Source organism: Callithrix jacchus, chromosome 7 (assembly GCF_049354715.1).
Source record: "Callithrix jacchus isolate 240 chromosome 7, calJac240_pri, whole genome shotgun sequence".
NCBI lineage: Eukaryota > Metazoa > Chordata > Mammalia > Primates > Cebidae > Callithrix > Callithrix jacchus.
Genome location: NC_133508.1, coordinates 107403443 through 107691800, shown reverse-complemented (window position 1 = coordinate 107691800; position 288358 = coordinate 107403443). Strand labels below are relative to the sequence as shown.

The following is a 288358-nucleotide window of genomic DNA, read 5'->3' as shown; positions in this document are numbered from 1 at the left end:
GCGGTATCAAGGAAAAAGAAAGCCAGCCATATAAGACATATTAAACCACCCCAAACTGTGTCCCTAGAAAAGTTTGTAAAAAGCAAACAACTCTGTGGCCAGAAGTGTTAGTGGAACACTACATACACGCATACCCTGGAGGTATTACATACTCAATTATAATAGAGATATTTATTACAAATGCCTGTTTGCTTTGACATGTGTTTTAAGTAAAATGAAGTCAATGTGGAATCCCTCCAGAAATTTTGACACTTATCCAACTACTTTAATGATTAGATTGTGTAATTTAGCTTAGTGCAACTGTGTTTGAACAGGCTCTTAGACCAAAATGTGAAGGTCAATATAATACCTAAATTCATTTATTTGGCAACCTGTTCATAAAGAAAAATAATTTATGGCTAGGTATGGTGGCTTACGCCTGTAATCCCAACACATTGGGATGTCTGAGATTGGTCGATCACCTGAGGTCAGGAGTTCAAGACCACCCTGGCAAGAATGGTAAAACCCTGTGTCTACTAAAAATACAAAAATGAGTTGGGCATTATGGTGGGCACCTGTAATCCCATCTACTCCAGAGTCTGAGGCAGGAGAATCACTTGAGCCCAGGAGGCGGGGATTGCAGTGAACCAAGATCACACCATTATACTCCAGCCTGGGCGACAAAAGCAAAACTCCATCTCTTTTAAATTTTTTTTTTTTTTTTTTTTTTTTTTTAATATATAGAGACAGGGTTTCTCCGTATTGGTCAGGCTGCTCTCGGACTCCTGACCTCAGGCAATCCACCCACCTCAGTCTCCCAAAGTGCTGGGATGACAGACATGAGCCACCACACTAGCCAATATTCTTTTTTTTTTGAGGCAGTCTTGTTCCGTCACCCAGGCTGTAGTGTAGTGGCAGGATCTCAGCTTATAGCATCCTCCGCCTACCGGCTTCAAGCGATTCTCCTGCCTCAGCCTCCTGAATAGCTGAGACTATGGGCACGTCCCACCACTCCCAGCTAAATTTTTTTGTATTTTAGTAGAGACAGTGTTTCACCGTGTTGGCCAGAGTGGTCTCAATCTCCTGACCTCGTGATCCGCCCACCTCAGCCTCCCAAAATGCTGGGATTACAAAGGTTAGCCACTGCGTCCATCTCAAAAAAAAAAAAAAAAAAGAAAAGAAAAGATTGTATTGTTATAATAAAGGTGAGAATAAAGTATTATAGGGACTCAGAGAGTTTCATGAAAGACAGAAAATTAAGCTAAATGTTTATGAATAATTAGGAGTTCCAAGGGTTAAAAAGACATTATTGCCCTCTTGACATGCAAATTCTTCTGAGGTATGAAAATTGTATTGTGTACATAATTTAAAGGGATGTTGTCAGGAAATGAGGCATTAAATAAACAAATAAGATTTGGTTTCTTTATTTGAGGATTATGTAGTCTTCTAGGAGAGAGGAGAGGATTATGTAGTCTTCTAGGACCGAGTCTTGCTCTCTTGCCCAGGCTGGAGTGCAAAGGCACAATCTCAGCTCACTGCAGCCTCCACCTCCCAGGTTCAAGTGATTCTTTCACTTCAGCCTCCAGAGTAGCTGGGATTAAAGGCACCCACCATCATGCCCGGCTAATTTTTATACTTTTGTAGAGACGGGGTTTCACTGTGTTGGCCAGGCTGGTCTTGAACTCCTGACCTCAGGTGATCCGCCCACCTCGGCCTCCCAAAGTGCTGGGATTACAGGCATGAGCTACTGTGCCCAGACAATTTTAGTTATTAATGTCTTTTTTTTTCTTTACAAATGACATATTTTTGTTATTAGAGATACTCGAATTGGTAATTCAAATAAACTCCACAAAAATTTAGGAAGGATAGATAAAGAGAATAAAATACCCCTCCCTTCAAACAGTCCCTGTTTTCTAGATTTCTTTGTGATGTTATGTGCATGTGTGAGTTTGTACCTGTGCCTGTGTGTTTATGTGTACATTTTTCTTAAGTGTCAGGTTGACTTTAAGAGGAAGTTAGATATGTTTGGCTGAGGTAGGGAGGGAAGGCTTGCCAGAGGTCTGTTTGTCGGGGGAACAAAACAGGTGTGGGCTGGAAAGTCATCTTGAGAGAGACAGGCCAAGGTGTGCATTTGGCTCGTTAAGGGAGTGTTATGCATACTGAGGTGCATGCTTCTAGGTCTTGGGGTCCCCCTCTTGCTCACCTTCAGATGTCTGGGAGCTCCTTCCATAATAGTAAAGGGGACACAAGATCAGAAACTTGAATATAGTCATTAATAAATATAAATACATAATAAATAATATAAATATGATATAAAGATATACTAATATTTATTAATAAATAATTGTTTAATAATTATTTATTATTTATTGTTAGTATTTATCGATGTTGATAACAATAATTTGTTATTAATTAATAAATATTAATAGACTTTAATAAATATAGTCATCTTAGCAAATTTGTTTATTTGTTGATTTACTCCATGTTCTGCACAGTATCAAGAATCAAAATCCAGGCAATTGGGAAGTAGAGGATCTCTAAAGAGGAGTGGGCGATGAGAGAAGACTGTAGTCAGAAGGAATAATAGAGAAATTTCACCTATTTCTTTCACAGGTAGGACAGGACTCCATGGGCCATCGATTACTTGTCAGCCTGGTATCTACCAAGGAATTGAGTCCAGGGCCCAGTTGTGGCACCTGCTTAGAAATTTGACATTTTTGCTTAGAAAATAGTTTGTTTGATGTGCTTATTTACCTCTACATATAATGAAATTGATATTGTTCACCTTCAGACACTTATTCTCAATGAATTACTTCAGTGATACAAAATAGGTAACTTAGCTCTGTGCACCTAGGTTCAAGCTAATTCTTGGGCCTAAACTGTGGAATTAAAATAAAATTATCTGAAAATTTGGATCCCATTTTCTAGGCAATTTTCCCATCAGAAATAAAGTTCTCCAGCACTCCAGTAAGATTCTAATCATCAATAGATTGCAGTTAGTCAACGAGAAAATTTTGGCCAAGGGAGAGTGGGAGAAGAAGCTTCTATGCAAATGATTTTTATCCCAGTGATTCTGTATTCCCCATGATATCCTGGTATTATCTCCTATAAATCTAAAATCAAGATGAAGCATTCATTCAGGTCTATCTAGAGTGACTGATGCTCCAGTATGCTTATATTGTACACAGACACTGGTGCCCAAAGACATTAATTAAGTTGGCAGAGATACTGAAATATGATCTTTGGAGGTTATTGATTATATGAATCCCAGTAGTCCAATATTTGGAGTTAAATCAACACATCCTACTCTGAACGTAACCACAGATTGGAGTTGTTCCTGTTTCTTGATACTTACTGAGCAGAATCAGCATAAGAACTCAGGGAGAATGCCCTACAAGTGGAGCTCACATAAAGAACTGAGTAAATATGTCTATGGTTCTAAATATTTTTCAAGTTCACAGAGTTAAAATTTTTGAATTTTTCTTTTTCTTTTTTCTTTTTTTTTTTTTTTTTTTTGAGACGGAGTTTCACTCTTGTTACCCAGGCTGGAGTGCAATGGTGCGATCTCAGCTCACCACAACTTCCACCTCCTGGGTTCAGGCAATTCTCCTGCCTCAGCCTCCTGAGTAGCTGGGACTACAGGCGCGCGCCACCATGCCCAGCTAATTTTTGTATTTTTAGTAGAGATGGGGTTTCACCATGTTGAACAGGATGGTCTCGATCTCTTGATCTCGTGATCCACCTGCCTCAGTCTCCCAAAGTGCTGGGATTATAGGCGAGAGCCACCTTGCCCGGCAATTTTTGAATTTTTCAATGCCTGAATTTTTGTGGCATATTTAATGGAATTAATTTCCTCTATTTGCAGATGATTGATCTTCCTTTTGACTTGCTCGAATCCTGCATTGCTGTTTGATTAGAATGCTTATTTCCCTTACCTGGCTCATGTATATATTCAAAGAGGCAAAATACTTTATGTTTCAATAAATAACTAGTTATATTTTGGTCTCAGTTTGGGGTTAACTTGTACCTGCATTATTCTTTCATAAGTGGGATATTTTCTTACACAATTTTTCATGGCCTATTTGACTCAGAGTTTTGGCTGATAGATATTGCTGTAATATAGAATTCTTCAGTTGTAGTGAAGGTGAAATTTACATAGTAAACAAAATATAACACACCTAAAGGTTTGTGCTACTTTGGTGTATAATGGCTCACTTATAAACACATTATTTCATTTGGCAGGTATTCATTGGCCAAATCAAATGTCTCAGTTGTAAGCACCAGGATTAATAATAAAATGCAGTTTCCCATCCCCAAGATATTTCTCTATATCATAAAGAGGAAATGAAAGTTAGAAAATGAATATGCTATAAAGGATGGCAACTAATTTACAAGAATTTATAGGAGAGCAAGTTCATTCTTGGGGTAGTGTCAGGTAAGTTGGTAGGCTCATGCCAAAGTTGGAGATCTTGAGCCCCTAACCCCACCATGGGCCACCATTCACTCACAGCCTGAACAACTGTACTAAGACTGCAGGGTACAGTTGTGCAGGTTATGTCCTGTACAAGACACAAAGTCTTCTCTTTGTACAGGACACAACCTGCATAACTGTACCCTGCAGTATCGATTTGGGGTAAGTATAGCTTTATGTAAACAGCAGTTTTGAGGTTAGCAAAAAGGTTATAAATATTATCACTCTTTTTCATAATCCAGATGGTATATTTATGATACAGGAGATTAAAACTTCAAGCATAGGAAGATAATTTTAAAATTAAAAATTACAGAAACTTTTAAAGTTAGAGAATATGAATTTGTTGTTTTGTAAAAGGAATAAGAGACCAAATTGCAAAGAGGTAGGATTCGTTGTATCTAATTCACAAAAACAGCACTGCAATCAACTGGCAGCAAAGAAGAACCTTTTTCAGCGCCACCACATGAGGGACTTTGAGAGCTTTTCAGACCAAAACAACAGATGAGGACCCACATATTAATTAAGACTCTTTTGGCTTGTAAAGTTCAGAAATCTTATTTGAATTAAGTTAGCACAATGAAGAATTTGTTATGATGAAAATGAAGTGTCTAGTGGAACCCGCGAATAGAAATGCAGATGCTTTTCAGGAATAGAGGAGGAACTTAAACATTCCTAAATTATCTCACCATCTCTCATCTCTGCTTACTTTTTTATTTTTGTTTTTAATAGGGAGTCTCACTCTGTCACCCATGCTGGAGTATAGTAGCACCATCTCAGCTCACTGCAACCTCCACCTCTCTGGTTCAAGTGATTCTCCTGTCTCAGCCTCTCAAGTAGCTGGGATTACAGGTGCCCACCACCACACCCAGATAATCTTTGTATTTTTAGTAGAGACAGGGTTTCACCATGATGACGAGGCTGGTCTTGAACTCCTGACCTCAGGTGATCCACCCACCTCAGCCTCCCAAAGTGCTGAGATTACAGGTGTGAGCCACCACTCCTGGTCTACCTTTGTACTTCTATTTCATTTTCCTTTCTCTCTTTGTAGGCATATTGTCATTAACTCTGTGACCTAATCAGCATATGCATTCCCCCTTTTCTCTCCAACATCTCCTAAGATTTACTTATTACTGTGTCCACCACTGGAGAGTATCTGGCTTTTATTCTCAGTTCCAGTTTCACAAATTGCAGGAAAAGGTCTGGTTGTTCAGCTGGAGTCAGGTGCCCACTTCTGTGACACCTGACTCCAGCTAAAGGGACTAAGCAGCCAAAAGGACAGTTATCGAATACAGAGTGCAGTGATGTGCTGACAATGTGTAACAGTTGGCTGTTGGGGTGGAGAGGGAGGAGGTGTCCATTTGCCTCTTGACCCTTGCCAATATGAAATGTAAATATTTTCACTATGGTTAGTTTCAAGCTTCCAGTGTGATATCATTGAATGTGAAGTTGAAAGAGATGCTAACAATCAGCTTCATAAAATGTAATAATATGAGGCAGCTTTAATAATGGCTGCTTCCGTAGTAACCATGGGGATGAGAGAACATTTGCTGTGAAAACAGGAGACTCTGGGGAAAGAAATTAATGTGTCTAACACAGCCTACATTGCACAATAAATACTGTTTTTTTCCCGACCATATCATGCCTTTTGACACAATATTTCTGTGTAAAGGTATATATTTAATCAGCTATCTTTAAATTCATAATGCCTATGATTAATATGATAAAAGGTTACAGAAGCCTTAGGATGAGAAACCAAGTGTGTATGGGGTCTCAGAAAGTGATACCCAAAAACGAAGTCCTCAGAAGTACCTCTCTCTGACCGTCTGCCCTTCTATCTCTGGCCTTTCATTCTCCCCTGAGGCTAGCCGCAGAAACTAGAAAGCCTCTTCCTTAATGCTGGTCACAGAAACCAGATCCTTTTTTTCCCAAAGCCAGCCATAAAACCTGAAAATATTACTGTAACTTTCTGTCTTTCTGTGTAAAAACTGGCCATAACAAAACTATCTAATAATATATTATTTTAAATATGGGTCATAAGACCCCCATTCCAGAGGGGATTCTGCCCCATACTCAGAAGGAAGAAATACATGCTCAGAGAGGTCAAAAAGAATCTAGATAGACAGACTTTGCTGTGTTGTACAACTCAGTCCCTTACACCAGATCATGGGCCAGGCACAGTGGCTAAGGCCTATAATCCCAGCACTCTGGGAGGCCGAGCCAGGTGGATCACTTGAGGTCAGAAGTTTGAGACTATCCTGGCCAACATGGCAAAATCCCATCTCTACTAAAAATAGAAAAAATGGCCAAGCATGGTGCCTGTAATCCCAGCTATTCAGGAGACTGAGGCATGAGAATAGCTTGAACCTGGGAAGTGGAGTTTGCAGTAAGCCGAGATCTCACCACTGCACATGACACTCCAGCCTGGACAGAGCAAGACTCTGTTTAAAAAAATTTAGATCACAACCATTTTGTCCAATCATATTTTTAAACAGCTGTCCATACTTTATTGCACCTAAGCATACAACTGGACTGTTTCCCCTGCATTTTTGGATCTTCATTCTGAAGGCTCCCATGTCACATAAAACTATGATCAAATACACGTGTATTCCTTTTCTCCCATTAATCTGCCTCTTGTCAGTGATTTTCAGTGAACTCTCAGAGGGTGAAGAGGAAGTTTTCCTTTGTCACCTATGTATGAAATAATTCAAAAGAAAAGACTCTTTTCTTCATACACCTATTTAACTTCCTCCTCTCCTATCGCCTATCTCCCATTTCTATTGTAACAGTTTCCTTGTAACAGCAATTTATCTATTTATTTATTATTTTATTGATACACCACAGGGTATCACTCTGTGGTGACAGGTTAGGGTGTAGTGGCAAGGGTGAAGTGGCTGCTCACTGCAGCTTCAAACTCTGGGGTTAAAGCTAGCCTCCCATCTCAGACTCCTGAGTAGCTAGGACTACATGTATGGGCCACCACATCCAGTTAATTGTTATCCTTTTATAGAAGCAGGGTCTCTCTGTGTTACCCAGGCTGTTCTCAAACTCCTGGCCTCAAGTGACCCTCCCACCTGGGCCTTCCCAGGTGTTGGGATTACAGGCATAAGACCCCAAGCCTGGCCAACAGCAATTTTAAAAGAGCATCTCTGGACAGGTTTTAAAATATGCCACCTGTAATCCCAGTTACTCTGGAAGCTGAGGCACGAGAATCACTTGAACCTGGGAGGCAGAGGTTGCAGTGAGCTGAAATTCTGTCACTTCATTGTAGCCTGTGCAACAGACCAAGACTCTGTCTCAAAAAAAAATATATATATATTTATATTAAATACATATATCTATAAAATATGTGTATACATATATATATATATACACATACACACATACATATATATATGTATACACATATATATATATGTATATATATATATATATAATCCTGGTTTAGGAAAAAATAGGTTGAGAAAATGATAAATAGTAATTCCAGACTTCTCCACTAGTTATTTTTTATAAGAAAGAAAAGAAATGAGCAGTACTTTGACTATTTCCTCTGATCTTTTAAAACCAATTAAAAATTTCTCTAGATGTCCACAGTTGGTCAGTTTCTTCTCTGAATGACCCCTACAGCTATTATATGTTTTCCCTATTCTCTCTCTTAAAAAAAAAAAAAAATTAAGATAGGGTCTCTCTATGTTGCCCAGACTGATCTTAAACTCTTGGATTCAAGCAATCTTCCTGCCTCAGCTCACCAAAGTGTTGGGATTACAGGCCTTAGCCAGCATGCCTGGCCCCTCACTCCCTTTTAAACTGCTTCTCTAGGACTCTCTTCGGTATTCTCTTTGTGACATATTTACAGAAAACAGGTGTGAACTCTGTTAATTTTCCTTTCTACCTCCCTAAACTTTCTTCACCCACTTAATGTCTTTTCTCCTACCTGAAAGTTATGCCCTTACATTAATAATAACAGCTAAACAGCTACTTTTGTTGAATGCCTATTTATTCTGGAGTTCTACATCATTCCAGAAAATAGAAATTATCTCAGTTTTACAAGTAAACACATTGAAATTCAAAGAATTGATGTTACTTGCTAAAGGTAGACAACCAGTGAATGGAGAAACTAAACTCCAGATTCCAAATTCCATCCTCCTCCACCTCCTGGGTTCAAGTGATTCTCCTGCTTCAGCCTCCTGAGTAGCTGGGATTACAGGTGTGCACCACCACGCCCAGCTAATTTTTGTATTTTTAATAGAAACAGGGTTCCACTATGTTGGCCAGGCTGGTCTTGAACTCCTGACTTCATGATCCACCCACCTCAGCCTCCCAAAGTGCTGGGATTACAGGCATGAGCCACTGTACCCAGCCCAGAGAGTCATTTTTAAAAAGTATCATTATGACATTACCTAACTGATATTGTGCTTGATTCCTTCACTTAAACCCTCAGAGACACAAGCACCTCCACTGCCTTCCACTATCTCTTTCCCAGATCACTATCATAGCAGCCACACTGGCCACAGTTCCCCTTCTTACATTCCACCCTCAGTACTGCAACCCAAGTGATCTTTTTAATACATGTCAAGTCATGTCACTCCTTCTGAAGACTCTAATGTCTTCCTGTCTCACTCAGAGTAAAAGCTTTGAAGATGCTTATAAAATGCAGAGTTTTCTAGCTGCTAATAATTGTACTCACTATGTGACTGTTTGTGATGGGGTGGTATGTGTCTTGATCTAGGGAGGCTGAATACAATAGTGATTGAGGACCTGTAATCCCAGCACTTTGGAAGGCCAAGGTGGGTGAATCATCGGAGGTCAGGAGTTTGAAACCAGCCTGGCCAACATGATGAAACCCCATCTCTATTAAAAATACGAAAAAATTAGCCAGGCATGGTAGCAGATGCCTGTAATCCCAGCTACTCCAGAGGCTAAGGCAGAAGGATTGCTTGAACCCAGGAGGCAGAGGTTGCAGTGAGCCAGCGCACCACTGCACTCCAGTCTGGGCAACAAGAGTGAAACTGTCTCAAAAAAAAAAAAAACTAGTGATTGAGCTACTGATGTCTGAAATTAACACATCTGGATTCAAATTTTAGTTGTACTCCTTACTACTTCTGTGATGTTGGGCAAATTACTGATCCTTTCCAATTACAAAACACAGGAACAATTATTACTGGTCTGTACACCACAGATGTTATAACAGACTCCCACACATCAATTTAAAATAATGAATTAGCTGCACAGGGTGGCTCACGCCTATAATCCCAACATGTTAGGAGGCATCCCAACAAGACAGGAGAATTGCTTGAGCCCAGGAGTTTAAGATCAGCCTGGACAACACAGTGAGACCCTGTCTACACAAAAAATGTATAAATTAGCTGGGCATGGTGTCTCATGCCTGTAGTCCTAGCTACTCAGGAGGCTGAGGTAGGAGGTTAGCTTGATCCCAAGAGTTTAAGATTGCAGTGAGCTATGATTGTGCCATTGCCCTTCAGCTTGATTGACAGAGAGAGACCCTGTATCAAAAAAGAATTTTAAATAGGTAAACATAAAATGAAACAAGGAATCTATTAACCCATAAATTTACTTTTATACATGAAAAGAAAAGGATAAATTCCAAGGTTTTTCTGTCTAGAAGAGCAACCTGCCAGGAAATGCAGCTCACATCTGTAATCCCAGCACTTTGGGAGGCCAAGGTGGATTACTTAAGTCAGGAGTTTGAGGCCAGCCTGGCCAACATGGCACAACCCCGTCTCTACTAAAAATAGAAAAATTAGCCAGGCGTGGTGGCTGACACCTGTAATCCCAGCTTCTCGTGAGGCTGAGACAGGAGAATTGCTTCAACCTGGGAGCCAGAGGTTGCAGTGAGAAGATGGCACCACTGCACTTCAGCCTGGGCAACAGAGTGAGACTCCGTCTCAAAAAAAAAAGCAACCTGACCAATATTTATTTCTTTGGAAATCAGAGATGTTAATTTGATTATTATTACTCAAGACAACCAATTAACAAATAGAACAATAATTCAACAAGGAAAACGGTTTAGAAAAATAAAGATACATTTGCATAATAAATCCATAATAGTTTAAGCTCAAGCATCTCGGATAACTATCAATACTAAGAGGATATTTTTAAAGTAACAGAAAAGTGAACAGGACGGTTGAAGGTAGAAATTTTCATTCATGTCTCTATACTGGAAAAGAGAAAACTGATATTTTTGAAAATGTTCTCAACTTAATGCCTTATTAGAATTGGTAACTTAAACTAGTCTTATCTTTCAGAACTCTATTTGCCCTCTGCAGCCTCAAAATAAAAATTTTCTCTTAAAAAAATCTCTATAAATTTCTTTCACTTATGCTTGTTCACCAGGATGCCTTACAATCTTAAAAGCCAAGTATAGGAATTCCCTTTTTTTATTTTTATTTTTTGAGACAGAGTCTTGCTCTATCGCCCAGGCTGAAGTGCAGTGACATGATCTCGGCTCACTACAATCTCCGTCTCCTGGGTTCAAGCAATTCTCCTGTCTCAGCCTCCTGAGTAGCTGGGACTATAGGCACATGCCACCACGCCTGGCTAATTTTTGTATTTTCAGTAGAGACAGGGTTTCACAGTGTTGACCAGGCTAGTCTTGAACTCCTGACCTGAGGTGATCCTCCAGCCTCAGCCTCCCAAAGTGCTTGGATTACAGGCGTAAGCCACTGCATGCAGCCTAGGAATGATAAGTATAGAATAAAATGAAACCCTTAAGTAAATTGCAAAATGTTCTCATTTGAATACATTTGAGATACGTCACATTTGATAAGCAATTGATAAACAATTGAGATATGTCACATTTAATCCTCTGATTCTACATTTGGTTGTTGTATTAAATAAATTAATACAAATAAAGTGTTTAGAACAATGCTTGGCCATAGTAAATGCAAAATAAATGCTACCTACTATAATAATGCAAATTTGTTTCCCCAAAAATACACTCCCAAAGAGGTAGAATCTTGCTTACAAGCCCATTCAAAATGCTACTAAGAAGTCTCAATTGTTTACTCATTCTGATTTTAAAAATCAAGTCAGGTCAAAAATATTTACTAAATGTCTACTATATACAGGGCACTATGCTTGGCTTTGTTTATAATGTACCTACAATATACATGGCACTGTGGTTCACTTTGTATATAATGAAGTAGAGATATAATCTTATCTGCCTTCAGTCTAGACATGTCTTTTAAAGTCTAGGGCTATATAGCCAGGTGATTATTGAGTATGTCCAAAACAGAGTTTATCATCCTTTACCTCAAAACTGCAATTGGTTCGAATCTTGGTTGAAATCATCACCACCAATCTAATAACGAAAGTCATAAATCTAAGTCACTCAGGGCTTTTCCCACTCCTTCGTCCCACACCCAATTAGCCAACTAAGCCCCGTCAATTTGACATCCTCTCGTTAGTCTTTCGTCCCGTTCATATCTCTCCCAGTAGTCTTCTCTTTTTCATTCCTACTGCCACTATGTTGATTTGAACCCTCACTATTTGTTATCAAAGCTATTGCAACAGCCTTCTATCTAGTTTCTCTCTCACTCCTGTGATTAAGAGCCTTCAATATTCTCTTCCACTGACACAATATAGTCAAGGATACTTGATAATATCAAAGAAGTGGTCAACCCTGCTTACTTTTTTTTTTTTTTTGAGATGAAGTCTCATTCTGTCACCCAGGCTGGTGCAGTGGCGCAATCTCAGCTCACTGCAGCTGCCACCTCCCAGGTTCAAGGGATTCTCCTGCCTCAGCCTCCCAAGTATCTGAGACTACAGGCACGTACCACTACGCCTGACTAACTTTTTAGTAGAGACAGGGTGTCTCCCTGTTAGCCAGGATGGTCTTGATCTCCTGAACTTGTGATCCTTCCACCTCAACCTCCCAAAGTGCTGAGTAATCAGGTGTGAGCCACCTCACCTGGCCAATTCTGCTTACTCCTTAAATTTCATAGTCTCGAACTTTTCAAAAACTCATCTCCTCCTCCTCATATTCAAATTTACTTTACTCTCCAATATTAAACTGCTAATAGCCTCCTTAACAGATGGAGATGTTTCATAGTTCACACCTTTGGCCTGGAATGCTCTACTTCATTTTTCCACCTGACAATCTCAAATTTCTGTTTTAAACTTCACAGTCAACATCAAGTTTATCCTCCTGCAAGCCTTCTCTCTCCATGCCCAATTCCAACCTCCTTACAAGCACCCTACAACAAAGCACCTTACAACACACACAGATGTTATTTCTTAATCTTTTATTTGTTTCTATTGTTGCACTTACTACGCTATATTATAATTTACTTGTCTGTATATTTCCCTTTCTTATTGGACTCAGATATCCTGGAGGTCATAGATGATATATTTGTTATCTGCTCATCTTCATAATCTGGTAGGGCCTGGCACAAAGTAAGTTCTCAACAACTGCTTGTTAATGGGGAAGATGGAAAAAAGAAATGAAGGCAGGAAGAGAGGGAAGGAGAGAGAAAGTAAACAGAGAGGAAGGAATGAAGGAAGGAAGGGAGGGAGGGAGGGATAAAGGGGGAAAGGAAGGGAAGGGAAGGAGGAGGGAAGAGAAAAGGAAGGAAAGAAGGAATTCACAAATGCTAATCTCAGGGATAGGTAGAATTTTAATAGATATGGAGGAGTAGGGACAGTATTCTAACTAAAGAGATTGAGGAAAAGTTTATAACTAGAAAATCAGAAAGTGTGTTCAGCTGCAGCTGATAACAAAAGGGCCTTGGGGTGACAACTCGGTTCTAAAACAGAGATATAGCAAATAATTTTCTATATCTCTGCTGTCCAAACAGCAGCCACTAGCTATGTGTAGTTATTCAAATTTAAATTAATAATATGAAAAAAAGTTAAAATTCAGTTCCTTCATTGCATTAACTATATTTCAAAGCTCAACAGACACATGTGAGTAGTGGCTACTGTAGTGAACAGCCGGAGAGAGAATATTCCCATCATCACAGGAAGTTTCATTGAACAGTGCTGGCCTAGAGAATAAGTGACTCTGCAATGAGGAAACACTCCGTGGAGACCCAGAGGATCCCCTAAGAACTGACTGCATTTGTTTTAACAACATGCTCCCACAAACTTTCAAAAATGACTTGAAAATATTTATGGTATTCAAATGAAAATGCATTTCCAAAGAAGAGAATTGGGCTTTTGCTTCTAACAATGACAAAGTCGCTGGTATCTGACTTTCTGTCCTGCCATAAACAACTAGAAAACTGGACAAATACGGTTTTTAAAAACTATTTTCGACAACAAACAATGCAGAACTATGATATCTTAGAAAAGGGAAACAAACAGGATGAACCCTACTGTCATCTGGCTTTCTGCCTGGAGAAACTTTCCAGACCACAGTGCAGGAAAGGGATCCCAAGCAGAGCATGATGGTCTCCTTTAGTTGAGAAGGCAGAGATCAGAATCCAGGGGCCTGGCAGAGTACCAGAGAGGAAGAAATTATTCAGAGGAAGAGCTCTACAAATCTGTAGAAGGCATTTCCTCAGTCTTTGGTGGAAAACTAAGCTGTGCATGCATTGCTGATACTCTGCAAGGCTAGGTGAAGAACAATTGCTAGGTAGCTGAAAGCTGAGCAGTTCCCAGAGCTCATAATCCTGGGAGACATTTGAGTTGATACCAGGGTATAAAGACCTCAAACATCTGGGGCATTCAACAGTGACCCTATAACTTAGTCTGCTTGGGCTCCATGTCTGCTCAGGCTACTGTAATAAAATACCATAGCCGGAGTAGCTTATGAAACACAGAAATTTATTTCTCACAATGCTAGAAGCTGGGAGAACCAAGATCAAAGGGCTTGCAGATTCTGTGTCTGCTGAGAAATATAAAATTTCAAATGTTCAGCCGGGGGTGGTAGTTCATGTCTGTGGGAACCTGAGGTGGGCGGATCACAAGGTCAGGAGTTCGAGACCAGCCTGGCCAGTCTGGTGAAACCCCATCACTCCTAAAAGAACAAAAAATTAGTAAGGCATGGTGGTGCATGCCTGTAATCCCAGCTAGTCAGGAGGCTGAGTCAGGAGAATCACTTGAACCCAGGAGACGGAGGTTGCAGTGAGCTGAGATAGCGGCACTGCACTCCAACCTGGGAGATAGAGCAAGACTCTGTCTCAAAAAAAAAAAAAGTAAAAAAGAAAGAAAAATTCAAATGCTCATCAATTTTCTAGTCTAAAGAAAAAGTCAACTAGGTGTGGTGGCTCACGCCTGTAATCCAAGCACCTTGGAGGCCAAGGCGGGCGGATCACCTGAGGTCAGGAGTTCAAGACCAGCCTGACCAACATGGTGAAACTCTGTCTTTAAAAAAGAAAGAAAGAAAGAAAAAGTCACAGCCAGGCGCGATGGCTCACATCTGTAATCCCAGCACTTTGGGAGGCCGAGGCGGGTGGACCATCTGAGGTCGGGAGTTTGAGACCAGCCTGACCAACATGAAGGAACCCCATCTCTACTAAAAATACAAAAATCGGCTGGGCGTGGTGGAGCATGCCTGTAATTCCAGCTACTCAGGAGGCTGAGGCAGAATTGCTTGAACCCAGAGGTTGCAGTGAGCCGAGATCGCGCCATTGTACTCCAGCCAGGGTGACAGAGCAAGAATTCATCTCAAAAAAAAAAAAAAAAGAATTGGCCTTAGTCTGAAAACAGAGCTACCAGACCATGCTCTCTGTTTGTTCTTCTCAGCACCTCCAGCACTTTACCCATTGACCAGTGCCTGGTATAAGATCTTTGACCTGTTTCCATCTATTTTGTACATATCTATCCAAACCATGCTAGAAAGAAAAGAGCACATTGCAAATGTGGCAGGTCCTTAGACTAAGCTGAGGAAATGATGATACATTCAAGAGTTTTTCTAAGTTATATAGAATTATTATTAGGGAATTAGGGGCAATATGGCTTGGCTCTGTGTCCTAACTCAAATTACATCTCCAATTGTAATCCCCATGTGTCTAGGGATAAACTGGTAGGAGGTGATTGGATTATGGGGGTGATTTCCCCAAGCTGTCCCTGTAATAGTAAGGGAGTTTTCTAGTGAGATCTGATGGTTTAAAAGTGGCAGTTTTCTCTGTGCTCTCATCTCCTGCCACCGTGTAAGAAGTACCTTGCTTCCCCTTCACCTTCTGCCATGATTGTATGTTTCCTGAGGCCTCTCCAGCCATGCAGAACTGTAAGTCAATTAAACCTCTTTTGCTTGTAAATTACCCAGTCTCAGGTAGTTCTTTATAGATATGTGAAATTGGTCTAATACAGGGAGCAAATGGTGAGTGATTGCTAATGCATACAGTATTTTTTTTTTTTTTTAGATGGAGTCTCACTCTGTCACCCAGGCTGGAGTGCAGTGACATGATCTTGGCTCACTGCAACCTTCGCCTGCTGGATTCAAGTGATTCTTCCACCTTACTCTCCCAGGTAGCTGGGATTACAGGCACCCACCATCATACCAGGCTAATTTTTGTATTTTTGTAGAGATGGGCTTTCATTATATTGTGCAGGCTGGTCTTGAACTCCTGACCTTAGGTGATCCACCCACCTCGGCCTTTCAAAGTGCTGGGATTACAGGCATGAGCCACCGTGCCCAGCCTCAGTATGTCTTATTGTGGCGATAAAGATATTCTGGGGCCGGGCACAGTGGCTCATGCCTATAATCCCAACACTTTGGGAGGCCAAGGCAGGCAGATCATCTGAGGTCAGGAGTTTGAGACCAGCCTGGCCAACACGGTGAAACCCCATCTCTACCAAAAATACAAAAATTAGCTGGGCGTGGTGGTGGATGCCTGTAATCCCAGCTGCTCGAGAAGCTGAGGCAAGAGAATCACTTCAACTCAGGAGGTGGAGGTTGCAGTGAGCTGAGATTGCACCACTGCATTCCAGCCTGGGCAATGAGAGCAAAACTCCATCTCAAAAAAAAAAAAAAAAGGTCTAAAGTTGATTGTGGTGATGATTCTCAATTATTTGAATATATGAATCATTGAATGAACAAATTATATGGTATGTAAATTATATCTCAATAAAGCTGTAATTTAAAACAAAGAACAAAAACCAAGAAGGAGACAGAGTCAGAAGGACACAACTTTGATTTCCCAGTGGTTAAAAACCCTGCTTGACTTTGTGATGACTTCATTGTTGAGCATTGAAGACACAGATCTATAGCATACTCTTAATTACTACAAAATAATGACCACCTATATTTATGTACAGCCCTTAGAAACAAATGCTGAGACACTTGAATGATGTTTATGCAGTGTTTGAGAGAAAGAAAGAAATTAACATTTATTCAGTGCCTGCATTGAAAGTGTCAGGCATATTTTTTTTTTTTGAGATGGAGTTTCGCTCTTGTTACAAAGGCTGGAGTGCAATGGCGCGACCTCGGCTCACTGCAACCTCCGCCTCCTGGGTTCAGGCAATTCTCCTGCCTCAGCCTCCTGAGTAGCTGGGATTACAGGCACACACCACCATGCCCAGCTAATTTTTTGTATTTTTAGTAGAGATGGGGTTTCACCATGTTAACCAGGATGGTCTCGATCTCTTGACCTCGTGATGCACTCACCTCGGCCTCCCAAAGTGCTGGGATTACAGGTGTGAGCCACCACGCCTGGCCCGACATATATTTTTTATTTAATTCTTGCAAAATTGGAGAACGATCCAAGATGGCCGATCGCTAACAATCCGGCATTGCAGCTCTCAGGGAAGGCGCGGAGAATTAGAGGATGCCACACTTTCAGACAAATTCTGGTCGCCTACGGAGCAGAAGATCCCCCAGTGGAGGAAACACACAGGTGGCCAGCGCACAGCGGTTCCGCCGGCACCCTGGCATGGCAGCTCTTGGAGCAGAGTAAACAGGTTTGGAGGACCCGCACGGGTCCCCAGCAGGACACCAGAGCCCGGTGCAGCGGCTGTGACGGCACCTCAGCGCAGCAGCGCTCAGCGCAGAGTAAACGGGACCGGTTCCCCTTCTGACCGAGGTTTGGAGTCCTGGGAAGGCAGAGTCGCCTACTATGGACACAAGAAGGAAGCCAGACAGGAGAATCCTGGGCAGAAAAGCACCATCAGTTTTAACGCTGCTCCTCTGGCCCTGGGAACTAACAACCTGGACATCCACTCAAGAGACCTAATCTGAAAGTTGGTAATTTCAAAGACGAAAGGAGGATAAATTTACAATGACGGGAAGAAACCAGCGTAAAAAAGCTGAGAATACTCAAAGTCAGAACGCCTCTCCCTCTAAAGATGATCACAGTTCCACATCAACAATGGAACAAGGCTTTATGGAGAACGAGCGCATCCTGATGACAGAATCACTCTTCAAGGAATGGATAATAACAAACTTTGGTGAGTTAAAAGAACATGTTGTAGCCCAACGTAAAGAAACTAGGAACTTTGAAAAAAAGTTTGATGAAATTCTATTGAGAATAGACAACTTAGAGAGGAGTATGAGTGAATTAATGGAACTGAAGAATACAATACAGGAACTCCGAGAAGTATGCACAGGTTTAAACACTCGAATTGTTCAAGCAGAAGAAGGGATATCAGAGGTCAAAGTCCAACTTAATGAAATAAAACGTGAAGAAAAGATTAGAGAAAAAAGGATAAAAAGGAATGAGCAAAGTCTCCAAGAAATGTGGGACTATGTGAAAAGACCAAATTTACGTTTGATAGGTGTACCTGAATGCGACAGAGAGAATGAATCCCAGCTGGAAAATACCCTTCAGGATATTATTCAGGAAAATTTTCCTAAACTAGCAAAGCAGGTCAACATTCAACCCCAGATAATACAGAGAACACCACAAAGATATTCCTCAAGAAGAGCAACCCCAGGCACATAATCATTAGATTCACCAGGGTTGAAACGAAGGAGAAAATACTAAGGGCAGCCAGAGAGAGAGGTCAGGTTACCCACAAAGGCAAGCCTATCAGACTTACAGCAGATCTCTCAGCAGAAACTCTACAAGCCAGAAGAGAGTGGGGGCCAATATTCAACATCCTCAAAGAACAGAACCTTCAGCCCAGAATTTCATATCCAGCCAAACTAAGTTTCACAACTGAAGGAAAAATAAAATCTTTTATGAACAAGCAAGAACTCAGAGATTTTATTACCACCAGGCCTGCTTTACAAGAGCTTCTGAAAGAAGCATTACACACAGAAAGAAACAACCAGTATTAGCCTTTCTAAAAATACACCAAAAAGTAAAGAGCACCAACATAAAGAAGAATTTACACCAACGAATGGATAAAACAGCCAGTCAACATCAAATGGCAGTAACCCTAAATTTAAATTGACTAAATCCCCCAATCAAAAGACACAGCCAAAACCCAATAGCATGTTACATCCAGACCTGTTTCACATGCAAGGATACACAAAGACTCAAAACAAAGGGATGGAGAAAGATGTACCAACCAAATGGAGAGCAAAAATAAATAAATAAATAAAAAGCAGGAGTTGCAATTCTCGTATCGGATAGAATAGATTTTAAAGCAACAAAGATATAGTGGTAAAAGGATCAATGCAACAACAAGAGCTAACGATCCTAACACCCAGATAGGAGACTTAGATTCAATGAGACAGAAAATTAATAAGGATATCAAGGACTCGAACTCAGATTCGGAACAAGTAAACTTAATAAATATTTATAGAGCTCTCCACTTCAAATACACAAAATATACATTCTTGTCAATACCACATCACACCTACCCATAAGTTTAAATGAAACATTGATTCGCCATTATTAATACCCAATTTTTTTCAAAATAAAGCAATATTTCCATTTACTCTCCCTCTTTCTCTTCCTCTTTCTTCCTCTCCTTTACTTATTTTTTTTTTCTTTCCTTCTCTCAAAAAAAAAAAAGAAATCAACTTGTAAACCTCTAGATCCAGGTCGGCAATGTCTCTCTCATTGCTTGATTTCCTTCCTTCCCTTCCCTCCCTCCCTCCCTCCCTCCCTCCCCGCTTCCTCCCTTCCTTCCTTCCTTCATCCCTTCCTTCCTCCCTACCGTCCTTCTTCCTGCCCTTCCTGCTTTCCTCCCCGCCCCCCCCAAAAAAAAAATTCTTGCAAAATTCTGCAAAACAGGTATTATTATTCCTGTTTTAAGTTTTTTGTCTTTCGTATTATTCCTGTTTTATTTATTTTTATTTTATTATTGTTATTTTATTTTCTTTCTTTTTACTTTTTTTTTATTTTGAAAAAATATGGAATGCTTCACGAATTTGCGTGTCATCCTTGCACAGGGGCCATGCTAATCTTCTCTGTATCATTCTATTTTAGTATATGTGCTGCCGAAGCGAGCACTGTTGTTATTATTTTGAGACAGTCTCTCTCTGTTGCCCAGGCTGGAGTGCAGTGGGATGATCTCGATTCACTGCAACCTCCAGCTCCTGGGTTCAAGCAGTTCCCATGCCTCAGTCTCCCAAGTAGCTGGAACCAAAGGCCTGCACCACCAAACCTGGCTAATTTTATTTTCTATTTTTTGTAGAGATGGGATTTTGCCATGTGACCAGGCTGGTCTTGAACTCCTGGTGTCAAGTGATCCACCTACCTGCGCCTCCCAAAATGTTGGGATTACAGGCATGAGCCACCATGCCTAGGCTTATTCCTGTTTTAAAGCTGAGAAAACTAGTGCCTATAAAGTTGATGTGTTTTTCCAGGGTCACAAAGCAAGTGATAGTCTAGCTACAAATTCAGGTTGTCTGATTATAAGTTTAGTGTTTCTCCCACAATATCATAAAGGCACCATACAATTTGCTTAGCTGTCCTGTTTGGCTATCACTAACAACCTTACTATTTATCTTTTTTTTTTTTTTTTTTGAGACGGAGTTTCGCTCTTGTTACCCAGGCTGGAGTGCAATGGCGCAATCTCGGCTCACCGCAACCTCCGCCCCCTGGGTTCAGGCAATTCTCCTGCCTCAGCCTCCTGAGTAGCTGGGATTACAGGCACGCGCCACCATGCCCAGCTAATTTTTTGTAATTTTTAGTAGAGACGGGGTTTCACCATGTTGACCAGGATGGTCTCGATCTCTTGACCTCGTGATCCACCCGCCTCGGCCTCCCAAAGTGCTGGGATTACAGGCTTGAGCCACCGCGCCCGGCCCCTATTTATCTTTTTAATGTACATATTTTCTCTTTGTTAGTAGATTTTAAGCATTTTACTTGCAGAAACCTTTTTTCTTTATCTTTTTTTTTTTTTTTTTTTGAGACGGAGTCTCACTCTGTCACCAGTCTGGAGTGCAGTGGTGAATCTCAGCTCACTACAACCTCCACCACCTCCTGGGTTCAATTCATCCTCCTGCCTCAGCCTCCCGAGTAGCTGGAACTACAGGTGCATACCACCACACTCAACTAATTTTTTGTATTTTTAATAGAGACGAGATTTCACCACGTTGGCCAGGATGATCTCAATCTCTTGACCTCATGATCTGCCCACCTCGGCCTCCTAAAGTGCTGGGATTACAGGTGTTAGCCATCGTGCCAGGCCAAAAACCCTTTTTAAAAATAAATTTATATCACTTTTTATTATGAATAAGTCTAGTGCCTTAACATCATAAAATTTATTTATTATGATGAAAATGCTAAGCCTGTGTAGTAATACCTCAATAAATGTTGTCATCAACTTGGAATCACTAATAAGACCAGTGAAATATACAAGAGCTCGTGGAAAGCAGACCTTAGTTTCAAGGTCCTGGATGACAATAGGCTGCAAAAGACAAAGAGGAAGTGAGAATTTGACCTAAAGTTAAAGATTCACGCCCCCAAAAAAAACTAGTAGAAGGACAAACTATTTAAGGGGACAGATCTTGTATACATTCCCAGAGGCAACTGTAAGTGGAAGGCAGGGTTCATCGGCAGGTAGTGAACAATTACAGGAGACTGACTTAGTTAAAACTTATATGTATTTTTAGTACAGAATGCACAGAGCACATCCATGATGTAAAGGCTGGTCAATAACTGATTGAGAGTAATAGTTTTATTTCTACAAAGAACAATGAAGATTCCCAAGTTAAGGAAAAGTTACCCACTGATTTTTGAGGGTCCTGTGATGTAGGCAAAGGGTTGCTATTGTGAAATCTTTTTACTTTGTTTCTTTGGGTGTCATTGTCATTTTTGTTTCCTTTAAGTCCCTGAAATTTCCGGGACGTAAATCTTATGTACTGTAAGATTTCAGGTAAGATCAACTAAGCACATTTTGCCTAGATAAAGAATTATTGTAAAAGATCAATTCAACCCACTACCTAAATACTCTGAAATTCTGAGAGGGCCTTTTTTTGGAAAGCAGAGAAGAAGGAAGAAGGCTAGAGGGTTGGAGACCGGGTGAGCTAATTCCTGAGAAAGTTGTCCAAGATGGGGAAAGATCCTTGAAGGAGAGACCTATGAAAGGCATGCCAACAGCTGAAAAAATGACACTTATCCTCTCAGTTAGCCACTAGTACTGGAATTAGGGGTGGTGGTCTGTTATTCACTGAGCGAGTCCTGACACCAGATCAATAAGGTGTTGCATTTGTTTGCCAAACAGTATTTTCACACTCTCTAAGGTTGCAAACTTAACATATTCTTCTGACATCGCTGCACTGCCAAAAGTTTCATCTTCCAAGAATCTCATATCAGTTGAGGTTAACTGATTCTTGGTCAGGTTCCCTTGTATGGTTCCCTTGTATAGTCCAAGGGAACTCATACCCAAGGCATGGTCATTAGACAGACATTAGACAGAAGCACTTTTTTTTTTTTGAGACAGAGTCTCGCTCTGTCACCCAGGCTGGAGTATGGTGGCTCTATCTCAGCTCACTGCAACCTCCTCCTGCCTCAGCCTCCTGAGTAGCTGGCATTACAGGTGCCTGCCACCACGCCTGGCTAATTTTATATTTTCAGCAGAGACAGGCTCTGCCATGTTGGCCAGGCTGGTCTGGAACTCCTGACCTCAAGTAATCTGCCATGTCAGCCTCCCAGAGTGCTGGGGCTATGGGTATGAGCCACTGTCCCCAGCCATTTGCTTGTTTTTTTGTTTGTTTGTTTGTTTGTTTGAGATGGAGTCTTGCTGTCACCCAGGCTGGAGTGCAATGGCACGATCTCAGCTCACCGCAACCTCTGCCTCCTGGGCTCAAGTGATTCTCCTGCCTCAGCCTCCTGTGTAGCTGGGATTACAGGCATGCACCACCATGCCCAGCTAATTTCGCATTATTTGGTAGAGACAAGGTTTCTCCATGTTGGTCAGGCTGGTCTTGAACTCCTGCCCTCCTGGGCTTCCAAAGTGCTGGGATTACAGGTGTCAGCCACCACTCCCAGCCTTGCTTAGTTTTTTTTGAGTTGTAAGTACTTCAAATAGTGCACTTTTAAAATAAACCTTCATGAGTCTTCTCAATGAAGCTCTAAATACACATGGTTATACAGATATCATCATTTTCAGTAAAATGTCTGGGTCTTTCCCAGAAATCACAATAGTTAACACATACTATGTGCAAAGCATTGTTGTAAGTGCCTCATATGTATTCACTTATTTAATCCTGACAATAACCATACAAAGTGGAAACTACTATAATTTTTTTATAGATAAGAAATCTGAGATGCAGAAAAGTCAAATAACTTGCCTAAAGAAGTTAGTTTAAGCACAAGACAACTGGTTGTAAATGAGAATTCCCTGTTCATATAACCACTCACCCCACTCTGCTCCGTAAGATGATGCCATTGTAATATACTGGATTTGGTCTGATACAAATATTGGAAATTTTATAGGCCATATCAGAATCTCATTTATAATTCAGTGAATAGGGCCATATAAAGGTCTTCTAAAGATTTTATCTACCAGAAGATCAACCTTGCAGTTAATTCTTATATTTGGGACAACTGGTTATATGATATTTTGGAATATTATGTGAATCCCCTTCAAAGCAGTTATTATGACCACTAGTACTAATCACTTGCTAAATCTACTATCTGCTTGGTTATCATATATTACCAATGGGGCTGATCAGTCTATTTGATTCTGACATGGTATCTACTTTTTTGGGAATTATTTGGGTCATTTAGAGTACTCTATGTATGTTATATCTTGCTTATACAGATAGAAAAAGCTAAACACCTATATTTTATAAACAGAAGCATACATAAAATACATGTATTTTTTCTTCTATTGCCTTTATCCACGTGTTCTAAAACACCTATATATTAATATCTCCTGTTTATATTAATATCAGTAAAAATTGGCTGGGCACAGTGGCTCACATCTGTAATCCCAGCATTTTGGGAGGCCGAAGCAGGTGTATCATGAGGTCAAGAGTTCCAGACCAGCCTGACCAACATGGTGAAACCTCATCTCTACTAAAAATACAAAAATTAGCCAAGTGTGGTGGCAAGCACCTGTAATACCAGCTAGTCAGGAGGCTGAGGCAGGAGAATTGCTTGAACCTGGGAGGCGGAGGTTACAGTAAACTGAGATTGCGCCACTGCACTCCAGCCTCGGCAATAAAGCGAAACTCCATCTCAAAAAAAAAAAAATCAGTAAAAATTAAATATCTCCTATTATATTCACACTTTTATATTAAAACTACCTTTTGTACATATTATACTAGTCTTTATTTTTCTAGTATAATTATTAATTCATGGCTTTATATACTCAATTTGTTCCAATTAACAATAAAAATAACAACAATAATTTTGATACTCAAATGTGGTGGGTGGGAACAACTTTAAGATGGCTCCTTTGACCTTTAAACTTTGTCACTACAATTTCAGAAATTATTCTTGCTTTTAAATTATACTATTAAAAGACAGATGGATAGAAAGATAAATGAATTTCAATTTTTTTTTCCTACCTAAGACTTAGAATCAGTCACCCTCTATGGAATCTTATTTTTTTTCCCCTAGAATAACATAGGGGACAAAAATCTGGGCTGTTAAGAGCACACATGATTTTTGACGGTAGACGAAAGTGCTACTACTGCTATAGCTGCTGGGTTACCTTGAGTGTAGAAATGGAAAATGGCATTTCTTTGTAAGGTTATGAATTTGCATTGATTTTTCCCATTCAATGGTTGATGGTATTGTACACTACTTTTCTTGCAGTATGACGTTTCAGCAACCATCAAAGCTTTTAACTATGCCCTAACACTCTGTAAGTCTCAGTTGCTTTCAATTCTTTTGTTTTTAAACTTGGGATTCTTTGGATCTTTGGATGAAATAATGCATGTAAAATTTTTTAATGTTTAGTAGGTAGGCCAGGTGTGGTGGCTCACGTCTATAATCCCAGCACTTTGGGAGGCCAAGACTGGTGGATCACTTGAGGTCAGGAGTTGGAGACCAGCCCGACCAACCTGGTGAAACCTGGTTTCTACTAAAAGTACAGAAATCAGCTGGGTGTGGTGCCTTATGCCTGTAATCCCAGCTACTCAGGAGGCTGAGGCATGAGAATCACTTGAACTCGGGAGGTGGAGGTTGCAGTGAGCTGAGATTGCATCACTGCACTCCAGCCTGAGTGACAGAGTGAAACTCTGTCTCAAAAAAGAAGTTTAGTAAGTAGTAAGTACACACCCCTTATTGGCTATAGGTGTATGTGCAAAGCTCATGACTATTTCCTCTTCCTTGGTAATGACGCCTCCTTTATCTGATCCACAGAGTACTGTAAACCGCCATGTTATTGCAATGCAGCATCATCTCTTGACTATAGTTGTTTTACCTGGGACTGAGTATTCTGTGAGACCCTAGGTCAAATTTTCCTTTATAGGCCTTTATTTTTTCTCTTAAGACATAATTGGGGCCAGGCATGGTGGCTCACACCTGTAATCCTAGCACTTCGGGAGTTTGAGGTGGGTGGATCACTTGAGGTCTACAGTACGAGACCAGCCCGGTCAACTTAGCAAAACCTCACCTCTACTAAAAATACAAAAAATTAGCCAGGTGTGATGAAGTGCCCCTGTAATCCCAGCTAATTAGGAGGCTGAGGCATGAGAATCACTTAAATCCGGGAGGCAGAGGTTGCAGTGAGTGGAGATCAAGCCACTGCACTCCAACCTGGGCAACAGAACAAGACTGTATCTAAAAAAAAGACATAATTGGGATTAGCTAATTAGCAAATTAATAAATTATGATTACTTTTTCACCAAAGTAAATTACTTTATAATCTCTATATATCATCTCCTAAATTAGCCTAAATAGAAGACAAATTTATCTGGCTTGGCCAGATAAATTTAGCTGGTTCAATCATCCATGACTGATGAGATGGGGGTCAGAGAGTCTTGGAAGATAAAAGCTGCTTTATTGTTTAGGGATGAAAGGGAAATTTTTTTTTTTTTTTTTGAATCGGAGTTTCGCTCTTGTTACCCAGGCTAGAGTGCAATGGCGCGACCTCGGCTCACCGCAACCTCCGCCTCCTGGGTTCAGGCAATTCTCCTGCATCAGCCTCCCGAGTAGCTGGGACTACAGGCACGCGCCACCGTGCCCAGCTAATTTTTGTATTTTTAGTAGAGACAGGGTTTCACCATGTTGACCGGGATGGTCTCGATCTCTTGACGTCGTGATCCACCTGCCTTGGCCTCCCAAAGTGCTGGGATTACAGGTGTGAGCCACCGCGCCCGGCTGGAAGGGAAATTTCTTGAAGAGGGAGGGAGTGTGCCAACCAGGCAACCCAAAAGTATCTAATACTAACTTGTAAGTTAAACAAATGATCTCTAAGATAAATTATTGCTATTCTAGAGCAGGACAGTCCTATAGAATGTTCTCTGAGGATGCAAATGCTATCTGTACTATCCAATATGATAGCCACTAGTCAACCGTGGCTTTTCAGTACTTGAAATGTCACTAGTGCAACTGAAGACATAACATTAGTTTTATATGATTTAAATCAATTTAAATTTAAATAGCCATGTGACTAGCAGTTAGTGGGTAGCATAAGTTTAGAATTTTTGTCAAACCACAATAGAACAGTATTATTATATTATGCTTATTTAAAACTTCAGAACCTGGTATCAACCCTGGATACAAATTTGGTCTTAGCCATTCATTATCTGAATAAACACAAGTAAGCTGGGACGGTTGCAGCAGCTCATGCCTATAATCCCAGCACTTTGGGAGGCCGAGGCGGGTCTGGCCAACATGGTGAAACCTCGTCTCTACTAAAACTACAAAAATTAGCTGGGCGTGGTGGCAGACACCTGTAATTCCGGCTACTTGGGAGGCTGAGGCAGGAAAATAGCTTGAACCCAGGAGGCAGAGGTTGCAGTGAGCCAAGATTGGGACATTGCACCCCAGCCTGGGTGATGAGAGCAAACTCCATCTCAAAAGAAAAAAGCAAGTAAGCTACTTTACTTATCCAATCCTCTGCTTTTGTTTTGTTTTGCTCCTAAACAAAAAATGGAAATAATAATCCCTATTTTGCTGGGAATATTCTGGACCCTCTGTGGTGACCGAGCAACCCCAGGCTTCTAGAAGAATTGGCAAAATCTGAGCTATCTGAAATAACAAGAAGGAATTGTTGTTGATTTTTAACTTGTAAATTCTCTTAGAATTTGGTTTCCCTGAAATGAGTTATTTGCTTTGTGATACTTGTTACTTACTGTATCAATTATATTTGAGAAAATGAAGAATAATGTGAAATGCTGAGGTACAACTTGTAACTTTGGCTCTGCTGAGCTGTTCTGGTAAAAACCGGAACTCTGTCAAAGGGACTAACCACATAGCTTGACTGCAGGAGGCAGATGACAGCACTTAATAGGTTTCTCATTAGAGAACCTATAAACAGACATGTAATGGAGAAGCTTATTACCTAGATTCCTTTCCCAGGAAAGAGATACTGATTATGGCCCTGGAAAGGGAATGCGACCCTAATAGAGAGCCTATAAACGGATGCACGAGGGGCATCTGTCCTGAGGAAAAACCTCTGTGGTTGAGATAAGGATATAAAAGTCTTTCTTCTCCCACTGCTCTTCCAGTCTTGCATGCCTCCTCTTGCAGCTTTGTGGTCAGGCTGGTTGTCCTGTGTCAGATCCTGTTCCCCCTGCAGCTGCGAGCCCAATATGTTCTTGCTGATAAATCATAAGTTTATGTTTAACCTATATTCTTGCTAAGGTGTATGATTTCCATGCTGACAAACAGAAAGTTATCTTTACATCGTTCTGCTTTTATAATACCACATTGTGATTTTTATGCACCAGTTTTTGCAAATGTATTCTTTTTGCATAATTATCACTGAAACTTTGTGCAACCTCACTCCCTCTCCCCTATTGAAAGAGCATAATAAAAAACTGAGGTTTTCAGGGGAATGTCAGAAATCCATGGAGCAGCATTATGTGGTGTCTCCGCTGGGTCCAGCTTTAAGGAAAACTTTTTCCTTGTCTCTCGTTCTTTTTCACCAACCGTGCCATCACTTTGAGAGATCTTAAACCCACATTGATGTATTGGGAGCTGGTCTTGCCAATACTATTTTACAGGATAGTGCTACTCAATGTGTAGTTTGGACATCAGTACCCATCAGAGAACTATTTGTTACAGGTCAGAAGTTAAGAATAAGTGTTGAGAAACTTTTATAGAAATTTAACAGAGTAATTTTATGTCTTTTCAATCTAATACAATTTTGGGGGCCAGCTGCAGTGGCTTATGTCTATAATCCCAGCACTTTGGGAGGCTGAGGTGGGTGGATCACCTGAGGTCAGGAGTTCAAGACAAACCTGGCCAACATATAGTGAAACCTCACATTTATTAAAAATACAAAAATTAGCTGAGTGTGATGGCATATACCTGTAGTCCCAGCTACTTCAGAAACTGAGGCAGGAGAATCAGTTGAACCCAGGAGGTGGAGACTGTGCCACTGCACTCCAGCCTAGGCAATAGTATAAGACTCTGTCTCTCTCAAAAAAAAAGGCAAATCAATCTAATACAATTTTGTATGACATATAAATTTTTTGTTTTCCTAGCAATTTGATTTTGTTATATTTTACAAAAACATCAGTCCACAACAGATCGCAAATAAAGCAAAGCTGGTCCTTTACCACAGATGGTTTCAGAAGGACTGTCAGAGGTTCACTGTGAAGATACTGGTAAAGGGTCTGGAATGAAATCATTTACACAACAAATAACTGTTGAATGGCTATCATTATTAATGTTGGTCTTAAAATTTTTCAGCATCTAAGGTAATAGCATCAATTTTTCCTTTGAATTGCTCAAAATACAATCCCATTGATTGATTCTGTGGCTAGCTAACCATGTCCCTGCCTATAAGTTTCTGTTTCTTTGGGCAGCAATAAGGCACAATAAATTAGAGTCACTATGAGTTGATGATGAGTCATTTCATTCTTAGGATTGGCTGTACTTTTGATTTAAGAATGAATTGTCGGCCAGGCTCGGTGGCTCATGCCTGTAATCCTAGCACTTTGGGAGGCTGAGGCGGGTGGATCACAAGGTCAAGAAATCGAGACCATCCTGGTCAACATGGTGAAACCCCCCCCTCTACTAAAAATACAAAAAATTAGCTGGGCATGGTGGTGTGTGCCTATAATCCCAGCTACTCAGGAGGCTGAGGCAGGAGAATTGCCTGAACCCAGGAGGCGGAGGTTGCGGTGAGCCGAGATCGCGCCATTGTACTCCAGCCTGGGTAACAAGAGCGAAACTCCGTCTCAAAAAAAAAAAAAAAAAAAAAAAGAATGAATTGTCAATAATATATATAAGAAATCAAGTTTGCTACTTGAAGTGTTTAATGAGCAATATGTATTTGAGTGAGTTAAAAAGACAATTGTAATTGTATATATAAAATAAACCTAATCAAAAGTTTTTCATGCTTTTATTTTTTAAAATTTTTTAATGCCACAGCCAATTGTTCAGGTATCAAAAGTTTTAATTACAAAATGGTCAATCAGAGATCATATGAGCTTGATAAAAGGCTTTAGTGAAGATAAAAAAATAAAGAGATTTTGAAGTAATGTAAGTTGGATGTTTAAAAAAAATGGGTACAGACTGGACTTGGTGGCTCACGCCTGTAATCCCAACACTTTGGGAGGCAGAGGTGGGTGGATCACCTGAGATCAGAAGCTCCTGACCAGCTTCGCCTACAGGTTGAAACTCTATCTCTATTAAAAAAAAAAAAATTAGTTGGGCGTTGTGGTGAGCACCTGTAATCTCAGCTACTCCAGAGGCTGAGGCTGGAGAATCTATTCAACCTGGGAGGCAGAGATTGCAGTGAGCCTATATCATACCACTGTACTCCAGCCTGGACGACAAGAGGGAAACTCGGTCCCCCCAAAAATAAAAATAGGTAGAGCAAAACAACACATATGATAAATAGCCATAGTATCGAACTGAAATTATGTTAAAAATGTTATCATCCTTGTACAGCAAACGAACAATAGAGCATCAAAAGAAACAACAGTACATATCTAGGACTGGTTGAAAATTCAGAAATAAAAAACAATAGAAAATGCCTGGCCAGGCGCAGTGGCTCCCACTGTAATCCTAGCACTTTGGGAGGCCTAAGTGGGCAGATCACCTGAGGTCAGGAGTTCAAGACCAGCCTGGCCAACATGGCGAAATCCCATCTCTACTAAAAATACAAAAATGATCTGGGCATGGAGGCACATGCCTATAATCCCAGGTACTTGGGAGGCTTAGGCAGGAGAACTGTGTGAACCTGGGAGGTTAAGGTTGCAGTGAGCCAAGATATCGCCACTGTGCTCCAGCCTGGGCGACAGAGCAAGACTCTGTCCCCCCCACCCCCAAAAAAAAGGAAAGAAAAGAAAAGAAAATGCTTGTTAGGCTGTGCCTAGTGGTTCACACCTGTAATCCCATTTTGGGAGGTGGAGGCTGGTGGATCACTTGAGGTGAGGAGTTCGAGACCATCATGGGCAAGATTATGGAACTCCATCTCTACTAAAGATACAATACATAGTTGGACATAGTGGCGTGCACCTGTAATCCTGGCTTCTCAGGAGGCTGAGGCAGGAAAATCGCTCGAACCCAGGAGGTGGAGGTTGCAGTGAGCCGAGATCATACCACTGCACTCCAGCAGGGGTGTCTCAATAAAAAAGGCCGAACATGGTGGCTCATGCCTGTAATCCCAGCACTTTGGGAGGCCCAGGCAAGTGGATCACCTGCGGTCAGGAGTTCCAGACCAGCCTGGGCAACATGATGAAACCCCGTATCTCTACTAAAATTATCCAGGTGTGGTGGCACATGCCTGTAATCTCAGCTACTCGGGAGGCTGAGGCAGGAAGATTGTTTGAATCCGGGAGGCAGAGGTTACAGGGAGCCAATATTGTGCCACTGCCCTGCAGTCTGGGCAACAGAGTGAGACTCTGTCTCAAAAACAAACAAAAGCCAGATGGGGCTTAAATATTAGAGACTGATTGATCAAAACGAAGCTGTACACACATTGTAATATATATATTTTTAACATGAATCTGGATGATTAAGTTTCTTCTGTTCCTTTCTTTTTTCTTTCTGCTTCCCTTCCCCCTCTTTTATTACATGTGGTTAAAAGCTAATTAGAAAAGCTTTAAGAACTAAGAATAAGTGCCCTATATTGTGTGCATATGTGTGTGTGTATATGAATGCACATGCAGCAGAATAATTTAAAATATATAACAAATATTTGAATGGGTGGATCACATCATTAGGAATATGCCTAACTCCTACTCCCTAGGATGAAACATTAAAAATATTCTGCTTTTAATTTTGTGTTTTCAGTGTATAGATACTAAAGTGAAATGCTTCCCCAAAATATAAGAATCAGAGAAATAAGCAAAGTTATTTGAAAGTTAAAATTTGAAATGATCACATAGTGAATTGAAGTAAAGATCTGCAAAACCACCTAAAGAGACATAATGGCTTGCTGGGACCAACTTGGCAATAACCATACTGAATGTTCTGATATAACAAAAGGAAAAAACGGACAAGCAGATGCATATGAGATTGGGGGATGGGATGTTATTCATCCGGGAATGCAAAGAAAAACGGGTCATGAAGTCACAAGTTGTCACTGGCCATCTGGCAAGGTATGGTTGGTGAAGAGAGGGATGGTGCTCCTCAGGTCTTATGAGTCTTCATCTGACTCACAGACAGAAATTTCACTCCCATGGAACAGGGCACATCAGGCTTTCAAAATGCAATGCCATTAAACATCATAATAAAACAATCAACTCCCCTTATTCTGATTCCATGTTCACCAAGCAGACTTCTGCTTATTTGGCTTTGTATGCAGCACAGGGACTTGCTGATGAGTAATTCTAGTCCACTCAACCATTAATTTTAGATTGGAATTCTGATATATTAGTCTTTTATTCTTGCCTATCTCAAGTCCATCCCTGGAAAATGGCCCCATTGTTAATGTGCTGACAAAATTAGATTTATTTACTTGTTACACTAAGGACTGGCTTACAGACAACGGCAAGTCCATTGTAGTAAGGGCTGCCATATAAGGCTCTTGACTGTCAATCACTATTCTCCATACAATAGCCCTTTGCATTCCCTGAGCCAAATGTTCATAACAAGGATCCACATTAGGTTTTGATTTTAGCAACTGGATGCCCTCATTAACTGTATGATTGCTTGACTTACTTTTCTACTCTTTATTATGCCTGAAAATGACCCAGATGGTACCATTTTTGAAGCTGCAAAAGTAGAGTGTGATGAACACTTACATGATGTGCTAATCCTAATAACTAAAGCAAGATGTAGTTTAGGTGACAGACGACATTGAAACCAAACTTTGCAATATGAATGACAGGAGAGAACTTTATTCCAAGTAGTGATTTCTAATCTACATGCTATGGGATGGTAGGATTTTATGATTTCATCTAAATAAAATGGCTTCACATTAAAAGTAAAATTATAGCTGCCTTGAGAATGTTAAAAAAACCATCCCATTATTAATTTATTCCTATAGCAAATTTTGGTTTGTTTGTTTTGTTTTATTTTCCTTTGGCAGTCATCTTTGACTACCTATAGAAAATATTTATTGAGGATTCATTAGTTCACAACACTAAGCAGGGGACAGGGATGTTAGGGTGAATAAGACACAGTCTGCATGCTTTTGTCACTTATATTGTAATGGGAGATACAGAGAAGAAAGTCAGCAATTACAATATGTGAATAACTGATAAGTGATAGTGAAAGTAACGAACATTCTTGCCCTCCAGCCTGGGTGGCAGAGTGAGACACCATATCAAAAAAGAGAGAGAGAGAGAGAGAGAAAGTAATGAATATTCGGAAGTACATAGAAGTGCTTAACCTAGACATAGAGAAGATGTCAAGAAGATATTGACAATTAAGGTGAGAGTCAATGAGAAGAGGAAGAGAAACAGCAAAGTACTGACACAGGCTTGGAGATCTCCTGAGGAATAAATGTGAATGACCAAACTGTAGTGTACACACTGGAAATGGCAAGATTAGAGAAGTAAACAAGGTCAGCAAAACTGTGAAGGTATTTGTAATCCATGTTAGATTCTTTAGAGCTTATCTAGAACTCTATCAAAGACTTAAAAAACTTATTATAAATGTTTCATAGACACAAAATGCATAGTAATATTAAAAATCTGCATACACATCACTAAGCTTAAGAAATAAAATGTAAGCACTCTTGTTCCAGTGAGCCAACAATTCTTCAGCCTGGGTGACAGAGTGAGGTTGTCAGAGGCGTTTGAAACAGAGTCACTCCATCTTGAATAGGGGCTGGGTAAGATAAGGCTCAGACCTACTAGGCTGCATTCCCAGAAGGTTAAGGAGGTTGGCACAATACAGGTCACAAAGACCTTGCTGTTAATACAGTATGTGGTGAAGAAGCCAGCCAAGACCCACCAAAACCAAGATGGCAACAAAAGTGACCTCTTGGTCGTCTTCACTGCTCATGATACGCTAATTATAACACATTAGCATGCAAAGACAAACTCTCACCAGTGCCGTAACAGTTTACAAATGCCATGGCAATGTCAGGAAGTTATCCTACATGATCTAAAAAATAGAGGAAGACAGCCAGATGTGATGGCTCATGCCTGTAATCCCAGCACTTTGGATGGCCTAAGCAGGTGAATCACAGGAGGTCAGGAGTTCGAGACCAGCCTGGTCAACATGGTGAAACCCTGTCTCTACTAATAACACAAAAATTAGATGGGCGTGGTAGTGCACACCTGTAATCCCAGCTACTCAGGAGGCTGACACAGGAGAATCGCTTTAACCTGGGAGGTGGAGGTTGCACTGAGCCAAGATCGGGCCATTGCACTCCAGCCTGCAACAAGAGAGAAACTCCATCTCAAAAAAACAAAAAGGGAACCCCCAGTTTCAGGAATTGCATACCCCTTTCCTGGAAAACTCATGAATAATCCACCCCTTGTTTAGTGTATAAAGAAATAACTAAGTATTAGTTGAGCAGCCTGTGCCGCTGCTCTAAAGAGTGGCCATTTTTTGTTTCTTTACTTTCTTAATAAATTTGCTTTCCCTTTATGGATTCGTCTCAAATTCTTTCTTGCACAAGCTCCAAGAACCCTGTCTTAGGGTCTAGATAGGGAACCCTTTCTGGTGACAAGACCTATCACAGAAAAAAAAATCACATAAGTACTCTTGTAAAAAAAGGGAAAACCTAAAAAGCAAAAATTAAAAATACATATATAATACAAACACACACGATAGAATTTTCTTATATACCCCTGATGGTGTTTTTCTCCTTCATGCTCCATTGAAACCACTATCCTGAATTTGGTGTTATTATTCCCACATATTTGGCTTTGTACTTTACATCCATAACTCTAAACAACTCAGACAAATGGTTGAGGGGTGAGTAAGATTGCCAGACAAAACACAAGGCGTCGGCTGTAAGGGTAGCCAAGAGAAAGGAGAATAGACCCAAAGTTAGGCAAGTTTTATAAAGAGGGGGTTTCACCATGGTCAGGCTGGTCTTGAGCTCCCGACCTCAGGTGATCCACCCACCTTGGCCTCCAAAGTGCTTGGATTACAGGTGTGAGCCACCACGCCTGGCCAACCAAGTCTTATTAACCTGCCAGGCTGCTCGGTAACAATCAGAAGAGGCAGCCCTGAGCTTACAAGATGAGCAGTTTATATGGGGTGAGAGGGGCATAAGTGGATTTTTTAGGACTGAGGTAATCTATTTGCTGGTAACAGGCACAGAGATAGTTTGTTATCTTGTAACAGACCTATAATACATCATCCTGTGACTTTTGTGGTGGCAGTCTTTAAAAAAAAAGAGAGAAACAAGTAGGGTCAACCTTCATGGAGGGGGTTTTCTTGTCCCTAACATTGGCAAAAAGAGTCGAACTGTAAAATATTACAAGAGACTTATTCTCAATCAAGTATGAGGGATCATGGTCAGTGACACAGGCCTCAGGCAGTCCTGAGAACATGTATCCCTTGGTTTTATGCATTTTTGGAAGACATAAGACATTATTCATTCCTTTTTGCGCTTTTTTCTCTAATCTTGCTTTCTCATTTTATTTCATTGAGTTGATCTTCGACCTCTGATATCCTTTCTTCTGCTGGGTCAATTCGGCTGTTGAGACTTGTGCATGCTTCGAGAAGTTCTCGTGTTGTGTTTTTCAGCTCCAACAATTCACTCATATTCCTCTCTAAATTGTCCATTCTTGTTATCATTTCCTCAAATCTTTTTTCAAGGTTCTTAGTTTCTTTGCATTGAGTTAGAACGTGTTCTTTTAGCTCACGGAAGTTTCTCATTACCCACCTTCTGAAGTCTGATTCTGTCATTTCATCACACTCATTCTCCATCCAGCTTTGTTCCCTTGCCGGTGAGGGGTTGTGGTCCCTTGTAGGAGGCGAGGTGTTCCGGTTTCGGATGTTTTCCTCCTTTTTGCACTAGTTTCTTCCCATCTTTGTGGATTTATCTACCTGTCGTCTGAGTAGTTGCTGACTTTCCGATTGGGCCTCTGAGTGGACGTCCAGATTGTTGATGATGAAGTATTTCTGTTTCTTAGTTTTCCTTCTAACAGTCTAGCCCCTCTGCTGTAGGACTGCTGAGGTCCACTCCAGGCCCTGCTTGCCTGGGGAGCACCGTAGCAGCTGCGGAACAGTGAGGGTTGCTACCAGTTTCTTCTGCTATCTTTGTTCCAGAATGATGCCTGCCAAATGTCAGTCTGATCATTCCTTTGTGAGGTGACTCTTTGGATATACGGGGGTCAGGGAGCTGCTTGAGGAGACAGTCTGTACTTTATAGGAGCTCAAGTGCTGAGCTGTGAGCTCCGTTGTTCATTCAGGGCTGCTAGGTAGGTATGTTTAAGTCTGCTGCAGCAGAACTCATAAAGCCCCTTTTTTTCCTCAGGTGCTCTGTCCTGGGGAGTTAGGGCTTTATTTATGAGTATCTGTTGCACTTTCCTGCCGAGCAAGGAGGCAGTCTAGTCACTGCCTGCTTGCAGAGGCTATGCTGAGCTGCTCTGGGCTCCACCATGCTGCCGTGGGCTCCGCCCTGCTGTCATGTGTAATTCCCTGTAGTCCTGTTTATACGGGTGTGGTTAGAACTGCTGTGGCAATGGTGGCCCGCCTCTGTAATGGCGGACTCTCTCTGTTATGGCGGGTTGCCTTGGCAACGGCAGGCTGCGTCAGCAGCGGCAGAGTATCTCTGTAGGGGTGGAGTGCCTCGGTAATGGCAGACGCCCCTCTCCCACCAAGCTGCTCGTCCTGGGTTCAGCTGTGCTTTCCATGAAACCCTCAACCCCCAGCGTTTCCAATTGCTGTTTTGTTTGTTTTTGTAGGGGTGGGACCCGCCAAGCCTGATCACCTGGCTCCCTGCCTCAGAGCCCCCTTTTTTTTTAGGTTGAACAGTTGACTCTCTCCCCGGTGTTCCAGTCGCCTGCTGAAAGGGTGCTGGGATCTGTGTGATTTCCTGCGCGGCGACCCACTGTGCCGGCTGAAACAACGTCACTTCCCGGGACTCTCCTGGCCTGGCTTACTGTTTAAGTCCCATTTAATCAGATGAATGTGCTAATCTGCCTTTCCAAATCTCAAATTGCCAGTTTAACAGGGCAACCAGACCAGTGTATTTTGTACTGAGTGCTGCTGCACTGGGCGCCGGCCAAAACAGCTGCACCGGCCCAAACAGCCGCGCCACGGCCTGTGGGGCTCCTACACCTGGGAATCTCCTGGTCTGTGGGCAATAAAGATCCCTCTGGAAATGCAGTGTTCACTCACCCTCTGCGGTTTCACTGGGAGCTGCAATCCTGAGTTGCTCCTATAGCGCCATCTTCTATTTCAACATAAGACATTATTCAAATACATTTAAGAAATACATGGTGGCTTAAGCCTGTAATCCAAGCACTTGGGAGGCCAAGGTGGGCGGATCACCTGAGGCCAAGGTCAGGAGTTCAAGACCAGCCTAACCAACATGGCGAAATCCCCTTCTTCATATATATATATATGTATTTAAAAATAGATTAAAAAAATAAATAAATGCATTGGTTCGGTTCAGAGAAGTGGGACAACTCAAAGCGATGTGTGTAGGGGGACTTCCAGTATATACGTAGGTTTAAACATTTTCTGGTTGACAGTTGAGTTTATCTAAACACCTGAGATCAATAGAAAGGAAATGTCTTGCTTGCAGGGACCAAAGTTTTATCATGTTGATGAGGCCTCCAGGTAACAGGCCTAAGAGAGAATAGATTGTAAATGCTTCTTATCAGATTTGAAGCCTGTGTTGACGTTAATGTCTGAGAGGTATCATGAAGCATGTCTGACCCCCACTTCCCATCATGGCCTGAACCAGTGTTTCAGGTTTAATATTTTTTTTTTTTTTTTTTTGAGACGGAGTTTAGCTCTTGTTGCCCAGGCTGCAGTGCCATGATGCAATTCTCCACCAACTGCAAACTCCGCCTCCCAGATTCAAGTGATTCTCCTGCCTTAGCATCCTGAGTAGCTGGGATTACAAGCACCTGCCACCATGCCCAGCTAATTTTTGTATTTTTAGTAGAGATGGGGTTTCACCACGTTGTCCAGGCTGGCCTCAAACTCCTGACCTCAGGTGATCTCTGCTACGGCCTCCCAAAGTGCTGGGATTACAGGTGTGAGCCACTGTCCCTGGCCTCTCAGGTTAAATTTTACTGTCCCTGGCCTCTCAGGTTAAATTTTAAGAGCACCCTGGCCGTGGAGGAAGTCCATTCAGATGATTGGGGGGGCCTTAACAATTTTATTTTTGGTTTACAGAGGTGCCCAGGTAAATATGAATTTCAGATAAAAAACATTTTTTCTCAGTGTGAGTACATCCCAAATATTGCATGGGACAGTATCTCAAGTATTACAAATATCCCTGTCCTAGTTGGGATACACTTATACTAAAAAGTTATATGTTTGAACTTTAAATTTAACTGGGTGTCCTGTAATTTTATTTGATAAACCTGGCAATCCAAGGGGTAGGTGATGTGGGGTTTTGTGTGTGCAAGCACAGGTGGGAAATGGGAGTCACAGATCCATTTGCAGACAGTTTCAAGTGACAGTAGCCTGAACCCACATATGGCTACTGGTATTAACCAAAAATAAAATTCTAAGCACCCCCCACTCCAACCATCTATCTGAATGGGCTTTTTAAAAATTCAACCAGAGAGACTTTCAGGTCATGATGGGAAGTGGGGGTCAAACACGCCTCATTATACCTCTCCAGCATTAACATCAACACAGACTTTAAGTCTGATAAGAGGCAGGGCATAGTGGCTTATGCCTGTAATATAAGCACTTTGGAGGCCAAGGCGGGTGGATCACCTGAGGTCAGGAGTTCAAGACCAGCCTGACCAACATGGTGAAACCCCATCTTTATTTATATATATATATATATATATATATATTTTTTTTTTTTTAAGAAAAAAAAAGTCTGATAAGAAACATTTTAGAGGTTGGGTGCAGTGGCTCACACCTGTAATCCCAGTACTTTGGGAGATTCAGGTGGGTGGATCATGAGGTCAGGAGTTTAAGACAAGCCTGGCCAAGATGGCGAAACCTCATCTCTACTAAAAATACAAAAATTATTCAGACATGGTGGTGGGTGCCTGTAATCCCAGCTACTTAGGAGGCTGAAGCAGAGAATTGCTTGAACCCAGGAGGTGGAGGTTGCAGTGAGCCAAGATCATGCCACTGCACTCCAGCCTGAGCAACAGAGTGAGACTCTGTCTCAAAAAAAAAAAAGAAGAAGAAACATTTTACAATCTGTTAAATGTGGGCTCTGAGTTAAGAGACCCCCACCCCAAGGGGATCTCTTGGCATCTTGAATAAGGAATTGGATAAAACACACAAACAAAGCAAGGAAGGAATGAAGAGTTTTATTGAAAATGAAAGTACATAGCGTGGGAGCAGGCCTAAGCATAGGGGCTCAAAGGACCTGTTACAGAGTTTTGGGGAGTTTAAATACCCCCTAGAGGATTCCATTGGTTACTTGGGATACACTCTATGTAAATGGAGAGGATGAAGTAAAGGCACAAAGTCATTTACGGCATACACCCTGTGGAGAGGGGATTTCCTGTCATTGCTGAAGTGTGAATTGGCCTTAGGTTCCCTGCCTCCAGACCCTATTTTCCATCCTCATGGCGAGAGAGAAGTCAAAGGTAATGAGAAGTGAAATATGGATTTGGTCAGTGAGATTGCTGATAGAGATGAGTTTTGTTTTGAAAATTAGTTAGGTGTTTTTGAGGAACATCTATCTTTTTATTTATTTATTTCCCCCCTGTTGCCCAGGCTGGAGTGCAGTGGCATGATCTCAACTCACTGCAACCTCTGCCCCACCCCCAGGTTCAAGCAATATTCCTGCCTCAGCCTCCGGAGTAGCTGGGATTACAGGTGCCCACCACCACACCTGGCTAACTTTTTTTTTTTTTTTAAGATGGAGTCTCGTTCTGTTGCTAGGCTGGAGTGCAGTGGTGGGATCTCGGCTCACTGCAGCCTCCCTCTCCTGGGTTCAAGGATTCTCCTGCCTCAGCCTCCTGAGAAGCTGTGACCACAGGCTTGCTTCACCATACCTAGCTAATTTTTATATTTTTAATAGCGATGGAGTTTTGCCATATTGACAGGATGGTCTCGATTTCTTCACTTTGTGATTTGTCTTCCTCATCTTCCCAAAGTGCTGGGATTACAGATGTGAGCCCCTGAGCCTGGCCTAATTTTTGCATTTTTAGTAGAGATGTGGTTTTACCATGTTAGCCAGGCTGGTCTTGAACTCCTGACCCTGGGTGATCCACCCACCTTGGTCTCCCAAAGTGCAAGGTTTATAGGTGTAAACCACCGCACCCAGCCCAGAATATTTAGACTATAGATACAGAATGTAGTTACATATATTCTGAGCAATAAAGTAATTTAAAATAAAACAGATCCAGGAATCTCTGGACGCAAGTACTGACCCTTGTCTGTCTATACAATTTAATCTCTTACATACCACCCATTGTGTCTTTTGTTAACAGTCTTGCCCTGTCGCCCATGCTGGATCTCAGCTCACTGCAACCTCTGCCTCCCAGGTTCAAGTGTTTCTCCTGCCTCAGTCTCCAGAGTAACTGGGATTACAGGCATGCACCACTACTCTTGGCTAATTTTTGTATTTTTCGTAGAGACGGGTTTTCATCTTGTTGGCCAGTCTGGTCTCAAACTCTTGGCCTCAAGTGATCTGCCTGTCCCTACCTTCCAGAGTGTTGGGCTTATCCATTGTGTCTTAACCTCTTCTTTCACTACAAAACCCATTGCTATCTCTGTTCTAATTCTCTTGTTTTTGGCCTTTGTTGATCTAAAAATAATTTTAATTATGAATGTTGTACTTTATTTTTTCCTTTTTATCCATTGACTTAGCCTTTCACTATGCTCCTGGCATTTTTCTCCCTCTTCCACCAAATCAATCCGTGGGTTTTATCTGTCTCGAAGGAATGTCTTCCTTCAGGAACTTCTGGCTGTTATTGGCTCTGGTTTCCTTGGCAACCCCTGCTTCTCAGATTTTTTTCTGATTACTTAAGAGAAATTTTACGGAATCACTGATAACCACTGATCGGAAACTGTAGAAGAAAGGGAAAGTGCTCCGCACTGCTGCTGAGAGAGGAAGGGGGCAGATTTAGAGGAAACAGAAAAATACTGAGACCCAGAAAGATGGAAGTAAAATGTGTGAAGAAAGTATTGATTTACATGGTTCATTATTTTCATTTGTCAGTGAACTGTTGTGTTGCCAGATTTCGGAGACGATTACCTCATTAGTCAGATAGCTATATCATCTACCAAACAAAATACTCTCAGGTCTGGTTCAACCAATATGGAATGCAGGAAATCATATTCTAGATTATTGTGAGAATAAGAAACACAAATCTTCAGAAAATATAAAAGAAAAAATATGTAGACTAAACTTACACTAATGTTTACACTAGAAACATATTAGTATGCAATGCAATGAGAATTGAGTTAAGATTAGTAACTACAATCTTAGTTGGAAGTCTGCTGATACATTTAAAAAAATAACACGTGAGATTTTATTTTGTACAGTACTGCTATTCTGTATTCCATATTACCATACTACTGCTTTTGTTAAATGAAGACACTAGGACAGGGATTAGGTGCTTTGTATAGGGCTAATACAGATACATACAATTCTGGCAAAATCCAAAATATTCTTTCTTAGAGCCAGATTTAACTGTCTAGCCAATGTTTGGTGTTGGTGAACACAGAAACTATTTAACAAAACTCTGGCCAGGCATAGTGGCTCACGCCTGTAATCCCAGCACTTTGAGAGGCCACGGCGGGTGGACCATAAGGTCAAGAGATCGAGACCATCCTGGCCAACATGGTGAAACCCTGTCTACCAAAAGTACAGAAATTTGCTGGGCATGGTGGTGTGTGCCTGTAGTCCCAGCTACTGGGGAGGTTGAGGCAGGAGGATCACTTGAATCTGGGAGGCTGAGGTTGCAGTGAGCCAAGATGATGCCACTGCATTTCAGCCTGGCAACAGATTGAGACTCCGTCTCAAAAAAGTATTTAACAAAACTGTCATTAGAAAAAGTTGGAAAAACATTCATTTATCAGAAACTTTCTGCTGTTCAAGGCAAATTGGGCATTATTTGGATTAACTACCCCAGGAGAGAAATTAATTTGCTAATTTGTAGAACTACAGAGTATTACCTAGCAAATTCAGTAGTTTAACTTTTAGTTTTCATTTTGTAGTTTTTTTTTATTCTTTTGACACAGAGTCTAGCTCTGTCGCCCAGACTGGAGTGCAATGGCACAATCTCGGCTCACTGCAACATCCACTCCCATGGTTCAAGCGATTCTCCTGCCTCAGCCTCCTGGGTAGCAGGGATTACAGGCACGCACCACCATGTCCAGCTAATTTTTGTATTTTTAGTAGAGGTGGGGTTTCGCCATGTTGGCCAGGCTGGTCTTGAACTCCCGACCTCAGGTGATCTGCTTGCCTCAGCCTCCCATAGTGCTGGGGTTACAGGCGTGAGCCACTGTGCCTGGTCAGTAGTTTAGTTTTATAATTGAATTGTTGGATTGCATTCTATCTTTGTAAAATTTGAATAAAAAGTAAATACAGGCCAGGTGTGGTGGCTCACACCTGTAATTCCAGCACTTTGGGAGGCTGAGGTGGGTGGATCACCTGAGGTCTGGAGTTCAAGACCAGCCTGACCAACATGGGAAAAAACCCCATCTCTACTAAAAATACAAAATTAGCCAGGCGTGGTGGCAGATGGCTGTAATCCCAGCTACTTGGGAGGCTGAGTCAGGAGAATCGCTTGAACCCAGGAGGCGGAGGTTATGGTAAGCGGAGATCGCACCATTGCACTCCAGCCTGGGCAACAAGACTGTAAGTCCGTCTGAAAAAAAAAAAAAAAAAAGTAAATACAGTATTTGCAAGTGAAGTTATTTACTCATTACATATTGATATAATTGATAATCCATTACATATTTTATCATATTGAATCCAAGACACTGTGATAACTGAATTTTTTGTTCAAGCAAAATCCTGTTTTAAGTCTTTGGGTGTAGTACTTTTGCTGACCACTATTGCGTTTGTCCTTCCAGCATTATTCCCCACCTCATTCCCGTTATGCAACAGTTCAGTGTTTGGAGAGCTTGACCCCACCTCTGGCTCAGAGATCAATCCTGATTGGGTGAAACTAATCTGAGTAACTCCCTCCTTCACAGGGGTTTGTCAGATAACCCAGGCCCAGACACACGTTGGACTGAGTTATCTTGCAACTGTCATACTCCAAATTCATGCGGAGGCGGGAACTCCTTTGGACCTTAAGGAGGAAGCAAGTGGCTGCTGTTACCTGCTGGCAGCTATCCTGTATTCTTGAAGGAAGCTGGCCTGAGGAGGACTCTTCATACATTGAGAAACACTGAGAGATTCACTAAAAAACTGACATGGGATCCTGAGGGGCCACTCTTGAAGACTTACCACTGCACCTTTCTGTTGTGTAAGTCAATACATTCCTTTAATTTAACCCAGTTTCAGTGGAATTTATTGTTACTTGTTTCTTTCTTCTTTGTTTTTTAGAGACGGGTTTCTCCATGTTGGTCAGGCTGGTCTCAAACTCCCAACCTCTGGTGATCCACTCCACCTGCCTCAGCCTCCCAGAGTGCTGGGATTACAGGCATGAGCCACCATGCCTGTACTATTTTTACTTGTATATGAAAAACAAAAAGTCCTAAATGATGTATCTTATCTTTGGCTTCATATAAGAATCCAAGAGTGCAGTAGCTAATTTCAGTGCAGTTATATTGGGATTATTTAAGAAGTTTATTTAGCATCTCATTATTGAATCCGTAGTTGTCTTAGCACCTTGTAGATACGTTGTGTGTGTGTGTGTGTGTGTGTTTTCTTTTTAGAGACAGGGTTTCACCATGTTGGCCAGTCTGGTCTCAAACTCCTGACCTCAGGTGATCCACCTGCCTCAGCCTCCCAAAGTGCTGGGATTACAGGCATGAGCCACCTTGCCCAGCTGGGGTTTTGTGTTCTAATGGATTGATTAATTCAACAACTGCTTACTATTAATATTAAGCATTCACTCCCTGTAAGGCACTGTGCATACAGCAATGATCAGCATAGTTCCAATACTCAGAGAACTCCATGGATTAGCTGAGAGACCAGACAGGAATATCAAGAAGGAATGCAGAAGTTACAATGGGTAATCAGAGAGAAGACAAAGGAGGGACACCTAATTCAAATGATGGGTTGTTGGATAGGAGAGAGAAGGAGATGAATGAGCAGGTATCATCAAAGATTCCTATGAAGGGGTTCCTAACTTCTGTTTTTGTGCCATGGAGTCTTTGGGAGTGTGGAGAAACCTAGGGACCAATTTTCAGAACAGTGTTTTTAAATATGTAAAATATTTTGGATTAAAAGGAAATTTTGAGTATTTAAATAGCCATACATATATACATATAGGTATATATATGTATACGTATATATATATATATTTTTTTTTCTTCTTCTTCTTTTTGAGACAGAATCTCACTCTGTCACCCAGGCTGAAGTGCAATGGCTCCATCTCTGCTCACTGCAACCTCCACCTCTCAGGTTCAAGTAGTTCTCTGCCTCAGCCTCCCAAGTAGCTGGGATTACAAGCCCCCGCCACCACACCTGCCAATTTTTGTTTTTTCTTAGTAGAGATGGGGTTTCACCATCTTGGCCAGGCTGGTCTTGAACTCCTGACCTTATGATCCACCTGCCTTGGCTTCCCAAAGTGCTGGGATTACAGGCATAAGCCACCGTACCAGGCCATCAAATATTTTTAAAAGCAAATTTGTAATATAATAACATATATGCATCTTTATTAACTCATTAAAGAACAAAATCTAGCAATGAGAATACTTATTAAGATAATTTTAGAGGTAATAATGAGTATAAATGAAGTTTTGAGTTGTCTGTAGCAACTGTTATGTGATATGAAAATACCTGTGGTTTGTTTTGGTTGTGAAGTCACAGGTACCGCTAATGCTAATACTATTGTGGTTTGTGGCATACATTAATAATAGAATGATATGCTAAATTTTATTTAGAGGGTTAGTTCAACATAACTTCCTGGCTCTGAATTCTGTGCCAAGTTAAAAAAAAATGCCTGTATTAAGAAGAGAGAAAATCAGATGTAATTTTTTTTTTTTTTTTTGAGATAGAGGTTCCCTCTATTGCCCAGGCTGGTGTGCAGTGATGCAATCTCGTCTCACTGCGACCTTTGCCTCCCGGGTTCAAGCGATTTTCCTGCCTCAGCCTCCCAAGCAGCTGGGACTACAGGCAGACACCGTCATGGCTGGCTGAATTTTTTTATTTTTATTTTTTAGTAGAAATGGGGTTTCACCATATTGGTCAGGCTGGTCTCAAACTCCTGACCTCAAGTGACCTGCCCACCTTGACCTTCCAAAGTACTGGAATTACAGGTGTGAGCCACAGTGCCCAGCCCCAGAAACATTTTTGATCATCTGATTTCTATTTTCTCCAGATAGAATAACTTCCTCTTCTATATTATATTGGGAGCCCCTATCTAATTTCAATCCTTGTATTTTTCTTCACGTATTGCAATCATACTTCTATCATTTTTTTCATAATGTATTGTAATCTTATATTTCTGTCATTTTTACAAGTCCTTAAAAATAATGGATGGGGCCAAGTGCAGTGACTCATGCCAGTAATCCTAGCACTTTGGGAGGCCGAGGTGGAAGGATTGTTGGTCCCAGGAGTTGAAGACCAGCCTGGGCAACATAGTGAGACCCAGTCTCTATAACAACAACAATAATATTAATAATGGATTGGCTGGGTGCAGTAACTCACACCCGTAATCCCAATACTTTGGGAAGCTGAGGTGGGCTGATGGCTTGAGTCCAGGAGTTTGAGACCAGCCTGGGTTACATGGCCAAACCCAGTCTCTACAAAAAACACAAAAATTATCTGGGCCCTGTAGTCCCAGTACTAGGGAGCTGAGGCTGAAGGATTCACTTGAGCCTGGGAGGCTGAGGCTATAGTGAGCTGAGATCACACCACTGCCCTGCAGCCTAGCTGACAGAATGAGACCCCATCTCAGAAAAACAACAAAAAATAAGTCCTGGTGTGGTGGCCCATGCCTGTAATCCCAGCACTTTGTGGGGCTGAGGCAGGCAGATCACCTGAGGTCAGGAGTTCAAGACCAGTCTGTCCAACATGGTGAAACCCCATCTTTAAAAATACAAAACTTAGCTGGGTGTGGTGGTGGGCACCTGTAATCCCAGCTACTTGGGAGGCTGAGGCAGAGGAATCACTTGAACCCAGGAGGCAGAGGTTACAGTGAGCAACCATTGCATGCCAGCCTGGGCAACAATAGCAAAACTCTGTCTCAAAATAAATAAATACATTAATTAATTAAAGGATGCATTTTATTTATTTATTTACTTTTAAAGACAGGATACCTGTCATCCAGGCTGGTTGCAGTGGTGCAATCCTAGCTCACTGCAGCCTTGGACTCCCAAGCTCAAGTGGTTCTCCCACCTCAACCTCCTGAGTAGCTGGAACTACAGGTGTTCAGCACCACATGTGGCTAATTTTTTACATTTTTTGATAGAAATAGGGCTTCACTATGTTGCCCGGGCTGGTTTCGAACTCCTGACCTCAAGTGATCTTCCCAATTTGGCCTTTCAAAGTGTTGGGATTACAGGCATGAGCTACCACACCTGGCCTGAATATTATTTTTTATGTGTATGGTGTTTGATTTTTCTGGAGGGATAACTAGGAATTTCCACATTCATCCATGGGTGACAGCCGCTAATAAAGAACTTTTAAATTCAGGATCTAGTGATAGGAAACTTCACAAGTATAATGGGATATTATTTGGTGTGGGTTTTTAGTAATAATAGGATGCTTGCCACTCTCCCTATACACAAACTTTGAATATTGGTGTTTTCAAGATGTTGTTCTATACTGGACCTTCTTAATTTCTTATTCTATAAACTCTTCTTTGGAGAACTCACCCACTTCTGGAACATCAATTACTGTGTAATGAGAACTCCCGAATACAGCCTACACTTAGTTCTCTGTCACCGAAGGCTCACTTGCAAATATCTAAAATGTAGACAATCTAACTCCCTCTAGCTAAGCAACTTTCAACTCAATATAGTAAGATTAAACTCATTTTTAAAAAACTCTTAAACCTCTTTCTGCCTCACTCTTATTAACTTGGTTCATGCTCTCATCATCTGAATTACTGCACACTTCTTTAAAGTTCTGTTCTTGATGCATACTTATCTAAAGTATGAGTGACTGAGTTTTCTAAGAAGGTGAATTGCACTATGCTAGTCCCTGTTTAAACTCCCGAAAAAGACTATTCTTTCTTTCTTTCTTTTTTGTAGGATAAAGTGTAAACTTTTGTGGGGTTGGTTTGTTTGCTTTTTGTGACGAAGTCTCGCTCTTGTTGCCCAGGCTGGAGTGCAGTGGCACAGTCTCGGCTCACCGCAACCTCTGCCTCCCGGGTTCAAGAGATTCTCCTGCCTCAGCCTCCTGAATAGCTGGAATTACAGGCATGCACCATTACGCCTGGCCAATTTTTTTTGTATTTTTAGTGGAGACAGGGTTCTCCATGTTGGTCAGGTTGGTCTCAAACTCTAGATCTCAGGTGATCTGCCTGCCTTGGCCTCCCAAAGTGCTGGGATTACAGGTGTGAGCCACCATGCCCGGCAAAGTGTAAACTTTTTAGGTGACATACAAAGCTGCATGACCTGGCCCTTCCTCTCTCTCTAGCGTTACAGTCAGATTTAATTGTACCACATTCTAGCATTGAAGTATTGGACAAGTTTTTTTAACTGCAAGTGAGGATATTAATGCTAATCAGGGGGAGATAACAGCATATAAAGTGCCAAGCATACTGCCTGGCTTAGAGTTAACAATAAATATTGGCTATTGTGAAGAAGAAAATATTATTGCATGTATTTGTTCAATCTCTACTGCTGCCTCATGAGGATGCTTTGAACTGCGGATTGGGTAATGTTTTAACACAAAGGAAACTCTTCCCTCCACCAAAAAAGAAAGAAAAGGAAGAAAGAGATTTATTTGAATAGACTGGGAAGAAAATTGGACATGAAAAGTTGAGTGACAGGGGAGGATTAAGAGAGGCCTATGGAGTTGTTTGCAGAGGTGAGTTAGTAGTAGTATATCACTTTAAGAAAAAAGAGATCTGGTGGGGTGCAGTGGCTCATGCCTGTAATCCAGCACTTTGGGAGGATGAGGCTGGCTGATCTCTGAGGTCAGGGGTTCAAGAGCAGCCTAGCCAACATGGCGAAACCCCGTCTCTTCTAAAAATACAAACATTATCTGGGTTTGGTGGTGCGGGCCTGTAATCCCTGCTACTCTGGAGGCTGAAGCAGGAAAATCACTTGGACCTGGGAGGTGGAGGTCGCAGTGAGCAGAGATTGCACCACTGCACTCTAGCCTGGGCAACAGAGACTCTGTCTAAAAAAGATCTGAGCGATTGGCTGTTAGAATATAGGGGGCCTTTGGAGAAATAAATGGATGAAGAACTTTAGGATGTTTTGCCAACCCCACCCTTACCTCCTCAGCGTCCAGCTTTAGTAACTTTGTTAAAGTTTTATGGTTCGCAGGTTTCTTCAGAGTTTAACACTGGGATGAGTTTGGTAATGAACTAATACAGTTATATTTTTTTTCTTTTTTCTTTATTCTTTTGAGATAGAGTCTCACTCTGTCGCCCAGGCTGGAGTGCAGTGGCTTGATGTCGACTCACCACAAACTCCACCTCCTGGGTTCAAGTGATTCTCCTGCCTCACCCTCCTGAGTAGCTGGAGCGGGCGCGCCACCATGGCCGACTAGTTTTCTTTTTTTTTCTTTTTCTTTTTTTCTTTAATAGACACTGTTCCCTACGTTGGTCAGGCTGGTCTTGATCAACTACCTTAGGTGATCCACCCGCCTTGGCCTCCCAAAATGCTGGGATTACAGACGTGAGCCACTGCGCCCGGCTTAGTTATATTTCAGTTACACGATTATTTGCCTTTGAGTGTCCCCACCCTCATATATTAACTCTGACATCTGCACGAAATTCATTCATCTAATAAATATTTAAGTGGCCTCCCCTCTTTCCGTTTGCTGAACAGCCCATCGTTTTCCATGACTTTCCTGACAACTCAACACTAAAATTCGCCCCCCACCTTTTTTTTCCCCTGTGCAACGCACCTCCCCGTCTCCGCTTTTAATTGTTTGGCTGCCATTCCTCTTCTACAGTGCTCCTTGCAATGAGGAATGGGGACTGTGCTTTACATATTTGCGAACTAGGTGTATGGCACGAAGTAGATGTTTAGTAAATGCTGATTGAATGAGTATCCTGTGTATCTCAGAGGCATCACACCCAGCGTGCCGTGGCGTCATTCCGCACTCCTCTGCGGGAGGCTCAGATCCGGAGGGTTTAAGTGGTTATTTATAACAAACACCGAACAGCTCCAACGCAAGCTGTGGTTTCAGACCGCCCACAAAAAGCGCAGCTGGCGGGAGTGCGGGCTCTGGGTCGACTGGCAGCTGGAAGACTCCAGCTCCTGCGGAAACACCCTGCTTGGGAGGCGCCGGCGCCCCGTAACTCTGGGAATAAAAGGTGCGAGGGAGGGAGCTGGCGGCTCACTTATCGCGGTGTTTCTTCCCTTTTCACTACCGGAGGAGCTCTCGCGAGAGGAGCAAGAGGAAGATGGCCGTGCCCTGATTTTCGGTTTGAGGCAGCGACGGCGGCGGCTCTGAAGGCGAAACTGAGATCCTGGTGTCGTGGGCACCTGAGCTCTAGCACCCCCCAGCGAGCGCGCGTCCCTTCGTGCCTAGGCGAGAGCCGGCTCTTCCCCGGGAGATGCGTTTGTCCCAGGCTCGGGGGCGCAGTGGGAGTTCATGCTGCGCTGGAGGCTCCTGGCCACCGCTCTAATCGCCTTGTGCCGCCCCAGCGCCAGCTCCGTCGCCGGCGGTGAGCCTCCCGATCCCCCCCACTGCCCCTGGCGGCGGCGATGACCGGGGAGAAGATCCGTTCACTGCGGAGGGACCACAAGCCCAGCAAAGAAGAAGGGGACCTGCTGGAGCCCGGGGATGAGGAAGCGGCGGCTGCCCTCGGCGGCACCTTTACCAGAAGCAGGATTGGCAAGGGCGGCAAAGCTTGTCATAAGATCTTCAGTAACCATCACCACCGGCTGCAGCTGAAGGCAGCTCCGGCCTCCTCCAATCCCCCCGGCGCCCCGGCCCTGCCGCTGCACAATTCCTCCGTGCCTGCCACCTCCCAGTCCCCGGCCCTTCTAGCCGGCACCAACCCCGTTCCTGTCGTCGCGGATGGAGGCAGTTGCCCCGCACACTACCCAGTGCACGAGTGCGTCTTCAAGGGGGATGTGAGGAGACTCTCCTCTCTCATCCGCACGCACAATATCGGGCAGAAAGATAATCACGGTGAGGAGTGCTAGCCCCTCTCCACCTCTCTCCTTCCCCGAGCTTGGGGTGTGCCTCCCCAGGCTTCTGGAATCCTAGGCTCCCCCCCTCCAGCCGACTCTTCTTTCCTCTCCTTTGCCCATCATCCGGGCCATTCGGTAAATCATGACCGACTCAGTAATAGCGTGCTAGTGGTCAGGGGGTTGGTTCTTGTGGGTGCAAAGGAATGTTTCTTCCTTGCCCACTTCAGAGTTTCTAGTGAGAAACTGTTTTATCTGAGACAAACCTTCGATGTGCTGATTCTGGACTGTCAGAAATTTTAGGTTGCCTCTCACCCAACCTGGTTTTCTCCCTTTGTTTATGGAGCTATATATTTTTTTTATTTCTCTCCCCTTCCCCCCACCTTGGCATTTTTAATTTTGAACACATAAAATGCCCTCCTCCCTTCATGACTCACATACAGATCCCATCTTGACTGCAACTTGTTGTGATGCTGCCTGCTACCAGGTTGTTTCTTTTTTGTCTGCTTTCAGCAAACTTAGAATGTTTGATTTATGAAAGACACACAGTAGAAATTTGTTGGTATTTGATACCTAGAACAGTTAAAGTGACTTCTCAACTGCTGATTCTAGTTAGAGCAGAGATTTGACTGCTTGTTTTAAGTAGATAATTGCTAATAGTAATGTCTCATCTTGATGACTGTGACTAAAAATAGTATGATTTTTATAGTAATTTTATCTTAGTCTATATTGACTATTTCTTGTTGCCTTGTCAGCTGAATTTTTTTCTGTTCTAAAAAATAATATGATTGAGTTGACTTTTAAGCAACAGTAAATTTATTAATGAAAACTAATAACTGACATTTTTAACAATAGGCTGTTTTAAACTGGGTAGTTGGCAAATATTGTTGATCCCTCTGCTTTTAATATGAAAATACCATATATTCAGTTAGAACACAATGAACCAACTCTGTGCTCAAAATGATATACGTATCAATGAAATACTTGCCTGTGAAATAAGCTCCCTTAATTCCATTGGATTGTAGGATTCTTAGGACAAAAATTAAGATAAAAAAATGAGTAAGGTTTCTCTTGGCTGTATAATTCTCTAACAACTGCACTTGTTTTCTGAATTTACAATGTTGTAATTGTAATAAAATTACCACCTATCATTTATCATAAATCCCCAAAAGTTGCAGCCAGTTTTTCATTTTTCCATTTAAATTACTTAATAATTTTACTATTATTGTAGAAGCATAATGTTGTTTGTTGTTGATGGTAATTATATTCTAACCCTTTGGAAAACAGTTGTTAGTGGGAGATGGGTTGTAGCTTCAGTTTAGTAGTCAATTATTAGGAAGTTTTTCCAATTTGGTCTACATAGTAACTATAGTTACATTACCTTGAAATATCCCTGAAACAGATAATTTGTTTTGAAAGTTAACTCCCTTTGAAAGAAGAGATGGATGAATATCACAGAAGGTACTGAATTGCAGGATTGTTGGGTATTCATGTCTTCTTCAACCCAACATTTAGAAGTACAGTTGTTTAAGTTCAAATTCTGTTCAAAGTAATTAGAATGCTATGTACTCTTAAACTCTTGTTCTTAGCCCACTGAAATTCACTTTTTCAACGGTAGATTTTTATTGTGTTTAGCACGGCTTATATCATTAATGTTTCTGATTAATGTAACCATTGATTCACGTAACTGGGGAAAATATAATTGTTTCCCCCCCTACACTGTATACATGCTCATCTACAGTGAGGTATCCTAGGAAGAGTAGCTTCAATTTAATGTGCTTCTTATTTAGTCTTTCTTTCTCTCATAGCCTCATAAATTTATCTGACACATTATTATTTTTACTCTTGATATTTTAGTAACCTGGATGCTTTTAGATTTTTAGGATTTTTTTCCTTTAAAATTATAAAAGATAAATACATTAAAATCACTGCAACAAAAGCAAGCTTGGCCAGGTGTGGTGGCTCACACCTGTAATCCCAGTACTTTGGGAGGTCAAAATGGGTGGATTACCTGAGGTTAGGAGTTCAAGATCAGCCTACCAACATGGTAAAACCCCGTCTCTACTGAAAATAGAAAAATTAGCTGGGCATGGTGGTGTATGCCTGTAATCCCAGCTACTTGAGAAGCTGAGGCAGGAGAATCACTTGAAACCAGGAGGTTGCCATGAGCCAAGATTGCACCATTGCACTCCAGCCTGGGTGATAGAGTGAGACTGTCTCAAAAAAAATAATGATAATAATAAAAGCAAGCTGTATATTCTCTTTGGATTACTTTAACGTAAGTGCATAGCAGAATTATATACTCATACAGGTACATAGCAGAGCCAGACAATTATACTATGTATTACATAGTTTTATGTTCATGGTAGGGATTCCTTTCACAACATGATGATGATTACAGTGATGATTATTGTCCTTATTATAGATACAATTTATCCAGTGGTTCAGCAGGGTGCTAAGTGTTTACATACATTGTAACATTTAATCCTCACAGCAGCCCTGCAAAGGAGTGCAGTGGAACCATCTGGTCTTGCTGCAGCCTCTGCCTCCCAGGTCCAAGTGATTCTTTCACTTCAGCCTCCAGAGTAGCTGGGATTACAGGCACCCACCATCATGCCCCGCTAATTTTTATACTTTTGTAGAGATGGGGTTTCACCATGTTGGCCAGGCCAATCTCGAACTCCTGGCCTCAGGTAATCCATCCACCTAGGCCTTCCGAAGTGCTGGGATTACAGGTGTGAGCCACCGTACCCAGCCCAAAGCAGATAAAAACAATTTAAAAACAAGAAAAGTAAAGCCTAGAGAGGCAAGGAAACCACTAAAGTTATATAGTATAAATCTCAAAGCTATAAATAATAGCAAGGACTCCAAAGCATATGATGAACCTCTTTGTAAATATTTCTATTCCTTGCAAGGAAGTCAATTCTCATAATAATGTGTGTTTGGTGTTTTATAGCAAAGTTCTTTAATATATTTTTTTCTCATTTATTCCTTATAGTAGCCTTGTGAAGAGATTCTACCATTGGGCAGCTCAGGTTTTCCTGTGGAGCCCAGATCTTTTATCCCTGTTTGTTACTTCTTTTTTTATATAATGGCACAAATAAATGGGCTACTTTGTCCACATGATAGCCCTTTAGATATTTGGCAAGATTACATTCAGGTTAAATATTCCTAACTTCTGTATCCATTCCTCATGACATCGTTTGTAAAGTATTTAGAATAGTCTCTGAAACATACTATATGTGTGTTAATAAGTAAATGAAAATCTTCATCATTATCGTTTAGTGGAACTTGTTTGTTAATTCTTCCCTCAGAAGATGGTGCACAGAACTAACCTTATTGATGGTGCTATATTAACCTTGTGAGCAAAGAGAACAGGGAGACTATATTGCTGTAAAGCAGCACACAATTATGCAGGGCAATAGTATGTTATTTTTTTTATTTTTATTTTTTGAGACGGAGTTTCGCTCGTCATCTATGCTGGAGTGCAATGGCGCGATCTCGGCACACTGCAACCTCCGCCTCCTGGGTTCAGGCAATTCTCCTGCCTCAGCCTCCTGAGTAGCTGGAATTACAGGCACGCACCACCATGCCCAGCTAATTTTTTTTTTTTTTTTTTTTTTTTTTTTGCGATTTTTTTTTGAGACGGAGTTTTGCTGTTGTTACCCAGACTAGAGTGCAATAGCACGATCTCGGCTCACCGCAACCTCCGCCTTCCGGGTTCAAGCAATTCTCCTGCCTCAGACTCCCGAGTAGCTGGGACTACAGGCACGTGCCACCATGCCCAGTTAATTTTTGTATTTTTAGTAGAGACGGGGTTTCACCATGTTGACCAAGATGGTCTCGATCTCTTGACCTCGTGATCCACCCGCCTTGGCCTCCCAAAGTGCTGGGATTACAGGCGTGAGCCACCGCAACCGGCCCGTTAACTTTTTTTTTTTTTTTTTTTTTTTTGAGATGGAGTCTTGCTCTGTCACCCAGGCTGGAGTGCAGGGGTGCAATTTGGCTCACTGCAACCTCTATCTCCTGGGTTCAAGCAATTCTCCTGCTTCATCCTCCTGAGTAGCTGGGACTACAGGCATGCACCACCACACCTGGCTAATTTTTGTATATTTAGTAGAAACAGGATTTCACCATGTTGGCCAGGCTGGTCTGGAACTCCTGACCTCAAGTGATCTGCCCGCCTCAGGCTACCAAAGTGCTGGGATTACAGGTGTGAGCCACCATGCCCCGCCAAGAGTATGTTAATTTTTAAATTATGTTTTTTTCTCAAGTGATCTGTCTTTCCATTCTATCCTTTCTTGTATGTATTTTTTTTTTAACCTCAACACAGGACTTTAGATCTATTACATTTTATTTTGTTAGTTTTGATCCTTTATCGTACCTGGAGAGCCTGTTGAATCCTAATTTGGTCACTGTTCAGGTCATAAGCTATGTCAGTTTTCACTATCTCTGATTTGGTAAACATTTTTTGGTGTATGTATGCATTTGCAAATTAGTGACTTAAATTGAATAGGAGAAAGGATAGAGCTTTTTCTTTTGTGGTAAAATATTGGTTAAGTAAGAATTTTTTTGAGTCATCAATTATTTTGAGAAGTATTGTATTTTGGGTCTAAACATATTTCTTGAAGTATATTAAGTACAGTAATAGCTATAAAATCATGTATACATTGTATTTAAATATGCCAAATGATTGTGACTCATCACTTAATAACAGTTTTTTGGGGGGGTGGGGAAGAAATATTAAAAGTACACAAAATTATGGAAGTCTATGTCTTTGGTTATATACTACTTTTTTCTTTAGTATAAAATTAAAAGATCAAATCTAAGCCTTTTTCCACAGAGTATAAGGATTTTTCAGAATAAATTTTTGCCATTGATAGTTCGGCAAGGGATCGTGATAACATGACATTTTTTATAATTGATAATAATTTTACTTCTTTAACACCTTTATAGCTGAGAATACAAAACGTATAGAAGGTTTTCTTGGTTTTGACTACACTTCCTATTGGTTAGACTTGTACTTTTGTTTTTTCCCTTGAGTTAAATGTCCTTAAGAAGCTAAGCAACTTCTCTTGGATGCTAGTCAGGTTTTAGGTGCCAAAGTGATGAAAATTCTGAATATATGAATTGCTCAAGCCAGACTTTCCTAGATGTGAAAAATTTCTGATTTATTCTGAGAAATTTGGCAGTTGCTACTACCTTTAGTTACATTGCCTGCAGGTAGCAAGCCATCTTCTCTCTATATAGTTAATTTTCATTTTTCCTTGTTGATTTTCCTATTTACATTTAATAGTTTCATTGTAATATGTTCTTGAAGCTATCTCATACAATGTTAGAGATTTCAAATTTAAGTTAGAATTCAATTGAGAGTACTCCTGCTGATGCAGGTACCTCAGAGAAGTGACAGTGAAATGATTAATGTGTAAAATCTCTGCCTTATGGCTGGCAGATTTCTTTAGCCAGCGATTGGAAAAAGTCTTAAATTTCAGAAAGATTAAAAATGTACAGGCCAGGAGCAGTGGCTCATGTTTGTAGTCCCAGCACTTTGGGAGGCCATGGCGGGCGGATCACCTGAGGTCAGGAGTTTGAGACCAACCTGGCTGACATGGTGAAACCCAGTTTCTACAAAAAAAAAAAAAAAATTAGCTGGGCATGGTGGCACACACCTGTAATCCCAGCTACTCAGGAGGCTGAGGCAGGAGAATCGCTTGAAGCCAGGAGGTGGAGGTTGCAGTGAGCTGAGATTGCACTATTGCACTCCATCTTGGGCAACAAGAGCAAAACTCTGTCTCAAAAAAAAAAAAAAAGTACATAAGAGGATTGAGAAAATAGGATAATCTATTTGGTGATCATGCAGTGTGTTTATTTTGGCTTATTCTATATAAATCTCATATCTTCCTCTTGATATTTTTTTCTCTGCTTTGTTTTAGTCACTAAAACCTTCATGATGGGTGATACAAAAGAATAATGTATAATAGGTCTCTTTGGGTTAATGCTAATCTCTGCATGGCAAAATAAAAAACAAAACAACAAAAACAAATAAAACTTTAAGCTACTGGTGAGCAATTTTAGCCAGGAGAGGGTTAAAATGATAGCTTGTGTTTAAAAGAACATTAGTAGTTTTATATTTTTATTAGCTTTGTGTTTTGTAGGTTTTTTTTTTTTTTAATTTGTTTTTGTAGGACAGACCTCAATTTCCCGTAGGAAGAAAGTGGTGTCTAGAGGCTCAAGTGTATAACACATTAAAGTATATATACACCTTACCTAAGTGTGAGGGTGATTTGGTGGTAAAATGTTACTACATTTATCAGGGTTGATTTTGTTCTTCATGATTGCATGAATGTCATCTTCCTCCTTTCTTGTCTTTCTTCACCATGTGCATCTCCAACAGAGTAGTACTGTCTTTGGGTTAAGTGGCTGTGTTTCCTGATGGTGTCACCATTAGTACTGTACAACTTGACCCACTGCTTACAAATGTTGCCATAAGAACACATCTGCAGAGCTATCTCTTAAAAGGGAAAGAAGATCCTCTTCTCCCCTTTTCTAAGCTGCCAGCGGAATAGAAATTCTGACCGTCTAGTTTTGGCAAAAAAGTAGCAGAAATGCATGATTATTGATGATGATGGGTCCTGGACATCCGCAATGAGGTAGGAGAATTCTAGAGGACTCATTGGAGAACTGAGTTTTTGGTAGTATGGCTGCCCCAAGTTAATGTCATTCTTAAGTCATAGAAATCTACTTTAATTCAGAGTACAATGTAATTATTAGAATACCTGGATTCCAGAAAATGAGTGCAGTTCCTAGAGAATTGGATAGGTGCTAGGCAGACAATATGGTTCTGTTTCTATACCATTTTCTTGAGGGAGAGCTGGGAGATCAGTTTTAGAGCAAGATTAAAGTATGTAAAATAGGGGTAGGAAAAAGGTCTTTTGCCATTTCTATATTGATCCTATCAGATTCAGATCTGAGTTTGAGACCATGCTTCTTTATGAACTAGTTTTAATGATGTTGTTTAACCTTTGAGCTTTATAGTCTCAAATGGGAGAATGGGCTGAAATATTTTAACTCTGAAGGTTTGTACAATAGTAATACCAGTTAATACCAGTATGTTGCTCTCACTTCTGGTATTAAATACCATCCAGCAGAAACTACTCTTGCTTTTTGAGGCTTAGATAGGACTTCAATTGAGATTATCTGATGCTTGAATTCATACTGTGTGTGAGTCTCCTAAAGGGTTAGGGTTATTTGATTCTCCTATAAATGACCTTTAGTCTACTATTGGTGTAGCTCAGTTGAGTGAAGTTGGATTCTTGGCTGCAGATATCTATCAAGCAGTTAATGCATGCTGTTTCTTAGCATAGTAGTGAATTCTGTATAAACCACTTGTGCTGTGTTACATATCCTCTTATGCATATATAGCTTTTAGTTGGTTTCCATACAGAATTAGGTGGAGACCTGCATTGTGCTAGTATGGAATGGTTTTTGGATAGTAAAATCATATTTTGACGATGCTCTTCTAGTTCTTTATAGTTTATTTTTTCTTTGGTTTCATTCATTCATTCATTCAACAGCTCCTAATAATATGTGATACACAGTGTTTTAGTACTGAAGTTACAGCAGTAAACAAAACTGACAGAGTATCTGTTCTCAGGGAGCTTACATTCTAATGAAAGAGACAGACAATAAACAAACTAATAAATATATCCTATGACTGATGATGATAAGTATTATAGAGTAAAATTACACAGAGTGAGGATAAAGAGTGCTGAGAGTACAGGGAAGGAAAAGTAGTAATGATTTCCTTGAGATCAGAGTCAGGGAAGATATCAATGAAAAAGAAATGTTAGCAGTTACCTAAAGAAAATTAGGGAGCAGATATCTGGCAGAACAGTTTGAAGCAGAAAATAGCAAATGCAAAGGTACCACATTCAAGGAATAGAAAGAAGGTTGATGTGGCTGGAACAAACTAAGGGGGAGAGTGGTAGGAGATAGGAGATTTGAGAGGTAGAACGTTTCTAGACCCTTGTTAAGGATTTGGGCTTTTACTCAGAGTGATGTGGGAAGTTGTTAAAGGATTTTGAGCAGAGGAGTGACACGATTTTATTTTAAAAGGCTCACTGGGGCTGCTATGTGAGTCAAGGGTCAGTATAAAAAGCTATTATAGTTGGGGGAAACTGTGGAGGTGGTGAGAAGATAGAACTGGTAGAAGTTGATGATGGATTTGGTGTAAGATGGTACATGTGTGTATATTTTAGTAGCATATTACCATTTTTGAGAGAAATGTAGAAATTATCTCCTTTTACTGCTTGCTAGGTGGGACTTGGAGTCTGTAGTGTAGAATCTGGAGTTTTGTACTAGTATTTGTAATTTCCTGCTTTGCTCTATAGTTAGGGGGTACACAAAGTCAGAACTATTTTTATAGTATCTAGTCATTGCTTGCCATTTTTACTGCAGACATTTTCATTGGTGGTTCAAAAACAATGGTGAGTAAAATTGTTGCTATCTTAGTGCAAGTCAAAGTACCAAACTGGGCTGTAGTCATTGTATTATTCACTGACGGGCAAATTAATCTTTAATTTTTAAAAATTAAAAAAAAGCCAATTTTACTTAACATTCTTGATGAAGCTATAAAAATTATGAATTATATTACATCCTAATCTTGAGTACATGCCTTTTTGGTATTTCTGATTGTATTTGTATTGGGATTGTGCCTTATGCTCTTCTGCTGCATACTGAAGGGGTAAATAAGGGAAAATATTGTTATACTGTTTGAGTGGTGAGGTGAGGCCTCACTTCTGTAATACCAGCACTTTGGGAGGAGAGATGGGAGGATCACCTAAGGCCAGGAGTTTGAGATGAGCCTGGTCAACATAGTGAGACCCAATCTCTATTTTTTAAAAAAAGGGCTGGATGCGGTGACTCACACCTATAATCCCAGCACTTTGGGAGGCCGAGGCAGGCAGATATGGCAAATATGCCAACATGGTGAAACCCTGTCTCTACTAAAAATACGAAAATTAGCTGGGTGCGGTGGCACACGCCTATAGTCCCAGATACTCAGGAGGCTGAGGCAGGAGAATTGCTTGAACCCAGGAGGCAGAGGTTGCAGTGAGCATAGATTGTGCCACTGCACTCCAGCCTGGCGACAGAGTGAGATTCCATCTTTTTTTAAAAAAAGGAAAAAAAATAGAAAAAAAAGTTTGAGTGGTATTTGAGTGTAAACTGAGCTAGCCAACTTTTTTATGAAACACCGTTTTTACTTGAAAGAACAGCTTACAGACAAACTAATTATTATAGTTTGAATATTTGGCACACATTTTTTGGAAAATAATGAAGTAAGCCTCTGACTTTCAGGGAAAACAAGTGACAGTATTTATCTTAAGTTTTTAAATGAAAAGTAGATATTTGAAGAACTTGTCTCTGCCATGGTAAGCTTAATGGGTTCCCAATAAATAAAAGACTGTTCTAGTCAGATTGGAGGTTAACACCAAATATGATGTTTTGATATTTTTGATAGTGAAATATGTCAACATTTGGAAGATTTGCATAACCCGGTCAACCAGTGTTTTTCAGATGATCAATGCATGTTGTTACAGAATCATGGATCAGTACAAGATCCATTCAAAGCACAAGACTGACCAATATATTTCAGTGTAACACAGTGCGAAAAGCTTATTGATACAATTTTAGATTTCACACTGCAAACAACTTTTTTTTTTGAGAGGGAGTCTTGCTCTGTCACCAGGCTGGGATGCAGTGGCACAATCATGGCTCACTGAGGCCTCTGCCTCCTGGGTTTAAATGATTCTCCTGCCTCAGCCTCCCCAGTAGCTGGGACTATAGGCACGCACCACCATGCTCTGCTAATTTTTGTATTTTTAGTAGACATGGGGTTTCACCATTGTTGGCCAAGATGGTCTTGATCTCTTGACCTTGTGATCCGCCCATCTCAGCCTCTCAGAGTGCTGGGATTATAGGCATGAGCCACTGTGTCCAGCGTTTTTTTCTTTTTCTGAGACAGAGTTTTGCTCTTGTTGCCCAGACTGCGGAGCAATGGTGCAATCTTGGCTCACCCACAACCTCTGCCTCCCAAGTGAGGGTTCAAGTGATTCTCCTGCTTCCGCCTCTTGAGTAGCTGGGATGAAGGCATGTGCCACCACACTTGGCTAATTTTGTATTTTTAGTAGAGAGAGGATTTCTCCATGTTGGTCAGGCTGTTCTCGAATTCCCGACCTCAGGTGATCTGCCCACCTCGGCCTCCCAAAGTGCCGGGATTACAGGCATGAACCACCATGTCTGGCTGTGCAACCAACTTTTAAGAAGTGAATTTTGGGCCAGGCACAGTGGCTCAGGCCTGTAATCCCAGCATTTTGGATGGCCTAGGTGGGTGTATCCCATGAGGTCAGGAGTTCGAGACCAGCCTGGTCAACATGGTGAAACCCTGTCTCTACTAAAAACATAAACATTAGTTGGGCATGGTGGCGCCCACCTGTAATCCCAGCTATTCAGGAGGCTGAGGCAGGAGAATGTCTTGAACCCAGGAGGTGGAGGTTGCAGTGAGCTGAGATCCCGCCATTGCACTCCAGCCTGGGTGACAGAGTGAGACTCCGTCTTAAAAAAAAAAGAAGTGAATTTTGGTGTAGTAGCAAAGAAAAATATTACCCAATTATCAGGAAAGCCTATTAAAATACTCTTATCATCTGTGATATTTGTGTGAAGCAGATATGAAAACCAACTGGCAGTCTTCTGTTAAGCCAGACATTAAAGAAATGTAATTTATTTTTATTTTTAATTAAATAATTTAAAATAGTACTGCTCTTTTCACTTATTTGTTTTGGAAAATGTAGTTAATTTTTTCATTAGAAATTTTATATTAACAGGTAATGAGTATTGTAGTTTTAAAATTAATAAATTTAGAATTTTAAAAATCTTAATTTCTTTTTTTTTTTGTTGAGATGGAGTTTCGCTCTTGTTACCGAGGCTGGAGTGCAATGGCGCGACCTCGGCTCACCTCAACCTCCGCCTCCTGGGTTCAGGCAATTCTCCAGCCTCTGCCTCCCGAGTAGCTGGGATTATAGGCACACACCACCATGCCCAGCTAATTTTTTGTATTTTTAGTAGAGAGGGGTTTTCACCATGTTGACCAGGATGGTCTCAATCTCTTGACCTTGTGATCCACCCGCCTCAGCCTCCCAAAGTGCTGGGATTACAGGCGTGAGCTACCGCGCCTGGCCTTAAAAATCTTAATTTCTAATGTGATATATATCAATAGATATATCTATACAAAAGGGTTTGGGATCTTTAATAATTTTTAGAAGTATAAAGGAGTCCTGAGATTAAAAAGCTTGAAAATTGTTAATGCAGTAAAAAGAATATAGATTTTTGTGTCATGAACTGTCCCAGTTTCTAGATATGTAATTTTGGAAAATAACTATTATTAGGTCTATTTTTCTTCTTCTTGAGAAATAGGAATAATACTTGTTTCATAGGGTTATTGAGCAAATTAATGAATAACGTATCAGAAATATACAGCATAGTGGCCAACACATTTAATAAATACCCATTAAATGCCAGCCATTCTATTGATTATTTGCATTTATTTATTCATTTTTCTTATTTAGGATCTCACTCTGTCATCCTGGCTGGAGTGCAATAGTGTGATACAGCTCTCTGCAGCCTTGACCTCCCAGACTCAGGCAATTCTCCTTCCTCACTCTCCTGAGTAGATGGGACACACTACCATGCCCAGCTATTTTTTTTTTTTTTATACGGCGTGTCACTCTGCCACCCAGGCTGGAGTGTAGTGGTGCAATCTTGGCTCACTGCAACCTCCGCCTCCCGAGTTTAAGCAATTCTCCTGTCTTAGCCTCCTGAGCAGCTGAGACTACAGGTGCCTGCTATTATGACCAGCTAATTTTTGTATTTTTAGTAGCAGTTTCACCTTGTTGGTCAGGCTGCTCTCAAACTCCTGACTTCAGGTGATCCACCTGCTTCAGTCTCCTAAAGCGTTGGGATTACAGGCACGAGTCACTGTGCCAGGCCCCCATCTAATTTGTTCTTGTTATTGTTTTGAGACAGAGTCTTGCTCTGTTGCCCAGGCTGGAGTGCAATGGTGTGATCTCTGCTTATCACAACCTCTGCCTTCTGGGTTCAAGTGATTCTCCTGCCTCAGCCTCCAGAGTAGCTGGGATTACAGAAATGCATACCACCATGCTGAGCTAATATTTTGTATTTTTTTTTTTTTAATTTTTTATTGGATTTTAGGTTTTGGGGTACATGAGCAGAGCATGCAAGACAGTTGCGTAGGTACACACATGGCAGTGTGCTTTGCTTTTCTTCTCCCCTTCACCCACATTTGGCATTTCTCCCCAGGCTATCCCTCCCCACCTCCCCCTCCCACTGGCCCTCCCCTTTTCCCCCCAATAGACCCCAGTGTTTAGTACTCCCCTTTCTGTGTCCATGTGTTCTCATTTTTCATCACCCACCTATGAGTGAGAATATGCGGTGTTTCATTTTCTGTTCTTGTGTCAGTTTGCTGAGGATGATGTTCTCCAGATTCATCCATGTCCCTACAAACGACACAAACTCATCATTTCTGATTGCTGCATAATATTCCATGGTGTATATGTGCCACATTTTTCCAATCCAGTCTATTATCAATGGGCATTTTGGTTGATTCCAGGTCTTTGCTATTGTAAACAGTGCTGCAATGAACATTCGTGTACATGTGTCCTTATAGTAGAACGATTTATAGTCTTTTGGATATATACCCAGTAATGGGATTGCTGGGTCAAATGGAATTTCTATTTCTAAGGCCTTGAGGAATCACCACACTGTCTTCCACAATGGTTGAACTAATTTACACTCCCACCAACAGTGTAAAAGTGTTCCTTTTTCTCCACATCCTCTCCAGCATCTGTTGTCTCCATATTTTTTAATGATCGCCATTCTAACTGGCGTGAGATGGTATCTCAATGTGGTTTTGATTTGCATCTCTCTGATGACCAGTGACGATGAGCATTTTTTCATATGATTATTGGCCTCATATATGTCTTCTTTCTTAAAGTATCTGTTCATATCCTTTGCCCACTTTTGAATGGGCTTGTTTGTTTTTTTCCTGTAAATCTGTTTGAGTTGTTTGTAAATTCTGGATATCAGCCCTTTGTCAGATGGGTAGACTGCGAAAATTTTTTCCCATTCTGTTGGTTGCCGATCCACTCTAGTGACTGTTTCTTTTGCCGTGCAGAAGCTGTGGAGTTTCATTAGGTCCCATTTGTCTATTTTGGCTTTTGTTGCCAATGCTTTTGGTGTTTTGTTCATGAAGTCCTTGCCTACTCCTATGTCCTGGATGGTTTTGCCTAGATTTCCTTCTAGGGTTTTTATGGTGCCAGGTCTTATGTTTAAGTCTTTAATCCATCTGGAGTTAATTTTAGTGTAAGGTGTCAGGAAGGGGTCCAGTTTCTGCTTTCTGCACATGGCTAGCCAGTTTTCCCAACACCATTTGTTAAACATGGAATCCTTTCCCCATTGCTTGTTTTTGTCAGGTTTATCAAAGATTGTATAGTTGTATGTATGTTGTGTTGCCTCCGGTGCCTCTGTTTTGTTCCATTGGTCTATATCTCTGTTTTGGTACCAGTACCATGCTGTTTTGATTACTGTAGCCTTGTAGTATAGTTTGAAATCCGGTAGTGTGATGCCCCCCGCTGTGTTCTTTTTGCTTAGAATTGACTTGGCTATGCGGGCTCTCTTTTGGTTCCATATGAAGTTCATGGTGGTTTTTTCCAGTTCTGTGAAGAAAGTCAATGGTAGCTTGATGGGGATAGTGTTGATTCTGTAAATTACTTTGGGCAGTATAGCCATTTTCACGATATTAATTCTTCCTAACCATGAACATGGACTGTTTCTCCATCTGTTTGTGTCCTCTCTGATTTCGTTGAGCAGTGGTTTGTAATTCTCCTTGAAGAGGTCTCTTACGTTCCTTGTGAGTTGTATTCCAAGGTATTTTATTCTTTTTGTAGCAATTGCGAATGGCAGTTCGCTCTTGATTTGGCTTTCTTTAAGTCTGTTATTGGTGTAGACGAATGCTTGTGATTTTTGCACATTGATTTTATATCCTGAGACTTTGCTGAAGTTGCTTATCAGTTTCAGGAGTTTTTGGGCTGAGGCGATGGGGTCTTCTAGGTATACTATCATGTCGTCTGCAAACAGAGACAATTTGGCTTCCACCTTTCCTATTTGAATACCCTTTATTTCTTTTTCTTGCCTGATTGCTCTGGCTAGAACTTCCAGTACTATATTGAATAGGAGTGGTGAGAGAGGGCATCCTTGTCTAGTGCCAGATTTTAAAGGGAATGCTTCCAGTTTTTGCCCATTCAGTATGATATTGGCTGTTGGTTTGTCATAAATAGCTTTTATTACTTTGAGATACGTTCCATCGATACCGAGTTTATTGAGGGTTTTTAGCATAAAGGGCTGTTGAATTTTGTCAAATGCCTTCTCTGCGTCAATTGAGATAATCATGTGGTTTTTGTTTTTGGTTCTGTTTATGTGGTGAATTACGTTGATAGACTTGCGTATGTTGAACCAGCCTTGCATCCCTGGGATGAATCCTACTTGATCATGATGAATAAGTTTTTTGATTTGCTGTTGCAATCGGCTTGCCAATATTTTATTGAAGATTTTTGCATCTATGTTCATCATGGATATTGGCCTGAAGTTTTCTTTTCTCGTTGGGTCTCTGCCGGGTTTTGGTATCAGGATGATGTTGGTCTCATAAAATGATTTGGGAAGGATTCCCTCTTTTTGGATTGTTTGAAATAGTTTTAGAAGGAATGGTACCAGCTCCTCCTTGTGTGTCTGGTAGAATTCGGCTGTGAACCCGTCTGGACCTGGGCTTTTTTTGTGTGGTAGGCTCTAATTGCTGCCTCAACTTCAGACCTTGTTATTGGTCTATTCATAGTTTCAGCTTCCTCCTGGTTTAGGCTTGGGAGGACACAGGAGTCCAGGAATTTATCCATTTCTTCCAGGTTTACTAGTTTATGCGCATAGAGTTGTTTGTAATATTCTCTGATGATGGTTTGAATTTCTGTGGAATCTGTGGTGATTTCCCCTTTATCATTTTTTATTGCAACTATTTGGTTGTTCTCTCTTTTCTTTTTAATCAATCTGGCTAGTGGTCTGTCTATTTTGTTGATCTTTTCAAAAAACCAGCTCTTGGATTTATTGATTTTTTGAAGGATTTTTCGTGTCTCAATATCCTTCAGCTCAGCTCTGATCTTAGTTATTTCTTGTCTTCTGCTGGGTTTTGAGTTTTTTTGATCTTGCTCCTCTAGCTCTTTCAATTTTGACGATAGGGTGTCAATTTTGGATCTCTCCATTCTCCTCATGTGGGCACTTATTGCTATATACTTTCCTCTAGAGACTGCTTTAAATGTGTCCCAGAGGTTCTGGCACATTGTGTCTTCATTCTCATTGGTTTCGAAGAACTTCTTTATTTCTGCCTTCATTTCGTTGTTTACCCAGTCGACATTCAAGAGCCAGTTGTTCAGTTTCCATGAAGCTGTGCGGTTCTGGGTCTGTTTGTGAATTCTGAGTTCTAACTTGATTGCACTATGGTCTGAGAGGCTGTTTGTTATGATTTCAGTTGTTTTGCATTTGTTGAGCAGTGCTTTACTTCCAATTATGTGGTCAGTTTTAGAGTAGGTGTGATGTGGTGCTGAGAAGAATGTGTATTCTGTGGATTTGGGATGGAGAGTTCTGTAAATGTCTATCAGGTTTGCTTGCTCCAGGTCTGAGTTCAAGCCCTGGATATCCTTGTTGATTTTCTGTCTGGTTGATCTGTCTAGTATTGACAGTGGAGTGTTAAAGTCTCCCACTATTATTGTGTGGGAGTCTAAGTCTCTTTGTAAGTCATTAAGAACTTGCCTTATGTATCTGGGTGCTCCTGCATTGGGTCCATATATGTTTAGGATCGTTAGCTCTTCTTGTTGTATTGATCCTTTTACCATTATGTAATGGCCTTCTTTGTCTCTTTTGATCTTTGTTGCTTTAAAGTCTATTTTATCAGAGATGAGAATTGCAACTCCTGCTTTTTTTTGCTTTCCATTAGCTTGGTAAATCTTCCTCCATCCCTTTATTTTGAGCCTTTGTGTATCCTTGCATGTGAGATGGGTTTCCTGGATACAGCACACTGCTGGGTTTTGGATTTTTATCCAATTTGCCAGTCTGTGTCTTTTGATTGGTGCATTTAGTCCATTTACACTTAGGGTTAATATTGTTATGTGTGAATTTGATACTGCCATTTTGATGCTAAGTGGCTGTTTTGCCTGTTAGTTGTTGTAGATTCTTCATTATGTTGAAGCTCTTTAGCATTCAGTGTGATTTTGGAATGGCTGGTACTGGTTGATCCTTTCTATGTGTAGTGCCTCTTTTAGGAGCTCTTGTAAAGCAGGCCTGGTGGTGACAAAATCTCTGAGTACTTGCTTGTTTGCAAAGGATTTTATTTTTCCTTCACTTCTGAAGCTCAGTTTGGCTGGATATGAAATTCTGGGTTGAAAGTTCTTTTCTTTAAGAATGTTGAATATTGGCCCCCACTCTCTTCTGGCTTGTAGTGTTTCTGCCGAGAGATCTGCTGTGAGTCTGATGGGCTTCCCTTTGTGGGTGACCCGACCTTTCTCTCTGGCTGCCCTTAGTATTCTCTCCTTTATTTCAACCCTGTTGAATCTGACAATTATGTGCCTTGGGGTTGCTCTTCTTGCGGAATATCTTTGTGGTGTTCTCTGTATTTCCTGCAATTGAGTGTTGGCCTGTCTTGCTAGGTGGGGGAAATTTTCCTGGATGATGTCCTGAAGAGTGTTTTCCAGCTTGGATTCATTCTCTTCGTCCCCTTCTGGTACACCTATCAAACGTAGGTTAGGTCTTTTCACATAGTCCCACATTTCTTGGAGACTTTGTTCATTCCTTTTTGCGCTTTTTTCTCTGATCTTGGTTTCTCGTTTTATTTCATTGAGTTGGTCTTCGACTTCAGATATTCTTTCCTCTGCTTGGTCAATTCGGCTATTGAAACTTGTGTTTGCTACGTGAAGTTCTCGTATTGTGTTTTTCAGCTCCTTTAATTCATTCATATTCCTCTCTAAGTTATCCATTCTTGTTATCATTTCCTCGAATCTTTTTTCAAATTTTTTTTCAAGGTTCTTAGTTTCTTTGCATTGATTTAATACATGATCTTTTAGCTCACAAAAGTTTCTCATTATCCGTCTTCTGAAGTCTAATTCCGTCATTTCGTCACAGTCATTCTCCGTCCAGCTTTGTTCCCTTGCTGGTGAGGAGTTTTGGTCCTTTCTAGGAGGCGAGGTGTTCTGGTTTCGGGTGTTTTCCTCCTTTTTGCGCTGGTTTCTTCCCATCTTTGTGGATTTTTCCACTGGTCGTCTGCGTAGTTGCTGACTTTTCGATTGGGTCTCTGAGTGGACACCCAGAATGTTGATGATGAAGTATTTCTGTTGCTTGATTTTCCTTCTACCAGTCTAGCCCCTTTGCTGTACGACTGCTGAGGTCCGCTCCAGACCCTGCTTGTCTGGGGTGCACCTCTAGCAGCTGTGGCACAGCGAGGGATGCTACCAGTTTCTTTTTCTGCTATCTTTGTCCCAGGATGATGCCTGCCTAATGTCAGTCTTTTGGATATAGAGGGGTCAGGGAGCTGCTTGAGGAGACAGTTTGTACTTTATAGGGGTTTAATTGCTGAGCTGTGCGCTCTGTTGTTCCTTCAGGGCTGTTAGGCTGCTATGTTTGATTCTGCTGCAACAGAGCTCATTAAAAAACCCTTTTTTTTTTTTTTTTTTTCCAAATGCTCTGTGTTGAGGGGTTTGGGCTTTATTTTTGGATGTTTGATGAGGTGTCCTGCCCAGCTAGAAGGCAGACTAGCCACTGTTTGGCTTCCGAGGCTCCGCCCTGCTGTTGTGTGATTCGCCCTCTTCCTGCAGGCTCTGCTGTGGTCTCCGCCACGCCCTGCGGCGGAGTCTCTTCGTTGTAGCGTGTTGCCTCAGCAACGGCAGGCTGCGTCAGCAGTGGGCGTGTATCTCAGTAGGGACGGCAACGGCTGGCTGCGTCAGCAGTGGGCGTGTATCTCTGTTGGGGCGGGTTGCCTCGGCAACGGCTGGCTGCGTCAGCAGTTGGCGTGTATCTCAGTTGGGGCGGGTTGCCTCGGTAGTGGTGGACGCCCCTCCCCCACAGAGCGTCTCGGACCGTCTGCTCGGGATAGTTTGAAATCGCGGTTTTGTTCGTCCCACTGGGTATCCCAAACGATCTGTCCCTACAATCCCCTGGGCTGGGCTACTGTCCAAGTCTCGTTCAGTCTCAAGTCCAGCCCTCTCAAGTCTCAGGTTGCCGGTTCAACAAGGCACCCAGACAAGCACGCCCTGTGGGGATTGCTGGGTAGGGCCGGCTGCCGCCGCCCCGGCTGCCGGCTTCACCAGGCAGACCTACTGCCTGGCGTCCCGTGTATTTTTTATACTTGGGAGTTTCCCCGTTCTGTGGGCAACAAAGATCAGTCTGGAAATGCAGCTCAGACTCACCGTTTGCGGATTCAACGCGAGCTCCAATCCTGGGTTGTTCTCACAGCGCCATCTTGAGTCCCACCTAATATTTTGTATTTTTAGTAGAGACAGTTTCACCATGTTGGCCAGGCTGGTCTTGAACTCATGACCTTGTGATCCACCTTCCTCAGCCTTCCAAAGTGCTGGGATTACAGGCCTGAGCTACTGTGCCTGGCCGCACAGCTAATTTTTTGAAATTATTATTTGTAGAGACAAGATCTCCTTATGTTGCACGGGCTGGTGATGAATTTGGCTTAAGCAGTCCTCCCTCCTCAGTGTTCCAAACTGCTGGGAATACGGGCTTGAGCCACTGTACTGGCCAGTGATTTTTTGCATATTTTAAACTAACGTCAACCTGGCATGGTGGTCCATGCTTGTAATCCCAGCACTTCGGGAGGCTAAGGTGGGTGGATTACTTGAGGCTAGGAATTTGAGAGCAGTCTGGCCAACCTAGTTTTGATAAAGTACATCTCTACTAAAAATACAAAAATTAGCTGGGCATGGTGGTGCGTGCCTGTTATCCTGGCTAGTTGGGAGGCTGAGGCACAGGAGGTGGAGGCTGCAGTATGCCAAGATTGTGTCATTGCACTCCAGCCTGGGTGGCATTGCAAGATTTTGTCTCAAACAAACCAACCAACCAACCTACCTACCTGAAAGCTAAAGCGATCTTGATATTATTGGACTGTTTTTCACTTGGTCAACAAAACAATTCAATTTAGTTTACCAAGTTAGAATGAAGGCATTCAATTTCAGATTTAAAAAGTACATTATGAAAAGTCGATAGCAAAGTTTATTTTATGTTTTTATTATCCTTTGTATAATAAATTAGCTTAAGCAGCAGGTTGAAGACAGAAAACTGAGGAGATAGTAGATGGAGGTTACTAGGATATTGGAGCACTTAGTTTTATGATATACTTGGTGGATACAGTCACTGTTAGCTACGTGATGATGATGATGATGATGATTTTGCCATTTAAAATATTGAATTAGCACAGTGTGATATTTGGCATCATAGTAGCAGGTATTTCTGTTTATATTCTTATCTGTAAAATGAGAGGGATTAAATTGTTAAACTCACTCTAGTTTGTAAATCTTTTGATAATATGATTAAAATTTGGACTTGTAATGGAAGGTTTCATTTGTGTCTTCAGTAGGTACTGATGCTTTTACCCTCTTTTCTGTATGTTCTTGAGGGGTTAAGAAAATAAAAGATAATTATCCAGGAGCATGGACACCTTGACTTCTTCACCTAGGTGATCTCTCTAGACTCTGGTGGGCTCTCCTTAACTTAAATTTAAAATTTTTTGAACAGATACTATATTCACATGCTTTAGAATTCTAAAATATAAAATGACACATTGTTAATGTTTCCCTTTCACCCCTATCTCTGCCTATCTAGTTCCCCTCCTAGGCAGCAACTAGTGTTATCAGTTTCTTATGTGTGTTTTTTTCTTCCTTTCCTCTCCTTTCCCCTTACCTTTCCCCTTTCCCCTTGTTCTTCTTTCTTTCCCATTAGGAGCATGGTACTTCTATTTTCCCCCTGAAAGACAGAGAAGTGAAGAAAGAGAAGTATTGCTACCTCTTCCACGATTGAGACAAAAAAGGATATTCAGGAATTTATGCATTTGATTGTAAACATCTTTTGTTTTATTTTGAGATGGAGTCTTACTCTGTTGCCCAGGCTGGAGTGCAGTGGTGTGATCTCAGCTCACTGCAATTTCTGCCTCCCAGTTTCAAACGATTCTCCTGCCTCAGCCTCCTGAGCAGCTGGGATTACAGGCGTGTGCCAACATGCCCAACTAATTTTTGTATTTTCAGTAGAGACGTGGTTTTACCTCAGCCTCCCAAAATGCCAGGATTACAGGTGTGAGCCACTGAACGCAGCTCGTCTCTTCTTTTTTACTGACAAATGTGTATCTCCAGTCTAGACTTCTCCTTTGAGTTCTAGATTTTGTATTCGTCTTTACTTGGAATCTCAGAGTTATTTTAAAATTAACTTGTCCAACATGGAGCTAATATTTTCTGCCTCCTCCCCTTTCACCTGGCCACCCATTCTTTTCAATTGCATCGTTAACTATCTAGTTGCTCAAGCCACAATTAATGAGATCATTCTTTGTCTCACCACTTCTTACTCCCCATACACATATAATTCGCAAGTTATTTTGAACCAGTCTACTTCTGTTTCTTCTGCCACCACATTGAGACTGACCAATTTTAATTATATTTTTTCCTGGGAATACTGCACCAGACTCGTAACTGGTCTCTCTATGTCCCCCTTCAATCCATTCTCTATATGAGAACAAGAATGATCTTAAAATATAATTTGTATCATGCCACTTTCCTGCTATAGTAAAATAAAATATGCATATCTTCCACATAACAGATGGGAAAACAAAGTGGAATAATAAAAATAGTCGATCTAGAAGAAGGTAAGGAAGATGAACAAAAGGAATATATAACAGGCAGGACAAATAGAAAACACAAAAAGGGCCTGGGCCAACAGTGGCTCATGCCTGTAATCCCAGCATTTTGGGAGGCTGAGGTGGGTGGATCACTTGAGGTCAGGAGTTCGAGACCAGCATGGCCAATATGGTGAAACCCCATCTCTACTAAAATACAGAAATTTGCTGGGTATGGTGGTGCGCACCTGTAATCCCAGCTACTCGGGAGGCTGAGGCAGGAGAATTGCTTGAACTTGGGAGGCAGAGGTTGCAGTGAGCTGAGATCGCGCCAGCCTGGGTGACACAGTGAAACTCCGTCTCAAAAAAAAAAAAAAAGCACAGAAAGCATGGTAGGTTTAGATCGTGATATATCAGTAAGTATATGTGAAACTGGATTAAATGCTTCAGTTCAGTTAAAAGACAAATATTGTCTTACTGTAGGATAAAAACAACCACCTGCATGCAGTTGGAGACATATCCAAAACATCAGGATGCAAAAAAGTTGAAGAGGATTGAAAAGTATATTTTATGCAAATACAAATTCAAAAAAGGTATAATAATGTTAATATCCTAATAGGTTTCAAAACAGAAAACATTATCTGAGACAAAGGTGCATGTCTCATAATGAATAATGTTTCAGTGAACCAAGAATATATGAAGATTTTAAGTTTGATTGTACTTGATGACATGGTTTCAAAATATATCAAGCAAAAATTGCTAGAATTACAAGAAGACATCCACAATTATAGTGGGAGATTTTTAACATTCCTTTCTTTGTAACCCAACAAGCCAACAACAAATCAATAAGGATATAAAAGATAGGAACAACACCATTAAAATGGATCTAGTAGATTTATGTGAAATGCTGAACTCAACAACTACAGAATAAAAAGTTTTTTTCAAGGATATGTACAGCACTTACAAAAATTGGTCAGACTTGACCATAAAGCAAATCTCAACACATTTCAGAGGACTGAAATCACACTGCCCATTCTCTGATCACAATGCAAATAAGCTAGACATTATTTAAAAAGGTAGATATATTAGGAAAAAGGCTGAAATATCAATCATCAAATCTATTTTAAGAAATTAGAAGAACAGGCTGTGTGCAGTGGCTCATGCCTGTCATCCTAGCACTTTGGGAGGTCGAGGTAGGCGGATCATGAGGTCAGGAGTTCAAGACCAGCTTGGCCAATATGGTGAAACCCAGTCTCTACTAAAAATACAAAAATGAACTGGTCATGGTGTTGCGCACTTGTAGTTTCAGTTACTTGGGAGGCTGAGGCAGAAGGATTGCTTGAACCCGGGAGCAGAGGGTGCATTGAGCTGAGATCATTCCACTGTACTCCAGAGGGGGCAACAGAGCAAAACTCCATCTCAAAAAAAAAAAAAAGAAATTAGAACTATTTTAAGTTGCTTAATTTCCCAATTTGAGTTTTTTGTTTTTTGTTTGTTTTTTTTTTTGAGATGGAGTTTTGCTCTTATTGGCAGGTACGATCTCAGCTCACTGCAACCATTGCCTACTGGGTTCAAGCTATTCTCCTGTCTCAGTCTCCCATGTAGCTGGGATTTTAGGCATGCACCACCACACCTGGCTAATTTTGTATTTTTAGTAGAGACAGGGTTTCTTCTCCATGTTTGTCAGGCGGGTCTTGAGCTCCCTACCTCAGGTAATCTGCCAACCTCAGGTGATCCACTGGCCTCAGCCTCCCAAAGTGCTGGGATTATAGGCGTGAGCCATGTGCCTGGCCCCCAATTTAAGTTTATTTTACCTAAACAAAATAGAAGTAATAAAAGAGCAGGAATGATTGAATTAGAAAAACAAACAGAGCGACAAAGCTAACACTTTGTTCTTTGAAAAGATTAATAAAATTAATAGGTCAGGCACAGTGACTCGTGCCTGTAATCTCAATTTTTTTTTTAAATGAGAAATATATTTTTAAAAGTTTTTAAAATTTATTTATTATACTTTAAGTTCTGGGGTACATGTGCAGATCATGCAGGTTTATTACATAGGTAATCACATTCCATGGTGGTGGGTTGCTGCATCTATTGCCCCATCACCCACATTAGGTATTTCTCCTAATGTTGTCCCTCCCCAATCCCCACACCCCCTGCTAGTCCTCCCCTAGACCCCGAACCCCCAGGCCCTGGTGATGTCCCCCTCCCTGTGTCTCTGTGTTCTCATTGTTCAACACCCACGTATGAGTGAGAACATGCGGCATTTGTGAGGCCAAGGTGGGAGGATTGCTTGAGCCCAGGAGTTTGAGACCAGCTTGGGCAACATAGTGAGACATCTCTACTGAAAAATAAAAAAAATTAGGTGTGGTGGTCATGATCCTGCGATTCACTACTTGGGAGGCTGAGATGGGAGGATCACTTGAGCCTGGAAGGTTGAGGCTGCAGTGAGCCATGATTTTGCCACTGTATTCCAGCCTGGGTGACATAGTAAGACCCTGTTTGAAAATAATGAACAGACTGATAAAGAGAAAAGGAAGGCACAAATAACAATTATCAGGAATAAGAAGTGGTACATCAGTATAAAATCAGATGTCATAGTACATCATTTGTGGATATTGTGAACAAATTTTATGCCAATAAATGAAAATAGATAAGCAATACTAGAAAAATTTAGTTTGTCAAAATGCACATAAAAAGGAATTAGAAGGCTGGTTGCAGTGGCTCATGCCTGTAATCCCAGCACTTTGGGAAGCCAAGGTGGGTGGATCACTTACTTGAAGCCAGGAATTCAAGACCAGCCTGGGCAACGTGGTGAAACCCCGTCTCTACTAAAAATCCAAAAATCAGCCTGACGTGGTGACAGGCGCCTGTCAGCCACTTGGGAGGCTGAGCAGGAGAATCGCTTGAACCGGGGAGGCAGAGGTTGCAGTGAGCCGAGATCGTGCCACTGCAGTCCAGCCTGGGCGACAAGAGCGAGACTCCATCTCAAGAAAAAAAAAAAAAAAAAGAATGATATCTCAAAGTAAAGCTTCGGCTTGGCATAGTTGGTGTTGACCTTTTGTTTCTAGCTCCATAACAAGTTTGCTTTTTTTTTAATTTTTATTTTCTGGACAGAGTCTCACTTTGTTGCCTCGGCTGGAGTGCAATGCCGCTATCTGGGCTCACTGCAACCTCCGCCCCCCGGAATCAAGTGATTCTTCTACTTCAGCCTCCCAAGTAGCTGGATTACAGGTGTGCACTACCACACCCGGCTATTTTTAGTAGAGACAGGGTTTTGCCATGTTGGCCAGGCTGGTCTGGAGCTTCTGGCCTCAAGTGATCTGTTCACCTCATCTTCCCAAAGTATGGTGATTGTAGGCTTGAGCCACCGCACCCGGCCAAGTTTGTTTGCTTTTTAGGATTACTTTTTGATCTTGGTAAATTATCATCGAATGTGAATGCGAACTTAGAAAATTTGGTTCAATATTTTGAAAAGAAGAAAGAGGACCTTCTATGAAAAGAAGAGGACCTTCCTCTGAAAAGAAGGAAAAGAACTTGCTCATGTTGATTTTTTTTAACCTTCTATTATGATGAAGATTGAGGGCACTGAATAGTGTGTGAATCTGACCCACAGATGGCTCCTAATCTATCAGTGAGTGTATAATCTATCAGTGTTTAAAATTGTTCTTAAGGGCCGGGCGCAGTGGTTCATGCCTGTAATTCCAGCACTTTGGGAGGCTGAGGCAGGCAGATCACCTGAAGTCAGGAGTTTGAGACCAGCCTGTCCAACATGATGAAACCTGTCTCTACTAACAATATAAAAAATAGCCGGGAGTAGTGGCACTCTCCTATAATCCCAGCTACTCAGGAGTCTGAAGCAGGAGAACCACTTGAACCCAGGAAGCAGAGGTTGCAGTGAGCTGAGATCAGTCACTGCACTCCAGCCTGGGCAACAGAATGTGACTCTGTCACCAGAAAAAAAAAAAAAAAAAATTGTTCTTAAGCATTTTTATTTTATTTGAACTGAACATATTAGTTAGTAGGGAAAATTGTGCTTTACTGAGAGTTTTAATACAGAAAATTCACTTGAGTGTCTCTAACTGTATACCCCCTTGAGGAAAATTGAAAAATTACAGACATAGAGTTGTTTATGAGGAAAGGGGGTGTTTCTTTAATGTCTTCATGATACAGGTATGTAATCTCAGCATGGGAGGAGAGGGAAATCAGTTTTACTAAATTCATATATAAAAATACCTACAATGAAATAATATACTCTTCTTCATTGCATATTTCATATTAAAGTACTAAGAACTAATGGAAATTAGAACACTTCAGTTCATATTTCTGAGATAAATAATGTTACTTATATCTCCAAATCTGTCTTGTTTTTTGTCCCTAGTTAAGATCAAGAGATTTTCTGTAATTCAGGGTTTGGTTTTGTTTTGGTTTTGGTAAAATTACAGAGATGACTTTATTTTATTTATTTATTAATTTTGAGACAGAGTTTCACTCTTGTCTCCCAGGCTGGAGAGCAATGACATGATCTCGGTTCACTGCAAACCTCTGTCTCCCATGTTCAAGTAATTCTCCTGCCTTAGCCTCTCGAGTAGCTGGGAGTACAGGAGAATGCCACCACAACTGGCTAATTTTTGTATTTTTAGTAGAGATGCGATTTTACCATGTTGGCGAGACTGGTCTTGAACTCCTGATCTCAGGTGATCTGGCTGCCTTGGCCTCCTAAAGTGCTGGAATTACAGACGTGAGCCACTGCACCCAACCATGGAGATGACTTTAATGTAAATTTATTTGTGTTCTTTTATACATTTTGCTCAAAATAGTATTTTGCTGACTTTGTCAAAAATTCCCATTCCATTCTGCCTTTATTGAGCAAAATTGTGTGTGTGTGTGTATCATGGCGGATCTCTTGTCAAGCTAAGAGATTGGAGTATATCACAAACACATCTCTGAGATAAAGTAGTTAAGTTTATTTCATCCTGCATATGATCCCTTGATAATGTTTAGCTCATTATTTTGGTTAGAATTGTTGATGTGATTACTTCACTTCTGTAAAATTGCTACTATGTGAAATTTAGCAAATTTTATTTACTTTTTATTTTCAAATATTACTGTTGGTTTAACTTTTAGACCGTTAAGTGTGGCTTAGGGTATCATTTTGAAATTTAAATTAGTCATTCTATAACATCAGCTATAGGATGTAGTCCAGACTTCATAGCATAGCTTTCAAGTCTTTGTCTTTTGCTCATCTTTCCAATTTCATTCTGTACAGTTTTCTATAATTTCTTCACCACCACTAATGATAACTTTTTGTTTGTTTCCCAAATATAAATTGTTTCTGTACTTGAGTGTGATTTGGATAACTTAAAAAAATCTATCTGGAGTGCTGATGTGTAGCTTTTGTTCACCTACAGATTTCTAACAAATTCTTTAAGACTAATTTCAGTGTGGTCCATTCTTCAATATTTAACTCTCTGCAAAGTTATGAGATCTCTACATTCCACCGTCATGCTATACTCCCTTCTATTTAATAAATAATAATTATTTATTTTCATATTTGTCTCTAACAAAAGACTTCTGAACAACTTGAAGACTGGAATTGGGTTTTATTGATTTTTGTCCCCAAGGGTGACTAGGTATTTAAATTGTTTGCTAAATGAACAAAGAATAATGTGAAAGAGAAATGAGCAGCAAAAGGAATCTGTGAAATCTGTTCAAAAAAGAAATCTCAAAATGGATATCCTTTTTTTGGAGGGGTTGGGGAGTACATTGTACTTAGAAACCATGGTATCTTCTGACTTTAAATTTGCTGTATAAGCAATATTATTTTGCAGTCATATTATTTTTGCTTAAAATCTGCCAGTGAAATTTCTGAAGGAACTGAACCCACTTTTAAGTAAATGTTCTTATATTTTTATACCTTCTAATTAATTTATTTTATTTCTTTTTAGGAAATACTCCTTTACACCTTGCTGTGATGTTAGGAAATAAAGGTTAGTAAATATTTTCTTTTTAATGTTTAACTTCAATTATGTGTAGTCAATTTAAAATTTTTAAGATGTTTTGTCTTCTGAGTTATTAAAAACTCAAAATTGATTATTTTGTTAATTGAACTTATAATTTAGTATATTGAAATTAGTAAATATTTCTTGTTTTCTATAGCCCACACCCCCCCCTACTTTTTTTTTGTTGGTGGCATGGTGGAGGCAGCTGGTGTTGGATGAACCAGATTTGGGACAACTGAAGAAAGTTGCACTGTGACCTCCTCCAAGCTGAAAGCCAAAAAGCTCTGTAGTCCTTTTTAAAAAGTGTTGGTGGAAATCCTGTACTAACCATTATGTCTTTTGAAACTATATTTTTTTCCCCTTACTTATTTTATCAAGCAAGAATTTATAATTTTAGAAGACTTATTTCCAAATATTAAGATTTATTATACTTTTCATATTAGTTTTATATGATTTAAAATATATAATATTTTATATACTTAAAGTCATAAGTTAAACCTTTTGTATGGTAGATAATTGTAAAAACTTAATACTTGTTTATTAAATATTTATTAAGGTATTTGTTCTTTAATTTAAAAAAACTTACAGGCAGGTGATTTAAAAGATGTCTACTCTACTTAGGTTATTCCTAAGTGCAGTAAAACTTTATTTAGATCCCCAGTTGTTTTGGAAAGTGAGGATTTTAGATAGCTAAATAGCATTCTTTGAGTACTAGATTTTTATATTTTTAATGTGTTTGATAAAATTTTTAAACGAAATATATTTCCGTGTTTTTAAACAGGCTAATGAACTTCTGCTACCTTTTTTTTTAATGATCTAGAAGTATCATTATGAATATCTCTTGTTGTTATATGATATAATGTATCTGTCAGTGTAAACATTTGAAAGTATACTGACCCAGGGATACTGCTAGAACTTGTTTTTATTTTATTTTGAGACATGATCTTGCTCTTCTCCCCTGGCTGAAGTGCAATGATGCAATCATGGGTCACTGCAGTCTTGAACTCCTGAGCTCCAGTGATCCTCCTGCCTCAGCCTTCAGGTGGCTGGGACTATAGGCACATGCCACCATGCCCAGCTAATTTTTTTTTGTATTTTTAATAGAGATGGGGTTTCACCATGTTGACCAGGATGGTCTCGAGCTCTTGACCTAGTGATCCACCTGCCTCAGCCTCCCAAAGTGCTGGGATTATAGGCGTGAGCCACCGCGCCCAGCCTAATTTTTTTATTTTTAGTAGAGACAGGTTTTTGCCATGTCTCTCATCTTTCTATCTCTTATGATGTATCTGTAGTTCTTTATATCTGCAATATTCTCCTTTTTCATAATTGCCTGTTTCTGTTACTGAAATTGAACAGAGCTAAAATAACTCTTTTAGGATCCTAAGTTTTAATGACTTTCCGGTTTCAGCATTCACCACTAGATTGGTTTCTTAGGTTCCCAAATTTCTGAGCAAAAAGTTTGATTGATTGGTCCAGTTCATCTCAAGCCAAGCCGCAAGTGATGGGTGATGGCAGACTTGTGAATTATCTGTCTTTAGGATGGGTATTTGCTTCTGTGAAATTAGCTTTAGCTAGACGGACTTGGGTGAGATTTTGGGGTAGGAGAGGGAATCAGGAATACAGAGGAAGTATGTTTAGTTTAACAGGAATATGGATAGGGCAGGCCATGATTGACATCTGTAGCAACCTTGGTGAAAATATGTCAGATACAGTCAGTTGAATTAGATCAATAAAAACTTATGCTTTTTTTGAAAGAACGTTGGATTAGAACTTTAGAAAATAACTGGAATTTATTGATTATTTACAATATATCAAATGCTTTTCCTAGTACTTTACACATATTTACTCATTTAACTCTTAAAACAACCATATGAGTGAAGTACTATTATTAATCCCCATTTTAAGGAAGAAAAACATTAGCCCCAAAACTTGCCCAGCGTAAAGTAGCTGAGTTTCAATTTCAACATGGAGTGCCAGGCTCTAAAATCTGTATTTATGGTGTATTGTTTTGCCCTCTTTTTCACTGAGAACCATTCGGAAAGGATATGGTCTATATCAAAGTTGGCCAACATGCAGCTTGCCAAATCTGATTGCTATTCTAGAATCCTTCCTAATTTAGCTCTTTAGTAGTTAATACGGATTTACCAGAATTTGAATGTGAAATGAAGCCTATCTGCCATCTCTGGTTTAGGGTTCTAATTTTAGTTTATTTTTCCACTCAAATATATTCTGACAGAGGGTGTTCTAATTTTAGATAGATGTACTATTAGGCTTCATCATAGGTTTATATCAGCCTGTTTTAGAATGTATTTCAGCCAGGCATGATGGCTAATGTCTGTAATCCCAGCACTTTGGGAGACTGAGGTGGGCAGATCACTTGAGGTCAGGAGTTTGAGACCAGCCTGGGCACCATGGTGAAACCCCATCTCTACTAAAAATACAAAAATTAGCTGGGCACGGTGACACATGTCTGTAATCCCGGCTACTTGGAAGGCTGAGAAAGGAAAATCACTTGAACCAAGAGGTGGAGGTTGCAGTGAGCCGAGATCGTACCATAGCACTGCAGCCTGGACGACAAAGCAAGACTTTGTTTCAACAACAACAACAACAAATTAAAATGTATTTCATAAAACATTAGTTTCTTTGCATCCCTTAAGTATAGAAGAAAAGCCACATTAGTTTCATGGGATATTGATAGCTATTTAGAAGAAAATAAAGAGTTTCCAGATCAAATCGATTTGAAAAATACTTGGTAAATACAAGTTAAAAAGTTTTCTTCATTGCAGAACTTGTTAGAAATTTGATATGCTAATATGCATTATAATGTTTCACGTTGGGGCATGTGTTGGTCATAGTGGTCAGAGTTCCCCATAGTTATTTGATGTTTGCTCTTTTTCACGAGTATCTTGACAGCCTAGAATTCTGTGGGATGTATTTTGGGAAACACTTGGTTTGATGATTCAGGATCTGCAAATAATGTTGGTATTTGTTGTTTCTGAATCCTTTTCAAATAGAACAGACACAACTGATAACATACTGATCCATTTACATTTTTCCAGTCGTGCATTCTTTTTTTCCTTCTTTATATGGGTGTGTGTGTGTGTGTGTGTGTGTGTGTGTAATTCTCTTTTTAAAATAAACCAAACAAACTTGAAAGTCTGTTTATATTTTTGATATTTGGTTGCACAAGAGTGAGACTGGAATGTGTAATGGAAAATAAAACATGTACTTTATGCTTAGTATTCTTTTTTTTGAGTTGGAGTCTTGCTCTGTCACCCAGGCTGGAGTGCAATGGCGTGATCTTGACTCACTGCACCCTCCACCACCCAAGTTCAAGTGATTCTCCTACCTCAGCCTCCCTAGTAGTAGCTGGGATTACAGGCATGTGTTACCACACCTGGCTAATTTTTGTATTGTTAGTAGAACCAAGGTTTCACCATGTTGGCCAGGCTGGTCTTGAACTCCTAACCTCAAGCGATTCACCTGCCTAAGCCTCCCAAAGTGCTGTGATTATAAGTGTGAGCCACTGCTTCTGGCCTACTTAGTGTTCTATACATTGCTTTCACCTTATATCCTTGTTCGGCCTAGATAATCTATTCTCTTTTATCTTCTCCTTTTAAGATACACGGTACCTTTAGTGATTCATTGTTGAAGGGCACTTTCTGTTTGTGTACTTGTCTGTAAACACAACAAAATTTCCCAGGACATTCAAATAATATTTCAATTGAGGTAAAGAGAATCTTTTACTCTGCTACATGCTTCCCTTCTCTTACTCATCTTAACCTACTGAATAATGTTAGTTTTTCACCACAGAAGACTGACTTTTTCTGAATTTCTGAGTCCATTGACTAATATTAGTCTATGGACATGGGAGGTTTTTGAATTATGGATTTGGATGGGAATGAAGAATAATCTACTTAAGGAAGGTTTCAGGAATTTTTACAAGAAATATAGAAAAACTAATCTTTAATTCTCATCCTTTTGGTTGAAAACATCAGAGAAAGGTCTTTCAAACCAGTTGCTGCCACTTTTAATTTATTTTCAGTCTTTTTTGGATCTGCAATTTTTTTATTTTTCCCTAAAATAACTTTAGAATTAATATGGTATCTCACTTTAATAACAATAACTTCAGATACTCTGTTATTTTCAACTATCCTATTTTTTCTCATTCATTCTTTCTATATTTGATCACCTTTATAGTTCTTGCTTATCAATGTGATTTCTTTTTTTTTTTTTTTTTTTGGTTTGTTTGATTTTTGAGACAGATCTCCCTCTGTCACCTAGGCTAGAGTGAAGTGGCATGATCTCAGCTTATTGCAACCTCTACCTCCCGGGTTCAAGCAATTCTTCCTCCTCAGCCTCCCGAGTAGCTGGGATTATAGGCGAATGCAACCACAGCTAATTTTTAGCATGCCTAGCTAATTTCATTATTTTTTATTTTTATTTATTTATTTATTTTTTGAGGCGGAGTTTCGCTCGTTACCCAGGCTGGAGTGCAATGGCGCGATCTCGGCTCACCGCAACCTCTGCCTCCTGGGTTCGGGCAATTCTCCTGCCTCAGCCTCCCGAGTAGCTGGGACTACAGGCACGCGCCACCATGCCCAGCTAATTTTTCGTATTTTTAGTAGAGATGGGGTTTCACCATGTTGACCAGGATGGTCTCGATCTCTTGACCTCGTGATCCATTCGCCTCAGCCTCCCAAAGTGCTGGGATTACAGGTTTGACCCACTGCACCCAGCCTAATTTTTTTATTTTTAATAGAGACAGGGTTTTGCCATGTTGGCCAGGCTAGTCTCAAACTCCTTACCTCAGGTGATCTGCCCACCTTGACCTCCCAAAGTGCTAGGATTACAGGCCTGAACTGCTGTGCCCAGCCTTAATGTGTGATTTTTATTTCTCATAATTTGCATTTGTCTACAATCCTCAAGTCTTGACTTCTTCCTGGCATATTTATGCATTCTTTAAGTACCAAGTTGTTAACTACCTTCTTTTCTTATTATGCATTGTTAACATTACGGAGAAAAGACATTTGAATGATCGAGTTCTTTTTTTTTAAGAATATGTCAAAGGTTATTAGCATATCTATGATTATCTGATTTTTTTGTTAGTTGCTAATCTCTACTTTAGTTGAGTTGTGACTAGTGAGTGAAGGGCACCTGTTCTGCCTGGTCTGTAGCATATCAGAAACATTGTTGATATGTCTAGCATAATATATAAATCTTATATGAACCCTATGGTATTGCTTTAGATATTGTTGTGCAGCCCTCTTTTTAATATTTTTACATTTTTCTTTTTTTTTTTTTTTTTTGAGATGGAGTCTCGATCTGTTGCCCAGGCTGGAGTGCAGTGGTGTGGTCTCAGTTCACTACAACATCTGCCTCAAGCGATTCTCCTGCCTCTGCCTCCTGAGTAGCTGGTGGTGCCTATAGGAGTGCACCACCATGCCTGGCTAATTTTTGTATTTTTAGTGGAGACTGGGGTATCACCATGTTGGTCAGGCTGGTCTCGATATCCTGGCTTTGTGATTTGCCTGCCTCACCTTCCAAAGTACTGGGATTACAGGCGTGAGCCACCGCACCTGGTCCATTTTTTTCTTTAATGATATTTTGGTTAGTAATCCAGGCTTGTTGAAGTAATTGAAATAATACAATACATAGATATATAAAAGCATCATCTCTCTACTTTTTTTTCCCTGATGTAGTTAACATTTACAGCTTCATGGATGTCCTTTGATATCATACTCTTTACTTACAACACAGAGACTTCGTTTGTTTTCATGGAAGTAGAATCACTACAGATAGTACTTTGCCACATTTTTCTTTTCTTTCAACAGTTTACCATGAAATAGCCCTAGAAGTTTGTAGGTATCTTACATATTTACATTCCCCTATACATGTATACACACAAACATATTTATAAATGATTTTTTGGGAGATAGGTCCATTTGTTTTTTTTTTTTTTTAAAGATTTTCTTTTTATCTTGGCTATCATCCCCTCTTCGTATTAACCCTCTTCCCAATAAACATGGTAACACATGTTAAAACCTGCTGGATATTCTTACATACTTTTCTCTATGCTTATTATTATATAGAAATATTTGTGCATGTGTCTAAACACACATACTCATGTATGTAGTTTTTTACTCATTCCATTAATTTATTTATTTGTTTGTTTATTTATGTATTTATTTTTTGAGTCATGGTCTCACTCTGTTGCCCAGACTGGAATGTAATGACACGATCTCAGCTCACTGCAACCTCTGCCTCCAGGGTTCAAATGATTCTCCTGCCTCAGTCTCCTGAGTAGCTGGGATTGGAGGTGTGTGCCACCACACCTGGCTACTTTCTGTATTTTTAGTAGAGAGAGGGTTTTGCCATGTTGGCCAAGCTGGTCTTGAACTCCCGACCTCAGGTCATCTGCTCACTTCAGCCTCCCAAAGTGCTGGGATTACAGGTATGAGCCACTGCACCCAGGTTTACTCATTCCTTTTTAAACAATGCAATAATTATATACTGTATTGAACAGATAAATTATATCAGTTAACAGTACACTGTGAAAATTCCTTTAAGCCTGTTGAGATGGCTCTAATTGATTGCTTTCTTTGATTGATTTAATTTCTTTATCTTTCTCAACATTTTGTTATGAAGAATTTTAAATATATCCCCACAATTGAAAGATTGTCACTGAAACAAACACTGAAATACTTTCCACAGACTCAATAATTGTTAACATTGTGTCATATTTTAATTTGTATGTTTTATATATATTTTTTGTTGTTGTCGTTGTTGTTTGTTTGTTTTATTTGTTTGTTTTTTTGAGCCTGAGTATCACTCAGTGGCATAATCTCGGCTTACTGCAACCTCTGCCTTCTGGGTTCAACCAGTTCTCCTGCCTCAGCTTCCATAGTAGCTGGGTGTACAGGCCAGTGACAACACACCTGGCTAATTTTTTTGTGTTTTAGTAGAGACAGGTTTCACCATGTTGGCCAAGTTGGTCTCAAACTCCTGACCTCAGGTGATCCACCCGTCTTGGCCTCCAAAAGTGTTGGGAGTACAGACGTGAGCCACTGTGCCTGACCTGTATGTTATATATATTATTTTTGTTACACCATTTGAAAACTAGATATAGATATCATGACGTTTTACCCCCAAATACTTGCATGCACCTCTAAGAATATGATATTCTCCTTCATAACCATATTATCATTATCATACCAAGGAAATTAATGAGGCTGTTAAAATATCATCTGATAAGCTAATGCATATTGAGATTTCTCTAGTTGTTCCCAGAATGTCATTTGTAGGTTTTTTTATATTGAAACATGACCCAGTTGAGGGTCACTCATTGTATTTGGTTATTGTGTCTCGTAATCTAGAGCAATTTGCTCACCTTTTCCCTACCTTTGTGCCCAACTGTTTTAAAAGTCTTGACTAGTTAACTTGCAGAATGTCCTTACTCTCAGATTTGCCTGATCATTTTCTCTCCGTGTTTCTTAACCTGGTCTTTATCCTTTGTTTTTTCTGTGAATTGAAAATTAGCTATAGAGGCTTTATTAGATTCAGGTTAAACATTTCTGGATAGAATAATTCATAGGTGATATTAGGAACTTTGTCACATTGGAAACACAAATTCAGATAATTTCATTATTATTTGCTGATAAGTTAGATCATTTATTTAGTGATAATCTTCAAATATATCCATTGTAAATGAACATTTTTCTGTTTGTGATTAGTAAATATTTTTGGGACAATACTTTGGTTCCATGTGAATATCCTATTGCCAGCATAAAGCCTTTTACCTAGTGGCTTTAGCATTCAATAAAGACCCTTGCCTAAATCAGTTACTATGTGGGGTATTATGTTAAATTTTCTAATTTTATCATTTTTTTCTATGTTTATTAGGTAACATTGCATTATTCTGTAAATTAGAACTTATTGCCTTCCCTTTTATTTCTTGATGTTGTTATGGGCTTATCAGGATTTTTTTCCAGTATGTTAAAACTAGTTAGCCATTATTCTTTTTGATGCGAAATTTCCCACATTTGGCTAACCATTAAAGCTGTCTTCTCTGTGCTTTTGATATGATTCTATTTTTTTTTAAATGATAGTATATTATTACTGTAATGTAAATGCAACATATCTATTATTACCCTACTTTGGACATTCACTTTGTTTCCAATATAATTGCCATGCAAACAATACTAAAATAAACATCTATGTACATATATTCTTATATACTGTTACTGGATTTAAACATTTCCATGAAATTTCTGTATTTATTTTACATGATTGTAATAAAGCTCCTCACTAGTGTAGTTGTTTCTTGTATCACTAGGAATAGTACTAAAGTAGTGCCATTTGTTCTCCACCTTAGCCAACCCACATTACACTGTCTTAACGCCCTTATTTCTTTCAAAGCAATACCTTATTTAGTACCTGGTATTTAGAAATGGCATATAATGAACATTTGGTAAATACTTGCCGAATTATTGATTGAATGAATGGATGGCTGGCTGTCTTACCTAAATTTCCCGTGGGCCTCAGTTTTAACTTTTTTCCTGTTAATCGAACTTTTTCTTTTTAGTTTTAAGAAAGTTTTCTCAACCTATAGAAAGTCTATACCTTAGATTTATTTTTTTTTTAGAAGGAAAGAAAGAAAAAAAAAGGAGTGAAGGAGAGGAAGAAAGAGGAAGAAAAAGAGGGGACTTCTTTTGATTATTTGGAAAACTATCTAGATTTGTCCTTGTATCATAAGCCGAGTTTTGCCCTTTTTTGAATATTTGTCCAAACTATAAGAATTAAAAAATTTGAAAACTAAGTATTTATTGGAAACATTACTGACTCTTTTTGAAAACATCTTTTTTTCTGAAATAATGAACTCCTACTTGACATTATGGACATACAAATCCTCCGCCTCTTTTGGATCTTAATAGCTGTTAGATACTTGGATGTAAATCACTCTTGAAGTTCTTGGGTTGTCTTTTAGAGTATGAAAACATTAAAAAAATGCTCTCGGGGACAATTATTAGGGAACATGATACTTTTTTTTTTCAGAGTCTTGCTCTGTCGCCAGACACCAGGCTGGAGGGCAGTAGAGCGATTTCCGCTCACTGCAACCTCCGCCTGTTCAAGCAATTCTCCTGCCTCAGCCTCCCGAGTAGCTGGGACTACAGGCATGTGCCACCACGCCCAGATAATTTTTGTGTTTTTTTAGTAGAGACGGGGTTTCACCATGTTGGCCAGGATGGTCTGGATCGTGATCTGCCAGCCTCGGCCTCCTAAAGTGCTGGGATTACAGGCGAGCCACCGCGCCCAGCTGGAACATGATACTTTCTTTGCAGAGAGATCCAATTTATTTTTAGGTAGTAGAATGGATACTTTTTGAATCCAGAAATCTGAAATTACCTGGTTTAGATACATAGGAATTTTTCGGATTATATAATTCTACATGGTACAGTGTTTATTTCATCTGTTTATATTAATTTGGTATATTAAACTTTTATATATTTATATTTAAAGATTCTAAAAATTACATGATGTTTGATATTATCACTACTTTATATTGCAGAATGTGCCCATTTACTTTTGGCTCACAATGCTCCAGTCAAGGTGAAAAATGCTCAGGGATGGAGCCCTCTGGCGGAAGCCATCAGCTATGGAGATAGACAGATGAGTAAGCAATATGAATTACTGTTGTCGAATATATTCTAAAAATATGAAGTGATGCATTTGAAATATTCTTAATTCACTGTAACTTTCCATAATATGAACCTTTGCAGTTATCCATAAACTTACATATGAATAATTCATGACTTGGGAACTTGAACATTTAGTGGTACACAGAAAGAATTGAGGAATCATGTTTAAAATTACGGTTTTTTTTTTCTTTTGCAGCATTCTACCTTATTGATGTTTTTTTGATTTTTTACTCATCCATAATACAGACCTTTTTTTAAAAAGAAATTCATACCTGACAGTCCTTTCTAGCAACTGCTTTATTATTTAGGCCATTATTGGAACTGAAAATAACCATAGTGTTAAATAGCTAACTGCTTTAGTTGGCAGGTATAGATTTTTCTGGAAGCAAGGAATAAGACTGTCTCTATTCTGTTTTAGTCTTTAAAAGAGTATTTCTAAAACATATCATACTCTTTTTGATAATATACTGAATATTCAATTATTCTATTCTCCCTTCTACTGATAATTTTTTTTCTACTGCACATAGAGATCTTATTTTTGTCAAGTACATTTCAATAGTAGAAAATTTTACAAAGCTTAATCTGGATGAATGGGAATATTATCTTGGTGATAGTATTATCTTTATAGTTTTAGGCCGAAAATGAACAATTAAATCTAACTTTGTGAAAGGAAATTAAAAATATTGGCAGTTTTGTTAAAGAAATGTATAATATGGAACTCTCTTAGGATGTTACACAGATTGTCTTATTTTGATGCTATGTTTTGGGCTCTTCTGGGCAGTTTCTTAAGATTTATCAGCACTTTGGGAGGCCAAGACGGGCGGACCACCTGAGGTCAAGAGTTTACGACCAGCCTGGCCAACATGGTGAAACCCCATCTCTACTAAAAGTACAAAAAAAATAGCTGGGCATGGTGGTGGGTACCTGTAATCTCAGCTGTGTGCCTCAGCCTCCCCAAATGCTGAAATTACAGCCATGAGCCACTGCACCTGGCCTCAAGGATTCTTTTTATTCAGAATCAGCATTTACTGGTCCTTACTATAAAGCATGTGTGTGTGTTAAGATGTGGAGAATAAAAGACCTGGTCTCTACTGTTTAAGAATTCATAATTATTGGGAAGGCCAATAAACAGAATTTTCATGGAAAATTAGTTACAGGATATTTAGCAATCAATTTAAAGGTAAAAGATTAAGGCTCATATATTTGAGGTCTGTTCTTAAAGTGATTTTCTTATGTAGAGTGATATCTTAGCCATTATAAATAATATCCCATTGTCCATTATTATGTAATTATATAACCATAATTGCTTAGTGCTTATATTTTTATTACTTCTCATCACAAGAAACAAATACTTAACTGCTAACTTAAAGGATAATTAATTGAATAACCCTCATTTAGAATATTGTAGGGAACCAGCCCTATGTCACCCATGGGTATCCCATGTTCGGTGGCAACAAAGGAAGGAGAAAAAGACAGATTAAGAGAGATAGTGGGACCACGGGGCCATCACTCCTTTCTTTGGAGGACACAGTGAAGGCCAAGAACTCTGATCATCCACACTATTTATTGTTTACAATCACTTTGATCTACTGGGTAGGGGTGGAGTAATGGTGGGGAGAGAGTGATGGTGGAGTGAATCAGTGAGCCGGAACTGAATCAGTGAACCAGAACTGGTGTGTCATTCTAAGAATTGATAACAGTGGCAGTTTGGGAGTTTCACAAAACAAGAACATATTTCGCTTATTATCTATGTACAGTTGATGGAACATGGGCCTTACAAGGAGCCTACAAGTCTGGCTACGTCACAGTGCTACGAAGGGGTTTTACATCCTTGAGCACAACGTTTATGGTAACAGAGCCTAGTTCTCCCTGCACCATAACATGAGTCATGGAGAGGCCTTCCTCCTCAGAGGCCTCCTGCGGCCTTCCGCAGTTTGTTGTTCCTTGTTTATATGTTACTCATAATCAATGTGTGTAGACACTCTTAAATCCTTTCTCCTTTGCTGCTTTTCACAACAGAATATTAGAAATATTAAAATAAATGAACATATATTCAATAAATGTTGAACATACGTCTGTCCTTTTTTGTTTTTGTTTTTGAGACTGGGTGGAAGTGATTCTCATGCCTCAGTTTCCCAGGTAGCTGAGACTACAGGCACACGCTACTGCGCCTGGCCAATTTTTGTATTTTTACTAGAGATGGGCTTTCACCATGTTGGCCAGGCTGGTCTCAAACTCCTGACCTTAGGTGATCTACCTGCCTCAGACTCCCAAAATGCTCGGGTTACAGATGTGAGCCACCATGACTGGCTATGTCTGTACTTTGAAATTATTTTAAGTACTATGATTTTAGTTTTTGATTATTTGGCTTGTGTTACATTAACATTTTCTGAGCTTAGAAAATTATGTTTTTTGAAAAATCTAAGATGATCTAATATTATTAATTACTGGCAAAAACTTTGTGGCCTATTTGTCCATTGTTTCTGATTTCAGATAATTTTTCTAACATTCTTGAACCACAAAATAGACAATGCAAACTACTTATCAGAGACTTTTTAGAATTATTTCACTAATTAATAACAAAATTTCAAGATTATATTGCTTTTCTGCCTTATAATGGTTACGTGGTAAACACTGATCAGCCCAGACCAGTATGAGATGGAGATATGGATAAAAAGGCTTTTTCCCCACAATTTATCCCTCACCCATAGTCCCTAGCTTTCCCTGATCTAGACAGCTCTGTTCTCTTTGTGCACTCTTCAGAAGTTGCTCACAGTTTGTGCCGATTTATGTCGTGGTACACTTATAATAGTTTGGGGATTCTATCAGCCTTTGTCTTATTTTGTGGCACATCAAAGGTTAATCTGGAGGGAGAGACAGCAATTTGTGTTGGTTTGCAGTCTTATATTGAACTGGAACTCTTCATTTAGCCTTCAATTTTATATTTCCTTTTGAGAGAAGACTTTCCTCAACTTTGGGAGGCCGGCCAGGCAGATTGCTTGAGCCTGGGATTTCAAGACCAGCCTGGGAAACATAGAAGGACCCCAAAACTACAAAAAGTACAGAATTAGCTAGTGTGGTGGTGTGTGCTTGTAGTCCCAGCTACTTGGGAGCCTGAGTTGGGAGGATTGATTGAACCTGGGAGGCAGAGGTAGCGGTGAGCTGAGATCACACCACTGCACTCTAACCTGGGTGACAGAGTGAGACCCTGTCTTAAAAAAAATAAAGTATTATAGTAGGACTTTTATTTATCACAACTCTTCTGAGTTTTCAAAACTTTATAATGTTTTTTCTTATAAGAAAATGACATTCGTTGTAGAAAATTAGGAAATTATAGGGGGAAAAAAAGAAAATATCACTCAAAGATAACCACTGTAGTTTCACATGCAGTGGGGCATACCTGTAATCCTAGCACTTTGGGAGGGTGAGACAGGTGGGTCTTTTGAGCCCAGGAATTCAAGAAGAGCCTGAGCAACATGGCAAAAACCTGTCTCTACAAAAAATATGAAAATTAGCCAGGTATTGTGGTATGCGCCTGTGGTCCCAGCTACTTGGGAGCTGAGATGGGAGGATCCACTCGAACCTGGGAGATTGAGGCTGTGGTGAGCTGACATTGTGCCACTGCACTCCAGCCTGGAGCCTGGGACAGAGTGAGACCCTGTCTCAAAAAGCAAATAAACAAAACAAACAAAAAAAAAAACAACCACTGTTAATATTTTGTTATATTTTATTTTCTCTAAATAAAACTTTTTACAACTTTCTGTTCTGAGGACAAAGACCAACATTTTTAACTTTGTTTATAAGGTCCAGTATGATAGCATCATCTTTGTCTCCTTCCTCATCTTGTTCTTTCCATCTGGCTTTCTATGTGTCAGCTCTGCTGGCTTTTTGGTTTCTCATGCTCTTCATACTTGTGTATCTTCCTCTTTTTGTCACAGCTCCTTGATTCTTGAGCTCTCAGCTCAAGTACAAGGAAGTTTTCTCTACCCATATACTATGTCAGTACTCTGCCCATTCCCATTAGGCAGAGTGTATGAGGGCAGGAATTGTCTATTTCTAATTGCCATCTAGTAGTGTTCTAAATACCTACTAGATGTGTCAGAAACATAGGATGTGTCATTAAGTTTGACATTGAGGAACTCATCCTATGTTATGGAGAGAAACCAGTGAATATTCTACATCATTCTGAAGTATTTACAAAGTCCTAGGGGAAACAGATGAGTGGGAAAGTCATTCAGGTTTTAGCAAGGTGTTTGGTTATTAAAGGTGGTTCAAAGGATTTTAGGAGTTAAAAAGGTGGGAAAAGACATTCTAGTGTGTGAGAGTGGAATGTGTATAAAGCATGGAAATGTAAAAAACAAGTCATAGATTAGGGAACATTATGTTTTTGGCTTCTTTTTTTTTTTTTGAGACAGTTTTACTCTTGTTGCTCAGGCTTGAGTGCAGTGGCATAATCTTGGCTCATTGCAGCCTCCGCCTCCTGGTTTAAGCGATTCTCCTGCCTCAGCCTCCCGAGTAGCTAGGATTACAGGCGCCCGCCACCACACCCAGCTAATTTTTTGCATTTTTAGTAGAGACAGAGTTTCACTATGTTGGCCAGGCTGGTCTTAACTCCTGATCTTAGGCGGTCCACTCACCTCGGCCTCCCAAAGTGCTGGGATTACATGTATGAGCCACTGCGCTCGGCCCTATATTTGGCTTCTTAATGATACATGGCAAAGATGGATGAAGGGGCAAAGACCAATGTTGAGAGATGAAGTTGTAATGATAAAGGGACCATACTGATATCAGCTTTATGTGCTAGTCAATATTTTAATTTCAATTTCCAGTCCTGCAAAACCCCAGAAAACATCAAAGCAGGGATTGATATTATTAGATAAGCAAAAAGACTTTCTAATTAATACAGTGGAGTCAGGGAGGCAAGGGATATTTAGAAAAAGCATTTTTGGAACAAATGAGATAAGCTGGACTTAAAGACATAGTGTGTTTAGAGAATTAAGGGATTAGAAAGTAATTAAAAGAAAGATTAAAGATTTAACAGAATGGATGATCTCTTGGATATGGGTAATGATAGAATGATTCAGAGTAACTCCAAGGTCTGTGTTATGGATTGATGGTGATTTCATTAATTAATTGATATATAGACTATAGGAGCAAGAGCAGTATGGTCTTTAATTTGTATTAGATTTATAGGGTTTGAATTATCTGTAGTATATCAAGTAGAATTATCCAAGTAGGAAGCAGGAAATGGATTGGAGCTTAGAAGGAAGTGGAGGGCAAAAGATACAGATTTAAGTAATACTTGGAGTAGTAGAGCATAGTTCCAAATGCTTTAAGTCAAACTGTAAACTTAAGTGGGAGAAGGAGGAATGAGAAAGTAAAATTAGTTGTGCTTTATGGACTTTTATATGTGAGTCTTTGTATGAATTCTGTTATCACCTAAATCCTCTAAAACTAATTTTATCTTCATTATTAATCAATGTTAGTAAAATTCTTACAATATGAGAGTACAAATTCTGATCCCTAAAAAGGGCACTGATAATTTTGTGTAATTGCTTTCTGGATGTTTGTGCATCCATAAGAAGTTTGAGTTGATGCTGTTTTTCAATATGAAGTCTTATATAGAAAAGGGATCTCATTGCCTATATTTTATACTATGCTATGTATAGTAGTTGCCATTACCTTTACAATAATGTTTGGTCATTATTTACTGGATGCTTTCAGTCAGTTATTATGTTTAGTTAATAAAATTATATTAGGACGATTAAAAAAATATACGGCCTCTGCTTTTTATTTAAAGACCCTTTTTATCTAGTAATTGAATTCTTTCCATTCTCTACATTCAATAGAGGTCCATTTCAATCTGAAGGCAAGGTAAATTGAATAAGATTTATTAAGGTACTTGAGCTTATAGTGGAAAACAATGACCATTAAAAAGAATGGTACTACATTTGGGTAATATAACTTTGATATTAAAGTTAAATTATAACAAACAGGAAGATTTGTCAGATTCATACAAATTTGAATCTTTAAATGATTATCTAAATCATCGATTCTCAGACTTTTTGGATTTTAAAGACCAGACAAAAAAATTTTACGGGGATTGATAGGAATCTAACTTTTTCATTTTAGACTATCAGAACTTTATAAAAAAGATAACTACTGTCTTTTGTTATCCACATTTTATTTTTAAAAAAGATATTTGAAACCAAAAGTAGGAATAAGAATCTTTAAATAATTTATTAAGAAAAAACTTAGGGCCGGGCGCCATGGCTAACGCCTGTAATCCCAGCACTTTGGGAGGCCGAGGTGGGTGAATCACAAGGTCAAGAGATCTAAACCATCCTGGCCAACATGATGAAACCCCCTCTCTACTACAAAATACAAAAATTAGCTGGGCGTGATGGCACACACCTGTAGTCCCAGCTACTTGGGAGGCTGAGGCAGGAGAATCACTTGAACCTGGGAGGTGGAGGTTGCAGTTCGCCGAGATCGGGCCACTGTACTCTAGCCTGGTGCCTGGTGACAAAGCAAGACTCTGTCTCAAAGAAAAAAGAAAAAACTCATTCTAATTCACTCTTTTTCTCATTTTGCTGCATACCATTGGAAACTCAAACAACTGGGCAGAGAAAATGTAGATTTGTATTTGGGAACTAGTGATTTCAGGTCACCGAGGTAGTAAATGGTAGAACTGAAACTAGGTCCTGTGTTTCCTGATTTCTGTGTCTCAGTTTTTATTATTTTGAGAGATCTTCAATAATTTAAACATCGTTCTTTGATTTTTGGCTTTTTAAAGTGTATTGGAATTTAGTTAGACCTGTGGTTAAAAATAAGAATGGCTCCTACTATTTTTATATCCTTCCCTAGATTTTTTCTAATTTTGGGCCTATGTGGACAAAAAAAAATCTGGTCCAAGGTTTCACTACCTTTTTTTATTCGCCTTCTGCTTCTGTGTTCCACATGGAACTTGAAGTGTTTTATAAGAATGCATACTGTGAAGTAATAAAAATAATTTACTGATTTTTAAAAAGCCCTCAGAAGACATATGTATATGTATGTATATGAAATATGTTAGAACCAGGAGGAAATTAACATGTATTGATGTATATGTTTCCTCCCAGTGCACATTTTTTCATGTTCCTGTTTTTTTCCTATGCTTATTTCATTCAAGTCTAATATTTTTTTTATTTTGGTAAATGTTATACATTAATTAATTGATTTTTGACAGTGAATTTTACATCTTCATTCTAATAGATAAAAATTATATTTAGCTAATTGTAGGCACAGTATCTTGCTCTGTCCATCAGGCTGGAGTGCAGTGGCATGGTCATAGCTCACTGCAGCTTCAAACTCTTGGGCTCAACCACTCCTCCTGCCTTAGCATCCCATGTAGCTAGGACTACAGGTACACACCATCAAGCCCTAGCTAATTTTTTTCTTTTCTTTTTTTTTTTTTTTTGAGGTGGAGTTTCACTCTTGTTACCCAGGCTGGAGTGCAATGGCATGATCTCGGCTCACCGCAACCTCCGCCTCCTGGGTTCAGGCAATTCTCCTGCCTCAGCCTCCTGAGTAGCTGGGATTACAGGCACGTGCCACCATGTCCAGCTATTTTTTTGTATTTTCAGTAGAGACGGGGTTTCACCATGTTGACCAGGATGGTCTCGATCAGTTGACCTCGTGATCCACCCGCCTCGGCCTCCCAAAGTGCTGGGATTACAGGCGTGAGCCACCGTTTTTTTTTGTTTTTTTTTTTTTATGGAGATGGGGTCTCACTATGTTTTCCAGGCTAGTCTCGAACTCCTGGGCTTGAGTGATCCTTTCACCTTAAACTCCTGAGTAGCTGGGACTACAGGAGCAGGCCACTGTGCCCTTACTTCTATTCTTACTTGATAAAGGAGAGGAAAAAAGTAGTTTAGAGAAATTAGGTAGTAACTTGTCAAAGTTTACACACAACTACTTAGTGATAAAGCTAGGGTTTGAACTTCAGCAATGTGCTTAAATCTCGATCTCTTAGTATCTGAAAATATACTATGGAGGACTTTAGGTTTTTTTGGATTCAGATGTTCTTGTTCCAGATACAATAATATTCATTTTTGTATTTTTTATACTGTATTGGTAGTAGGTGAAGGTATATCCTCCAGTGAAAAAAGAACAGATACACCTGGTAACATTTGCAGGTAATTATATGTTTTTAGAAAAGTGGTTTCCAGTGGGATTTTTGAGGTCTGTTGTCTTTGAGATCTTCCTTGAGGTCAGTGTTATAATAGGACATTGCATCATTGGAATGAGTTTGGTTATCTTGGCACAGTTAGGTAAATCCTTACTGATAATTAAAAACTAGTAAAAGTTAGTGCGAAGAATACTTACCTGGCATGGGAGATGCTATGATCACAAAGGTGGTTTTCCCAGGGCGAGGCTTATCCATTGCCCTCCAGTTGTGCTGATCCCTACAATTTCCCCAAATGTGGGAAACTTGACTGCATAATTTGTGGTAGTAGAGGACTGCGTTCGAGCTTTCCCTTTGTTAAAGAGAAAAGAAAAGAGAAAAAGAAAAGAAAAAGTGTGAATATGGTATAGGCTGATGTTGAAATTTCTTTTATTATTTTTCGGGGATCATACTGGTTTTACTAAATTCACTTACTATCTTATTCTGTCTGTATAGGTCCCATGTTTTCTGACTTCTATGTCTCAGCTTCTTTTACTGTTCCAAGAGACCTTCAGTAATTTAAACATTGCTCTTTGATTTTTGTCCTTTCAAAATATATTGTGGTTGTAGCTACACACACACGCACACGTGCACATACACATATTGGCGTCTATATGTATAAGACAATAATATTTTTATTCAATGATGAAAATTAAATTAATTATTTTTAAAATTTAAACTTTAGTTACAGCTCTTTTAAGGAAGCTTAAGCAGCAATCCAGGGAAAGTGTTGAAGAAAAACGACCTCGATTATTAAAAGCCCTGAAAGAGGTAAGCTATATTTCTTTGCTAATTTTGCACCTTGAGAGTAATTACAAGTGTAGTTTTAAGCATTTTTTTCTTAATACAATTTAAATTCTCACTTATTATTAAGGGCCAAGAAATGGTAAAAATCATGCTTAAATTAAGTAATAATTATATATAAATGTAATCTTAGTAGAAGCACCTCACTTTGAACTAGGAAGATAAAGATTTATTACTTTCAATAAATTAGAGCTCTTAAGAAAAAGGAGTTATGTCATAGTCAATGGCAGTAATTTTCCTTTGCCTTTCAATTGGAAGATTCTCTACAGCTAAAGCCACTGCTACTAGAAGTAGCGGTTTGTTTTGTTTTGTTTTGTTTTGTTTTTTGGAGGCAGTGCCTCACTCTGTCGCCCAGCTAATTTTTTGTATTTTTAGTAGAGGCAGAGTTTTGCCATGTTGCCCAGGCTGGTCTCAAACTCCTGAGCTCAAGCAATCCACCTGTCTCAGCTTCCTAAAATCCTGGAATTATAGGCATGAGCCACCGTGCCTGGCCTGTATTTTCTTTGTATAACAAAAACTCTTTAAATCTGTCCTACCTCCTTGTGGTAAGAGCTGGGTATGCTGGCACAAAAAAAGAGTGGTTTGTTTTCCACTGTTCATTTCTTCCTCTCTATTTCTGCTGCCTGAAAGAACTGTGGGAGAAAGATGGACCTGTCATGATGATATGATGATAGCTTATCTCTGTTAGTGGTGCTTTTTTTTTTTTTTAGATCTGAGGAGGAAATATAGAAAGAGCCAGAAAAATGTTTTACTCATGTTACAATGATATCTACTATTAACATTCACTTTTATCATTGAAAAAGACTAACTTGTTGATGTTGCTATATTTGTAATGCTTTACTTATATTTAGAATGTATACCCTCCCCCTTTTATATTTTGAGACTATTTGTTTGTAATAGTTTCCTTAACGTTATAGTCTTTGGTGTCCAGCTTCTAATATGTGAAATAAATTTTTTTTTCGGCTGGGCACGGTGGCTTACGCCTGTAATTCCAGCACTTTGGGAGGCCAAGGTGGGTAGATCACCTGAGGTCAGGAGTTCAAGACCAGCCTGACCAAGGTGAAACCCTGTCTGTACTAAAAATAAAAATAAAAAAATTAGCTGGATGTGGTAACAGATGCCTGTAGTCCAAGCTACTTGGGAGGCTGAGGTAGGGGAATTGTTTGAACCCAGGAGGCGGAGGTTGCAGTGAGCGGAGATCACTCCACTGCACTCCAACCCAGGCAACAGAGTGAGACTCCATCTCAAAAAGAAATAAGATTTTTTTTTAACAGATATTATATGATGATATGTTTCAGATTTAATAAACTTATATTATTCCTTTACCAAAAAATATTTTCTATTACAATGGGCCATTTTTTAAATGCCATTATGAGGCTATACAAATAATCATTTTGGTAGTAATTTTTAATAACACTTCTAAAGTTAACTATTTAAAAAATTATATATATTTTTTTGTTTATAAGGGGATGTATATTTATTGATATAAATTTAAATGTTTATATTGGGAAGTATAATATTTATTGATGCAAATTTAAATGCTTACCTGTTTCAGATATGTTACTGTGTAATTAAAATATTCTTATAAAATATACAGGTGCATATTTTCCTTTGTAACTAAGTATAGTAATGCATGTATTATACTGTTTTATTTTAAGGAATAGCCATATTTTTCTATCAAATTTCAAACATTAAAGTTAATTTTTTATCATTTCCTACTTCTGACTAGAGACCTTTGATGATAAAATATTTTTTAAAGCATAAGAGCTGTTAACTAAGATGCATTTAGTAATTATTCATATTTCATTTTTCAGCTAGGTGACTTTTATCTAGAACTTCACTGGGATTTTCAAAGCTGGGGTAAGAGTGTGCTGTGTTTCACTATAAAATATGTACTCATGCAAAAATACAAGTATAAAAGTAACTCATATAGAAATGTTAGGATAACAAATTTAATACTTGCTCTGAAGAAAAGTATTTTTATGATATTGAAGTGTAATGGTTATAAAGTCCTACAATATTTAATTATTCCAACCTGATTAGTAACTTTAATAAATCTTTTTTTTTTTTTTAAAGACAAGTTCTCACTGTTGCCCAGGCTGGAGTGCAGTGGTACGATCACAGCTTACTACAGACTCAAACTCCTGAGCTCAGGCAGTCCTCCCCGATCAGCCTTCTGAGTAGCTAGGACTACAGGCACATGCTATCACACTTGGCTAATTATTTTTATTTTTTGTAGTGATGGAATCTCACTTCGTCTTCCAGGCTGGTCTAAAACGCCTGGGCTCAAGGAATCCTTCTACCTCAGCCTCCCAAAGTACTAGGATTACAGAAGTGAGTCACCACATCTGGCCAATTTTTTTTCCTTTGAGATGGAGTTTTGCTTCTGTTGTTCAGGCTCGAGTACAATGGCTTGATCTTGGCTCAGTGCAACCTCCACCTCCTGGGTTCAAGCGATTCTCCTGCCTCAGGCTTCCGAATAGCTGGGATTACAGAAATGCACCACCATGCCCTGCTAATTTTGTATTTTTAGTAGAGATGGGGTTTCTCCATGTTGGTCAGGCTGGTCTTTAACTCCCAACCTCAGGTGATCCACCTGCCTCCTCCTCCCAAAGTGCTGGGATTACAGGCATGAGCCACCATGCCCAGCCCAATTTTAAGGTTGAAAATGGTATTTTTACTTTTAAAAATTTTGTTTTACAAAAAGCATTTAAAATTTAATAATAGAATGCAAGGAATTTTTAGAAAAGAAAATAATTATAAGATTATTGGACTACTGAATTTAAGGATGTTTGAAATCTGAATGTGGAGAATTTAGTTAACATTTTTTGTTTATGAATATTTTGTTGTCTTTTAATTATTTTGCCCCTTGCATACTTTATAGCCACTTTCTTTATATACTATTTGGTTGAACACTGGTTCATGACTTATGAAAGACCCTAATTTTGCCCTAGATTTTTTGCAGTCATTTTGTTGTTTTTAAATATTTTTTAAAAATATAATCTATAAGGTTTGGACAAAATGAGCTTATATGTGTTTTTTTTTAAAGCGTCTAAATTAAAATTTTTTTTTTTGGAGGCAGAGTCTTGCTCTGTCGCCCAGGCACATATACATATTATACCAAATGAGGGACTTTGGACAAATAATTCAGTCAGTAGAACAGGAATTTTGAACTAGCAGATCTGTTTCTTTTTAGTTCTATATTCTGTGCCTCTATGGTTTTCTCTATACATTTAAAAACAAATTCTACACTGTGAAATGGAAATTACTTATAGTACTTAGCCCCATCCAGTGCTGCTACTGCTCTTCCCAGGCAGTTTGTAATGGGATTTCCAGAGCAAGACTCTGTCTCAAAAAAAAAAAAAAAAAAAAGGGTAATAGAAATTTCAGTTTTAGGCCTTGTCTATGGTAGGTCAATAAATGCAACTTAATTTATAACATTACATCTGACATTTGTTAACCTTTAAGAAGTTATGACATTCTCACAATACACTTGGGTTTGCAAATTCAGTTTCAACTCATCGGTAAGACAATAGGTTATACAATATACCATATAGCAATAAAATGCCTAGGAAGTTACCAGATTTAAACTTTAATTAATAGTCATACTTGCTATTTCTTCTAATTCCTTTACATCTTCTGATTTCTTCTGAAAAAAATAAATGCAGCAATAAATCTGAAGTCCATTAACACTTATTTCTCTCTACTGTATGAAAAAGTAGTAGTTTTCTACTGTCTTGATCTGGTCTCTTTTCAACAAGTAACAATTTTTTACAGATTATATTTTTAGTAAACTGCCTTCTTTATTTGGAGCTTTTAGATACAAATCAGACTTCCTCTTCAGCTTATATAAATTACAGCTTATGTAAATTTTAAACAATGATTTTATAACATGTATACATTTCTTAAAATTATATTATGCCTTTTAGTGAGCTTTGAGTAATACAACTTATAATTTTTTTTTTTTTGAGATGGAGTTTCGCTCTTGTTGCCCATGGTGGCATGCAATGGCGCGATCTTGGCTCACCACAACCTCTGCTTCCGAGGTTCAAGTGATTCTCCTGCTTCAGCCTCCCAAGTAGCTGGGATTATAGGCATGTGCCACTACGCCCAGCTAATTTTGTATTTTTGGTAGAGACAGAGTTTTTCCATGTTGGTCAGGCTGGTCTCGAGCTCCTGACCTCAGCCTCCCAAAGTGATTTGCCCACCTCAGCCTCCCAAAGTGCTGGGATTACAGGCATGAGCCACCGTGTCCAGCAATTTATAATTTAATACTAAAGTTATTCACAGAATTTACTAAGATTTTAATCTATTCTTAATAGAATATTCACTGTAAAACTTTTGAACATTATAGCAAATTATCAGATATTTTTATGTTTCCCCATTACCACTTCCTGGAGGTAACCACTGTTAATTCATATGAATACTTTCAAATGCTTTTCAGTGCTTACTAAAGTGTTTGCATATATATCTCTGCACACACAACCCCTCAGAATTAGGTTTTTTTCTTCCATAGGATCACACTATTACATCATTATGCAAGTGGACATATTTATATATTTATTGAGAGGGAGTCTCATTCTATCACTCAGGTTGGAGTGCAGTCACTCGATCTCAGCTCACTGCAACCTCACCTCCCGGGTTCAAGGGATCTCCCGCCTCAGTCTTCCAAGTAGCTGGGACTACATGCGCGCGCCACCACACTTGACTAATTTTTTATATTTTTAGTAGAGACAGGGTTTCACCATGTTGGCCAGGCTGCTTTCAAACCTCTGACCTCTGGTGATCTGCCCACCTCAACCTTCCAAAGTGCCGAGATTACAGGCATGAGCTACTATGCCCAGCCATATTCAACCTGTTGTAGGCATCTTACCATATTTTATGTTGAAGTCCTTCATTAATTTTAATAGCTGCCATAGTACTTTATGGCATGGATGATTAAGATTTTTCTAGTATGTTTAATCCTTGCATAGAGAGTTTAAAATTCTAAATTTAATCAGTTTTTTCTTACATTGTTATAACTCTAGTTCATCAGGCTAGTTTTGGCTCTATGACAGATTATGCAGTCTTGTTACCCTGATAGTCCCATCTTGCTTATGTGCTTTATATATCATTCAGGAGTTCTTGCTGGTGTCCTAGAACACATGGAAAAACAGGTTTATAGTAGCCTTGTGTAGTAAAGGAACTCCAAGTCAGATTGGTCTAAAGCCTGAATACTAACTTTTTTACCCCATTTTTCCCCATTTGTAGAGGCCCCAATCTGCTTTGTGATCCTAAAATGGGTTGTCCCTTAAGTATCTGGGCTCTTTAACTGATTCTCTTAGTAATCATTAATGGTTTGAATTCTAAAATAGTCAATGTATATTGCTGAACAAAATGTTATAAAATATTTTAAAAGTGATATTTTAATTAAACTAAAAGATATAAATATACACAATCACTCCTAAAATTGTGTATGTATCTACATTTATAAACAATACATTGTAAATGTTGCATAGAGTTCCTGAAGTAACCATTAAGACAGTTGTCCAAAATATTCCTTCTTTGAGAACTTGGCTTTGATGCAAAAAGTCAGCACATCTGTTTCATTGCTAATAAAGAATTTTATTGATTTAAAGTAACAACCTTTAGTACTTGATGATTAGATGTCATGTGTAATTTTAAAACAAAACCTATTGGCTTATAGATAGCCTAGATCTTTTATTAGATTTTATTAAATGCCATGCCTGTGGGAAGGCCTTTAATACTTGCTCAACACTTTGTCAGCATAAGATAATTCATACTGGTGAAAAATCCTTTCAGTGTAGTCACTGTGGGAAGTCCTTTAGATAAGTTTTCATCTTACTCGACACTAGAATGTGTAACGGAAAATGTTATCAAATAACCAATACTCAAAATGTTAATTCTCATTATTCCACATAATGACCAGTACTTTGTATTCTGATTCTTTTAAAATATGCTTTCTTATCAAACTTTTTAAAAAAGTTTTGGCATATTTCTTTCCCTTATCAAAACACATAATAGTTTTTAAAAAGGCAAGCCAGAAATAAGGGGAAGCCAAGAAATACTGAAATCAGGGTGAGTTTACTTTTGAGATAGAAGAGCACACTTTTTTTTATGCTGTTACTTATATTCAGACTTCAGAGAAAAGAGCCACAGACTTGGTTAATAACAATTCTGAACGTAACTGAAATATTCCAGCTGGGTGTGTATATATAGAGAAGCTTTGAATTGGAATTGGAAGTACTTGCCCCTAAGTATTTGACATGGCAAATCACATATTTTATATTTTTTCTGAGCTTGTTTCTTCATTTTAAAAATGAATATAATAGTAACTACCCCACCTGTTGCAAATTTTTTTTGTTGTGATGAAATAAAATAATTTTTTTGAAGACAGACCTTTGTATATTATAAAGGGTCAAATAATTTATAATATGATCACTACTTTAAATTTAGCATTATGCATGTGTATTATAGATGGAAAACATTAGGCTGAGAAACTCATCTGAAAATTGGGGAGTAGGCTGGGCAAGGTGGCTCACATCTGTAATCCCAGCACTTAGGGAGGCTGAGGCGGGCGGATCACCTAGGTCAGGAGTTTGAGATCAACCTGGACAACATGGTGAAACCCCATCTCTACTAAAAGTACAAAACTTAGCTAGTCGTGATGGCAGGCTTGTGTAATCCCAGCTACTCAGGAGGCTAAGACAGGAGAATTGCTTGAACCCAAGAGCCAGAGTTTGCAATGAGCTGAGATTGCGTGACTGCACTCCAGCCTGGGTGACGGAGTGAGACTCTATCTCAAAAAAAAGAAAAAGAAAAGAAAGAAAGAAAATTGGGGAGTAAGTGGTAGCAAAATGAAAATTTTAATTTAAAAACTCTTCATTATCTGTTTAGTGAATTATGCTACTCTTGAAATACTGTGCTAAACTTAAATTAGATTGAGATAACTTAGGAAATAGGTTGGTTGTTTAATTTACACGGGGTAGAATAAAAGTTATTTTAGAATTGGGAAAATATAAATTGCTGTGTTTTGGAATGTATTAAAATCTATCAGAAATCTTTATTTTTTGCTCAATAATTTTTCTTTTCTTTTTTTTCTTAACTTTTGCTCTCAATCCCCAACTTGTTTTCTCTCTGCCTTCCCGTCTTACTTCTTTCCTGATTTTTAATACGAGTTTTGGTGTATGATATTAAATTCTGTTTTTGTAGGTTATTATAATTACTTAAAAAGATGTAATAAAGTTGGCTGGGTATGGCTGTGGTGGCTTGTGCCTGTAATCCTAGCACTTTGGGAGGCTGAGGTGGGAGGATTGCTTGAGGCCAGGAGTTCAAGACCAACCTGGTCAATACAAAACCTGGCCAGTATAGTGAGACCAAAGTAAATAAGTAATGAGACGTAATGAAGTTAAATTAACCTAAGTTGTAGTGCTATCTACTTGTAATCATCTTTGGTTCATGCTACACTAAATACTTAAGGATGGATCTCAATTAATGAGCATGAAAGAAGAGCTTTGATCATTTATAGAATTACACTATTATTGCTCTTCTCAATTTTTGTTTCAAAAAAGCTTTTTTTTTTTTTTTTTTTTCCAAAAGATAGGATTTTACTGTGTCACCTAGGCTGGAGTACAGTGGCATGATCACAACCCACTTCAGCCTCCAAATCCTGGCTTCAAGTGATCCTTTTGTGTCAGTCTCCTGAGTAGCTAGGACTACAGGTACCTGCTACCATACCTAATTTTTCCATTTTTATTTTTGTAGGGACAGGGTCTTACTGTGTTGCCCAGCCTGGCCTTAAGCTCCTGGGCTTAAGCGGTCCTCCTGCCTTGGCCTCCCAAATGGCTGCAATTATAGCCAAACCGTGCCCAGCTGAGAAAGGAAAAATTTTATCAGAAGATTTCTTGTATTCTTTCTCTAGGGCAACAATTAGTTGATATTCTCTCTGGACAGTGAACTTTTCTTAATTTTGCACAAAACTTTGGAAAACTGTCTTCAGTGCTGGAAGTCATTTTGGATTAAATGGTTTCTAAGGATCTAAAGGAGTCATGAAGCATTAGGTACTTTTTTTTTTCACAGCACTTAAAAGTTTTTTAAATTTTATTTTAAAATTTCATTTATTTATTTATTTAGAGACTGGGTTATGAGACTGGCTAATTTTTGTATGTTTGATAGAGATGAGGTTTTGCCATGTTGCCCAGGCTGGTCTTGAACTTCTGGGCTCAAGTGATTTATCTGCTTTTGAACTTTATCTCAAAGTGCTGGGGTTTCAGGTGTAAGCCACTGTATTGGGCCTGCATTAGGTATTTATTTTTAATGTTAATTAGAAAATGTTGATGATTTGAAAAGTTAACTAAGAAATTAGCCTTCAATTTTCTCTACAATCTTTGTTTCTAACTCAGGTTAATTTGTCGCCGATTCTAAAAACACTCAATTTTTAGATATACCTGCTGTATCTTACACACACACAGATACCCACATGCTTATGTACACATGTACCTGTGATATGTCTTAATTTCAAGACATATTGAAATTGACACATTTTGAGCTTCACATTTTTTTCATTTCTTTGTACATAGTAGTTTATTATAGCCTTTTATGCAGCTTTATCCATAGAATAACTCCTATCTCCCTCAAATAGCAGATAGTAAATAATAAAAAACTATCAGAATATGGCTTGTGGCATGTATATTAGCTATAGATAGCAACATTGGAATGTAGAAATCTATAGATAAATACTATGATTCCCTTTTTTTTTTTTTGAGATGGAGTTTCGCTCTTGTTACCCAGGCTGGAGTGCAATGGCGTGATCTCGGCTCACCGCAACCTCCGCCTCCCGGGTTCAGGCAATTCTCCTGCCTCAGCCTCCCGAGTAGCGGGGATTACAGGCACGCGCCACCATGCCCAGCTAATTTTTGTATTTTTAGTAGAGACAGGGTTTCACCATGTTGACCAGGATGGTCTCGATCTCTTGACCTCGTGATCCACCCTCCTCGGCCTCCCAAAGTGCTGGGATTACAGGCGTGAGCCACCACACCCGGCCTGATTCCCATTTTACAAATTTGGAAACTCGGGTATATTGAGTCTAAGTAACCAAGGCACATATTTAGGATTCAAACTGAAATTTAACTGTCTCACTTCAAAGATGTCTCTTTCTATTATACACATTACTTCCCTGCAATTTTTCCAAATTATATTTTAAAAATTAGATAAGGTTCAGGTCTATCTGGTTATCCATTCAGGAGGGTTTAGTTACCATAGGCTATTGTTTTCTCATCTATAATATGCAGTTTGTACCCTAGTGGCATTATATTGGTTCTGCTACCCTTGTTTGTGGGTGGGATGGGAGTGTAACGAACTATACAGAAATTATAATTAAATAATAGATATTGAAGTTTCTCAAAATTGCTTTTTATATTTTATTTTTACATGAAAAAATACTATTTGAAAGGAAATTATTATAATTTGATAAATTAATAAAGTGTCACATTACTCTTTTAATTTAAAGGTTTGTGAGTATCTCAAAATTTAGGTAGTTATTTTTTACCTTTTGTTTTTAAAAATACAGTGCCTTTACTTTCCCGAATTCTGCCTTCCGATGCATGTAAAATATACAAACAAGGTATCAATATCAGGTAAGGTGATTTGATTTTTTTTCTCAGTGAAAGAAAGTAGAGATTTAGAGGAAGGTTTTTTCTCCCTGTAATCATAACTTACATGTGTTTTATGACTTTAAAATGCTGTTACGGATTCACAATATTTTATCTCACTTGAGATATATAGATAAGAAACCAAAGACACAGAATTTTTTTTTAATTACTTAGAGAACAAACTCAAAGTGGAAAAGACATAAAAGATACCGTTCTTAATCAACTACAGACTATCTAGAAGCAAATAGTGAGGATCTTGGTGTAATATTAAGAAGATTTACAGTGGTTACCTTCCTGATCCTGAATTTATTAAGGAATAAGCGACACATAAGGAAGACCCAATTCTTGCCTTTTTCTTTCAGATCTTTCATATCTTTCCCTCCCCTGTTTACTCATCTGTGCATCCATTCATCGTTCATTCATTCATCTATCCATTCCAGTGAATACTTTGAGGAGAATTTTAATTTCCTTCTATTCTGTTCCTTTTATAACTAAGATTGATGTTTGGATCTGAGGGAAAATACATCTATTTAACTTATATGAGAATTTTACTTTTATATTTCTTTATATCTTTTGCTTTATAATAATATAGCCATATTTATAAATTACCTACTTATAAACTATATATAATGCTAGTGAATATGCCAATTTATATATGTATATATTGGCATATTTATAAATAGTATACATGTATGTATATAATTTTGTATATGTATGTGTCTATATATCTCGAGAATATTAATTTGAATGTTTAAGGGTCTAGAACTAGAAATAACAGGAAGAATTATCTCATATATACTCTTCATTTAGAGGTGAGAAAGCTCAGAGAAGTTCAGTGATTTTTGACAAGAGCATTTTACAAATTAATGGCTGAACCAGGACTTCTGACTCCTTGTTCGCTGTTCTAGCCATGACACAAAGCAGAAGTTTTTAAAAATCAGCTATTTCTGAGAAATTTATTGTTAAGTATTTTGAATTAGTGAAGTAATAACTTTTAGTTTAAATTCCTGGATAATTATCCTTAAGCAATGGAATTTGGTTAAGGTAGATATTTCTCTCTGTGTGTGTGTGTGTGTGTGTGTGTGTGTTTAAATAATAGAGATGGGGTCTTACTATATTGCCCAGGCTGGTCTCGAACATCCAGGTTCAAGTGATTCTTCCACCTCGGCCTCCCAAAGTGCTGGGATTACAGGTGTAAGCCGTCACACCTAGCCTGTTTTGTTTTGTTTTGTTTTTTTAAAACAAAACCTCTCCAGGTGTTTCTAATTATAAAAGTGCTCCTGGGCTGGGCAAGGTGGCTCATGCCTGTAATCACAGCACTTTGGGAAACTGAGATGGGCAGATCACAAGGTCAGGAGATAGAGACCATCCTGGCTAACACGGTGAAACTCTGTCTCTATTTTAAAAAATAAAATAAATAAAAAGATAAAAAATAAAATAGAAAAGTGCTCCTGTACCTTAAATGCATTATCATTATAGAAAACTTGGAAAATACAGAAAAACAGAAGAAAAATTAAGTAGAAAGAATTTTTGATGTAGAATTAATTCAGCAGCCTTTTGTTAGCAAATATTATGGTTTCATTAATTTAAACATTTTTAACATAGGTATTTGCCAAAAATAGTAGGCAATTTTAGAGGATACTATTGTCTTCTATGTGATACTTTAAAAAGTTAGTTTTAAGGTGGGCTCATGCCTGTAATCCCAGCACTTGGGGAGGCCAAGGCAGGTAGATCACTTGAGTTCAGGAATTTGAGACCAGCCAGGGCAACATGGCAAAACCTATCTTTCCAAAAAGTACTAAAAATTAGCTGGGCAGGGTGACATGTGCCTATAGTCCCAGCTACCTGGGAGGCTGAGGTGGGAGAATCACCTGAGCCAAGGAAGTTGAGGCTGCAGTGAGCCGTAATCACGACACCCCACTTTAGCCTGGGCAACAGAGTAAGACTTTGTGTCAAAAAAAAAAAAAAAAAGTTTTTGTTCTTTTTGAGTCCTAGGTTTAGGCAAAAAGGAGTCTCTTTGAAAAAAAATTGTTTCACATTTATATATGACTTTTTAAAGTAAATGTTATGGTACACATTATATAATAACTATAGGTAATAAAACCAATAAGATTACAACACAACTTTGGCAATATGATGAAATCTTGTCTCTACAACAAATACAAAAAAATTAGCTGGGCATGGTGGCATGCGCCTGTAGTCCTAGCTACTCAGGAGACTGAGATGGGAGGATAACTTGAACCCAGGAGCTAGAGGCTGCAGTGAGCCAAGGTCGTGGCACTGTACTTAAACCTGGGTAACAGAGTGAGGTCCTGTCACATACACACACAAAAGTTAAAACAAGAACATGAGGGTAAAAGCCTGGGGGACAAAAATTGTGAGAGAGGTTGTAGGTTAAGGGGAAGTTACTATAACTTACCAAGATACTTAAACATGGGGCTTACTAGTGGCTGAGGATGAAGGAGAGATGTGATAGGTTCGAAAGCTCTCATCAAACAAGGCTTACTGGATTAATGGAGAGGATAGCTTTTAGGATGCATGACAAAAGGTTTTTTGCCTAGGTGATAAGAATCTAAAGGAAAAAAATCTTTTAACATTAAATAAAAACTTCCTATTTTACATGTCATAAGACAATTTTTTAACACCATTTCAATAAAGCTAAATTTTAAAATATGTTCAAAGAGAATACTTTTTATCTCATGGCAGCCATGTAATCAGTTGAAATCTCTTCTCTGGTATCAAAGAGAAACTAATACTTCAGTAGAAATAGGAAAGTGTGAGCAACATTATTTTTGAGAGTACTAGCAAAGATTTTGACCATAAATATAAATAATTAAGAGGTAATCTGTAATCACTGATTGAAAGTATATTTGCACACTGTCTTATTTCTGGGTTTTCTTGTCTTTTTTTTTTTTTTTTTTTTCCTTTGTGGGGAGGGTGGTGGTGGTGGGTTTTCTTGTCTTAAGGGAAGTCTTTAGTTCTTTTTTTTAGTGTTAGCATTTTTTTCAGGCTTTCTTCTTAAAAAATATTTTCTATTCAAATCTTCACATTTGTATAAAGAACTTCTTGTTCTTCATGGCTAATTACTTGGGAAAAATTAAAAATATTTAGGATCATAGGCTTAAAGCCAAGGACTAGTGAGTACTTTAAAATGCCATTGTGATAATTATTTATGAGGCATATGTGATGCTGCTTACAAGGTCATCTGTCAGGGATATACAGAAAATGTATTTACCCTTTTGGTTGTAAATTGTAGAAACACAGATGAAATAAAAATAGGCTGTATTAATTTATATGACTGGGAAATTTCTTTGACTAATTTTACATATTGTTAGATCTAAAATCTCAAAGGTCACCGTGTCAGTCTGTCTTTGTCTTTCTTTCTCTGTCTTTGTGCATCTCTTTACTCACCTTTTCATCCCCATTCCTGGTAACCTACTACCACTTTCACCAAGCAGGAAATGGGGGCAGAAGACTATTTTAGCCCATTTCTTCTTTTTTTTTTTTTTTTTTTTTTTGAGTCGGAGTTTCACTCTCTTTACCCAGGCTGGAGTGCAATGGCGCAATCTCGGCTCACCGCTACCTCCGCCTCCTGGGTTCAGGCAATTCTCCTGCCTCAGCCTCCCAAGTAGCTGGGACTACAGGCACGCGCCACCATGCCCAGCTAATTTTTTTTGTATTTTTAGTAGAGACGGGGTTTCACCATGTTGACCAGGATGGTCTCGATCTCTTGACCTCGTGATCCACCCGCCTCGGCCTCCCAAAGTGCTGGGATTACAGGCTTGAGCCACCTCGCTCGGCCCAGCCCATTTCTTCTTTTATGTGAAACATAATGTTCCCTGATCGCTGAAGCTTGGAGCCCAAGTAGTATAGTTATATATAAAATGATCTGTTCTTTTTTGGTCTTATCAGGAGCCCACATCTTGTAGAGATAGGGGATGAGCCCCTTTAATACTGTTTTCTCTTAGGACTCATGCTCAAGCAATGACAGGTCTTAATTAGTAATATAGCTGAATTCTAGCTTCTGGGAGTGGAATAAAAGCTGAATTCAGCTATAAAACAACAGGCAGGGTCACCCCGCTCCCTCACCGTGTGAGTTGATGAGTTAGTTTTTTAGGGCTTCTTGATACCTTATACATAAGGCAACCATATTTCTCTCCTTGCTCCGGCTCACCCGTTTTCCTGGCAGAATTATCAATAGTGTCATTTTCATTCTTAGACATTATTAATGTTGATGATAAATTCTATGTAACCCTAGTTATTATTTTCTTTTTTTTTTTTTTCTGAGATAGAGTCTCACTCTGTTGCCAGCCTGGAGTGCAGTTGCACAATCTTGGCTCACTGCACCCTCCTCTTCCTGGGTTCAGGTGATTCCCATGCCTCAGCCTCGCGAGTAGCTGGGACTACAGGCGTATGCCACCATGCCTGGCTAATTTTTTGTATTTTAGTAGTGGTGGGGTAACATCATGTTGGTCAGAATAGTCTCGATCTCCTGACCTTGTGATCTGCCCACCTCAACCTCCCCAAGTGCTGGGATTATAGGCGTGAGCCACTGCACCCAGCCCCCTACCCCAGTTATTCTTTTCATGCAGCATGTGAGACATGTTTTATTTCTGTTTTTCCTCTATAGGGAAACCAAGAATACCGACTCACTTTGCCATGTTTGTGATGAGAACTTAAAAACCTGCAGAGTAATGAGTTCTTACAGTTGCATTAGAAATTCAGTAGCCAGGGTGAATCTTTCAAGGAGCCTTAAAAGATCTTCCTGGAGATGTGATCAGCATCACTTTACAGCTGGGCCAACTAGTTTCTTGGGCTTAGGACTGTGCATTTTGAGCAGCCAGTTAGCTAGGGTGATCCTTACCTATAAAGCCATGTGCGAGATTGAAGCATATCAGTGTACTTGTAAACTTTTTATTTTCAGTATTTTTCCTAATTTCAGCAAGTAGCGCTTTGTGGAACATTGTTTGAGACCAGCGCATTAGGCTAGACCATGGCAGGTCCAGGTTACCAAAGAGCATGGTCAACACACAAACGTATGAATCTATGAGTATTGATACAGAATGATCCATAAGGTTTCCATGCTGTGGAGATGTTGGCTGGGAAGAGAATACTAGTCCGAATCTGAGAAGTCAAACAGAAAGGCCTAGAATTTATAGAAACTTAAATGGTTTATCAAGTTGAAGGATAAAGCAAAATTTGGTATCAGAAGATTAGGCATAAAGTATGGGTATATATCTCAATTCCAAGAATGTGGTCCATCCATTGCTGTCTGGTCTTAAATACTCTGCTGAGCTAGCAACATGGTCTTAAAGAAATGGAATGTCAGACAGGTCTGAGTTCCTTTCCTTTCCTTCTCTGTTCACTTTTATTGAGTAGCTACAGTAAGGGAAATGGTAGGAAACAAGGGGACAGTAAGGGAAATGCTCTAAATATGGGGGATCATATTTTTTTCTTTCTGGTTAATGAAGTGTATGTGTGTGTGTATGTGTATATATATATATATATATATATATATATATATATTCAGAAAAGTGAAATATAGTTAAAATGGAATATGTCTTTAAATAGTCTTTTTTTAATAGAATATTTTGAATATAGTTTTTATCTATAAATTTGACTTTGCAAAGTGGTATAGGCATCTTGGTTTGAGTTTAGAAGGAATAAAACTTATTTAATTATGAATGAAGTTTTATCAAAATCATATTTGTCAGAGTTTCTCATCTACCCATCTTTCACAGGCTTGACACAACTCTCATAGACTTTACTGACATGAAGTGCCAACGAGGGGATCTAAGCTTCATTTTCAATGGGGATGCGGCGCCCTCTGAATCTTTCGTAGTATTAGACAATGAACAAAAAGTTTATCAGCGAATACATCACGAGGTGAGCATGTTGCTTATCAACATTCCTTTAAATCGTTCAACAAAAAGTCTAGATTTTTAGCCAAAACCTCAGTATAATTTGTTTAAAAGCATAAGATATAATTGAGATGGTTTATTCCTAAAGCTATAGTTTCCTTACCACTAGCTTTCTTTTCTTTTCCTTTTCCTTTTTTTTTTTTTTTTTTGAGACTCGAGTTTTGCTCTGTCACCCAGGCTGGTGTGCAGTGGCAGGATCTATCACTGCAACCTCACCTCCCGGGTTCAAGTAGTTCCTCTGTCTCAGCTCCCAAGTAGCTGGGACTACAGGTACCCGCCACCAAGCTCAGATAATTTTTGTATTTTTAGTAGAGGTGGGGTTTCACCACATTGGCTAGGTTGGTCTCGAACTCCGGACTTCAAATGATCCACCCACCTTGGCCCCCCAAAGAGCTGGGATTACAGGAATGAGCCACTGTGCCTGGCCTGTTTTCATTTTTTATATTTCTATCCTCTGGTCTCCATCTTTACCCGTCCATTGAGCCTGCTCAAAATTCAACAGAATATCTCCTAGATCAATGAGCTCCAGTTTCTCTTTATTCTCATTTATAGTTTTCATTTGTTGAACCTGTGCTGGCCCTTTACCATGTATTATCTTTTTATCTTACCTTCTTTTAATGTTGTTGACCATCTTTATCTCCTTAATATGAATACTTCTTTTGGCTCTGTCTGCAGGCTTACTTTTCCTAACTCTTTGGCTGCCTTTCTCTTCTCTGTCCTCTCCCTCTTCTGTTATGACATTATTTTCCTTCTGTAATGCCCTATCTTTGTATTGAAAAACCATTGATGTGTCTTTGATATGGTTCTCATTTACAATCTGCAGAATAATCCCTTCCATTCCCACAGCTTTAACTACCTCCTATAGGTTGATGATTTACAAATACATGTTTGTGTCCTGGACAGTTCTGAGTAGAGGCTTATCTGTTTAAATGCCTAATGGATATCATGTGTGTCTCCCAAGTACCTCAAAATTCACCTTGTTTAAAAGTAACCTTATTACTTTTCCTCCAAACCTGCTTTTTCCTATTTTTCTTCTTTTGATGAATGATATCATTCTCTATTCAGTCAGAAACCTAGGAGTTATTTTTGATATCTATTCTTGTACTCCATGTTTTCTCATCAGAGCACATGTTTGGTCATTTCTATCTCCTTAATGTCTTATAATTATTTCTCTTTCATTCACACTGTCACTACCATAATTTAAATATTCATTATTTCTCAACTGGACTATTGGAAAGTCTTATAAATGATCTTCCTGGCTCTTTTCTCATCTGCTTCTAAATTATCCCACATATTGGAGATACACTGAACTTTAGAAACACATTTATGAATCCTTACTTACTTAAAGATACTTAAAAAATTCCCCATTACCTAAACAGTGAAATCTAATTTCCTTAGCATGGCATGGTTCCTTTTGTCACTTGAGTTTTGCTCACTTTTCTAGCCTTTCTCTTACCTTGCTATTTTAGATACCCTCATACCACACTCTTGGCAGCTTTTCAGATGTGGTGGGCTATTTGGGCCTTTATTCCTTTGTTCATGTTCTTCCCACTTCCTGGGTTGCTTTTCTTTTTGCACCCTCACACCTGTAGAGCACGCATTTGGTGTTACTTTCTCTCCCACCAAATGACTTTTGTTGTTTTTATGCTCCTATTAAATCTGGAACCATAAAGCTTCTAATGTTACATTTACTTATATGGCTTTTTTCCCTTCTATTGGTCTAAGCTCCCTAAGGGCTTGGGGTTCTTTTTGTTGTATTATCTGGTATCTAATTCAGCATCAGTACATGCTAGGCAATAGGTTGGTAAACTCTTTCTGTGAAGGAAGAGATAAATATTTTTAGATATTAAAATACATTTGTGGGCCATATGGCCTCTGTCTCAGCTACTCAACTCTGCTGTTAAAATAAAAGCAGCCACAGACAATATGTAAATAAATGAGTATATTTCATTATTATTATTTTATTCATAAAAACAGGCAGCTGATTATAGTTTGCTTACTCCTATATTAGACCCTCAGATTGTTTATTAAATAGTTTGACCCCTTATTAAATGACAGCAGGATAGCCAACTAGGAAATAAGTGAGTTGGAAATATGGTCTTGAAAGAGAAGCTAGAGGTTAAGGGTAGTAGTGCATAAGTATTAGCAGATGTCATAGTATAACCAAAGAACTGGTGTTAAGGGTACCTGTTTAAGGTTTTAAGTTTGTATGAATACCTACATATATGTATTACATATTTTATAATGAGTACGATACAGGAAAGTTTGATTTTGAGCAGTAATCCTTAGGGCAGAGAATACTTGTTGTTTATCCTAATATGTATGTATAAGTAATAACTTCATTAAATGTTAAAGCAATGTAACTAACTGAAACAGCAGATCTTTTTCAGTGATCTGGTTAAGAGATAGTCTCTGATTTACATAAGAATTCTGTTCCAGAAGTTTTTTGAAAATAGGATGTGTTTCCCAGCACTTTGGGAGGCCAAGGTGGGTGGATCATGAGGTCAGGAGTTCGAGACCAGCCTGGCCAATATGGTGAAACCCCGTCTCTACTAAAAAAAATACAAAAATTAGCTGGGCGTGGTGGTGATGTGCCTGTAGTCCCAGCTACTTGGGAGGCTGAGGCAGAAGAATAATTGCTTGAACCCAGGAGGCAGAGGTTACAGTGAGCCGAGATCACACCAATGCACTCCAGCCTGGTGACAGAATGAGACTCCATCTCAAAAGAAAAGAAAATAAGATGTTTGAAATGTAAGGCAAATTTGTTCATAGACAATGGATTATATAGTGTTCAATTCCCAAGCTAATTTATAAAATTCTAGTTGATTCATGATATATTTGAAGTATAGTGTTTAGCAGTTCTGTTTAACTACTACAATCAAACTTTTTAGAAAATTGTGTTCAGAACCTCATGTTGTCACTCATAGGCAGGTGTTGAACAATGAGAACACATGGATGGACATAGGGTGGGGAGCATCACAGACTGGGGTCTGTTGCGGGGGACTAGGGGAGGCACAGTGTGGGTAGGGAGGTTGGGGAGGGATAACTTGGGGAGAAATGCCAGATATAGGTGACAGGGGGATGGAGGCAGCAAACCACAGTGCCATGTATGTACCTGTGCAACAATTCTGCATGATCTGCACATGTACCCCAGAATCTAAAGTGCAATAATATATATATATATATATATATATATGAAAAGAAAATTGTATTCAGAATTAATCTGGGTTGTCGGGAATACATTTTCACCTATTATAGCTTTAGCAGTAATATAAAGGTTTCGCATTCTTTATTTGTAGGTGTAGAGGAAATGGTACTGTCCCAGTCTATAATAAAGAAAACGTTGCTATTATTTTTGGAAATTCAGAAAGGGACTATGTAGGTTAAAGTTAGATGAGGAAGAGTAGAAAATGGGCCTCTTGGGAACCTAGAAATAAGGAGGTATGGAGAATGGAGGCTGTAACTCTTGTAAACCCTAGGGACAGTTATTATTCTCCAGACAACTCTCTAGGTTTTGCCTTTTTTCTTCCTTATAGTGTCTTAAATATTAGCGAGGGTATCTCTGTTGGCCTACTATGGAATAGAATCTCATCTTGTACCTGCTTAAATTCTCTTCTGTACTTGATTGCATAGTCTTCTGTCCCTGAATCAAGCACATAACTTTCCTTTTTTCTCATATTAAAAATAATTATTGCTCAGTTATTATATACCAGCACTAGGAAATATGTACAGGATAAAACCTGAAGCAAGCCTACTCCTTAAGATTAGAAATCATGGGTTGATATTTATGGATTCATTTCTGTTTTATAAGGAATATAGAAAAGATTCCTTCTTACTTCTTTTCCTTCCTTCCCTCTCTGCTGCTTCCCTTCCTCCTGTTCTCTCCTTCCTTTCTTTATTCCACTTAGAACTTACTAGGAAAGACAGGCTCAAATGACAGTAGTGGGTCTTTGCATTATAAAAAACTAAAGTAAGATTCATCTGTATTGAAAGAAATTTATCCTTTATCTGGGCATTTTTCTCAGGTCTGTCAACTTAATTCTTAAATTAGTTTTTAAAAATTCCTCAACAGACTATATAGTTCTATAATGGGTAATGTAGTACTGCTTCCATACATATCTTTAGCAGGATAAAAGTACTAAATTTCATGTGTCCTGATGTTATGGATGCATAATTAGTCATAATGCTAACTTAGAGAAGATATTAATGTATAAAATTTAAACATCTAATTCTTTTTAGAGTAAGTAGCACTTCACATTATTTAGAAACTGTCCTTTTTGTCTTTAAAAGTTGGTAACATTATAATTGTTGATATTTTCATATGTAGCACTAAGAACTTTTGAGAAACCTAGATTCTTATAGTTAACTTTTGCTCCCATCCCAGGAATCAGAGATGGAAACAGAAGAAGAGGTTGATATTTTAATGAGCAGTGATATTTACTCTGCAACTTTATCAACAAAATCAATTTCTTTCACGCGTGCCCAGACGGGATGGCTTTTTCGGGAAGATAAAACAGTATGTGTAAATCTAGATTTTTAAACTTTAATCATTGTTTGGTATTTAATATTTCCAAAATAATGTCATAGAAATGCAAGAATTAGTTTACAGAATTGTCTCCAAGTAGTTTTTTTCTCTCTTCCTCAAATCCAGAGAGGGAATTATAATGGATGGTTAGAGTCAGAATATGTCCTTGGAGAATTCAGGAAAGAAAGCTGAGCTCATTTGAATTCTGTGACAGGAAGGACTCTTACTGCTAGCTGCCTTGTTTATTATACAGGAAACAATGTTTTCATGTGATTCCATTACATTTCTAGAACTTTATTCCGTAAGAAAACTACAAAAAGGGATAAACTTGAATCTATTTACCTGAACCTGTTTTTCTCTCCACTTTAGACTTCTCATTTACTTACCGTTTGTTTCCTGTATTCTGTGCATATGACTAAGATTAAATAACCTTACATTTCTGCAACACTGTAGAAATGTTAAATCAAATCTCAGTGGAAGTTTTCCTGTTAGTATAAATTATTTCCGTAATTTTCATTGTGTCTGTCAGTAAGAGGTTATATAAGTCTATTCAAATATATATTCAAAAAATTTTGATGCTGGGCACTGTGGCTCACACATGTAATCCCAGCACTTTGGGAGGCTGAGGCTGGTAGATCACAAGTTCAGGAGTTCAAGACCAGCCTGGCCAGAATGGTGAAATCCTGTCTCTGCTAAAAAGACAAAAATTATCCAGGCATGGTGGCATTCACCTTCAATCCCAGCTACTTGGAAGGCTGAGGCAGGAGAACTGCTTGAACCCGGGAGGTGGAGGTTGTAGTGAGCCGAGAACACACCACTGCATTTCAGCCAGGGACATAGCGAGACTCCACTCAAAAAAAAAAATTGGAATGAGCTATATGAAGAAGCATTTTTATAAAATTTTAAATTCAGCAATAAGTAAGGGTCAAGATTGACTTCTGCTAAAAATTGTATTTTTTTTATTACACACAGTGAAATGAATATATATCCTCACTGGAGAAATTTTTTTAAAAAAGCCTTAATAGGGTTCTCTGAGAAACAAAACCAATAGAGAGAGAGAGAAGGGGAGAGGAGAGAGAAGAGGAAAAAAAGAGTAAGGAAGAGAGGAGAAGGACGAAGAAACTGATTTATTTTCAGGAGTGGTTCATGAAATTGTAGGAGTTGGCAATTCTGAAATGTAGAGCTATGTAGCAGGCTGGAAATTTAGGAAAGAGTGGATGTTGTGCTCTTGAGTTAGCAACATTCAGGCTTGGCCTCCTGGGCAACATAGCGACACCCTAAGTCTACAGAAAAATTTAAAAATTAGATGGCCTATAGTCCCAGCTGCTTGGAAGGATGAGGTGAGACAATTACTTGAGCCCAGAAGGTTGAGGCCATAGTGAGTGATCACACCACTGCACTCCAGCCTGGGTGACAGAGCGAACCCCTGTTCAAAATAAAAGGAGAGAGAGAGAGAAAGAAATCTGCAGGCGAGAAACTCAAGCAGAGTTTCTGTGTTGCAGTTTTGAGGCAGAATTGCTTTTTTTTTTTCCCTGAAAACATCAGTTTTTGCTCTTAAGGTTTTCAAACTGATTAGATTAGTCCCACCCACATTATGCAGTGTAATTAACTCTACTTAAAGTTCACTGATTATTAATCACATTTAAAAAATACCTTCACAGCAACATCTAGACTGGTGTTTGACCGAACACCTGGCACCACAGGCTAGCCACACTGACACATAAAATTATCTTACATCTTTATACATAAAGCTAAAACGCCCTCCTTGGCCACTGCCCACAATCCCACATCCCCTTGCAGAATGTTACCAGTTTTTAGACCCTCCAGACCTTTTTTTATGTTCTTCATACATAAAAATATACCATAATAATAGGTAGCCTTTTGTTGTTGATGTTTACTTTTTCATAAAGTGTTATATTGTATCTATTTTTTTGCAACTAGTATTTTTCCCTCATTGTTTAGTGTGTCTTGGAAGTCTTCTCTTACCAGTACATGTAGTGCTAGTTCATTCTTTTTAGCAGTTGTGTCATATTCTATATGATGGATATACTGTAGCTTATTCAGTCTTGTTTTGGACATTTAAGTGAATAGACATATTTGTGACCAGTTTTCTGCCATTATAAATGACGTGTTTATCCTCCTTTTACATGCTTTTGCATTGCCTATTATAGATAGCAAGAAATTAAGTAGCTGGGTAATGGGGAATACACACAACATTTTGTTGATATAATAATTTACATTTACTAAGTCCTTTTTTATTGTAAGGTTTCAGAAACTGGTAATTACCACTTGATTATTTCCCAGCCACAGATTAATTCTGTTGAGAAGTCTAAGCTCACTGATTTTCCTCTCAGCCTAATGGCATTCTCAGTTGTGAGGTGCTACATTGCAGTCCATTTGTTGGCTTTAAAGTCTTATTTGTACTCTGTTCTTCTGGGCAGCATTAGATGGATCACTTCAAGAGAAGATATAAATTGAAACTACTAATCATCTAGTACTACTGCTAAGCAGCTCAAAGCTCTTGAAGCATCTAGGTGATCTTCTTAAATCTTTGACAGGTAAGGAGGGAGTCAGTAATGCTTATGGTTCCCATTTTGTAGGTAGAAACAGGTGCAGAATGCTTTCCTTTTTTTTTTGCAAGATGAACTGGAACACAACTCTGAACATGTAGTTTTGGAATGTCAGAAAACAGCAGCAGGGTGGAGACCATGTGACTTGCATGCAGATAGAAATGGGAAGCTTGTTTTCAATAAATTATGAAGTAAGGTATTTTAAACTCTGAATACCTGTGGGTCTGAAAAAGGTAAAAGTTAATGTTGAAGGATTAAGAGGACTTTATTAAAACGAAGTCATGACTTTTCTTGATGTCCTTTATACCACTTGAGTTTCCCTAAAACACTTTACTTGTATTGGTGAGAAAGGCTACTCTTTCCTTTACTGAAAACAAGCAGCTGTAACTTGAAGTTTGGTCCTGTTAGAGAATAGAGAATTTGAACAGGCCATTCATTCTGGTTGTTCTAGAGATTCTTATGTGACTTGGACTATTTATTTCTCTTTATTCTACTTTTTTTCTATCTATAAAATGGGAACAGTGTTATCCCTGACCCCTCCTTGTTACTCATGATATTTGCCTGCCAGCTTAATAGATTGGAGATAGCTTTGTGCTACTTGGGAGTAGGATCTAAAGAAATACTATGTGGCCATTTTATTTAAAATCATTTGCAAATTATCTACCATACATTTTTTTGTGAGTTTTAAATTTTCCTTTACTGATTTGAAATGTATGCTTTTGTGTATTTTTTTTAACTTATTGAATAACTGCGGTGTGTATGTTGTATAAACAGAAAATGTAAGATAATTTGATAATTTCAAGTACCAAAGTGATGTTTGTTTTCATTTACATGTTACATATTTATAGAAAAATATATTACCTTGATACTTTTTTTAACCTAAAAATTTTATTTTTAAATATTTGGTTTTGTTTTAGGAAAGAGTAGGAAACTTTTTGGCAGACTTTTATCTGGTGAATGGACTTGTTTTAGAATCAAGGAAAAGAAGGGAACATCTCAGTGAAGAGGATATTCTTCGAAATAAGGCCATCATGGAGAGTTTGAGTAAAGGTGGAAACATAATGGAACAGAATTTTGAGGTATAAATTTTACTTCCCCTAATTTGTAGCTATCTAAGAAGAGACAGGATAATGGCATTCTTGGTGGCACTCAGTAAGTTTATATACTCACAGCTTTTGTTTACCATGTGTTACCTTTTTCTGTGAATTTTCATTTTATTGACATCATTATGAAGAAGAAGAAAAAGAAAAAAATGATCTTTGGGATTTTTTGGTGAATCTGTACTTTGAGTCTTCATTAATAAATAGATTAAAAGCATGAAACCTAGTGTTAAATTTTTTGTTCTTTCTTTTTTATTTTTTTGAGATGGATTCTTGCTGTGTTGCCCAGGCTAGAGTGCAGTAGCTCAATCTCAGCTCCCTGCAATCTCTCCCTGTCCTGGGTTCAAGTGATTCTTCTGCCTCAGCCCCACCAGGTAGCTGCCTATAGGCCCTGCCTCCAGGGCGGGCTAATTTTTGTATTTTTAGTAGAGATGGGGTTTTACCGTGTTGGGCAGGCTGACCTCAAGGGATCCACCTGCCTCGGCCTCCCAAAGTGCTGGGATTACAGATGTGAGCCACTGTGCCCAGCCCTAGTGTTAATTTTTAATCCATGTCCCTTTGCTGATATTCCTTCTGCTTTATTAATCAAAATCTGCTGCTTTGAAGGCCAAGCCAAAGATCCACCTACTTTATGGTGTCATCTCTGACTTATACCTTCTCATATACTTCTTGTTCAGCATACTGAAACCATGCTATATGCAAAGAATTGTGTGACAGTAAGGAAAGGGGAGGGGAAATGAGGAAATAAAAGATGTATGAGACATGGTAACTGCATCTACAGTCTTTCTCCTCTGTGAAGTAAATTAGATGCATTCATAAATTTATTTTTTATTTGTATAATTTTAGTTTTCAAAAAAAAAATTCTAGAGTCATACAAAGAATTATTGGACACCCTTCATCAAGATTTCCCATATGGGCCTGGCGAGGTAGCTCACGCCTGCAATCCCAGCACTTTGGGAGGCCGAGGCAGGCGGATCACCCGAAGTCAGGAGTTCAAGAACAGCCTGACCAACATGGAGAAACTCTGTCTCTAAAAATACAAAATTCACTCGGTGTGACGGCGCATGCCTGTAATCCCAGCTACTTGAGAGGCTGAGGCAGGAGAATAGCCTGAACCTGGGAGGCAGAGGTTGCAGTGAGCTGAGATCCTGCCATTGCACTCCAGCCTGGGCAACAACAGCAAAACTCCATCCCTCCCCAAAAATTTCCCAGCTGTTAACATTTTACTGCCATTTGTATAGCACTGTTTTTCAAACTGCAATATAGAGATCCTTTAGTAGATTATAAGAAATTAATTTAGTGGTTCAGAACTACTTTTTTTTTTCTTTTCCCCCTTCAGTTGTTGGCAATACTTAAAAAAATTAGTATCTAAATAAAGTGGAAAGCCAGGCACAGTGGCTCACACCTGGAATCCCAGCACTTTGGGAGGCCAAGATGGGAGGATTGCTTGAGTCCAGGAGGTTGAAATCAGCCTGGGCAACAAAGCAAGACCCTGCCTCTACAAATAATAATAATAATAATAAATTAGCTGGGCACAGTGGCATGAGCCTGTAGTTTCAATTACTTGGGAGGCTGAGGCAGGAGACTGGGCTCACTTGAGCCCAGGAGACTGAGGCTACAGAGAGCTATGATCATACCACTGCCACAACTCCAGCCTGGGTGACACAGTGAGATCCTATCACCAAAAAAAAAAAAAAATAGATGGAGAAAAATCAGAGCACATTGCATATTATGAGAGTCATTACTACTTCATGAAACAATAGTTTCAAGTGTGTATGTGTTGTATAAACATGCATATGTTTGAGTGCTGGATTATAATATAAATTGTGAGTCACAGTTATAAAAAGGTTCAAGGCTTCTACAAGGAGGCTGGAATTCCTGGAATGTTTAGTCCTTTCTCTAAACATTGTCCCGGATTCTATGTTTTAGTGATGGTTAAACTTCCTAGGATAGTATGCCAGGTTTCAACTAATTCATGGTAATACTATGTGTGTCAGTAAAACATTTTAATATTTAGAAAGACCATGTATTGAGTAAATCAGCTATAGTTTAATTGAATACATTCTGTAAAATGTTTAAGTTCAAATTGTGATCATGCCATTTTAGTGTTATCCTGTACCCTTCCTGCCACATCTCATTTGTGCTCCTTATTTTTCTTCCGACTTTGGCATAAAGCTTCACCAGATTTAATTTTCTGGAAGCCTGCTAGTATTTACTGATCTCTTCGTCAGTAGGAAATATAAGTCAAGATGCACTCAGTAAATAGAAACGGAGATGAATTAATAGCGGGAATGCTGAGCTCAGTCTTTGACATGGCTACTATCTTCTCCCATTGTTGACCAGACCATCTCTTTGGACTTATATTGTGATTTAAATTTTATTAGAGTTCTTTTGAAAAAAAATAATTTTGTTGTATTGGTAGTTATTGCTACTTTTGTTTAATTTGGGCAATAAACTAATTTGGGATGCGTATATGGAAATGACTTTATAGAATGCCATTTCATGGACTGTTTGCTGGTTATTTCTTCTGGTCTGATTTATGTACATTTAAACTTATGAAAGGTAACTTGATTTCTTAAGGGCAGAGATTGTAAACAGATATACTTGAATAAAGAGGTCTTTAAGTAGCATTTTAAGCAGCTATAGTTTTGCAAGTTGAAATTAAAACATAGTTTAATGCCAGATAGCTATGTAATGGAACAAATTAATATTAATTAAATTAAATAATTAAGCTCTAAACTTGTAATCAGAAATTAAAGGAAACACTTCCCATATGAACCATAGGATTTTGAACCTTATAGTTGATGAATATTTAAATTCAATTTGTCAGTTTCTACAAAAGATAAAAATGTGGTGGGATTTTGATTAGGATAATGTTGAATTGGTATATAAATCAGTTTCAACATAAAACCTGTTTGGATTTTTTGGAATTAAGCTTTGTATTTTGAGAAAATTGTAAACTCACATACAGTTTTATGAAATCATACAGAGATTCCATGTATGCCTCACCCAGTTTCCCCCAATGGTAACCTCTTGCCAAAGTGTAGAACAATATCACAGCCAGAATATTGGCATTTGCAGGCAAGTCACAGAAGACGTCTACCACCATAGGATCCCTCATGTTCCTCTTTAGTGGGCACGTCTGCTGCTCCCTTCGCCTCTCTCTGTTCCTTATGCCTGGCAACCACTAATCTGTTCTTCCATGTCTTTAATGTTGAAATTTCAAGGATGTTGTATAAATAGAATCGTATAGTACTTAGCCTTTTGAAATTGACTTTTTTTTTTTTTTACCACTTAGCATTTATTTTTACCACTTAGCATAATTCCCTGGTGATTTATCTAAGTTGTATGTATCAATATTTTGTTCTTTTTATTGCTGAGCAATACTCTATGGTATTAGTGTGCCACAGTTTGTTTAACCATTCACATGTTGAAGAGCATCTGGATTGTTTGGGCCATGATTAATTAAGCTGCAATAAACTAGAATATAATATAAGTCTTCATTTTTCTGGGCTAAATGCCCAAGAGTACAGCTGCTGTGTCATGTAGTAGGTAGTTGACTGTTTAGTTTTGTAAGAGACTGCCAAAGTGTTCTTCATTTTACATTCCCATTAGCAGTGTATGAATGATCCAGTTTTTCTATATCCTTGCCAACTTTTGGTATTGTCATTATTTTCTATTTTACTCATTCTGATAATGTTTAATGCCATCTCATTTTGATTTAATTGCATTTTCCTAATGGCTAATAATGTTGAATGGTCAACTTGAATGGTCAACTCTTCACGTGCTTGTTATCTGTATCTCCTCTTCTGTAGCATGTCTCTTCATACCTTTTATTCTTTTCCTAATTGGATTTTCTTTTTTTCATTACTATTGAGTTTTCAGTTGTTGTTTTTGAGGCAGGGTCTCACTGTTTGGCTCAGACTGGAGTGCAGTGGCATGATTGTGGCTCCCTGCAACATTGACTTCTTGGCTCAAACAATCCTCCCACCTCAGCTGAGATTACAGGCATGCATCACCATGCTCAGTTAACTTTTTTGTTTGTTTGTTTTGTTTTTTATAGAGACAAGGTCTCACCATGTTGCCCAGGCTAGTCTCGAACTCCAGGGCTCAAGGGATCCCCCTACCTTAGCTTCCCAAAGTGCTGGGATTATAGGCATGAGCCGTTATACCTGGCCCAAAGTTCTTTATATATTTCAGATGTTAGTTCTTCATCAGATTGGTGTTTTGCAAATATTTCCACTCACTCCATAGCTTGTCTTTTCATGTTCTCAAACTGGGCTTTCACTGAAAAAAATTTTATCATTTTGATGATGTCCCATTGATCAATTTTTATCTTATGTCACATGCCAAATCTGAGAACTTTTTGCCTAGCCCCAGGTTCCTAAGATTTTCTCCTGAGTCTTTGCTAAAAGTTTTATATCTTTATATTTTACATTCAAGGAAATGACCATTTTTAGTTAATTTTGTGGAAAGTTAAGAGGTTTAGGTCAAAGGTTTATTTATTTATTTTTGTCTTGGATGCCTAGTTGCTCCAACATCATTTTTTGAGAAGTCTGTTCCTCTTCATTGTATTGCCTGCTGAGATTTGTATAGGGATGGTGTTGAATCTACAGATCAATTTGGGGAGGCTTTATATCTTAACAATATTGAATCTTCTGTTTGATGAACATGGTGTATCTCTTCATTTATTTATGTTCTCTATAATTTCTCTCAGAAGTGTTCAGTGTACAAATCTTACACATTTTATTAAATTTACCTTGTAAATTTTTAATATTTTTGAGGCTGTCATAAAAGATTATCCTTAAATTTTATTTCCTAGTTGTTTGTTTTTCATATATAGAAATAATGTGATTTTGTGTGTGTGTGTGTGTGTGCGTTGGAGTCTTACTCTGTCACCCAGGCTGGAGTGTAATGGTGTGGTCTCAGCTCACTGCACCCTCTGCTTCCCAGGTTCAAGCCATTCTGCCTCAGCCTCTTAAGTAGCTGGGACTACCCCGGCTAATTTTTATATTTTTAGTAGAGATGGGGTTTCATCGTGCTTTCACTATGTTGGCCAGGCTGGTCTCGAACTCCTGACCTTGTGTTCTGCCCGCCTTGACCTCCCAAAGTGCTGGAATTATAGGCATGAGCCACTGTGCCTAGCCTAAATGTGATTTTTATATTTCTTTTTGTTGTGTGTGAGACAAAGTCTCACTCTTGTTGCCCAAGCTGGAGTGCAATGGCATGATCTTGGCTCACTGAAACCTCTGCCTCTTGGTTGATCTCCCAAGTAGCTGGGAGTACATGATCTCCCAAGTAGCTGGGATTACAGGCACGCACCATCACGCCTGGTTAGTTTTTTGTATTTTTAGTAGAAATAGGGTTTCCCCATGTTAGCCATGCTGGTCTCGAAGTCCTGACCTCGGTGATCTGCCCGCCTCGGCTTCCCAAAGGATTTTTATATTTCTGTATTTATATATTCCATGGTCTTTTTATTTTTTTTTTATTTTTTTAAATTTTTTTGGAGACAGAGTCTCATTCTATCCCCTAGGCTAGAGTGCAGTGGCATGATCTCTGCTGACTGCAACTCTGCCTCCCAGGTTCAAGTGATTCTCCTGCCTCAGCCTCCAGAGTAGCTGAGATTACAGGCACCCACCACCACAACTGGCTAGTTTTTGTATGTTTAGTAGAGACGGGTTTTCTCCACGTTGGCCAGGCTGGTCTAGAACTCCTGACCTCAGGTGATCCACCCCTCTCGGCCTCCCAAAGTGCTGGGATTACAGATGTGAGCCCCACACCCTGCCTATTCTATAGTCTTTTGTATATTACTTAGGATTTTCTACAAATGCTCATGTCATCAGATAATAAAGATAGTTCTACTTTTTTCTTACCAGTATTCCTTTTATTTGCTTTTCTTACATTACTGCACTGGAAAGTAACACCAGTATAATAGTGAATAAAAATGGTATGAGCAGGTGCATATGCCTTTGTCCTGATTATGGAAGGGACGTTTTTGTACTAACATTATTTATTTTAAAAAATTATTATTTTTCAACCTGACTTAAGTCATTTATTTAAGAATTACTAAGAATGATGGTTGTGTTGTTTGTCAGCACAGTAATCCTTTTAAGATTATATTTTTAATAATTTTAGAATAAAGAAAATGTGCCTTGTTATATGTTGTGTAGACTTTTTTTTTTTTTTTTTGTCCAGAGCTCCAATCTGTTTATTGAAGGACATAGATCAATACTAGGAGTATATTTATTAGATTGGTCATTTTACAACTTCTTTATTTATTTATTTTTATTACACTTTAGGTTCTGGGGTACATGTGCAGATCATGCAGGACTGTTGCATAGGTATATTCATGGCAATGTGGTTTGCTGCCTCCATCCTCCCGTCACCTATCGCTGGCATTTCTCCCCATGTTATCCCTCCCCAACTTCCCTACCCCATGTTGTTCCTCCCCTATTCCTTCCCAACAGACCCCAGTGTGTGATGCTCCCCTCCCTGTGTCCATGTTCTCTCATTGTTCAACACCCACCTATGAGTGAGAACATGCGGTGTTTTTCTGTTCTTATGTCAGTTTGCTGAGAATGATGGTTTTCAGATTCATCCATGACCCTACAAAGGGCACAAACTCATCGTTTTTTATGACTGCATAATATTCCATGGTGTAGATGTGCCACATTTTCCTTGTCCAATCTATCATCGATGGGTATTTTGGTTGGTTCCAGGTCTTTGCTGTTATAAACAGTGCAGCAATGAACATATGTGTGCATGTGTCTTTATAATAGAAGGGTTTATAATCCTTTGGATTATATACCCAGTAATGGGATTGCTAGGTCAAATGGAATTTCTATTTCTGGATCCTTGAGAAATTGCCACACTGTCTTCCACAATGGTTAAACTAATTTACACTCCCACCGACAGTGTAAAAGTGGTTCTATTTCTCCACATCCTCTCCAGCATCCGTTGTTTTTAGATTTTTTAGTGATCGCCATTCTAACTGGTGTGAGGTGGTATCTCAATGTGGTTTTGATTTGCATTTCTCTAATGACCAGTGATGATGAGCATTTGTTCATATGTTTGTTGGCCTCAAATCTGTCTTCTTTTGAAAAATGTCTGTCCATATCCTTTGCCCACTTTTGAATGGGTTTTTTTTTTCTTGTAAATCTGTTTTAGTTCTTTGTAGATTCTAGATATTAGCCATTTGTCAGATGAGTAGATTGCAAAAATTTTTTCCCATTCTCTTGGTTGCCAGTTCACTCTAATGATTATTTCTTTTGCTGTACAGAAGCTCTGGAGGTTAATTAGATCCCATTTGTCTATTTTGGCTTTTGTTGCCAATGCTTTTGGTGTTTTAGTTATGAAGTCCTTGCCTATGCCTATGTCCTGAATGGTTTTGCCTAGGTTTTATTATAGGGCTTTTATGGTTTTAGGGCTTATGTTTAAGTCTTTAATCCATCTGGAGTTAATTTTAGTGTAAGGTGTCAGGAAGGGGTCCAGTTTCTGCTTTCTGCATATGGCTAGCTACTTTTCCCAACACTATTTATTAAACAGGAAATCCTTTCCCTGTTGCTTGTGTTTGTCAGATTTGTCAGATATCACATGGTTGTAGATATGTGGCATTGCCTCTGAGGCCACTGTTCTGTTCCATTGGTCTATATCTCTGTTTTGGTACCAGTACCATGCTGTTTTGATTACTGTAGCCTTGTAGTATAGTTTGAAGTCAGATAGTGTGATGCCTCTAGCATTGTTCTTTTTGCTTAGGATTGTCTTGGCTATGTGGGCTCTCTTTTGGTTCCTTATGAAGTTTAAGGTGGTTTTTCCAGTTCTGTGAAGAGGGTCATTGGTAGCTTGATGGGGATAGCATTGAGTCTATAAATGACTTTGGGCAGTAGGGCATTTTTACAACATTGATTCTTCCTAACCATGAGCATGGAATGTTTTTTTGTCTGTTTGTGTCCTCTCTTATTTCCTTGAGCAGTGGTTTGTAGTTCTACTTGAAGAGGTCCTTTACATTCTTTGTTAGTTGTAGTCCTAGGTATTCTCTTTGTAGCAATTGTGAATGGCAATTGGTTCTTGATTTGACTCTCTTTAAGTCTGTTATTGGTATATAGCAATGCTTGTGATTTCTCCACATTGATTTTGTATCCTGAGACTTTGCTGAAGTTGCTTATCAGTTTAAGGAGTTTTTGGGCTGAGATGATGGGGTCTTCTAAATACATAATCATGTCATCTGCAAATAGAGAAAATTTGACTTCCTCCTTTCCTAACTGAATGCCCTTTATTTCTTTTTCTTGTCTATTTGCTGTGGCTAGAACTTCCAATACTATATTGAATAGGAGTGATGAGAGAGGGCATCCTTGTCTAGTGCCATATTTCTAAGGGAATGCTTCCAGTTTTTCCCATTTAGTATGATATTGGCTGTGGGTTTGTCCTAAATAGCTTTATTATTTTGCTATGCATTCTATTGATATCTAGTTTATTGAGAGTTTTTAGCATAAAGGATTGTTGAAGGTCTTCTCTGTATCTATTGAGATAATCATGTGGTTTTTATCTTTGGTTCTGTTTATGTGGTGAATTACGTTTATAGACTGGCGTATGTTGAACCAGCCTTGCATCCTTGGGATGAAGCCTACTTAATCATGATGGATAAGCTTTTTGATGTGCTGTTGCAATCTGTTTGCCTGTATTTTATTGAATATTTTTGCATCTATGTTCATCATGGATATTGGCCTGAAGTTTTCTTTTTTTTGTTGAGTCTCTGCCGGGTTTTGGTATCAGGATGATATTAGTCTCATAAAATGATTTGGGAATGATTCCCTCTTTTTGGATTGTTTGGAATAGTTTCAGAAGGAGTGGTACTAGCTCCTCTTTGTATGTCTGGTAGAATTTGGTTGTTAACCCATCTGGTTCTGGGCTGTTTTTGGTTGGAAGGCTGTTTATTGCTGCCTCAACTTCAGACCTTGTTATTGGTCTATTCAGCGTTTCGACTTCTTCTTTGTTTAGGCTTGGGAGGGTGCAAGTGTTTAGGAATTTATCCATTTCCTCCCGGTTTACTGGTTTATGTGCATCGAGTTGTTTCTACTAATCTCTGATGGTAGTTTGTATTTCTGTGGAATTGGTGGTGATATTCCCTTTATTGTTTTTATTGCATCTATTTGATTCTTCTCTCTTTTCTTTTTTATTAATCTGGCTAGTGGTCTATTTCATTGATCTTTTCAAAAAACCAGCTCCAGGATTATTTTTTTGAAGGGTTTTTTGTGTTACTATCTCCTTCAGTTCTGCTCTGATGTTAGTTATTTCTTGTCTTCTGCTAGCCTTTGAGTTTTTTTTTTATCTTGCTCCTCTCGCTCTTTCAATTTTGAGGATAGGATGTCAATTTTAGATCTTTCCTTGCTTCTCATATGGGCATTTATTGCTATAAATTTCCCTCTAGACACTACTTTAAATGTGTATCAGAGATTCTGGTATGTTGTGTATTCATTCTCATTAGTTTCAAAGAATATCTTTATTTCTGCCTTCATTTCATTATTTATCCAGTCAACATTCAAGAGCCAGTTGTTCAGTTTCCATGAAGTTGTGCGATCTAGAGTTTGTTTCCAAACCCTGAGTTCTAATTTGATTGCACAGTGGTCTGAGAGACTGTTTGTTATGATTTCCGTTCGTCACCACCAGGCCTGCCTTACAAGAGCTTCTGAAAGAAGTACTAAACATAGAAAGGAGCAACCAGTACCGCCACTTCCAAAAATGTACCAAATGGTAAAGAGCATCGACACAATGAAGAAACTGCATCAACTGATGGGCAAAACCACCAGCTAGAATTAAAATGGCAGGATCAAATTCACACATAACAATATTAATCTTAAATGTAAATGGGCTAAATGCCCCAGTCCAAAGACACAGACTGACAAATTGGATAAAAAGTCAAAACCCTTAGGTGTGCTATAGTAGGGAAACCCATCTCACATGCGAGGACACACATAGGCTCAAAATAAAGGGATGGAGGAAGATTTACAAAGAAAATGGAGAGCAAAAAAAACCAGGAATTGCAATCCTAGTCTCTGATAAATTAGACTTTAAACCAGCAAATATCAAAAGGGACAAAGAAGGGCATTACATAATCATTTGGACTTTTGATTAGGAAGAATTGAAGAGTTGCATTTGAGAATTTTTTCAGAGTTCAATCACAAATCTTTTTAGAAGAAATTTAAAGAAAATATAATAATTCTATCAGATATTTATTAATATGTGTAATTTGATTTGGTTTAATTAGGTAAGGTATAGGATGCAAGAACAACAAAATAGAATTGATAGGTCTAATTATAAAAAGATATTGGTAGGTGTATGTTGTTTTTCTCTTAGACACAGAATTTAACACCAGGAAAGCAGCATGGAACTGTTACCAGTTTATATGTATTCAACAGTGGACATTAAAGAAGAAAAATATTTGTATGCATTTTTTTTACAATTTTAGGAGTGTAGTTCTTTTAAGCCTGCATAACAAGCTTTTTAAGAAAGGTATATATGGCCGGGCACAGTGGCTCACACCTGTAATCCTAGCACTTTGGGAGGCTGAAGCGGGCAGATCAGGAGATCAGGAGATCAAGACCATCCTGGCTAACACAGTGAAATCCCATCTCTACTGAAAATACAAAACAAATTAGCTAGGCATGGCGGCGGCTGAGGTAGGAGAATTGCTTGAATCCAGGAGGCAGAGGTTGCTGAGATCCTGTCATTGCACCCCAGCCTGGGTGCCAGAGCAACGCTCTGTCTCAAAAAAAAATAAAAAAGGTTATATATAAGTTTAACTTGGCCGGCTCAGTGGCAGCAGGAGGATCACTTGAAGTCAGGAGTTCAATACCAGCCTAGCCAACATGGCGAAACCTTGCCTCTACTGAAAATACAAAAATTAGCTGGGCGTGGTGGGTGGCGCACTGTAATCTCAACTACTCGAGAGGCTGAGGCAGAATTGCTTGAGCCTGGGAGGTGGAGGTTGCAGTAAGCCAAGATAGTGCCACTCTACTCCAACCTAGGTGACAGAGTGAGACTGTCTCAAAAAAAAAAAAAGTTTAACTCTATCATTTAATGTGAGGTTAAACACTATGGGATCAAAGAGGAAAGAACTTACAAATAAATTCAAGAGACATTCTCATTTTAATGGTGAGTTAGATTTAAAAATTTAAAGTGTTAAAAGACATTATAGCTGTGTGTGTTGCCTCACACCTGTAATCCCAGCACTTTGTGAGGCTCAGGTGGCTGGATCATTTGAGGTCAGGAGTTCGAGACCAGCCTGGCTAACATGGTGAAATCCCATGTCTACTAAACATACCAATAAAATTAGTGGATGTGGTGGTGGGTGCCTGCAATCCTAGCTACCTGGGAGGCTGAGGCAGGAGAATTGCTTGAACCCAGGAAACAGAGGTTCCAGTTAGCTGACATCATGCCGCTGCACTCCAGCCTGGGCAACAGAGTGAGACTCCATCTCAGAAAAAAAAAAGACATTATAAATCAGTATTGAAAATTGATGCTTTTGAGGTCACCGCTGACAGTATAAGAACAAATCAAGTATAGAAATAGACATATGCTATATTAATTTTCTAGTCATGGTGAATTGTAGGTAAGTCAGATGTATTTAATTAGTGACAGTTGTGTGGAAAGCATCATATTTTATCAGAGAGTAATGAAGGATTCTCCAGTGGCCTAATTTGAGTTGAGTGCCACAAACTCAAATTCAGCTTCTATGGGTTAAAAACCAAATTTATTGAATGTCTTTTGAAGCTGGCTAAAAAAAGAAAACAACAACGACAACAGAATTCATATACATCTCAACAAAGTTTTCTTTCTTATTGACATTGGCTTAAAACATTGGAGTTGTTAGCATGGGCTTTGTACTAAGTACTTTCTGTATATTATCTGGTTTAGTTATTATAATGACCTAAAGAGGTGAGTGCTGTTGCCCATTTTATAGAAAAGAAATTGATGTTTAAATAAGTTAATTTGTCTGAGGTTACAAAGATAGAGAAGCAAAGATGGGCTTCTATTTTAGGGACCTGACTGCAGGCCTGTTCTTGCTCTAAGTGTTTTGCTTCTTAGTCTGTTTCTGTTATAGTTTCTTCTTTCTGTATATCCAGGCGTTAACATGTCTTAGCAATTTTTTCAGAATGATGGGAAGTTGAAGTTGGGAAAGAGTGGGGAAAACCTTAAGAAATAATCCTGGGATGTGTTATTGGTAAATGTAGTAAAAACTAGTAGAGCACATAATAGTAAAAATATGTTTTATTGTCTTTGGAGCATTGTTAAAAGTTTCAAAAACCTAGAAGATATATATATGATTTCTTATTTTTTCAAAAGACCTGAAAATATTACATTTTAAAGTCATGTTTTAATAGAATTTCAATTCTTAAATGCCTACTTTTTTTTTGAATGAGTTTATATGCATTATTATAAATTTGGGTTTCTTTTTGTCCCCCACCCCCAACCAAATATTTATTTCAATTTCTGCAAGAAATGGCTTATAGGTAGTATTTAGGAGGAATTATTTGCCATTTGACTACTTTTACTGTGCCTCTTTTTCTTCCTTCCCAGATGTGGTTTTAGTATTTAGCATTTATTTTTGACAAAATTTTTGATAGCAAAATTTAAGTGCTCAGAAATTCTTAAGTCATGGATACTTACTCCTGTATTCTTAGACCCTTGTTGTGACCAGTTATCATTGGAGTAAGGAGCAATGTTCCATTCATACCTTAGACAGAGTCATTGGTAAAAGCACTTACTGCTTGCCAACTATATGTTCAGAATATTGAGTTAAGCCCATTCATCATTATGGATTTTTTCGTTATTTAAAAATCTAAATAGGAATACATAATAAAATATATGAATATCTTAAACTTTTGGAAATATCAGACTAATAACAAACGTAGAAATAAAGTATTTCCTATATGCTTCAAGGAAAACAGTCATCAGAAGTTTTAAATTTAATTACGAAGGAAAGGCTTGAAGGCATTTCAATTACAGAGCCGATTGATTTGGCTAAATAACATTAAAGAGTTACCTGGCATCCTGTAACAATCTTTATGTCTTCCTGTTTCATTAGATAGCCATGGCATCAGTATAGAGGAGGCACTGAAGGATTCAACTAGAAGTGTCAGTATATAATAAGGGACTTTGAATCTATTTGGGGTTCCTTGAAACAAAAAAAAAGGACTAATTAGAATAAACTTAAACTAGAAAACACATTTTTAGAATATGATAATTGATATTTATAGTGATGAGATAAATTGCTCAGTAAAAGATTAAACTATATGATTACAGTCTTTACTAAGATGGGGAATGTATAATATATTGTTTAGAGAGAATTTATTTGGAAATAGTAGAAACTTATTTGGGAAAGTTATTGCCTGAAAAAAATATAATGATGTGACTTGCCACATTATCTAATCATGTGACAAATGTGTCTTTACCATGAAAATGTTATATATATATAATATTAAAAATATTAATAGAGATTTGGGTGTATATGGGATTATTCTTTGCTGTGGTTCTTGTTTGGAGCAGCAATCTTAAACTTTTCCAACTGTTTCCCCTAAAAGTAAAGGTTCTATTCATGCATATCTCTCTGCTTTCTAGCATATCACTAGATACTATTTTATCTAATGTTTTACCACAGCATTTGTAAGGGTCATTAAACAAGCTTTTTAAGCTTTTTCATTCTACTGATAAGCTATTGCTACATGTCACAATATTATATATTATATCCCACTGTACATTTGGAATTTAGTATTGGTTATAAGTTTGGCTGCTTATGAGAAATCCCAAACTAGTGAGATCTCAACAGTGACTTAAACTAGAAAGATTCTTTTTCTCTCATGTAAAAATATGAGTTTGTGTAGTTTTTCTCTGCTCTGTTAGTTAACCTCAGACATAGCTTTTTTTCTTTTGTCTTCTCTGCCATTCCTAGGCCGTGACCTTCATCCATGTGGTATAAGATGATTTGTTACCAGTTTCATATTCCAGCCAGGAGGAATAGTAATTCTTTTATTTATTTATTTCTTTTTGAGACAGATACTCCCTCTGTCGCTTATGCTGGAGTGAAATGGTGTGACCTCAGATTACTGCAGCTTCTGCCTTCTGGGTCCAAGCAATTCTCTTGCCTCAGCCTCCCGAGTAGTTAGTAAATACAGGGTTTCACTATATGGGCCAGACTGGTGTTGAACTCCTGACCTCAGGTGATCCGCGTGCCTCAGCTTCCCAAAGTGCTAATCAGAAAGAAGAAGGCCTACCTCTTCTGTTTGAGAACCCATTCAGAAGTTGTACACATCACTCTGTTCATATCCCACTGATTAGAATTTAGTCACATGGGCCCAAGCATGGTGACTCATGCCTGTAATACTAGCACTTTGCCTGTAATACTAGGCCAAGGTGGGAGGATGGGTTGAGCTCAGGAGTTCAAGACCATCCTGGGCAACATAGTGAGACTCTGTGTCTAAAACAGATTTAAAAATAAGATGGACATGGTGGTATGTACCTGTAGTTCCAACTCCTCGGGAGGCTGGGACGGGAGAATCACTTGAGTCCAGGAGGTCATGGCTGCAGTTAGGTGTGATTGAGCTACTGCACTCCAGTGTAGGTGACAGAGCAAGACTGTCTCAAAAAAAAATTGGTCACATGATAACACCTAGCTGCAAAGATGACTAGAAAAGAAGTCTATTCTAGGAGTTCATATGCTCATCCAAAAATTTGGAAGAGAGGTTCTTTTACAAAGACTAATGGGAGAATAGATATTGGGGAGACAACTAACAATCTCTGACATCTCATCAGTGAGTACATAAACACTGGTTAACTGTCACCCAGATTTAGGAAGCCAGTAATCCAAATGAGAAATGTAAGGGCATGCTGTTCAAAAATGTAAGGACAGAAAATAGACTAAATAGACTCAAGAAATCCTTAGGATTTTGTAATTGATGAGATATAGAGATAATCTATCTCTATATCTCATGATGAGATATGCCTTTAACTATATTCTTCCTTCACATCACCAGATCTATAGTGCTTTTGCCTACCTCTGCTTGAATAAACATAAATGTCTAAAATTTAGTATGTCTAAATCTGATCATGCTTTCTTTCCTCCTTCTTCTTTTCTTAGGTGGTGCCACCATTATCTCTGTATTTATCCCAGCCAGAAACCTGAAATTTCTTCTTAGACTTCTTAGCTTTCCTCTTATCTCTATATCTCATCAATTACAAAATCCTAAGGATTTCTTGAGTCTATTTAGTCTATTTTCTGTCCTTACATTTTTGAACAGCATGCCCTTACATTTCTCATTTGGATTACTGGCTTCCTAAATACACTGCCACCAGAGTAATCACACTGAAATAGATGGAATCATGTAATGGTTGTGCTCAATAACTAAAATGTATAGAGTACTTGCTATGTGTGAGAAACTTTTTAAAGCAATTCACATTTAACAGCCCATTTTTAGCATCACATTAAACCCTCTGAGGTTATATAGTTTACTGAACTGAGGCAAAAGAGGTTGAATAATTTGTTCGAAGTTAGCTAGTCATTGTTGAAGCCAGAATTGGATCACTCTGGCTCCACAATTGGTGTTTTAACGACTATATGGTATTGCTCAAAAATATTTGTCCATTGCTTCCTGAGTAAAAGATTATCTACTTTGTATGTAAAACCCTTTCAGGCTACTTTTTCTCTTCTGTTCCTGGCCACTTAACACTTAACTTAATGTATACAACTAGACGCACTGCACTTGCAGTTTCCGAGTATATCATGCTTTCTCTCAACATTCTCCTTTCCCCAGTTCCTTCAACCAGTTCCGTTTTTCTCTTTTAGACTCCTCAACTCAGAAGTCACCAGTCCACATCTGTTCGTTACCCCAGTCTGTCATAAACCCCTTCTGTGCAAATTTATGTCATTCTGTAGCCCCAGTCACCCTCAATTATATCATAGCCCCTGTCACCGTCAATTGTAACTATTTACTTTTTGTTTTTCTTTGTAAGCTTCTCAAGGAAAGAATATGGTCTTTCATCTTGCCTGATACTCAAAAAAATCTGTTTCCTTTTTCCTTTCTTTCCACATCCCTCTGCTGCTATTCAGAGATCATCAATAACTTCTAACCAACAAAATTTATGGCCTTTTTTCAGGCTTCTTTCTCCTCTAAGTCTCTGCAGTGTCATATTGAAACAGTCTTTCCTTTTGGCCTCCATTAGATTGTAGGGGAAGCTAAACTTTACCTCTTCCAAACTTAGTTCTTAGTTGAAATGGATTCTCATATCAAAAGACAGGTTTACAAGAGAAAACAAACAAATTTATTAATCCGTGCCATACACCACACAAGAAACCTCAAGGAAAAGTAACTCAAGGACCGGACATGGTGGCTCACACCTGTAATACCACCACTCTGGAATGCTGAGTCAGGTGGATCACTTGAGGCCAGGATTTTGAGACCAGCCCTGTCAACATGGCAAAACCCCATCTCTATTAAAAATAGAAAAATTAGCCAGGCATTGTGATGCACACCTGTAATCCCAACTCAGGAGTCTGAGGCAGAAAAATTGCTTGCACCTGGAAGGCAGAGGTTGCAATGAACTGAGATCATACCACTGCACTCCAGCCTGGGTAACAGAATGAGACTATATCTCAAAAAATAAAACAACAACAATAACAATAAACTAACTCAAAACAGTGGCTTAGAACTCTGCTTATTCACTTATATACCATCTTTGACAAAGAACAATAAATTTGTAGAAAAATGACAGGACAAAGGAAAGTGATTTAGGTTTCCAAGAACAGGAAAGATTTGTTTGCAGATTTCACTGGTGCTGTCTCTGGCCCAGTAAGGGTATAGAGTTATTGCCAGTGAAGCAAAATTTATATTCTATAGTTAGGCAGAAAACAGGGAGGACAGAAAAAAAGGTTTTCCTCCATTTACTGCTTCTCTCTCTTTTTATTTATTTATTTTCTTTTTTTGAGACAGTGTCTTGCTCTGTCATACAGACTAGTGTGCAGTGGCATGATCTCAGCTCACTGCAGCCTCCACGTCCTGGGCTCAAGCAGTCCTCCCACCTCAGCCCTTCAAGTAGCTGGGACCACAGGTGTGCACCACCACACCTGGTTCCTTTTATTTTTATTTTTTTGTAGAGATGGGGTTTTGCCATGTTGTGCAGGCTAATATTGAACTCCTGAGCTCAAGCGATCAACCTGCCTTGGCCTCCCAAAATGCCAGGATTAATTATAGTTACGAGCCACCAGACCTAGCCTGCACTAAGCTTTTTGTGTGTGTTATCTCCGTTAATTAACAATGAGTTAGTAACCCAATTCTCATTTTGCATGTGAGTTAGGTTGATATAATAGAAAGTAACTTGCCCAAATTCACACAACGACCAGGTATCAGATCTGGGATTCTAACTCAGTTTTGTGTCTTAACAATCCTTGATTTTAACACTCTAATATTTGGCTCATTAGCATGTTACATTAATTATATGTAAACCACATATATTGAATGAGATCCTCTCAATGTTATTATCATCTTTTTATGTATATTAGTCTTTCACGTATTGTCTTTTTGCTCCATAGTCCTGTTAGGTTTTCCTTAGGAATTGAAATTTTTTTTTTAGTGAGTTCTTACCCCCACCCCGCCCCACTCTGATGCCCAGGCTGGAGTGCAATGGCATGATCTTGGGTCACTGCAATCTCTGCCTCTTGGGTTTAAGTGATTCTCTTGCCTCAGCTTCTCAAATAGCTGCGTGCCGCTATGCCTGGCTAATTTTTGTATTTTTAGTAGAGATGGGGTTTCACCATATTGGCTAGGCTGGTCTTGAACCTCTGACCTCAAGTGATCCATCTGCCTTTGCCTCCTAAAGTGCTAGGAGTACAAGCACGAGCCACCACACTCATCTAGTTCTTTTTTTTTTTATCCTATGAGTCAGGGTCTTACTCTGTTACCCAGGCTGGAGTGCAGTAGTGTAATCATGGCTCACTGCAGCCTCAACCTCCTGGGTTCAAGTGATCCTCCTGCCTCAGCTTTATAAGCAGCTGGGAACACAGGCATGCACCACCACACTCAGCTAATTTTCTTTTTCTTTTTCTTTTTTTTTTTAAAGACAGCCTCATTATGTTGCCTAGGCTGGTCTCAAACTCATGGGCTCAAGTGATCCTCCTGTCTTTGCCTCCCAAAGTGTTGGGATTACAGGCATGAGCCAGTGCATCTGGCCCAAGAATGTCCAATTTCCACTTCTACTCTAGAATTTAGTTCCTTGTTGCCAGTTCATCTTACAGTGATTGAAATTGATATTTAGCAAAGATAAGGTGAAAGCTTTAAAATCTGACCTTTGCAATTTTTACTATCTATTATCTCTGTTTTGAACTTCCCTTCTGAGTTTAAATCAGTCTACTTGTGTTTTTTACCTTTAATTCTTTCTGTTTTAAATCTGAAGTCCAATAAGATAGTCTTGATTATTGCCCACAGAAGATTGCTGTCTTTTCGGATATCTTTTCTATTTTCTATAACCTCATTAGAAGATTGCTGTCTTTTCGGATATCTTTTCTATTTTCTATAACCTCATTTGGCCTTTAATAATATGCTATTTTATATTTCTGGTTTACTTCTTATGCCTGTTTCTTTTTTTTCTTTCCAATGCCTTCAAGTCAGAGTTCTTTTTTTTTTTTTGAGATGGAGTCTCACTCTGTTGACCGGGCTGAAGTGCAGTGGCTTGATCTCGGTTCACTGCAACCTCTGTCTCCTGGGTTCAAGCAGTTCTCTGCCTCAGCCTCCCGAGTAGGTGGGATTACAGGCACCCGCCACCATGCCTGGCTAATTTATTTGTATTTTTAGTTTTAGTAGAGATGGGGTTTCACCATCTCGGCCAGGCTGGTCTTGAACTCCCAGCATCGTGATCCACCCACCTCAGCCTCGTAAAGTTCTGGGATTACAGGCGTGAGCCACCGTGCCTGGCCTAGAGTTAGTTTTTACACTTCTCTGTAGTTCCTGTGTTCAGTGGCTAGTATAATGCCAGGGACATTTTAGATGATTGAAACATTGAATGAATGGGTGTTATTACTTTGATATTTTTGTCTTTTGGGGATTTAGAAAAAAATTAATAATAAATATTACCAATAGAGCCAACCACCGTGGCGCTATCTTGGAAGGAACCTTTTCAAGTATTATATTAAAGAGATTAAATAGATTGTTAGTTTTAATAGTGTACTATATCTTGTAATCTTATATTTAAAAAATAACATTTTTCTTTCTCCCCCACCCCACTTTCTTTCTTTTTTTCTTTTTTTGGCAGCCGGTTCGAAGACAGTCTCTGACACCTCCTCCTCAGAACACTATTACATGGGAAGAATATATATCTGCTGAAAATGGAAAGTAAGTTTTTTCTTGTTTATGTATCATTTGGTTTTTAGAAAGAATAATTTGTAAAAGCTGAATATATGAATATTTAGGTGTAAAATTAGTTTGGAGAGAGAATTATTGGTATATTTTTGACTGAAGCAATTATTTTACCTTTTAAAAATATGGATTAAGTATGATAAAGGCAAAGTGTCTCATATTACGTACACTCTTTGCAAATAGTTGTAGATCTTTCTTTCTGTGTCCCTTCTGTCAGTTTATACACACCTAAAAAACTAAAGGACACTGTTCTAAGGAAAGATATGTAGGAAATTGCGAAGTACAGCTGCTCATTTGAGATTTCCCATTGTATGATGAGCTTTTGTATTTTGTGATTATCCTGATTTTTTAGCATAGTGTGCAAGGCCATTCATTATTTCTCTTCTCTTTGCCTTTCCAAGATCCTCACCTGTCATTATCCTTTAGTTTCAAACTGTGCTAGACTACTTCTCACCATCCTTCCATAGGACCTTTGCTGATGCAATATTACTAACACTTAGTAAAGTGCCTAGCACAGAGCTCCTACTCAGTTTATATTTATTGACTAAAAGAATGATGAATGAATAAAGGGTTTATTTTTAATAAATGGATAAATAAAACATTTATTGTGGCCAACCATTATTTTCTTTTGGTGGGCAATAAAATATTACTTTCCCGCTCCTGTTTAGGAAGAAGTTGTAATTATTTTTTTTTTCTTATTGAAAGGTTTGTTATATTTTTCTAAATTCTCCAAGGTGTTTCCATCCTAATATTTTGTAGTTTTTTTTTTAAGCTGTGATTACAGGTGTGCGCCATCACGCCTAGCTAATTTTTGTGTTTTTAGTAGAGATAAGGTTTTACCCTGTTGGCCAGGCTGATCTTGAACTCATGGGCTCAAGTGATCCACCTACCTCAGCCTCCCAAAGGCTGGGATTATAGCCATGAGCCACTGAGCCTGACCTTAATATTTTATAGTGTTAAACAAAATTTATGAGAGGATTATTATATTAGATTAGCCTCCTGCATGCAGGAGACCATACCAAACCAGAATGTAGTTACTTCTGCAAAGTACTACGTAATTAAACTGAACTTTGAAATGGGCCAGTTTAAAAAGATAAAAAAGGACATTCCAGTCAACCTGAGTCAGCATAGTAAAGAAGCTTCTGTTTTTTTAATCATACAAGGAAAGCAACTTTGAAATAACCAGATCACCTTTTTTCCCCACTGTTTCTGCCTCAGCCCTTTACAGTCTATAAAGCTAACCTCCTCTGTGCAGCTTATTGGAACACTTAATCTGTTTTACAGAATTAGGTATTGGCCTGTGCTAGAGTTGCGAATAAAAGCCAACTAAATCTTTATGCTAAGTTGATCATTTTCTGTTGACAGTAGTTAATATAGAATTCCTTATTCTTCACAGTATTTCTTATTGATCAATGCAGAGTAAAGAAGATTGAATTAAATAAGTAACTTTAAATATATACAATGATACCTTTAAACTTTTTTTACTAATGATTTTCTTTATTCCTAAAATTAGTGATTATTAAAATTATATTCAGTGTGAAATTTAGATCTGATAATTTCTGAACTTTTACTCTTGGCTATTTTTTTTAATTACTCTTGCCTTATTTCTTATATGCATCTTATTCCCTTTTAGCATAGTTTTATTTCTATAGACAGAGTAAGACAAACTGAAATATTAATGAATGTTATTGAAAGACGAAGATTCTTCTTAGGAAGATGATAGACTATGGAAAAGTTTCCTAACTTTTTTTTTCTTCCATTTTAGAGCTCCTCATCTGGGTAGAGAATTGGTGTGCAAAGAGAGTAAGAAAACATTTAAAGCGACGATAGCCATGAGCCAGGAATTTCCCTTAGGGATAGAGTTGTAAGTTTGTTACTAATTATAAATGTTTATGAAAGAAGCTATTAAACCCTAAAGACTGTAATAATATTTGCATTCCAGTGGTGCATTTGAGTCCTTTGAAATGAAAAGCAAATAGCCATTGCCTTGATAGTGTGTGCACTCTTCTAGAAATTTTCTGGTTTGCAAAAGTATTGATTTTTATTACTTTCACCAGATAAATTTTTGAATAGTTTATTTAAATTATAAAAGTAATACATGAATGCATGCTTTTTTTTTTTTAATAGAAAATATGGAAATCTATAGAATAAAATGTGAAATTTTAACACATCAATAGTTAATGACTGTTTGGTGTATTTTTGTCTAGAGTTATCTGTGTTTTTGCATGTTTTAAAAAGAGAAATGGGGTAATAGTCCATGTTTTGTTCTGTGTGCTCCTTGTTTTCATAAAAGTGAGTGTATCTTGGCTGGACACGGTGGTTCACACCTGTAATCCCAGCACTTTGGAAGGCCAAGACAGGTGGATCACCTGAGGTCAGAAGTTTGAGATCTGCTTGGCCAACATGGTGAAACCCTGTCTTTACTAAATTTACAAAAATTAGCCGGATGTGGTGGCATGCACCTATAATCCCAGCTACTAGGGAGGCTAAGGCAGCAGAATAGCTTGAACCCAGGAGGTGGAGGTTGCAGTGAGCTGAGATTATGCCACTGTACTCCAGCCTGAGTGACAGAGCAGAATCCGTCTCAAAAAAAAAGTGTATCTTGAAGTTTTACAGTGATTATATTTTCGTCTATTTATTCTTTTTTTGGTATTTTGTAGAGTTGATATACTGTCGTTTATCATTCACCTACTGATAAACATTTTTGTTATTTGTAGTTTGTCACCATTTTCAACAATTATAGTAAACATATTGAATATATCCTTTCAAACCTGTACTCATTGGATGCTTCTTTTTAAAAATATTCAATTTGGAGAGATGGCTGAAATGAGAGATGGGTAGCAAGAGCTGACTCTGATACAACTATAGTTTTAGGCTCCTCACTAAAGTGGGAGGGAGGTGATGAGTTGAAGCACCAGGCAATTCGTTTCTTTCCTTTCAATTCTGGCCTAATGGGTTAATTTTTTTTTAATGGCCTAGTTCATTTTTAAAAAATTATTGGAGAAGAGAGCAGGGTGCATACTTTTTTTTAAAGTATGTATATAACTGAGCTTTCCCCATATCTAGGCTTTAGAAAAGTAGATAGAATGTTCTGTACAGCCCTCAAGTTATGTGAGAGAGTTAAGTCCCAGAAAATGTGGAGAGTTAGCCACACATACAGATCTGCCATAATTTGTCGTATCTAGAACCCAGTTGACTCAACGATGCACCAGTTTTATTTTATTTTATTTATTTATTCATTTATTTAAGACAGAGTCTCATTATGTTGCCCAGGCTGGAGTGCAGTGGTGCAATCACAGCTCACTGTAACCTCTGCCTCCCAGGTTCAAGTGATCCTCCGACCTCAGCCTCCCAAGTAACTGAGACTACAGGCATGCACTACCATGCCTGGATAATTTTTGTATTTTTAGTGGAGATGGGGTTCACCATGTTGGGCAGGCTGATTGCAAATTTCTGACCTCAGGTAATCTGTCCACTTGGCCCTCCCATAGTGCTGGGATTACAGGCATAGGCCACCATACTTGGCCAAAGATGCACCAGTTTTATATTTTAGTTACTAATAAAGAAGAAAACTGCAGCTAATATTAAGATGCCATCAATTTTAGGAGTTATCCTAATTTCAGATATATTATGTAAGAAAAGTGAGTGCCTTAGAATTTATAAAATGTGGCAGTTATAACCACTACTCTTGTAAAAGAAAATGAAATAAGGAACACGGCATACAAATGCCAGATAAAGAATTTGTTCTAAATGGTAAAAAAAAAAAACAAAAAAAAAAACAGAAAAAAATTACCTATAAGTGCCATAGAAAACAAGAAAGAACACAGAATCAGTAAAGTAAGTCATTTTAAGATGAGAATGTAGACAGTAAAATGAAATGCCAAGGAGATTGCAAAGCTGAGGAAATAAATTGAGCACTAAACGGCACTATTACAAAACAAATACACTAGAAACAATGAATAGAATAGATATAACTGAAAATTAAATTTTGACAGCTCTTGGTTAATTCTTTTACTGAAATAGGAAGCCTCCAAGTATAACGAAAATAATATTCAAAATAGACAGAAGAAAATTTTTCTGTGATGAAGAACTAAAGCTCTAGGATGACAGACATTAGGTTCCAAGAAAAATTGATACGGAATGATTAGTAACAAATCTGTCCTGATTAAACTATTGGGCTTCAGTTGTTGATAAAGAATCCAAAGGCATCCAGGTAGAAAAGGGGTAAAATCAGCCTGGCCTTACATTTTTTGACATATCTTTATTTTATTGAGGTAACAAAACTGTGATCTGTTAGTATGTCTAACTTTCATTTATGTATGGAGGCAACTGAAGATATTCTGAAATGCAAAAGAATTCAAGAAATGTAGCAGTCATGGGGCATTTTTGAAAGAAAAATACTACTACTTAAAAAGGAAATCCATCCAACCAAAAGATGAAAGAAATTACAGCATAATAACTAGTATGATACAGAATGCTAAGAGATACTATGAAATTATGGTTCAGAGGGAATGATAATATATCCTGAAATTTTATGTGAGTCAAATTTCCCTTTAAATATAAAGATAGGCACTCATTTGTCAAATATCCACTAAATCAAGGAATATAAAGCACATTAGAAAGAGCCTTTTACACATACAGTAAATTGACAGTGGAAATCAGCCACCCAAACAGTGAGTCTAGTTATTAGCTTTGAGACCATTTAAATACGGACCTAAAATCAAACAATTGTGAAAATTATGGCTGTACAATCAAAAGTTATAAACCATTATAGAGTAAAAAGAATAAAAAAGGAGGAAGACAGTGTGTAATTTACTCATCCTCAATATGTGGACGTCAATACTACTGTCTAAGTTTGAAGCATGTAGTTAAAAAGCATAAGGACACAAAGCAATTTGAACAATGAAAACATTTCTTTCTTCTTCCATTTTTCAGATTATTGAATGTTTTAGAAGTAATAGCTCCCTTCAAGCACTTTAACAAGCTTAGAGAATTTGTTCAGATGAAGCTTCCTCCAGGCTTTCCTGTAAAATTAGGTAAGAGAAAAATATAGATGTAATTTTAGTGTCCATTAAGAATATAGAGCAGTTTATTAATATTTAATAAACAATTTGTTTTAAAGCAGGGGTCCCCAACACCTCTACTGGTTCTTGGCCTTTTATGAACGGGTTGCACAGCAGAAGGTGAGCTGAGTGGCAGGCTAGGGAGCATTACCAACTGAACTCCACCTTCTGTCAGATCAGTAGCGGCACTAGATTTTTCGAAGAGCACGAACCCTTATTGTGAACTGCACATGTGAGGACTCTAGGTTACACGCTTCTTATGAAATCTAATGTCTGATCTGAGATGGAACAGTTTCATTTCAAAGCCTCTCCCAACCGCCACCAGTCTGTTGAAAGATTATCTTCCATGAAACTGATCCCTGCTGCCCAAAAGGTTGGGGGCTGCTGTTTTAAAGGAATATAGATTTTCAAGTTGCTTACGTTTTTGTAAAGTTTTCAGTAATTATATGCATTGATATTTATTTATGTTTTGTCAAATATTTGAAGTGCCTGATGAGAATTCTGATTCTACTTGATTTAAATTAAATGTAAGGGATATAAAACTATGTCATACAAGAAAAGTGGGTGAACTAATGGTGCAATGTAATAATGTTTTTCATGTGAAATGGGGAGAATGGAGATTAGCCCAGATTTGCAGCCATGCTTTGAGTTTCTGCATAGTGAGAATGTTTCTGGAGTCAACAGTCACTATTGGTGGATAAAGTAATATTCAAACAGTTTATTTTTCAGCAGCAAATGTTTAATTTCATCTTAAGCAATGATCTTTAGAAACAGTACACTCAGCTGGGTGTGGTGGCTCAAGCCTGTAATCCCAGCACTTTGGGAGGCTGAGGCGGGTGGATCACAAGGTCAAGAGATCGAGACCATCCTGGTCAACATGGTGAAACCCCATCTCTACTACAAATACAAAAAATTAGCTGGGCATGGTGGCGTGTGCCTGTAATCCCAGCTACTCAGGAGGCTGAGGCGGGAGAATTGCCCGAACCCAGGAGGCAGAGGTTGCGGTGAGCCGAGATCGCGCCATTGCACTCCAGCCTGGGTAACAAGAGTGAAACTCCGTCTCAAAAAAAAAAAGAAAAAGAAACAGTACACTCATTTCTGCATGCAATATTTCTTTCTAACATATCAGGGACCAAGGAAGAAGAGACTATTGAAAGGTGTTTTGGATGTTTACTTTTAGATTTAGTATTAATTCAAGCTTCAGGAAATCCTTTAAAACTATCCATCAATTCAACCACTCAGTATTTAATGAGTGCCATAATTCTTCAGATATATCTTGTTTTATTCAATATTTTAAAAACCACATCTTAGAATACTTAGGCCAAAATGTTTTCATTGCTAAGCATTAAACCTGACCTTCATAATTTTGCACACTTGGAAATAAACATTTTCTAGATTAAAAATCACTTTTAAATAAATGATTTTCAAAATGTCACTCAAGTTGCCCTTTGCAATTCAAAAGCACTAGGAACCCAGTGTATACTTGGATAAATCAGTGGTAAGATCTTAGGCAGAAATGGTTAGAAAACTAATGCACTTCAGCCCTGTGTGTCATAGCCATAAGGGGGTCTTATCTGCAGGTTTAGCATTGCTGCAGAAGTTTGAAACTCCACTGCCACTTTCTATGGTAAGGAAAATATTTCAAGTTTTAGACTTCCTTCTAGGTACTTTTAAGAGACCCATGGCAAACCAGAATAGAGAACAGGAGTTGAATAGATGAGAATTTCAAACTATCTCTGTATTCACATCTATTTTTAAATTCTAAACCCAAATCACACCCCACAATACATTTATTTTTATGCAAAGGAAGTATTTTCAGTATATGGAAGGAAAAAATATCTGCAGTCCTTTTTTTTGCAGGCATTTCTTTGATGTAGAACTACATTTTTAACAAGGAATAATCTTTTGCTTGTGTACTTAAAGTTTTGGGATATTTGTTAGCTAGTTCTGTTTTGTATATCCTTCTTTTGAACCACCCCTGTAAAAGTTCATTCCTGGGTATGTTTAATCTTTCATCATTTCTCTTTCTACATTTAGGATAAAAAATACAATTGGGACAAATTATAAACATTTGGAAATTATTGTTAACACAATTACATGTTTTCAAAATCAGCCAGAACTTTAAGTGCTGATTATGAATGGTCTTTTCTCTGATTGGCTTCTTCTCTCATTTTGCTCAAAGACCAAATTTAACCCTCTTTAATCAAATCTTCATCATCCCCCATCACTTTCTCCTGCAACCTAAGTGCAGATGATTTTTACTTCCTTTGATACAAGAAGAGAGTATCAGAAATGAGACCACCCTCACTACTTCCAACCCTACATGCAGACTTTTCTGCCCCAAGCCCAACCTTTTCTTTCATCTTCCTATCTCACTAGAAGTGGTGGCCTTCCTCTTAGCTTGAGTAATGTCTTCATTTGTATTATGCATCGATTCTCCTCCCAGCTCTTTTTTTAAAAAGCTAGCTGTACCAGTCACTTCATATTCCTTATTTTCCTTCTACCTCTTTCTACTGCATTTTTCCTCTCAGTTGTTAGGCTTGCTCAGGTCTCTCCACTTTTAAAATCAAACAAGAAACTGAAAAAAAAAAAAAAATCCCTGTAACTCTACCAGCACTTGCCTTAACTTTGCTTTTCACAGCCAAGCCATTTGAAAGCCTACTTTTATCTGTGTATTCTTACTTTCTATTTTCAATTATATTTTAAATGGGCGGTGGACAGGGGGAGGTATAGGGACATGAAGGGAGATAAGTTTACTTCATTTGAATTGGTAAAATTATGACACCAGGAAATTGTGATAAGTTTATACACATACAAATACACACACACACACACAGAAATGTATACCTAGAGGAGCCACTATAAAAGCTGTACAAAGAGGTAACTCAAAAACACCATAGTTAAATTGCAATGAAATTCTAAAAAATAGCTAACCTAAGGATGGCAAGAAAAAGAAAACAGAAATAATAACAGAGAATGAATGGAAAACAAAAAATAAAATAGCAGACCTAAGCCCTAACATATTAATAATTCCATTAGATATAAATGGTCTAAATATACCAATTGAAAGACACTGATAGGTAAAGTGGATTAAAAAACATGATCCAGGCTGGGTGCAGTGGCTTATCTCTATAATCCCAGCACTTTGGGAGACCAAGGCAGGCAGGACACTTAAGGTCAGGAGTTCAAGACCAACCTGGCCAACATGGCAAAACTGGCTCTACTAAAAAAAAAAAAAAAAAATTTAGGCATAGTGGCACATGCCTGTAATCCCAGCTATTTGGGAGGCTGAGGTGGGAGAATTGCTTGAACCTATGAAGTAGAAATAGCAGTGAGCCAAGATCATGCCACTGCACTCCAGCCTGGGCATCAGAGCAAGATTATTTCAATAAAAACAAAACAAAATCATAATCCAACTGTATGCTATTTTCAAGAAACTCACTCAGAATACAATGATGTTGGCAGATTAGAAGTGAAAGGGTAGAAAAAGATATATCATGCAAACATTAATAGAAGGAAAATAGGACTGGTTATATTAAAATTAAGGAAGATTTCAGAGCAAAGAAACTTATTAGAGACAGAGAGAGACATTATATAATGATAAAAGGGTCAATCCATGAAGAAGATGTAACCATTCTAAATGTATATACACCAAATAACAGTTGCAAGATAGGTGAAACAAAAATTGAAAGAATGGAAAGGAAAAATAGATCCACAATTGTAACTGGAGATTCAACACTCTTCTCTCAAGGGTTGATATAACAACAGACAGAAAATTTGCAAGGATGTAGAACAATCAACATCATCCTAAGCCAAAGTATTTACTTGGCATTTATAGACTACTACACCCAACACCAGCAGAATACACAATTCAAGTGCCTATGGAACATATACCAAGGTAGAACATATTAGATATAAACAAACCTGAATATATATAAAAGAACCAAAAATCATACTGAGTGTCTTCTCTGACTACAATGGAATTAAACTAGAAATTAAAATTAGGGGCCAGGCATGGTGGCTTACGCCTATAATCCCAGCACTTTAGGAGGCTGAGGTAGGTGGATCACCTGAGGTCAGGCGTTCGAGACCAGACTGCCCAAACATGGTGAAACCCCATCTTTACTAAAAACACAAAAATTAGCTGTGTGTGTTGGTGGGTGCCTGTAATCCCAGCTATTCAGGAGACTGAGGCAGGAGAATCTCTTGAACCCGGGAGGTGAATGTTGCAGTGAACCTAGATCATACCATTGCACTCCAACCTGGGCAACAAGAGTGAAACTGTTTCAAAAAAAAAAAAAAAGAAAGAAAAGAAAAAAATTAATATTAGGAAAATAACAAGAGAATCTCCAAAACTTGGAAACCTAAAGAGCACTCTTCTAAATAATCTATATTTCAAAGGGAAGTCTAAAAGGAATAAAACAACAAATTGAACTGAATGAAAATGAAATTGCAACACATCAAAATTTGTGGAACATAGCTGAAGTAGTGCTGAGAGGGAAATTTATAGCACTAAATGCATACTTTAAGAAAAGAGATCAATCTCAATAATTTAAGCTTCTGTTTCAAGAACTTAGGGAAAACAGGGCAAAATAAACCCAAACCAATCATAAGGAAAGAAATAATAGAATGTAGAAATCAGTGAAATAGAAAATGGAAAATCAATAAAGTCAATGAAACAAAGGATTGATTCTTTGAAAAGTTCAGTACTCTATAAGTTTGTAGAAAGACTGATAAAAACAAGAGACACAAATTACTGATAAACAGAATGAAATGAAAGCACTGTAGACCTTGCAGGAATCAAATGGATAATAAATACAACAAGGAAATAAAAGAAATAAAAGGCATTAAGCACAGAAAGAAATAAAACCTTCCATAATTGCAAATGACATGATTCTATAGGTAGAGGATCCCAAAGATTCTACAAAAACCAAAAACAAAACCTAGAATTAATAAGTGATTTTATCGGGGTTATAGGATATGAGTTAAATGTTTAAAAAAAATAGTGTTTCTATATACTAGCATTCAATACATAGACACCAAAATTAAATGCCATTTGCAATCACAAAAAAAAAAGGAAAACAAATACTTAGGTATATATCACGTACATAAAACACGTACAGGATTTGTATGGTGAAAACAACACAACACTGTTGAAAGAAATAAAATTCGAACAAATGGAGAGATTTACCATGTTCATGGATTGGAAGACTTGAAATAGGAAACCTGTCAGTTTAACACAATTCCTATCAAAATTCCAGCAAGATATTTTTATAGACATACGCAAGATTATTTTAAAATTTGGAGGAAAGGCAGAGAAGCTACAATAGCTGTTTTAGTTTGCTAGGGCTGCCATAACAAACTACCACAAACTGAGTTACTTAAACAACAGAAATTTGTTGTCTCACAGTTCTGGAGGCTAGCTTCCAAGATCAAGGTGTCAGCAGGGTTGGTTTCTTGAGAGCTATGATAAAGAATCTGTTCTGTGATGGAACATATTAGGTGATGCTTGCCTTGTAGAAGCTGTTGCACTCCTAAGCATTTAGACCTGACAAATGAAGAGTACATTCACACACACAAATGTTTCTTTTGAATCAGCTTATATCAGCTTTATATGTAATAGCCCAAAACTACAATTTTCAACACGTAAATTAACAATGGTGTACCTATACCATGGAATATACTATTCACCAATAAAAAGAATGAACTGTTAGTACATGAAACAACGTAGATGAATCGCCTGAGAATTATACTGAGTAGAAAGAAGCCAATCCCCAAAATTTTATACAGTATGATTCCATTTATATAAAGTTTTCAAATTAAAAAACACATGGCAGTGAACAGTTGAGTAGATACCAGGGACTAAGGAAAGGGTGAGGTATAAGAGAAGCAATGTGGCTATGAAAGGGCAACATCATAGGATCCAACATGAGGACATGTGTTCCTGTACTATCAATATCCTGACTTTGATATTGTATTATTTGTAAGATGTTACCATTGGGGAAATTGGATAGAATTGGATAAAGGCTACAGGAAATCTTTCTGTATTCTTTCTTTCTGTTTTGTTGTTTTTGGAGATAGGGTCTGACTCTTGCCTAGGCTAGAATGCAGTGGCATGATCTTGGCTCACGCAACTTCTGCCTCCTAGCCTCAAGCCATCCTCCCACCTCAGCCTCCCTAGTAGCTGGGACCACAGACATGAGCCACCACACCCAGTTAGTTTTTGTATTTGTTGTAGAAATGGAGTCTCATTTTGTTGCCCAGGCTGGTCTCAAACTCCTGAGCTCAAGTGGTTTGCCCACCTTGACCTCCCAAAGTGCTGGGATTACAGGCATAAACCACTATGCCTGGACTGTATTATTTCTTAAAATTGCTTGCGAATCTGTAATTGTTTGAAAATGAAAAGCATACTCGCTTTCTTAGTCATTACAGATTCTCTCTTCCTCTTTATTTCTTATTGATCCTTATTGTTAAATCTAGCAGGAACTTTTCCGTTTTTATCTTAATATCTTCAAGATTTGACTTTTCTTATTTTGAAGTCCTTGGCTCAGTGAACAAATTTCCTCTGACTTCTTTGATAGACTCTTGGTTTTCTTTTTCCCTCTCTGGCTGCTCCTTCTAGAGCCCACCTGCTTCACTCTTGTCACCCTGTATTATATTCTCACTACATCTGCTAAAACTCAAGTTATAGTATTACTCTGGTTATGCCCTTCCATTGGCTTTCCATCTCATCCAGAGTAAAAGCTGAAGTCTTCTCAGCCTAATCCCCACCTGATCTGGCAGCCTATTTCCCCTCTGACCTCAGCGCCTGCTCATCTTCCCCTCTTTCATTTGGCTGCAGGCACATTAGCCTCCTGGCTGCTCCAAGAATAAACCAGATACTTTCCTTTTAGGGCTTTTGTACTTCCAGTTCTTCTGTTTGGAATTTTCTTCCTCCAGGCAACTGCATGGTTTGTTCTTATCTCAGGTCTTTCCTGAAAAGTCCCTTCTTTGAAGTTTTCCTTTGGCTGCCCTATTCAGCAGCTCTTATCCCCAACACTAGGACTTCCTATTCTGCTGTCAAGCTTTATTTATTTCTAGATACTCATCATCATTTACTTGTTGTCTGCCTCTCCCAACTAGTGTAATCTCCATAAGTACATGAATTTTTTTTCTTTAGTGATGTATATCCAAAACCTAGAACGGGGTCAGCAAACTTTTTCTGAAAGATAATATTTTAGGCTTTGTGGGCTGTATGGTTTCTGTTCCAACCATTTTATTTGGAAAATGAAAGCAGCCATAGACAGTAAGTAAATGCCTGGGCATGTTGTGTTCCAATAAAGCTGTTTACATACACTGAAGTTTGACTTTCATGTAATTGTTTTTTTTTTTTTTTGAGATGGAGTCTCGCTCTGTTGTATAGGCTGGAGTGCAGTGGCACAATCTCGGTTCAATACCTCCGCCTCCAGGGTTCAAGCAATTCTACTGCCTCAGCCTCCTTAGTAGCTGGGATTACAGGCACCTGCCACCATACCCAGATAATTTTTGTATTTTCAGTAGAGACAAGGTTTCACCATGTTGGCCAGGCTGGTCTCGAACTCCTGACCTCAGGTGATCCACCCACCTCAGCCTCCCAAAGTGCTGGGATTTTAGGCATGAGCCACCATGCCCAGCCTAAGTTTTTGCTTCATGAAATGCTATTTTTTTTTCCCCCTAGACATTTAAAAATGTAAAACCGTTTCTTAGCTTATGTGCCCTACCAAAATTGGCCTGGAAATGGGATTTAGTGTTCAGACCCCTGGATTAGAATAGCATCTGCACATAGTAGGTACAAAGGAATAATTTTTTCCCCAGAAATAACTAGAAGCTATAATTGTTATGTTGATTATTATGTTTGTCTAATTAAGGTATTTTTCTTTCCTTTTTATCTAAGAACATAATTTTCTGCAATAAAATACTAGCTTATATCAGTTAGACTTAATTTACTGTGTCCTTTACCCTAGACAGACATTTGAATTAGCTTTCATACACTCATTTCAAAGTTTTAAAAAATTATTTTTAATTATTATTGTTATTTTAAATAAAGACAGCGTCTCCCTGTGTTGTCCAGGCTGGTTTTGAACTCCTGAGCTCAAGTAATCCTCCTGCCTTGGCCTCCCAAAGTATTAAGATTATAGGTTTGAATCACCACACCCAACTTCATTTCAGAGTTTTAAGGGAATTTCAGGGTTTGTTTGTTTTACATATGAAATCCCCGAGGCTCATGGGTAAAATGATTTATAGGAATCTGAACCCAGGCTTTATGATCTGTATTCATGTCAGTAACTCATATTAGGAATAAAACCAAATATTGTATTTAATGTACTTGTTCATTTTATTTATTTTACTCTTTCTGGTTCCCATGTAATCATTAATTTGCTCATTTTAATTGCTAGATTTTACTTACAATTTCAGCCAGAAATATATTTCACCTGGAGAATTAGGCTGTGGTGGTATGATATTTTTTTATCCACCTATTTAAGTGATAGGTTGTATTTAATGTTCTAAAACAAAAAAGGATTAGTGTATTTTACTTGGGCTACTAAGAATGAAAATAAATCAGCTCAAAGAGTCAAAATAGTATATACACTATTATCTTAAGAAAAAAAGTTAGAAGGCAAAAAGTACAAAAGTAGCTATCCCTCTTCCCCATGAAAAAGAAAAAGGACTGGTAGAATCTGGTATTATTTTCTTAAGATGAGGCAGAAATAGGATCTTGGGTTTTTAGTATAATGCTGGATGCCTTGATATCTTTTTCTCATTAACCAATACCCAGAACTTTCCCTGAAACACACACTCTGTACTACCTATATTTGAATTCTTCTGGTCCTTGAGTAGGATTTTTTGTTTGTTTGTTTCTTTGTTTACATTTTAAGGTGTATGGACATGTCCAATAGTACTTTGTAGTCTATGAATATTAACATTTGATTTTACAATGTTATCATTGATGTTCTTTCTGTAGATATACCTGTGTTTCCCACAATCACAGCCACTGTGACTTTTCAGGAGTTTCGATACGATGAATTTGATGGCTCCATCTTTACTATACCTGATGACTACAAGGAAGACCCAAGCCGTTTTCCTGATCTTTAACTGACATGGAAAAGGATGCTGTCTGACCAAGGAAAGAAAATGCAGAGACCCTAGAAGTGGATCCAAATAGAAGGGACAAATGCTTTCAGTGAAGAAAAGGGAATTACACAATGAATTGACACATCAGTAATATGATACAGTGAAATGGGCCTCTAATAAGAATTTCAGCCAGTTTTCTGATGTGCCATTTTTGGTCCTTTTAAAAATATACATATTATAAATGTAATAGTTTGACACCTTAATGACCCTGAGACCTTCGTATGTAAAGCAGCTATGAGTGCTGTGATTTGTTTTTAAAAATTTTTACACTTCTTGTTGAAATATATATGCATATAAATATATCTATATCTATATCTATATCTAAAACACTCCTGGACCATTAACGTAAATTAAATGTCTTAAGAGATATGGAGCCCTTTTAAACTTGTCATCTTAATTCAAGGTGACATTTATAAATATTCCTTTGAGCTTTGTTTTCATAAAATGTAAACTATGTAACATTATGTATAGTTCAGTAATTTGAATGTTTGTTCAATATAATGAACTAGAAGGAATGCAATTTTCTGTAGATGAATGAACCAAATGGTAACCATTAAACAATTGCATTTATATGTTGCAATACATTTCAGAAGGAGCATTCACTCTGCAGGGAATAAGGTACCTCTCCTTTAGCACCTTAGTGCAATTCATTGTGGTGCTATTTGTTTTTACCTGAATGTTTGTTACTAATCTTCCTTTCATAGAACCTCTATTTTGTTTTTCTAAACTTGAGTTTGAGTCCTTGTTATGTTCATCATGAGGTAATGAATGGTTAGCATGTTTAAAGATATTCCTCTTCCAAATCTCAGCACTTTAAAAAAAATTCCAAATTTTTAAACTTGCTTCCTAATAAGTGCACATCAGTCTGATTACTTTGTTTGTTTTTAGTAGAATGTGGATACACTGGAGTCAGTTTTAAAAAACAATACACATATTTTGGACAACCCTACATATTTAATGCTTTCAAAATAAGATAAAAACATTTTATATGCTAACAGAATATATTTGTTACAAGTTAAAGTCCAGAAGTATACAGAAGATTGATGATTCCTATTGTTTATTTTTTTTAAATCACAGGAAAATATTTATTGATTTAATTTTCTCCAAATGATAAAATCATGTATTACTCATTTTTGCACTTAAAATTTTTCTTATTTATTCCAACATGGTTTGAAGGTCCAAGTATGAAACTGACTTAGGGGGAATAATGTATAACAGTTATAAAGTATCATGTTGTATTAAAGAGCTTACTTAGATCGATGTTTTTAAAATGTATCCTGATGAATGTCTCAAGAATGCATCTGTCAAGTTTTTTTAGACTGACCAGTAGCTTAAACTTTTTCGAGGATTTTAGATAATTTAAAATGAGTTTAGAGACCCATATTGAAAATATGACTTAAAACTCCAAAGTATAAACTAAGAAAAATTTTAAATAAACATCATCTTTAAAGCTGCATCTTCCATGCTGATACATACTTTGCATATGTTGGCATTAAGTACATTTTATAATAAAGAAAAATAATCATAGTTAAAAATTGAAACACCTAATTACTACCTTACATGGGCCTGTTGAATGTTGGGGAAAGTGTTAGTAAACCCAGACTAGCTTTATTGAATAGAAGTTGATCCCTGTTACTTAGGAAATGGGTAGATCAGATGACTTAGAGACTGAATTATCCTATGTGTGGTTATGTGGGGTTGGAGACACTGAAAGGCAGTGATCACTGTTGCTTTTCAGCTCTCTTACTTTGTAGGAATTTGGTATACTTTCAGGAATATGCTACAGATTTTTTTCATAAGAACAGACACCTTAGGGAGGAAAAAAAACATGGGTAATTGAAACTTATGATTTATTAATTTCTTAACAGCACAGCTATGAATATTTTGCTGGGGTGCACTGAAGGGTAGGAAGACTACTGGAAATTTTTGCACTTGAATTTTGTTTTTAAAGCTTTTTCCTTTAAATAATAGTAGAAACAGATTATCCATTCCAAAATGTCCTTTCTCTGATCACGAAGAGCAAACAAATGTTAATATCTCTTACGATGGTTAAAAAAAAAAAAAAAGGAATTAATCAATGCAAATAAACTTTTCACAGTTTTACTTTTCATGAAGATTTTTCGAAATGTGCCTTTTTATCCAGTTAATGAATGAAGCTATATGCAGTGTTCCAAATGAATAGGTCAAAACACTGTATGTTTTTATAATACCACATGAAAAATCAAGATTTTGCAATATAGATACATAAAATTCTATATGTTCTCCATTTGTGATTTTGAAACTGTTTAAATTGGGAGGGGGGATCAACATTTAGTCATCTTCAATATCCATTTAGAAATTTTTAATATTCTTGCCCACTGGTATGGTATCCAGAGAAAATATGGTTTCTGTCTTTGAGAAAATAATTCTCTGAAGAGACAATTCACCCTCTGTAGACATTCGCATACAGAGAATTGTCAAACTTCATAAACGGGAAGCTTCAAATGGATGCTCCAATTTTTGTGAGTGTAAGTACATATGATGGTTTGGAAACTAACACATCTGTCTGCTGATGACTTAGTAGATGAAAAATGAGCAGCAGTTCCTTCTGCTCAGAACTGGAATTAAGCCCCACTTATGCTAATAGAAATTTTGTTTTGTTTTGTTTTTGAGACGGAGTCTCTCTCTTTTGCCCAGGTTGGAGTGCAGTGGCACGATCTCAGCTCCCTGCAACCTCTGCCTCCTGGGTTCAACAATTCTTTCGTACCAGCCTCCCTAGTAGCTGGGATTAGAGCATCCACCATCATCCCCGGCTAATTTTTGTATTTTTTTGAAGAGATGAGTTTTCACCATGTTGGCCAGGCTGGTCTTGAACTCCTGTCCTCAGGTGGTCTGCCCACCTTGGCCTCCCAAAGTGTTGGGATTGCAGGCATCAGCCACCGTGCACAGCCAAAAATGGGTTTTTATAGTATTATTCACATACAGTTTATTTTTCACACCCAGGGGGAGGGTAATGAATAATGATTATATATCGAGCCCTCTTCCTAGTTTTCCCTAAGTCTACAGAACACAAAGATCCTGTTTCGAGGCCATGAAAGGGCTGCATTAAATATTGTAAGTAAATACAGTGGACCCTTAAATAATACGGAGGTTAGGGGTTCAGTTGAAAATCTGCGTGTAAGTAGACCTGTACAGTCCAAGCCTGTGTTGTTCAACTGCTGAATTAAAGGGTGCCTCCTGCTCATTTATATTACCATATTTCCAAACATGCTAGAGAAAAAGTCGTAGAAAACTTTAGGTGAATTTGAAGTCCTGCTTGTATTATGCTAGCTTTCAAAATGGAGTGAAAAATTGTTAATCTCAGATTAGTGTGGGATATAATATGCCTCTGCTGTTAACTCCAGCAAAAGGTGTTTTAATCTTGTTTTCTAAAATGAACAAAATGCATTCTTACCTAAGTCACTATATTTGCAAACTTTGGAAACTTTCAAAGAACTGGTGTGAAACTTGCCCCTCTTAGAGAAATGGACGGGGTATTAAATTGCTTGTAAAGATAGTAAAACTAAGCTTGGTAAAAGCCCATGATTTGTTTGTATACTATAAATTTGCAAAAACTCTTGCAAAGCATTTTATGTCAGAAATCTGGGACAATAGTATCACTGCTTGCCACCTAAAAATTTCATAACGTGTTAATTATCACATTTTTTACATCATGCAAACCATCCTTATAGGGTGAGCTTATGTTGTGGTGAGCTTTTTAATTGTTATAGCTCATTTTAGAAGAGTAGTACTTTTAGTCATAATAGTACCTATAGTACATAGAATTACAGTTTTGCTTTTTCCACACACTGAAAAATATTGAAGCAAAATCTCCTAAGAACTCCTAAGAAAGGTGCTTGTTAATCATTCCTGGTTTTCATCATGTTTTGCAGGTGAAAATGACTTTAATTAGCTTAGAGTAGAAACACTATCTAACATAAAACCCAAAAGATAAAACCCGCCATTTATTGACCTGTACCTCCCATATGTAGAGTTCTTGGTCACTAAAGAAGGATGACAGTGATTGTCTGGGATGTTCTAAATACAGTTGTGTGTCACTTAATGATGGATGTATGTTCTGTGGAATGCATCAGGCGATTTTGTCATTTTGAGAACCTCAGAGAGTGTACTTACACAAACCTAGACGGTGAAGCCTACTACTCACCTAGACTACATGATAAAGTCTATTGCTCTGAGGCCACAAGCCTATTATATTGTACTGAGTACTGTGGGTAATTGTAACACAATTTGTGCATTATACAAATTATATTTACATTATAATGTATTTGTCTCTCTAGACAAAGTACAGTAAGAATATGATATAGAAAGATAAAAAATGGTACACTTATACAGGGAACTTACCTATATGGAACTTGCATGGCTGGAAATTGCTCTAGGTGAGCCAGTGAGTGAGTAGTGAGTGAATGTGAAGGCCTAGGAAATTACTGTACACTCCTCCTGTGGACCTACTGCATAAGCACATACAGTTAAGCTACGCTAGGTATGTTTTTAAAATTTCTTTTAATTAAAAAATTAGCTTACTATAACTTTTTACTTTATAAACTTTTAAATATTTTAACTGTTTGACTCATAATAATATTTAGCTTAAAACACACGTTGTACAGCTATACACAAATATTCTTTCTTCATATCCTCATCCTGTGAGCTTTTTTCTATTTAGTAAAATTTGTTTTTACTTTTTAACCTTTTTTTTTTTGGAGACAGAGTCTTGCTCTGTTGCCAGGCTGGAGTGCAGTGGCATGATCTCAGCTTACTGCAATCTGCACCTCCCAGGTTCAAAGGATTCTCCTGCCTCAGCCCCCCGAGTAGCCGGGATTACAGGCACCTGCCATCATACCCAGCTAATTTTTGTATTTTTAGTACAGACAGGTTTTCACCATGTTGGCCAGAATGGTCTCAATCTCTTGACTTCGTGATCCACCCACCTTGGCTTCCCAAAGTGCTAGGATTACAGGGTGAGACACCACGCCCAGCCTTACTTTTTTTAAAAAAACAAAAACACACACACACATTGTGCTAGGCTGACACAGAGTCAGGATGATCAGTATTATCACTGTCTTCCACCTCCATATCTTGTCCCACTGGAAGGTGTAAGGGGCAGTAACATGCATGGAGCTGTCATGACAATACCTCCTGGAATAACCCCTGCAGGACCTAACTGAGGTTATTTTTCAGATAAATTTTTTTCTTTTTAAATAAGTAGAACGCATTTACTGCAACGATAAATAGTAAATACATAAACCAGTAATAGGGTAATTTATTACCAAGTATTATGTATGATACACAGTTGTATGTACTATACGTTTATACAGCTGGCAACAGAGTATGTTTGTATACACCAGCATCACCACAAACACTTAATTCACTGGGCTAGGACGTTACAATGGCTAGGACGTCACTAGGTGAAAGGAATTTTTCAGTTCTGTTATGATCTTATGAGACTGCAATCTTATATGCAGTCCATTGTTGACCAAAATGAGGCAACATTATGCAGTGCATGAGTAATGAATATGGATAATATAGGAGTTTTGGGGGGCTGAAGTGAAACAAATTTTTTTTGTTTGTTTTGAGATGGAGTTTCACTCATTGCCCAGGCTGGCATGCAGTGGCACAATCTCAGCTCATTTTAGCCTCTGCCTCCCAGGGTTAAGTGATTTTCCTGCCTCAGCCTCCTGAGAAGCTGGGATTATAGGCATGCACCACCACGCCCAGCTAATTTTTGTGTTTTTAGTAGAGATGAGGTTTTACCATGTTGATCAGGCTGCTCTTGAACTCCCGACCTCAGGTGATCTGCCCGCCTCAGCCTTCCAAAGTGCTGGGATTATAGGCGTGAGCCACCACGCCCTGCCGTGAGTGAAACAAATTTTGTAGCTCACACACGTGGCTTATCTGCTGCCCCTTTGGGATGAGGCGGCGGTTGGGCCTGCAGTTGTTCCATTGTCCCCAGATCCTCCTTCAGCTTCTCAGACTTCTGGACCAGCTATATTTTGCTCCATGATGAAGTCCTGGCTTTGGAAGGACATCCACCAAAGTCAGAAGAAACAAGACCTGACCAGAATTTCAGTCCTTGTTTGTGAGGTCTACCTTGTGCTTCTGGCTGGTTCCAGCTTATTCTTAGTGTCACTATCCCTCCCCCAATCATTCATCTTCGCTTTTCAACTGCCTGTGCACTTCAACTTCCAGCATCAGATGCAAAGATGAAGCCTTACAGACTGCTTAAATCGGTCTCACAATCGTTGATGTCATATCTCTGTTAAAAAGTGTATCTTCTAGTGGTTCTGCTTCTCTGAATCCTGACTGATGTATTAATTTTGTGGAAAGATAAAAATGTTCTTAATCTACTTGATGCTTTTCTGCCAAAATCTTTAAATGAACACATTTTGTCAACTTAGTTAATAAAAAAAGGTTTTACATTTAGTATAGTGTCAAAATTACATTTAGTGTATCTGCAGAAAGTTCAACCAATTTTTTTTTTTTTTTTTTTTGGGACAGTCTGTCGCCTTGGCTGGAGTGCAGTGGTGCAATCTTAGCTGACTGCAACCTCTGCCTCCTAGGCTAAAGCAATCCTCCCACCTTAGCCTCCCAGGTAGCTGGGACTACAGGTCTGCGCCACCATGCCTGGCGAATTTGTGTAGTTTTTTGAAACAGGGTTTTTACCATGTTGTCCAGGCTGGTCTTGAATTCCTGGGCTTAAGCAATCTGCCAGACTGGGCCTTCCAAAATGCTGGGATTACAGCTGTGAGGTACCATGCCTGTCAGAATTTTTTTTTTTTTTTGTGAGATGGAGTCTCACTCTTGTTACCCAGGCTGGAGTGCAATGGCGTGATCTTGGCTCCCTGCAACTTCGGCCTCCTGAGTCAAGTGATTCTCCTGCCTCAGCCTCCTGAATAGCTGGGATTACAGGCATGCACCATGACACGCAGATAATTTTTATTTTTAGTATAGATGGGGTTTCACCATGTTAGCCAGGCTGGTCTCAAATTCCTGACCTCAAGTGATCCAACCCCCTTGGCCTCCCAAAGTGCTGGTATTACAGGCATGAGCCACTCACTGTGCCCAGACCTAAATACTTAAAAAAAAAAAAAAAAAAAGCATCATTGTAATAATTTTAGTGACAGTGCATTGCAAAAATAACCATTAATAAATTGAGAAATCTGAGAATGATGTGAATGTGTCACTTTTATTATTTTGTTATTGGTCATCTAAAAATATTAGTGGTATCAGTCTCTAAATTGTCCTAAGACTGCTAAACACTGGCCAGGCACAGTGGCTCATGCCTGTAATCCCAACACTTTGAGAGGCTGAGGGGGTGGATCACAAGGTCAGGTAGGCAGAGACCGTCCTGGCCAACATAGTGAAACCCCGTCTCTACTAAAAATAAAAAAATTAGACTGGGCGCGGTGGCTCACGAGGTCAGGAGTTCGAGACCAGCCTGGCCAACGTGGTGAAACCTGTCTTTACTACAAAAGTTAGCCAGGCATGGTGGCATACGCCTGTAATCCTAGCTACTCAGGAGGCTGAGGCAGGAGAATCACTTGAACCCGAGAGGCGGAGGTTGCAGTGAGCTGAGATCCTGCCACTGCACTCCAGTCTGGGGGACAAAGTGAGACTCCATCTCAAAAAAAAAAAAAAAAAAAAAAATTACCTGGGCATGGTGGCACATGCCTGTAATCCCAGCTACTCAGGAGGCTGAAGCAGGAGAATCGTTTGAACCTGGGAGGTGGAGGTTTCAGTAAGCCAAGATTGTGCCACTGCATTCCAGCCTGGTAACAGAGACAGAGAGAAACTTTGTCGCAAAAGAAAAAAAAAAAAAAAAAAAAGACTCTAACCATCTTCTGTGATACACCTAAGTATATTCTAAAGAATAAAGAATTGTTGGGCTGGGCGTGGTAGCTCATGCCTGTAATCCAAGCACTTTGGAGGCCAAGGCGAGCAGATCACCTGAGGTAGGGAGTTCATGACCAGTCTGACCAACATGGTGAAACCCCGTCTTTAAAATATATATATATGAAAAAAAAGAATTGTCATGACAAAATATGTCACTTAACATATTTTGCTAAGAATATCTAAATAAATTTCAGATATACTTTGACATAAAATGAAAATGGGAATAAAAACAAAATGGAGTAAAAGACTGAAATTTGATATAACTACAACTCCAAAAATTGTCTCGAGAAATTTAGAAAGGTATAATTACTACTTCTGCTAATAAAACTTTAATAGATATTCTGAATGTTTTTAAAAGTACCAGTAACAAAAGTACCAGCAACAATGCCATTACATCCATGTTTAATTAAAACACAACTACATGAACTTGATTAGAAAAAAATTATCTTAAGCAGCACAGGGATGAAATGCATTAGGTGGTTTTGAGGCTGACTGATGGAAATCTCAATTCCATTTGAAAAGATGTTTATCAATCTACAAACAGCATACATGGATCCAACCCTTCATCTGGTGCCCAACTGAAAGTGATAATTTTGCTAGAGATAAATTTGATGTATTGAATAATACTGTGGTAATCTGTATGACATAAGCTATATAATGCACACACCAGAAACTGACTCAGTTTTAAGATGTAGCCCCAAGGTTAACGGTAATTTTTATCCTCTCCCTCCTTTTATTCCTTTCCCAAGTGCCTATTCACATTTCTCTATCTTCCATATATAGAACTGCCACTAGGAAACTTAACCTAAGACCATCTTCACCAAAACGTAAAGGGCAACACAGCCTTTTCAATAAAAGGTATGCAATTTATTTTAACATTACTCCCTACACAAATGATTAACTACATAGTTTTTTAAGAGCTCAATAATCAAATAGTTATAATTTACTGTCCCAGGCAGCAAAGCCTACTTTTTTTGAGATGGAGTCTCCCTCTGTAGCTCAGGCTGGAGTGCACTAGCATGATCTCAGCTCACTGCCACCTCTGCCTCCTGGGTTTGATTCTCCTGCCTCAGGCTCCCGAGTAGCTGCGACTACAGGCAGGTGCCACCATGCATGGCTAAAGGGCTACATTTTCAAAGTAACTTTCTTCAGATACAGATGGGGTCTTGCTGTTATTCAAATTGATCATAGCTCATTGCAGCCTAAACTCCTTGGGTTCAAGTGATCCTCCTGTCTCAACCTCTACAGTAGCTAGAACTACAGGTGTGCACCACTATACTTGGCTATTTATTTTTGTAGACAGGATCTTGCTATGTTGCCGAGGCTGGTCCTGGGCTCAAGCACTCCTCCTGCCTTGGCCTCCTTTAGTGTTGAGATTACAGGCATGAGCTACAGGGCCCAGCCAATGCCAACAACTTTTACATGCATTGGGAAGCCAAAAAAATTACTGACCTGCTTTATTGTAGTTGTCTGGAACTAAACAAACAATAACTCTTGAGTTATGTCTGTACTTTCCAAGGTAGCAATCACCTTCATTTTACTCATAGGAAACTCAAGGTAAGAAACACAGTTATCCTCAGCTCTATGAAATAAAGACCAAACGCATGACTGGACTTCAATCTTCAAGCTCATTGTATGGCTACCATCTCTCAATCACTTCTAAAGAATTTAAGCAAATAAATAAGGACAAAACATTTTTCTAACAAAAAACACTTTTATTTTTAAATCAATTTACTATCAAATACAGAACAGAACTCAGTGTGGAGGCAGTGTTTGATTTCAACTGGTTATCTGTTAGAAGGCTTGTGTCCCAGTAAAACACTGCCTTTGTGCAGAAAATGTTCACTGAAAATAAATATCCTAAGAATGAATAATCTTCACTGCAGCATCTTGTCAGTGGCAATACTTTAAAAAAAATTATTCCCTTTAGAAAAGTTAGTATTGTCTGTATTCAGAGATTACGAGTGAGGGAACAGACTGTGAATGCTACTAGGTTTACCATGTGAAATTTGTTTTTAACTTACAAAAGTGGTTCACCTTTTAAAAAAAGTTTAAAACAAATGTCGTTAGTGTTGAATTGTTTTTAAAAATGCAGTGATAAGGACCATTATTAGAACTTCTTCTACTCACTATAGACAAAATTCCTTTTAATAAAATCTTTAAAAAGTTACTACAAACTGTAAAAACAATGCTGCTTTTCTATATGGCATTTCAATTTTTTACGTTTTAAAAAAACCCTATTTATACTCAAAACTTGGATAAAAGGTACAATTCCAAGTTTCATTTTCCCTTCACCCCAGCCACCCAAACACTACTCATTTCATAAATGAATATACTATTTAGTACTGTACAGTAGATACATTATCGACAGCTTCTATACTATTCCAGAGAAGGCAAATATCTATATTTCACCGAAAATATAAATTTGCTAGATATAGGTGGGATCATTTGTTTATCCTAAAGTTCATTGCTTTATCCAACCCCATTCCCACACAAAAAATAAGAAATGATACTAAGCTAAGAAAAAGACTGTTTTGGATAGAAATTAAATCATTTTTGACAATTCTGATGGCAATTATCACTACAGTGATAGAATTCCTCTTTTTACTGTACTGAAACATGTAGACAGAAAGGGAAAGAATCTATAAAATGAATGAGGTAAGTGTCATACATTCAATAGCGTAAATAAATACAAATACAGTTTTACAGGAACATCAACATAAATTTAAGGGTTTTATTATCAAAGTCTTGTAAAACAATTTCAGAAACTGTACATCAACATGGCACAGACTGTAGCCTACTTTTGTTTTTACTGCACAAAAGTGAAGCTTAAAACTTCTGTAACTAAGAAAACAGTTGCCTAACTACTTTGCATATATAACATGAAATCACTGTGTGCATAAGATTACTACTGCAGTAACACAAATTTATTGGTTTTATACAACTTGAGATCAAATAAAAGGTACATTATCAAGATCTGTCTTATTTTAAAAGCATATGAAGGTTCAATTTAAAATGCACTACCCCTTTTTTTCCAACACTGAGCTTAAAACAAATTACTGAAAATTCAAAATAAGGGCAAGAGATATATATATATTTTTTCTTTCCCCTTTAAGATGGACCTAGGATAGGTAGATAACTTTCACTGATGTAGATATGGAATAAATTATTAACTTCAGGAAAAAAAAATTCCCCAACATCTTATGAAAAAGTATACAACTCTACTTCAAAATATGCTATTTACTCACTGCCAAAGACAGTTTTATTTGAAATCTTGTTTCTATATTTAAACCCTAATTAGCCACCAAAAAAGGTTAGTGCATAATAACCTTTCAAAGTTAAACAAAAGCCACAAAAATTTTGCCACAAAGCTTAAAGGATTATCTATTTCAAATGCTCATTTCCAGATGTAACTGTAAGAATGTTAATTTGTCATGTCAACAAACAAGACCCTAAGTAGATCCATCATGTTGAAGGATTTTAATGACATATAGGATATTCTTGCCACAATAACATGCAATCAGTGCATTTCCTACATGGCTCTATTACGGCAATGAATCAAATTATAGAAATACTATTAAGTGAACTTACTTAATAAAGGAGATCATACGACATAAACAACCCATGCCTGCTGTAGACGCATGCAGCTTTTCATTTTTGTTATGAAGCAGCACCAGAATAGTAAAACTGCTTGGTTACTCAATCAGATTTCACCATGACAAGAATTGGTTACCTCGTACCATTTTCTAAAAGCTTTTTGATGTAAATAACTAATATCAGTAACAGGAACTTTATAACCATTTATAACTCAGAGCTGTATACATCTAGATTTGAGATGAACAAATACAGCATTAAGAAATTACACAAAGGAATGACACTGATGCAGGTATACAGTTGGATTCCCACAGAGGCAATACTCAGTCACTCATATCCATGTCTTCTTCATGATGATCATCCCCATTCACTTTGGATTCTCTTAGTGAATCGCCAGTTCCCTTTTCCACAGAACATTCCTTTGTTTTAGGGGAACCTGTTTCTATTGGTTTCTTCTCTTCTTTTTTCTCTTTCTCACTGTCATACCCCTGTTCCTCTTCATCATAATCCCGTGTAACCTGCTTTGCCAAGGAGAATAATAAAAGTAAATTTCTTCATAGAAAAATAACTCCTGAAAGTACCAACATCAACACAAATATCAAAATAAATCAATTTGTAAACATACTTTTACATCTTTATCACTCTCTGATTTTCTTTCCCGGTCCTTTTCCTTATCTTTACTTTTCTTCTTCTTGCTGGTTGATCGTTCCCTTTCATCCCTACTTCTTTCTTTGTCTTTATCTTTCTTCTTCTCCTTTTTATGTCTAGAACGAGAGTAAAATGTGCAACAACAGGTTTAACGTGTTTAGATGATGAGCCTGACTCAACTTCACAGGATATACATAGTACAGCAAAGATCCAACTTCAACACCTTGGACGATCAAACTACACAAGTAACACAGGCTACAAAACGAACTTGGTTACAAGGACTAAAATGTTCAATCCTTAACAGTGTTTTAAGTCGCAGGTCAGAAAGAAAGAATACATTATTAAAACATTCTTAAGAACTGTAACTGCTGAAAAGAAAAACACAGGGCAGTTTTAAAACTAAAACCTCTGAAAAATATAAACAATACATTTAAATATTAACATTCTTACCTCCTAGGGGATGGTGAGCGAGACAATTTTCTTTTAGGAGACCGAGGCTTTTTAGGAGATCTTGTTCCACTCCTGCTTCTGCGTCGTCGTCTCTCTCTAGAATCACAAATGTGCAAACTAGGTTTTAAAATACAGTGTGATCTTATAAATGCACACACATTATAGATGATTCTAACAATGAAAGATGTGGCCAGGTGTGATGGCTCATGCCTGTAATCCCAGCACATATGGGGGGAAAGCTTGAGCCCAGGAGTTAAGGACTAGCCTAGGCAACATGGTAAAACTCCATCTCTACAAAAAATAGAAAAGATTAGCTGGATGTGGTGGTGCATGCCTGCAGTCCCAGCTACTCAGGAGGCAGAGGTAGGAAAATCACCTGAATGTGGGGAGGTTGAGGCTGCAGTGAGCTGTGATAGGGCCACTGCACTCCAGCCTGGGCAATAGAGAGACCCTGTCTCAAAAACCCAGAAAAATGAAAGATCTATGATACCGTTTTGAGCTAAACAAGTAAGTAAACACCTGTAAATCATGTACCTTTCCCTTTCCTACCCTCAAAAAACTCCTAATTTCTAGCAATTCTTTTAATTGCTGACAAGATATTAGGAATATTAAGCTTGAGTAAAAAACTGGTAATATACAGCCTTGCCCTCCTTTTTACTGCTGCTTTAAAAAAAAATTCTGTTCCTGGTTCTCAAGTTATCAGACTTATAAAACCCTGTACTTAGTTGTCTAGTTTCCAAATGAAGCTTTTTTTCTACTTATATATGACCCTTGTCCTGGAAACATTACACATAACTGAGCATTCACTTATCAAACATTTGTCAGGATTGTGTACCTTATACTTTTTGCTACTATTTTATGTAAAGGGAAGTCCAAATTCTCTAGATGGAAGAAATATTTTATATTACATTTCTGTGTCCCTCAATAGACTATGTAGCACAACTACAAACACAGTGGGTATTTAATAGCTCACAGAAGATGCCTTAGAGTGATCCAATAATACAGCATGAGAAGAAACTTACAAGTAAGTACATAATATAAAGCAATAGGTAAAAAACAGGCCTCAATAGTTCTTAAGAAAACACATGTAGTACTTTCCAACTTTTCTATCTCTTTGCTACCTATCCCTCAGATCTGATTTAGCATTTCTTTCTGTACTTATATTTGGTTTCATTTTCATCTTTAAAAATTTGGTTTTTAAGAAAATTTTCATCACACCAGAAACAAACTCCCTACCCTTTAGTGATCACTCCAATCCTCTGTATCTCTGCAGCAATCGGTAATTTACTTGGTATCTTTATGAATTTGCCTATTCTGAGCATTTCATATAAAAGTAATTGAACAATACACGGCCTGTTATGGATGTTTGTGAAGTTTCATTCACATGGTAGCATGTATTATTCTTATTTATTGCTGAATAATATTCAGTTGTATAGATATACCATTTGTGTTTATGCATTTGTTAATGGATTTGTGTTGACTTTTTGGCTATTACGAATAATGCCATAAACATTCACGTAAAGTATATGTAAACATATTTTCATTTTTCCCCAAGGGTACAACTAGTGGGTCAAAAACCCCTGTTTAACATTTTTAGGAATTGCTGTTTTCTAAAACACCTGCACCAGTTTATATTCATACCAGCAATGCACAAGGTTCTAATTTCTCCACATCCTCATCAACACTTACTATCTCCTGTCTTTCTGATTTATAAGCATTCTAGTGAATGTGACATATCTCACTGTGGTTTTGATTTACATTTCCTTGGTGACTAACAATGCTGAACATATTTTATGTACGTATTAGACATTTCCGTATCTCCTTTGGAGAAAGGTCTACAGATTTATTGCCATTTTTAAACTGGGTTGCCTTTCTATTGCTGAGTTGTAAGAGTTCTTTATACATTCTATATTAAGTTCCTCATCATATATATAATTTGCAAGTATTTTCTAGGATTCTAGGTTTTGACTTTCTTGATAGTAGCCGTAAAAATGTTTCAAATTTTGGTGAATTCCAAAATTTGCCTTTTCCTCTGTCACTTAGGCTTTTGAAGTTGTATCTAGGAAACCACCAAGCTCATGGTCTTAATGATTCACTTTTGTTTTCTTCTTAAGGTTTTATAGTTTTTGGCTCTTACATTTAGGTCTTTCATACATTTCAGCTAATTTATTTTTAATATGGTATGAACCTCCTGATGAATTTAAGTAATGCTAATAAATAAAACAAGCACTGCAGAGAAACATGTGAATGAGATCTGAAAAATGGAATGAAGTCCAGTCCTTACCAATATCATCCAAATCCCAAATTAAGTATGAAAATGTGCTTTTTGTGCAGTAAATTAAAGTCTGTAACATTTCAATTTTCACTAACAACTTAAAAATAGTCTAAGAAAGACACAAACCAGAACCTGCACTGCTTCCCATTAATTCAACAATCATTAAAAGGGATAGAAAAAGTCTCCAGTATTAATATGTGGATAATAAATACAACTTACTATAATAAACTTTTTGATGGAACAACTCAGTATGGTTTAGCCATTAAAACTTAAACTATAAAAACTCACCTCTGTTGAATTCCATGTTATTTCAAATATACTCTAGACCATAAAATATTAAGTAAAAAGAAAAATATAAACTTTACATTATTCTTCACAAATTGCCTTTTAAAAACTTTCAATAATGGCAAAATGTAACTTTTTTCAACACTAAAATACTTAAGTTCTGGAAAAGACTCTATCCTACTGATACCGTTACAAGCAAAGTTAAAAAAATTGCCAAGAATTCACAATGCCACCTTACCTGCTTGCACTTCTAGAACGTCTGGCTGTGCTGTAACTTTTTGGTGGTGTTTTTGAACGTTTCTTTTCTTTGTCTTCTTTCTTTTTGTCTCTAACAAATGAACAAAATTTATAAATGTATTAGAAGACCTAGCTAATGTCAATTTATATAGCACTATAAACACAAAAATATAATCAGAGCTAATCCCATTCTTAAAAGCATAAATGTTATTCTGACAGAAACGGTTTTAGAAATAATTCTTCATGCGGCATACTTGAAAGTACAATTACTTCTTTTAAAATCCTGTTTTCTTAGATTTTTCTTCCCAGTAGACTAAAGTAGACTATGGGTAAGAAGATAACTAGGATGTTGGCTTGAAATACTTTTGGTAAACAACAATAGGTTTAATTGTCTCTAGGCTCCTCAGGGCTCCCTTTTCTTTTTTTTTTTGAGACGGAGTTTCGCTCTTGTTACCCAGGCTGGAGTGCAATGGCGCGATCTCGGCTCACTGCAACCTCTGCCTCCTGGGTTCAAGCAGTTCTCCTGCCTCAGCCTCCCGAGTAGCTGGGATTACAGGCGTGCGCCACCATGCCCAGCTAATTTTTTGTATTTTTAGCCGAGACGAGGTTTCACCGTGTTGACCAGGATGGTCCCGATCTCTTGACCTCGTGATCCACCCACCTTGGCCTCCCAAAGTGCTGGGATTACAGGCTTGAGCCATCGTGCCCGGCTCCCTTTTCATTTTTTTCCCTTCTCTGGTCATCCTCAGTTCCATCAGTTCTCTCTTCAATCTTCATCATTGGTTCCCTGTTCATTTAAATCTTTACTATCTAATTCCTAGATTATTAGAACAGTTTCTCTAGTAGGCCCCCCGAGTTTTGCCTTCCATAAAGATTCTGTACTGTGTCAGAAATCTTTAAAAGTACAAACCTGAAAATATAAATTCCCTGTTTACCATTTTCAACCCATTCCAGTTGCCTCCTGGATCAAGTGCATACTGTAACAACAAAGCCTTCGATGATTGGCCTCATTATATTTTTCTGACCTCATTTTCTAGTCCTACCACACCAAAATATTGTTATTTCAACAAACACCATTCTCTACCATGCCCCCACTGAGTCTAGTCAAATCTTTCAGAACTTAATACTTAAGAATCATTCTCAATTAAATCTCTTCTAACAGCAGCAAGTGGCAATCATCATTTAACAGTTCTCCCCCTCTAATTAAATCCATCACTTCTCTCCTAGTAATCAGCTAAGTCCTTAAAGAAACACTTAATTTCACTGTATACATGTTCCATCATTCCACCTTGTTTGATTCGCTCTGCAGTACCTAAGGACTAAAAGCCCCATTACTACAGGTTTAACACTGATAGTAAAGCTACTACCCCCAATCTTCTGTTCCCACCAGTTGAGTTTTATGCTTACCAAGAATAAGTTATGCTGGATCCCCAGCTGTACTTACTTTAATGACATGATTTAACTAAATATATAAATGAATAATGCCAAATATAGAGATGCTTCTAGAAAATTAAGATAAATATTTCAGCAAGATATAAAGAGCAGTTGCTAAAAAAAATTAAGTGCTGTGAAATTATATGCCTCACAACTATAAATGATTGGGGGCATACTAATGCAAAAGTGTTTGGCTATACACAAAAAGACTGGTTTTTGAATGTATTATTTAGATGAAAATAAAATGTTAAGGTGTTTCTTTTTTTCATACATCCTCACTTTAACTCTCCATTGCTCTCAAATTCTGGTAGCAGATCCTCTAGTATAGTTCAGTGACTGGCTGGCATATAGTTATCCTTATTAAATGTTATAAAGTTGCTGATAATGAGACATGATGATGAAGTATGGTTAGGTGCCTTAAACTCTGGTATACCATGAGGGATGGTTGATAGCATTAAATCCTTAGAAACAGTTGAATAAAAAGGAGAAAATAAAAGAAGGTAGCAGGACAGCTAACAATTTTTACTACCAAGGAATTTTACTTAGGCCATCAGCTGTAAGCTAAAGTTTCAGTTTACAAGGAAGCACCAGAAAACAAATATCAGCCTCTTCAAACTAAATATTAACAGTTTCTTCCCATCTAGCTCTATTTCTCTGTTCCCCACCCCAACTACCTCTTTTGGGACTACTATGTAGCGCAGTACTGGGGGTCTTGGAAACCCTAAATTCTGCCTTCTCACCCAATGCTATACCTTGTTTTTGATGTGCTCCTTGACCTTCTACCTCTCTCTCTGGAATGAGATCTCCTCCGTCTTGGGCTTTTGGATCGTCGCCGACTCCTAGACTTAGAATGTGATCGCCGTCTCGATCTGCTTCTTGACCGCCTAATAATGTAAAAGAAAGCCAATACATGGATATAAATGTAAACAGACCATAAATATTTCACTTAGTATCAGATAAAAAATTCAGACACATGGACTAAACAATTAAGTGGGGATAATTCCCTTCCAGTTGCTGCTATTATTTATTTAGTCCAAAGAACAAATAATTTCAACAGAAATTAGTAATATCTTTTAACATAATTCTTCACCTTTTCATGATTTGCTCAACCTGTCAGATGGGTTGTTCTATGCCCACTGTATTTACAACTCCGAGGTTAAAAATACTACTAGAAAATAAAGGAGAATACAAATATGACTTATTTGCGTCATCTTATACAATTCTATAGCATTTTGGCACATATTTCTTACTTGATTCCTCACTACTGCAGCTTAAACCTTCTTCATTACAAATAAAATACTTACATCATGCTATATATATAAACTATGAATTGGTCTCATAAGTCCATAAACTAAATGCCACTATTATTCCTATTTTATAAATAGAAACCACTTATTGTTTATCATCTCCTATTTCTAATTTTTCTCTAAAACAAATTCCACTCCTTTAATCCACAATTTAGGAAACTCCAGGCAATGCAGACGTTTTATAGATATATACAATTTTTATAAACTGCCTCCTTTACTCTCATTTTCCCCTGACATATCTATTTCTCTATTCCCCTCGCCAAGCTTCCATCCATCGTGTCCTGACCTGGCTCTTTTAGGACATAAGAAGCACATTTAACCTTCAGATATTGTCATCCTCCTTACTGCATTAAAACTCTCATTCTCTATTTTTTTTTTTTAAGCTCCTGGGTTTCACCATGTTGCCCAGGCTGGTATTGCACTCCTGGGCTCAAGCTATCAGCCCACCTTGGGATCCCAGAGTTGAGATTATAGGCATGAGCCAATACACCCAGCCCATTCTATTTTAAAAATTAAAAATAAGTTGCAATCCTTTCCTTAGTCTTGATCACTAATCTTTTGTGACCATTCAACTTCTCCCTGTGTAACATTTCAAGTATAGTCTTGATAAGCCAGGTAACTTTTAGAGTATTATCTAACCTCTCTGACCTTGCTACTTCAGCAGTCAAGGATAATAACATCTCCGTCACCAAACCGTTGAAAAGATTAAGTGCAGCTTATAGAGTATAGCTTAGTGCCTTATTGTAGACACACACAAGTTATCCTTGAATAACGTGAGCTTTAATGGCATGGGTGCACTTATACAGTTTTTTTTTGGGGGGGGGGAGCCACCAACCAAATGTGGAGTAAAAACAGTAATTAAAGGATGAGACAGCCATATATAGTAAGGGCTGCCTTTTCCTATATATGGATTCCACAGGACTTGGGTATGAATGGATTCTGGTATAGGTGGATCTGTAACCAATCCCTGCATATACTGAGGGACTGTACATTAAATACTGATGCCCTTATTTCCTCTTACTGATATGCTAGTATAGCTTGTTTCCATAACTCCCTAAAACAACTACCTCAAAATCCATCGGTAGTGCCTCAATAAACTATTTGAGTTACTGAACTCATTTAACTTCAGTCATCTTTTATTTTCAGCCACGTTTGAAGACATTTACTAAAGAATCCCTTGCAACAACATCTCCACATCCTAAGATATTTTTATGTACTTAACTACCCTTCTATAGGCTCCACAAAGACATGAGAAGTCAGTCTTTAAATCACTGTATTCTTGAGCAATTACCACACTGCCTGACTTAAATAAAACACATCAGTAATATACTTTGAATGAAATATAGGCATTTATATGAGAATCATAACTTTAAGAGAGTAAACAGTTATTTTTCAAGGGGAACATACTACAGAGTCACTTTTCTACACTTACTAGTTCATATGAGCTTTCAACAACCAACAAGAGAGATTAGTGTAACATACACTGGCAGATCACAAGGTCAGGAGATTGAGACCATCCTGGCTAACATGGTGAAACGCCATCTTCATTAAAAATACAGAAAATTAGCCAGGCGTGGTGGCACATGCCTGTAGTCCCAGCTACTTAGGAGGCTAAGGCTGGAGAATTGCTTGAACCTGGGAAAAGGAGGTTGTACTGAGCCGAGATTGCACCACTGCATTTTAGCCTGGGGAACAGAGCAAGACTCTGTCTTAAAAACAAACAAAAAACCAAAAATCTTGTAAAAGTCAAGGTCATTTAACATGCTAAGATGTGATGCTGAAGATACTATAACTAGGCTTGGCTCAGTGGCTCATATCTGTCATCCCAGCACTTTGGGAGGCTGAGGGGGGCAGAACAGCTCAGCTCAGAAGTTTCAGACCAGCCTGGGCAACATGGTAGAACCCCATCTCTACCAAACAAACAAACAAACAAAACCACCCCATCTCTACCAAAAAAAAAAAAAAAACAGAAAAAGAAAAAGCAAAAGGAGAAATTAGCCAGGTGTAGCAGCAGTACATGCCTGTAGTTCCAGCTATTCAGGAGGGTAAGGTGGGAGAATGGCTTGAGCCTAGGAGGCGGAGGCTGTAGTAAGCTGAGATCACACCATTGCACTCCAGCCTGGGCAAGAGCAAGACCCTGTTGAGGGGCAGGGACAGAAGCGACCACAAACCACAACAATAACCTCTGTTGTGATATATTACAAGTGCCTGGATTCAGAGAAATACTTCACTTCTACTTTTCACTGGTCATAGTAAAGTCATTCATATTAAAATGAGAGTCCTAGTAAGGCTTAATACATAAAGAAAAACATACAGGCTCTCTTTTTTAAGAGTTCAGTAAAAGGAAACACATATAAACTGTAGTAATCATATTATGCAGAGGTTAAACTAAACTATGAGAGCACAGTACTAACACTTAAGAGTAAACTTTGAATTGTATCTTGAAGAAAGAAAAAGAAGCTCCTCAAGGTGGAAATGGAAGACGTAAGAAAGCATTAAGCAGAAAGGATTATGAGCAAAAACATGGACACACAAAGAAAATGGTATGCTGGGGCAATTAGTTTTGTAACTTTTGGAGTGGCAAATGACACATGTAGAAAGATAAACCAGACCAAATAGCAAAGAACCCTGAAAACCATTCTAAGGTTTTATCTGTCAAGGCAACAAAGAGCTTCTCAACATCTGTGACATGATCTAGATTTGGTTTTTGAAAGACATCTCTTAAGAATGAGACAGACTGGGATAAGGTGGGTGATAGGGAATAAACAGACGTTTATTCATACAGGATAACCCCTGTAATACTCCAAGAAATGACTTAAAATAAGACAATGATTTTAGGAGGTAATAAAAACAGAAGTGAAAAGGCCATCTCTGAGAAAGAACAAACGTGACTTTTTAGATATTTTATGATGTAAGTGCTTTTAATAGAGACATGACAAAGCCTAGGATTCAAGTCACACTGCTCTATCAAAAATCCCAGTAATAAATAAATGATTTATCTAACCACTGGTTAAAAGCTAAGACGTAACAGACATTAAGAAAAGGCAGACAACTGACAGAACTAGATTCCAGAAGACATGAGCCTAGCAGTGAAGGTTTAAGAGTCAACTGGTGACTGGCTGGGTGCAGTGGCTCATGCCTGTAATCTCAGCACTTTGTGAGCCCAAGGCAGGTGGATCATCTGAGGTCAGGAATTTGAGACCAGCCTGACAAACATGGAAAAAATCCCATCTCTACTAAAAAATACAGAATTAGCCGGGTATGGTGGCGCATGCCTGTAATCCCAGCTACTCGTGAGGCTAAGGCAGAAGAATTGCTTGAACCTGGGAAGCAGAGGTTGTGGTGAGCCAAGATTGCACCAATGTACTCCAGCCTGGGCAACAAGAGCAAAACTCTGTCTCAAAAAAACAATCCTCTTCCCCCTCCGGCCCCCAAAAAAAGTCGAGTGGTGGAGGGGTATGTAAAGTGAAGTTCAAACTAGCTGAAGTAACTGACCACAACTGGAATAACTAGTTCTGAATGTCAACCCTAAAAGGTTCTGACTAGAACTAGAATACAATTAGGCCAGTTAGGATTGAGTTGGAAAATTAAGAAAAATGAAGAATGGCTGAAATAGTTAGTGATGATTAACCTAGAGTAATGGCTTTCATATTGTCATCTGTACAACTGTGGATGCTATAAGACCCTTTTATGGGGTCCATAAGGTCAAAATTATTTTCAAAACAATAACAAAATATTATTGCCTTTTCCACTGGGTTGACGTTTGCACCAATGTCGCAAAAGCCATAGTGGGTAAAAGTACTGGCAACTCTTCAACACAAATCAAGGTAGAGGCTATGGAACTGCCCTAGGAGTCACTATCTTCTTCACTGGCATTTCTGTATGTACTTGCACTAAAAGAAAAAAATAATTTCACTTTATAAGAATGTCTTTGATAAAGCAGTAAAAATTAATTTTATTAAACCTGGTCCCCTGAGTACTATTAAAAGAGTGGCAGTATTAAATCTAGCCTCTTGACTAATATTCTGTGTGATGAAATGGAAAGTATGCATTAATCAATTCTGATGCTTATGAAGTATAATGGCTACATTAAGGAAGACACCTGCGTGAGTTATGAGCTGAACTAACTGCCTTTTCATTATCACCTCTGAGAACCTATAAACTATGATTATCGAGACTTGGGTATTTGGCAGACAATTTTTTGAAAACTGAATGAAGCCTATTATATAAAGAAAATAAATTTGTTGCCAATGATAAAAATCTGAGAAAATTAAATTTTGGAAAATGACTCCACTGTTGTGAACTTGCCAGTTTTCTAGTACTTTCATATTACTGATGAGATCTAAGGTGAGATAACTAGATATAATTTTTTATACTGTATAACAGATACAAGTCAGTATTTGGAAACTTGTATAATGCAATCAATAATTTTTCAAATCATCAATGCCTGCTTTTACAAAATCACACTGGGAGATAAAAGCTCCATTCAATATCCACAATAAACAGATTTTAATGTAACAGAATATATAAAGTACATTATATATTACATTAAGTACATACCTAAATGTAAAAAAATAAATAAATAAAGTACATTAATCTGGTTTCACATTCTACACTACAACTACCTTTACAGAAACAATCACTTGTCAAATTTGGCATCACATCAATGAATAGTGATCACAATTATTTCAAAATCTACAAAATTACCTTTCATTTTCTAACTACATTACTTGAAGCCAGATTTTCTAAATATACTAACCAAAATAGATTTAAGTTGAACACAGAATCTTCGTGTCTTCAATTAAGCTCAACTTTAAAGAGTTCTGCGAAGTAAAACAAAGCCACTCTCCTCACCAATTTTTTTCTGAGAAAGTTTTGTTTCAAAACTATGTTACCACAAATGGGTTTGCTATTATTTCAACAGTTTTAATTTTTTTTTGTTGCATTTTAGGTTTTGGGGTAATTTTTAATTTTTAATATGGTCAACACTGACAGATATGTCTCACATAAACAAAAGTTCTGGGGATTCTCACACATAACATTTCTTAATATGAAACACTTCGCAAATTTGCATGTCACTCTTGCACAGTGGCTATACTAAACTGCTCTGTATCATTCCAATTTTAGGACATGTGCAGCTGAAGTGAGCACAATCTTTTTTATAAGCGTACAGGGGTTCCAAGATCAGTGAGTCTGAAACCAATGACATAGAAAGAACCCTACATATTCATAGTGATATTGTATAAATATAAGAACTGATTTAGTCTTACTCTAGGCACACAGAAGAATGACACTGTCAACTGCTTTTTCAGTAATACAAAGAACAGTCTCAAAAAGAACAGCAAGTTGTCATTTGCAAATACTCATGCATTACATGGATAATCTGTGGGTTACACAGATAACCTTCCCATTTAAAAGTCCCAGGAGTCTAGTGAAAATGCACATGTAGAACTTAAGCCAAAAGTTTCAAGTCCAGTGTTTTTTTCCATAGTATTAACTCATTTTGTTGCTCTAGTCCCAATGCTTTCCTACCACCTCTGAATTTTTTGGGGTTTTAAAGCATACATTATTTATTTTGTCTGTATCTTTCTCACATTATCCATGTATGAGCACTTAGTCACACACTCTAATAGCAGAAGTTACTAAAACACTTTAACCAGAGACCAACAGATTAATAGCAAACTTAAAAAAATGTGACATATATAAATTACCTTTGTCTAAGGTATAACTGACTAAAGAGCAATCTAACCTGTGTCTAGAAGATGAGGGAGTCCTCCTCCTCCTAGAACGTGATCTTGATCTTGAATGCCTTCTTTTTTCTTCTTTCTTATCTATATTTAAAACAAAAGGAACTTGCACTTAGAAGTCATTAAATAGGGGACAGATGCAGTGGGTCATGCCTGTAATTACAGCACTTTCGGAGGTGGAAGTGAAAGGAGCACCTGAATCCAGGAGTTCAAGACCAGCCTGAGCAATATAGTGAGAACCCCATCACTACAAAAAATACAAAAATTAGCTGAGCATAGTGGTGTGTGCCTGTGGTCCCAGCTACCAGGAGAGGCTGAGCTGGGAGAATTGCTTGAGCCTGGGAGATGGAGGGTGCAGTGAGCCATGATTATACCACTGCACTCCAGCCTAAGCTGGACCCTCAAAAAAAAAAAAAAATCATCAAATAGGAAAATAATTCCCATTCAGAAGTTATTCTAATAATTGTTCACCTTAGTCTTCAGCTGTTACATATAACCCTTGAATGTTGCAAGTAACCATTTTATGATCGTGATTTTGAAGCTTACTGAAATACTACAAATTGCAAATCCTCTAGGCTTTTGATAGATCCAAATTAGATTTCTAATTCTCAGCTACCTAAAGGTTCCCTATTTTACTTGCCAGACCTAGAAGGCTGTGTTTTCTATAAAGCAATCTATTAAGAGGGCAAATTTCTCATTCTTTGGCTCTTTCTGATTTATTTTTGCCAGGGTTCTAAATGAGGGTCCCCTTTCCTTTTCTTGGTTCTTCACAAACTCAGTATTTGGCCCCCAAATCCAGGAGTCATGATTCACTCACTGATTTTGGTCCACTTCTGTGACAGCATCAGATTTTAGTAACCTAGCTTGCTTCCCATTATCTTCTCATCATTCCTCTTCCCTACCAATTTTCAACTGTGTAAGCATAGAAAGGAGATCTAGAACTCAACTGCTTTATTCCCTAGATTTTAAAAAACACATAAGAAATTCCTTAACTGGGGATATAAGAGAAATAAAGCCATTGTATTCTACATTTATTGACTATCATCAAAGTGAAACTCGCTCCTTTGACATTTAAGTCATTTCATTAATATAATTCAATTTATTGTGATGGTCATTATCAGTAATAAATTCATAAAAATCTTGGTAAAAACATCAATTCATAGAGAAATTACACTCTTTTAGTCATTTTAGTCATATATTTTCAATAAAAACAGCAGTTAGAACATGGTGTGTTCTAACTTTCGAGTTACATAGATCCAACTGTGTTATCTAAAAGCTCCTAATGCTTGCCATGTGACTGTGGCCAATTACTTGACATTTTATTGGTTAAATAACATAATATATATAAAGCATTTGGTATCAGTTTATCCACTATTACACTTCAAAATTATTTTCCTATTACTAGGCATATTAAAAAACATTCTCATTAAATGAATTAAGACATTTATAAGAAAGAAAATCCAAGGCCATAGATTTCAATATATTATATATGGGCAGATAACATATCTGTTCATTGAGTCTCAAAAAGACAATCTGCAAAGAATAGGGCAACTGATTTTCTTTAAAAAAAAAAAAAAAATATTAAACAAAAGCATTTTCACTAGGTTCTCTAGATTAATGAAAAAATTTTAAATGAGGCTATCCCAACTTATACATAAATAACAAGAAAAACAAAATAGTATATCAAGTATTAGATAATCCTGACATTTTGGACTAGATTAAGCATTGCTGTAGAAGGCTGTCCTGTTTGTTGAAGGGTATCTAGCATCATGTTGGTCCTTTGCTCTCTAGATGCAGTTGGTACTCCCATGACCACCGGAATTGTCTCCAAATATGTCTGGGTGGCATTCCACTATACGTTCTTTTACCAGAATTTAGAAGATTTTACTTTTTTTCAGGCAGAGTTTCTTCCTGTTGCCCCTGCTGGCATGATCTCGGCTAACTGCAACCTCTGCCTCCCAGGTTCAAGCGATTTTCCTGCCTCAGCCTTCCTAGTAGCTGGGTCACATGCACCTGCCACCATGCCTGGATAATTTTTGTATTTTAAGTAGAGACGGGGTTTCACCATGTTAGCCTGGCTGGTCTTGAATTCCTGATCCACCTGCCTCAGCCTCCCAAATTGCTGGATTTCAGGCATGAGCCACTGTGCCTGGCACAGAATTTAGAACATTTTAAACGACTTAGGGTGTCACTCCACACACTTCCACACTATGTCATAACCATTTTTGCCAAGAATCACATAGCTTAATATTCAACAAAATTGCATAAACCTTGTTTACCTGGTTCTATAGCAGCAGAAATTAGGGACTGTGCTTCTCGTACTCTTTTCATAGCTTCCTCTATTTCTTTACTAGAGGTATCTGATTTCAGACTTGGTGAAACCAGACCAGCAGCTACATGATTCAACCTAAAATAGAATCAAGAATTCGTATCTGAAATATTTTAAAATGCACACCAGCATTTCAAATAAATAAATGTATAATCATTTTAGTAAAATATTCCTTCAGAAAAAGGAGGGGAGGATTCCGTAACTGTGGTAAACAATACACAGACTAGCACTGTTTTGAATATTTATAAATATTTCTGCTTTAATGACTACAAGTCATGTGGAATTAGAAAAATATCTATTTTGCTGAACACCCATTAAGTTTCCATAAACAGACTTTTTAGAAATGCTAGTACAGATAATATGCCGATGCTAAAAACTTAATGGAACTTTTTTTCATATAATTTAAAATTTTTCTATGACATAACAACTTTGTGGGGGAAAAGCATTACCTTTTGCTTGGTAGGTGGGGAGGAACTGAGGCAGAGGCCAATGGCCCACCAAAATTACACATGAAATCTTGAGTGAAAAGGCTAAAAGATGCCCCTTACAGGTCTAAACACATAAGAAAAAACCTACAGACACTAAATTTAGTATAGTAGTTATTTGTGGGCAGAATGGGAAATGTAATAAATAATGGGTATATAGACAGCTTCAACTGTATTGGTATTATTTTATTTTATAAGCTGGGTGGTGGGTTATAAAATAACCAAGCTTATTTTATAAGCTTGGTTTTTATTTTTAGATAATTTCTAAGAAAAGAGGCCACTAACTTCTGAATTCAAATGATTCTGTCCTTCATGCTTTCTCACTTATTGATAGTGATTTTCACCAAGTTAAGGGGAAAGGTGTAAAGTCCAAATTTATTATGCCAAGAAATTACCAATGAAAAAAACTGATGAATTTCCAACATTATCAAGTAGGAAACAATTTCTGTGACAGCATGAAGAGCACTTATCAAAAGCGACCAACATGAAAATGTTGGCTATTAATTATATAATATGTAATACTGGCTCTAGGATAGTGATTCCCTCAGCTTTGCCTCTAACTACTATTATTCTCAGGGCTCAGCCTCTGATCTTCACACAAAGTTATCCCCTTATTATTTCTTTTGCTACCTTCCGGGTATAAGCCATTTATAATTACTATTCAAGACTTAAATGACACTAAAACAAAATATTTTATAGAGGAGCTTACTTCTGTATGTTTCTCCTTGTTTCTAGAAAACAATATACATTGCTTGAGAATACAATTGTCTTGAGAAAAGGTAACTTGATAACTTTCGTGTAAGCTATCAAAAAAAAAAAAAACCAAACCCCCCCCTCAAAACCCCCTGTTCTCTAGACATTCAGATCCATATCCTCAATGGAAACAAAGAAAAAACCCTTACTTGGGATCAACAGTACTCATAAGCTTCAGCAACTGATCTGCGGCAAGAGACTGCAAAACAAAAAACAAAAAATATAAGAACAACGAGAATAATAAAACAATAAATGATTGTTATTTTCTGAGTTATGTTGAAATGTCCTGAGACAAACTGTGAAACCTACAAGTATGCCGTAGGCACAAAGCTGACCAACAGAAATCCATGCAAGCTACAGGCCATGAAGCATTACATTTTTTAGTAGTCAAATTTAAAAAAAAGAAAAAGAAGAAACAGTTGACATTAATGGCTACAGTACTGGATAGAGCAGCTTTAGGAAGTTATCTAGAGACTATGAGGCTGAATAGTCCAGCTATTATAGAATGATTATGTCTCCTTTAAGACTTTTTGACATAAAGTAACATGTAAAATGCATAACAGCTTAGCCAATATAATATAAAAGATCTACAAAGAACTTCAGAAAAGGTTAGCCAAATTATAATTTTAAAAAATTCCCATGACAGAAAAATCATAAACCATATTCTTGTCTTTTCATGAGTATTTACTCTGATTCTATGACATACTGAAAATGTACTGGCTTCCTGTGAACCTATTTTCTATATGAACCATATAAAAGAAATCCATTAATGGATAAGGAGTTATTCAGTGACTGTTTAAAGCTCTAACAAGAAAAAATTATTACTGTAACATAGCCATTAGCTCCTGCTCATGAAAAGCAAACCAACAGTCTATGAAACAGATTTTCTGTAAAAATGGGTGAAAAAGTTGAAGGTAGTAAGTTATACCTGAGAGTTCAAGTTTGCTCCGGGAAGCCCAAGTGCAGCAAGGGCAGGATCAAGAGTAGGAGCCCCCAAAGCAGCCAGTGGAACAGCGCCAATCTGTGAAATTTCAAATTTTATTTAAAACTTCTTTTCAGTTCCTCATATCAGAGGTTAAGTTTTCAGGCTACATGGTCTCCGTTGCAGCTACTCAGCTGTATACGAATTCATACAACTATTGCCATTTTAGCTTGAAAGCAGCCAGATAATATGTAAACAAATGGCTGTGGTCCAATAACAGTATATTAACAGAAACAGGGGTCTTATTCTATATGACACCCATGTTCCATTTATTACAGCACAGTTCCCCCCCCAATCCTAAATTAAGAAAAAAAGACAAAATATTTATATTTTTATACTGATTTTAAGTATTTTTTGCCTCTCAGGATCTAAATCTACTATTCTTTGCCCTGCTGCTTTGTGGTACTGAAGGCAGGACCTTTATAAAGCATTTCTCCTTTGACAGCTGCCATGATATAAGACTTATTTGGAAAGAGCACTGGAAAGACACTGACTAAGGAAGGTGCTTGTTACCCAGGCTGGAGTGCAATGGTTCGATCTCAGCTCACTGCAACCTCTGCCTCCTGGGTTCAAGCAATTCTCCTGCCTTGGCCTCCCAAGTACCTGGGACTACAGGTGCGTGCCACCATGCCCAGCTAACTTTTCTATTTTTAGTAGAGACGGGGTTTCACCTTGTTGACCAGCATGGTCTCGATCTCTTGACCTTGTGATCCACCTGCCTCGGCCTCCCAAAGTGCTGGGATTATAGGTGTGAGCCACCGTGCCCAGCAAAAGTGATATATTTTATGATTTTTCAGACTTTTCTTAAAACTCAAAATTCTAAGAGATCCTCCATACTATTTATGATTTTGTAAGTACCCTATATAATACTGCACATATGTGATCATGGTATCTGAACTAGAATCTCATGAGTATTTACAAAGCTCAAATATGTGTAGCTATCCATAACTCTGTTTTTTTTTTTCTCCACCCTTTAAGAACTCAATAGAACTAGTACCTGGGTAAGTGGGTTAGGAGTAGGCAGAAGTCCACCACCGGGCAGAAGACCTGCCACTGCATTAGCTGGTGCCAACAGAGACAAAGCCTTAGCCTCATCAGGAATAACTCCTGCAGAGAAACATCCTTGCATTAGAACACATTCTTTTGTAAGACAGAAAACACACAAAAACACCCAGAAAATGTCTCCCTGATACACCACCTGAGTTTGTTGAAAGTACTTATGTTCGCTAAAATATAAAGCTCAATTTCTATGATTATTTATCATTAACTTTATGTCAGAATGAAACTTCAATGTGTGAAAATTTGTTTCCTTTTTCTCTACAAATGGTTAAGTTTCTAGAGTAAAAAAAAATAGCACAATACACACTACTTTTTTGTTAACACTGCCAAGATTTCATCACCTGTACTCGATTTTTAAGTCATGAACCAAACGTAAGCAAGCACAGTCGGTTCTCCAGGGGTGTGCTCTCAACTTTCAAAAGCTGTTTTATGAACAACGACTCGTGTCGGCTGCTTCACTATAAAGCACACAGAAAAATCAAGATACACAAGACAAAAAAAGTTTGATTTAGGGGTTAATAATATGGTACAGTTACTATGATTTTCTTTTACACCTACCATACAAATTTTGTAAAAATTAAGAGAAGAAAGTATGTAAAGGAAATATTCTGTTGGAATCAAGCGTAGGGCTTTTGCTGACATGAAAATGATTGTTTCTGAAGGTCTCTGAATACACACAGGATGTGTGCATGAGAGTGAGAGAGAGAGAGAAAGATAGGTAAAACAACATGGCACATTCCTTACCTGTACAGTAAAATGCTTTATGTTTCGCCATGTGCCATGCTAACCATACCAAAAATTGCTGCTATATAGTGCCAGTTGAAAAGCTAACTTAAACTCCTTAAGCCAAAAATGACATGTATATCTGTTTTAAAATCCTAATCTGTGTATTCAGATAAAATCTAAGGATCCCTAGACAAATATTTATGTAGACAATTTAAATTCTATCCAACAGCAAAAGCCCTATACAGATGGATTAATCTGTTAATGTGCCCAAGCCCCCAAAATGAGAGTTCAATAATACAATTAAACTACATATTTGCAAATACCAGTAGTATTTCTGTAATACATATTAAGAAACTGCATCTCATCATAAAACATACAATATGTACAGGGCACTTAAGAGAAACTGGATAAGCTGCAGAAGAAAACTGTTGGGTGGTATTTTCAGCAGGGCCTGGTATATAGTTCAGGCTGAACCAGGGAAAAGAACTGTAAAACACAACAACAAAAAAGAAAAACCACTGTTAAATAAAGGTAATGGTTCCTTCCACCTATACTGAGAAGTGCCGATAATATAAACAAATGTATACTACACAGCACTGTTATCTTGCTTGTGTCAGAGCTGTTATCAATTTAGATACCAAGAGTTATGGAGGGGAAGGGGGAGTAGATCATTTAGATATAGGGCAGTAATGCATCAATATTAACAAACCTACAAAGATTATGGGATAATTTTGCATGCAAAATTATGTCTCAAGAGGATATATTCAGTATCAACATCTTACTCAAATTAGTGCATTTGCAACATTTCTGGCAAACTAAAATCCTCTTGAATTTATTGTGAGACACCTGATAGAAGATCTGCATCCATTAAAAAAAAAGTCATGCATCTGATCCTCTGATTAAAAAAAAGACTATTTAAAAATAAAACTACAATTTAAAAATAGCAATGAGGCCCCTCACCAGTTAATTTTCATGCGTCAAGAGTATTTTTTTTACTGCTGCTTTGATAGAACCATGAAATACTGCATGAATGTGTAGAAATGAAAGAAAAAGAAACAGACAAAAGAAACAAACATTAACCAAGGAACCTAAATAATTCCCAAATCCATTACTATTAAGAGTTCCTTCTAAATTAAGCTTTGTTTTTACCAATTAAGACTATTCCTTACTGTAGACTGTGTCTACTGTTCTAAAACAAGAGCTAACACCGAAGTGTAATAGCTCAATCTGGAGGGAATGGTATTTACTGGAGGTAACATTAATACAGCATATCATACCAGAATTCACCAACAATAATAGATTTCTGAATGAAATATTCCCCAAATTCTATACACTGTATATTCCTAAATACTTCACTTTCAAAAATAGGTCTCGAAAAATTACTATGGCCTGAAAATATTTATGAAAGCATTATATGATATACTGTATTATGTTCAGGGATTGGGAACTATAATACTTAGCCAATAAAAATTTAAATTTACAGGCTAACCAAAATGTTTTACATATTACTCACATGATTTGACCCTTGTTCCAAGACCTATCATCTATTTTATTCATCCTGAATTTGAATTCTGTAAATTTTCTGTTGATGGTAAGTCTTATCCTACAATAGGCACACTGACATAAAAGAAATTGCTTAACCAAAACACACTAACTCAAAAATTTATCTATCTATATATTATAAAACCTTAAAACTGGGCTCACACATTTTAATATCATGGAGACAGAGGTACTATTATATAACATGCCTTAATCCATTTATAAGTTAATTTCTTTAGAAAACCAGAAGCAATTTCTCTAAGTGTTAAGGACTACACATTTCACAACTTTTACAAGGTATGGTGTAAATGTTCACATTTGTATTCACAGATTTCAGATAGCATCTAAAACCAACAATATTAAGATTCCACTTCCACTGACCAGTTTATTCAGGAAAGGGGAAAGCATTTAAATCCTGGTCAGCATATTAACTTATTAACTTAAAATCCAGCAATTTTATCATATTTCAGTGATTCGAGTAAAATTTATAGTTACCAAAAAGCAAATCAAATAGCAGTACATTGGGAACAAACTAATTATAAAATATGCCTTAGAAAATTTTACAAAATGGTATTAAAATGTCTTGTCACAGTGGCTTTTTAGATCCAAAAAACCTGCTCATTTTTTCTGTCAAATTACTTTAACAGCCTAAAATGTAAAAAGAGAGAAAATGTAGTTAACAAATGGTTACACCAGGAAAACACTTGGGGCACTTGAGTGCTTGCTGGTCTTTAGTTAATGTCTACAATCCCCTGTAGCTGCAGAGGACCCACTGTTTTTCAGGCATCTGGAAGGGTTTTGCATTTGCCTTCTCCACTACAAAAATCACACACACAAATAACAGAGAGAAGAATTTATTATTTAGAGATATTCTAGAAATATAGCAAGAATGAACAAGAAAATCTGGCATAAAATAAAACACCCAGTGCCCATTTGGCACCTAAGCTACAGGAAATCTTGAACTTTCTTGAAAACCAAAATAACTGCAACCCTTGGTATACTGAAATTCAATTTGGTTTTTTTTTTTTTCCAGATTATCAATGTGAGGAGGATTTAAGAAAATAAAATCAATCTACTCATTTATTTAAAACAGAAATAACATCATGCATTTATATTTGAAGGCTCTGTAAGCATACATGAAATGAATCATTTACCTTTAGGACTTTTTCATAAAACTCAACATTAAATTAACTAAGTAGATATATCTCAGGGAGTTACAATAAGGGACATTGTTTTAAACAACTTAAAAGTGTTTTAAAAGAAAACAAAAGGTAAATACCTTATAAAAACAGACCTAATTTCTAATTTTTAGAATTAAAAAAATATCTGCAAGCAAAAATTATGGACTGCAGTATAACAAGGGTTTAAAAATATTAATAGCTTAAGATTTTAACATGCTACTATGGCTCACTCTACATCTACTGAGGTGGATGGTCATCTTAAGATGTCCACAAAGGTAGTTAAACAAAGCACAAACCTTCTGCATATGGTACGACTATCAAAGCTCTGTCAACGAATACAGTGTTTGTCAGATGCTGTGCCACAACTGCTGAATCCGGATCATGGAACTTAACAAAGCAGACACGAGATGAGACTGGCAAAGGTGAATCACTAAAACCATAAACAACATAAAAGAAGAGAAAAAAAAAAAATCAGTTAAAACAAATGCTAATTCACAAACCAACACATTTCAAAAGTAAAACAAGACAGATAAAAGAACCTAATTGTATACAAATGTAGTAAAGTTCAAAAGAAAACATTCTCAATAACATACTGTTCACAGAAATAATACAGTGAATTGCAGTTGAGATAAAAACCTGAAACTACAACTTATATTTAGTGTATCACCTTAAAAACAGCTTGATACTAAAGTCTCAGAGATTGAGGGGGCCACAAAACTGTCAGCAGTTTTTTTCATAATACCAATACCAGCTATTTTTAGATACAGTTAACAGCAGTTCAGGCTTAGAAACTTCCTCATGGCTAATTTCTAAGAGTAAGAAAGATGAACAATTTCTACTTCAAGGACAAAGGAATATCATGAGAAAGCACATGTACTCAATAATAATTAGTTTTCTTGAACCACATAATAAACAGGTCCCATGTCTTGCACTCATTTATCCATGGCATGTAAAAACTCTTATGCACTGTAAATAATCAAGAATTTCTAGCGTGGAGCATTTTTCAGAGAGAAGAAAAAATTTAGGCACACATGGGAATAGTACTTTGCTCCACTAGTACTACCTTGCAAAGTTTCAATAAGCAAAAGGGTCAGTTTCCTCAGCAAATTACTTCCTTAGGTAAAAGAAAGACAAGTGTTAAAGTGTAAGTTTTGGCAGTGTAGGTCAGATAAACAACACAGGAAGCAGGGTTTTTCCATCTGTTAAGCTAGAGGGTAGTTCAAATTTCTGCCATGAAACTGTGCAAGAATGCAGGAATGGCTCAAGCCCATATCAAAAGTTATTTAGAAAGCTAGTGTCCTAAGGCAGAAATAAATACACTGTCCCTAGTTAATACACTCTAATGTATTTTAGAGTCATGGTGTGGGGGTTGGGGGTAATCCACAGTCTTCACTCCCCATCAATTAAATCAAGATCTCTGATGAAGTCTGAACTCTTTCTCCTTTAAATCTAACAATTCTATGCACCTAGGATACAGAACTACTTTATTGTAACATCCATCCAATGCTTACATCATAGGACTCATTAATGAAATGAAAAATCCTGTAATATATTTTAACACTATCTGAATGGGGCTTCAAAGTGTCTAATAAATGAGACATACACATGTACATAAAACTGTAATTCCATCAAATTTGGCTATACTAAGAATTTCAGATTTTTGTTGAAAAACTCATTTCTTTTGATTTAGACCTAACAAAAAACCCCACAATTTTTATCACAACTCAAAGACTAACATGATGCTATATATGGCCTGAGAACTCAAACCTATTAGAACTTTTGATACGTTTCCCTACAAGGATCTCCCAGGCTAAGCACAGACTCTAACCCAGGTTTGAAGCAAAATTAAAAAGATATCCACAAGCAATATAAGCTACCTTGTTATAGAGGCTCACTGTTCAATGCTTTTTTAAAGAATACAGTGGTTTTTAGATGTGAAACACTACTGGTATAAAATTTAACAATATTGTACCCTGAGAAGTAAAAAGCCTGCCTCCCACTCCAGCTTCCCCAATGGATTGGGCTGCAGGTGTGCATCACTGTCAAGTACTCTGGCAGGTTTAGTAAGCTATGGCACTTCACATTTCTTTGCTGACATCCACGTTTTTAACCACTAAATTACAAAGCTCTTTTAATGCTATCATCTTATATTCTTAACACCCAACACAATGCCTTGAGAAAATACCAGGCACTTAACACTTATTACCCAAGCTGTAGTGCAACGGTGCGATCTGGGCTCACCGCAACCTCTGCCTCCTGGGTTCAAGCAATTCTCCTGACTCAGCCTCCCGAGTAGCTGGGACTACAGGCATGCACCACCATCCACAGCTAATTTTTTTGTATTTTTAGTAGAGACAGGGTTTCATCATGTTGACCAGTATGGTCTCGACCGCTTGACCTCATGATCCACCCGTGGCCTTCTGAAGTGCCGGCATTATAGGCGTGAGCCACCACACCGGGCCATGAATAGTTCTTTAGGAATAAAATTACTGCCCCTGTGCTCAAATTGTATTCTTTATACTTGGCAACCTTAAAGTGACTCATATTTTTTTCCCTACCCATTAACGTCATACAAATGCTCCAATTGTTTTGACCATATCAAAACCTGTTAAGTGATGGTAGGGTACAGATTAAATATGAATTTTAATACTGTGAGTAAAATAGTAAGTCAGAAGGGAAAAAATATAATTAATCTCTCTCCACTTCAAATGGCCTCCTTTAGATGAGTTTAGAACAACTTACTCTTTTTGTTGGTATTTGGGCCCACAACTACATTACATTCTTACACTTCTTTCTTGTTTAAAATTTTTCTTTTTGGGTGGGCACGGTGGCTCACGAGGTCAAGAGATCGAGACCATCCTGGTCAACAAGGTGAAACCCCGTCTCTACTAAAAATACAAAAATTAGCTGGGCATGGTGGTGGGCGCCTGTAGTCCCAGCTACTCAGGAGGCTGAGGCAGGAGAATTGCTTGAACCCAGAAGGCGGAGGTTGCGGTGAGCCAAGATCGTGCCATTGCACTCCAGTCGGGGTAACAACAGCGAAACTCTGTCTCAAAAAAAGAAAAAATAAAATAAAATAAAATTTTTCTTTTGAGAGTTTCACTCTTGCTGTCCAAGCTGGAGTGAAATGGCACAATCTCGCCTCACCACAATCTCTGCCTCCCAGGTTGAGGCGATTCTCCTGCCTCAGCCTCCTGAGTAGCTGGAATTACAGGCATGAGCCACCACTTCCAGCTAATTTTTTGTATTTTTAGTAGAGACTGGGTTTTACCATATTAGTCAGGCTGGTCTTGAACTCCTGATCTGACATGATCCACCTGCCTCAGCCTCCCAATAAAATTTATCTTAAAAAGACAGTATGTTAATATAAGATAGAGGACTAATGCCCCAAATTAATTTTCATGCCCTGAAATTTTGTGGCAGTACTGCTTCCAAATATGACATGTATTTTACTCTGTATCTCTAAGAATTAATATAAAATAGGGAGAAATGAGGAACAAGACAGGGTAAAGTTAGTCCTGCATGCGCTACTTTTGCCCTCCACCTAAAAGTGGTGGCATAGGTTTTAAAAGTTCTTACATGTCATTTGAGAGCTGTTTCAGAATCCTCTGGGTTACACACAGAAAAGTGAGATTTCTGCTGCTCACCTATAGTCTAGAGAGAATCCTTTTTACATGAAGGCCCAGATTCTTCCAAGGTATTTATGCCTACTAACACATGAGAACTTCAGGTTTAGGCCACTGGTATCAGCCTTTCAACTTCCACTCAAAAGTGGAGAATTTTGAGCTCATAAACAAAATTACCTTGGAAAGGGAGGTGTTTATGTGACAAGGACATTAACCTGAAAACTTGACTGTTGACCTCACGTGCCTCCTTCTCACTATGTAAAGAAACATACAGTAAAATGCTGCATCTATTAAAACAATTTTTTTCTTTAAAGGTACATTGAACTCTTTCCCTTACCTAATATACAAATTTATACTTATATGAGCTTTAAAGTATCCACTTTGGTCACTGCAAAGTTACTAATGAACTTCAGTTTATCTCTGTATTACAGGAGCCTTAAATTATTAAATAACTGTGACATGCTTCACTGGGATCATCACCTGATAAGCACTTCACTGGGCAATTCCACTAAAACCAAATGTGAAGATCTTACATGGCTAAATCAACAAACTCTTGACTGAGTCACAACATTGGGTTCAAGTTCTAGTTCTGACACTGGCAGTATGGCTTGGGCATATAAAAAAAAAGCAATGTAAATTTCAGTTCATGAACTGGTAAAACAGGGTCACAAACATTTTTCTTCTGGGTTTGTAAGAATTAAGATCTATTTAGAAAGCAACCAACTTACAACAGACACTTAAACAATGCTATGTGTTCCAATACGTGTTTCATGAACAACCAGAGTCAAAATAACAGCTTAACTGAGAGTATATGAAGGGTACACTGACAGATGCTTTCAAATAGCTGCAGGGCTGTCACGCTGTAGAAAGGATTAGATTACCTATTGTAAAGATAGTATTCCTGTTTCTCAGTGAAATTATAGGCCAGAAATTCTGGTTTAAAAGAATAGGTGGGTTTAACAATGGCAATGCAGGAGACCTTCTTGAGCAGGTTGTCATGTCTGTCATAATCCAAGAAATGATTCCCCAAAGTAGGCATTCAGAACTGAAATTAAGAGCTTCAGTAGGTGTAGGTGAGATTCAGTCACATATGCATTTTAAAGCATCTCATATGCTACAGGAGAGAAGTTGTTAAACTTAACCTGTCAACTGGTGACAAGTGCTACAGAAAAAAAGCAGTGTTAAGTAGAATAAAGAAGCAGCAGGGGTGCTTTATTTTATACAGGGTGGTCTGGGAAGGTTTCTCTGATTAAAATGACACTGGAAAAATAAAAGTAGTTTTTATTTTCCCCAGATATGTCTGGGGAAAAAGAGTTACAGGTGCATATGACTGCCTTCTTGAGGGAAATCACATACAGTTTTCCCTCATTATCCATAGTTCCAGGACTCCCTGCAGATAACAAAATCTACAGATGGTCAAGTCCCTTATATAAAATAACGTAGGTAGGGGGAAGAGATGGAGGAAAAATAAAATGATGGCAAATTACCTGTGCACATCCTCTTGTACACTTTAAATCATCTCTTGATTACTTATAATGCCTAATACAATGTAAATACTATGTAAATAGTTGCTATACAGTAATGTTTAGGGAATGACAAGAAAAAAATCTGTACATGTTCAGTACAGATGCACTCTCCTTATATTTTCAATTCACAGTTGGTTGAATCCATGGATGTGGAACTCAGAGATGAAGAAGGCCAACTGTGTAGATAATAGTTACAATTAGGTGACCTCTTCACAACAGATAGAATTTTATGTAATCTGAACCATTCAATGTTATAAGAGTAAATATTGTTGAAGTGATGAACCCTTGCGGACTACTGGGAATCCACAGCACATTTTCTCTGGCAAGGTACTGTTGAAAACTCTACTAAGTTGATAGAAATTACCAACAAATTTTATGCAACTTGTACAAGTCAGATTAATTTACTGATACAGTTCAATAAATAAAATGCAACATCAAGTGAATAAAAGTAGCCTTCTACATTACTGATCAAATGTAGAATGCCACCAATAACATTTACCTTATTTGTAAACTCTACATTTTCAAAGAAAAAATGATCCTGTATGTGGGAAGATAAATGAAGTAGTCAAGAGTAAAAACATGTCGACCGGGTGCGGTGGCTCAAGCCTGTAATTCCAGCACTTTGGGAGGCCAAGGCCGGTGGATCATGAGGTCAAGAGATCGAGACCATCCTGGTCAACATGGTGAAACCCCATCTCTACTAAAAATGCAAAAAATTATCTGGGCATGGTGGTGCGTGCCTGTAATCCCAGCTACTCAGGAGACTGAGGCAGGAGAATTGCCTGAACCCAGGAGGCGGTGGTTGAGGTGAACCGAGATTGCGCCATTGCACTCCCGCCTGGGTAACAAGAGCGAAACTCTGTCTCAAAAAAAAAAAAGAGTAAAAACATGTCAATTTATCTCTCTCTCTCTCTCTCAATATAGGGAAAGGAGTCCTTTTTATGCAGAGTATGCCAGATTATATAGTTGGGAGAGAAATTCTCAGGCATACATTAGCAGTTCTGGTTATGATGGATCTACATCATTTGATTACCAAAAAAAAAGCCAGACTCTGCTCCATCACAACTTCCTCTAAGATACTGGTCATGCATTAGGCAAAAGATGAACCAGTATAATGCCTACATCTCTGTTACCTTTTTATAAGTGCATCATAAAACTGTCTTCAGAGAATAAACAGCATTTAAAAGTAACTATAACAAAATTCTTAACTTGTGGGACTGGAAAGAATTGTCATAAATCGAGTATCTCAATTTATAATAAATCTAATAAAATGATTACAATCATCCACTGTTTCACTGTTTTCTGCTTTTTTACTGTTTATTAATTTTATGAGCTTAAAACAGTCATAAGAAAATTGAAAAGCATCTATTTTTATATGTTCATATTATGAAAGCTATTTGTCCTTCATTACCAAAGACAAGTATCTGCAAAATAAATGGAATAAAAACATGTTTGTTCCCAGAACACGTCATGCAAACTACGTGAATCCTCTCTCCACATGTTCATTTCTCTAAAAATTAGCAACATACCAATTTGAAAACACCAATAATCTTGCAAAAGCATTTTAAATGTAAACTGATGAAATATGCTAATATTTAACAAATATCTCATTATGATACACTTTTATCGATTTTATTGAGCAGAAAATTAATACTTTCTTACACATACCATAACAGTAGATTCTTACAGGATTCCAATTTCCTGTTTAGTATGTAAGTGACATCATAAAATTCTCAATTATAGTGTTTACTGACAATAACATTTGAATTGTCACTTTTCCACCAGTAAGCCTTCCAAAAAGCACAAGACTATCATTATTCCAAATGTTTGTTTTAATAGTATACCTTATCTTACTTCATGAATTCTTTTAACTATTTTTCTTTACAATTAATCCACTTAGTATTCTTTCGATAGAAACAGCTTTCAAAATAAAAGTGACACAAAAGGATAAAAACTCATACACACTAATTCAGATTTCAACATTTATAACAATCCTTCTCAACAACTGTGAAATATCACAAATCTGCTTATTATTCAAACAAAGGAAAATCTCTGGTTTCAGCTATAACCCATTTTATGACATTATAAAAATTAAGTAATCAGGTTCACTAAATTGTCTGTAGAAGAGAATATGATCTTTGAATTATATTGTTGGGCCAGAACCACAATACTTAGCAATAAGTGAACAACTACCTAAAAAGTTCAACACCAAATTAACACAAGCATGAGTAACTTTGTTACCTTTCTTAAGAACGCGAAGAAATACTTGATATTTTTAAAAAAGGCATTTAACCTATATACTAAGTACAGAGTGTAGTTTTGCGTTAGGCCCCCAAAGCCAAACGACCACGTTGGCACACTTTAAGGCAAAAAAAAAATTCCCGAGAATAAGAGCCAGTGTTTCCTAATCCCAAAAAGCCCTGGCTCTGCCTCTCTGCATTTTTTTATAGGCCTGGAACACAACAACTGTCCTAAGCCAGCAGCCACTCAAGCAGCCTGGCCCGGGGAAGTAGCGACAGGGGCCTAAGGGAATGGTGGGTGGTTTAGGCCTAGGCTAAGGCTGCGTTAGCAGAAACCGTGATGGTGGACGATACTCACTCCGGCGGGAAGAGGCGCAGTTCGTCGATCTTGCCTAGGAAACCGAAGAGAGTCCGCATCTGCTCAGAGCTAGCGCTCGGGGAGACATTAGTCACCTGGATTACCTCGGTGCCGCCGCCTCCGCCGCCACCACCTCCGCCACCGGGCCCGCCGCTGGGGCCCGGACCCACAGTGCTAGGGACGACGGTAGTGTTGCTCATGGCGCTGCTCGGGTTCTCGCTCCTGCTTTAACACATCAAACACACAACAAACAGTGAGAAGAAGGGGGAAGAGGAACCGGTTCGCGGGAGAGGAGGGTGTCCGATGCTACAGCCTCTGCTATTACTGCTACTGCTACTGCTGCCGCTGCCGCCGCCGCCGCCGCCGTTTCTACCCCCCCGCCGCGCGCCGCGGGGGAGGGGAGGAGAGCGCGCGAGTTCCAGACCACGAGAAAACAAACGGCCGCCCCACCTCGCCTCCAACCACCACACTAGCGGGCTCGAGCTCCCACAATGCCTTGCGGCGCGGGGCGCGTCAGCGTCGGCTCCACCCCCCGCAGGCCCAGCAGCCCCGCCTGCAGCTCGAGAAATGCGAAGCACCGCTGTCCATCTTCGTCCCTCTTGTTTTTCTTTTCTTCTTCGGAAGAGAGAAGAAAAGTATACAGTTTTTTTTTTTAAAGCAAGCATTCATCTCCCTGAAGAAAGTCACTTTAGCAACTATTCTTATTAAATACTACTCAAACATACTGATAATCATCTACAGATCTATCCAGTTACTAACGGTATTTACACCCAAGCCAAGATGCCACCCCACCACCAGCAGTATAAAATGTCCTGGAATCTTCAATGTCCGTGAATTTTGGTAACATTAAATCTGTGACCAATTTGTTTTGTCACTCAAACTTTTAGAAAAGATATTTTAATGTTACACTTACTAGCACTTTGAAAATTTATTCACAATAGATGATTTTTTTTTTTTTTTTTTTTTGAGACAGTCGTCCCGTTGCTCTGGCTGGAAGTGGAGTGGAATCACCATCTTGGCTCACTGCAACCTCTGCCTCCTGTGTTCAAGCAATTCTCCTGCCTCAGCTTCGTGAGTAGCTGGGATTACAGACTCCTGCCATCACGCCCAGCTAAGTTTTGCATTTTTAGTAGAGACGAGGTTTCACCCTGTTGGCCAGGCTGATCTCAAACTCCTGACCTCTGGTGATCCACGGCCTTGGTCTCCCAAAGTGCTGGGATTACAGGTATGTGAGCCACCGCGCCCGATCAATTTCACAATAGCTGACTTTTTGGAAGCACAGTTTACAGTACTTAAATATATTCAAGTATATATTTCTAAAGAAAATATATTCAAGTATGTATTTCTAAAGAAAATATATTCAAGTTTACATATTTTTTTTCAAGTATATATTTCTAAAGAAAATCTATACTGCAGTTTCTCAAAAAAAACTTGTTTTGCATACATATTCTTGCTTAAAATAATTTTGAAGCTTTTGAGTATTAAAAAATGCTTGCCTTAGTTTTCATCCTCATCTGAACTATTCTCTCAACTTCGTTCAGTGTAGTCCAGTGACTTGTAGTTCCCCAAACATGACAAAAACCATAATATCTCTGTGCCTAGATAGAAGTTAATGACGTCCCTCATTTTATCTGTCGTCTTCTGTAGAGCATTCCTTTCTTCACTGCTTTGACTTCTACAAGCTGTTAGGGCTTCCTCTTTTCTACTAAATAACAGAGGATACATACATTTATTATTGACATGTATCACTCAAAGTTGTGAGCTTCCTGGGTCAGTCCAGAATCCGGCAAAATGTCTGTCACAAAATCAGTGCCCAATAAATGTGCTGGATACACGCACAAATATACCTTAATGTCAATGTCATTTAAGACAGTTTGCTAAATAATTTACTTGACCTTGAATGTTTTTAAAGGTAAAACCTGAAGCCTTACCGAGTATCTACATTAGTGAATACCTCTCGGCACAATGCAGTCAAGATGCAATATGGAAGAGATTAGAGCACAAGGTTATTGATATTTGGATGCAGAGCCAACTGGCTAAGTGACTTTCACTAGTGCTTATACAGAAAACAGATGGGTTGACTGAATGTGAGCTTCAACAAAATTACAAATTATGGCCTTCATAGAAATGAACTAGCATTAGCTAGAGCCAAGACTTTTAAAGAAAAGCATACAGTTGTCCCTCAGTATCTGTGAGGGATTGGCTCCAGGACCCTCCCACAAATACCAGAACCAGAGGATGCTCAAATACCCTACATAAAATGGTGTTGTGTGGTAATGCATTTGGTCTGTATCCATAGGCTCCATGTACGTGGATTCAACCAACCTGGGATTGAAAATATGTGGGAAAAAATTGATGGTATAAACGTGTATAGACGTTTCATTTCTTGTCTAACAACTATTTACACAGCATTTACATTGTATTATTATTAGTATAGAGATTATTTAGAATATTTGGGAGAATGTACACAGATTATATACAAACACTATACTATTTTACATAAAGAACTTGAGCATCTGTGGATTTTGGTATCCTCTGGGGTCCTGGTATCAATTCCTCCTGAATACTTACCTCAGGAGGGGTATGACTGTATTTGCATATAATGTAAGCACATCCTTTCATACACTTGAGTAACCCTTATCTAAAATGCTTGGGACCAGAAGTGTTTTGAATTTTTAAAAAAGATTTTGGAATATCTGCATTATATTTACTGATTTAGCATCCCTAATGTGAACATTTAAATCTGAAATGCTCCAATGAGCATTTATTTTGTGTCATGTCAGTGCTCAAAGTTTCAGATTTTGGAGCATTTTGGATTTTGGTTTTTCAGATTAGGGATACTCAACTTTTAATACTAAATACAATATAAATGCTTTGTAAATCGCTGTTATTCTGTATTTCTAATGTCTTTTCAAATTTTTTTGAATATTTTTGATAGGGATTGGTTAAACCCAAGTATGTGAAACACATGGTTATGGAGGCTGATTGTATGACTAATTGCAAGTCACTCATAAATGAGTATCTGTGAATACAAAAATGTCTGGCAATTTATTTACTCATTTTGAATCATACATATGTAACTGCCAGTTACAGATTTTTAATAGTTAACATTTATTAGGAGTGTCTATTATATACCACACATACTAAAAAATATTTGATGATAAAAGGACAAATAACAGAAGGGAGGGATCATACCTTTTTCTTTTTTTCCTTAAATGTTAACACTTACTAATTCTCTGTGATGGGTACACAGAAATCTTTTATATGACTCTACATTTTTCTGTATGTTTGACATATTTCATAATTAAAATTACAAATTCAAACCAAAGAAAAAGAGTTGTGATAAAATCCTTTAAACCACCAGAAGCCAATTTATGTATAACTTACTGAACAAATAGAGGCTACTTTGCTATAGAGAAACAAAGTGGCAAAAAAGTTTATTCAAATAAAGAGGACTTTAAAATATTTTATTTTCAAATCATTTAGCAGCTACCAAAAAATTCACTGAATTTAAAGTTAGAAGGTTAGCTTAAAATACCAGCCCTGTCATTAAGCATGTGATTTTAGAAAATTTCACTTCATTTCTAAAAACCTATGTCAATTTGTCAGTCAAATGAAGAGCTGAATCATAATTTTGAAGATTCTTGTATGTTTAATAAATAGATTGATAATTATGTTAATGTCTGTTTCACATAGGAATAAGACATATGCCTAAAGACAACAAATATATTAAAGCAAGTAACAAATATGTCCAATCTATGACAGTTTTAAATCACTTCAGATTTATTTAGGCTCGCAATTAAACAAGGCTATAGAAAAGATTGAATCTCGAGACAGAATTCATGCCTGTTTTATTCACTATAGCTACAGTATCATTAAGAGACAGTCAAAAAACTCACAAATCTCTTCAAATATTATGTACCTAACTCTGTTGCAAGGATTTTCCTAACTGCTGGAAACAGAGCAGGGAAAATCAAGTGAATGTCCCTGCTATCATAATACTTCAGGTCTAGTATGGTAAACTTTCAATAAAAAAACACAAATATGAAAGGAGTAATGTGTTGTGATGAAATGAAATAGGACAGAGGATGGCAGAAAGTGTTATCTGCTTAGACCTTACTAAAAGGAAGAAGCAGGTCATTTGAACTTCTGGAGGAAGAGTATTCCAGACAGAGGAAATAACAAATTAGACCCTAACAATAAGAACAAATTTGAATCCTTCAAGAAAAGTAAGAAGACTACTCTTTGTGAAGTGAATGCATTCCAGTTTATATTTCAGAGAGACACAGAAAGAAATCTTGTCAAATGGAAAGCGAAGTGAAGGAAGCATGCACAGAGAATGTTCAATTAGCTCATCTTTGGAGGTAGGTAAGGGAAGGCTTCTAGTTACATATATACAATAATTATTTTATCAGTTTTATTGTAAGATAATGCAGCTGGTTATGGTGGCTCATGCCTGTAATCCCAGCACTTTGGGAGGCAGAGATGGGCGGGTTGCATGAGCCCAGTTGTTTGGGACCAGCCTGGGCAACATGAAGAAACCCCATCTCTACAAAGAATACAAAGAAGTTATCCGGGTGTGGTAGTGTGCACTTGTGGTCGCAATTACTTGGAAGACTAAAGTGGAGGATCACCTGAGCCTGAAAGGTCAAAGCTGCAGTGAGCTGAGATCATGACACTGTACTCCATGTCTGGGTAACAGGGTGAGACCTTATCTCAAAAGAAAAAAAGTTAAACCTAACATTTGTCCTATAAAGTCACATTATGGAAAAGTACATGATTTCTTATAGGCGTTTGAAATACAGGATGTAACTTACAGGTTCCCCATAATACTTTGAAGATTCACAGGTAGGACAGGTAGGGAACCACTCCTGCCACATTGGAAAAAAAAAATTAAACTGGTGCTTTATATTAGCAGGAAAGCATGTCAATTAACATTAGACAATGAGGCTTTATACATATCCTTAAAACAATACCAATTCTCTTAATCCTAATGAACAAGCTTTAGTTCTTTCCATTTCAAGCTTCTAAAAATATCTTCGTATTTAGATAGATCTTTTATATAAAAGAGAGAAGGCACAGGTCCACTGGACACCTTGTTTCCAGTTGGATAAATCAAGTTACTTTTGTTTTTGTTAGCCACTTTTGTTCACACTAATGGAAAAGACAGTGGAGTCCTCCCAATTGACACAATTTTGCAAATCAGCACAAGCAACAGGCCTTTTTTTTTTTTTTTTTGAGACAGAGTTTCGCTCTTGTTACCCAGGCTGGAGTGCAATGGCGTGATCTCGGCTCACCGCAACCTCCGCCTCCTGAGTTCAGGCAATTCTCCTGCCTCTGCCTCCTGAGTAGCTGGGATTAAAGGCACGTGCCACCGTACCCAGCTAATTTTTTGTATTTTTAGTAGAGACGGGGTTTCACCATGTCTTGATCTCTTGACCTCGTGATTCACCCGCCTCGGCTTCCCAAAGTGCTGGGATTATAGGCGTGAGCCACCGTGCCCGGCCTCAACAGGCTTCTTATGGAATTGTTAAATAGCTCTTTCCTCTACTGTGAAGCAAATACATTTTTTGAGGCTAGAGAAGGCAATGTATCAGTCTTTTGGTTTCTGGTACCTAATAATATTATACTGGAACAAATCCAGCATTAGACAAAAATCTACCATCACTTATGTGCCAGAAACTTTACAAATGCCTCATATAATCTGCTCAACTCTGTAAGGCAGATGGCTTATCACTAAAGTATACATAAGGGTATGTATACAGCAAAGGCTTTGTGAATGATGATACTGTATTTGTATCCATTTAGAGGGAAATTTGGTTGAGTAATCTCTCAAAGTATTTGACTATAATTTTTTCCCCTTTAGCTATAAAGAGCAATAAGAAAAACTCAGGAAATAAATTGCTGATTACAAATCCGTAAGTTTCAAAAAACTCATCTGCAGGCCAGGAGTGGGGGCTCATGCCTGTAATCCCCACACTTTGGGAGGCCGAGGCGTGCAGATCACTTCAGGCCAGGAGTTCAAACCAGCACGGCCAACATGATGAAACCCCGCCTCTACTAAAAATACAAAAATTAGCTGGGCGTGAGGGTGTGCAACTGTAGTCCCCACTGTTTGGGAGGCTGAGGCAGGAGAATCGCTTGAACCCAAGAGGAGGAGGTTGCATTGAGCTGAGATTGTACCACTGCACTCCAGCCTAGATGACAGGGCAAGACTCTATCTCAAACCAAAAAACAAAAAAAACTTATCTGCAGATGTATTTTAATTTCTATTTCTAATTGTATAAATTAGATAGATCTATTCTAATTCTACAAATTGATACAATTTTATAAATATTAGTGACTATTTAAAAATCAAATTGTGAATCCCACGCTCCCATTTCTTCATCTAAATGAAGGGCTGATAAGGATGAGTTCGCACTAGAGAACTGACTGACAGAAAAAAGAACACATGGACACATATACTAGGACAGAAAAAAGTCTACCTAAGTTTATTTTCAAATACTTCTTTAATATCATTTAATATATATTGTCTTATAGCAAGGATTTTATATGTATGTTTTTAAATTGACAGAGCAGGGTCTGTGAACACCCTGAAATTATAGGCACAAATCTTTCTGTGATTTTTTTTCATAGCTTTGTTTTATGATTAACATAGAGAAAAAAAGTAGTAGAACATTAAGATACTGTTGCTTGCATCCATATGCACAGTATTCTCAGCTATAGTGCACATGTATGGCTTGGAAAACAGAGTCAATTTATTTGTACAGATTTCCTTGGCTTTTAATTTAATCAGCTCAAAAGAAACATTTGGCTGAGCTCCAGACACTGATTACTCAGTAATATCTTCTATATTATAAAAGATTCTTTTGGAGTCTCAACTGACAAAAAGCCATTGGAGGGAATGCTTCACAATCTTAAAAAAGAAAAAAAAGTTCACTGCAAGAAAATATCCAGTAGAGTATACGTATCTTTACCTCTAATAGTTTCATGCATTTTAATATTAGTTTTTTGTAATCAAGGAATTAGATATATGCACCATTTGACCTTTTATGTTTTCTCCCCCATGTGATAAAATTAACTTTCTCTTCATGAAGGAAAATTGTTTTTTAAAGACTTACTTAAACTTGAAAAAAAGGAAAGTACTCAAATCAGTACATTTTATTAATAAGACTGAATTACATTAATTGAATATTTTCAAAATGACCTTCAATCCTCAAAACACTTAAAAGGTGCTAGAGTAATTAATAATGAAGGCCCTAGAGTCACCTGAAGGGGCTCTACCAATTAAGATAATTATTTGAACTTCAGCTCATTACTTGGTGTTTCAATTTCCTTATTTAAACTAAGAGGGTAATAATAATGCCCACCTTGTTGGGGTTGTTGTGAGGATAAGTGAGAATACTAATACAAATGCTTAGAATAAATTAATTACTATTATAATGACTACTCTATAAATAAAGAAATTAAGGCTTACAAAAGTTAAGCAATTTGTCTAACATATAAAGCAAGTAATAGCCGAGCGGAGATTTAAAAAAACCCAACCAGGTACTACATCTCACTCCAAAGCCTGTGTTTCTACTACGATGTACTGTCTCCTACTATGTCTTGTCATAATAAAAAAAAATTTAAACTCACATGAAAGATAAAACTCTTCTAGTTAGTTTACGTAGTGAGAACAGTTTCTCATTTAGACTTCACATTTTATCATAGGTTTTTTGTGGAATGTTAAAAACAGCAATAAGTTTAATGTTAAATATTCAAACTATGTGAATGTAAAAATATAGGTGGCTTCTATTCTCCCTGATTCTACTCCCCTATGAATGTTCTCATTTACTGTAATAAGTACTTCCTCTAACTAACCACATGAGCTAATGTATCCCTTGTGTGAAAAATGGGGAAAATGATGCCATTTGAAGTTTCTAAGATTAAAAATATAAACACAAAGCACTTAGCAGAGTGCCCAACATCATAGGCACTCAACAAATGTAACATGTCATTACAGGAAAGTCAGTTTCCAACTCTCCATTTCCTCATCTTTTCTTTCTTTTTTTTTTGAGACGGAGTCTGGCTCTGTCACCCAGGCTAGAGTGCAGTGGTGCGATCTCGGCTCACTGCAACCTCCACCTCCCAGGTTCAAGCGATTCTCCTGCCTCAGCCACCCAAGTGGCTGGGATTACAAGCACCCGCCACCATGCCCAGCTAATTTTTGTATTTTTAGTAGAGACAGGGTTTCACAGTGTTAGCCAGGCTGGTCTTGAACTCCTGGCCTCATGATCCACCTGCCTTGGCCTCCCAAAGTGCTGGGATTACAAGTGTGAGCCCGTGCCCGGCCCTTCTTTTCTTTTATTATACTTTTTTTGAGGCAGGATCTTGTTCTGCCTCCCGGGTTGATCAGAGTTGAAAGCAGACTCAAACTCATGGGTTCAAGTAATCCGCCTGCCTCAGCCCTTTACCTCCACCCCTCCAGAAGCTGGGACCATAGGTTCATGCCACCACACCCAGCTAATATATTAAACTTTTTGTAGAGACAGGGTTTCCCTACGTTGCCAAGGCTGGTCTTGAACTCCCACCAGGGCATCCTAAAGTGCTGGGATTACAGGCATGAGCCGCCATACTCGGCTTTCCTTATCTTTCCAATTGATGAGTAATGACAGTAATATTTGTCTTACCTTACAGCATTATTGTCAAAATTAAATTGATAAGAAAATACCCTGTAAACATATAAGTTATAGTAAAGATGAATTATACCATTATTAGATGACCCTTCTCTTGTAAGAGGCTACTGCAATGCAAACATGATACTAACATGAACAGATTTCAAATTTTTATAATCATTTTGATCCTAAAGCAGTATATTACCAATAGCATACATAAGTAGATGATGGCTAAACATTACTTTTCTCATAAGACACAAATATTTCCATGAAAAAGTCATTCTAGGAAAGCTTCAATTACTTTTGCATATTTTTAGAGCAAGAATGTTATTCTTATTTGCAAAAGACACAAACGGCTGCACATACCTTTGATTAATATTAAAATAGCCAGGCATGATATAGCTCATGCCTGTAATCCCAGCACTTTGGGAGGCCGAAGTGGGCGGATCACATGAAGTCAGAAATTCGAGACCAGCCTAGCCAACATGGCAAAACTCCATTTCTACTAAAAATACAAAAATTAGCTGGGTGTGGTGGCATGCATCTATAATCTCAGTTACTTGGGAGGCTGAGGCAGGAGAATGGCTTGAACCCGGGAGGCAGAGGTCGCAGGGAGCCAAGATCGTGTCACTGCACTCCAGCTTAGGTGACAGAGTGAGACTCCATCTCAAACAAAAACAAAAACAAACAAACATGAAAATAAATTTATTGATTAGAAGTACTATGACATGGATCAAAACAAAAAAACTGTTAAATAACCAAAGCACAATTTAAAAAAAGTGAAGTATGACTCACAATTTTACTAAAATTAAAAAATTTTAGTTCCTAAAAATAAAGCACAATAAGTAGTTTTTAAAGGCCATGTTTCTTTCCTGCAATTGCCACCCCAGTCACTTCTTGTTAGTTTCAAGTCAACAATTAGCTCAGGCTGAAATCTAAAGCACTTGGAGATATTGATCAAGTAATTATTTTAGAGGAGGGATATGATGGTAGAGATGGACTATTTCTAGGAAATGAGTTAAAAAGAAAAGCAAAAATGTCAGCACCTCTAAGATGGTCATAAAGTTGTACTGATGGTTGATAAATTAAGTGTTGAGTGAAAAACACGTACCTCTGGAATGATGATGGCTAGGTTCACAGATTTGCATCACTGGTACCAAGTATTTAAATGTTCACTATTTCAACACTCCAGTGATGTATACCTTTCAAATATTTAAGTATATGTAACTGTGATATTGCAAAGGATGGGAAAAAAAAACTCAAGTAGAAAAAAAAATTGTGAGCAGTCTTGAAGGTATTCTGAAAGCTAAACTAGGACTTATCAAATTGTAATTTTAAGTATAAATACGTGGCCTAGAAATCTGAGTATCAAATTTTAAATTAATAATCTATTGATTGTGATTGTTAACAAACTACTAGATTATTCAGATTTTCCCCCTTAAGTTGACATTAAGGATAAAGTCTCAGGGACCATATTGTGTCTTATTAAAACTGTACGTGAGCTTTGGTATATGAACAGTATTTCTCATTCATAAACATTTACTGTCTCTCCCTTTTTAAAGTAAATGAAATTGCAAGCAGAATCCAACTTGAACAAAACTGTGGGTGGGACAGCGTGGATATAAAGTCAAATTTTAAAATAGTGGATTTTGACTGAAATTATTTTTAAAACAGACTCACTCAGTAGTGTATGTGGTAATACAAAGATAGGGTTTGGTGCCCTAACTTTACTTCTGTATTACTTTACTAGTTTAAAGTCCCCCACCCCCCAAACAAATCATAAAATCTGTACAATTAATACAAAATCTGAGACTTGAAGTCAGAAAACGTATTAAAAGAGCAAGAATACTGCACTAGCTATTAAAGGTTAGGTGTAACCATCACTGTGAATAATAGGAAACACTTCCAGCTGATTTTAGAACAACTAATAAACAAATCTCAATATTATAGTGCTTTTTTGAAAATGACATAAGCAGGACTGGTCTACCACCACCCTTGTTTCAGTTTCTTTTTAAAATATAATAAACCAGGAAAAAAACCCCAAAATTAAAAGCATTTTTGATAATTTTTTTTATACTAATGCTTCCACCTTCAAGTAAATTAAACTAACATGTAAAAAAAGCCTTTATGTAAGACAGAAAAAAAGTTTCCTAAATCTGGGGACTAAAATTTTTTTGTGTTGAAAGTATAGAGAGCTGGGCATGGTGGCTCATGACTGTAATTCCAGGCCTACAGGGTTTCACTCTGTTGCCCCGGCTGGAGTAGTGATGCAATCTTAGCTCACTGCAACCTCTGCCTTCTGTGGTCAAGCTATCCTACCTCAGTCTCCTGAGGAGCTGGGATCACAGGTGGTACACCACCATGCCCATGTAATTTTTGTATTTTTTGTAGAGATAGAGAGTTTCAACATGTTGCTCAGGCTGGTCTTGAACTCCTTAACTCACAAGATCTGCCTGCCTTGGCTTCCCAAAATGCTGGAGTTACAGGCATGAGTGATGATATCTAGCCAGTCCCAGAACTTTGGAAGACTGAGGTGGGAGGATTGCTTGAGCCTGGGAGTTTGAGACCAGTCTGGGCAATATAGGGAGGTCCTGTCTCTATAAAACATTAAAATATTAGCTGGATGTGGTGGCATGAGCCTACAGTTGCAGCTACTGGGGGGCATGGGTTGAAGGCTGAGGCCAGAAGATCACTTAAACCCATGAGTTTAAGGCTGCAGTGAACTCTGCATTTTAGCCTGGATGACAAAGCGAAACTGTCTCAAAAAAAAAAAAAAAAGAGAGAAAATACTAGAATCAAATATTAAACCTCCTAGAGCAAGCTGTTTCACAATTCAAAAGTATGTAAGAGAAGCACAGAGAGCAAAGAATATACAAATGCATTATTCTAAAGAAAATGCACTCTTTCCATTGAAAAAATTACCATACTCAACTCTCATAACATAATACAAATTTCAAAGCTACATTTGAAACTATAAAAATGCAAAATATGTACTGCCTTCACAGTAAAGAAAAGAATGTCTTCTCGGGCAGGCATGGTGGCTCATGCCTGTAATTTCAACACTTTGGGAGGCCAAGGCAGGTAGGCTGCTTGAGCCCAGGAGTTTGAAAACAGCCTGCGCAATATGGCAAAACTTTCTCTCTACAAAAAAAAAAAAAAAAAAAGCAAGGTGCCTGTAGTCCCAGCTAGCTGTGAGGCTGAGGTGGGAGGACCCATTGAGCCAGGGGATCCCTTGAGCCAGGGAGGTCAAGGCTGCAGTAAGCCTGGGCAACAGAGTGAGACTCTGTTCCAGGGGGAAAAAAAAAAGAATGTCTTCTCCTAGCTACTTTTAAAAATGACTATGATAGACCGGAAGGGAAAACAAACATGAAATAGCAAATCTAAATTTTTAAAGTAAATCTTCTCTCCATAAATAACTTTTACCATAAGATAGCAACTCTCATAAATAACTCTATTCTGAAAGATTAAAAACAATACAATAGGCTAAATTTGTTACTTTACAAAAAAAGAAACTTCCTAGAATGTCTGCAAAGCAAATATACTTTGCTCTTACTTGACTCCATTTTATAAACAAATGTGCTTGCAAATCTGCACAAATTAATTCAATTTACTCTTACTACAATTTCATCCCATCAATTGGACCTTTCATCTATGTCTTAATAAATTTTAATGGTAGAGACAAGTGGCTCTATACTTTGATAACAGTCTTTCTTTCTGTTATGAAACAGAACAGTACCCTTTGGCTAATGTAATTTTTAGGCTTAACATAAATTTGGTTTCTTCTCTTTCTTTTTTCATTTAGCAAAATGAAGCTCAAAGAGGGAAGCCTTTCATCACTTAAATAAAATGAATATAGTAAATACTAGCTAGACAAGTCCATTACAAAAGGTAGCTGTTCAGCAGTCTCCAGCCATGACAGAGGAGACATTTATTTCATATTATTTTAGTAATGTACATATAAAGTCATTTTTTCTAAAAAAGCAAATACTTTGACTTAAATGCCAGTGTTGAAAGTTAAAATTTTTGCTTTCAATGTGTTCTTCTTAAAGTAAAACTGAAATACAGAGCTAATTCTCACATAAATATATATACCTACTTCATAAAGAAGCTCAATTGAAGTTGATTAGCTTTCAGTTTCCATCAATTTGAGATAAAACATATTATTTTCTTTATTCCATAAGGTAATAATTTTGACTGTACTTGCTCAATTTGCACTTACTACATAAATACAATACAGCAGGCTGGGTGTGGTGGCTCACACCTGTAATCCCAGCACTTTGGGAGGCCGAGGCGGGTGGATCACATGAGACCAGGGGTTTGAGACCAGCCTGGCCAACATGGTGAAACCCTGCCTCTACTAAAAAAATACAAAAAAAATTAGCCAGGCATGGTGGCACACACCTGTAATCCCAGCTACTCGGGAGGCTGAGGCAAGAGAATCACTTGAAGCTGGGAGGCAGAGGTTGCAGTGACCAAGACAGAGCCACTGCACTCCAGTCTGGTTGATAGAGCTAGACTTCATCTCAAAACACCCCTCCACCCCCACCGCACATACACTGTATTACAGTTAAGTAGTAAAATTCTACATATGTCAGTTTATATCTATTGGAGTTTACCACAAGCATATGGCCACCTGATTTTTTTTCAGAATTACTCTTTGCCATTAAACAGGATATACTTTCCTTTTAATACAGGATCATTAAATGTCAATAATGAAATATTTAACTTTAAGAACAACAAATTAAAAAATTACACCTTGCTGTTATTTTTTAATAAAATGAACTAGGCAGGTGTGGTGGCTCATGCCTGTAATACCAGTGCTTTGGAAGGCCCTAGATGGAAGGATAGCTTGAGGCCAGGAGTTAAAAACCAGCTTTGGCAACACAGACTCGTTTGTACCAAAAACAAAAACAATTAGCCGGGCATGGTGGTGATAGCTACTCAGGAAGCTGAGGTGGGAGCACTGTTTGAGCCCAGTATTTCGAGGTTGCAGTGAGCTGTGATCACACCACTATACTTAAGCATGGGTGACAGAATAAGACATGGTCTCTTAAAAAAAAAATTGAGCCGGGCGCGGTGGCTCACGCCTGTAATCCCAGCACTTTGGGAGGCCGAGGCGGGTGGATCACGAGGTCAACAGATCGAGACCATACTGGTCAGCATGGTGAAACCCCGTCTCTACTAAAAATACAAAAACTTAGCTGGGCACTGTGGCGCGTGCCTGTAATCCCAGCTACTCAGGAGGCTGAGGCAGGAGAATTGCCTGAACCCAGGAGGCGGAGGTTGCCGTGAGCCGAGATCGCGCCATTGCACTCCAGCCTGGGTAAACAAGAGTGGAACTCCGTCTCAAAAAAAAAAAAAAAAAAAAAATGAAACGAAAGAAGAATCTGTTGTGGGGGAGGGCTCGTTACTGTAAAATTTTATACTCGACCAATTCATTTCTCCAAAGGTAGGTTGTTACTTCCCACAAAAGAGAAAAAGGTGGTTCTTTAATAAATCTTAAAAACAACTTAAGTGTCTCTTACAATGACTGCAGGGTTAAAAAAAAAAGACAAGTTAGGAATTATGAAAAGCCACTAGGGAAGTCATGGTGATTAAAAAGAAAAGTTTTGGAGACAGTCTAGGTTCAAATTCTTGGTCATCCTACTCGGAGAAACTTTTGACGTTGGGTAAGTTTCTTTAACCCTTTTAGCCTCAAATTCCTCATCTAAAAATTTGTCACAGTGTTAAATAAGAAACAGGAAATAGAGGTATTAGCACTGAGCCTGGTATGGGCCCAATAAGGCAGCTATTACCATTAATGTGAAGACAAGCTGACCAGGGACCTCATTAATAACCTTGCAAAAGCTACTATGGTCGTTTTGCTTCAAACCCCACTCTTGGCTGGGTACAGTGGCTCACACCTGTAATCCCTGCAATTTGGGAAGCCGAAGTGGGAAGATCGCTTGGTGCGGGGAATTCGAGACTAGGCTGGCCAACATGGCGAAACTCCGTCTCGATCAAAAAGTAAAAAAATTAGGCGTGGTGGCACGCACCTTATAATCCCAGCTACTGGGGAGGCTGAGGCAAGAGAATCCCTTGAACCTGGGAGGCGGAGGTTGCAGTAACCCAGAATCACGTCAGTGCACTCCAGCTCCAGCGACAGAACGACACCTTGTCTGAAAAAAACAAAAACCCACTCTTTTCCTTTCTTAGTAGGGTAACAGCTACTGGTAACTTTCTCTTGTTCGATATTAGTGTAAACGTCTCTACAGAACTAAGGAAAAAAAGGGGGTAGAGTTAAAAACCGAATTTTACAGGTAGGAATAACCTGGACTCAGGTAAAAGTGCGTGATTTGTCAAAGGGCCCTCATCCAACTATTCTACCAATCCTCAGTAGACCTGATGGGGGTTAGAAGGGTATTCACCGGCATATTATTTTAAAACAAAACCTCTTCAGGCAAAAGAAAAGTCTAGCACCCAGGATAGTACATACTAGGCAGGATTAATCTTAATAATTACTTGTTGAATGAATCAGTAAGCTGTACATTTCAGATGAAAACTTTAATTTCCTAGGAAACACCGACTTATTGCACCCAGGATAGTACATACTAGGCAGGATTAATCTTAATAATTACTTGTTGAATGAATCAGTAAGCTGTACATTTCAGATGAAAATTTTAATTTCCTAGGAAACACCGACTTATTGAACAAAATTTTCATTTGCTATTATTCTGAACTTACCAAGAGCTCAAGATTCAAGTTTTTATTTTCACTTGATTATTTCAAAAACCGTATGCGGTAGGAATTATCCCTAAAGTAATGAAAACATGCAATGAGGTTTATAAGCGGTTGAGTAAACTGCCTAAAGTTAACATAGTTTGTAAAGTATAGAAACAGCTAAGATTTGAACTTGCTTTTCAGGGCTCCAAAATCCAAGCTGTCTGAGAGTCACTAAAGCTTGTACCACTATTTGTCTCCCTAAACTGTGCGGTACACAGAACATTTGTTACATTTTAACGTTTTTTGTCTTCTATGTTGCCAATGCTTCCATTTCACATTACCTCCTTTGCTGGACTATACCCTCAATACAACGAGAATGGTGTCCTAGTATAGGCCCTAAGAACAGAAAATGTTTTGCTCCGTACGCCGGAGGTCTGGCGCCACCACCATAAGCGACAAACACAGGCTGGGGTCCAGAAAGGCTGTCGACCGCGCCCAGACCTCAAGTTTTAGTCAAGGCCCACGTTCAGACTAGGAGAGGGGAGAAGAGAGGTTATCTTTCCCGATACCCTCGCCACGGTGGAAGCAATGAGGAGAACGTTGGAGTCGCAGTAACAGTGAAAGCAATAAACCCGAATGCCCCTCTTAAGCCCGTTAAACGCACTTACTTGAGCGAAGTAATTCTAGGAAGGTAGGCCGGCACCGGCAACGGAAAAGGCTTCTCTGTCCTGCAGCCCAGGGGCTGGTGCTGACGACATCTGGGCTGCGCCGCAGAGAGTGAAGGCCCAGCGCGAGGCCGCGATCCCAGCGCACAGTGCGCGCGCTCACGAAAGGGGCGGGGCATCCCAGCGGCGCCACCTTTAAGCGTCATGGGCGGGGCTGCAGTTTCTGGACCTGGGACTTTGAACATGTCGCGCCTGAAGCGGGTGGCGGGGCTGGATCCCCGCGCTGGTTTCAAAGCAGGTGGAAGAGACTGCGGTACCTCGGTACCCCAAGGGCTGTTAAAGGCAGCGAGGAAGAGCGGCCAGTTAAACCTGTCGGGTAGAAACCTCAGTGAAGGTAAGACCCAGAAGTACGACACTATTGTGTCTACTGTAAGAAAGCCTTTGGCCCAGGCGGCTTCTCTTTTCTCTGGGCTGGCTTTGTCCCCCTTTCTCAGACTGCTAGCCAGAATTTCTGTGCTCTGATCTAATCCCTTTGCTCATTTCGACCGGCTTGGTCAGCCTAGTTCAATTCCTTCCCAGGTTCCAGCAATCTCTGTTGATTGCTAAAAATACGGTCTAAATTTAAACCGGGCGCTTTTTGGGATTCCCACATTCTTGTGGGATGAACAACATAATATGTGACGAAACTAGCTATCAGATCACAGGCAAATCTTTTATTTCTTTGGCCCTTATTTTACTCCTCTTATTTTGATCTTCAAGGGCACTTACCAAAGCTAAAATTCTATATTTTATCTGCTCCTTTGTGAACCTGCACTGTTCCCTGCCGAGACGCCCTTCTGAATGCAACTGTGCAGAGTCCTAATTACAAGGAACAATGAGCATATTTTCTAAGGTGAAGATCAGGATAGATGCCACACAAAGTGTTTGAATGTGGGGACATCCTGAGAAACCTGGTAAAGACCAACAAACACAAATCTGGTTACCCTGAATAAATGGCCGGATGCTCTTCTGATTGTCGTGTCTGTGTGTGTGTGTGTGTGTGTGTGTGTGTAAGAGAGAGAGGGAGGGAAATGGAGAGATAGAGAAATAGAGCCTTCTTCCTGTAATGTTTTTCTTCATTTGTATTTAGGTTATAAGACTGATTAAAATCTTCCATTTTTCTTCCAATGATTGCTTTCTTATTGTGACAATTATAAAGTAGATTAGGCAAACAAATACTTGCTGGATGAATAAAAGGACATATGAAAAAGAATCCCTACTCTGCCAAAAAGAGTTTTCGACCAATGGGAACATAGCATTTTCAAACTACAGTTGTGCATATATATATATACCTGGCTTCCCCAAAACCTGGAACATTTTTCTCTAAACTTGCATACTTAGGTATCGTTACTAACACTCTGTTCTCTTGCCTGTTTAATTTTTAATAGCATTTATTACTATCAGAATTTATATCATTTATGTTTTTTGTCTTTTCTACCCTCCAACGAAAAAGTTAATTCCGTGAGGTCAGTGAGCTTTGTTTTGTTCATTGTTGTATTTCTATCACTGAAAATAGTGCTTTAAAGTATTGATATTTTCAGTGATAGAAAATATTTCTATCACTGAAAATAGAGTCTTCTTAAATATTGTAGAAGCAATAAGTAAATGAATGAGTATTCTGAAATCATAATTGGTGTGCTAGAATGTACTTACTGACTAGACTCAGGTGGTTTAGTCTGTTAAACCTTAAGAGAGCACATGGATTTTGACCCGTAATGATATGGATAAGAACTGCTTATGTTCTTGTTGTGTAATCAGAACCGAACACATTACCTGGCACATAAAATGATTTTAAATGAGTGAATAAACAGTATTTCATAGGAGGGAAAAATATAAATGGGAGAAGTATTTGTAGCTTTTATATAAAAAAGGAATCCCTCTTACCATAATATAGAAGGTCTTTCCCTGTCTGGCTGTGTGTATCCTTCAGTTTCGTCACTTGTCACTGAACCTTTGATAGGCAAACCAGTATAATTCTGAACTATTTGTGGTTCCTTACGGGGTCGTGCTTATCTTCCTATTTTTGCTCACATACATTGAGATGGTTAATCACTCTGTGCCCTAATTTCTCATTTATTATGCAGGAATAATAACAGGACCTATTAAGGTTTAAATTAGATAATATGAGGTAAAGTGCCTGGTATATAAAAAGTACACAGTACAAATTCACCATTGCTGTCACATGGCAGTAACCTTGGAACTGGTTTCCTGGAATTTTTGCTTTACATCTCACTCTTGCTACTCCAGAGACTGAGGCAGGAGGATCATTTGAGCCCAGGAGTTTAAGGCTGTAGTGCCCTATGATTGTACCTGTGAATAGTCACTGCACTCTAGCCTGGACAGTATGGTGAGACCCTGTCTATAAACAACAACAACACCAACAACTACCCTCATTCTCTAAATCCTAGTGTCACTACCAAGAGTCATTTTTCCAAAACAGATATTGTATCACTCAGAACATTCAATGACTTCCCATAGCCCAGAAGATAAAGTATAGGTAAAAGTTTTTAGTGCAGCATATGAAAGCCTTTCTAAACTTTTCCCTTTACTATTTTCTGTGGCCTCTTTTCAGCATCCTATACTTTAATAATGACAGTAGCTCATGCCTGTAATCCCGGTACTTTAGGAGATTGAGAGACAGGAGGATCACTTGAGGCCAGGAATTCAAGACCAGCTTGGGGCAACATAGTGAGACCGCATCTCTAAAAAAAAAATCAAAGAATTAGATGGGCATGTTGGTATGCGTCTGTAGTCCTAGCTACTTGGAAGACTGAGGTGGGAGGATCGCTTGAGCCTAGGAGTTCGGGGCTGCAGTGAGTGCTATGATTGTGCCATTGCACTCCAGCTTGGGCAACATAGTGAGATCTTGTCTCTAAAATAATACTCATAATGATACTAACAAAAATTGCCTTTCCCCCAAACAACCATACTTTAAAATTTTTTAAAGAACTGTTTTAATGAAAGTTGAGCAGATGGTACATTATATTCCCATATGCCCTCTGTTTTCAGCTTCCAGTTTCCTGTTATTAACATCTTGCATTAGTGTAGAACATTTGCTATAATTGTATCAATATACAGTATTATTAACTGAAGTTTGTTAGGGTTCATTCTTATTGTCGTACAGTTCTATGAAATTGACAAATGCAGGTAACATATCCACCATTAGAGTATCATACAGAATAATTTCACTGCCCTAAAAATTCCCTGTGCTCTACCCATTCATTCCTCACCCATCTTCCCCTGAACTGTGGGCAATCACTGATCTTTTTCTTGTTTCTGTAGTTTTACCTTTTCCAGAATATCTCATAATTCAAATCATACCAGTATGTAACCTTTTTGAACTGATTTTTTAATTAATCAGTATGCATTTAAGGTTCAACCATGTATTTTTGATGACCTAATCATTTATTTCTTTTTTTTGCTGAGTAATATTCCATTGTATGGATGTACCATTTTGTTTATCCATTCACCTTTTGAAGGACATCTTGGATACTTCCAGTTTTTGGCAATTATGAATAAAGCAGCTGTAAACATTCATGTTCAGGTTTCTGTCTGGATATGTGTTCAGCTCATTTGGGTAAGAGCCTAGGAGCATGATCATTGGATCATATGATAAGATCTTATTGTTGATCATATTTGTCTTTTTATGCCACTTGTTTCTGCTCAGTAACTGATTATTCAGTGCATAAGTGACATATATAAATAGACTGGTGGCTTGTTGGTTATGATTCTTAAATTTTGTGTCATATGAAGTCTAGATAAATGCTGCAGAGGTGTTTTTGACCTGGTCAAATGTAATTACAGAAAGTGATTATATCCTTTTCTGATAAACTTTTACTAACTTGTCCCTTGTGCTGATGCCTTGCACATTACTGTATTTTAATTTATGTTAATTTAAAAAGTCTTATCTTTATTTTTATTCCCAAATATTATTACCTCACATTATGAATTGCTTTCAAAAGATATTCAGTTTGTTTTTTTTTTATAGACAGTCTTTATGCTTTATGTGTCACCCAGGCTGGAGTGCAGTGACTCAACCATGGAGCCTCAAAGTCCTGGGCTCGAGCTATCTTCCCTCCTCAGCCTCTCAAGTAGCTAGGACTACAGATGTGTGTGCCATCAAATCCAGCTGTACTTCTTTTATTTTTTGTGGAGACTGGGTCTCACTATATTGTCCAAGCTAGTCTTGAACTCCTGGATTCAAGCGATCCTGCCATCTCATCCTCCCAAAGTGCTTGGATTACAGGCATGAGCCACCATGCTACACTCAAAAGATATTTTAAGACATGGCTTCTTTCAGATTGCACTCTCTCTCTTGCTGTCTCTCTTGCACGCACGCTCTCTCTCTCTCTCTCTCTCTCTCTCTCTCTTTCTATATATATATATATATATGCAATAAGATATTTTATGTGAAATATATGAGATAAATATAAAACGATTTTGTATGCTATAGGGAGTTACACAGATACTTATTCAAATAGCATTTATTGTTCATCTACTATCTATGTTTCTTCCAGATATAGTTGTAGAGGAAATAAAGATTAATGACACTTTCAGTTTATAGTCTCATAAATGTTTTAATGTAAGCTTTATTTATTATTAATAATTATATTTGTTAAATAATATAAATTTTCATGTTATATTTTAATTTTTTCTCTCTCTTCACATTTACATAGTCATATTTGTAGAGTAGAGTTTTTTCTGTTCCTTCTTTTTTTAGAGGTAGGGTCTCATTCTGTTGACCAGTCTAGAGTACAGTGACATAATAGTTTATTGAACCTTGAATCCCTAGGCTCAAGTGATCTCCCACCTCAGCCACCTGAATAGCAGGGACCACAGGCATGTACCATTATGCCTGGCTAATGTTTAAACCTTTCACAGAGATAGGGTCTTGCTATATTGTCCAGCTTGGTCTCAAATTCCTGGTGTCAGCAATCCTCCTGCCTTAGCCTCCCAAAGTACTGGGATTATGGGTATAAGCCACTATACCTGATCCCATTCCAGTTATTTCTCCATTGAGGAAACAAAACTTAGTCTTTAATTTTTACATATATAATGAAAAGCAGTTAGAATTCTGTTGTTTCTTGCTCTTAGATGGTAGCCTCCTTAAATACAAATTTTCTTAATGGAAGCTGTACAAGGGCAGTGAGGGATTTTATTAACCTGATAGGATTATTAACTAGACCGTTAACTCAGTCCTGTACAGTGATAAAGAGCAAACAGGTAAACATGTATAGGTATAGTACGTCTTAAGGGTATTAACTTTTATCCATAACTGGAACCTGGTTATTCTTTGGGGTATTTAGGAATACAGTTGACCCTTAAATAATTCAGGGATTATAGGGCTGACTCCCTTGTGCAGTCAAAAACCCATGTATAACTTTTGACTCCCCTGAAACTTAACTACTCATAGCTTACTGTCGACTGGAAGCCTTACTGATAACATGAACAATCAATTAACATGTATTTGTATTTTATATGTATTATATACTATATTTTTGCCAAACTAGAGAAAAAAAAGTTATTAAGAAAATCATAAGGAAGAGAAAATATATTTACTATTCATCAAGTGGAGTGGATCATCATAAAGGTCTTCATCCTCATATTTTCACGTTGAGTAGGCTGAGGAGGAGGAGGAAAAGGAGGGGATGGTCTTGCTTTCTTCTCGACAGCAGCGGCAACAGAAAATGCATATATAAGTGGACCTGTGCAATTCAAACTCATATTGTGCAAGGATAAAGTGCACTTTCTTCTTGTAGGCTCTAATTTTTTTTTGAAAATGCTGTTTATTATTTTCTTGTTTATAAAAGCATGTCTGCTGTAGAAAGATTAGAAACTATATAGAAAAGCATAAAAAGTGAAGAAGCCAGCCAGCGTTAATCACTGTTAATGTTTTGGAGATTTTTCTTCTAATACTGTGTGTGTGTGTGTGTATGTATAAATTGACTTTACTTTTTATTTAATTTGGTTTATTTATTTATTGAGACAGCATCTCACTCTGTTGCCCAGGCTGGAATGCAGTGGTAAGATCACAGCTCACTGCTGCCTTGACTTCCTGAGCTCAAAAGTGATCTTCCTTCCTCAGCCACCCAAGTATCCGAGACTACAGCCATGCGCCGCCATGCCTGGCCAATCTTTATATTTTTTGTAGAGATGAGGTCTTGCTATGTTGCTCAGGCTGGTCTTTAACTCCTGAGCTCAAGTGCTCTGCCCATTTCAGCCTCCCAAAGTGCTAGGATTATAGGCATGAACTGTTGTGCCTGGCCCTACTTTTTATTTTTAACAAATTTGGAATTGTATTGACTCCTGTTTTTCTGACTTCTATTTGTACATTTTATTTTTTAATTTTTTGTTTGTTTGTTTGAGACGGAGTCTCTGACACCAGGCTGGAGTGAGTGGCGCAGTCTGGGCTTACTGCAATCTCTGTCTCCTGGTTCAACTGATTCTTCTGCCTCAGCCTTCCTAGTAGCTGGGACTACAAGTACACACCACTACGTCTGGCTCATTTCTTGTATTTTTAGTAGAGACGAGGTTTCACCGTGTTGGCCAGTATGGTCTCAATCACTTGAGCTTGTGATCTGCCTGCCTTGGCGTCCCAAAGTGCTGGGATTACAGGCGTGAGCCGCCGAGCCCACCCTATTTGTACATTTTCATTGTCACTTGAAAAAAATCTTATTTTTAGTGTCTGTATGATAGTCCATCTTATGACTACATATGTGTCCATAATAGTCCATCTTATGACTATATGTGATAGGACTAATTAATATATATTAATATTTGAACATTCAAATTTTGTTAGCAATTTTTAAGTATCCATTCTGAGTATCAGTTCTATAACTTATTTAGAAAGATATTCTCAAATAGAAATAATTGTTAATAACCAACTTCAAAGAAAAATATTGTATGTGAAAGTGACAACTCTTTATGAGCAGCAACATGAGAAAATATTGTCAGTTTGGTTCAATACAAATGTAGTTCTTTTTCACTGGACTAGATAAAATGAAGATGGAGTTGTAAAGGAGGTGTTGATTGTTACTTTCCAGTTGCATGACCATGGCAGAAAAGTAGTGCAGGAAGGTTATTGAATGATTATCTAAAACCGAGGAAAAGTAAAAGGTGCCAGAGTTCGGACCAAAAGAATACTGTTAAGTTCTAATGGAAACTGTACTGTTGATCTGAAAGACAAATTGGTAAGAGGACAATTCATTAACCAAGCCGTTAAAATTTGCTTGGAAACCAATTATTTCAAAGGGAAGTATGGGCATAAGGCTATCCTGCCTTATTTTGTGGAGAGCAGTTTGGTTAGTTTTTGTTTGTGTAATTAAGTAATTAGGTCTAGGGCACCAAAGCATTAATAAAACATACTGTTTTAGGGTAATGAGAATTTGCCTTATTCAGTATGTATAGTTTGTTAGGACAGAATAAAAAGTGTGACACAGGGTCAGGTGTGGTGGCTCATACCTTTAATCCCAGCACTTTGGGAGGCCGAGGCAGGCAGATCACTTGAGCCTAAAAGTTCAAGAGCAGCCTTGGCAACAAGGCAAAACCTTATCTCTACTAAAAATACAAAAATTAGCCAGACATGGTGGCACATACTTGTATTCCCAGCTATTTGGAAGACTGAGGCAAGAGGATCACCTGGGTTTAGGGGGGTTGAGGCTGCAGTGAGCTGTGATCTGACCACTGCACTCCAGTCTGGGCAACAGTGAGATCCTGTCTCAAAAAATAAAAAAGTTAACACAAACTATATTTACTAAGGTTTTAAATAACCATCTTAAATCTATATAAACCATGTTCTGTTTTACTATTTAGCTTCATTCTGTACTTTGACTATTGGTGGTTTAATAGAATTTGTGATATTTCTAAATAGCTAAAGAGGATTAATCAAAGTATCCAGGATATTTTAATAACACCTAATTCCAAAAAAAACTGTGCTTCCAGGTAAGCTGATTGTTAAAACAAGCTAATTCTTAAACAATTCTTAGAAATTAAAGCAAGAGGAAAGTCCATATATATGTATATATGTATGGATTACATATACACATACACATATATATACATGTGTGTTTATGTATGTGCCAGAATCTTAAGATGAACATTTAATTTTTTTTATTGTACTTTAAGTTCTGGGGTACATGTGCAGAACGTACAGGTTACATACGTATACATGTGCCATGGTGGTTTGCTGCATCCATCACCCCGTCATCTACATTAGGTATTTCTCTTAATGCTATCCCTCCCCTATTCCCCCACCTGCTGCTAACCCTCCTCTAGCCCCTCACCCCCTGACAGGCCCTGGTGTGTGATGTTCCCCTCTCTGTGTCCATGTGTTCTCATTGTTCAACACCCACTTATGAGTGAGAACATGCAGTGTTTGGTTTTCTATTCTTGTGTCTGTTTGCTGAGAATGATGATTTCCAGCTTTATCCATGTCTGCAAAGGACATGAACTCATCCTTTTTTTATGGCTGCATAGTATTCCATGGAGTATATGTGCTCCATTTTCTTATCCAGTCTTTCATTGATGGGCATTTAGATTGGTTCCAAGTCTTTCCTATTATGAACAGAGCCACAATAAACATATGTTTGCATGTGTCTTTATAATGGAAAGATTTATAATCCTTTGGGTATATACCCAGTAATGGGATTGCTGGGTCAAATGGTATTTCTGTTTCCACATCCTTGAGGAATTGCCACACCGTCTTCCACAATGTTTGAACTAATTTGCATTCCCACCAACAGTGTAAAAGCATTCCTATTTTTCCACATCCTCTCCAGCATCTGTTGTCTCCAGATTTTTTAATGATCGCCATTCTAACTGGTGGGAGATGGTATCTCAGTGTGGTTTTGATTTGCGTTTCTCTAATGACCAGTGTTGATGAGCTTTTTTTCATACGTTTGTTGGCTGCATTAATGTCTTCTTTTGAGAGGTGTCTGTCCATATCCTTTGTCCACTTTTTGATGTGTGGGGTTTTTTTGTTTGTTTGTTTTCTTGTGTATTTGTTTAAGTTCTTTGTAGATTCTGTATATTAGCCCTTTGTCGGATGGGTAGATTGCAAAAATTTTTTTCCCATTCTGTTGGTTGCCAGTTCACTCTAATGATAGTTTCTTTGGCTGTGCAGACGCTCTTTAGTTTAATTAGATCCCACTTGTTTATTTTGGCTTTTGTTGCCATTGGTTTTGGTGTTTAAGCCTAGGTTTTCTTCTAGGGTTTTTATGGTGTTATGTCTTATGTTTAAATCTTTAATCGATCTTGAGTTAATTTTTGTATAAGGTGTAAGGAACTGATCCAGTTTCAGCTTTCTACATATGGCTAGCCAGTTTTCCCAACATCATTTATTAAATAGGGAATCCTTTCTCCATTCCTTGTTTTTGTCAGGTTTGTCAAAAATCAGATGGTTGCAGATGGGTGGCATTATTTCTGAGGCCTCCATTCTGTTCCATTGGTCTGTATCTCTGTTTTGGTACCAGTACCATGCAAACATTTAATTTTAGTCTATTAAAATCTAGGGAAGTCTTTGTGTTTGGATTACAAGACAAGGAACTAGATTGTTAATTGAAAGTCCTATTCCTGTTTCTTGATTCATTAAAATAATTGTTAAACTTTAGTGCCTCAAACTCTCGAACTGTATATGTCAAGTTATTATTACCAATGTCAGCTTTTTTGATAAATTAGTGCAAATTTAAATTATTCCTGTATTATTGTCATACTCAGCCATTTGCATTTTAATATGTTTCTTAAGTAGGAGAGGAAAAGGAGGAGTTAGATAACAAATGAACATCCTCTGTCTTAGATACAGTCATAGGAAAAAACCAGACTGGGAAAAATGGAATTACAGTTTCATTAAGACTTATCCTCATCATAAAGCTGAATGGACTCTCAAAGTAATAAATTTGGATATATTTTTCTCTCACAGAGATTGGTAAAAATGTTTTCCTTTTCATATGTTAAGCATTGTTTCATTTTTCTTACAGTGTCCTTCTGGACTTGAGGACAGAACAGTTCCCATTATGCTTTCTAACTTAATAATGGCTCAGATGGTGTAAATCACAAAGATATATCCCTTTGAGTCAAACTCAAGTTGCAACTAAGTTGAAGCTTTTCATATAACTCTATATCTTTGGGATGTATATTTGTGTGTATTTTTTATTAAAATTTAAAGATAATCTGAAAGTGAGAGTACAGTATTGTGCTTTGCCAGTATGAGGTTCTTTAATACATGAATCCGTTGGTGGCCATGAATAAACTGTAATGGAGAAGACTGGAATGTTTATTGATGAGCTTTCCCTGATTTTTTACATAGTAGTGATTTGATTTCTTGGTTTATTCTTTTAAAGTGCTCATAATTGGTTATTCAGTGAATAACATTTGTAGGATAAGCTGTTATCATCAGAATACTACCCTAAACCTAGCATAATCCTTTTTATGCTACTGTTGTTAGGTCCCAGCCTTTAATTGTCAATGGGGATCTCTCATTTAATCAACAAGAAAATTGGGGACCAGAGAATACCATGTTAAGGTTACTGACCAATATGATTAGTTGCAGGGTTTAAACCACAACCTTAGGTCCCGGACTCTTAGATCAGTGGTTTGAGATACCATACTGTGTATCATAATTTAACATGTTTACTGTTTTTTGGAAGACTGAAATTGACATAGGCTAGAATATGGACCTTAATGGGAATTGGGTATGATTTTCTGCCTTAAGGAAATAGTTATTATCATTACTATGGGTGATCGTGATGTCTATGTAATTGTCTAAAAAAGTCAAAAAAAGATTTTTAAATCTCGTGGTTTGTTGCTCCTATAGTTTACTGGCTACACATTTTTTTTTTTTTTTTTTTTTTGAGATAAGTATCACTCTGTTGCCTAGGCTGGAGTGCAATAGTGTCATCTTAGCTCACTGCCCCCTCCACCTCCTGGGTTCAAGCAATTCTCCTGCCTCAGTCTCCCACGTAGCTGAGATTATAGGTGCCCATTGCCATGCCCAGCTGATTTTTGTATTTTTAGTTCACCATGTTGATCAGGCTGGTCTCGAACTCCTGACCTCAGGTGATCCACCTGCCTTGGCCTCCCAAAGTGCTGGAATTACAGGCATGAGCCATCGTGCCTGGCCACATTTTTTTTATGCTTCTTTGCAAACACCATTTTAAGCATTTTTAAAATTTCTTCTCTGTTTCTTTATCCACCCATATCATATAAATATCCTCCCCAAATTAGATAGTTCTCTGTGATCAACCCATTTGTGAGTCCTCATTTCTGTAGTTAGCTGTTACCAGTGGAAAAAAGAGTAAGACAGTTTGCTTTAAAAAAAAAAAAAAAGCTGGGGAAGGCTGGGGACCAGGTATGATTGCTCATGTCTATAATCCCAGCACTGTGGGAAGCCAACATGGGAGGATCACTTGAGCCCAGGAGTTCGAGACCGGTCTGAGCAACATAATGAGACCTTATCTCTACAAAAAACTTAAAAATTAGCTGGATGTGGTGGCACGTGCCTGTAGTCCTCATAGTTCTAGCTACTCTTGAGACCGAGGCAGGAGAATCTCCTGAACATGTGAGTTCAAGGCTGCAGTGAGCTATGATCATATCCCTGCCCTCCAGCCTGGGTGACAGTCTCTCAAAAAAAAAAAAAAAAAAAAAAAAAAAAGAATAAAAAAGAAAGAAAATACATCTTTCCCGCCCCCGCTCCCCCAGTGCCTGTTGAGGGCCATGTCGTCTATTGTGGAAGCTTGTACTCAAGTTGGCTTTTTAAATTTTAAATAATCAAAATTAAATAAAATTAAAAATCAAGTTCATCAGTTACTTTAACTACATTGCAATGCCCAGTAGCCATACATGGCTAGTAGCTATCATATTGAATAGTGCCAATGTAGGGTATTTCCATCATTGTAGAAAGTTCTATTAAGCAGTGCTGCTTAAGGATATTGTATCTACCCTGTGATATAGATTATATGTGTATATTTTTCCCATAGAATTGCTTTGATATATTACATCATCTCTATTTAAAAATTATTCTTTTTTGGGGGTTAACATTATTGAAGTATCATTTACAAAGAGTATATTGCATCCATTTTAAGTGTATAGTTCAATGAGTTTTGACAAATACATGCAATCATGTAACCACTACTGCAATCAAGATATAGAACATTTCCAACATCTTTAAAAGTTTACTTGTACCCCTTTGCTGTTAGTTCTACTGTTGGCTCCACGTAACTACAGATCTGTTTTTGGTCAATGTAGATTAATTTTGCTTCTTTTACAATTGCATGTAAATGAAATAATACATTTGCAATTTTGTTGTTGCTGTTGTGTTTAAGGCTTCTTTTGCTCAGCATCATGCTTTTGAGGTTCATCCATGCTGTTTACATTGGTTGTTCTTTTTTTTTCTTTTATGAGACTGGTTCTCCCCTCTGTTGCCCAGGGTGGAGTGCAGTGACACAATCATAGCTCATTGCAACTTCAAACTCCTGGTCTCAAGTGATCCTTCTGCTTCAGTCTCCCAAATATCTGGGACTACAGGTGTGTGCCACCATGCCTGGCTAATTTTTTTCTTTTTAATAGAGACAAAGTCTTGCTATTTTTCCCAAGTTGGTCTCAAACCCCTGAGCTCAAATGATCCTCCTGCTATGGCCTCCCAAAGTGCTGCAATTAGGGACATGAGCCACCACACCCAGCAAGCAGTTTTTAAAATTGTTGAATAATAGTTCATTTTATGTATAAAATTCAATTTGTTTATCCATTAACCTGTTGATGGACATTTGAGGGGTTTCCAGTGTTGTTCTGTTATGAATAAAATTGCCATAAGCTTTCTTGTATAGTCTTTTTTTTTTTTCCTTAGAAAGAAACATTTCATAGGACCTTACAAACAGAAGGCATGTCTGTGTCTTGAGCAGTGGTGGGATAAGATGGTGGAGCTCTGTGCCTCATGTACAAGTCTTGGTGTAGACATCATTTCTGTTGAATCCATACCTGACAATGGAATTGCTGTATTGTATAGCAGTAAGTATACGTCCTGGCATGTAATCCCAGCACTTTGGGAGGCCGAGGTGGGTGGATCACTTGAGGCAAGGAGTTTGATACCAGCCTGGCCAACATGGCGAAACCCTGCCTCTACTAAAAATACAAAGATTAGCCAGATGTGGTGGCACACGCCTATAAGCCCCGCTGCTTGTGAGGCTTAGGTAGGAGAATTACTTGAATCAGGGAAGTGGAAGTTGCAGTGAGCCAAGATTGCGCCACTGCACTCTAGCTTGGGTAAGGAAGTGAGACTCTGTATCAAAAACAACCAAAAAGCATTTATTTAACATTATAAGAATTCACCAAACTGTTTCCCACTAGCAACATTTGAGAGATTCAGTTGTGCCACATCATTACCAGCACTTTGTATTTTCAGTCTTTTAAATATTAACTATTCTTGTGGCTGTGTTGGAGTAGCTCCTTGTGGTTTCAATTTGCATTTCCTTTAAAACTATTGATGTTGAGCATCTTTTCCACTGCTTGTTAGCCATTTATATATCTTCTGTTAAGTGTTTGTTCCAATTTTTGTCTTGTTTTTAAAAAATGGATTTTTATTTTTGAGTAACAAGACTTTGTATATATTTGCGATATAACTCCTTCTCAGATATCTATCAGTATCTATCTAATATTTTCTCCCAGTGTAGCTTATTTTCTTTTTTCTTTGTTTTTTTTTTTTAATTTTTTGTTTTTTCTTTTGTTTTCTTATTTTTTTTCCTTTTTTTTTAAATTCTAGCTTATTTTCTTAATGGTGGCTTTAGAAACATGTAAGTTACAAATTTTTATGAAATCCAGTTTATCAGTTTTTTTTTATGATTCACTTTTTTCTGTTTCAGGACTTTTTTTTGCTCATCTGAAGGCTGTGAAAAATTTTTTCCTCTATTTCTTTTGGAATTTTTATAGTTTCATCATTTATATGTAAGTCTGTTCCATTTGGAGTTAATTTTTGAGTGTGTCACAAGATAAAGGTTGAGGTTCATTTTTATAGTTTATTTTATAGTTATTCCAGTACCGTTTGTTGTAAACATGATTCATTTTTTATTAAATTATATTGGCACTTTTGTTAAAAACAAGTTTTCAATATTTTGTTGTGTGGAATTTTTTTCTGAACTTCTTTTCCATTGACCTATATGTTTATCCTTATGCTAACACCACGCTATCTTGACAAATGTAGCTTTATGGTCAGACTTGATATAAAATACTATCAAGCCTCCTGTTTTGTTCTTTTATTTCAAAATTGTTTGACCTAATTTAGTTCTTTTGCATTTCAGTACACATTTAGAATTGGTTTGTTAATTTCTACAGAAAAGCCTTCTGGGATTTTTGTTAGGATTGTGCTGAATCTGTAAGTCACGTTGGGGAGAAGCAGCATCTTTCTAATACGGAGTCTTCCAAACTGTCATATGTCACATTTCTCTACTTAGCTAGACCTTCTTTAAGTTTTCATAGCAAGGTTTTGTATTTTCATATTACAGATCTTGTACATATTTTGTAAATATAATACTATTTCATGATTTTGGATGTCTTGTAAATCTTTTAGCATTTTGAAAAATTTTTATTTGATTGTTATTACATAGAAACTCAGTTATTTTTCATATTGAGCTTGAATTTTGTGACCTTTCTAAACTCATTGATTGCATATAATTTTTTTGTAGATTCCTTAACACTTTGTACATAGATGATCATGTTATCTGTTAATAGGGACAGTTTTACTTCTCGTCCAGTCTGAATGCCTTTTGTTCCTTTTCTTTCTTTCTTTTTTTTCTTTTTGTCTTACTGCATTGGTCAAGACCTCTAGTAAAATATTAAAGTAGTAAAAATAAGCATCCTTGCTTTGTATACTGTTTTACAGAGAATGCCCTGCGTCTTTTACCATTAACTATGATGTTAGTTTTAGGTTTTTCACAGATGCTCATTTTAAGGTTGAAGGAGTTCTCTTTTTCTCAGTTTTTATTGTTGAATTTTGTCAGACTTTTTTTTGTGTGTTTCTTGATAATCACGTAGTATTTCTCATTTTTCTGTTAATATGGTAGATTGTATTGATTAATTTTCAAATGTTAAAGCAGCCTTGCAGCTTTAAGATAACTCACATTTGGTCATGATGTATTATCCTTTATATAGAATTGATAAATTTGTTCAGGGATTAGGGTCTATAATCATTAGATATTTTGGCCTGCAGTTTTTGTTCTTTTCTCTTTTAATGTATTTATCTGCTTTTGGTATCAGAGTAATGCTGGCCTTATAAGATGAATTGGGAGCTGTTCTTTCCTCTATGTTTTGAAAGAATTTATGTAGAATTAGTATTACTTTCACTCTAAATACCTGCTAGAATTCACCAGTGAAAATGTCTGCTTGGGCCGGGCACGGTGGCTCACATCTGTAATCCCAGCACTTTAGGAGGCTGAGGCGGGCGGATCACCTGAGGTTGGGAGTTTGAGACCAGCCTGACCAACATGGAGAAATCCTGTCTCTACTAAAAACACAAAATTAGCTGGGCATGGTGGCATATGCCTGTAATCCCAGCTACTTGGGAGGCTGAGGCAGGAGAATCGTTTGAACCTGGGAAGTGGAGGTTGTAGTGAGCCAAGATCGCACCATTGCACTCTAGCCTGGGCAATAGAAGCAAAACTCCATTTCAAAAGAAAAAAGAAAATGTCTGACAGGGATTTCTTTGAGGGGAGTTTTAAATAGTTAATTCAGTTTCTTTAATACATGCAAGGCTACTCTCTATTACTGTTGTGCTTCTTTTCTATTCCAGGAATTTATCCATTTTATCCAAGTTGTTGGATTTGTTGGCATAAAGTTCTTCATAGTATACCCTTATCCTTTTAACATCTGTAGGCTCTATAATGATATTATCACTTTGATTCCTGATTTTGATAATTTGTTTCTTCTTTTTCTTTCTTCATCTGTCTAGCTAAGGGTTTATCAATTTATTAATCTTTTTAAATAAATATTTTTTTATTGCTTTTTCTTTGTTTCTGTCTCACTGGTTTCCACTTTTTATTTCCTTGCTTCCGCTTTCTTTGGATTTTATTAATTCTTTTTTCTATGTTCCTAAAATTGTAGCTTAGATCATTGTGGGATGGGGTTATAGATGAAGCAACACTACTCATGTGCTGATAATTGTTAAAACTGGGCAATGGACGCATGGAGTTTTATTCCATTATATATTTTTTTAAACATTTATTTTAGGTTCAGGGGTTCGTGTGCAGGTTTGTTATACAGATAAACTTGTGTCACAGGGGTATGTTATACAGATTATTTTATCACCCAGGTACTAAGCCTAGTACCCAGTAGTTGTTTTTTTCTGATATTCTCCCTCCTCGCACCCTCTACCCTGAAAAAGATCCCAGTTCTGTTCCCTTCTTTGTGTTCATGAGTTCTTATCATTTAGCTCCCACTTAGAAGTGAGAACATATAGCATTTGGTTTTCTTTTCCTGTGTTAGTTTGCTAAGGATAATAACTTCCAGCTCCGTCTTCCTGAAAAAGACATGATCTTGTTCTTTTTTATGACTGCATTGCATTCCATGGGGTATATGTACCACATTTTCTTTATCCTGTATGTCAGTGATGGGCATTTAGGTTGATTCCATGTTTTTGCAATTGGGAATAGTTCTACAATGAGTATTTGTATGCATGTGTCTTTATGCTAGAATAACATATTATTCTGGGTTTATACTCAGCAATAAAATTGCTGAGTCAAATGGTAGTTCTGTTTTTAGCTTTTTGAGAAATTGCTGTGCTGCTTTCTAAAATGGTTGAACTGATTTACACTCCTGTCAACAATGTGTAAGCGTTCCCTTTGCAGTATAGTTTCAGGATACAAAAATCAATGTACAAAAATCACTAGCATTTCTATACACCAACAACAGCCAAGCAAAGATCCAAATCAGGAAGACAGTCTCGTTCACAGATGCCACAAAAAGAATAAAATACCAGAATACAGCTAAGAGGAAGGTGAAAATATCTCTACAGTGAGAATTACAAAACACCACTCAAAGAAATCAGAGGTAACACAAACAAATGGAAAAAACATCACATCTCATGGATAGGAAGAATTAATATCATTAAAATGGTCATACTGCCCAGAGCAACTTACAGATTCAGTGATATTCCTATCAAACTACCGATGACATTCTTCAGAGGACTAGGAAAAAAGCTAATTTTAAAATCCATGTGGAATTAAAAAAGAGCCCAAAGAGCCAAGGCAGTCCTAAGCAAAAAGAATGGAGTTTTTTTTCATTATACTTTTTAAAAAAACATTTAGTATAATGACTTCATTATACTACTCTTTAAATTTATGTATATGTTTGAAATTTTATACAATATCCAATTCCATAATAATTTTTTCACATTTATATGTTATTGACATTCAATTTTACATTGGTAGTTTCTATTTTAGATATTGGTAAACTAATTGTAGGATAGCTCCACAGAATTTCTTAGCAATTAAGACTATATGCTTTTAAGTGGTTCTTATGGGACAGTTGCAACAGTGACATGAATCTTGATGTCTGAAAGAAATTGGGATACCTCAAAAACAATTAATGGTGAAAAGAATGAGTAGTAAGTAATTGTGAAAAAGCAACTGGATCTATGTTCAATAACAGTATAGTATCAACATGTATCTGCCCCTTGATAGTTCCCACAAAGACCAAGTTTGTTAACAAAAATATCTGAATAATAATAAAACATTAATACTCATTTAGTGTAGTTGATGAGTAGGTCACAGGTATTTTTATTATGTTTTGTACACATTTCTTGTTATCTCCACCTTTCTCCATCCAAAAAAAGACATTTGTCATTACAATGCTTTTCAGGTATAATGGCCTTAATGCACCCATGTATAGATGTCAGAAAAAAATGCACGCCCAAACATTCTACGTAACATCTTTAGGAGTAGAATTGTGCATCTCACATAATTTTTTCTATATATCTTCTTCTTTAGTGTTTTTTGTATTGTGTTTTATCTTGCCTTTTTTAGTCTGGAGCTTTTTGTGTGCGACTCATATTATATGGCACATAAGTAGGGTTTTTTTTTTTTAAGAGTCACATTTATTTTTAGTCAAATATATCTATGACCACATTTCTGTTGGCTGCTTTTTTGTCATTAAATTCACATGCCAATTACTTGGTTGATCTCTGTTTCTCATTCCTACTCAACTAATTATACCTACATACCAAAATAATAATGATGATGATACATTGTGTGGTGCTTTGACTTGCAAATTAGTCAATAATGGCGAAGATATTTTATGTGGCTCCACTTTAAAAATAAACCTCCATCCATAAACAGAAACACAGGTGGATTCATATTCTATGTTGTTAATACTTAATGGAGATTCAGTGGTAGAAGAGTAAAGTGGAGAATACCTAATCAAACATAAGGAGTAAGAGAGGTACCTTGTAATTTATTTTAATATGAATGTAGATAGCTCATTGTTTTTCTTTCTCTTGTTTTTCAAGTTATTTTTTTTAGAGACAGGGTCTCACTTTGCTTCCCAGGCTGGAGTGCCACGGTGTGATCACAGTTACTTACTGGACTTCGAAGTCGTGGGCTCAGGCAGTCTTCCTGTCTCAGCCTCTCAAGTAGCTGGGATTACAGGTGTGTCTCATCACACCAGCTGATTTTTTTTTTTTTTTTTAAGACAGAGTTTCGCTCTTGTTACACAGGCTGGAGTGCAGTGGCGCGGTCTTGGCTTACTGCAACCTCCACCTCCTGGATTCAAGCGATTCTCCTGCCTCAGCCTCCCGAGTAGCTGGGACCACAGGTGCACGCCACCATGCCCAGCTAACTTTTGTATTTTTAGTAGAGACGGGGTTTCACCATGTTGACCAGGATGGTCTTGATCTCTTGACCTCGTGATCCACCCGCCTCGGCCTCCCAAAGTGCTGGGATTACAGGCTTGAGCCACCGTGCCCGGCCTAATTTTTTTTTTTAAGAGATAAGGTTTTGCTTTGATGCATAGGCTGGTTTCAAACTCATGGCCTCAAGTGATCCTCCCACCTTAGCCTCCCAAAGTGCAGGGATTATAGCCCTGAGCCACTATACCTGGCTAGCTTATTTTTTTAAGTGCCTTTCAGGGACTTGGCTTTGCTTCTGCAACACCATTTTATCTGAACACGTTTTATCTGATTAATCATCCAAAACTGCACTTAAGTGTCCTGAATCTGAAACTTCGACTATACCTTTCTGTTTAATCTCTGATGGTTTTGAAATGATAGTCAGTGGCAGCAAGGTATAACCAATTTTTGCCTAGATTAATACCAGCGTGAAGTTCTCCATCATCCCTATATGTAGTCCTACTTTTAACGAGGAGCAAAGAACTCTATTTAAAATAGTTTTGCGACAACATTACAGCATTCTACCTTTGGAGCTTTAAGTTATTCCTGCTCAGTTTGTACAGTCTTATTTTCTATACGGGTGTTGTCATTTCCTGTAATAGGGTAATACAGTGTTGTGTGGTGCCGTAAGAAATAAAATTATATGTTAGATAAAATAGATAGTAGTTACTGGAGTCAGATATTTCTCCCAAATATTAATGGAAAGCAAGAGGATATATCACTGCCAGGGATTGAGTCACATCTGTGATACTTGACTAACTTTGTAACCCTGGCCAAATTATACATTTTCTTTGTGCTCTATTTTTCTCATCCATCAGTTTTGGAATAGTAATAACATCTACTTTGCAGAATTGTTCCAAGGCTTAAATGAATTAGTATGTTAGAAATATCTGTAAGTGTTAGCTATTATTACTAGTTCTTTCTGAGTCTTAGTCTATTCTTCTTTTCTAAAAGTTATTACATATAAATGTTGATTTCCGTGCCTTCTCTGTTAAACTGTTAACCTGATGGTAGAATGGATTCTTTATTTGTCTTATATACTTACCATAATGTGCTCTGCAGTATATGTGCTGTGCAGTGTATATAAACCTAGTAAACATAGTTGAATGAGGGTTAAAGTGAGAGCTAATATGTAGAGGACATATTATCAGTATATAGTATTTTTAAATAAAATCAACTTTCACTCTAGTTATAATTATTGCTATTTAACTAATTTTTTGTTTTAGAAAATGTTTTTCAGTAGATAAATGGAATGGCTATTGTAAAAGCATGTCACTTTATATCGAGTTCTTGTTTTCATCTTTTTTTTTTTCTTTTTTCTTTTCCTGGTGTGGTGCTGGTGGAACTAGTGCCACAGTGTGTCTGGAGGATAAATGTTGATATCCCTGAGGAAGCTAATCAGAATCTTTCATTTGGTGCCACTGAAAGATGGTGGGAGCAGACGGATTTGACTAAACTAATAATATCAAACAATAAACTTCAGTCACTTACAGATGACCTACGACTCCTGCCTGCACTGACTGTTCTCGATGTAAGTTGACTGACTATAAATATGGATATTAATTAAAGAGACTATGAAGCTAAATTTAGGCTTTGATAGCAGAAAACCTTTCATGTTTAGTTGGTAAAATGCAAGGACGGATAATAAATTATTGTGCTAGGCATAGCATAATGGTTAAAAGTGCAGGATCAGAACGCCAGGTTTATAATTCTGACTTTGCTACTGAATAGCTTCGTGACTTTAGGAGAGTTACCTCTTTGTACCTTAGTCTCCACATCTGTAAACCAAGACTGCTAGTACTACCTATTTAAAAAATTAGTTTGTAGAATTAAATGTGTTAATGAATATAAACAGAATCAATATTCAACAAGTGGTTATTTCTGCTTTTTTTTTGTTCTTATTATTACTATTTTGCACAGGCAAAATAGTGGTGTGATTGTGGCTCACTGTAGCCTTGAACTTATAGGCTCCAGCCATTCTTCTGCCTCAGTCTCCCAAATAGCTGAGGCTATAGGTGCACGCCACTACACCCAGCTGCTTTTTTGTGTGTAGAGACGAGGGTATCACTGTGTTTCCCAAACTGGTCTTGAACTCCTGGCCTTCAACTATCTTCCTCAGCCTCCCAAAGTGTTGGGATTACATGCATGAGCTACTGCGCCTGGCCTATTTGTTACTATCTTTATCATTATTATTCTAGATACTAAGGCAAGCCTATATATATATGTATTTATATATATATAATGTTATATATATAGCGTTTTTATATACATATATACATAACATCAGAGAGCTGTATATATATATGTTGCCTTCAACCTCATTGAGTTAAATTATTGAACTTAAATTTTTGTGTTTTTATTTAGGGATTCTTTTTAGTCTTTTGTTGCCATGTCCTGTGGTAAAGTGAAGCATGAAGTATATATTTCAGAATCTGTAGGCTTCTGCTATACTTTACTTATCAACATAAGAAAATCCTCCAATTCATGTGTAGAAAAGTAGAATCTAAATAGATTAATTTTTAAGGAACTTTTTATTTTCATTGTAAAATGAATGGATTGGCTTACTCTAAGGTTCTTCCTACCTTAAAAAAGACGATTCTGTGAGAACATGAGACAAATCCCTCTCTCTTTTCTCATATAATTTTTGTATATATTGACATAAATCTTATCAGAGAGTGGTTTTTAGTTTCTAACCGCCTCGTCTCTTCTTTGAAACAGAAATTCTACTCAATGAGTTGAGTAGAATTTTTCTTAGTATAATATTTAAAGTGGATGACTTAACATTTCATGATTTCTTTCTTTCTTTCTTTTATTTTTTGAGACAGGATCTCACTCTGTAGCCCAGGTATTTTTGAGACAGGGTCTCACTCTGTAGCCCAGGCTGGAGTGCACTGGCACAATCTGGGCTCACTGCAGCCTTGACCTCATAGACAAGCGATCTTCTTACTTCAGCCTCCTGAGTAGATGAGGCTACAGGTGTGCACCACCACACCTGACTAATTAAAAAAAAATTTTTTTGTAGAGACAAGGTCTCACTAATTTGCCCAGGCTAGTCTCAAACTCCTGGGTACAAGCGATTTGTCTTCTTCGACATCTCAAAGTGCTGAGATTACAGGTGTGAGCCACTGCGCCTGGCCTCACTTCATGATTTCTGAACAGCCATTTGGTCATCTTCAAACCGTTCTACATGCAAAACAAGTATTTAGAATAGTAGTTCACTAGTTCGATTTGTTGCCATTGAATTTGAAGAACAGGAGATTATTGACTAATAGTTTTCTACACTGGCAAAGCTTATATATTGTTAATGATAAGACTATCAACTTTGTCTTTTAAAAACTTTTAGATACATGATAATCAGCTGACATCCCTTCCTTCTGCTATAAGAGAGCTCGCAAATCTTCAGAAACTTAATATCAGGTAAAAATTAAGCTTATTTATTTCTGTTATTGCCCTTATAATATAGCCAAGTCTGTTTTCTGGAGGTAAGCTAACTGGTTTGAGGGAAAATAGTCCCTCCAAGTAACAACAGTCCTTATTTGGTGGAAAACATGAAAGTACCATTGGTCAGCAAAAAAATATATACATAAAGAGGTGCTAATTATTAAGAACTCCATTAGAGTATCTTTCCCTTACAAGTTAAAGGCATAAATGTAACCTGTAAAGACAAGAGTGGAGAGAGTTGAGAGGAAGAGAACAGGCAGTAAATTTAATAGTCTTTAAATGTATTTAACATTAAAAAATATCTTTGAATTATCTCAGAAAGTGGTTAAAGCAGAATAAGAATTTTAAGTTTTAATTCTTTTTTAAAAAAGTTTTAATTCTTAGTTTGTATTTTTTTTCTTTGTTCATGTTAGCATTACCCCCATCTTTTCTGGTTTTACAAATGTATGGCCAGTTGATTTTCTTTAAAAGCTTAAAATTTTTTTCTTTTATAAAACAATTCTTAGTGGTTATTTTAGTAAACCTCTTTGTTGACATCTCAACTTTTAAGTTACCTTGATATTCTAAAAAATATCTAAACAATAAGGAAGAAATGTAAAACAAATCTTTCATAAATGAAATATTTCATAGTTTTTATTAGTAGTCGTTTTTAAACTTCTCCAAGGACTCCTGGGGTTTTGTGGATATATTTTTTTAACTGTTGTGGATATACTGGTACATGGGATGTTCAGTAGCAAAGGTTCTAGCTAACTGTTTGCTCTCTGATAGATACCCAGAATTTTAAGGATGAATAACTTTGCCTTATGTTTGTTTATAGACACAGGCTATGGGAAAGGAGACTTAAAGAGGTTTTATTTTGAAGCAGAAATAAACAGTTTATGAACTTAAAGCATAGTTTGAAAAACTGTGACTTATAAAACAGAGTTGCAGATCTATATAACAATATAGTCAAGTCTGTATTCTGGCGATAAGCTAACTGGTTTGAGGGAAAATAGTTGTGCCAAGTAACAGTCCTAATTTGGTGGAAAACATAAAATTATCAATGGTCAGCAAAAATATATATACATGAAAAGGTGCTCATTATTTAGAACTCCATCAGAGTATCTTCCCCTTACAAGTCAAAGGCATAGATGTGGCCTGTAAAGACAAGAGTGGGGAGAGTTGAGAGGAAGAGAAGAGGCAGTAAGTGTTGAGTGACGTGGCTTAAGTTTTAAATTCTATACTTAAGAATATGTAGGTGTGTTCTCAGTGAAGAAGTTTTTAAAAAAAGAATATGAATCTTAGGATGGAATAATTAGGTAAGAAAAGGAGGTGGAGGAAATGCATAGCTAAAATTATGTCTCTGCCCAGTTAGATCCCTATCAAGTGTGCAAAGATTTTAGCTAAGTAACCAATAATAGTAACTGACTTAACAATATTATTGGTTCTTGTTTTAAAAGACACCTTTTGACTTTTTTTGTCCCAACTAGTTTTATTTTAGGGTAATTTAGGGTTATTGTAAGCACCTTATATTTCTCATTTTCCCCGTTACTTGTAAAGTAACTGTATATGGAATGAAAATAGCATGAAATTCATAAGTGAATATTTAAGTTGTGGCAAACCTGGGAACTGGTTCAGTTTTCTTTTAATTATCATGGAGTGTATCATCTCCATGATTTGGGACTTCTAAACCATTAAGCTGAATATCTTTATAGAAAGGCTCAACTGAAAAGAGCAAGTATGAAGAAGAGTGGAATTGCATATTACATTCAACTTGACATGCTAGGTCCTCAAACAGAAATAGCTATTTTTGGCCTTAAAGCCTAATATCTGTATTAAGATGTAACTCCATTGTAGTATATGTGTGCATATAGTTTTGTCAAAATTCTAAAAATCAGTTATATATTAGTCTGTTTTCATGCTGCTGGTAAAAACATACCTGAGACTGGGAAGAAAAAGAGATTTAATTGGACTTACAGTTCCACATGGCTGGGGATGCCTTAGAATCATGGTGGGAGGTAAAAGGCATTCTTACATGGCAGCAGCAAGAGAAAAATGAGGAAGATGCAAAATTGGAAACCCTTGATAAAACCATCAGATCTTGTGAAACTTATTCACTATAACAAAAACAGTATGGGAGAAACTGTTCCCATGATTCATGTTACCTACCACTGGGTCCATCCCACAACATGTGGGAATTATGGGAGTACAATTCTAGATGAGATTTGTGTAGGGACATAGCCAAAGCATATCACTGTATAACAAATTAAGAGTCTAGTATGTCCCTTCACATTGCGTGTCCAATCAAGAGTTGATTATAAGCAAACAATGAAAAAAATAACAAATTATTCATGTTTGGTTAAAAGCCTTTCTTTCTTTGTTTTTCTTTGAAACCCCAATGTGGTTACTTTAGATTACTATTATTTTTAAAGAGTACATATTTTTGCATATGAATTTTGATATGGACTTAAAGTTAGTAACTATATTTGATTTTTATGAGTCTAGTGTCATTGGTTAGCAAGAAATGCCTTTGATAAATATTTATTGTATTGCCACTAAATTATTCATCATTTTTTAATCAACCAATAGCCATAACAAACTGAAAATACTCCCTGAAGAAATTACAAACCTAAGAAACCTGAAGTGCCTGTACCTCCAGCATAATGAACTAATTTGTATATCAGAAGGATTTGAACAACTTTCCAGTTTAGAAGATTTAGTAAGTTGTGATTTTCCAATTTTTGTATAATTTGGGGCTGGTTGGATTTTTCATCAGGCTGAGAAATTAGATATGTGATTGAAACTGTGGGAACACAGACAGCTGATTTTATGAGTAGATTATGAGAAATGTGCATTTCAGTTACATTGCTCAATTTATCATTGCAAATTTGGTTTTCCTATATTATGAAATCAACTTTAAGTTTTAATTTAGGTAGAGTGTAGGAAAGGTGCAATGAAGATTACTTTGTTATTCAGAGCCTTTTACTGCCTAGCAGAATAGAGGAAAGTTGTCTTTAGCATATACCAATTTCTTTTCTATGCCCATTTCCATTTCCTTCTTTATATTACCTGTGGCCCTTCTGCCCTCTGAGTGTCTAGGTAATTCATTAAAGGTCTGCCTTCTCTACTTTTCAAAATGGCCACACCTACTGGCAAAATTTTAATTCTGTTGTTTCACTTAAATAGAGACAAACATAAAACAATAGAAATGTTAATTTTAGTCAAATTATTATTATTATTATTATTATTATTTTTGGGACAGGGTCTCACCCTGTCGCCCAGACTGGAGTGCAGTGGCACAATCTCACTTATTGCAACCTCCACTTCCCATGTTCAAGTGATTCTCTTTCCTCAGCCTCCTGAGTAACTGGGATTATAGACATGCACCACTACTGCCCGGCTAATTTTTATATATTTATTAGAGATGGGGTTTCACCCTATTGGCCAGGATGGTCTTGAACTCCTGACCTCAAATGATCCACCCGCCTTGGCCTCCCAAAGTGGTGGGATTACAAGCATGAGCATCCAGTAGTATTATTAAGAATAATAAAAACAACAGGCATTTCTCTTTGAGTGTTACATATTGCAAGGTAGGTAGTTTTATCTCCTAATATAATAAGAAAGTAAGACTTATGAAAAAGGAAATTTGGAGCTGGGTGTGGTAGTTCATGCCTGTAATCCTATCACTTTGGGAGGCCAAGGTGGGTAGATTGTTTGAGCCCAGGAGTTTGAGACCAGCCTGGAAAACATAGCAAACCCTGTCTCTATAAAAAATACAATAATTAGCCAGGTGTGGTGGCACGTTCCTGTACTCCCAGCTACTGAAGAGGCTTAGGAAGGGAACTTGTCTGAGTCAGGGAGGTTGAGGCTTCAATGAGCCATTATTGAGCCACTGCACTCCAGCCTGGGTGACAGGAGACCCTGTCTCAAAAAAAAAGAAAGAGGAAAGAAAAACAGAAAGGAAGAGAGAAAGAGAGAGAAAAGAAAAGTTGTCAAAAATAACGCAACTAATAAATAACAACATTAGAATTTGAAGTCAGTTTGACTCCAAAGTGCATCCATCTCTTTTTTTCCATTTTACGACCAAAGGAGTAAGATTACATTGCAGGCCATACCATCTGAAAGACTTTAGCTGTATCAAATCAAAGGTACTAATATATAATATCTACTCCACATAGTGAATTAACATTGCATTGTTACTCTTTTCCTTTTTACATGTTTTGGAAAACTCCTGTCATTTTAGTCTTAAATTCTGTTTTTCATTAAAGGAAGAAATTATTCCTTTTACTTCTATTTTGGCTGTGTGTACATCCTCCTTGATATTTTCCTCATTTGCTCTAGTGTTCAAAAATCAAAATATGTACTCTTCTCAACCATTTCTTCAGTGTCTTCTTGTTTTTCCACATGATCAGATTGGAAATAAGTTTGGAAAAGATTGGAAATAAGTTTGGCTCAGATTGGAGTTAGGTTTGGAAAGTAAAAGGAATAGGTAAATAAAAATGAGTGGCAAAGGAGGAAGCCATCAGCTTTTCTTATAAAAATTGGTGGTTAAAGGTAGCAGTGGATTTAAACAAGAGTCCATTTGGAGTTGAAAGCCGAAAGGAAAATTTAAATAAAATTTCTTCTATCCACTTTACTTGTTCCCAGAGACTCATTTGCATAATGAAAGGATGTTTCATTTCAGAATTATGTTTTACAGACTCAGTATCAAATAAATCATAAATGCGAGCAAAAATATATTAAAATGGATTAAACTTATAATAATTTAAAGTAGTAATATTTCTTAAAGTTATATAAAAACTGCTTAGCACAATGCGGCTAATTAAATATTTGTTAAGGGAATGACTTGCCATACATATGGATTAATTTATATAGAGTGTATTTATGTTTTATATCTAACAATTACTAACTGCAGTAATTGTTCAATTTCATTAGTAATTTCATTTAGAATTTACAAGGAAGTTTATTAGAATTATTTGGGTTTTAAAAAATACTTTGAAAATTTCTGAATTAAGTTTTTCATTAGTAACTTTATTTTAGGCTTTTCATTTTGGAATAATTTTAGGTTTATAGGAAAGCAAATATAGTAAAAGAGTTCTCATATACCCTGCATCCAGCTTTCTATAATACTAATGTTTGATATAACCACTGGATATTTGTAAACACTCAGAAATTCACATGGGTACTCATTAAAATGCAGACTTTAGATTTTTCCAGTTTTTCCACTAATATCCTTGTTTTTGTTTCAGAGTCCAGTGCAGGATACCACATTGCATTTAGTGTCAGTAACTTTTGATATTAGAAAATACTTATTTATTAGCAGTCTTTTGATTTTTAGAGTTTTTAGTATTAGAGTTATAGAGTATGTTATGTTGTATGTTGATTATGATAATATATTATTATTATAAAATAATTATGACTACATTTTTAAAAAAAGATTTTATCCAGTGTTTTTACCTTTTTCCATCTTCTCAGTTTCGTCAGAGTTATAAAATGTTACTGTTCGATTAAATGAAATTGTTTAGTGTTAAATTGTTTAATGTGATATTAAATGAAACTCTTCAGAGAATGGTTTGAAGTCATTATTTCTTTTTTATTGTTGCCATTAACACTACTTAACACTGTGCTGCTATTTAGTGGAACACTTTACACCTAATCTGAGTGTTATAAAAATTACCTGATCATAACAATGTCCTTTAAAGGGAGTTTTTTATAAAAGTTCTCTCATAATTATTTAAAGAAAAAACAGAAACATAATAATTTAAAGAAACATTGAGGTATAGAGATTAATTAAGCAATCTTGAGTATATGAAGAGAGAGGATAGACTTCTGGTCCAGTCAGATCTGACTTGCTGAGGTCAGCCGAAGAACCAACAGAAAATACTTTTTTCCCTCCAAAATATGAATGACCATTTTTTCAGCTTTATTTTTCCTTTTCTAAGAAAGTCTTCTTTCTTGCAAAGATGTTTTTTATTTCATATGATAGTTTATTAATAATATGCCTAATTCGTCATAGGTATTCGATAAATATTGGATGAACAAATGAATTTTTGCATTGAAAATATGATGCATAATATGGCATGACTTAGTTTTAACAGAAACCATTATGTAAAATATTTTTGAAGTTAGAATTCATTAATATGCTGTCTGCTACCATTGATGAACATATAGTGTGCCTGCAGATATTGAAAAAGAATACTGAAATGAATGATAATCTGTGAAATTTTCAGTGAATGAGGGTTATACAAAACATATCTCCTCTTAAATAGTTTCTTTTATGTTGTAATTCCTCAAAAATTTGAAATCCTCTTTAGGGCATTATTTATTTTGTATTTACTTATTTTTCATTTATTTTGTCTTCCTCTTTTTAAAGGATCTTTCAAACAATCGTCTTACAACTGTTCCTGCTAGTTTTTCTTCTCTGTCCAGTCTGGTGCGGCTCAATCTTTCTAGTAATCAACTGAAGAGTTTGCCAGCAGAAATAAATAGAATGAAAAGTAAATATTTTCTAATTTACATAATACATAAATTTGAAGTTGGTACAACTTGTATTTAGAAAATAATTTTTAATGTAGTTATAGAGAACTAAAGTAGTAGATTTTTATGGTGGTAAATGCAAACAATAGCAACTAGTCAGATTTTCTCCAGACCATTATGATGTATCAACTGCCTAAAGAATTACCATCATAAAGATACTTAGGCATATGAAAAATAGGAAAATATGATTATTAGTTGTAGTAGGATCATATACCTAAGCTGTACTGTCTCTTCATTCATTAATTCGACATTCATAAAGAGGTTATTCCCCTTTCACAGGTGTATCTACCTATGATATGTAATTGTGTAGTAGCTGTAGCCTCCTCGTGGTCCATAAGTAATAATGTCAAGAAATAAATCTTGTTTTGTCTGAGGTCCCAGATTGTCAATATTTTTTTAAAAAAACAAAATGTCAAAGTTTATTGGTTCCATTAAAGTTTGCCATCAAACCATAATATTTGAAGTAATATAGAACCACTATTAAGAGATTAAAAAAGTCAAGGTACATTTAATACCTTCTAAATTAGTGTACTTCATCATAGAATTCTTACAGTTTTAAATCATTAGTGATATTTTATTTGTTTGTTTAAAGAAACTGTTATTGCCAGGCACTGTGGCATGTGCCTGTAGTCCCAGTTACCCAGGTGGCTGAGGCAGGAGGGTCACTTGATCGCAGGGAGTTCTGGACTGTAGTGTGCTATTCCAACTGGGTGTCCACACTAAGTTCGGCATCAATATGGTGACCTCCTGTAGTGAGGGACCACTAGGTTGCCTAACGAGGGATGCCAGCTCAGGTCAGAAATGGAGCAGGTCAAAACTCCCATCTAATCAATAGTGGGATTGCCCCTTTGAGTATCCTCTCCACTCAAGCCTGGGCAACATAGTGAGATCTCTTCTCTCTCAAATACGTACATACATATATACATACGTACATACAAACTGTTATTTTGTCAATTTTGTTATTATTTCTTGGTTGAGGGTTACCCTTTTTTTTTTTTTTTGCTGATCATTTGTAAGCCTTTTTCAATTTTAAAAACCTCCCTTTTGTGGGGCAAGTCAATTTCATGCATTCGATTACAGATAATTTTGAGGCAAATTTCTAAAATTGTATTGTTTTACTTTATATTAATAGTTATTCATTGCTTAAAACTGGAGTTTTAAAGTGAGTTAAATCTGCTCTAAATCAAATTGACATTTTAGGGGAGTCTTTACCTGGGATACCAATGGTTAACATTTTGCTGTATTTGTCATTGTTTTCAATAAAGATAAAGAGCAGCTAAATGTAAAATATGATATCTAGAATGAAGATATAAGCAGCATGGACTTTTTTCATAAATTGAGTGGAAATATCTTGAGAGTTAGGAACATACAGATAAATCAACTGAAAAATGCTTTTGAGTTTATAGTAATTTTTCTAATACCCAGTATTATTAATGATTAGATGCTTTCTGTTTCTCAGTCATGACAGTGATACTTTTCAGCTGCTACACAGAGTACATTTAGTTGTACTTTAACAGAGTACCAGAACTTTATTTTTAAATGTATTACGAAGATGACCTGGATATTATTAAATTGCGCAGGCTGGAATGCAATGACATAATCATAGCTTAGTGCAGCCTTGATCTCCCCAGCTTAAGCATTCTTCCTGCCTCAACTTCCCCAGTAGCTGGGGCTACAGGTATGCACTACCATGCTTAGCTACTTTTTAAAAAATTTTTAGTAGAGACAAGGTCTCACTATATGTTGCCCAGGCTAGTCTTGAACTCCAGAACTCAAGCGATCTGCCCACCTTGGGCCTCCCAAAAAGTGCTGGGATTAAAGGTGTGACCACCACACCTGGCCTAAATAATAATTTTAGTATTACTGTTCCTCTTCAATTATAATTAAATGTAAAAAAATTACATTTATTTAATTCAATGGTGTTTGAGTATTCTTAATGATATGGCACAGGTTCCTAAGTCCTCATAGTGATTTCTTGCACATTCTTTAAAGTTGTATATGAGCAGAAACTAATTTTTTTTTATCTTTTAGAGTATTTTTGTTTTTCACTGAATGTATATTACAGGACTGAAGCATTTGGATTGTAATTCAAATCTCTTGGAAACTATACCTCCTGAATTGGCTGCTATGGAATCACTAGAATTGCTTTATTTGCGGAGGAATAAATTACGTTTTCTACCAGAATTTCCTTCTTGTAGTCTATTGAAGGTACTATTTAGTTGATTATTAAGTAATTGTATGTTTTCCTAAAGTTAATTATTAAAATGCATTTTTTAAAGGAGCTAATCTTGTTTTACATCGGGAATATGTATTAGTTATAAGTACTATGTTTTCCCTATGTTAATACTTTTTCAGAATTTTAATATGACTACTTACATTAGTGGCATTTTTAGTAATACTATTTTTAAAGAAATAATTTAAAAAATAGAGATTCGTCCATTTCATCTGATGAGTAGTTTATAACTGGAGAAGTAGCAGATAAAGAGGCTAAAATGGTAAGTTGGGGCCATACTGTAGGAGACCTGGAATACAAACCAGGATTAGGTACCTAATTCTATAAATTGCTACCTCTCACCTTTACCTAATCATAATCAAGTGTGTTTGAAATGAATTACATTATTTTGGCTTTAAGTATGTAGAATTGATACTGTCTTCTAAATTTGTCATGGTTTGCTTTTTTTTTTTTTAATATACATACCTTTAAGCATTAGTGTAAAAAGAGTTTATTTTAAACAGAATGATGACATATAAAATAAACTGAAAGTTTTCCTTTAATAAGAATAATTTTTCATCTGATAATTATAATTTCTATTAATGGCAAATCACTATATAAAATAATCACAGTGAAAATGTTAAATAACAAACTGATTGCAGTTGATCCTTGAATAATGCAAGGGTTATGGGCACTGACCCCCATGGAGTTGAAAATCTGTGTATAGCTTTTGACTTCCTGAAAACTTAACTAGTAGTAGTCTCCTGTTACCTTACCAATAATGTAAGTAATTGATTAACATATAATTTGTATTCCATATGTATTACGTACTATATTCTTAACATAAGCTAGAGAAAATAATTTTATTAAGAAAAATCATAAGGAAGGGAAAATATATTACTATTAATTAAATGGAAGTCAGTCATCATAAAGGTCTTCATCCTTAATGTCCTCATGTTGAGTAGGCTGAGGAGGAGGAGGAGGAAGAAAATGATTGGTCTTGCTATCTCAGAGATGGCAGAGGTGAAAGGAAATCCATGTATAAGCGGACCTGCACAGTTCAAAACCGTGTTGTTTAGGGATCAGCTGTGTTTGTAGTACCATACTGTATTGATACCATAAGTTTACATCATCTGCTTACAAGATGAGTCGTTTGTCTGAAATGGTGAGCAACTTCAATCTACGGTATATGTCAAGCAATTTGACTTTTCTTGTAATGTCATGACTTTTCTCTGCTTCTTGGGAGCACTTCCAGCATCACTAGTGGCACTTCATATGAGTCCGATGATGTTATTTGAAATTTATGGTTTCGCACTAAACACTGTGAGAAACGTGAGAACTGCAAGACATCATTTTTTACTGTGACACGCAATTTACTGGAGAGGTGAACTGCTCACATTAGCTTCATACAGGTTTTAAGTAGGATACTCACAGCATAAAGGCTCACCACAGTACCAACAAGAAGTGGCAACAGAATTATTATAGTAGTACAATATGTACTACAGTGAATTTTATGTGGGTACGATTTTTCTTTTTTCGAGGCAGAGTCTCTGATTTATTTATTTTGTTTTTGAGGCAGAGTCTCGCTCTGTCATCCAGGCTGGAGTGCAGTGGCACAATCTCAGCTCACTGCAACCTCCACCTCACAGGGTTCAGGTGATTCTCCTGCCTCAGCCTCCCAAGTAGCTGGGTTTACAGGCCCTCACCACTACGCCTGGCTAATTTCTGTATTTTTAGTAGAGACAAGGTTTCGCCATGTTGGCCAGGCTGGTTTGGAACTCCTGACCGCAGGTGATCTGCCCGCCTTAGCCTCCCAAAGTATTAGGATTACAGGCGTGAGCTACCACACCTGGCCTAATTTTATGTAGTTATGATTTAATACTACATCTTCACATTTGTTTACATTTCTCTGTAAGTTGTATGTAAATTTTGATAAATTTTAACTTTTTATAATAGATTTGTATATATTCTATGGTAGTCAATAATGAACTAATATTTACATACATTAAATACCTTAATGACATATGTAACTTTTTCTTTATTTTAAAAATATGTTTAGATTACACAGTTGATTTGCAATTTTTTTCAAATTGTCACAAATCCCCCAAAAAAATTTCAGTATATTTTATGAAAAAATTTACATAAAAGTGGACCCTCACAGTTTAAACCCTTGTTGTTCAAGGACCAACTGTATAATATAAATAACTTTTTAAGAGACTGATATTCCTTTGTTTTGAAAGTAATTTTTCATTAGTATACTTTTTGGATTTATATTTTAATTAATTCTTTAAACATAACTGCTAAATTATTTCTCTACTTTGGTTTTATAAACTTGATGTTTCTGCCAGATTCAACCTTTAATTATTTTTAAATTGCCAGAAAATTTTCCCATTTTTCATTCTTTAGCTGAAAAATACCTTAAGTGTAATTGAAAATTTAAACTTCTTGATATTTATAAAGCTGCATTTTTTCTGTGTATTTATAACCACTTGAAATTGAGTATCTACAATTCTATTTTCATTACCTACTATAAAATTGAGTACAGAGATACACATAATCATCTTTTATTTTGTAGGAATTGCATGTAGGTGAAAACCAGATTGAAATGTTAGAGGCAGAACATCTTAAACATCTGAATTCAATTCTCGTGCTAGACCTGAGGGATAACAAGTTAAAATCTGTTCCAGATGAAATAATACTACTACATTCCTTGGAAAGGCTTGACCTAAGCAACAATGATATTAGTAGGTAAGTTTAAATATCAAATGAATAGAAATTGTGTTTGTTATTGGTTATAATTCATAATTTGAAATATTTGTTTAAGAAAACCCATGAGGTTCCGTCTTTCTAAATTGAATTCACTAAATATTGATTGAGCTGGAATTATGTACAGATAAAGATTAATTAGGTTTTATCTTTAACAGCAAGCTTGATATGATAATAGAAGCAGACATATTTATGACTTACTCTAACTAGATTATTATTAGTATTATTACTCTAACTAGAGTATAATTTTGTTCTAGTTAACTCCTAGAATTGAATTCTAGGAACACAAGAGTATTTACTTTAAAAAGCATTGATGATTCTTCATTGCCATAACACTGCTTCCTAAATATGGCTGTGTATCAGAATCATTTGAGAAACATTAAGAAGGCCGGGCACAGTGGCTCACGCCTATAATCCCAGCACTTTGGGAGGCCGAGGTGGGTGAATCACGAGGTCAAGAGATCGAGACCATCCTGGTCGACAAGGTGAAACCCTGTCTCTACTAAAAATACAAAAATTAGCTGGGCATGGTGGTGCGCGTCTGTAGTTCCAGCTACTTGGGAGGCTAAGGCAGGAGAATTGCTTGAACCAAGGAGGTGGAGGTTGCGGTGAGGCGAGATCGTGCCATTGCACTCCAGTCTGGGTAACAACAGTGAGACTCCGTCTCAAAAAAAAAAAGAAACTTTAAGAAAAAAATACAGATTCTGGGGCACTAATGAATCCAAATCTGTGATGATGGGACCCTAGAATTTTTGTTTTATTTAAAACAGTTCCTAGAATTTGATGCTTCTGGTCTTCCAACCAGCAATTAATTGGGAACCATCATATTGTAAGATTAAACCCTAGTCTTTTTAGCCTAACATTCAATGGTGTCTCACATTCAGACTTAATTCATCACTTGTTACTTTTTACTCATACAGGTGTCTTGCTCTCTGACTACATTGGGCTGTAAATATACCAACCCTTTTCTTTGTTTTATTTCTTTAGCCTAGAATGCTTTTTTTTTTTTCTAATAGTATTTCAGTTTTCATTTTAAGTCCAAATCTGGATCTTGCAACTCCCTTGCCCCCTTAAAGCCCACTGATATCTGTATCTCTACTCTCATAACAACTTGACTTGTTTAGCATTTGTCTTATTATATATGTTTTTTTGATATCATATTCACTTGTTAATATGTACCTTAATATACAATGAAATTTACTAATCAAGCATACAATTTGGTGATTTTTGGCAAAGATAGATATTTGTGTCACCATGATCACAGCCATGTAGACCATTTCTGTCTCCATATAAAGTTTCCTCATAGCTTTTGCAGTCAATCGCCTTTGCATACCCCAACGCCTGGCAACCACTGATGTGCTCTTGTTACTATAGTTTTGTCCTTTTTAGAATGTCACATAAATGGAATTACATAGAATGTGGTTTTTGTGTCTGGCTTCTTTCATATAACATTAAGTTTTTTTGTGATTCATTCATGTGGTTGTATTGCTGAGTGTTATTCCATTGTAGAGATATACCATAGTTCACATGTCTTTTAAGTTGTTAATGGACATTTGAGTTGTCTTTGATTTTTTGCTGTTATAAACATTTGTGTGCAAGTTTCTGTGTGGACATTATTTTCATTTCTCTTGGGTAAAGGTGTGGCAGTGGGTTTGCCTAGTTGTCTGGTGACCATACGTTTAAAAGACTCCACTTTTGAAAGGGGCTGTACTGTTTTATATTCTCACCAGCATTGTAAGATAATAGTTATTACATTTTAGTTAGCTGTTTGTGTTTTTTTTCCTTTGTACAACTGAGGACTTGAGAACAAAAATCTTGATATCACTATACCAGTGCCCTATATTTTACAGATGCTTAATAGATTTTATTGATACTGAATTTTTGGGTATAAATGGTTTTTTTAATGTGCCAAAGATGAAAATGACATTTCTTATTGAATGGAAACATGAATTGGACATATAAAAATTATCTTTTTCTCTCTATTTGTCATCGTTTTTCAATTAAAATTTTGTTTCCTTGCTCGAAGTGTAAAAGCAAAACATTTAGTATTAGTGAGGATGGCTATCTTGAAACACTGTTTCATTCAAATTTATGTTTAACATTTACTTTTTAAGTAAATGTTACAATTTAACAAATATTTTATAGCTCAAATTCTTTTTTACTTAATCTAAATATGACAATTTTGAAAACAAATCTGATTTTTCTTTTATATGTTTAGCATTTATCTTAAAGGGAAATGTTTTAGGCCTGCATTACTTGGCCTTTCTTTGAGACTATTCTGTGATATGTTGTTTGCCATATGTTGTTTTCTAGACAACTCTGGTTGGAGAATACTTATATTTGATGCCTTCCCTAAAATAAATTTAATCTTTTATAGTCTGCCCTATTCATTGGGAAACCTTCATTTGAAATTTTTGGCATTAGAAGGAAATCCTCTGAGAACAATTCGAAGAGAAATTATAAATGTAAGTGTATTTGGAATTCAGCTCTTTGTTTTTAAATTGAAATTCAGACGTATATGTTGATCTTTAAAACTGAAAGGCATGTCTTGGTGAATGTCTTTGTCTCTACCCTTTTAGAAAGGAACACAAGAAGTCCTAAAATATCTACAAAGCAAGATCAAAGGTACTTTAAAGTTTTCTTTTACGTTTTGAAGGGTTCATAGAAAGTAGTGAAGAATTAATAGTATGTGAATTTAAATGTATTTTGGGTACACATATTTGGAAGTAATAGATCCTGGCAGGTGTGATTCTAATTCTAAATCCATATAGGCTGTAAGTATGCTGTAAGTATGGGTTCTATTGACTGGTAAGCGTATTGACAGGTATTTGATTATCTACTTTTCATGCACAGCTTCTCTAAACTCTGACAAAAATTAAGACAAAACACACCTTTCAGTATCTGTTAATTTAGCAAGAACATGTACCAAAAGTAAAAATAATACAATAAACTCAATTTTTTATAATTCACTAAACATGTGATAGACCCAGTTTTTATTTTGTCTCTATCATTATAGAATAAACTAAAACATTTTGGAAAAAAAAGTCATACAAATGTTTTGCTAAGTGACAAAGCACTCCAAAACATAGTGGCTAAATGCAGCAGCTGTTAATTTAGCTTGCTACTCTGTTGGTTATGCATAGCTTAGCTTAGCACTATATTGCCAGTCAGCATACATTAAATAAGATAATTGCATAGTTTAGCTATTTGTTTTCTACTTTATCTTTCAAGTTAATTATTAAAATAATTTTCTAAGGCTCTTATTTTCTATCAATGAAAGCGTTTCCTTTCTTCTCCAGATACGCTTTCTCGTCCAGAACAAACTGATTATTCTGACATGAATCAGTTAGAGGTCATGTCAGACTGATCAAAATTTTATGAACAGAAAGCCAAGATGAACTTTATGTAAGTTCCAGTTATATACAAACATTTCTGCTAGGCAGCTTCTATCCAAAGATGGGGGAATAAATCCATGCATATAATTTTATTATTTCTCAAAACTCCACAAAAAGAAACTTGGTAATGGAAATGTTTTAAAGGTATACATCCATAAAGATAGGGAGAATGGGGGAAAAATAAAATAATAAACATGCGGACATTGGAAAGTGAGTTGTTTAGTCTGTTTGGGTTACTGTAACAAAATATCTTAGACTCTAATTTATAAATAACAGAAATTTATTGCTCATGGTTCTAGAGAACTATGATTAAAGCACCAGCAGATTCGGTGTCTGGTAAGAACCTGTTCCTTATTAGGGCTCTGCCCTCAGTGTCTAGTTACTTTACAAAGGCCCTACCTCTTAATACTGTTACCTGTGTGGTTAGATTTCAACATAGGAGTTTTGGAGTGACACATACATTTAGGCCATACCATAAGTAAGCAAATAGTAACTGAGTTAGTAGATCAGAAAGATCTTTTGGCCATTATGGATAATGCTGTAATAAACGTTCATGTATAGGTTTCATTGTGAATGCATGTTTTCATTTCTCTTGGGTGTATATACCTAGGAGTAACATATTTCTCAGTTATATCATAACTCTATGTTTAATCATTTGAGGAACTGGGAAACTATTTTCCAAAGCAACTGCACCAATTTACGTTCTTAACAGTAGTATATGAGGGTCCTGATTCCCCTACATCCTCATCAACATTTGTTATCTGATTCTGATTCTAGCCATCTTGGTGGGTCTGAAATGGTATCTCATTGTGGCTTTGATTTGCATTTTTCTCATAAGTAATGATGGAGAGAGCATCTTTTCCTGTGCTTTATTGGCCATTTGTGCATCTTTAGAGAAATGACTATTCGGGTCCTTTGTCCATTTAAAATTTTTTTTAATCATTGTTCTGTAAGAATTCTTTACATATTTTAGATACAAATCCCTAGTTAGATATATGATTTGCACATATTTTATAGTTTGCTGTGGGTCTTTTTGTTTTCTTGATGTTGTTCTTTGAAATATAAAAGTTTTAATTTTGGAGAAGTCCAATTTTTCAAATTTTTTTCTTTTTTGTTCATGTTTTTGGTTTTATATCTAAGAAAGCTTTACAAAATCCCAGGTTATAAAGATATGGCTTATACTTTCATTTTATACTTTTTGTTTTTAAATTTAGGTCTTTGATCAATTTTGAATTATTTTTTATATGCAGTGTGAGGTAAGGATACAATTTCATTGTTTTGTATGTGGCTATTCAGTTTCTCAGCACCATTTGAAAAGAGTATTCTTAGTATTCTTTCTGCTTTGAATGGTCTTGGCATTCTTGTCAAAAATCAACTGACTATAAACGTATTTGGTTTATTTCTCTACCATCAGTTCTATTCTATTGATCTATATGTCTGTCCTGTGCTAGTTTCACAGTGTCTTGATTACCCTTGCTTTGTAATAAGTTTTGAAATCAAATCAGGAAGATTGACGGCTCCCACTTACTCTTCTTTCTCAGGATTGCTTTGGCTATTCTGGATTTCTTGCAATTCCATATAAATTTTAGAATTAACTTGTTAGTTTCTACAAAGATAAAGATTCTGCATTTCTGTAGATCAGTTTGGGGAACATTATCATCCTAACAATATTAAGTCTAGCATTCATGAGCATGAAATGTTTTCCTATTTTAGATCTTTAATTTCTTTAAACAATGTTTTATAGTTTTCAGAATATAAATTTTATACTTCTCTTAAATTTATTCCTAAGCATTTTATGATTTTTGATGCTATTAGGAATATAATTGTTTTCTTAATTCCATTTTTGTGCTGTTCTTTGAAACTATATAGGAATACAATGATCTTTGAATGCTGATTTTGTATCTTGCAGCTTTGCTGAAACTATTAGTTCCAATACTTTTTTGGTATATTCCTTTAGATAGTCTATATACAAGATGTGTCATTTGCAAATAAAGATAGTTTTACTTCTTCCTTTCCAATCTGGATGCCTTTTATTTCTTCTCTTGTCTAATTCCCTTGGCTAGACCCTCCAGGACAATAATGAATAGGAGGACTGAGATTGGACATCTCTGGGGGAAAGCATCTAGGTTTTCATTATTAAGTATCATTAAGTTAGCTGTGGGCTTTTTGTCGATACCCTTTATCGTGTTAAGGAAGTTCCCTTCTATTTCTAGTTTTTGAGTGTGTTTATTCTAAAAGAGTTCTTGAGTTTTGTCACATTTTTTTCTGCATCTGTTGAGATGGTCATGTGATTTTAAAAATTCTGTTAATATGCTTTATTATATTAGTTGATTTTCACATGGCGAAATCCACTTGCATCCATGGCTAAATCTCACTTGGTAATGGTGTATACTTCTTTGTATATGTTGCTAGATTTGTTTTTTAGTATATTGTTGTGGATTTTTATGTCCTTATGCTTGAGAGTTATTATCGATCTGTTGTTTTCTTGTGTTTTTTTTTTTTTTTTTTTTCTGATTTGGGTTATAGCCTAATATTGGTATCATAAAATGAGTTGGGAAATGTTCCCTTCTCTTCTCTTTTGTTTTTTGGGTGAATTTAGGAAGCATTGGTATTGGTGTTTTGAATGTTTGGTAGAATTCAGCAGTTAAGACATTTAGGCATGGACTTTTTTTTGCTGCTTGGTTTTTTTTTTATTACTCTTCACTTAGATTGTTTCTTCTTGAGTCATTTTGGTAGTTTGCATCTTTCTAGGAATGTGTCCATTTTATCTGAGTTATTTAATTTGTTGGTATATAGTTGGTCATGGTTTATCCTTTACATTTTTGTAAGGTTAGTAATAATGTCCCCTCTTTCATTTCTGATTCTTGTAATGTGAGTCTTCTCTCTTTTTTTCTAGGCCAAACTAGCTAAAGATTTGTCAATTTTGCTGACTTTCCAAAGAATGAGTTTTTAGTTTCATCGATCTTCTCTATTGTTTTTCTATTCTCTGTTTCATTAATTAACACTCTAATTATTTGTTTCCTTCTAGTTGGTTTAGGTTTATATTGCGGTTACAACTGATTGGGGCCAGCATTGTAGGCAGTAAAAGAATTTACCAAGACAGTTGTAGTAAAGAAAGGCAGATTTATTAGAGAAAGTATGAAGATACGTTGCAGGGTTGCAACAAGTAGCACAGCAGAGAAAGGGCTGTCTGCCATTAGGCAGGTGCTGGAGGGGAGTTTTATAGGGTCATGTGTGGAGTGGGCTATGTGGAACGAAGTCATGCTGCTGGGGGCTGTGTACAGAGCCAGGTATTTGGGAACAGGATGTTGTGCAAGCAAATTGTCTGTGATTAGAGTTTTCTATGATTAGCTGTCTCTTGGAACAATTGTTCTCCCCCACCTCGGATCCCTTTTCATTGTTGCTTACTTATCGGGACTCCAGAGTTTAATTTGCTCTTTTTTTCTAGTATTTTATGGTAGAAAGTTAGGTTATTGATTTTGGGATCTTTTTTCTTGACATAGGCATATATAGTTTAAATTTCCCTCAAAGCATGGCTTTATCTACAGCTCGTAAGTTTTGGTATGTTGTGTCATTTTCATTTATCTCAAAGTATTTTCTGATTTCTCTTTTGATGTCTTCTTTCACCCACTGGTTGTTTAAGAATATGTTGTTAAATTTCCATTATAATGTGCCCCCGACATAAAAAAAAATGTTTTAAGTCATTTTGTCTGATATTAGTATAGACACTCAATTTTGTAGTTGTCTTATTGCCTGGTTCTTTCCTGTGAGCTTGCTTGCATAGTCTGCTGTGTACAGCCTAGTCTGTATCTTCTGTAGACCCAGGAATTCATCCCAACTGCCTTTTACCACAACCTTCATTGTTTCTGAGAGCTTTCATGCTTGTTGTGAGTGAAGTCACTCCCTTGGGATGACATTAGGAGCTGGTTTTATGACCTGTTTCTCACCTAAGCAGAATCTTTGAGCTGGGACTATGGAGCTGGGAATATGGAAGATGCCAAGCTTCTCTGAGAGTGACACTCCCCTCTAGGAGCTGAACACTCAGTAGAAGAAGTCAGCAGTAGCCTTAGATTCTCTTGGTTTGCTTCTCTTTTATTTGCTCTTCCCCTGGCTCATAAGTTGCTGGTTCAATCAGGGCCCCAGTCTTCTCATGATGCTAAGCTCAAGGTAGAGCCTCCTTTCTATGCATGGGACTGGAGTGGAAGAAGGGAGTCCTCATCCTACTCATCAGGGATTTAGCATTAACAATAGGCAGCTGGTGACAGGATGAGAAATGCTGACACACATCTCTGGAAGAAAGCTCTTTGGCAACAGTGCAATACTCCTTCTCAAAATAAACAAATAAAAATAGAATCATTTCCAGAGGCTTTAAATTATTATTATTATTATTTGCTTTATTTTATTATTATTTTTTTTGAAACAGCATCTTGCTCTGTTGCCCAGGCTGGAGTGCAGTGGTACAACCTCGGCTCACTACAACCTCCACCTCCCAGCTTCGAGCAATTTATCTGCCTCAGCCTCCTGAGTAGCTGGGATTACAGGCATGTGCCACCACGCCCGCCTAATTTTTTTGTAATTTTAGTAGAGATGGGGTTTCGCCATGTTGGCCAGGCTGGTCTTGAACTCCTGACCTCAGGTTATCCACCTGCCTCAGCCGCCCAAAGTGCGGGGAATACAGGCGTGAGCCGCTGTGCCCAGCCTTATATTAAATTAAATTAAAATTTTTTTTTTACAATTTTTACAGCTTTTTCTGAGGAGCAGATTAGCAGAGCTCCTCTTGCTGCCATGATGGAAGTTGATCCTCTGGGATGTATATTTTCTATGTGGAGTCTGTGCAAAAGGAGAACAAAAATTGGGTAAAACTAGCATATTGCCACCGTAAGCAATAATTTAAAACTCACTGGCCAAATGTCAGTAGAATCTTTTACTGGGAACGTCTCCATATATATCTTTGCCTTCATCTCAGTTTTTCATAGGTCTATCTTCAGCCCATTATGTTGTCTCTTTTCCTGTTTCTTTCTTCTTTTTTTCTCTTTTCTTTTGGGGATGAGGAAAATTGTTTTAGAACAGGATTATAAGCCAATGGAAAACCAAGCAAAAGGCAAATGTATGTAAGGAATGGCCTTATTGTTTAAGAAGTTCAGAAGTAGAGATTATCCAGCTCATCTACTTTAAAAAATAAAAAAAAGAGGAATGTCCAAATAATAAATATTCAAAGTCTGAGAGATTAATTTCCCAAAAAGAAGTTTTACATTTTTATTTATTTATTTATTTTTAGAAGCAAGATCTTGCTCTGTTTCCTGGGCTGAAGTACAGTGGCACTATACTAGTTCTCTGCAGCCTCAACCTTCTGGGCTCAAGCAATCCTTGTGCCTTAGTCTTCCAATTAGTTAGGATTATAGGTGTGCACCACTACATCTGGCTATTTTTATTTTTTTGTAGAGACAGGGTCTTGCTATTTGCTCATTGTGGTCTTGAAGTCCTAGACTCAAGTGATCATCCTGCCTCAGCCTCCCAAAGTGTTGGGATTTACTGGCGTGAGCCACCATGACCAGCCTGTATTTGTTTATTATTTATAAACTTTAAGTTTGTTGCTGTGCTTCTTGCCAATAATTGATAATGTTATTAACATCCTATCAGTCTTCCTTCTCTCCCTGGTTACTCAATCACAATTAAATAATATCCCTGGGTATTTCCTGACATTTATAGTTTCTGGGATTTAGTTATCTCTTCCATTTTTCTTGGTGTTTTTATAGGTATATATACTTAGAAAGTACATACTAAGAAAATTCCTTTTGACTTCAAAATAGGTTGAATTATTCAAAGCGTATATTGGCAGGACTTAAAACTGCAATAATCATGTGAAGAACAGTTATGTGTGTGCATAATCTAAGGGCAATTTCAAATAGAACTGAAACATTTATTTTGAATTAATACTTTACTTTGCACATACACACAAGTAAAGGGCCCAAGACTTTTTTTTTTAATTAAAGCATAACTTTATTATCTATAAGTAATAAGTATTTTCTCAGTGAAAAGATACTCAGTGTAAGAGCAGTCTGCATAAGAATCACTTGCGGCACTTGAAAAAAAAAAACAATGCCCAGGCCAGCCTTTAGCTCAATTAAATCTGAATTTGGGAGTAATGGGGCTTAAATAGTTAACCAATAGTTACAGTGGAATTGCATTTAATTATTTCTACATTTTCTGGAGCTCTTTGAGGAAAAGGTTGGGATACTTCATTGCTTCATATTTTTGTTTCCTTCAGCTTTTTGTCTCTGCTTTCTAACTACTCTTTTCTGTTTTAGAGGTAAAAATTCATTGGTGAAAATTGAAAACAGTGCCAATCATTTGATTCAAAAGATGCTGGTAGAATGAGATAAAAACTTTATGCTGAAATGAGTAGAAAGTACTAACTTTAAAGAAACTGAACAATCCAGATGCATGAAATTATGTACCAGTTTAAAATAAACTTAGATTTTTATTAAACGGCACTTATCTGTGATGCTTTAAATGTAGAAACGTGGTCCACACATTCCTCAAACTCCATTGTGTCAAAGAAAAATCTTGTTCTCTTTTAAAGCTTATTAAGTTTTGGTCGTGATTAGTTTATATTCTTCCCAGTTCTAGCAGAAGTGCAGTAATTCATGTAGGATTTAGATAAACTTTCTGCAACGTACTGTTATTTATCTTTTGCTAGAAAGAGTAAATATACAAGTCCCAGATAGCCTACAAATATAATTCTGGAGTTATTATTATTGAAAAATTAATCTTTTTCTAATCTAGAGTACTTAAATCGTTCTCCACAGATGATTATTATAATTTTGACATTTTAATTGGTGTGTTGTTCTATTAAGCCTGTACATCTCTATCGGTAAAATGCAGACAATACCTTTTTGAAAGCTTTGTTTTTGAGAATCACGATTTCATGAGGTAGCATTGTGTGGAATTACCCTACAATGTCCTTGATTCACCTAAATAGTATTAAAGTTTCTTATTTGGTTATCACAGACTTTCAAATAATCCTGATATCTATTTACTTGTTCTCTATTCTAAATTGATATTTACCTAGCCTACATCAATAGGCTAGGTAATAGATATCAATGGAGATTGAGTCAGTGATGGTGTCCCCTCTACAATTATGTTGTGACTTAATCCCCAGTGCAACAGTACTGAGAATTGTGGCTTTTGGGAGGAGTTTGAGTCTTAAGGGCTCCACTCATCAATAGGCTAGGTAAATATCAATGGAGTATAATTTAAAATTTTGTTTTTATTGCTTATACAATATCTTTTTAAAGACTAGGTTTGAGGTCTGCAAATTAGCAATCAAACATGCAAATCTTACACTCATTACAGTTTGTGATAAGCTCAAGGATAGATTTTAAAGGAAGACTCTTGTAAGAGCATCTCAAGTTGGAGATAAGTGAGTGCAACTTTATTGGTGGAAGATGTGTTCCAGTGGTGGTGATATTATGCCTGCCAAGGGTGAGGTCCTGCCAGATTGATAAAGTTCCCCAGTGGGTGCTGCTATGGTTTCAGTGATGATGTCCCCTCTACAATTATGTTGAAACTTAATCCCCAGTGCAACAGTACTGAAGACTGTGGCCTTTGGGAGGAGATTGAGTCTTAAGGCCTCCACTCTCATGAATAGGATTGGCACCCTGATGAAAGGGTTTGAGGTTGAAGGCAGTGTTCTCTTGCACTTCTGCCTTATGCCATATGAGGACACAGCAAGAATGCCCCCAGGAGACACCAAATGCTGGACCTTGATCTTAGACTTCTCAGCCCTCACAATTGTGAGAAATAAATGTCTGTTGTTTATAAATTACCCAGTTTTGGTGTTTTTTTAAAAAATTAACTCTACATTGCCTGAGGAAGTTTGTGGTATTTTATTATAGTAGCACAAATGGACTAAGACAGGTCCCAACTCCAATTACGCCATTGTGGCATTAAGCTTAATTACTTTATTTGATTGTAAAAATTGCCTTTATTCAAGCTCTATCACCTGATTCTGATATCTGTGTTCTGAGTTTAATTTCTTGCTGTGTCACCAGGATCATCTTACTATGCTACCTTTGATAGACATAATAATGACCCTTCAGTGATGGCCACACCCTATCCCTGAAACCTGTGACTAGGTTACCTTACATGGCAAAAGACAATTAAGATTGCTAATTGATTGACTTTAAAATAAGGATATTATTATTGTGTTGGCCCAGTATAATCACAAGGATTCTTAAAAGTAGAAGAGAGAAGCAGAAGAGGAGGTCAGCATAATAGGAGGTGAGAAGAACCCACTGTTGCTGGCTTAAGATGGAGGAAGAAGGCCATGAAGCAAGGAGTATGAGGTGCCTACTCTAAGTTGGAAAGGGCAAGGAAACATATTTATTTTTAGAAAAAGAAATGCAGGCAGACCTGCCAAAACCCTGATTTTAGCCCAATGAGACCCATTGCAGACTTCTGAACTACAAAACTGTAAGATAACGTTTGTGTGTGTTAAGCTAAATTTGTGGTAATTTGTTAAAGCAACCATGGAAAACTGCCTGTAAATTGGGCATAAAATAATTTATAGCAGGAAGTTCATATATTAGTGAATTGGAATCCTATTTCAGTTTCTTTTTAATCTTGTACCAAGGAACAGTCTTTGGGCAATTATTGACCATGTTAGCAGGCTTAGGATGGACTCTGAACAATGGGCCTGGCCAGAGTTTATCACACACAGTGTCTTACTCATTTTTATGTCCCCAGCATTTAGTACAATGCCACAGAGTAGAAGCACAGTAACAGTTCGGGAGATAAATGAATACAGTTGTTGCAATTAGATCTAGACCCGGGGATTGCTGTTGGTTATGTATTGTCAATTTTTCATCATCATTCATGTGATAAAGGTGGGATGCTTGACTAGAGAAATAGGTTTGGATGGCGGTTCTCAAACTTTAGTGTCCATTGGCATCATCTGAAGGGCTTGGTGAAACAGATTGCTGGGCTCTACTCTCAGAATTTATGATTCATAGGTTTGGGGTTGAGCCTAAAAGTTTACATTTCTAACAAGTTCCTAGGTTAAAGTGATGTTGCTGTTCTGGGGACCACGCTTTGGGGCATTTTATGCCTCTGTCCCTCTCAGATGTCTTCTCAAGGGACAAACTAGTTCTGCGTGTTCTCCAAGAATTATCTGCTTTTCTTTTTGTAGCCACCCATTCTATCCTTAGGGGTTATACTCTACAGGCCTGGCTAACATATTAGTAGTTTTCCTAAGGTTCATTCTTCTTCTACCCCCAGCCTTGTTGCCTGAGAAGATAATGATTCACTTAGTTCCTCTCATTTTAAGAGAAATATAGGATAATAAAATCAAACATTAAAAATATCTAAAAAATGAAATGGAGAAGTTTAAAAGATGGCAAATTCTTTTAACTTCTGTTATTCACAAGAACGTATAATTTCTCACTCCATTCTGAGGTGGTTACTCTCTTGGAAGTTACCCTAAACACATACTGCTTGCATAAAAATACATTCAACATACATATATTATTGTACTTACCATACTATTTTGTAATTTTGTTAATCTTGTCCACTAGATTGAGTTCTTCTTTCTTCACCTCTTAAATAGTTCTTAATAGTTTATATGTGCTGGATAATGTTGTAGAAGGAAGGAACAAATAAATAACCAAATGGACCCTAGGTTTTTACTTTTATTTCTGAGAGACAGTCAGGCTCATCAGCTTTTCTTACCCCTTCTAAAACTTCTGGAGAGGCAGAGTGATCAGTACCTATTTGCTTCAAAGGGATAAATTAAAGCTCTGAAAACTTTGTTCTAGGTGACACTTGTTCAACTAAGTCAACCATTATGCCCTTTAACCTCAACAAATTAATGGATTTGAAAACTTCTCAAAAAGGTTTCTCCATTCTTGCTTTATGTGATTGACGTCTTATTTGGCTATGTTCTTGTCAGTCACCTGTAAAATTAAACTTTTTTTTTTCTGTCTGGAAACTTATAGGATCTTCTGTTCATTGCCATTGTTTGAAATTTTATGTTAATATACTTTGATGTGGTTCTACTTTTATTTATTGTGTTTGGTACTTATATGGTCCTTTGAATTTGAAATTTTGGTGTTTTTAAAAATTATGTAGTTTTTTTTAAATGAAAAAGACAGTAAATGCACATGGCAAAAAGAAATCAATATGCAAATATATATAATGAAAGGAAATCTCTCTCATAACATTCTTCTCCCCAAAGACAGTAGACTTTCTCCTTATATTCTCCTTGATGCTAATTATTAAAAGGAGTTCTTTGGAAATTGTTGGGAATATCCCATCTCATTACATGATCGTGGTAGTGTACACAGATATTTTTAAAACAATGCTGGATTTTGTTGCTAGTTTAATATTATCTCTCTGCTTATTTAATTTTGGCACTGTATTATATATTATATAAAGTAACTTAACCAAACTGCTAGGGGGGTAGTACTACTACCAGAGCATTAACTTAATAATAATACTTTCCTTGATGTCTTTCATTTGTTTGATATTCTGTTATTTATTCTGTGCTACTTCTGTGAATAAAGTATTCATATGGTACATGCATGGGTAAAAATAATAATTTAATCATTATTGACTAATAAATAACTGATAGGCTCAATGCAAGAGAAATATACTTAGTAATATTCAACAAATGTTTATTGAATGGCTACTGGGTTGAAGCAAGATCAGTGATACTACTAATTTTTTGTTTTCTTTTGGCATGCCTTCTGCTATTATGTATGAATTTTGGGACTGTTTCATCATTTTCACAGTGTTGAAAAGTGACAGTCTTATTTTACTTCTCTCTATATTGTTCAGGTCTTTTTTGCAAAACTATCACAAAGCCATTTCTTTTAAAAAGTGTATTTGTTTTTATATATATACCATATGATGGCAGTGTTAAACAGTATCTGGAGATTAGTAAGGTAGTTGATGGTTTGTGAATGTGTGAGTATACATGCATGTTAGGAAAACATCTATCAAAAATAAAGTCTTGCATTTGCTAAGAAATAACTCTTAACATATAAAATGTACCAAAGACTCAGTTATGCAAGTTGTCAAATTTTAAGTGATTGAGGATAATCAATTTTATTGTCTCCTAAACTGAAAGCATATGCTTATTTCTTAGTCATTTGAGGGAAATAATATTTTTCCTTCATCAACAAATTTCTTCTAATGGACCACATTATTTTACCTAAGAGGAAGGATTACTTATTATTTGTTCTTATACATTGTAGTCATTCTATGAAGGTTCTTTCTTACTACTAAATTTCCTTTCGGTAGGATTTACTAAACAGTTTTGAAGCCATGCTACAGTAACTTTTATCTATTTTCTGTTAATTAAATATTAAATTCCAGACTGATAATTGAGTCATTGGAAATAAAGCATTCTTTATTTCCAATAAAGAATAAAACGTTGGAAATAAAAGAATTTATTGGAAAAAACATTTCCAATAAAGAATAAAACAATGGAAATAAAAACATTCTTACCAATAATATCTAGAAATCATGTACACTGTTCTCATATATAAGAATTTTAACAATGACTTTGTAGTATAAATATTGGCTTAATCTAACTTTTCTTTGCCAGATGATGGACCTAGCCAAAGAGACTCTGCTACTGAGACTGCCATGACACTGCCAAGTGAATCCAGAGTCAATATACACGCCATCATCACATTAAAAATGTTAGACTATAGGTATGTAATTCATTATTATTATTATTATTATTACTTTGTAGAAATAGGGTCTCACTGTGTTACCCAGGCTGGTCTTGAACTTCTTGGGCTCAACAATCCTCCTGCCTTGGCCTCCCAATGTGCTCGGATTATAGGCTTGAGCTACCATGCCTGGCCTAATTTATTTTTAAAAAAATATTACCATACACATAGGAAACTTTTCATAAGGAAACCCTTCAGAAAAAAGACAATTGTTGAGGAAAAATTCATTAGAGTACTTGACTTAGAATTGCAAAAAAAAACATGATGAAATAGAAGGATATTAAAAGTGTAATAAAAAATAGAATGATATTAAAAGTATACGTGACCTTCACTGCCCATTCCTTCTGCAGTTTGTATTTTATTATGCTTGAGAGATAGATGGTTTTGTTAATAGTGATATTTTTTATAATGGGAACATTTTCTTACTATAAAAAGAAAAGAATGACAATATTGATAATAAAGTTCTCTAACTCAGTAACCAGCATCCAGAGAGAATTTTATATTGGTGGATGTCTATGTTAGTAAATAAGAAACTAGTATCATATTGTTAATGAAAACCTTGATCAGCAGGCAAAGCTTGAGAGGTTGTACCCTGCTAATTTATCTGAACATAAGTAAAATAATATAGTAATAATGTGCTCTGGTAGTAAATGTACCAAAACTAAAAAATTACAATGTTAGTATAAAAATTGAGATGAACCCCAAAAAATTTTAAATATTTTTTGTGAATGTATATTAAATTAGAAAAGAAGATACCTATACAGAGATTGAAGGTAGTTGACAAGGATCATTTCAGTACTGTCTAAGGCAAAAACCACCAAAAAATAAGCAAAACCGTCAAAATTTTTGTAGCAATTGGTTCATTTATGGGGATTGTAGTGAAAATATAAAAGAATATAAACTCAAGTCAGATAGCTGACTAGATTTATTCAAGTTTCTACACAACCAACATTAGTGTATGGTCTTTTTAAAATATCAGTAAGAACTATCTTCTTAGCAGTCAGGATACAGTTTCCATTCACATTTGTTGTGTTTCATTCACATTATTCTCACCTCTTGCCTGCCACTCTTAGAAATCACTACTCTAAGCAGCAAAATGGCAGGATCACATTCACACATAACAATATTAACCTTAAATGTAAATGGGCTAAAGGGCCCAATCAAAAGACAGAGACTGACAAATTCAATAAAAAGTCAAAACCCTTCAGTGTGCTATATCCAGAAAACCCATCTCACATGCAAAGGCACACATATGCTCAAAATAAAGGGATTGAGGAAGATTTACCAAGCGAATGGAGAGCAAACAAAAGCAGGAGTTGCAGTTCTAGTCTCTGATAAAATAGACTTTAAACCAACAGAGATCAAAAGAGAAAAAGAAGAACATTACATAATGGTAAAAGGATCAATGCAACAAGAAGAGCTAAGGATCCTAAATATATACGCACCAAATACAGGAGCACCCAGATACATAAAGCAAGTTCTTAATGACCTACAAAGAGACATAGACTCCCACACAATAATAGTGGGAGACTTTAATGCTCCACTGTCAATATTAGACAGATAAATAAGACAGAAAAGCAAAGATATCCAGGACTCAAATCTGGACCAAGTGGACCTAATAGACATCTACAGAAATCTTCACCCCAAATCCACAGAATATACATTCTTCTCAGCACCACATTAAACCTACTCTAAAACTGACCACATAACTGGAAGTAAATCACTCCTCAGCAAATACAAAAGAACGGAAATCATAACAGTCTCTTAGACCACAGTGCACTGAAATTAGAACTCAGGATTAAGAAATTCACTCAGAACTGCACAACTTCATGGAAACTGAACAACTACTGGCTCTTGAATGTTGAGTGGATAAACAATGAAATGAAGGCAGAAGTAAAGATGTTCTTTGAAACCAATGAGAACAAAGACACAATGTACCAGAATCTCTAGAACACATTTAAAGCAGTGTCTAGAGGAAAATTTATAGCAATAAATGCCCACATGAGAAGCAAGGAAAGGTCTAAGATTGACACCCTATCATCAAAATTGAAAGAGCTAGAGGAGCATGATTAAAAAAAAAAAAAACAACCCAAAGGCAGCAGAAGACAAATAACTAAGATCAGAGCAGAACTAAAGGAAATAGAGACACAAAAAACCCTTCAAAAAATCAATAAATCCTGGAGCTGGTTTTTTGAAAAGATCAACAAAATAGACAGACCACTAGCCAGATTAATAAAAAAAGAAAAGAGAGAAGAATCAAATAGAAGCAATGAAAAACCATTAAAAGGATATCACCACTGATTCCACAGAAATACAAACTACCATCAGAGATTACTACGAACAACTCTGTGCACACAAACCAGTAAACCTGGAAGAAATGGATAATTCCTGGACACTTACACCCTCCCAAGCCTAAAGCAGGAGGAAGTCAAAACCCTTAATAGACCAATAACAAGGGGTAAAGTTAAGGCAGCAATTAATAGCCTACCAACCAAAAAAAGTCTAGGTCCAGATGGGTTCACAACCAAATTCTACCAGACATACAAAGAGGAGCTGGCACCACTCTTTCTGAAACTATTCCAAACAATACAAAAGGAGGGAATCCTTCCCAAATCATTTTATGAGGCTAATATCATCCTGATACCAAAACCTGGCAGAGATTCAACAAAAAAAGAAAAATTCAGGCCAATATCCATGATGAACAAAAATCTTCAATAAGATAGTGGTAAACCAATTGCAACAGCACATCAAAAAGGGTATCCATCAAATAAAAGAAAGGTTAAAAAAAAAGAAAAAGAAGAAGCTTATCCATAATAATCAAGTAGGCTTCATGCGGGGGATGCAAGGCTGGTTCAACATATACAAGTCTATAAACGTAATCCACCACATAAACAGACCAAAGACAAAACCCACATGATTATATCAGTAGATGCTGAGAAGGCCTTTGACAAAATTTAACAGCCCTTTATGCTAAAAGCTCTCAATAAACTAGATATCGACGAACATATCTCAAAATAATAAAAGCTATTTACGACAAATCCGCAGCCAGTATCATACTGAATGGGCAAAAACTGGAAGCATTCCCTCTGAAATCTGGCACAAGACAAGGATGCCCTCTCTCACCACTCCTATTGAGTATAGTATTGGAAGTTCTAGCCAGAGCAATCAGGCCAAAAAAAAAAAAAAGAAATAAAGGGTATTCAATTAAGAAAGGAGGAAGTCAGATTGTCTCTATTTGCAGACGACATGATTTTATATTTTGAAGAACCCATCATCTCAACCCAAAATCTTCTGAAACTGAAAAGCAACTTCAGCAAAGTCTCAGGATACAAAATTAAGGTGCAGAAATCACACACATTCCTATACACCAATAACAGACTTAAAGAGAGTCAAATCAAGAATGAACTGCCATTCATAATTGCTACAAAGAGAATAAAATACAACTAACAAAGGGCATTAAGGACCTCTTCAAGGAGAACTACAAACTACTGCTCAGGGAAATGAGAGAAGACACAAACAGATGAAAAAACATTCCATGCTCATGGTTAGGAAGAATCAGTATCGTGAAAATGGCCATATTGCCCAAAGTAATTTATAGATTCAACACTATCCCCATCAAGCTACCTATGACCCCCTTCACAAAACTGGAAAAAACCACCTTAAACTTCATATGGAACCAAAAGAGAGCCCGCATAGCCAAGACAATCCTAAGCAAAAAGAACAAAGCTGGAGGCACCACGCTACCTGACTTGAAACTATACTACAAGGCTACGGTAATCAAAACAGCATGGTACTGGTACCAAAACAAATATACAGACCAATCGAACAGAACAGAGTCCTTGAGGCAATGCCACATATCTACAACCATCTGATCTTTGACAAACCTGACAGAAACAAGCAATGGGGAGAGGATTCCCTGTTGAATAAATAGTGTTGGGAAAACTGGCTAGCCATGTGCAGAGAACAGAAAGTCGACCCCTTCCTGACACCTTACACTAAAATTAACTCCAGATGGATTAAATACTTAAACATAAGCCCTAACACCATAAAAACCCTAGAAGAAAACCTAGGCAGAACCATTCAGGACATAGGCATACGCAAGGACTTCATGACTAAAACACCAAAAGCATTGGCAACAAAAGCCAAAATAGACAAATGGGATCTAATTAACCTGCAGAGCTTTTGCACAGCAAAAGAAACAATCATTAGAGTGAACCAGCAACCAACAGAATGGGAAAATATTCTTGCAATCTACCCATCAGACAAAGGGATAATGGATAATATCCAGAATCTACAAAGAACTAAAACAGATTTACAAGAAAAAAACAAACAAGCCTATTCAAAAGTGGGCGAAGGATATGAACAGACACTTTACAAAAGAAGACATATATGAGGCCAACAAACATGAAAAAATGCTCATCATCACTGGTCATTAGAGAAATGCAAATCAAAACCACGTTGAGATAACACCTTACACCAGTTAGAATGGTGGTCATTAAAAAATCTGGAGATGAGATGCTGGAGAGGATGTGGAGAAATAGGAACACTTTTACACTGTTGGTGGGAGTGTAAATTAGTTCAACCATTGTGGAAGACAGTGTGGTGATTCCTGAAGGACCTAGAAACAGAAATTCCATTTGACCCAGCAATTCCATTACTGGGTATATATCCAAAGGATTATAAATACTTCTATTATAAAGACACCTGCACATGTATGTTCATTGTGGCACTGTTTACAATAGCAAAGACCTGGAACCAACCCAAATGCCCACTGATGATGGACTAGACAAAGAAAATGTGGCACATGTACACCATGGAATACTATGCAGCCATAAAAAACAATGAGTTTGTGGCCTTTGTAGGGACATGGATGAATTGGAAACCGTCATTGTTGCAAACTGACCCAAGAACAGAAAATCAAAGACTGCATGTTCTCACTCATAGGTGGATGTTGAACATTGAGAACACATGGATGCAGGGAGGGGAGCATCACACATTGGGGTATGTTGGGGGGAATAGGGGAGGTACAGCAGTGGGTAAGGGGGTTGGGGAGGGATAACATGGGGAGAAATGCCAGATATAGGTGACTGGGGGATGGAGGCAGCAAACCACATTGCCATGTAGGTACCTATGCAACCCAGTCCTGTATGTTCTGCCCATGTATCCCAGAACCTAAAGTGCAATTTTATATATATATATATAAATAATATATATATAGTAACAAAAGAAATTGCTACTCAAAGCTAAATTCCTTTTACCACACTAACACAGGTAGTTCTTCTTACAGAGCATGGCAAGTTAGCTTTTTTTTTTTTTTTTTTTTTTTTTTTGAGGCAGTGTCTTACTTTGTTGTCCAGGTTGGAGTACAGTGGCATTATTTCGGCTCACTGTAACATCCACCTCCTGGCTCAAGTTATCCTCCTTCCACCTCAGTCTCCCAAGTAGCTGGTACTGCTACAAGCCATCATGCTTAGCTAATTTTTTTAATTTTTTATAGAGATGTGGTCTCTCTACATTACCCAGGTGGTTCTGGAACTCCTGAGCGCAGGTGATCTTCCTGCCTCAGCCTCCCAAAGTGCTGAGATTACAGGTGTGAGCCACCATGCCTGGCCAACTTAGCATATTTTATCTTCCAAATAATATACCCATTTATTCAGTAGATATTTTTGGAGTCTACTAAATATCAAATTCTGTGCTAGGTATCATAAATAAACTGACTTATGAGACGGACTTCATTCCTGCCTTAGACTTTTTAGCTTAGAATTTCTTTTATGCCCGGCTTCTGGCTTCCATTCCTTCCTCTACAGATACCACTTATTGAGTCCCTATTCTAAAGGGAACTAGGTACATATGCTATTGCTTTTAATCATGTAGACAATCTATAAAGTAGTATTGGTCCAATTTTATTTTGAGTAACCATTTCTACTTCTTAAAGACAGATATCACAAAAGCATAATTGTAGGTTGCTTTGATTCTTAATTTATTGTAATTTGTTTTTCTCAAAGACTTTAACTGGAAAGGAATATCCTATTTAAAATATAAATTATTAATCTCAATCCATAAATGTTTTAAACTAAAATTTTTAAATAGCCTGAGTCTTTTAAATTTTACCACCATAAATCAGTTCCCCATGACTTGAGCATTTGTGAGCGAAGGGGTGAAAATACTGCATCTACCCAGAAGAAAATGGAATGCTAAAGCGAAGTAGGAGGCATAATAACTGAAATGTAGACTATCTTTTTACATATTTGTATTGCAATGCCTTTCTTATACAATTCTTCCATATTATGCATTATATATAATATTTTTTTCTGTTCATACAGTCATTCATTTGGGATTCCATTGAAGATTCTTTTATGTGGATGACATTGTGTTAGGCACTAATAATTTTAAAAGAAGAATGTAAGGATAATGGCTAATTATAATATCAAAAAATGGTTCAATATGCAAATGTTAGAGTTCTATATAGTATTCCCGGTTATCCACTGTTTTAGTTTATGCAATTTTGGTTACTTGTGATCAGCTACAGTCCAAAAATATTAAATGGAAAATTCCAGATGTAAACAATTTATAAGTTTTAAATTGTGCACATTCTGAGTAGCATCATGACATTTTATGCCATCCCTCTTCAACCTGCCCAGAACATGTATCATCCCATTGTCTGGCATATCCATGCTGTATATACTACCCTTCCTTAGTCACTTAGTAGTTACCTTGTTATCAGGTTGAAAAAATATGGTATATACTATATAGGATTTGGTCCTCTCAGAAGATTCAGGCATCCATAGGGGTCTGGATAAAGGGGAACTACTGTATTTTTATTTAAAATTAAATTTATATTTTATTGAAAATCTTACTGAAAATTTTTAAAAAGGAAATTTATTTACATTTACATTTGAAAACGTGTGACATAAATAACAATAAATAACCCTTCAGATTCTAATGTCACAGAAGTGAGATTTGGGGAAGGTAAGTTGTAAAGCTCATTAATGGTAGATATAGGAATAGTTTAATCTCAGTCCATTGCTCTGTCTACCTTGTCACAAACTAAAGGAAAGAGAGATTGGTCTAGGTTACTATACTAAAATTAAACTAATTTTAGTTTAGTGCAGTATTGAACTGAAAATGATTATTGTCTTGCAGAAATTATATGCCCAAACAAATGTGAAAGAAAACTCCTTTTATTGATTTTTAAGAAGGGGCAGCAACTAGTTTTTTAAATTATAAATTTAATTCTACTCAGAGGTAGAGGAATGGGCTCCATTTATTATATGACTGATATAGATATCTATAGATAGATATCTAAGATAGATAGATATCTTAGACTCTGAAGATAAAAATCTATTTTCATTCACATTGAGTGTATGAATGTCTAGAAAATGTAGTGTAGTATGCTATAAAACAATATGTTGTCTGAATTATGAACAGTGAACCTTTTATGGCTTGGTAGATTATGTAGCATTTGTTACAAAATTTTATAATCAATGGCCTTGAAAAATTTTATAAAATCTTTTAAATGCCTTTAAAAATGAAGAGTAATAATCATATCTTTTTGGACTGCTAAGAATGGTTTATTTTTCAAAACCATTTTTCATTTAGTGATAAACAAGCAACTTTGATTCCTGATGAAGTGTTTGATGCAGTAAAAAGCAACATCATCACTTCCGTTAACTTCAGTAAGAATCAAATATGTGAAATTCCAAAAAGGTAAGAACTATTTATGATGCCATTTGTATAGGTTGTGACTCATTCTATTGTTTTCCTATCTTGGTTGCAATAAATATTATTTTTCTTGGTTTTTAAATTTAAAAGTATATTTAAAAATTTTTGCATTATTAATATTAGAGGGATTTACCAAATGTCATTAAGTATTTATGGAGACAATTTTATCATTCGTTCTGAGAGGTATAGAGTTAAAAATTTTTGTTTCTTTTTCTTTTATATTTAAACTTGGAGATGGGTAGTAGAATTATTAAAAACATTAAATTATTTTCCCATGTAATGAAATATTAGAGAAAAGTGTTAAGAGACTGTCTAATATATCAGGTCCACGTGGATTAATAGGAATTTTCATTTGGGGCTTTATGTTAATTAATTGCCAAGCCCCTATTTTTCCATTGATAAGAAAAGCAAAATTAACTGCAGCCTGTTAATATTTTTCTCCTAGAAAAGATTGTTTACCTGTAGTGATTAGAAATCATTTGCTTTATGCTTTGTACTATGTAATATATTTTTGTTAATTATAGCAAAATCTTTAGATTATGAAAGAAAATTAATTTAGTATATTATTGAACTTTAAAAAATATTTGTTATCTAGTAGTAAACTATATACCCAAAGGAAGTTGACAGATAACCCAGCAATTAAAACAACCCAATGTGAGACAGGTTATGGTAATGATAAGGAACCTAAGCAATAGAGTCAATTACTTGTACCATGTCCCAGACCTGCTTGTAATTTTTGGACAGGTTAACTAGCTGTTCTTAGTTTTCTCACCTGTGAAATAGAGGTAATAATAGCACCTATTTATAAGAATTAAACTAAATGACATAATCCACACAAAGCATTTAACTAGAGCCTAATGCTTTTATGTGCTAGGATCTAGTACATACTTAAAAGAAAAAACAAAGGTGATGATTTCATGAAGGAGAGTGGTGTGATGAATTGAGAAAATTGAATGATTTTCATCTGTCAATTTTTTTTAGACAGATGAAACTTTTTAAAATTGAGACAAACTGTAATTTGCTTTCTGTTTTACAGAGCATAATTTAGGGAATGTAGATCTTAAAAGATGACAACTTAAGAGAGTCCATGGCAAAAGGGATCTAGTCCATCTTCTGGTTCTCTCTTGTTTTAAAGGACTGAGAGAATATTTGATAGAATTGATCATTTAGATTTGCTCTCAGATAGGACAGGTTTGCTTTGGGGGATCCTGGATCAAATAAGTTAATTGGGAATAAAGATAGAGAGACTTAAGAGACATTACCTTATTATTTACTTCCTCATTTTATCCCACTATCTGGGTCTTCTTTTGCAAAACAATGTCATTCTGTTGACACAGCTATTATATAACACTTTGAGCAACTTAGAATGTCAAGAAAATAATCAAGACATGCTTTATTAATGGCTATATTACATTAAAAAAGTCATGCTTTTCTCTAGAAAGTTGCCAAATAATTTTCCCTTTTAAAAAAATTTTGATTCATAATTCATACTTTTCACCAACGATTATAAAAATAATACTCATAAAGTTTTAGAATAAATGAAGGAACGTTTGAGTTGTAGTTTCACCACTGATTTACTCTGTTAACTTTGTGGCATATTGCATATTTTATTTCAAGCCATTCTCCATTTGGAGTTATACATGCTATTTGTATCTTTTTTATTTTTTTGAGACAGGATCTCACTTTGTTGCCCAGACTGGAGTTCAGTGGCACAATCATGGCTAAACGCAGCCTTAACCTCTCAGGCTCAAGTGATGCTCCCACCTCAACCTCCCTAGTGGCTGAGACTACATGCATATGCCACCACACCCTGCTAATTTTTGTGTTTTTTGTAGAGGCAGGGTTTTGCCACCTTGCCCAGGCTGATCTCAAACTCTTGAGCTCAAGTGATCTGCCTGCCTTGGCCTCCCAAGGTCTTGGGATTACTGGTGTGAGCCACTGTGCCTGGTCATAATTTGTTTCTTGACTGGTTTGTCGAAAGTATTTCTCTGTTTGTAAACAATACTTTAAAAATGTAATTTAACTATATACTGTACAGTTGATTATGACAATAAAGGAAACTTGTTTCTCTAGGCCGGATTTCCAGAAAAATTACTAAGTCAGAGTTTGACTCTGGATATATAAAAAAAAAAATTTATCAGTTACACATTGAAACTTGTTTTCTGTCACTACATCTTTTTCAATACAGCAGTTTATATTCTTTTTTTTCTTTGCTAATGTGAGAGACTAAGTTGTAGTTTAATTTTCATTTGGTTTTCTTTTTTATTTTTTTGAGACAGAGTTTTGCTCTTGTTGCCCAGGCTGGAGTGTGGTGGCGTGATCTCAGGTCACTGCAACCTTTGCTTCCCAGGTTCAAGCAATTCTTTTGCCTCAGCCTCCCAAGTAGCTGGGATTATAGGTGGCCACCACCATCCCCAACGAATTTTTTGTGTTTTTAGTAGAGATGGAGTTTCACCATGTTGGCCAGGCTGGTCTTCAACTCCTGACCTCAGGTGATCTACTTTCCTCAGCCTCCCAAAGTGCTGGGATTATAGGTGTGAGCCACTGAGCCCAGCCAACTTTCATTTGTTAGTAAATCATATTAATAGCAGGATTAAAACTATAAACCTTGATTGGGCTTACATAGAAATGTTTAATTCTTCCTCTTTAAGTTTTAAACTAAAGCACCTTAGTGGTGATACATACACTGCTTATATAGTAGATAACTACTATGTTACAGGATGTCTGTCTAACAATTTGTTTTATGGATTCAAACAGAATAAAGTATAAAAATTTTCTAGATTTGATTTTTCTCCTTTGTGCCATAGATGGTTTAAATACAAAATAAATAGGCTTTTTAGTGAAAATTTAATATGCATCTAAAGCCAAATAGGAACTTTTGGACAGCTAAGAGTGAGCAGTTTTTGTAAAAAACAATATTTTTATTAGTTACATATCCCAACTCTTAACGTTTCTGTGAAAAAGTAAAAGGTGCAAAAAAAAAAAAAAAAAATTGGGAGGTGGGGAGGGATAGCCTGGGGAGAAATGCCAAATGTGGGTGAAGGGGAGAAAGCAAACAAAACACACTGCCATGTGTGTACCTATGCAACTGTATTGCATGCTCTGCACATGTACCCCAAAACCTAAAATGCAATACAAAATTAAAAATAAATTAAAAAAAATCATAATTAGCAGAAGTTAAAAATAGGAATTTTCCCTCTTTGATCTGCTTACAGTTTTGAAGTTCCGACAGTGAATTCAAGGCTAACATTTTAAAATTATTTTTGTTTCAGGATGGTAGAACTGAAGGAAACGGTGTCTGATGTCAATCTCAGTTTTAATAAGCTTTCCTCAATATCCTTGGAGTTATGTATGCTTCAAAAATTGACTTTTTTAGATCTCAGGTATTTATTGATACTACTGCTTGACTTTTTAAAAAAATTATAACTTGTCTTTGAGTTTTACCTAATTTACTCCTTTTACCTATTTTCCTAGGTACATGTGGCAACTGGTCTTTGTTTATTGACAGTAGTTTAGGAGAATCCTAAAATAGTATTTAAGAAACCCAAAAAAGAATTTAGGAAAAATCTTGTAATCAGACATTTTTCATTGGTAAGCAATTTACCAGTTATGTGATAAGACAAAATTACTGAAAATATTAACCCATTCTAAGCAAAATTACAAACAACACATGGAAAGTATTTTCTTTACATTGTTTCTTTTCTGAAAGTAAATAGCATAAAACCAGCTGAGTGGTTTTCACCACAACTTAATGCAGACAATAACTGGAGAAAAGTACAAAGAATAAAAAGAATATAGATCGTACTGTAGAAAGTATGACTTTTACATATCAGGCTTGACTTCAGAACACAAAGAAATAGGTTAGAGAAAAGTATTTATAATAGGTGGTCATCTAGTTGGGAATAATTTCTCACAAGTATTTTCATTATTAGTAGTTATACTGCTTCTAAAATCCTTTTACCTTTTTAACTTTTCTTTTAACATTGCTCCCAGATCCTTCTAACAATAAATGAGATTTTGTTTACTGCCATGTTTAATGGTAAGAGCTAAAAAAAATAGTCATTTTGTAAATTTAAATTCTAAACTTAAGAGTAGGAATAGGTTTGCTTAATACCTATGGAGTAGGAAACTCCAAATCTCTGAATAGATAGAATCTCTTTAAATTCCTGGTTCATTTAAAAAATAATTTTAAAATTCTTCTTAGGGTAGAATTTCATGCCTGTGTCATATGTATTAACACCAATGGAATATTTATTTTATGTGGTATTGTAGACATGGGGGAAGTATTACAGAACCCACTTGGAAGGAGTTAGTTTACAGTGTTTACCTGTAATCACTATTAAACCTATAAAGAATTCATTGCATTGTCAATTGATTGCATATTGGTATTAAGATTTGGCACGCTAACTGAATAATTACGGTAGGTGACTGATTCAGAATTCTCAGAACTCAGTCTTAATAAGATCAGATCAAGGATTGACAAACTGATCTACATATTTTTTTTTTCTGCTCAACATTTTAATTACAAATTAAACTTGTAAAATTTTTCAAACTTTGTAAGTCATCTGTTTTGATTTCCTATTTAGGAACAATTTTTTAAATTCTTTGCCAGAAGAAATGGAATTACTGGTAAGACTACAAACGATCAATCTTTCCTTTAATAGGTAAGAGACAGAACAGACAATTTTAATTGTTATTCTGTGGAAATACATAGATCTTTCTAATTGGAGAAAACAACTAAAAGCCAAATAACAAGAAGTCCCCTTCTACTTTATTTCAATATTCAGATTTTATTTTCACTTAGTTCTTAGAATTAAAAATATTATCTTCTTAGAATTCTCATAGTTGATGTATGAGTCTAACATATTTTTTATTCCTTTTTACCATTTTGAAAAACCTGTAGGAGGACAAATGTGCAGATAAATAATTACAATTGCTGTAATGGAAGCACAGTGCAGAGGAAAATGTGTTTTCTGAGTTTACTTCAAGGTAGAGGAGACAGCATTGAAACTGAGGTTTGAAAAATAGACATTTGTCAGGCACTCAGGTAGAGAACATTCTAGTTAGAGCAAATAGCATATGCCAAGGCACAAAGAGGTGGAAAACATATGGGGTGTTTGGGAAACTTCAAGAAGTTCAGTGTGCTTTGGACAATAAAGCAAGCAGGTAGAGGAGTAGAAGTAACAGATATTCTAAGTTTGGCAAGTAAGCAGGTAGCCAACCCTGGAGCTTTTTATGCTAAACGAAACTTAGATTTTATTTTGCAAACACTATAAAGACACTGCAGATAATTAAGACTAACTAATATTTATTGGGAGCTTATTATTCTGCTGGTGCTGCACTAAGTACATGTAATATCTCATGCATACAAGAACCTACATACTAGGTTCTGTTACTGTGTTCCTTTAAAAAAACAAGGATTTAGAACCAAACAACTCATCTAAGGTATGCAAAAATAGTGAATTATACATCTGAGATTTGAGTCCTGGTGGTTTGACTCCAGAAGTTGGGCTCTTAACAACTGTGTCACATTGTTTCTTATGATGAAAATGGATTCTAGAAACAATTTAATTAAAATATTAATAGCTGGCCAGGTACAGTGGCTCACGCCTGTAATCCCAGCACTTTGAGAGGCTGAGGCGGGTGGGTCACCTGAGCTCAGGAGTTTGAGACCAGCCTGACCAACATGGTGAAACTCCATCTCTACTAAAAATATAAAAATTAGCTGGGTGTGGTGGTGGCCTGTAATTCAAGCTACTTGGGAGGCTGAAGCATGAGAATCACTTGAACCCCAGGAGGTGGAGGTTGCAGTGAGCTGAGATGCGTCACTGCACTCCAGCCTGGGCGACAGAGCAAGACTCTGTCTCAAAAAATAAATAAAATTTAAAAATAAAATATTAATAGAACATTTAATGTAACCCAGATAATGTTTTAAAGTTTTCAAATATATTCATTTAATCCTTATAACCAGTGTATAAGTTTAGTACTATTATTCCTCATTTATAGATGAGGAAGCGAATGCATAGTGATGTTAAAATATTGCTTATTTTAATTTTTCTTCTGTCTGCTCTGTTACTTGTGCTTTCTAATATACAGATTGCACCATTATTGTCATTATTTAAAAATATGTGCACTTCTCAGATCTCTCCTTACTTGTGAATTGAGCTGTTCGTTTTATATTGTGTTGTCAATTGAGCTATCAGTTGCACATAAGTAACATCTTTGGAGAGGTGCCAAAAGCTAGCCTAAACTTCTGTGTTATCAGGTAATTATCTTGTTCATGGGTTGCAAGGAGGGAAGAGAAAAACCTAAGAAAGGGATCATTTAGTCCATCTGTACTCTTGGCTATTGCTTCTCTAGTCTCACTGGAACTTCAGCACTTCACTATTGCTTTTTTTACATCAAGGCAGCAAAGGAATGGGGCAGTATAGGGAAGTGAAAAGCCTAAAGCTTTCCTTCTGCCCATTCTTGTATTTTCTAGTGAAGGCTCAGGTTTACCTCATGCTAAAACTATGCTAGCCTTTGTCCGCCAAGGGTTCCTCACCATTTTGTGTTAACTCCAAGTATTGCTTTGACCTATATTGGCCACCTTATATCTTGTGGCATCTTTGGGGTTGCTTGGACAAGAAAGCCCACAGTCTGTGCTAGTTTGTTGTCTTTTTAAGAACCCAACGTGTACTCATTTTGGAAGCCTCAGTCAAAGCAAACTATAAATCTCAAATTTTAATATGTTTTGAGTGATTATGTTTCATAAGAAGTAAAAGTGAATGGAAGAATACCTACATGGATACATTATAGGGAGAATTTCCAGAGAAGGTTTCCTCTTCTCTTGAATGTGAACAGAAAAACAGGAGAATTTACTCTGAATTTTTGCTGGTTTTATACAACAAGTAGTAATTGTTACAAGTCTGTCTGCTTAATATGTATTTTAAGGTTTTCAAAAGTAGCCCTTTTTCTTTATTTTTTGTAAAATTCAAATACAGAACTTATGCCAATTACAGAATAACATACACTAAAGAAAAAATTGCCATGTCAAATTTAACATCGTCTGTTTTAGGAACGATTTTTGACGTCTGATTCCAGTATATTTAGGTGTTCTGTCCATGTGTTAATAGGTTTAAAATGCTACCTGAAGTTCTATATCGTATCTTCACACTTGAAACAATTCTGATTAGTAATAATCAGGTTGGTTCTGTGGACCCTCAGAAAATGAAGATGATGGAAAATCTTACCACGCTGGACCTTCAAAATAATGACCTCTTACAAATTCCACCAGAGCTTGGCAATTGTGTGAACTTAAGGTAACTGCACCATTCTACTTCATTGTTTCATTTATGTGATTGATTTGTTGAAGTGATTTGGTTTTCTTTTGAGGTAAATTTGCAGAAATTTAAAGTAACAGATTTAACATTTTGTTAAAAATAACAGGTAACAAAACTCAGAGTCCCAATTCTGTTTTTCACATTTTACCAAATATATATTTTTAGTTTTGCTCATATGGTAAAATATATGTGTAAATATAATAACTGTTTCCAGTGGCACTTTGCTTATCACTGTGTTTATAACCTGAATCTCTACTGTGTAAAAATGTCAGGGAAATATTAACTCCTTAGCTTTGAATACAGGATTTTTTGAAATTGATTACAGAGTACCACTATCCTATTTCAAGCCCAGCATAGTCTTCTGTACTCTTTACATCTGCTTTCCCTCAGCATCAGGTACTTTTACCCTGTTTTCATCATAATTGACCAATGAATGTCACCTTTGAAAGCATTCCTTGTACTCCAACTGGAATTAGTCCCTACCCTGATTTCCCGTCATGCTTCATTTGGGCTTATTTATACAATTTTGGGGTTTTTCTTTGGAAAAGAGTTGTCCCAGTGCCTAAAACATAGTAAACACCCAGTATGTGCTTATTAAGTGAATATAAAGGGAGTTTGAGATATCAACAGAAAGCCAAGTGGTTAAGTAGAATGTGTCAGAAATAATTTAGTTGTTGAAAACTGCATATTAATGATTTGCTATATTTTACATCACTGGGACAACACTGGTATCTGCTCTAGTACCTCATATTAGTAAATTATAGGAGACAAGTACAGTTGATTCTTATTATTTGTGGCAGTTATGTTCTATAGACAGTCTGAACGCTGACTTAGTGAATACTGATCTATCGCTCCTAGGGGAAATACAGGGTTAGGTTCTTGCAAGAGTCTAGTCACAACATTTTCAGCAACCAGTCAATACATAATTTTGTAATATGTGTGTTTCTGTAGTAAGACACTTCGCTTAATATTATTATTGTGTCATTAACATTGAAGTCATGGCCAACAGCACTATAAGTCATGCCTGAACAAAGCTTACTTGACACATGTATTTTTTTCATAATTCACATTTGTCCTTAGGAGGACTAGACAGTATTTTGGCATTACACTTGTTGACCATTTAACATAGTGAAATAACCGACAAAGGTATGAAAATTTGAAAAATGTAACACCAAATGAACCACCAAAAGGACCCGTTTATAGTAGAAGAGCTGAAACAAGAGGGCAAAGTGTCACCTTGTTCATCCTTAGCTAGGAACATGCCCGTGGGGTGACTCCAATCTTTTGCTCCTCTGTGCATGTTTACGAATGACCTCTGAAGTGCCACACATATTGATTTGGGGGTTACAAACTTAGTGAGTGGGCAAATTTGCAAATATAGCACCCACAAATAATGAGGATCAACTGTAATCAACTTTTTTTTCTAGAAATTAGGAAAATGAATCTTTAAAAGAATTTCCAAGAAACATAGACATATTTGAAGATATAATTTAGATCAACAATATGGTGTGAGTCCTTTGATTTTTGTTTACATAAACACTTAACTGTTAAAAATTAATACAAAAGCCCTCAGTTGAAGACATTTTATTATATAATGAAACAACAAACTCTTAAATCTTATATTGAACTCTCAGAACATGTAAATAGATTTATATATGTATATGTGCTCAAAGGAGGGAGAGGACAGGAATGTGTTAATGTTTTTGGGAGGCAGGGGGTGGGGCAGTGGTGGTGATACATTGATTACATTATAGTCCTTGGCTTGGATGACTCATGCTGATATTTGTTTAAATCTTACTTGACCATTTAGTATGTAGTCATTTAATAACATTGAGAAGGCTGGATAAAAAGGTGGTTCAAATCACAGCTCCACCATTTAGTAGCTATTTGATCTTAGTATTTCTTACCTCCCTAAATTTGTGTTTCCTCATCTATTCAAATAGAACTATTAATGGTACTTACATCATAGGATTGTTAAGAGTTAGTGAATATAAATTACCTGGCTCAGTGGCTTTCACAAAACAAGTATTCAATTAATGTGTTTTGGGTTATTAATTAGTATAATTCTAGTGTTTAAATGCTCAGATTTGAAAAGGGGCAAATAGCCCAGGGATGGTGGTTCACTCCTGTAATCCCAGAACTTTGGGAGGCTGAGGTGGGTAGATTACTTGAGGCCAGGAGTTTGAGACCAGCCTGGCCAACATGATGAAATATGGTCACTACTGAAAATACAAAAATTAGTTGGGTGTGGTGGCGGGTGCTGTAATCCCAGCTACTCGGGAGGCTGAGGCAGGAGAATCACTTGAACCTGGGAGGCAGAGGTTGCAGTGAGCTGAGATTGCACCCCTGCACTTCAGACTAGGCAACAGAGCAAGACTCTCAAAAAAAGAAATAAAAAAGGGGCAAATAGAAAAAGAATACACAAATTTTATTTATAAAATTACAAATGAAATTAGAAGAAAAACCTTGTTAATGGAAAATGTTTACATTCTCAATTTCTCTCTTTTGTTTAGAACATTACTACTGGATGGAAATCCATTCCGAGTTCCTCGAGCAGCCATATTAATGAAAGGAACAGCTGCTATACTTGAATATTTGAGAGACCGAATTCCTACGTAACATGGAGTTGTTTTATAACCTTTTTCATGTTCTATTAACCCTGGTTAATTCTAAGGAGGATATAACATTTGTTTTAGTATCATCTTAAAAGATGATTGCTATAATTGATCTTGTAGTTTCCCAGTATCACCTACCCATTGGTATAATTAGCCTGGGCCATATTCACTACCTTTAAATATTTTTACATTTTTATTTAAGATTTTTGTAAGGTGTTATGTACATTTGTAATGGTTATAACCACAATGTGTTCATACATTTGTTCTAAATGTTTTGCATGGGATTTATCCTACTAACTTTCATTTTCTTATAGCAAGCAGCTTCTTCAAAAGTGAATTTTTATTTAATGTGGTTTAATATTATAATTGCAAAGCATTTCCTTAGAACTGTTTTTTTTCTCATTTCTTTTGTATTCCATACAATGTGACCAATTGACTTGAATATAACTAGCCACTTTCTACCTTTCTATTAGATATAATACTGAATCAAATGTTGTTGAATACTGTACTTTGGCATTTAAAAAATAAGACCTTCTCATCTTGGGCCACATGTCAAAAGAAAAAGAGAGGAAAATGATACAAAAATAAGACTTCTCATTACCCAGGAAGGACTTTTGCAATGTGGCTAATCTCAGTACACATTTCAACTTAAAAACCTTATTTCAACCTAAAAATCTAAAATTATTTCATAATTTTAAAATGTACTTGCAGTCTTGGTAAGACTAAACTTGCAGTATTTTTCTAAAAGGGAATTTGATACAGGTAAACTTGATTTAATAAAAGTTAAATGTAAACATTTTTATTCATACCAAAATTTTCAGAAGTAGGTTGATTAGTCATTATAACACCATATGGTTCTATTAAGAAGTTAATTCAATAGCATGTTTATCAATTTATTATAGACAGGTAGCTAGATAGCTTTTGGATGATGGAGGCATGCTTGTATTATGAAAAAAATTGTTAATAAAGATAAATACATGTTCAGAATAAAAGTTACATTTTTCAAATATTGATTACAATGTTTATGTTTTAAAAAACATGCCTTTTTGGCTGGGCACAGGGGCTCATGCCTGTAAATCCCAGCACTTTGGGAGGCTAAAGCAGGCAGATCACTTGAGGTCAGGAGTTCAAGACCAGCCTGGTGAAATGCCTATCTCTACTAAAAATCAAAGAAAAAAAAAAGTATCCGGGCATGGTGGCATCTGCCTGTAATCCCAGCTTCTCGGGAGGCTGAGGTAGGAGAATCACTTGAACCCAGGAGGCAGAAGTTGTAAGAGCGCCAAGAGCGCACCACTGTACTCCAGCCTTGGGCAACAGTGAAACTCCTTCTCAAAAAAATAAAAAACAAAAACATGCCTTTTTCTTATTACAGCTCTGTTGCTGACTAGGAAGTCTGCTTTGATAGTAAACAAAAGACACTTTACAATAAGGTGACATTTTATTATTTATACAATAAGGAGACTTTTATGTTATTCAAAACACTTTTTTAAATACTGAAAAAGTTGAGTACACCAAAGCCGAAAAATGGCTCTGCTATACACTGCACAGCATTATTTTAGTCCCTGTATTTTGTATCTGTACAGAAAGCATCTTCAAAATGCATTCTAATCACATTGTACACCTTTACCAATTAGTGTCAATACATAAAACTGAAGAATACAGCTCGCATTTGCAAATTAACTGACAAAGAAATTAATTTCACAGGATCAGTAAATTTAAAATATAGATTCATAGGACTTCTTTGCACATAAAATGAAGCAGCTTTCAAGGTTGTTATGGTTTCATACTGCAAAAAAACCAGTAAGTACATTCACAATCTATGTTAAAGTAGTAAATATGTCTTCATTCAGTTTTATTTACATCAATATGTAGTTCAACTAAAAAGTACTTTTAATTGTGATATAGTAGTCTTTTTAACACATACAAAAATGACAATTTTTATATATAATTTAAGCTCAAAATCACAATTATCTCAAAATATTAATTACAATACAGCCATTTCAGTTAAACATGTTGTGATTTAATTTTTTTATAAAATGGTAAAATTGCATTATTAAAGTAAGCAATTTGTTTTGAATTGGCTAGAGTACACCCAAGTAGAAAACCTTAAATGTTAAGAGGTGTTTCCTGCCCCCTCCCACCCGAATTTGTTTACAGCCACCTAGGCTAGCAAAGAGACAGAAAAGGCCCCAATTTATAAAGATTAAGCCTCTTTTGCTATACTGCTGTGGCCTATTGGTTCTTCCATAAAAGCTTTACAAGGGGAGTGTCAATAAACTATGCAGTGAAATGCATGCATTAATATACAGTATGTCTATGTAAAATGTCAATGTTTACTAATGCACATTAAAAAGTTCACAAAGACTGCAAAAGAAGTCATAAAGAAGCACTTTCTCTACCAGTCAAATATTGTAAATTTGAAAACGACTTGGGATTTCTTTGAAATCAGATCCCAACTCAAGTTCTTTCTCTGGCTAAAGGAGCTCTGGTTACTTGGCCTTAAGATGTCACTGTTGTGCTGCACATATGGTAGTGAAGTCAGATATTTAAAAAAATGAGTCTAGAGACTGTCTTCATTTTACTAAAATAGTGACCCAAAGTTGTATCACTGCTTAGAAATTTTTCTTAAACTTATAGAAGAGTGAAATATTTCCTGAAATGAGAAAAGGAAAATTTATGTGTGTGCGTTTGGCACATGAGAAAATACTAATTCATATAGGTAGAATTAGAACTTCTTTATAGAGTAATAAAAAGATGATGCCCCACAATAACTGAGGTCAAAGGTAATCAATTAGCAAATAGTTTAGGACAAAATAATTTTCATACTTAAAAATCCAAAACATAGTATCTAGTATCTGTTTACATATAATTCTTAACAAACCATTTGAAAACCTACCACTGTCTTCCTTCAGAACTGTTCATGTTAGTGTAATATTTCTTTTTTAATAGAAAGAGCCTAGTTCATATTATGGTTTTCTTATATACAGCTGGTTGGTGTGCCGTTGGGTGGTTGTAAAGTGGAAAAATAAAACTGTAGTACTTTCAATAATAGCCAACAGTAATCTTGCAGTAATTTTATTTTTTTCAAGGTCTTTTTTGGTGGTCTTTAAAATTTACAAACAGATTTTGGTAGATTTACTTCTAATTTCCCACTAGTAAAAAATTTCTCCTTCATATGAAGACAGTGTCATTATCCTTAGGCTTCCTTTAGTCCCTACTGAGTACAAAGAGAAACTTGATTGGCTCTTCAAACAAAAACTATCTGGTTTATCTATCAATTACCTTTCTCTTCATTTCAAAATAGGTTTGCATTTTCAAGGATGAAAGTGTACTTGAGGATGTTAAAGAGAAATGCCCAAACATAAAGCAGAAATATTAGGCATTCATTGCATTCCACTGATGCTAAGTGTCACCAAAGCTAAAACCAAATTTCCTGGAGTAAAACTTAACATACAACAGTCCTCACTGACCTGAACCAGATGTCTTTTCCAAATTCAAGACCAGTAAGAGTCCTCTGAGTGTAAAAACTCTATAAGTATTGAAAATAAAAATTATTTCAACAGTATATTCTGAAGATTAATGACCTTTCTAGCACATATGGGAGCTGCTTTATGTTCTGTTTGCCTGAGAGTTGCATCTTGCTTTTCCTATGGACTTTCCAAAAAATTACATAAGATTTCCTGACTAAATAAGACATAATCTTTAGTAGAGGGTTGGGGAAGGTTAAGAGGAATAGAGAGATACAAAGAAATACAATGTGATTTCTTTTGTCCATTTGTCAAATGCTTTCTTTAAGCTAGCTATTATAAAGGTCAATTGACCATACCTGGGCATTATTTAACCTCATTATTTTAGCTGTGCAAAACAAATGTGCAAAGAAAAACACCTCCTATGTATGTGTGTCTATATATAGACACAAAACCTGAGTCACAATAAAAGTTTTTAATATAAGAAAGCTTTTCTTAATATAGGAAAATAACCTTTAAAGAGCCAAAAATATCTTTGTACAATATAAGCAGATAACTTTAAAACTTCAATGTATTTATCACATATTTTATAAGATCAGCAAAAAAGGGATCATTTACATTTGATAATTTTCTTATCTATAGCTGAGATAACCACATTTTTATTTCTAACATATATTTTCATTCCCCTGAATTAATTTTTTTTTTTAAAAAAGCACAATCAGATAAGTCCTGTTTAATTTCTGACAAACAGTTCCTGCTTGTTTATAGATATTGAGGACATAGGAGATTGAGGATTGCTAGGCTTAGTTTAGTGCCAAGCCACAATGGAATTCCAAAGTTCAAAACAAAATATATCATCTGTTATTAAGAGAAACATTACTTAAACAAATTTGTAGACAGAGTTGGGCCAAAGTCTACATGAAGCTATTCTCTCATTTGCAGGCTCCCTTTCTACTGACTGTTAACTCTTAAAAACCCTTTCTTTCTCCATGCTCCATTTTCTTATTCTTCAGTAGGTTTCATGCCATTTTTGTACTTGAACCCTGAATCGTCCCAACTGAATAAGCTCCCTTGCTCATATGTAGCCACCAGTTACAGTGTCCTCTTTTCTTATCTACATCTTTGTTATCTCTTCCTCTTTATGAGCTCAGAACTGTGGGGTGACGCCTTGGCCTCTCCTCATATGCCACTTAACTACTCATCAGGAGAAAATCTGCTTCAATGTTCCATTGCCTTATTAGATACTGATTTAAGGCTCAATTCAGGACATACTTATTACCTGGGGTGTTTATAGAAAAATGAAAGTTGCTTCTTGATGCTGCTCCCAGTAGTCCTTGTCATTAATTACTCATTTATGTCAGTTAAGTCATTGACACTTAGGGAGAAGGGAAAGCCATCTGAACCAAAATATTCAGTCTTTGCAGCTGTGATTGGATAGGAGGGCCTTTGAATACTTGTGTCAGTATTTAAGGAGATACTGACAGGGTCCTTGAATACTTTTTTTTCTCAAGCCTGGTTTGGGCATAGGGTGGAAAATGCATACAAGAGAGTGACATATTAGAGACATTAGCCAAAGGAACTGCAGTCAGTTCCTGACTTTTTATATAATACTCGCCTGAGGATCACCAGAAGGATTTTGTCTTGTGCAGAAGGCTAAAAGCAGAGTCATACTTTCTCTGCTAACAGACTTGTTGCCATGGGAACGAGTGCAGAAAAATGAAAATATAACAAGAAGCCAAGGATTAAATGCAGAACGTTGATAGGGAGTTGGTTTCTACATGGCAATTTAAGCATTGAGGATTTAAAGAAACAGGATATTCCTTATGTAGCCAGATCAATGAAAATGGACAAAATGACTCTCCAGTAGCTGGTCCTAGGGGGCTGAGATGTGGAAAATGCCGGGAGAAAATAGTTAAGCATACTGTAGTTTGGATAAGGGGAACTCCACAAAATCTAGTTCCACTCCTGATGAGGTTAAGCTTCCAGCCCAAATGTTAAAATTAACTGTAGGATCAAATACGCCCTTTGGAAAGGCATGCCCCTACTTAGCTTGATATATAAAAGCCACTTGATGTTACAATTCTCTTTTCACCTTTCCGAAACCAGCACATACTACCACTCGACAAGATTTATTGCACATCTAGTTTATTATTGCTTGAAGCATCTTTTCAAATATTCAAAAACAAAAAAACCCACCACTATTTACAAATTTATGTCTCCCCTCCCCAACAAGGCAGCTACTGTAAGTAACCTAGAATTAAGTTTCTCATGAAGGAAATAATTATTTTTCTTTATGTGATACAAGTCTTCCCTGTGTATCCTTCTCTGTCATTCAGTACTTAATAATAAACTGATCAAACCAGACTGTAGAATTCCAGGAAAACCTTTAACAAGGATTTGGAGTTTCGGCCTAATCTGAGAAGGACCGACATGTATTTTCAAAGGCTCTAGGGAGACTACCTGCTGTGTCCCCAAGCTTTCCAAAAGGCTGTTTCCTGAAAACCTGCAATTAATTCTTCCTATGACTTCAGCTTTGGCCTATTTTGAAATGCAGTCGCCCTAAGGAGATGGAAAAAAGATCACCCTGTAAAGGACTTGATTTAACCCTTCCTGCACAGCTAGTTCTTAAATAGTAATGGCACTCTTCACCTGATGTCCTCTTTTTCCCTTACCCACAAAGAAAAAACTAAAAACAATGTCCACCTGTGCAATGGGTAGGGCTAGAGGCCCGGAAGTAGGAGAAACGCATTATAGCATAGTTGTCTTTAGGGTACATCTGAATACAAATAGTCTGAATAAAATGTGCTCTTTGCTCAGTGGGCATAGCTTTCACTAGACATGCTTGTTTTTTTTCTCATGTATGACTTCCTGATCTATTCATTAGAGTTCCTTACTGAATGAAGCCTTTGAGAATCTCAATGGGTTCTTGAAATGTCAAAAGCTCGTTAATTTCTTTTATCCCAAGAGTACTTAATTTTGAATCTCAATTCTGAAATCCAATAAAACACCTGAATTTTCTATCACTTGCTGTTTGGAGGCCAATTTGGTAACACATGCAGGACCCAAAATGAGGTGTAAATATTTGTGATATTGCTGACACAGAATTTCTTATGTCAATATTCTAGTGACTTTCAGGATTGGAGACTTATGTGCTTGGTTTTTGCTGTAGGAAATATTAAAATAACCTGATGCAGGACTAATTGAAGCTACACAAAGCATTGCTTTTTCCTAAAGACAGGTAGGCAGACCTCTTTCTGAGATAGGCAAATAAAACAATACAGTCTTCACAAGCAGCTATACCTTTGAATTTGACATATGATAAATGAGAGACTACTTTTCATTTCTAATATGGTCTTTTAAATTCAGGTAGCTGATGCCTGGAGGAAGACTAGCTGGGCAGGATTAAACTAAGAAAGATTAGCTTTTGCTATGATTTGGCACTGATCTCACTACGAGTGAGCACTGGTAGATCACACCTTGGACAAACGAGCTCCGCCACACAGAAAGGCCACAAGATACTACCGTATTTAATGGTTTTATTACATTTATGCATTCTTCAGACAAGAATCTAAAATAGTTAACAAAAAATCTCATAGGGTATTGAGAAATTAAATTTGGCTCCTTGAAAAGTTTTAAAAAATTTGATTAATCCTCTCAACTTTCTATGAAGTTGTCTAAATGATTCTCTGCTATATTGTGTACCTTAAAGAGTTATACACATAACTTTGGTAGTTTTCCTTGGTTTATCATATAGCTCAGTCACAAAAGGACCAATAGCCCTCATTTTAGAATATTTATTGCTCTCTACTACCACAGGTATTTGGAATTTAAAAAACAGACTTATAAGTAGAATAATGATGTCTGTGTAGTAGGCATTATGCTTTACAGAACTGATCTCTTTAAAAAGATGGCTTCTCCATGTTGACCACTGACTATACATAAATATGGAACTTTTTTTTTCAACACCTTTCAACCTGGATCTCCAGTAATATGCCCAAACTGATATTTGAAGGTCAGGAGTCCTTTAACTATTTAAAGGCACAGTCTCCATTTTCAAATGTAAGCATGCTGCATAATCCATCGCATATTTTTAATAAATTCATATTTTCTAAGTTGATGTACAATGACACTAAGTTTCTACAAGGAAAAACCAAACACTTCATCACAAAATGGCAGCAAATTTTCCGGACCATAACTGAACTCATACAGTTTATGAACTCATCTTTATTATACAGTCGCTGTTCTACAGCTAGGCTAATCCTGAGTGAAAAATCTTTGATTTTAACCTCAAAGAGCAAGCAAAAATTCTGGGATTTTGTTGCAAATAAAGCCATATGTGCTATTCATATTCTCTTGCTGGTATAATGTAATCTCTAAAGAGATTCTTACCTAAGTTGTAAGGATTTAGATGGCTACAGTTTTTAGTGCTTAGAGGCTGCTAGAGCAGCTGAAATTGTCAACACTGGAGAACTCTTAAGAGAAGGCTCTGGCTGGATAGGCCGTGTCAGCATTTCAGCTGTCTGTTTAAATGACGTGCATGAGACTTGATCTGTGTCTGCATAGTTTCAGGCATTTAGTTTTTTACTTCCTAGAAAATTTTATCTTAGGGACTGTTCAAGTTGCATTTCTTACTGAACTCTAATGGGTCCTATTAGGGACTTAAAACAACCCTCAGTAGTGGAGCGTTTGCTAACGGTAAAGAGTATAATATTTTCCTTATAAGTAGGTGCATGGTAAGTGTTAAAAATATGCAAGTAAGTCCACCAGATGTATGTACATTTTTCTTATTTAAAACACAAATGAATTATTTTAAAGCAAAGCTTTCAAGGGACACTACAGGTTAACTCTATTCTCTTCTTCCCTCAGATCGATCCCTTCAAGTGGAACAGAAAGGCTTTGTTATCAAGCCTTAAGACGAAGTCCCCTCCTCCAGGAAGGAGGAGCTGCTCTTGATTCCCGCAAGCCTCCTCTGACTTTGACCCAAAAATGCGACTCCTTGGAAAGAGAGTCAAAGGAAAGTCGAAAGCTAGAGCTTAGCTAGCCTGTGACTATCTCTCCATGATATGATTTATTCAGGATGATAATGCAGTTATTTACATCCCCACTGTCACCTGAGCCTTGTCCTTTTTGACAAGATACATACACAAAGGACAAGAACTTTCATTCCTGAGATAACAGAAAAGTGTTCCTTAGGTCATATTATAAAAGCAATAGAACTGAGCATGGTGGCTCATGCCTATAATCTTAGTAATTTGGAAGGCTGAAGGGGGAGGATCACTTGAGCTCAGGAGTTCAAGACCAGCCTGGGCAACATAGCAAGACTCTGCCTCTGCAAAAAACAAAAAACTAGCTAGGAGGGGTGGCACAAGCCTGTAGTCCCAGCTACTCAGGAGGCTGAGGCAGGAGGATCACTTGAGCCCAGGCAGTCATGGCTGCAGTGGGCTGTGATCATGCCACTGCACTCCAACCTGAGGACAGAGCAAGAACTTGTCTCGGAAAAAAAAAGGCATTAGACAAGCAATAAACAGGAAGCATTTGCCATTTTATTAGACTGTGAGAGAAGGCGACAAAACAGTGTTCTCATATTTTGTACCTAGCATTTATTAGACTTTTTGGGTGTCTCCCCACTAGACTGTGTTTCTTGAGGGGCAGGACCATGGCTTATTTGTATTTGTATCTTCCACTGTTCTTGTAATAGAATTTTGAACATGACTGCTTGTTCATTATCATATGTTAGTGAATGTTAAATTGAATGCACAGTGAGAAAAAGACAAATTATTTTAACAGTTTAATACTTTTTTCAAAAAGGATAAACATATAGGTTGGCTAGAGGACAAACCTTGGAATGGTCCAGAGGCGGACTTACAAGATAATTACTTAAACACCTCTGTTTTCAAACCTACAGGTCTGGATGAATATTCAAAATACGAGTATATATTTTGGGGTTATAGGTGAACCTGCTGGGCATATTTATGGCAAGACCAAGCAAAAGAAGAAAATATAGTCCCTTACCTTTGAGTAGTTTATAATGTCCTAGGGCCCTAGATGACAGGGATAGTAACTATCATTTTTGGGGAAATATGTGGAAATGCAAAAGATAAAAGTACCTGATGAGATATATAGAAACACACTCTCAGACACACACACACGCACACACACAAATATTAACTCCCAAGTTAGAATTTCTCTGGGAAACAGCCACAAACAAATTCCTCAACTGTTTGCTAGCAACATTCATGGTTTTATAAAGAATATATCAGTGATGGCCTGCTGGAATATCTGTTTTATCATAATGAGACTGTGAGAGCTTATCAAGTGCAGGATACCTGTTGCTTAGATGAACAATTCTACAAATATGGATGAAGATTTATGTTCAAAAACTGACTATCAAAGATGGCTGGTTTAAAACAAACAAGACGGTATAGACAAATATTACAAGGCAAGAATAGTTTGGATGATGATATCCTGGAGAAAAAAAATCACATTTAGAGAATGGGACTTGTCCACTATCTAACAACTTTCTCTTTTACAGATACTGGTGCAGTGAACATCAATAAAAGTGAAGTCTTGAATGTGACAGTTATTCACTTATTTGTCAGGGTGGTGACACAATTGGACAACCAGCACCCTTGGATTGGGGTAGGGGAGAAGTACAAGGAATGTTTCAAAAGCACCCCAGTGCATTTTAAGTGACAGCTTCTTCTGCTTTCTTCTCTTCCCACAGCTGCTGGGGGTCCTGCACCCCAGCCCAGCCTAGATGATATTCCCATTTGTTGTACCTAAACGTGGAGCTTCTCAACCTCCTTAAATCATGACAGAACTAAAAAATGATGTTTATTCTACACTATAGCATGGAGATGGGTAAAAACGTAAAAACAATAAGCCATAAGCCCCTGTGCTTTGAGTAGATCATATCTTGCCCAACTATGCTAGTGGCTGGACAGCAAGCACTCACCTAGAGGTTGCCCCTGGGAATAACGAAGTTAAGATTATCCATTGAGTACAAAGAAAAAACATTTAGTTGATAACAAAAATCTGGAGGTAGCGTAAAAGAAAAGAAAGGAAAAAAGAAACAAAAAGCACAATTGGACTTTCAAGAAGTTAATCTCTTATAATCTCAGTACAATTCTATCTGATTTTTATTGTATTTAGTTCTGGATTTTACAACTAAACCTATCATTACAAGGTTATGGAAAATAGAAGGAATAAGAAAGATGAAATAGAAAACTAGGCAAATCAAAAACTCTAAAGGTGTATCCAAAACAATGGTGGACACCTGCTGTATTTGCTTTAAAATGGGTGGCACTGTTGCGCACAATTTAAATTTGTTAAGGAGATATTTAACTTCTGTGAAAAGAGAGGAAGAATACTCGATAAGCAAACCCAAAACAGTGCACTGAGATTGGCAGGCTGGAGGTCAGAAAGAGCTTATAAAATATTAACCCCCAAAGAAGGTTGAATTGAATTTGCTAAGAAAGAGTACCTTGTATTAGTATCTTGTGATCATGTGGCTAGAAGGAAATTTTTTTTTTTTTTTTTTTTTTTTTAGGGAAACAACAGAGGCTATAAATGGTTTCACATACACTTTGGAAAAGAACACCTTGTCTTCCCTCTACCTTTGCTCTTGGTTGGAAGAAAAAAAAGATGAAATGGTTGGCAGAGGAACACCTGAAACCCATAAATAAGTAGGGCTTTGATGGAATTAGCAAAGGAGAAGCCCAGACCAGGAGGCTGGCTAAGCTGTGAGGGTGAGGATATAATTAGCTTAGAGGAAGTAAACAAAAACATTTGGCCTTTTTAGCAATGATCCAGCCATCAGAGGCCCTGGAATTTCAAATGACTAAGAACCAAAATAGCTTGAGGACACATGTCAGGAAGGCTGCCAGGGGTTCTCTGCCTTCAATACCCAGATATTCTCACTGAAAGGAGAGAGGCTGGGGAGATTGTGAACTATCTTGGGAATCCAGTGATCACTTTATGAGAGACATTTTGAAATACATTTCTTATTCACTTCAAGATGAAATCTGATTATCTGAAATGCCGATTATATACATAAATAAAATGACAAATTAGGAGTTTATTGTAGATGCCTAGTTATTGCCAGATGAAAATAAAGCTATACCCAGATACACACATATTCAGATTGGACTAGTTTTAGAATTACATAAAGAAGGCTAAGAGCAAACTTAACGGCCGTTCCTGATGGTTATGTTTTGGAAAGTTAACTTTCAAAATAAATTTTGAGTGACTTGAGGCAAATCTATTCCCATATACTTGGGCATACCTGAAGGAAGTGTGGCTAAAATAATTGGAGATAGGAGCAAAATATTTGGAAAACACAAGTTAGAGAAGAACTATTAAACTGGCGGGCATAATAATTAAACTGAACAATTAAGGAACATCAAAACTAAACATACAGTAACCCAAGACTCACTGAGAGAGTGGTTTCTGTGTCATTAGGTTTGGTGTGATTAATACAACCTGAGAGGTTTAGTAAAAAAATATATAAACTGCTTAAAATAAGCTCAAAGCTTTTTTTTTTTTTGTCTTAAATTGTGTAGATTTAGAGCATTATTTCAAATTTTCTCAAAAGAGCAAGGAAAGGGTTGTTCTTAATAATTATATCAGCACAAGGGGCATGAAAACGGACTGTGTAGGGCCGCCCCAGCACTTTG

The 288358-nt window shown here is 37.2% G+C and overlaps 3 protein-coding genes, 1 long non-coding RNA gene and 3 other non-coding genes across 32 annotated transcripts in view; 4 read left to right on the top strand and 3 right to left on the bottom strand.

The window, feature by feature from the left end:
- Nucleotides 1-19646: 19646 nt before the first annotated feature.
- On the bottom strand, nucleotides 19647-19752 carry LOC118143342 (U6 spliceosomal RNA). The gene has a single exon (XR_004727569.1). It is a non-coding gene; the product is annotated as a U6 spliceosomal RNA (small nuclear RNA).
- Nucleotides 19753-49034: 29282 nt separating this feature from the next.
- ANKRD13C (ankyrin repeat domain 13C) lies at nucleotides 49035-154971 on the top strand. Of its 4 annotated transcripts, XM_002750953.6 has the most exons (13): nucleotides 49035-49777; nucleotides 76717-76758; nucleotides 86339-86443; nucleotides 95360-95445; nucleotides 97293-97338; nucleotides 105047-105113; nucleotides 110870-111014; nucleotides 115434-115565; nucleotides 119062-119223; nucleotides 138541-138620; nucleotides 140410-140508; nucleotides 143580-143680; nucleotides 152688-154971. In XM_002750953.6, the coding sequence occupies exons 1-13, from the start codon at nucleotides 49348-49350 to the stop codon at nucleotides 152816-152818; spliced, it is 1626 nt and encodes a 541-aa protein (XP_002750999.1). In that variant the 5' UTR covers nucleotides 49035-49347; the 3' UTR covers nucleotides 152819-154971. The 4 variants fall into 4 exon arrangements, with proteins under 4 accessions (XP_002750999.1, XP_078188361.1, XP_035107765.1 ...); XM_078332235.1 differs by lacking the exon at nucleotides 115434-115565; XM_035251874.3 differs by lacking the exon at nucleotides 119062-119223.
- Nucleotides 94828-94991, top strand: LOC118143549 (U1 spliceosomal RNA). Its single transcript, XR_004727742.1, has one exon. It is a non-coding gene; the product is annotated as a U1 spliceosomal RNA (small nuclear RNA).
- A 7506-nt stretch (nucleotides 154972-162477) lies between the features above and the next one.
- On the bottom strand, nucleotides 162478-209683 carry SRSF11 (serine and arginine rich splicing factor 11). 18 transcript variants are annotated; one of them, XM_054236423.2, is made up of 14 exons: nucleotides 209592-209683; nucleotides 208257-208379; nucleotides 193565-193786; nucleotides 186111-186244; nucleotides 182307-182416; nucleotides 181256-181348; nucleotides 180477-180526; nucleotides 179040-179167; nucleotides 176763-176844; nucleotides 170459-170590; nucleotides 168274-168363; nucleotides 165476-165592; nucleotides 165003-165141; nucleotides 162478-164898 (listed from the first exon to the last, which is right to left on the bottom strand). In XM_054236423.2, the coding sequence occupies exons 3-14, from the start codon at nucleotides 193762-193764 to the stop codon at nucleotides 164701-164703; spliced, it is 1473 nt and encodes a 490-aa protein (XP_054092398.1). In that variant the 5' UTR covers nucleotides 193765-193786; nucleotides 208257-208379; nucleotides 209592-209683; the 3' UTR covers nucleotides 162478-164700. The 18 variants fall into 18 exon arrangements, with proteins under 18 accessions (XP_054092398.1, XP_078188356.1, XP_078188357.1 ...); XM_078332230.1 differs by having other exon boundaries at nucleotides 165476-165571; XM_078332231.1 differs by having other exon boundaries at nucleotides 162478-164895; nucleotides 165476-165571.
- LOC118143406 (U6 spliceosomal RNA) lies at nucleotides 176058-176164 on the bottom strand. The gene has a single exon (XR_004727626.3). It is a non-coding gene; the product is annotated as a U6 spliceosomal RNA (small nuclear RNA).
- Nucleotides 209684-209806: 123 nt separating the features above from the next.
- On the top strand, nucleotides 209807-277223 carry LRRC40 (leucine rich repeat containing 40). Of its 6 annotated transcripts, XM_017974834.4 has the most exons (16): nucleotides 209807-209982; nucleotides 222466-222626; nucleotides 229839-230020; nucleotides 231833-231906; nucleotides 234499-234628; nucleotides 238283-238406; nucleotides 240512-240654; nucleotides 243234-243406; nucleotides 245802-245889; nucleotides 246004-246049; nucleotides 258428-258536; nucleotides 266157-266264; nucleotides 269552-269662; nucleotides 270866-270943; nucleotides 273395-273580; nucleotides 276115-277223. In XM_017974834.4, exons 2-16 carry the CDS (start codon nucleotides 222533-222535, stop codon nucleotides 276218-276220), a joined length of 1752 nt encoding a protein of 583 aa, XP_017830323.1. In that variant the 5' UTR covers nucleotides 209807-209982; nucleotides 222466-222532; the 3' UTR covers nucleotides 276221-277223. The 6 variants fall into 6 exon arrangements, with proteins under 6 accessions (XP_017830323.1, XP_002750998.4, XP_078188353.1 ...); XM_002750952.7 differs by lacking the exon at nucleotides 222466-222626; XM_078332227.1 differs by lacking the exon at nucleotides 270866-270943.
- Nucleotides 277224-287204: 9981 nt separating this feature from the next.
- LOC144577028 (uncharacterized) overlaps nucleotides 287205-288358 on the top strand; it is a 2273-nt gene continuing 1119 nt past the window's right edge. The window contains exon 1 of the long non-coding RNA XR_013520175.1: nucleotides 287205-287431. This is a non-coding gene — a long non-coding RNA (uncharacterized LOC144577028). The remainder of the gene's footprint in view (nucleotides 287432-288358) is intronic.

Excerpts from the sequence above, each read along its gene's own strand:
- ANKRD13C (XM_002750953.6), top strand. The coding sequence starts at position 49,348 with ATGACCGGGGAGAAGATCCGTTCACTGCGGAGGGACCACAAGCCCAGC. Across the intron at positions 95,446-97,292 it reads TATTAAAAGCCCTGAAAGAG|CTAGGTGACTTTTATCTAGA; the intron begins GTAAGCTATATT and ends TTCATTTTTCAG. Across the intron at positions 97,339-105,046 it reads CTGGGATTTTCAAAGCTGGG|TGCCTTTACTTTCCCGAATT; the intron begins GTAAGAGTGTGC and ends TTAAAAATACAG.
- SRSF11 (XM_054236423.2), bottom strand. The coding sequence starts at position 193,764 with ATGAGCAACACTACCGTCGTCCCTAGCACTGTGGGTCCGGGCCCCAGC. Across the intron at positions 179,168-180,476 it reads ATGAGTACTGTTGATCCCAA|GTTGAATCATGTAGCTGCTG; the intron begins GTAAGGGTTTTT and ends ATTCTATTTTAG. Across the intron at positions 170,591-176,762 it reads CCCTCATCTTCTAGACACAG|GCGGTCAAGAAGCAGATCGA; the intron begins GTTAGATTGCTC and ends TTACATTATTAG.
- LRRC40 (XM_002750952.7), top strand. The coding sequence starts at position 209,832 with ATGTCGCGCCTGAAGCGGGTGGCGGGGCTGGATCCCCGCGCTGGTTTC. Across the intron at positions 230,021-231,832 it reads CTGCACTGACTGTTCTCGAT|ATACATGATAATCAGCTGAC; the intron begins GTAAGTTGACTG and ends AAAAACTTTTAG. Across the intron at positions 240,655-243,233 it reads CTTCTTGTAGTCTATTGAAG|GAATTGCATGTAGGTGAAAA; the intron begins GTACTATTTAGT and ends TTTATTTTGTAG.